This window comes from Apostichopus japonicus, chromosome 23 (genome assembly GCF_037975245.1).
Source record: "Apostichopus japonicus isolate 1M-3 chromosome 23, ASM3797524v1, whole genome shotgun sequence".
NCBI classification, from domain to species: Eukaryota; Metazoa; Echinodermata; class Holothuroidea; order Aspidochirotida; family Stichopodidae; genus Apostichopus; species Apostichopus japonicus.
Window position 1 is genome coordinate 6,088,429 of NC_092583.1, and position 288,358 is coordinate 6,376,786.

The 288,358-nt window shown below is 36.4% G+C and overlaps 6 protein-coding genes across 26 annotated transcripts in view; 3 read left to right on the forward strand and 3 right to left on the reverse strand.

Moving 5' to 3' along the window:
* Positions 1-8,887: 8,887 nt before the first annotated feature.
* On the reverse strand, positions 8,888-190,248 carry LOC139965052 (triple functional domain protein-like). Of its 3 annotated transcripts, none has more exons than XM_071967225.1 (54): positions 189,956-190,245; positions 181,630-181,719; positions 178,600-178,714; positions 176,510-176,600; positions 175,940-176,041; positions 175,386-175,499; positions 171,999-172,198; positions 171,261-171,495; positions 170,029-170,151; positions 168,420-168,611; positions 167,387-167,527; positions 165,999-166,229; positions 165,767-165,889; positions 154,231-154,422; positions 146,391-146,563; positions 125,209-125,383; positions 124,213-124,356; positions 122,283-122,483; positions 118,518-118,637; positions 118,078-118,269; positions 117,134-117,401; positions 115,936-116,051; positions 115,682-115,804; positions 115,348-115,530; positions 114,283-114,468; positions 112,730-112,839; positions 112,147-112,216; positions 111,812-111,901; positions 111,529-111,621; positions 111,130-111,249; positions 110,478-110,660; positions 109,320-109,421; positions 108,096-108,177; positions 106,764-106,851; positions 106,470-106,572; positions 105,279-105,513; positions 60,930-61,020; positions 50,674-50,755; positions 44,164-44,229; positions 34,318-34,494; positions 30,994-31,077; positions 30,274-30,413; positions 29,467-29,533; positions 25,292-25,401; positions 25,067-25,136; positions 24,436-24,522; positions 24,206-24,298; positions 23,820-23,870; positions 22,901-22,978; positions 17,506-17,691; positions 17,222-17,384; positions 14,626-14,677; positions 13,341-14,193; positions 8,888-10,506 (listed from the first exon to the last, which is right to left on the reverse strand). In XM_071967225.1, the coding sequence occupies exons 1-54, from the start codon at positions 190,020-190,022 to the stop codon at positions 10,309-10,311; spliced, it is 7,821 nt and encodes a 2,606-aa protein (XP_071823326.1). In that variant the 5' UTR covers positions 190,023-190,245; the 3' UTR covers positions 8,888-10,308. The 3 variants fall into 3 exon arrangements, with proteins under 3 accessions (XP_071823326.1, XP_071823327.1, XP_071823329.1); XM_071967226.1 differs by having other exon boundaries at positions 10,365-10,506; positions 13,337-14,193; positions 189,956-190,248; XM_071967228.1 differs by having other exon boundaries at positions 10,367-10,506; positions 13,916-14,193; positions 189,956-190,239.
* On the forward strand, positions 34,518-44,154 carry LOC139965053 (uncharacterized). 2 transcript variants are annotated; one of them, XM_071967229.1, is made up of 2 exons: positions 34,518-41,226; positions 41,599-44,154. In XM_071967229.1, exon 2 carries the CDS (start codon positions 41,610-41,612, stop codon positions 42,537-42,539), a length of 930 nt encoding a protein of 309 aa, XP_071823330.1. In that variant the 5' UTR covers positions 34,518-41,226; positions 41,599-41,609; the 3' UTR covers positions 42,540-44,154. The 2 variants fall into 2 exon arrangements, with proteins under 2 accessions (XP_071823330.1, XP_071823331.1); XM_071967230.1 differs by having other exon boundaries at positions 34,518-40,483.
* Positions 190,249-197,847: 7,599 nt separating the features above from the next.
* Positions 197,848-223,883, reverse strand: LOC139964776 (DNA replication ATP-dependent helicase/nuclease DNA2-like). Of its 3 annotated transcripts, none has more exons than XM_071966731.1 (31): positions 223,758-223,883; positions 221,420-221,497; positions 220,907-220,957; positions 220,639-220,693; positions 220,160-220,330; positions 217,990-218,819; positions 217,455-217,624; positions 217,085-217,153; positions 216,122-216,283; positions 215,629-215,653; positions 215,203-215,265; positions 213,393-213,478; positions 212,108-212,236; positions 211,825-211,948; positions 211,239-211,337; positions 210,829-210,949; positions 210,302-210,464; positions 209,565-209,744; positions 209,299-209,394; positions 208,859-208,987; positions 208,052-208,171; positions 207,236-207,318; positions 206,666-206,767; positions 205,987-206,102; positions 205,447-205,572; positions 204,872-205,065; positions 204,385-204,583; positions 203,283-203,354; positions 202,854-202,934; positions 202,450-202,617; positions 197,848-201,391 (listed from the first exon to the last, which is right to left on the reverse strand). In XM_071966731.1, the coding sequence occupies exons 2-31, from the start codon at positions 221,450-221,452 to the stop codon at positions 201,212-201,214; spliced, it is 4,197 nt and encodes a 1,398-aa protein (XP_071822832.1). In that variant the 5' UTR covers positions 221,453-221,497; positions 223,758-223,883; the 3' UTR covers positions 197,848-201,211. The 3 variants fall into 3 exon arrangements, with proteins under 3 accessions (XP_071822832.1, XP_071822834.1, XP_071822833.1); XM_071966733.1 differs by having other exon boundaries at positions 223,660-223,800; XM_071966732.1 differs by lacking the exon at positions 223,758-223,883 and adding an exon at positions 223,531-223,604.
* Positions 223,884-223,918: 35 nt separating this feature from the next.
* On the forward strand, positions 223,919-233,393 carry LOC139964777 (uncharacterized). Of its 5 annotated transcripts, none has more exons than XM_071966738.1 (4): positions 223,919-224,052; positions 225,251-225,308; positions 230,592-230,725; positions 231,802-233,393. In XM_071966738.1, the coding sequence occupies exons 3-4, from the start codon at positions 230,639-230,641 to the stop codon at positions 232,669-232,671; spliced, it is 957 nt and encodes a 318-aa protein (XP_071822839.1). In that variant the 5' UTR covers positions 223,919-224,052; positions 225,251-225,308; positions 230,592-230,638; the 3' UTR covers positions 232,672-233,393. The 5 variants fall into 5 exon arrangements, with proteins under 5 accessions (XP_071822839.1, XP_071822838.1, XP_071822837.1 ...); XM_071966737.1 differs by lacking the exon at positions 223,919-224,052 and adding an exon at positions 224,570-224,888; XM_071966736.1 differs by lacking the exons at positions 223,919-224,052; positions 225,251-225,308 and adding an exon at positions 228,125-228,237.
* A 5,200-nt stretch (positions 233,394-238,593) lies between these two features.
* Positions 238,594-263,513, forward strand: LOC139964860 (uncharacterized). Of its 2 annotated transcripts, none has more exons than XM_071966900.1 (14): positions 238,594-238,841; positions 244,338-244,403; positions 245,892-246,078; positions 247,158-247,456; positions 248,088-248,215; positions 250,010-250,243; positions 250,546-251,381; positions 255,057-255,103; positions 255,538-255,622; positions 256,209-256,346; positions 257,247-257,330; positions 258,777-258,925; positions 260,017-260,248; positions 260,555-263,513. In XM_071966900.1, exons 1-13 carry the CDS (start codon positions 238,752-238,754, stop codon positions 260,245-260,247), a joined length of 2,574 nt encoding a protein of 857 aa, XP_071823001.1. In that variant the 5' UTR covers positions 238,594-238,751; the 3' UTR covers position 260,248; positions 260,555-263,513. The 2 variants fall into 2 exon arrangements, with proteins under 2 accessions (XP_071823001.1, XP_071823002.1); XM_071966901.1 differs by having other exon boundaries at positions 238,595-238,841; positions 245,892-246,072.
* Positions 263,007-288,358, reverse strand: part of LOC139964861 (dual specificity calcium/calmodulin-dependent 3',5'-cyclic nucleotide phosphodiesterase 1A-like) — a 272,661-nt gene continuing 247,309 nt past the window's right edge. For all 11 annotated transcript variants that reach the window (XM_071966902.1, XM_071966904.1, XM_071966903.1 and 8 more), the window contains 12 exons: positions 287,888-288,064; positions 287,522-287,588; positions 283,293-283,409; positions 280,277-280,417; positions 278,439-278,539; positions 276,129-276,254; positions 272,155-272,256; positions 270,946-271,066; positions 269,594-269,675; positions 268,158-268,354; positions 267,749-267,884; positions 263,007-264,725 (listed from right to left, as the gene is read on the reverse strand). In XM_071966902.1, coding sequence (XP_071823003.1) covers positions 264,520-264,725; positions 267,749-267,884; positions 268,158-268,354; positions 269,594-269,675; positions 270,946-271,066; positions 272,155-272,256; positions 276,129-276,254; positions 278,439-278,539; positions 280,277-280,417; positions 283,293-283,409; positions 287,522-287,588; positions 287,888-288,064 — 1,573 coding nt within the window. In that variant the 3' untranslated portion in view covers positions 263,007-264,519. The remainder of the gene's footprint in view (positions 264,726-267,748; positions 267,885-268,157; positions 268,355-269,593; positions 269,676-270,945; positions 271,067-272,154; positions 272,257-276,128; positions 276,255-278,438; positions 278,540-280,276; positions 280,418-283,292; positions 283,410-287,521; positions 287,589-287,887; positions 288,065-288,358) is intronic.

Consider the following 288,358-nt stretch of genomic DNA (forward strand, 5'->3'; position numbering starts at 1 on the left):
CCATTAATGAATGTAAAGAGGCTATTGGGTCCATGCATAAGAATAAAACCCCCGGTTCTGATGGATTATCAGTTGAATTTTATGTACATTTTTGGGACATTTTAGGTAACTTTGTAGTTAATTCTCTTAATTTTGCTTTCAGTTGTACACACTTAGCCGATGAACAGGGCAGGGCAATAATCTCTTTGATTCCAAAGCCTTCAAAAAATTTACAGTATTTGAAAAATTGGAGGCCTATAGCAATTTTAAATACTGACTACAAGATTGGAGCCAAATGCTTGGCAACCCGTATTAAGCGTGTTTTAAATTACATTATTAGTGATGAGCAAACTGGATTCTTAAAAGGACGTTTCATCGGTGAGAACATTAGACTAGTTTTAGACCTCATTGATCATTGTAATTCCAACAATATTTCAGGTACTCTTCTGTTTCTAGATTTTGAAAAGGCTTTTGATTGTTTGGACTGGGAGTTTCTTTATCAAAGTTTAAAATTCTTCAATTTTGGTCCAAATTTTATTAGGTGGGTTAGAACTTATTATGGGAACGTCACATCTTGTGTTATTAACAATGGTCATCTCTCTCAGTATTTCAGTATTTCTCGAGGTGTAAGACAGGGTTGTCCACTCAGTCCTTACCTCTTTATCTTATGTTCAGAATTTCTCACATTCATGGTTAAAACAAGCTGTCGTATCAAGGGTATATCTATTAATAACTCTGAAATAAGAATTTCACAATATGCCGATGATACTGTTTTATTTTTAGATGGTTCTCGCGCTTCTCTTGTAGAGGTTGTAAACATTCTTAATAATTTCTCTGCCGCTTCGGGTTTAAAAGTTAATTTCAGCAAATCATTCTTTTTTCCATTGGGTGCTATGGTTTCAAGGGTTCCCTGGTATTTTCATGAGTATGGTTTTAATGTTAATCTTGGTCCAGTGAAATATCTTGGTGTCACATTTACTACAAAGAATGAAGATTTCTTTTCGTTGAATTATCTTCCCAAATTATCCAGGCTCAAACAGTTACTTGGGATGTGGTCAAAACGTGACTTAACACCAACTGGTAAAATAACTATAATTAAGAGTTTGGCCATTTCGCAACTTGTTTTTCTTTTTAGTGTTCTACCAAATCCTCCTCTTAGTTTCATTAAAGAGGTTAATAAAATTTTGTATAATTTTATTTGGAACAATAAACCTTATAAGATTAAACGGAGCACCCTTATTAATAAGAAAGTTAATGGTGGCTTCGATATGACAGATATTGAATCTTTTATTAAAAGTCTAAACTGTAGCTGGGTAAAGCGGTATTTAGCCCCTCAGAGAGGAAACTGGAAAATATTTTTTGATTTATACCTAAACCAGTTCGGTGGTGCTTTTCTTTTTAAATGTAATTTCAATAAGGAGGCAGTTTCTTGTATTTCTAATATTTTTTGCAGAGAAGTGTGTGAGGCTTGGGCTGAGTTTAATTTTTATCATCCAGACAGTAATTATGGTAATGAAATCATTTTAAACAACAGTCATATATTGGTTAACAATAAAGTAATTTTCCAGTATAATCTTTTAAATCACAGAACAATTTATGTGAAAGATTTCATTAAAAATGATGGCTCGGTAATTCCATATAACACGTTTCAAGCGAAAAAATATATTAGAAATTTTCCTTTTACTTCGTACTTTGGGATTATTCACGCCATTCCTAGTTATTGGAGGGGGTACCATGATTCTGTTTTGCTCCCAATGAGTGAAAATAACTTTAATATGTGCATGCGCACACATAAAATAACCAAAAATGTTTATAATAAGCTAATTACCGGTCTCTGCACGCCCCCGTCGTCTATTATGAAGTGGCAAGCTATGAATTTTCCAGTGAAATTAGTTTGGAATAAGAGTTTTAGGCTTCCTTATACGGCTGTGAATGACCCCAAAGTATCATATTTACAATTGCGTTTTCTACATCGTATTTTAGGCATAAATAGCTTGCTTTATAAAATGAAAATGGTTAATTCTCCACTTTGTTCATTTTGCAAGAATGCTGATGAAACGCTTATACATTTGTTTTATAATTGTAGTCACGTTGAGTGATTCTGGGAGGCAGTGAATTCAAATTGCATTAAAACTAATTATTCTTTTAATTTGACCAACATTTGTTTTGGTGATTTTGGTGATATAGATAATCCTGTGAACTTTTTAATTTTGCATGCTAAAAAGTACATTTATACTTGTAGGTTGGATAACAAAATCCCACATGTGCACGAATTTTATTTTAAGTTTCGCTTTCAACTTGACCTGCACTATTTCATTTCAAAACAACAATTTGTGTAACCTTAACGACTTCTATGATTTCTTTATGTAAGCTTCTTATGTAAGTCTTTTTGCTGATTCTTTTGTATTATGTGTTACGGTATTGTAAATAAATACAGTGGAAAAAAAATGTACCAAGATTGGTGTCCCAACACTGAGATATCGGTCTGTATGTGTGTGTGTGTGTGTGACGTCTCGCTTGTAAACACGATATCTCAAGTAGGGACGCTTGGACCAATCTAATATTTGGTGTATATGAGTACCACATTGAGTAGATGAACCCTATTGTTTTGGAGTCACCAGGGGCCAAATAGTGGAACCTTGTTTTAAAAGCTACCGTCTCTCCCACAGACCAGCCTATCAGATATAATGTGTGTTACGTTGGTTCGACGTAAGGGAGTTTTGCAATATCTTCGTCAAAAAGTAAAACTGTTGGGCCAAAAATTACTCTCATTATAAAGCAATGAATATTTATTAGAGAAGTATAGAACGTAACGAAGGTTGGTGACGGTTCCATACCTCAAAACAAGCTCATTTTCTTGTAAATTTCCTTTCTCAGGAGTTCGTTTTGTTATTCCTGTTTAATGTCTTTCAAACATTATACATCTTGCTACAAAATAGAATGCAACAATATCGGAAACATACAAAGTAATTAACATGAATTATAGTGATGTAAAACCATGCGAAAATAACGTTATTTAAGCTTATTGTGAGAACCTACTTTCTCAACGTCTCTTTCATGGGAAGTGTCCAGTTAAGTAGTGACGTCAGTCTGCTGTTGGGTGAAGCTATAGAGTACACAAAAAAAAAGAAATGAAATTTAATTTATCTTATTAACTCGCTATGATAATTAGAGGGCGGTGGCATGTTTGATCATTTTCATAAGGAGTCATTTCCCCACTATCTACTTCTTCATTAAATAGTAGGCCTAAAACATGCAACCATTAAAGTCTCAATGTGTGTTTGTCAAATTTTAACTTCGACCTTTCCAGCTTAATGCTCAGTGAGAATTACACCGTTCTATGCAATTTTCATATTAATAATCATTAGTTTCATTGAGTTATCTGTCGTTCAAAATTTTGAGCAGAATAAAATTTCGCCGGATTTTTTAACGTGTCCATAGATTCTACAAACTTCAATCAACATTTGCAAGCGCCGCCCAACAGATCATGCACCAATCAAAGCTCTCTGTTATGTTTAAGACATTAGGCCTAGGCTTACTTTCCCTTTCGTGGCTAGCCTGTGTTAGGTCAATTCTCTTGAATAGTATTTTTCTTTCGGTCTTACCGATGTAGCTTGCGAAATTGTGTCATTTCTTTCCATTGTAAGGAATAAACAGATGTATTAAAACGCTTCCTCCGTGGAACTGTGTAAAGTGGACGATACGAATAAAGGACTGCGTTAAAATCTTGATCGGACTGCATGTGTAGACTATTTGTTTACATTTTTGTAATGAACATGCTGACATGGGCAGTAAATCGTTCGCACCATAAGAGCAACAGAAATAAATTTTTCTTTCGATTGCAGCAGCTTTTCTCCACTAAACCCACCTGGTCAGAGTGCATTTAGAATAAGAAACATCGAATCTACTTCAGAAGTTTGTTTTCCAAATTCATCAGCAAACAGGTATTGAGACTTTAAAAGAACAACTAATATTTTAAGTGCAACTTCATCTGTGTTTGAACACAATCATTGCCACCAAGGAGCTCTGCATGGATGTTGAGGAATTTAAGTTTGCTGTAATCTACGTTAATGAGGGCAGCAGATGGAGACTGGAACATCCGGGCAATGTCACAGGCAACTAAATCAATGTAGAAGTTACATTTTGGACTGATTACAACAATAAATTACTCAGTTTTCATTGTGTTGGTGTAATGTTCTACTCAATCAATCAGTCATTTTTATCTGTCATCTTAGGTTAATCATAGATCCCTTACAAACTGACGACCTCGGAATTCAAGAATTCTTATTAACTTGAAAGGATGTTCCCTCACCTATGAGGTCAAGGGTCAATCGATAAAAGAAGCAGCGAGGTCTATAACCACAACTTCCATCCTTCCAGAATTAAAGAATATATAATTATATAAAGTCATCTTGAGGGTGTTTGTCTCAACAGAAACAGCAAAAAAAGCAGTCAGATTTTATCTATTAAAATTTAGTATATTATAAATGGAAGCATACTTCAAACTTGAGGAATAAATGATGATTTGTTAAAATATCAGCGAGGATCAACGGTGTTTGAATTTCTATCTAACTTTCACCCAATCTCTCCCATACCCAAACTCCATCCCCTCTCAACACACACCCCTGCCCCTCCCCTACGTTGTACTCCCCCATGGGCAACATTCAAACATCATAGGACAACTCACCGGTAACATCAATTCGAAAGTTCAGTAAACTGACTGGTGGTCGATAAGGAACAAGTTCCTTTCCTGTCTTCTGATTCATGATTAATGCATGGCTTATAAGGAAGTTCGATATAGCAGAACAGTATATAAATTGTTATGAAGGAAGCAAATGCCAATTGAAAGTACTCACGTGGTCAAGGTCATTCCAAGGTTGGTTGAGAAATATCAAAGAGGCAGACAATCCATGTCATCACATAACTTGTAACTGCATGTTACCAACTGGGATCAATTAGGGGCACTGGAAAATTATGGAAGATGCCCGAATATGGGTTAAAGAAAAGTGACAGTATTCTCATTTCGGAAGAAATTTTAGGAAACATTAGGGGAGCCGGTGTCGTTAGAACTGTCGCCAGGGGCTATTGGACCTGGCTCTCTGTATCTTTGGATACCCTATCGGAAAAGGAACAACCTAAGCAGAAGGGAGATGAAACAAACGTCTTCCTAACACGGAATAGGGCTTTTTGTTCTTAGGAGCCAGTATTCTTTCAGAATTCACATTTTAAAAGAGGGCGCTAGCATCAAATAATTAACTTCATTTCCTTCTTGACGGTGATCCTAACTAATGTTTATATACTCAATTATTTCATTTAATTATAGTGCTCATACTACAATGGAGGAGTTTTCGCTTATACAGCCCATGATAAAATGTTTATACTTTTTTTTTTGGAGGAGGGTAAGGTAGGATGGGGGGGGGGGGTTATAATTAAACTTCTATAGAGGAAATTTGAATCTCTTAGTTACGTTAATATTAAAACTTAAAGTCTCCCATATATATATATATATATATATATATATATATATATATATATATATATATATATATATATATATATATATATATATATATATATATATATATATATATATATATATATATATATATATATATATATATATATATATATATATATATACATATATATATGGGAGACTTAGTGAGAATTCCTTAAGTTTAAAATTAGTATTACATAAAGAAAGGGCCAAGGAGCGACGCAAGCTTGAATGAGAAAGATCTCTGCCATTGAGCAAAAGATCCATGAGAATGAGACACCGGAGTTGCGCACCTTATTAAGGCCAAAATTATGTAATGTTGCCTAATGAGTACAAGTTTAACGGAACTATTATTATATCTAGAGCAAGATGGGTGGAGGAGGGGAGAACAATACAAAGTATTTTTGAAATCTGATAAAACGTAACATAGAAAATAACTCTATCCATAACATCACCACTATAATAGTGGAGTGAGATTAACCAACAAAGATGACATTCTTGGGAAATTCGAAATTATTTCTCCACACTTTATACTTCGGATTATACATATGTAGATTAGTAACAACGATTCTTGCTCCTGTGTGGGAGAGTTGTATCTTGTGCACGCAGGTACTTAAGTCATTTAACAATGACAAGGCACCTGGCAGCGATGGCCTTCCGTTAAATTATTTATAAGAAGTTTTGGCCCTGTATTGGTGATTTGGTGGTGGACGCATTAAATTTAAGTTATCGTACATGCTTGCTGTCGAACGAGCAGGGCAGAGGGATCACGAATATCATTATTAAACTGGTTATTAAAATGATGGTCGTCCGATTACTCTTTTAAATACTGATTATATAATAGGCGCAAAGGCTGTCGCAGCTAGGCCTCAATGTGTTATCTCTAAAGTTAGTAGCCATTTTTCAATCGGTTTCTGTTTAAGGGTAGATTCCCAGGTGAAAAGGACGGTGCGCTTCGTTTTTGATTTGATAGACTTTACTGATAAGAATAAGATCCCTGGTCTCCTCTTTGTATTGAATTTTGGAAAGGCTTTCGATAGTCTCGAGCGGAGGTTAGTCACTCTACACTTTCATATTTTAAGTTTGCTGAAAGTTTTAAGAGGTAGGTTAAGGTATTTTACAGCAATTACAACGCATGTGTTTGTTATGATGGTTTTACAACTGGATTTCCCCATTCAGCGTGGAGTATGACTGGGATGTCCGCTATGTCTTCTAAGATTCTCACACTAAAAAATGATTCCTAATAAGAGTATTAATGTTATTGGCAGTGAAACCAATGTCCTCATGTACGATGATGACACAGTAGTAATAGCTTCCCCCGAATCCAGTACTCCCCGTGCTTCCGTTCCCATGCGCTGCGGGAGAATGTCCGTTAGTTGAAAAGGAGCTCACAGAGGGGGAAGCGAGGCCCGACCTTTATGAGCCACAGGACGGACGGGGAACATGTCGTAATATCGAAAACGCTCCTTCGAGCTCAGGCAGGAGAGAAGAGCACACTCCTCAGCAAATAGGGCCAACTCTCTGTTGTGAGCTACAGATAAAAAACACAAGGGCATGCTCTCGGCGAGAAGGAAACGGTGCCCCAGATTTGAGCCCCGTCTGCGGAGGGGGAATTGATGCAAATCTTGATCAAATTCGCACGCACGTACTCCTCCCGGCGAGAGGACACACTCCTCCGGAAACGTTCATAACCCAATTGTTGAGCACCTCTGAGGCGTGGAACGACGAGGAACAGAATTAGGCCCGGGTTTAGAGAGGGTGTGCTCCTCTCCCCTCTCTGAGCACGAGGGAGCGTGTCGTCCAAAACGGACACTTCTCCGCAACGCAAGACAACGGAAATACTGGATATGCCCGAATTCGTAAATGTGTGCTCCTCTCGCTGAGCTGGAAGGAACACTTTTCGATCAATACGGACGGCGACCCGCAGCATAGAAGTCCGGAAATAGGGGTGTGTCCCATTTCTGAGAGGTTTGAAATGCTCCTTCGAGCTCAGTGAGGACAGAAGAGCACACCCTTATTTTGAGCTACAGGAGCTGTTGGGAAAAGGTCGTATTGGTATAAAAGCTCGTTCGAGCTAAAAGGATTTTGGAGCAGTAGCTTCCGAATCCGGTACAACCCCATGCTTCTGTGCCCCTGCGGTTTGAGAGACTGTCCGTTAGTCGAGCGCTTCTTCGTCGTTTAGGTCGAAAACGCTCTTTTAGGCACACCCTTCAGAAACAGGGCCCACCCTTGTCCATTTATTTCAAATACGCTTCATTGAGCTCAGTGAGAGAGCGAGAGAAAGAGAGGAGAGAAGCACGTTCTTCATAAATAGGGCCTACTTTCCGTTTTTTAGCCCACGCAAGCGCAGACAAGAGGTGGTTTGGTCAAAACCGCTCCTTCGAACTCAGGGAGGTGAGAGGAACACAACCCTCAGAAAACGGCGCCCACCCCTTTTTCCGGCCTTTAGTACGATTGCAAAGGTTACTGAGCATTCGGCATCGTTAACTACAGTATGAAATGTTTCCCCCGAAACGAATGAGTTACAGTGTTTCTGTATCTTGACCTGCTGGAAAAATCTAATAATAGTTATTACCGACTTTGTGATCCGAGGTAGTCATTGGTCCCGATTGCCGGACCGGACATAGTCCAGATTGCCGGCTTTTCAATCCGCAGTGCCCCCCACAATTTTGCAAGGTCGGTAAGACAGACTCCATAGTTTTCCATTTCGAAAAAAAAATATGAAAGTTACAGCTGTGATGAAAATTGTTTGGTTTTTCGGAAAAATCATGCTGTCTGTTTGGACGTAAAATAAGATCATGTAGAGGTGATGATCCATTCCGGTTGTCGGGTAGATTTGTTCGCCCAGTTTGTTGGGACAATCGTAGATATTTTCATGTGAAAAATCTCCCACCCTCTCCCTCAACAACACACACTGTTGTCGTGACTTATCCTATTTGAAACTTAGTTTGTGGCATCTCGTTGAGAACAATCTGAAGCTGCTCGTAGTACATGGAGAATGTAACTGATAATTAAATAGCAATTATTCAGGGCAACTTATACACAAGAACTGTACTGAATGTAATAGGTCCTCAAACTTGAACGGATCCCATCATTTAAGAAGGTACTTTTTGAGTAATGGAAAGCTATTTCTTGTTACATACACATTCTACATAGTATTAGAATGAACAAAAGGGTTATCTGAGCTGCAAATGCATTGCCTGAATGACTTTGATGACAAAAAACCTAAAAAATACGTATTTGATAATATGTCAATCATATCAAACAGAGCTTTTGAAATATACTGTCAATTTATTACATAACTAGCCCACTAGTATTCATCGGACAAGAACTAAAGAAAATATACCACACAAGGTTGTTCTTTCACTTGTGGGAAGCAATGTAGCTAAATATTAATCGGACAAGTTTAAATGTCATTTTACACGCTATATTTGGCATGGAACAGATCATTAAAACCAACACATTCATAGTATATATAAAAGCAACCATGTGTAACAGTTGCAGGCATACTAGTTTGGATAATTATCGTCTTCGGAGTGCGCTAGTCGTCAGACTCACCACAAGTAAAGCAGGATGTTGCTGCTGATCAACTAAATATTGCATCTGTAAGTAAGGCAGAAACATTATATCTTCCATCACTGAACCAAAATAAGAACCAGGACTGCAGAGAGTTCATGCTGATGCTAGTGCTATTTAATCAGAAATCCAACAAACAATTATCCCATCACTAATACATATCTCTGAAAATATACAAGTTGACATTGGTTTGATATACATGAACTGATGCAGCCCTCAGGTAACATTTGTACATTATTAATGTTAAGTCACAATGATTAGAACGATTTCACGTCAGAAACATAGTTAAGATTTGTCACCAAAAATGTTATATATGCAAAGCAGTACCAAATCTCTTAAGGATATTATACATGGGACTACCTAGACTCAAACCCTCATGATCACATTAAATAGCGATGAAGATTATGCTCAACATGGAAATTACATTGCTGACTGTTTAGTCAAGTTACACACTGCTAGTCCTAAAATGCTGGTGGGATACTAGTTAATAAACAATGCTCCATCACCATAACCATGTGAAGACCTCACCAATCAACATGCTATCAAAAGATCCTGCAATGACCCTCTAATTAATCAACCAGAACATTTGAAATAGACATTCTAGGTAGCGATTCACACAAATGAGTGATTCACGCAAAGAATAACTCCAAGACCGCAAAAAATTGATTTTTTTTTTAACAGGCCTTCACATTTCACAGTCGATGAATAAAAAAGGTAACCTTATCCAGCAGCAACTTACATCAATAAGAATCTTTACAATACATGTACATATGATATAAAAATATGAGCAACAACATACTCCCCATAGGAGTACATTCATTAGCAGAAGCACAGTGCAACCTTTGCAATAAGAATGCACAAATTAATAACTGTTCTTAAAGAACCAGGGGAGACATATGCTCCAATTTTTAATAGAAAGATAGCTTTGAGATATGCGAGGAGGGGTCACAGTCTTGACTAAGTTATGTATCAGTTATATGTATGCCATGTTTCTTTGCAATACTTGTGTTCTTCTAAACATAAAAGGAACTGATGTCTTTCAGCAATATCTGGTGACCTTCTCCTGGCCTTTGATAAGATATGGAGATGAATTCTTGCCAGATAACATTATTTTGTAATGTATATCAACAATTACCGGGAATGGTTAAATAATAGCTGCTTCAGCACTGTTCAGCCTCATTCAAATCTTATTACAATTCAAAGCTCAAAGTATTAGTGTTCTAGATCAGAACTGAACTAATGTCCTTAGTAGCAAGTCAGTGTTTCCCCAAGATTGACCCTGGAAGCCAACCTTCTGCAGCTGGATTATCTGCTGAGGCAGTCTTAAAAACCAAAAACATATTGCGCTGGTTGGATGCCTGTATGTGAACAGTGTCTCCTTTACTGACAGAGATTTCATCTTCCTTGACGGCCAAATAGTCTTCTTGGACAATGGCTGAATATGAAGACTCAACCTAGCAAAAACAAGAATAAAAAACAACATTTTAGTCATAGCAGGAGAAACTTTAAAACATGTTACTACCATACACTCACATATTTCATATTTTAAAATGAAGGTCTTTCACATATTCAAGGGTTGAGAACTGTTCTCAAAAGATCATTGTTTCCAATTATTTTCTCAGCTTTGCTGTGATAATGGAAAATGCTCTCATGTATCCAACCCTTACCAAGAAGTTTATACATTTTAGAAAGCTCACATACACCATCAGATATGAACCTCTTGGAAACTCTCATATCATCAGCACTATATAGCTAACATCAAAAACAAGTTTATTTCACAATACACAATACACAACTACATTATGCTTCCACCCTCAATTTTCATTCTCTTTCTTCACATTTATGTTTGAATACAGCAAAGGTGTCAAGTGGATACAAATAACTCAATGGCCCTGCAAAATAGTTCAAAAAGGCTCTTAAACTCTTATGTAATGGCATGAAAGAGACACATCCTCACAGCATTTTGCATGACAAAGACTTTTTTGCTTTGCTTGTATTTTGTTATACATATGAATATGGAACAATGTCAACAATTCAGAAGAGAATGTTTGTTTTTATCTTCATAATATTGAACTACCTTCTTCACAGAGATCATAACATTTCTACAAAACGTTTGATGAAATTCTGAATACAGAGAACCTGGACAAGTAAAGCAAACATTCCAAATGTAGCAGGTTTCAAAGAAGAAACCAACAAGATAATAATAGGAAAGAGAAGCTTTTAAAGATCATTTACTGATATGACCATCTTATGTGATTCACTTCATAGATGAATCAAGTAATAACTAGCCAAATATAGGTTTTGTTAATTCAATCATATCTTGAATTCTGCACAAGATCTCAAGATGAAGTTTTTTACTAACATTGTGGAAAAATCTTCTTTTCCATGTAAGTGTTACATTGTCTGACACCAGAATATCCTTTGCATTACATTTCAGCAGAGGCATGCAAAGTTTAACTAGTTGATTTAAACTTTGTTCATTAAACTGACTGTTGCAATACATTATATTCAACTTTGAGATATTGAGTAGAGTATGTCACTCAATGGTGACAGCAGCTAACAGCAGCTAATAATGATTGTCTGACAGTTCTCCATTGTGCATGTAGAGCTGCCTAAGGTTTCCATCACTCCAAAAACCAAACAATTTGAGGAATTAAAGCTATTGTTTCCTGAATAAACTTAAGTGACCATCTGAATTTTGGTGATAATAGCTCCTTTTCTCAGAAAGAACCATTGGATTGGTTCAGAGGAAAGGTAAACAACAGTTACAACTTGTTACAAACAATACAGACACACAGACATCTCTAGTTGACATGAATAATGGTAATGGAAGCTTTGCAACCGAAAACATGACAAAAGGGAAAGGTGTAGTATGAGGAGAAACATGATGATCAGTCTTGTAGCAAATGTAATGAATGAATCACCATCAATGTAAGACATGGCCATTGTCTACCGGTAGGTAGGGTAGTGTGGGTGAACAGGATGTAGGTCTAATGAATATGATTATTCCTGATGTTACTATGTTACTGCTATATGCTTCACAAGGTCTTTTGAATACCTAGAATAATACTTGCATCACTTGAAAAACAACTTCATTTAGTATGTGTAAGAATATTGAACAAATGTGATCAACGAAATAAAGTTTGGTATTACAACTGTACAACGCAAGGATTAATACTTGACTGCAATTGGATCATTCAGTAAGATAGTTTTACTGCACAGCAACTACTCCATGTATACTTATGAAATATTTCTTGATGAGTACCACAATAAAGGCAACATCAATGCCACACTGGTATTTACAGACAAATATGTAGAAGGCTTGAATTGACTATCATTGATACAAGGGTTATGTTTTCATTATTTGAAGAGAATAACTGTTAAACTGAAATATGATGCTTACATGAGTGAGTGAATGAATGAGTGTGAAGTAGTCTTATGAAGAAATTAAATGTGCAAGAGAATACCCATGTGGTAGATTTAAACTTAACAATCATAGCTATTGATTTAATTAAGGCATGGGTGATAGGCAACTAACTGAGGTAGGACTGACACATTCTATTTCATACACCCTAAAACACATGCTTTACGATAATAAACATATAATATGAATTGGAAATATACTACCTTGGACTGTTTAGGTCATACTTTGTTATGAGATCTAAGGCTATTTGTTTAATATGAGGGAAGTGTATTGTATTTTTTCCCTGTAAATTGAGGATACACATGTGAAATTTCTGAGATGAGCTTGTCCTGATCTTTGCTTAGTTCAAACATGAAATGTTGTAATTGTGCTAGATGTTTGCTCACTGAACCAAATATAACACAACACAAGAGAATTGAGTGAAATCACATGCAATATTTCATGGACACTAACAAACAACACATCAGAAGTTTGCACAAGATCACAGAAAATGCAAATGTCCAATGATTAGCAAATAAACTTCAGAAATGCAGCTCATAAGTAGGTAAATCAGGGACACACAGAACAGCATTGTTCTGAAAACCAAAGCAACAGCCAAAAAATACACAAAATATCCTGATGCATGAACCTGTTGAACAAAGGGAAGGTTGGCCAACCAGCAGCAAAAGGCAGGCATGTCTTCACAGTTGGTTTGCTGTTCTCAAATGTTAGCAATGATGTGGGTATACAAGATGAGACAGTGAGGAGACACTAAAAGAAAGTGTAGATGTAAAGGAATCACACAGATAGAGTGACAGAGTGTCTTATCGGTGCAGAAGTGCAACTATCATCTCTAAGAAACAAAGCATCATTGTTCTTACTCACAAACGCCTCGTCTGGTTCTGAACTGGAGGCAGATGTCAAACTCAGCCTACACTGTTGGAGGTGAAGTAAATCCTTGGCACCGTTTTCCTTTGTTGCTCTGGTATCTGACTCTGAGCTACCAGTCTGCCTAATCACATCCACAGCAGAATCCTTTTGAATGGACCCTGTGGATGCTCTCTTGGATCGTAAGGAGACTCCACTGTCCCTTGAAGGACTACTGACTTCACACCTACCACTACTACAAACACCTAGAGAAAGGCTGCTTTTGTCTTCAGCCGGTAAACTCCCTCCATGAGCACTTTGTGTCCGCATCAAGGGGTTTTTATCAGGATTTGTTTCACCTAGATCTTTCTGACTTGATGTTGGAGATGACTTTTGACTATTTTTACTAAGACTTTCTTTTGAAGAACCTGACTCTTTGCTACCTTTATGCAAACTTTCCTTTGATCCCATAGGACTTGTATCTCTTGATTTACTTGGTCTGAATGAATGGAAAAGCCCATCCAAAAATTTACGTTTAAATGACGGTGAATTGGGAAGGTCATCTTTTTCTCCAACATTTTTGGAAGTCGTACCTTTTGCACCTCCTTTGGCCTCTTTGTCTGCAGTTTTTCCATCTGATTTACGTTTGGAGTGTGATCCTGCCTTTTCCTTGTCTTTGAGTTCTGGCAGTGATATTGCAGCAGGTGCAGTCTGGTTTTTTCTTCGGTTGTTCTTTAAGCTGCTAAACTGTACATGCTGTTTTTGAAGTGATGTAGAACCTTCATTTTGAGAGTTAGCTTTGCGTAACTTGGTGCTAGCAGCACCGGACTGAGTAGGAACAGGAGCTGGAGGTAATCCCAAGGAGTCCAATCTGTAATATCAAGTAAAACTAGAGAGTAAATACACTGAAGGTGTCTAAATGTTAATAGCCTACAAACTTATCCTTTGGAAATGTTAAACCTTACTTACCAATGTATGTGATAGTATAAAAAATGGAAGTAACAATGTCAAGAAAATGGAAATATCGAAGCATTTTCCTGGACACCACATTTTACTTTGTAGGTATCTAGTACTTAAAAGAATATTCCAGAAGTTTTTGTAATATGATAGATAGAAGTCACAACCATGTTTTCACTGTTAAATGTTGGGGTTTCAAATGTCATTTTCTTTAACCTGTAAATCAGATATGGTGAAGTGTTTATTTTGTATTTGGGGGGTTATCTATCATTAATATGAAAACCTCAGTACTATTCTTTTAATAGCATAATCATCTTAAACCTTAAAACAAGCAACAAAATCTTACCCACTGTCTAGACCCATCTGTTTGTTCTGATATGCAATTGGTGATTGCAGTGCTAGAAATGGAAAAGAAAAATGTATCACAAGGAATGAAATAGCAATTAAGTCAGATAAATCAAAGTGACTAGTTATAAATCATAGGGATAACAAAGCATTTCATAATCCTACTAACTTCTTCTCCTTATCATATATTTTATTATCCCTCCAGTCTGTGTGAAAAAGTATTAAACTTTGTATTGAAATGTTAGGATTGGTCCCAAAGTGATGCATTATTCAAAGTGTCTGTTGAAATTGAGATTATTGACTAATGGACCTGAGGGAACTACCACAAACTAGCATGCCAATTGAGCAGGTGTTATATCACAGACTTCCAAACTAGCAATCAAAAATGTACAAAAAGACCACTCAGTAATATGCGTGAGAAAAACCAATGGTGCACATGGTCAACAGTCCATGTGCTATCAACTAACACCATATATATCAACAACCCATTTAATTTTTCATAAGATATAGTTAGTAGCATAGCTAAACAGTTCAAAAGCGAGAGCCCTTCACGGTGACTTCCATCTCAACTGCTGTTGACACAAAGCCATAGATGTAATAATATGCATTTTCTCAGGTTTTTTTAAAAGTCACCCTGGAGATTAACTGTTTCTACCACTTTACCACTCAAAATTCAAGAGTGGCACACACTACAACAGAGAGCACAAACTGAACAGCGATAATGTTGTATGTGACAGAGCACTGGTCCTTATATCTTACAAATTGCACTTATTCTTCCTGAAATGTGTGACTTTTTTGTATTCAAAACCAGAACTTTGAGGAAAACCTCAACATTTTGACAATTTGTATCAGAATTTATCTGAAAACTAATACTTTATATAAAAATTTCCACTATACGCTTGAAAAAAGGACCTTGTAATGTCGGAAGATTGACTTGTATCGAAATTTGACTTGTATCAAACTTCTGACTTCGCTACCCCAATGTGTATCCAAAGTTCAACTAGTTTGTATAATATTTTCATTTGTCTTTTTACAATTTTCTTACTGCTTGTGTTGATGTTGTATTTTGATATCTGGAGATCATAATCTCATAATTTTGACTTTTCATCTGAATATATAATTTGTTAATTTTGGCTTTAATTGAAATTGTGGCTTGTACTAGAAAATTTCTACAAATTTGAAGCAATTGTAATTATTTCATCTCTTTCAACTTTTTGTCGATAGTTAGAGAACAGAAATCACAAAATCTACAGACCATGAGGTGTATGTAATAAAAATTGATAATTTTACTGCCTTTCACTCTATTTTCTAAATTAATACAATGATTCAGCAGAAAGATTGAGCACTGCCATGGAGTGCATCCCTAGTTGAACCAGTTTATAGATTAATTGTGTATTCCTTCCTGGCATTGACATATCTCTGTGCTTGAATTAATGCAGTTGATACTATTTCAGACTGGTTCATGCAGTGTGTTGTGAGCAGTTGATCTATCTGTCAACTGGAAAGAACAGCTATTAACCACACAAGACAGACTATGGCATTGGCATGTTCTCATTCATAATTTATTCATGCAAAAACATGACTTCACTAGTGGCCCAAGCTCACTGAAGAGCTATGCCTTCTGGATATAGTGTTCACAAGCTTTCTGTTAAAAATAGCATTAAGTCCCACCTACTATTTTTGCTAGTAATTATATTCAACATCAACATTTTCATAGCATGAACCCTTCCATACTTGCTAACATCACACACATGTGAAATACAACAGAAAACAAAATTGTAGTTGTTAATATATGGTAATTTTTATAGTCCTACATTATGTCCCCCCCCCCAACCCAATCATTAATATGAATGACATTGTTCTTAAACCATGGTGCGTATGAACAGCTCAATGGCTATCTGTATGCAATATATGACATGAAATTTAATGCAAACTTCCAGAGATATCTATCCTGCTAACAAGCTTTCTTTAAAAAAAAAATTAAGCCTGCCTCCCACATGCACATTCAATAATTGCAACATTTTTATAACATAAACAATTACATAGCAAACTAGGGCCATTTTAATATTGGAACATTATGCTCCGCCAACATTTTAATATGCATGAATAAAAACAATGGAGCACATATACAGCCCAATACCCCTTAAAATTAGAATTGTTGCGAGGACATGTTGATTCATTAGAAATCACAACCGAGAACCTGGAATTCTTTGTTCAAGTCCTTGGTCAGAATAAAAAAACAAACGCACGCACACATATAGTGTATACATATATATATATATATATATATATATAAATTTATATGTGTGTGTATATATATATATATATATTTCTCACAGATATATGTATTTTTGTCTAAATCAACAAGGAGTATCAACTGAATTACATTTGTCCATGTTTGTCTATAATCTACAACTTCCCTTGTCAATGGCATAATCTCAGTAAATTTGGCTCATGTTGACCTAGTCATTAACATCTTGCTCTCCCAATTGTGTAGACAGTGTAAATTGCAGACAGCAGCAAACAGCAACAAATTGTTGATCATGTTGACCATGTAAACATAACAGAAATCAAGTATAACACCGTTGATGAATTACCTCTGAGAAAGTTTTGCTGCTGCTGTAGGAGGCTTTCCAATTCGTTTACCCAACTTTCTTTTTCTTCATCACTTTCTGCCTGTAGTAGCAACTCTTCAGCACCTCGTTTTGCTATTTTAAATCTAAGAGGTTCTCCATCATCAATCAACTTCATCTCATTAACCTTGAAGAAAAACAAACAAGTATATTTCTTTATCTGATTGGTTCTTCTCTGTTAGCTGAAAAATTGTTGATCTGTGTCGTAGAAACACAAGGCCAGAGCAAATAAAATGATATACACTCACCTTCATGCTGTTCTTAAAGATGTAACCTGGATTGCTGAAACCTTTCTTTTTCTCCAGAGGTTCACTAAGAATAATGATTTGCTCAAATAGAAATATCCTTCTCTCCTTCCACTTGGGTGCAGAGATGCTCTCTGAGACAGATAGTGTTCCTTGTCTTAGTAGAGGACCTTGGGCGTTAATTTTGCCCTGAAATGATACAAAAATATCATGAAATAAATACATAGAAGAAAAAGCTGATGATTGGAATATACTGATAAATTTCACAAGTGGAGACAGTTGAAGCTACTGTGACTTCACAGTTTGTCTCTCAGAGCAAAGAGCACAAATAACCTCTTTACATGTAAAATAACAATGCTAATTACATGACACAGGCAATCAATGAGCTGCCGTCTATAAAGTGAAATTCAGTATAATGGTACCAACCACCAAATACTACTAGTTTGGTAGTTAGCCAACTGCTTTCTCTAACAAAACAAGAAACAGAAACAAATCCCATCTGGTACTTATTAATCAATGTGAAATAACCAAACCCCATTGGTCAAATAATCCAGAGGTGTAAGGAACATGGCTCTTATTGGATGCATCAGAACCTAATCCATACAAACACTTTAACTATTCCTGTAGATACAGGTTTGGAACAATGACTGCCACTTACAATACTATGCAATGACTTCCACCATCAATAGTCTTGTTTCAGCAAGGTCTTTTGTTCTCCTGACTTGTATGTATTACAAGCTATGAGTATGGGTGGTGTGGAAATTAAATGACTTTTATGTATTACAAGCTATGAGTATGAGTGGTGTGGTAATTAAATGACTTCTATGTATTACAAGCTATGAGTATGAGTGATGTGGGAATTAAACGACTTGTATGTAATACAAGTTATGAGTATGGGTGGTGTGGGAATTAAATGACTTGTATGTATTACAAGCTTTGAGTATGGGTGGTGAGGTAATTAAATGACTTCTATGTATTACAAGTTATGAGTATGGGTGGTGTGGGAATTAAATGACTTGTATGTATTACAAGTTATGAGTATGGGTGGTGTGGGAATTAAATGACTTGTATGTATTACAAGCTTTGAGTATGGGTGGTGTGGGAATTAAATGACTTCTATGTATTACAAGTTATGAGTATGGGTGGTGTGGGAATTAAATGACTTCTATGTATTACAAGCTATGAGTAAGAGTGGTGTGGGAATTAAACGACTTCTATGTATTACAAGCTTTGAGTATGGGTGGTGTGGGAATTAACTGACTTGTATGTATTACAAGCTATGAGTATGGGAATTAAAAGACTTGTATGTATTACAAGCTTTGAGTATGGGTGGTGTGGGAATTAAATGACTTCTATGTATTACAAGCTTTGAGTATTGGTGGTGTGGGGATTAAATGACTTCTATGTATTACAAGCTTTGAGTATGGGTGGTGTGGGAATTAAATGACTTGTATGTATTACAAGTTATGAGTGTGGGTGGTGTGGGAATTAAACGACTTGTATGTATAACAAGCTTTGAGTATGGGTGGTGTGGGAATTAAATGACTTCTATGTATTACAAGCTATGAGTATTGGTGGTTTGGTAATTAAATGACTTCTATGTAATACAAGCTTTGAGTATGGGTGGTGTGGGAATTAAATGACTTCTATGTATTACAAGCTATGAGTAAGAGTGGTGTGGGAATTAAACGACTTCTATGTATTACAAGCTTTGAGTATGGGTGGTGTGGGAATTAAATGACTTGTATGTATTACAAGCTATGATTATGAGTGGTGTGGGAATTACACGACTTGTATGTAATACAAGCTTTGAGTATGGGTGGTGTGGTAATTAAATGACTTCTATGTATTACAAGTTATGAGTATTGGTGGTGTGAGAATTAAATGACTTGTATGTATTACAAGCTTTGAGTATGGGTGGTGTGGGAATTAAATGACTTCTATGTATTACAAGCTTTGAGTATGGGTGGTGTGGGAATTAAATGACTTGTATGTATTACAAGTTATGAGTATGGGTGGTGTGGGAATTAAATGACTTGTATGTATTACAAGTTATGAGTATGGGTGGTGTGGGAATTAAATGACTTGTATGTATTACAAGCTTTGAGTATGGGTGGTGTGGGAATTAAATGACTTGTATGTATTACAAGTTATGAGTATGGGTGGTGTAAGAATGAAATGACTTGTATGTATTACAAGCTTTGAGTATGGGTGGTGTGGGAATTAAATGACTTGTATGTATTACAAGTTATGAGTATGGGTGGTGTGGGAATTAAATGACTTGTATGTATTACAAGTTATGAGTATGGGTGGTGTGGGAATTAAATGACTTGTATGTATTACAAGCTTTGAGTATGGGTGGTGTGGGAATTAAATGACTTGTATGTATTACAAGTTATGAGTATGGGTGGTGTAGGAATTAAACGACTTGTATGTAATACAAGCTTTGAGTATGGGTGGTGTGGGAATTAAATGACTTCTATGTATTACAAGCTATGAGTAAGAGTGGTGTGGGAATTAAACGACTTCTATGTATTACAAGCTTTGAGTATGGGTGGTGTGGGAATTAACTGACTTGTATGTATTACAAGCTATGAGTATGGGAATTAAAAGACTTGTATGTATTACAAGCTTTGAGTATGGGTGGTGTGGGAATTAAATGACTTCTATGTATTACAAGCTTTGAGTATTGGTGGTGTGGGAATTAAATGACTTCTATGTATTACAAGCTTTGAGTATGGGTGGTGTGGGAATTAAATGACTTGTATGTATTACAAGTTATGAGTGTGGGTGGTGTGGGAATTAAACGACTTGTATGTATAACAAGCTTTGAGTATGGGTGGTGTGGGAATTAAATGACTTGTATGTATTACAAGCTTTGAGTATGTGTGGTGTGGGAATTAAATGACTTGTATGTATTACAAGCTATGAGTATTGGTGGTTTGGTAATTAAATGACTTCTATGTAATACAAGCTTTGAGTATGGGTGGTGTGGGAATTAAATGACTTCTATGTATTACAAGCTATGAGTAAGAGTGGTGTGGGAATTAAACGACTTCTATGTATTACAAGCTTTGAGTATGGGTGGTGTGGGAATTAAATGACTTGTATGTATTACAAGCTATGATTATGAGTGGTGTGGGAATTAAACGACTTGTATGTAATACAAGCTTTGAGTATGGGTGGTGTGGGAATTAAATGACTTGTATGTATTACAAGTTATGAGTATGGGTGGTGTGGGAATTAAATGACTTGTATGTATTACAAGTTATGAGTATTGGTGGTGTGGGAATTAAATGACTTCTATGTATTACAAGCTATGAGTATTGGTGGTGTGGGAATTAAATGACTTGTATGTATTACAAGCTTTGAGTATGGGTGGTGTGGGAATTAAATGACTTCTATGTATTACAAGTTATGAGTATGGGTGGTTTGGGAATTAAATGACTTGTATGTATTACAAGTTATGAGTATGGGTTGTGTGGGAATTAAATGACTTCTATGTATTACAAGCTTTGAGTAAGGGTGGTGTGGGAATTAAATGACTTGTATGTATTACAAGTTATGAGTATGGGTGGTGTGGGAATTAAATGACTTGTATGTATTACAAGCTTTGAGTATGGGTGGTGTGGGAATTAAATGACTTGTATGTATTACAAGCTTTGGGTATGGGTGGTGTGGGAATTAAATGACTTGTATGTATTACAAGCTATGAGTATGGGTGGTGTGGGAATTAAATGACTTGTATGTATTACAAGCTTTGAGTATGGGTGGTGTGGGAATTAAATGACTTCTATGTATTACAAGTTATGAGTATGGGTGGTGTGGGAATTAAATGACTTGTATGTATTACAAGCTTTGAGTATGGGTGGTGTGGGAATTAAATGACTTCTATGCATTGCAAGTTATGAGTATGGGTGGTGTGGGAATTAAATGAGTAATGTGGATTAGTCAAGCAAACTAATACCTGTAGTGATAACAGTCCCTGACAACTGTATCACATTTAAGATGACAATGAAATTGATACAGAACTCTGAAAAATGTAGTGACTTATCTAACAAAGAATGTTGAATGCGGCTTTCATATTGAGAAGAAATTCGCTGTATGAGATGGGAGAAAAATTCTATTCTATGCTTTACAGTTCAGTAAAAATGACTTTATTTGCACAAAGACAGTTAAGAGCAAAAAATGAATGTGGATACAACTCCCCAATGGAGGCAACTATAAATGAGAAGATTTGATACTGATAATACCTATCAGAATAGCCATAGAAAGAGTATAGGCAATACTTAAGCCAGTGATATCAGGATGAATTAAACCCTGAAGCCCTTAGTTGGTGACAATCACTATTTCAACCATTTATTTGCTGGTGTACCAGTCAGGAGTGCATAACATGAAGTCATGCTTGTTTTATTCAAGCAACTACATTCATGATTTGTATGTATTAAGTTGATTTGTACTGATTTGCTTGTAAATATGTAAATACAAGCCAATCAACCCAGAATATTGTCTGGGAAATACAAATGCAAACAGGGTAAGTGATTCCTTGGCAAATTTGCACTAATGCAGACCTCAGCAGTCTACTACACTGAACTTTGTGAGTTATTGTGTTTGCATTTCTGAGACTTTGGCACAGACAACAATAGAGTTATTGTTATCTTAATACCAGTATGAACTTCAGTAAGGATACACTTTGAGTTACCATGTTTAAAAGGTTTTCATACTCTGAGCTCTGATGACCTCAAATGACCGATGACTTTCAAATGATTCTTGTACTCAATAAGGTATATCTACATACCAAGTATGAAGTTCTTCCACCTCAGACCTTTTGAAAGTACAGTGTTTTACATTCAGACTGAGGACCACATTGTGTTTTCCATTGTTCAAATTTATGTACTCTAACCTTAACAATAGCAATTATAACTAGAATCCTTCTGAGGATATGGTGATTCTTTTCAAATGATGTCTGAGGACTAAGAATTGCTTTGTTCAAGTACTAAGTCAGAACACAAGACAAGTGCACACACACATAATCTATCACAAAGATTCCTTTTGCCTAGAGCAAGGACTAGAAAATAATGTAATCATACATATTTTCTAAAAACTTACAGCAGTTATAAAGGTTCTCCAAAATTGAAAATTTATATTGTTAATTGACCTTTAAGGTTCCATATCGTAGGCTTGAACAGTGTGTTTTATTGAATGTGATGAATAGAATTTCTCCATCTATATGTAAACCAGGAGATTGAATGGATATTACCATCAGATCATCTGGTTGATAGCTGTTCTAGGTGAGAAATATTTACTTCCATCCATTTTAAAATGGATTTTACTTGTGTACACAATGGGATCAGTTATCTGAAATATATTAAACATAAGGTCACAGTTATATACTTACATCCCAGCCCTGAAGTCTGCTTACAGCCATCATATCATTGGCCTGCTTAGGCACAACGCACATGATACGTACTGCTGTCTGAAATCAGAGAAATAAACACAAATACATTGATAAAACTAAGCAAACTTATTATGTGAGTCATGAATTATGTTTGCATCTTCTATTCTTCGTGTTAAGAAAATATATAGCCATCCATCGAATAAAAGCTGCCTTTAACGTGATCATTTGAAGTTTTAAGACTTTTTTCTCTATTATAGTGTAAGAAAAGACTCAAGTGTACCTGGATAGATTGCACCTCCAAGTAACAAACGACAAAGCCTACCTCAGAGTTTTTGCATTCTATGATGGTTGACCAGCCTACAGAATACGACTGATTCCTTCATGTTTGTCCTGTACGCTTTTCTAGATGGAATGATTTGAATATCTTCCCTGCATTCATGCTAACAATCATGACCTTTCCTTTTTACTCTGAATAATGATAACAATTTATTGTGTGGAACTGTAATAGCAGTAATAGCAGGTCCTGTGTAGTTCTTATCTTTTGCTTTTGAAAGGTGATGTTTTTGTTGTAAAACTTACTTTTGTAATTTCACACACAGTTTATACGAAGAAGCCCAAACCTTGTGAGACTAATGTAAAAGAAGACTTTATGGTGCCATATTTCTAAGGAGTAATGCTGTCTGAAAATATTCTTTGCACCTCCTTTCAATAGCAAAAGCTGCATACTGTTCCAGGAGCAACTTGCAGATAATAACTGGGTGAGAAAATAGTGAATCCAACAGGTCGATAGAATAGTATTAATGATGTGATAAAATCCAAGCATCAAGTCAGTTTGTGATGCCAAAATAGTCATACCTCAAGAGCTACTGAATCTAAAATAGTCATACCTCAAGAGCTACTGAATCTAAAATAGTCATACCTCAAGAGCTACTGAATCTAAACCGGCCTTCTGTGTCTGTCTAAGGAAATCCTGAAAGAAAACAAGTAAACAAACCAGCTGATTATCAAGTGAATGTTGATTAGATTGGAGGATAAGCTCTTGTTTTCACCACAACTGCTGTTTTGAAACACAAGCGATACTTTAGAAAGAGAATAATTTCATCACTTGTTGTGACTGTAAGTGGACTCAAAAACCATTTTCTAAAATATTCAGTACCACTCTTTCACACCTGATAGAAATGCAGGACTGATTATATAGAACCTCATTATTATGTTGGGTAATACACAATATATCTGTCTTCTTTTCCTGATAGGATTTTGCACATACGAATCCAATCTGAAGTGTGCAAACTACTTGCAACATACCTTCAAGAGCAGTTGATACTTCATAATACGTTGCACTGGTTTGATCAAAAGATCAGAAAGACTCAATTTGTGGTTCATCTTTACTCGCAGCTCCTTAATTTGAGAAGAAAAGAGGAAGAGATATCTCAAGTACTTAAAATGCAGAGTTTGATAAGATAGCAAATTGAATATCACTAAAAATCAAACTACAATTGAAAACAAGATTCAGCAACAAAAGAAAAATGACTTACTTCAAAGAAAGACTCAAATTCATTTACAATATACTCTGACTTGGGCTTGTTCTGGCAATAAACCACATACATATGCAAGCGACGTTCCTGAAGAAAAACAAGAAAGAAACTGACAACAATGAAACAGTACTATATCATACTATCAAAATAATGTAACACACATGTAATGCAAGTGCTGGTACATTACCAGGCTTTGAATGGCACCAACTTGTTATTAATCCAAACTCACTGATAAATAAGGAAACCAATGAGCCCTCTAATATTAAGATTCCAGATTTACAAGGCTGACAAGGACAACACAACATACCTTAGGGCTCTTGAAGGTCTAGCAATTATAGCCAACTTGAGCATGTTAAGAAATATGTATAAAGGAAACTACCTATGACATAGGGACAGACACTGGAATGATTTACCAAACTCATATTTTTTTTTTAGAAAATTAATTTAACAAACTAACGTTTAGTAATGACATCTAGCAATATCATAATATTTAAAATAATACCATTTACACACTGTATAGACAGAACCAAGTTAAATCTGTTCATTTAAAATGGATGTTTATTATTACATTACACTTGAATTTCTTAAATGATCACTTCTCTAACACTATAACAGCCAATGAGACACTTACATATCTTTTGAAGAGCGGAGCCAATCTCTCTGGATCCTCAGCACACTTGTTTAGTTCCATTTCAAATGTACTGTGAAGGAAATTTAATAACATGAATTGGTTGAAATTCAATTTACCATATTACCTATTAAAGGTAGTAGTAAACACATCACTAACATACTGTGTAAAAATTTTTGATAATTACTAGCTATTAAAAGCTTGATTGACCAAAGATGACAGACTTACTCTCTATGAAATTCATAAATGCGTGCAATATTTCCAAAGACCATCTTCACTTTACCGTCTTCAAAGTCTGGCGGACGACTTTCGGCATCTTTCATTCTTTCCATATAGCCCTGGAAAGACAAAAATAAAAAAGTGACATATTTGCATAAATTAGTACTAAGAGTTAATCAGCTCAGTGTCTTGTTGATTGTCTCCAATTGAGACTTTTGTGAGTTTCCATTATAAACTGTTTGTTTGTGTTCATCTATTCTTCTTACTTTGCTTTTCTTATTTTGTTTTGAAAATTATACGTTACGTAATTCTTTTATGTAATGCATGGCCTACGTTTACAATCTTTGTAGAGCCTTCTGTGGGTTCCTCAAAAACTTTTTCACTTTGTTATTCGGTATTTGATTACAATTTTGTTACAACAAAATGAGTTTCAATAAATGTTATTAAATGAAAATCAAAACTGATATACTTTTGAATCCATTCAGCATGTACTATTATAAATAGAGGTAGAATTACAATGAATTAGCAATGTGTACATGGCTATCACATTGATGGAAAATATTACATAGCTGCAAATAGACCTAGCAATGTGAACATGGCTATCACATTGATGGAAAATATTACATAGCTGCAAATAGAACCTAGCAATGTAAACATGGCTATCACATTGATGGAAAATATAACATAGCTGCAAATAGACCTAGCAATGTGTACATGGCTATCACATTGATGGAAAATATTACATAGCTGCAAATAGACCTAGCAATGTGAACATGGCTATCACATTGATGGAAAATATTACATAGCTGCAAATAGACCTAGCAATGTGAACATGGCTATCACATTGATGGAAAATATTACATAGCTGCAAATAGACCTAGCAATGTAAACATGGCTATCACATTGATGGAAAATATTACATAGCTGCAAATAGACCTAGCAATGTGTACATGGCTATCACATTGATGGAAAATATTACATAGCTGCAAATAGACCTAGCAATGTGAACATGGCTATCACATTGATGGAAAATATTACATAGCTGCAAATAGACCTAGCAATGTAAACATGGCTATCACATTGATGGAAAATATTACATAGCTGCAAATAGACCTAGCAATGAGTACATGGCTATCACATTGATGGAAAATATTACATAGCTGCAAATAGACCTAGCAATGAGTACATGGCTATCACATTGATGGAAAATATTACATAGCTGCAAATAGACCTAGCAATGTGTACATGGCTATCACATTGATGGAAAATATTACATAGCTGCAAATAGACCTAGCAATGTGTACATGGCTATCACATTGATGGAAAATATTACATAGCTGCAAATAGACCTAGCAATGTGCACATGGCTATCACATTGATGGAAAATATTACATAGCTGCAAATAGACCTAGCAATGTGTACATGGCTATCACATTGATGGAAAATATTACATAGCTGCAAATAGACCTAGCAATGTGTACATGGCTATCACATTGATGGAAAATATTACATAGCTGCAAATAGACCTAGCAATGTGTACATGGCTATCACATTGATGGAAAATATTACATAGCTGCAAATAGACCTAGCAATGTAAACATGGCTATAACATTGATGGAAAATATTACATAGCTGCAAATAGACCTAGCAATGTGTACATGGCAAACACATTGATGGAAAATATTACATAGCTGCAAATAGACCTAGCAATGTGTACATGGCTATCACATTGATGGAAAATATTACATAGCTGCAAATAGACCTAGCAATGTGTACATGGCTATAACATTGATGGAAAATATTACATAGCTGCAAATAGACCTAGCAATGTGTACATGGCTATAACATTGATGGAAAATATTACATAGCTGCAAATAGACCTAGCAATGTGAACATGGCTATCACATTGATGGAAAATATTACATAGCTGTCAATAGACCTAGCAATGTGTACATGGCTATCACATTGATGGAAAATATTACATAGCTGCAAATAGACCTAGCAATGTGTACATGGCTATCACATTGATGGAAAATATAACATAGCTGCAAATAGACCTAGCAATGTGTACATGGCTATCACATGATGGAAAATATTACATAGCTGCAAATAGACCTAGCAATGTGTACATGGCTATCACATTGATGGAAAATATTACATAGCTGTCAATAGACCTAGCAATGTAAACATGGCTATCACATTGATGGAAAATATTACATAGCTGCAAATAGACCTAGCAAAGTGTACATGGCTATCACATTGATGGAAAATATAACATAGCTGCAAATAGACCTAGCAATGTGTACATGGCTATCACATGATGGAAAATATTACATAGCTGCAAATAGACCTAGCAATGTGTACATGGCTATCACATTGATGGAAAATATTACATAGCTGCAAATAGACCTAGCAATGTGTACATGGCTATCACATTGATGGAAAATATTACATAGCTGCAAATAGACCTAGCAATGTGAACATGGCTATCACATTGATGGAAAATATTACATAGCTGCAAATAGACCTAGCAATGTGTACATGGCTATCACATTGATGGAAAATATTACATAGCTGCAAATAGACCTAGCAATGTGTACATGGCTATCACATTGATGGAAAATATTACATAGCTGCAAATAGACCTAGCAATGTGAACATGGCTATCACATTGATGGAAAATATTACATAGCTGCAAATGATCTGCAAATGAATGCTACTTGCTAGCATTTACTTGGATCAGCATATATACATCTACTGTATGTATATACGTGGTTATTCTGGACTAAGTGTTATTACCATTTTGAAAGTTAACATGTCTTATCCAGTGTTACAGTAGCCGCTGTAACATTAATGCAACAAACAACTAATAGCCACTCTTCATTGGTTTTTAAGGTGACAGAAGTTATTATAGGAAAACGAACAACTGCCTGAAAGAATAACATAGTCACAAGTTGTAAGTTGTCTCTTATAAGCCTACCTAATAGTTAAAAAGAAATGTGGTTCCCACAATATTCACCCCAAATCAGTTTAATGCAATGCCACTTTAATATAAATAGGATAATGACATTGAAATTGTCAGAATTAATACATTAGGTGATTTTAAAGTACACAAATGTAATTCCATTGTTGCAAAATTACACAAAATATTTGTTCTTTGGTTTTTTTGTTACTCTGTTTGATGCTGAAGTGTGAAGTTAATAATATACCAATGAATGTTGTCAACTCATTTTGTGAGGAATCCCAACTTGACATTTCAAATTGGAGTCAACTCGTAAATAGAAAACATGAACACCTTTGTCAGTGTGCACTATGATATCTAACCTATGACTTTTTGTTTCATATTGAAGCAAAATGTAACAGCTTCAAATTGCGCTGTCTTGAAAACGACATGGAGAAGTTGAATGTAATATCCATAAGGATATTGAAAAATATCTTTCTCTTTCATCAGATGCAATAACAAATCCTATTTCTGCATCATATAAAGAATGGACAATTGATGACAAAACAACTGGACTTTCTCAAACTTGTAAAGCTAAATGGGAACATCACTGAGACCAAAAAGACTTGTTTTCCAACTGATTTCTTATTTCTACTTGTATAAATGTCCTAAAAAAGTTTAACCATCATTTGATGAACTCCTAAAGTTGAAGGGTACCTTAATATCTCAGGACCAGGTGTAGCTGCAAGAACTATTTCCCCTAACATCCTCACTAGGTTTGCACTCTAGGGCATTGCTGGATCATTCCAGCGACCAATCACAACCATCACCTTTTACTTTCAGATACATATAACCATTGAAGTATCGTGGAGAATAACAATGAACCTAAATGGACAATACACATGATGTAACTTAACTAATAAGAAAGTTACAATCCTGCCAAAACTGTCTGCATAAAAGGCACCTAGAAATGTATGATATATGTTCTACAAAAGGGCCAAACCCACCTGAAGTTTTGTCCCAATCCCTCACCCCTTTGTTTTGGGAAACTACCTACCACACTGGTCTTATTTGAAATTGACATGTTAACACTGGACCAACCTCCCTGTTAATTTTCAGAAATTTGGAACTGAGAGTGTTCCAAGTGACCAACTTCTGGTTATCTTTCATAATTCTTTGCATAATAATTGTTCATATACGGAAAGGTAAACCAGATTGGTTTACTTTACACACTGTGTCTTACTTCAACTACTTTGCCAAGGTCAAGAACATAGTCCTTCTCAGTTTCCACTGTCTCCATTAATATGTACCTGGAAGCAAAGAGAAAAAGAAACACAAACTTAGGAAGTCAGCAAGTTCTACAAAAATCAGGAACAAATTTGTTTGCAATAGAAGCATGACAAAACATGAAGTTGTCTTGAAAGCTTCTAGTTTAAGGAATGCACACTGGTGCAACATACAATGCTTTTAAACATCAAGTTGTCTTGAAAGCCTTCTAGTTTAAGGAATGCACACTGGTGTAACATACAACGCTTTTAAACATCTAGTTGTCTTGAAAGCCTTCTAGTTTAAGGAATGCACACTGGTGTAACATACAATGCTTTTAAACATCAAGTTGTCTTGAAAGCCTTCTAGTTTAAGGAATGCACACTGGTGTAACATACAACACTTTTAAACATCTAGTTGTCTTGAAAGCCTTCTAGTTTAAGGAATGCACACTGGTGTTACATACAACACTTTTAAACATCAAGTTGTCTTGAAAGCCTTGTAGTTTAAGGAATGCACAATGGTGTAACATACAACGCTTTTTGAACCTGTTCTCTGGCAAGGTGAGTCCTCCTTCTTTGATTTGCTATATTTATCCTCAGCATAGACGAACGGTCTTACTTAAGATAAACCTTGAAACAAGCAAGACACTGGGCCTTGTTCAAAATACTTAAAAGTCCTTTAAATAACAGAGACCTGCAGGAACCATGCAACCTACATAGTTTAACAAAACTATTACAGTTGTAATTCCATATCTTACAAAGATTATAGCTTGAAGCCTTACGTTCTTTTATCTAGAGCAGCCTTTATCTTGGCTTCAGCGGCATCTAATGCAGGTTCCTCTTGTTTTACTTCTTCCACCTTTTCCTCTTCTTTTGGTGGTTCCTCTGTCTGTTTTACTTCTTCTGAGTTTATTGCATCATCCTAAAGAAACATCAGGCAATAGAAACAATCAATTGTACTGGTAGATGAAACAAACAGGTAAATGAAACGTTCAGTTATGTACATTACACTTGAAAGTCCCCCAAGATGCCCCTAGATAAGCATGAATGCCCCCAAATAGGCCAATAATTTGTACCTGGTATGACTTTAGACAAAAAAATAGTAACTTTTGTAAACAATTGCATGTACCCAGTGACCAGAATTTCAAAAGAATTGCATTATAATAGCTCAATATATAGTATTCATTTTGAGATAAAACAGCATTTGGCCATAATGTCTCTCCACATCGCAAAATGCCCAAAAGTCAACAAACCCATTTGAGAAACCAGACTCGGATAGTTTACACTGCATTAATTAAGGGTCAAACCTGGGCAAATTTTTGTGCCAACCAAAACTGACAAGAGTCAATTGCACATTTTTCTTAGATGTTAAAGGGATAATCCTGTAGCTGTACAAAAAAAAACAAGAACAAAAAACAGAACCTGCCCACTAAGTCTGATACAAAGCACTATTTATCAGAGTTATACAGGAACTTTTAATGAAATGTATATTGCTAGTTTACCTCTGACTTGTTCTTTTCCCCTGCAGTAGTTGCTTCTTCCTTTGTATTTTCATTCTTACTCTCTGTGCTTTCTGGTACCATCACCTGCAAACAAATGAAAGAGTAACAAAGCACTCACATTTGGGAACAGTTATGTTCTTCTTTTCTAATGATCACACCATGGAATGTAGAGAAATCAAACTTAACAGTAAAATACAACTCTGGCTTAAGTCAAATCAGCAGAGTACAAGATTCCCAACATCAAATAACTGTGCAGGTTTAACCAAAAGATATGACTGGTTACCTAGATGGTAATTAGAATAAGAAAGAAAAAATTGCTGAAGTCTGGAAAACAAAACTATCGTTGGTGCTTCCCATTGCACTGAGGCAGAAATGTTTAAGATGGGAAATTAAAATACGACCTCAGATGGTTACTTGCCTTTAAATACATTATATATGCAGCACAAGAGTAGTTTGCAAGCTAACTCTAGCTGAAGTTCATACTGCATGTGCCTAAGCCGACCTTTGACCTTCACCTAAGATAGCAAGGATGTTAAACTACATATGGTAAAGTCAAATCAGCATAAGTTTCACATCTTCATTGAGACCTGACCTTTAGAAATTTCATAATTTCAAAAATGTCAAACTTAAAAACAATAAGGTCTTTGTACTCAATATAGGGAAGCCATGTTCAAAATATGAGAGCCAATACACTCTTCTACCTGGAGATATCATGTTTACGAGTTTTGACTCCTGGTGACCTTAAATGAACTCTAGCCTACAACAAATTGTGTAAAAACCTTAAGGCCACTTTACCGTGTAAATATACAGACATTCAAATTCTGGAGATAAAGCATTTTTGAGATTTGTGCATTTGCCCTCTGCTGATCCCAAATGACCTTTGGCCTCCACCCAAACTAATAGGGTTCTTGTACTAATTATGGGGAAGCCATATGCACAATATGGGAACTGCAGGTTTCCTATCTGGAGATATAGTGGTTTACAATTTTTAACCCTTGGTGACCTTAAATGAACTCTCACCTACACCAAATTTCAAAAACTTTACTCTACATAATGCTACCCTACCATGTGTATATATGGGCTCCTTTGCTGTCAAGTTCTGGAAATACAGCATTTTAAGATTTGCATATTTGTTTTGGCCTCTGGTGATCCCAAATGACTAACTTCCACCCAAAATAATAGGGTTCTTTTTATTAATGATGGGGAAGCCACATATGAGAATTGCAGAGGTTACCTATGGAAATATCTTGTTTACAAGCTAGGGTGTCAGATACACACACAAACCAGACTGCATAGGTTACTTGCCTGCCTATGACAAGTAACCAACTAGAGCACACATGGTGCTAAACTCACAGTAAGCTAATAGTCAGTTTTGTATAAGTATATACAGGGCTGGATATGTTTAGATGCAAGCACTACAACCTTCACATACTACAACTCATAGGCAGGAAGATGACCAGAATACCCATATCTGTACAGGTCACTTTTCAGATTGTTCTTTAAATCCCTGAATGATAACCCGCAACATCGAGGTTCCTACAATACAGGGAAGTCAACTACAACCTTGTTCTGTAGGTCACCACTGCATCATAAATGACAAGCATTCATTGATTTTGTGTTGTCCTTTGACATTGATGTATAATATTGCAGACTAGAATACTCATCATATTGTAGAGCTAGAGATTAATATCTGTTTCATTTATTTATAAATCATATATGAAAATGGTACCTGATGGAAGTAGTCCTATGATATATCATTAACCGTCAGTGTCTACTGACCAGTTTTACCAAAGTAACAATGGGCAAATCTGCTTTAAATACTATATTCAGCCAAATAATATGTAATGTTCACTACAGTGCACACTTAAAACTGCTGACTTGTCAAGTAGATTTGATTCCATAATGCTTTTGTAACTAGAGCAGCAATGATGCACTTCCTCAACCTACAGACTATAGGAATTGTCCAGTCTTTGATTCCTTCTGGGTGAACTTGTGACATATAGACAAAAACAAGAGCCCAAATGGTCACTTTGGTTCCTTTGCTTAAAGGAAAACAAATGTGTTGTATATGTCATCACCCAATATTATCATCATACCAACTTCAGTTGAAACAATATGACACTGTCTCTAATGAATATGCATAGTATCAACTTCACACATGGTCAGGTGCCATACCAGTCATTCCAATAGTAACCTAACTGCTAACACAAGAGCCCAACGACACTATCCAGAATGGGGTCCAGAAAAACATTGGCACAAAAAGATTGGGACCAAAAAAGTCCAAACAAAACTTCGGTTCCCAAAATAGGTCCCACAAAATTTTGGGCCTGGGCCTAACATCTTTAGGCCCACATGCACCAGTTATTAATCAACTATATTTCAAGTTTGGATACAATGCAATTTGAGGGTGTGGAGTCATTGCAATTTTTCAATTTTGGCCCCTCCCCAAAATATTGGGCCCAATAAATTTTGAGCCTAAAAGTTCCCAAATATATTGGGTCCACAAATTTAGGTGCCACAAATTTGGCCCAAAGAATGTGTTCCAAAATGCATTTGAGGTTAAAATTTAAATTTGGGCCCACATAGCCTAAAAGCAGGCCTGGAGTTTTTGGGGTATCAGATGGCCTACATGTACCAGCTATTAACCAACAACTGTATACTAAGTTTGGCTACAATCCAACTAAGGTTACAGAGTTATTGCAATGTAAAGAAAATATGGGCAAGAATGGCTCCAACCATAGTGGGCACCACATATTCAGGCCCAAAGGATGTGTCCCAAAATGCATTTGAGGTTGAAACAAAATTTGGGCCCACCCAACCCCATTACCTCATTAATATTCATACGGTCAGTGCAAAAATGGATAGGGCACACCTTCTCATTATAATACATGTACATAGCAAGTATAGAAATATCCATCACTTTGTTGAGTTATCAGACCAAGCAAGTGTCACAAGCACACACACATACACCAACCTGACTGCATAGGTTCCTTTGCTTCCAGCAAAGAACCATAAATGACAGTTGTTAGGAATGTAATGTGGCTACTGTTGTAATGTAATGTAAATAAAATCTTATATAGCGCACTAGGCGCGATGCATCTGTGCACTTTACAAACAATTTGTTGGCTATCTTCTGTGACTATCTTCTATAGACAACTAACCATTTTAACTTTGAAAGAGAAAGTTGCATTCATGTAGCATCATATACACAATGCACTAAATTGCACATAAAATAATAACTTCCCAAGGAAAGCTATGAAGCTGAAAGGAGTCAACAGGTTTTTGGTTCAGACTTGCTACATTACCAGACAATAAGTAGCATACCTTGTCTTCTAACGTAGTAGATGCCATTTGTTCTGTTAACATTGGCTGTAGTTCCATTGGTGGAGGCAATGGTACAGTCTCCAGGTCACCTTCAGGTTCCTCTTCAATTGGTTGCTGTTTGCTGCTATCAGGAATGCTTGATGTTGATTCAGGCGTCTGGGAAGGTTTACAACTATCCTGAGAACAGTAAGAAAAACCTCTCTGTATAAATACCTTACAAAATACCAGATAAATATCATCAACACATTAGAGAACATGAATAATAATAGAAAGTTAGGCAATTGTAATCTGGTAGGGTTAGGTCTTAGGTTAAATAAACAAGGCAATTGAATAGTTTGCCAAGAAAGCAAACTGATGTCTATGACATAATACTGTGAATCTATGTGTGTAGTAATTGTGGTCTTGTAACGTGGAACAGGAAAGGTTGTCTTGTTCAGGTTGCAACTCCACCACATGGTTTACAAAGTATGCAGAGTGACAATTGATACCAATTGTCGCCGGAATTGGAATGAATAAACTAAAATGATAGTAGCTCATCTTGCATTTTGTGGACAAACTATGTCATAAAATGGGTTATACTCATAAATTTGGCATTCTGCAACACTCAACTCTGTTCTAGGGTAAGGTTCAGAGAAAGACTATATGCTGATAAGAGCTCATCAATTCTTTTCTAGATACATTCAGCTAGGAACAACTTTGACTTGCTTTTCCATTGCATCATACAACTAATGAAACAGTTTTGCTAACATGAGTAAAAGATGATTTCAAGCAACATAGCAAAAAGAATAATCTAAAAAAATCGAATAATTAGTGTAAAAATTGTTGGGTAACAAAATGCCGAAACTAGAATAAAAGAAGGATTCTATTAGTTAATTTGAAAATGCCAGTTCAAATGTGTACTTAAAAGGCATAGCTGGTGGTTTTTCGACATCCTCTAAGCCATTCAACTTTATGTTACATTGAATTTTTACATGTGTACCTTTACATTGATGTATGGCACATTGTATTATTTTCTTTTGATCAAACCTAGCACTTTTGGACAAGGAATTTGCTCTTTTGGCAAAAGTTCCTAAGCCCTCACGTGACTGCAGGTCCGGTTGAGGAAATATTTCGATCAAGCTATTCACTTCAGCACTAACACTATGCTGATACAACAACACTGTCATACTGTTATAATCAAAATGCCCAACGAATTGTGTAGTAGGAGGTTGCAAAAACACTTCTGAAAACCAAAATTTAAGTTTCTTTTAGTGTCCCAGTCATCAAACCGACATATACATTGCAAGCTTTGGATTAATTTTGTAAGTAGCACCAGCAAATAGTTTCTCGCTCCCGTGTTTCCCACCGTCTGCAGGCGAATATATGTTCAGCACACTTCAACACAAACACGTATTATAGGCAGTATTGTCTACGCAGAGGCCCTCTAAAGGTATTGTCTCCCTAATTTTGATATTTGCCTAAACTCATTAGCCACAATTGCCCCGTTATTCTAATGTGCATACTCAATTGTTTATCTTCAGCCATGATTTACCCCATAGGTGCAGGAAAAAAGATGATATTACAAAAGTGTACACTATGTGACTTAGTTCTCTTTAGCAGAACCAATGACACGACAATATGCACAGGGCTATTACTTAGTGATGCACACTAACACATACAGACGATATGTATTGTAAGCATGTATATACTGTACTGAGACGGTAAAAGTTTTTGCATTTTTTAATTTTTGAAACTCATATATGGAATCTGGAATCTATTAGGCGAATTTTTTTACTGTGTGTTCACTTCGCTTGTGTATCTTCTTTTTTGTGGAGTTGTGACATTCTGAAAGCCATACACTGTAACAGCGTGACTGAGACATACCCAAAGCTTTATATTTTGTGGATTTGACTAATAATCCACCACTAACTGGAAGCTAACTGCAAACTGATTAATTGCAACAACAAATGAAGAAATACCCGAGATGTTGACATATTTCACAAGGTGGAAATTTCAATTGCGGCAATCCCTCGATACCATACGGCACAGTATGTTTACTGGCCTTTAATAGCAGCGAATCTTACGAAATATGACCAGTCGTTCAGAGAGTTTTTTTTAACCATAGATTACTTTCAATTGAAGAATTGCTACCCAAAATGAGTTAACAAATGTATGAACAATTCTAACAACCTTTTCTTTCTCTTGTTCTCATGTTTATTGGGAGAGTGAAGTTAATAAATAGTTCATGTTAATGAGCTTTTATGCTTCACGTTTCTGGTCATTGAGAATCTGAGACATAAAATTTCTCTTAATTTACTGTCTCTTTCAACTAAACAGGAACCACAGTATGAATTGTGTACTAAAATACTTAAGTATGAGCCAAAGAAAAGGATTTATTTTGGCCTCCAAGCTATGCATTTAAATCAGTCATATGTCCGGTTCTACATAGATCAGATTAATTGTTAAGTTGTGCTTGTCCTGCTGTACATAAATCAGGTTGAGTGTTAAGTTATACGTGTCCTGTTGTACATATATCAGGTTAAGTGTTAAGTTGTACATGTCCTGCTGTACATAGATCAGCTTAAGTGTTAAGTTGTACATGTCCTTCTGTCCATATATCAGGTTATTTCTTAAGTTGTACATGTCCTGCTGTCCATAGATCAGGTTAAGTGTTAAGTTGTGTATGTCCTGTTTAACATAGATCAGGTTTAGTGGTAAGTTAAACATGTCCTGCTGTATGCAGGTCAGGTTAAGTTGTACATGTCCTTCTGTCCATAGATCAGGTTAAGGTTAAGTTGTGCATGACCTTAGGTCCTTATATCAGGTTCAGGTTAAGTGTTAAGTTGTGCATGTCCTGTTGCTCATATATCAGGTTAAGTGTTAAGTTGTACATGTCCTGCTGTACATAGATCAGGTTAAGTGTTAAGTTGTACATGTCCTTCTGTGCATAGATCAGGTTAACTGTTAAGTTGTGCATGTCCTTCTGTCCATAGATCAGGTTAAGGTTAAGTTGTGCATGACCTTAGATCCTTATATCAGGTTCAGGTTAAGTGTTAAGTTGTGCATGTCCTGTAGCTCATATATCAGGTTAAGTGTTAAGTTGTACATGTCCTGCTGTACATAGATCAGGTTAAGTGTTAAGTTGTACATGCCCTCCTGTCCATAGATCAGGGTAAGTGTTAAGTTGTACATGTCCTGCTGTACATAGATCAGGTTAAGTGTTAAGTTGTGCATGACCTTAGGTATTTATATCAGGTTCAGGTTAAGTGTTAAGTTGTGCATGTCCTGTTGCTCATATATCAGGTTAAGTGTTAAGTTGTACATGTCCTGCTGCTCATATATCAGGTTAAGTGTTAAGTTGTACATGTCCTGCTGTACATAGATCAGGTTAAGTGTTAAGTTGTACATGTCCTTCTGTCCATAGATCAGGTTAACTGTTAAGTTGTGCATGTCCTTCTGTCCATAGATCAGGTTAAGGTTAAGTTGTGCATGACCTTAGATCCTTATAACAGGTTCATGTTAAGTTGTGTATGTCCTGTTGCTCATATATCAGTTTAAGTGTTAAGTTAAACATGTCCTGCTGTATGCAGGTCAGGTTAAGTTGTTCATGTCCTTCTGTCCATAGATCAGGTTAAGGTTAAGTTGTGCATGACCTTAGGTCCTTATATTAGGTTCAGGTTAAGTGATAAGTTGTGCATGTCCTGTTCCTCATATATCAGGTTAAGTGTTAAGTTGTACATGTCCTGCTGTACATACATCAGGTTAACTGTTAAGTTGTAAATGTCCTTCTGTCCATATATCAGGTTAAGTGTTAAGTTGTGCATGACCTTAGGTCCTTATATCAGGTTCAGGTTTAGTGTTAAGTTGTATATGTCCTGTTGCTCATATATCAGGTTAAGTGTTAAGTTAAACATGTCCTACTGTATGCAGGTCAGGTTAAGTTGTACATGTCCTTCTGTCCATAGATCAGGTTAAGTGTTAAGTTGTACATGTCCTTCTGTCCATATATCAGGTTATTTCTTAAGTTGTACATGTCCTGCTGTACATAGATCAGGGTAAGTGTTAAGTTGTGTATGTCCTGTTTTACATAGATCAGGTTTAGTGGTAAGTTAAACATGTCCTGCTGTATGCAGGTCAGGTTAAGTTGCACATGTCCTTCTGTCCATAGATCAGGTTAAGGTTAAGTTGTGCATGACCTTAGGTCCTTATATCAGGTTCAGGTTAAGTGTTAAGTTGTGCATATCCTGTTGCTCATATATCAGGTTAAGTGTTAAGTTGTACATGTCCTGCTGTACATAGATCAGGTTAAGTGTTAAGTTGCACATGCCCTTCTGTCCATAGATCAGGGTAAGTGTTAAGTTGTGCATGACCTTAGGTATTTATATCAGGTTCAGGTTAAGTGTTAAGTTGTGCATGTCCTGTTGCTCATATACCAGGTTAAGTGTTAAGTTGTACATGTCCTGCTGCTCATATATCAGGTTAAGTGTTAAGTTGTACATGCCCTTCTGTCCATAGATCAGGGTAAGTGTTAAGTTGTACATGTCCTGCTGTACATAGATCAGGTTAAGTGTTAAGTTGTGCATGACCTTAGGTATTTATATCAGGTTCATGTTAAGTGTTAAGTTGTGCATGTCCTGTTGCTCATATATCAGGTTAAGTGTTAAGTTGTACATGTCCTGCTGCTCATATATCAGGTTAAGTGTTAAGTTGTACATGTCCTGCTGTACATAGATCAGGTTAAGTGTTAAGTTGTACATGTCCTTCTGTCCATATATCAGGTTATTTCTTAAGTTGTACATGTCCTGCTGTACATAGATCAGGGTAAGTGTTAAGTTGTGTATGTCCTGTTTAACATAGATCAGGTTTAGTGGTAAGTTAAACATGTCCTGCTGCATGCAGGTCAGGTTAAGTTGCACATGTCCTTCTGTCCATAGATCAGGTTAAGGTTAAGTTGTGCATGACCTTAGGTCCTTATATCAGGTTCAGGTTAAGTGTTAAGTTGTGCATATCCTGTTGCTCATATATCAGGTTAAGTGTTAAGTTGTACATGTCCTGCTGTACATAGATCAGGTTAAGTGTTAAGTTGTACATGCCCTTCTGTCCATAGATCAGGGTAAGTGTTAAGTTGTACATGTCCTGCTGTACATAGATCAGGTTAAGTGTTAAGTTGTGCATGACCTTAGGTATTTATATCAGGTTCATGTTAAGTGTTAAGTTGTGCATGTCCTGTTGCTCATATATCAGGTTAAGTGTTAAGTTGTACATGTCCTGCTGCTCATATATCAGGTTAAGTGTTAAGTTGTACATGTCCTGCTGTACATAGATCAGGTGAAGTGTTAAGTTGTACATGTCCTTCTGTCCATATATCAGGTTATTTCTTAAGTTGTACATGTCCTGCTGTACATAGATCAGGGTAAGTGTTAAGTTGTGTATGTCCTGTTTAACATAGATCAGGTTTAGTGGTAAGTTAAACATGTCCTGCTGCATGCAGGTCAGGTTAAGTTGCACATGTCCTTCTGTCCATAGATCAGGTTAAGTTTAGGTTGTGCATGACCTTAGGTCCTTATATCAGGTTCAGTTTAAGTGTTAAGTTGTGCATGTCCTGTTGCTCATATATCAGGTTAAGTGTTAAGTTGTACATGTCCTGCTGTACATAGATCAGGTTAAGTGTTAAGTTGTACATGTCCTTCTGTCCATAGATCAGGTTAAGTGTTAAGTTGTACATGTCCTTCTGTCCATAGATCAGGTTAAGGTTAAGCTGTGCATGACCTTAGTAGACCGTGGGGCAAAGCCGTTTTTCTTGCAGTTCCGTAGTCCAGTCAGAGGGGCAACTCAAAATTACTCTCAAAAATTCACAAAAATTATATTATTCGTAAATCCGCTTTGTTCCACCAAAAATTTGCGCACGTTTTTTAGTTATTCGGTAAACTTGGTACTATTTTTTGCACGAAAGCACTTGGAAACTCTCTCTTTGAATGGTAGGATTTAGTCCGTATACACCAATCGCAAAGCAGCATTACTGCCAAATGACAATCACATGACAATAAGCACACACAAATCAGCATGGCTATCACATAGTTATGTTGAAACGTCCATATTTTGCGTACGAAAACAAGTTCGTCCAAGTTTTTCAAATTTGATAGATGTACCGATATGACCTGAAAACAACATACCTATTTACCCAATGGTGAGTACTTTTCAGGTTCTTTTCATATGAAATAAAGTTGAAATCATCATTCGAAGTTCGTATTTACACAGCCGAATCACGTTTGGCAAGTATTCATAGGATGGACACTGGAACAGCTAGTTTCGCGAAAACGGTTCAATTTTCAATGTTGAGTCATTAGTGTACGACTTGCCCGTGTTTACTGACATTTTTACTCAGTATTTACCTAACTTTTTCATACTCTTGAGCTTTGTGGGTAGTAAAGTTACATTTTTATGACCCCTGGAAGTTAAAAACAATGCTTGTCTACATTATAGTCCGTCAACTAAAAGAAGATCGAAAATGACATTAGGACAAATTGAGTGATAGACTAACGTTAATCATTAACATGGTGACTATTCGCAGAGGCTGTTAGTGTACGTAGGCGTATCGTAATCTATGTGTATACTATATGTATATTTACAACTAGATAACATCAATTTGTTTATTTGTTTTGTTATTTAACTTTTGGCATGAGGGTGAAATTCGGTTAGCTTAATAAGCTAATCACACCAAGGCCCTCCCCTACATGTAATTTAAGCTAGGCCTTCTACAACTAGCATTGACTTAAACTGAATTGCACTAGGATAAAACTGATGTCTTGTTTTTACTATATCGTTCAGTAATAGTAATGACTGTGGGCTACTGTTTAAGCAGTCTCGTTTTCCAATTGTGTACACTGTTGGAATAAATATAGACTGATTTGTGACAACATTTCTAAGGAGGTATGACAATGCTTTACATTTAAGGACTATTGAAAAGTAGACAGCTTTTATGGTTTGACAATTGAGATGCAATAACCTGGTCGCATATAAGACATAGTTTGGATTGGAAACTATCAAGGTCACACTACCTCTATCGAGAAGCTTTGTCAATAATCAACCCATTGTATTCAGTAAAACGTGTTTTCATTTTCAGGGTATATAAAGAAATTTACCTAACCACATCAAATCAATTTTGCTATGCCTGACAAATCAAGACAGTTACCGAGTTACAGTACGTAGACCAAACTCTGTTATTTTTGCAAACCTTAAATAGTCGACTCATTTTTCTACAGCAAAGTAATTAAACTATTGCTTATTTACATTCCCTTGTAGGTCTTTCAACTATGACCGAACCAACCTCAACTGATCATGATAGGGGTGAAGAACCATGTGTCATACACCATCCAAATGTAGATGTCAGTGACATTTACAAGAAGTTCACTCCCAAGACTTGGGATACTTTCCTAAAATGCATGGATATCTGGAAGGATCATCCTCACACTGAAAATGGAAAAACTGCCATTAAGTTTTTACATTTTCAAAATTGTGATCTACAGTCAGCCTTCCTACCTGCACTTCCAGTTCCAACTAATGGTGGATTTCACAGGAAATGCTATCAGAGATTTACCGATGCAACCAGAATTAAATGGTTAAGAAAGCCAAGATGTGATTCAGTAAGTGCCTTTTTCTTGAAGGGAAAAGTGAAAGTCTTGAGACACATACAAGGTGATGCAGAATCTGCAAAGTCACTAAAGATGTTGGGTGACTCCTTTACAGTTGATGAAGTCAATTTCCTTGCCGTTGAAAAATTCGTCTACAAGCTGTATGGTCAAATGGATGCAACTTCAGTCAACGACGTGCGGTTTGATATGTTTAAGAAAGCCAACAGGATGGAGAGTACAATGCCTCCAAATAATGATGCCCTTCGTCAACATATCCTTCGTGCCAACTTCCAGGCAAGAATTTATAAACTAAGCTTAATGAAGAATCAAGATTTGCCATCTCCTAGTGAACATGGATGGATATTTGATGATGGACACCTTGCCATTCATTGGATGACCCTCCCACCTGCTCCTGGAAGCATAATTGAACTTGGGAACTGCTCATGTAAGAAAAACAAGTGCCAACTACCAAATGCAGGAGACAGTTGCTGTGTATCCTTCGGCCTTCCATGCACAGATTTATGCCAATGCAAGGGGTGTGAAAACATCAGTCAGATGATACTTGAGATTGAAGAAGACTTGGACACAGACGAAGATGATCAGATGGAATAACTAGTTTTTAGTCTTGGAACAGCCATGATAATGTTTGACTGTGTAAGCTGTGCCCAGGCAGACTTTTTGCAAATCTAGCCATTTATATGTTAAGTTTGAGAGCTCTCATGTGTTCGTATTTTGTAGCATGAAGTTAGAATCTAGAATTGGCAAAGCCATGGGGTACTGGCACTGGAGGGGAGGGGGCTTCCCCATCAGAATTTTGTGTCTCTGGTCAATTAAAAAATATTGCAATGCATATTGTAATTACTTTTATGTTGTGGTCAATTCAAGGAATGAAGGTAGCAGAGAAGGCAGAAGAAGGTAGCAGAAAGTTTAACTCAATAGTATCATTATTTATGCAAACAAATTTTGAAGGGATGAGTTCAAGATAATTGTACCCCCAGAAAAGTTCATGGTACCAATTGCAATGTTTCTAAACTATAACATCACATAAATTTGTTGTAAATACCCTTTTCAGAGTGAACATTTAAGCTTAACAATTGTCACATTGACAATGTCTGTGTTGTTGATCTTCAATCTCGTTCTCCATATAGCACATGCTGTGAGAAAATGAAGGAATAGTTATTAAAGGTGCACCACTGGCATAACTACTGGCATATTTAAGGTAACATTAACATTGCATTTCATGTTCACACATTAAGTTATGTCAATCCTCGAATCTACATTATGTGTAAGCTTGCTTTTAAACTATGAGTGTGTATGGACAAACTGAATATATGTGTGGTTATAACCCCAAACCTGTTATTGACATTTATTATGTTACTTTCTAATAGATCTAGACATTTCTAAAAGAGTTAGGTCAATTCGATTTAAATGTAGAGGTGTTAAGGCCAGTTTGAAAAAATAGAGGGCGCCCTTTATTTCCAGTATTCTTTTACCGCCATTTTCTCCTTAACGTCCGCGAAATTTTGGTGGAACAAAGTGATTTTTATTTTAGGGTGTTCTAAGCAACACTTTTATTAAGAAATTATGTTGCCCCCAGAGGTGGACTACGGAACTCGAAAACTAAAGGGATTTTGCCTTATGCCCCACGGTCTATAGGTCCTTATATCAGGTTCATGTTAAGTGTTAAGTTGTGTATGTCCTGTTGCTCATATATCAGGTTAACTGTTAAGTTGTACATGTCCTGCTGTACATAGATCAGGTTAAGTGTTAAGTTGTACATGTCCTTCTGTCCATAGATCAGGTTAAGTGTTAAGTTCTACATGTCCTTCTGTCGATAGATCAGGTTAAGGTTAAGCTGTGCATGACCTTAGGTCCTTATATCAGGTTCATGTTAAGTGTTAAGTTGTGTATATCCTGTTGCTCATATATCAGGTTAAGTGTTAAGTTGTACATGTCCTGCTGTACATAGATCAGGTTAAGTGTTAAGTTGTGTATGTCCTGTTGTACATAGATCAGGTTTAGTGTTAAGTTCTACATGTCCTGCTGTTTGCAGGTCAGGTTAAGTTGTACATGTCCTTCTGTCCATATATCATGTAAGTGTTAAGTTGTACATATCCTGCCTGTACATCTGGTTTGAAATGCAACTGAAGAGATGCACTAATCCAATAATTTGCTGAAATTCCCCTTTCCGTGAACTGGTCTATAGATGGTCTACAGATGATATAACTTAACCTACCTCCTCTTGATTTAAATCTCCTTTGGCAATTGTTGCGCTTTCTCTATCTTCTTCGTCCTCTGGGAACTGTCAATCAAAGGGAAAAATATAATCATACATGAATGTTCATGCTTTATTCATTACTTGTTCATGATGACACTTCATGCTTTACACAATGTTATCTAAAGATGAATCATGAATAGGAATTACCTGACTCAAACAGTACCTACTTCTACAGCTGTACAAAACTGTTATTTATTAAATTGGGAAAAGTAGCATTTTTTTTCAAATAGGACAGTTAAACAAATTGCAATCGTAAACGTGCAATTCTTAATTAGAATTTAATATTTTCAACAACAAACTAGATGGTTATAACTACAACAACATAGGCTTGAAAGCAAACAATTATATGATTAATGAGCAGAATTATAATGAGAAACAACATGGAATTGAGAGAGTTACATTGCACTTCCTAATTTCAAAGACATTTCTTAATAGGTTTATTGTCAATTTATTTCAGATTTTCACCTTAATTCAAAATATTCTACATTGTTGTAGATTGCTATCTCTGTCTCAGACTGCTACAGTGTGTGTCTGTTAATAGCATAGTGATCTAACTTTGTCTGTTAATAGCATAGAGATCTAACTTTGTCTAAAATCTAGTAAAACGATTCCCACAAGACTCAATGAATCTATTCCCACAAGACTCAATGAATCTATTCCCACAAGACTCAATGAATCTATTCCCACAAGATTCAATGAATCTATTCCCACAAGACTCAATGAATCTATTCCCACAAGACTCAATGAATCTATTCCCACAAGACTCAATGAATCTATTCCCACAAGACTCAATGAATCTATTCCCACAAGACTCAATGAATCTATTCCCACAAGACTCAATGAATCTATTCCCACAAGACTCAATGAATCTATTCCCACAAGACTCAATGAATCTATTCCCACAAGACTCAATGAATCTATTCCCACAAGACTCAATGAATCTATTCTCACAAGACTCAATGAATCTATTCCCACAAGATTCAATGAATCTATTCCCACAAGACTCAATGAATCTATTCCCACAAGACTCAATGAATCTATTCCCACAAGACTCAATGAATCTATTCCCACAAGACTCAATGAATCTATTCCCACAAGACTCAATGAATCTATTCCCACAAGACTCAGTGAATCTATTCTCACAAGACTCAGTGAATCTATTCCCACAAGATTCAATGAATCTATTCCCACAAGACTCAATGAATCTATTCCCACAAGACTCAATGAATCTATTCCCACAAGACTCAATGAATCTATTCCCACAAGACTCAATGAATCTATTCCCACAAGACTCAATGAATCTATTCCCACAAGACTCAATGAATCTATTCCCACAAGATTCAATGAATCTATTCCCACAAGACTCAATGAATCTATTCCCACAAGACTCAATGAATCTATTCCCACAAGACTCAATGAATCTATTCCCACAAGATTCAATGAATCTATTCCCACAAGACTCAATGAATCTATTCCCACAAGACTCAATGAATCTATTCCCACAAGACTCAATGAATCTATTCTCACAAGACTCAATGAATCTATTCCCACAAGACTCAATGAATCTATTCCCACAAGACTCAATGAATCTATTCTCACAAGACTCAATGAATCTATTCCCACAAGACTCAATGAATCTATTCCCACAAGACTCAATGAATCTATTCCCACAAGACTCAATGAATCTATTCCCACAAGACTCAATGAATCTATTTCCACAAGACTCAATGAATCTATTCTCACAAGACTCAATGAATCTATTCCCACAAGATTCAATGAATCTATTCCCACAAGACTCAATGAATCTATTCCCACAAGACTCAATGAATCTATTCCCACAAGATTCAATGAATCTATTCCCACAAGACTCAATGAATCTATTCCCACAAGACTCAATGAATCTATTCTCACAAGACTCAATGAATCTATTCCCACAAGACTCAATGAATCTATTCCCACAAGACTCAATGAATCTATTCCCACAAGACTCAATGAATCTATTCCCACAAGACTCAATGAATCTATTCCCACAAGACTCAATGAATCTATTCCCACAAGACTCAATGAATCTATTCCCACAAGACTCAATGAATCTATGCCCACAAGACTCAATGAATCTATTCCCACAAGACTCAATGAATCTATTCCCACAAGACTCAATGAATCTATTCCCACAAGACTCAATGAATCTATTCCCACAAGACTCAATGAATCTATTCCCACAAGACTCAATGAATCTATTCCCACAAGACTCAATGAATCTATTCCCACAAGACTCAATGAATCTATTCCCACAAGACTCAATGAATCTATTCCCACAAGACTCAATGAATCTATTCCCACAAGACTCAATGAATCTATTCCCACAAGATTCAATGAATCTATTCCCACAAGACTCAATGAATCTATTCCCACAAGACTCAATGAATCTATTCCCACAAGACTCAATGAATCTATTCCCACAAGACTCAATGAATCTATTCCCACAAGACTCAATGAATCTATTCCCACAAGACTCAATGAATCTATTCCCACAAGATTCAATGAATCTATTCCCACAAGACTCAATGAATCTATTCCCACAAGACTCAATGAATCTATTCCCACAAGACTCAATGAATCTATTCTCACAAGATTCAATGAATCTATTCCCACAAGACTCAATGAATCTATTCCCACAAGACTCAATGAATCTATTCCCACAAGATTCAATGAATCTATTCCCACAAGACTCAATGAATCTATTCCCACAAGACTCAATGAATCTATTCCCACAAGACTCAATGAATCTATTCCCACAAGATTCAATGAATCTATTCCCACAAGACTCAATGAATCTATTCCCACAAGACTCAATGAATCTATTCCCACAAGACTCAATGAATCTATTCTCACAAGACTCAATGAATCTATTCCCACAAGACTCAATGAATCTATTCCCACAAGACTCAATGAATCTATTCTCACAAGACTCAATGAATCTATTCCCACAAGACTCAATGAATCTATTCCCACAAGACTCAATGAATCTATTCCCACAAGACTCAATGAATCTATTCCCACAAGACTCAATGAATCTATTCTCACAAGACTCAATGAATCTATTCTCACAAGACTCAATGAATCTATTCCCACAAGATTCAATGAATCTATTCCCACAAGACTCAATGAATCTATTCCCACAAGACTCAATGAATCTATTCCCACAAGATTCAATGAATCTATTCCCACAAGACTCAATGAATCTATTCCCACAAGACTCAATGAATCTATTCCCACAAGACTCAATGAATCTATTCCCACAAGACTCAATGAATCTATTCCCACAAGACTCAATGAATCTATTCCCACAAGACTCAATGAATCTATTCCCACAAGACTCAATGAATCTATTCCCACAAGACTCAATGAATCTATTCCCACAAGACTCAATGAATCTATTCCCACAAGACTCAATGAATCTATTCCCACAAGACTCAATGAATCTATTCCCACAAGACTCAATGAATCTATTCCCACAAGACTCAATGAATCTATTCCCACAAGACTCAATGAATCTATTCCCACAAGACTCAATGAATCTATTCCCACAAGACTCAGTGAATCTATTCTCACAAGACTCAGTGAATCTATTCCCACAAGATTCAATGAATCTATTCCCACAAGACTCAGTGAATCTATTCCCACAAGACTCAATGAATCTATTCCCACAAGACTCAATGAATCTATTCCCACAAGACTCAATGAATCTATTCCCACAAGACTCAATGAATCTATTCCCACAAGATTCAATGAATCTATTCCCACAAGACTCAATGAATCTATTCCCACAAGACTCAATGAATCTATTCCCACAAGATTCAATGAATCTATTCCCACAAGACTCAATGAATCTATTCCCACAAGACTCAATGAATCTATTCCCACAAGACTCAATGAATCTATTCCCACAAGACTCAATGAATCTATTCCCACAAGACTCAATGAATCTATTCCCACAAGACTCAATGAATCTATTCCCACAAGACTCAATGAATCTATTCTCACAAGACTCAATGAATCTATTCCCACAAGACTCAATGAATCTATTCCCACAAGACTCAATGAATCTATTCCCACAAGACTCAATGAATCTATTCCCACAAGACTCAATGAATCTATTCCCACAAGACTCAATGAATCTATTCCCACAAGACTCAATGAATCTATTCCCACAAGACTCAATGAATCTATTCCCACAAGACTCAATGAATCTATTCCCACAAGACTCAATGAATCTATTCCCACAAGACTCAATGAATCTATTCTCACAAGACTCAATGAATCTATTCCCACAAGATTCAATGAATCTAGGATTTGTCACCCATGATTTGCAGACCTGCCAACCTGCTTGTCACAAAAATAGCGAGATTTAACATTTTTTATGCAAAAAATAGGGAGAATCATTGAAAAAATAGGGAGTTCAACATTTTGGAAAGTTCCGTATATGAATAGCAATGTGTAAATGATATAACTAGAAACAGGGTGCTAGTTGCTACTACGTTTGACACATGATGTCAGCAGCTAACAATGATATATATCTGAATATGAAATGTGCTACCTAACCTACAGTTTGTGTTACAACACCTGTCATACCGTATTACTCTATTTACTGAGCTGTCAACACTGCAGTATGTAGACATGAGCTCACAACAAGTTACCGCCGGGTAATACTACTCTCCCACTTACAGAAGTGTTGATATTGTAGTAGCTTAGTCTACTTCACACCAAACTTGTCGCAATTTGGGCATTATCTTGGGAGCATGAACAGGGAGACCGGGAGATTGGCTAAAAAGCCAGGGGAATCCCAGTAAAACCAGGAGAGTTGACAGGTCTGCATTTGTCACCAGTGATTATAGATGTTATGTTAATCAGTGATAAACATGTAAATTAGTATTGTGTGGTGCCTTTATTTTCATACTGATCATAGCTTCCCACATTGCAAATCACATCACTGACGTGAGTGTCATGAGCCTAGCTTTGGGTGACACTCAGCATAGTGTAACTGCTGTATAGTAATTCACTTGAATAGTATACAGTGAGATTCCACATGGTGTCATTGCTGTAGTAATAAGCTATTTTGGAGATGCCACCAGCGCAGTTGGTAGCCTTTCACTGCAATGTTGTACTACTGCACAATATTTCAACGAGAGTTTAATATACATTTTACAAAAATAACTTGACTAATCAGTCATTCACAGTGTAATATCATCTATTGATATTTCTTCATTCATAACTTTCCAATTGTGAGTGATAGTGGCCAATCTGAAGTATCAGCTGATAATTACTCTACATGTATAAGGCCCTGATAGATTTAACACTTTGTATGTGTTCCCTAACACATTAGTGTAAATACATCATTGTAGGAAGTGTAGGATCACATAAATGTCTATGAACGAAAGTTTAGTACTGTTACCCATTGACCATTTGCACATACTCCTCTATGGTGTAACTCCGAACTAGCTTATAGACATGTAGACAGTCCACCGTACAACAGAGAACCAGAGCAGAGCATTGTTGCTGTTGCAATACAGTATGTACAGTGCAATAGAGCAGCGCACTGTTGCTGTTGTAAACCACTTTTTCAGTCCCCTTCAATAGAGCAGCACATTGTTGCTGTTATTAACCACTGGTACAGTACAGTGAAATAGAGCAGCACCTTGTTGCTGTTGTAATCCGCTTGTAAAGTACAGTGCAATGGAGCAGAGCATTGTTGCTGTTGTAATCCGCTTGTAAAGTACAGTGCAATGGAGCAGAGCATTGTTGCTGTTGTAATCCACTTGTACAGTACAGTGCAATGGAGCAGAGCATTGTTGCTGTTGTAAACCACTTGTACAGTACAGTGCAATACAGCAGCGCTGTGTTGCTGTTGTAATCCACTTGTACAGTACAGTGCAATGGAGCAGAGCATTGTTGCTGTTGTAAACCACTTGTACAGTACAGTGCAATGGAGCAGAGCATTGTTGCTGTTGTAAACCACTTGTACAGTACAGTGCAATACAGCAGCGCTGTGTTGCTGTTGTAATCCACTTGTACAGTACAGTGCAATGGAGCAGAGCATTGTTGCTGTTGTAAACCACTTGTACAGTACAGTGCAATGGAGCAGAGCATTGTTGCTGTTGTAAACCACTTGTACAGTACAGTGCAATGGAGCAGAGCATTGTTGCTGTTGTAAACCACTTGTACAGTACAGTGCAATAGAGCAGAGCATTGTTGTTACTTCATCCCATTTATTCTTACACAACCTGATCGATGTATCTGTTTACATAGAGCAATCAGATACATGTAGTAAATGTAAGTATGCCATTTTATTCACCTACTAGAGATCTGGACCCGCTAAACCAACTCATTGACACTTTTGCCTTTTCCTCCCTTTGTAAACCATTTCAAATCATCTCTAAACAGAAACCTTTTTCGTAAATGACTTACAGCTGCTTCTTGGAAGCCTCTTCCAGTGCGGCACTGTTCTGGTCTATTTGCTCCGAGTTTGAGTGGGTTTGTTAACCACTTCCTGCAAAACAATCAAAAGATAATACAAATGACACATTTTTACCAATTCAGAATGAATTAACCAGAGAATAAGTATATTGAATACATTTTAGGATAACAAATGAAGAATGATGGGAGTTCAATCATTTAAGCTTTAAAATGTTTACAAAATATCCCTACAAGATTATGTAGGGCTGTAGCTTATTGGTTGTACTGTAGTTTTATGTGGTCATTGTGTATGTTAGCAGTAGTTTATATCTAATATCTAAAGAAAAGTGATTCAAGTACTCTCAACTAGCTGACTTCTATATACCAACTCCATTGTACTAATAGATCTTAATACAGACTTCTTAATCTATCAGTGTGCCACTTGCATTACGAGTTTACTGTACAACTGTTGTTTCCATGCAGAAAGATCTTTCCTAGTCTAATCTGCAGCTATCAAGAAAACTTTGAGGTTCCTGCCAAACACAATGTATCAGATATATGTCAAGGGAAGGGCAATGAGGGGATTGGGAGTAGGACATGGTGGAGGGGTGGGAGGAGACTCATTCATTTTGTATTCTCCTTTATCATTCTCTCTGCCATTGTGACAAGCAAGGCAAGGTAGGGAAACATATTATAAGCTTCCCAAGCCATCTTAAGACACACTATTACTAGAACAATGCTTGAAAGAACAATACATTTATTGACTACAAAATAAAACACTGCTTGTTCGATGGGAAAGGCATTATTTCAGAAGTATTAGATCCATGTATGTTTATGCCAGACAGCGGAAAACATCTACACTTTACAGAGAATTTTTAAATAACAAAATATTCTGATGATTCTAATTCTGATCATAACCATTCTAAATGATATTTTCTACATGTACGCTTGCAGCAATGTATGCACTATCTTCAAAAGATTTCCAGATTTCCCTTAATGTCCAGTAACCTCAGCTGTATTCGCCCCGAAACTTGGTTATTTCAAATAATTAAACATTCGAATCCAGGGAATTTTTTTTACTTAAATATCTTATACCAATCACAACATGATTACTATGATGTCACAATCACAGATGGATCTCACTGATTGCTCACTGAGGTAACAAATGCATAGTCTTTGCACTCTGCTAATATTGATAAATCTGGCTAACTTCTACAAGTTACTTTCACTATCTGTGCAGTGGATACGACTCTTGATTAATGTTTGTGATGACTGTGTTTAATACCTACAGTACATTGTCATAAAATCTTGCCAGCAATTTCCATTTCAACAATGCTTGAACAGAGTTGTCAGTGGCAGTGTTTTTCCAGGTTGTCCATCTAACAACCTATACTGGAAAATTAAACAGATTGTCCAAACAGCAAACTGAGTTGTCCCAAAATAAGGCCTGTATGGTGCAGTAAAAGCAAATCACAAGACCAATACAACGCCATACTGTGCCGCAGCATTGAATGTATCAGCACAAAATGGTAGTTAAATTCTATACATCCCCTGACATTTGGAAGAAAGTATTCCATATGCTAGCATGTGTAGCAACTGGTGTCTATGAAACTGTAAGTCAGTTGCAAATACTGATTTTTTAAAACAAAATTCCAATAATTAGAAGTATGTATGATGTGTTGGTAGCGGGCGGTTACAGATGCAGTCACTTGTTTGAGATTGTCCTTATCACTCTCCCAGTAGTTCACTTTAAACATACATGTATGAGCTGTGTAAATTCTGAATTTCAAAAATAAAAACTATTCACATTAAAAAAGGCATTGAAACTATCCAATTGAAGATGTGGTTAGAACTAGTGATACCTGCTTATAAGTTTTCACTGATGAAACAAAGCAAAACTAAAGTAAATTATGTAACATGGCAAGAAGCAAAGACAGATCAGATCTGTCATTAGTGGTTCCTAAACATATTATAAAAGCTATGGCCAAGCTGGAAGCATTCACAGATATGCAATCATTCAGTGTTCTGTGTGCAAGTTTTTTACAGCAAATCATAGTGTCCTCTAGTACAAATATATCAGTATCATTATGTGTTTTGGGACAAAAATGTGATGAAAGTCCTAAAATGATTTTTGAATTACTAGCCACTTGTCACAGACTACAGTTACACAGTAAAAGTAAGGTTAGGAGTGATCTATAGTAAAAGTTACTTGTATTGTCATAATGACATAAATAAGTCAGTTTTTAATTTTCCATGTGTTATTTAAAGTTTTGAAATGTCTATTTTCTTAGCTTTTGTAATAAATTTTACCCTTCTTACTACAGAAGCATAAAAAGGACATCACATTCACAAATTAAGGAAGAAAAACAGTGGAAATCTGTAGGAGTAGTAGATATTGTACAATCTTTGGTAAAATGTAAAAAATCTGAGATTTACTGATTCAACAAGATGCACTAAGCTCAACAAATGGTACAAATTTTGAAAATGACAGTCTGCAAAATTTGAACCGTCTTGACAAATGTAAAAAATCTCATTGAAAATGACCATTTTGCACATACAGTAGTACCATCTTGAAAACACTGGAACCTTTCGATTTTGACAAGAAACACAAACCATGTTATTATTGTTTTGATCAGAAATATCAATACAAGTACCTTTCAATGGATATAATTTCTCATCAACGAAATGTGCAAATGTTAAGTTTCAGATGTTGACTATTTCACCATATATGTGTAGCTTGTCATGTAACAAACATTTTAACATCCGTAATGATCAATAACTTCTTCATAACTTTCTTTATGTGGGATGGTAGTACACTGTCGTCATCGGCCAAACATTGCTACAAAAATCTTTTCCGAAAGAAGTTGAAAATGTATCATTTGACATACAGTATGATTATAACAGAGCAGGTATTTTAATCATAACCCTTCATTTTTCAGTATTACTTTCATTTTGAAAGAGTAATTCTATTGCTGTAAAATATTGCTTAATGTCGTTATAAATAGTATTTAGTGTAACTATATGCAAAGTTACGGAAGGTTACAAAGTTTGTAATTGTACTAAAATAGGTAGCTTAAGCTTCACTACATAGTTGGCCACATTTCAGAATAATATGTTGTATTGATTGGATAGCATTTAGCTTGTAGCACAGAAATGGAAGCAGTGAGTAATTCTTACAGTAAAAGCTGAGGGCTTTTGATAAGTAGCATTTTTTCTTAACTGTTGAGATTACTTGGTTCATACAGGAAGAAAGAAAATACCACTCTCTTGCTTTAGCAGCTATTATTATTTCTAGAGATGATGAGCTACATAGATGTCAACCAATCTTGAATGATATCAACACTAATTGTATTAAGTAAAATTCTGAGATGCAATAGGTACCATGCTATTTACCAAAAATTGTCATTATCCTATTATAATTCCATTTTCTCTGTAGATCTGTGTATTTTCTGATGGAAATCATTAAAGCAAGTTTTGGTTGAAGATATTATATATATCGCCGCCTTACCACAGAGTCTAGTGATCACATTTCATGTACTTAAATTGAAAAATAAAATAACTTTTGGAAATGTCTAAATTGAAAGTCTACTTATATTACTTTTTATTACTATTTTAGTTCTACAAAGCTGTTTATGCAGGTACTCTCAGGCTTCTTCTGTTTTACTTTTCAATGGTTCAAATCATTTTAACTTTAAGAGCAGCCACAAGTAGACATTTGTATGCACATAATACATGCCATCAATTTTGCCTGAATGCAACTTCAATAGCTTCACATTTCCCTTATACAGAATTGTTTTCCCTCACTGACACAAACCTAAACCCTTACTTTAGCTTTGTAGAAATGCATATTGAATTAGCAGATGCCACACACTCTTGAACAGATGGCTACAAAAACAACAATGATACAACATAAGATGCAACCTTTTAGTAAAGAGAAATCAGAATATTAACATTAGTTGAAGACTTACCAGATTTTTGTCATCTCCAAGAAAATGTTTGATGTTTTAAATTATATCAATTACTAGTCAAGAATGCATTATCATATGACTTCAGTGATGCAACAACTAAAAGAACTTGGCTAGACTGTGATCTCTCTGTCAACAAACTCAGGGTATATTCAATGAGGAATTCAGTCACAGGTAAACAGCAAAGGTCTTCATGGGCACTGAATTGTGAAACTACACCCAAAATACCAGCTCTTATGGCCAACAGCAGGGCAAAGAAAGGTGCCGGCTCATTCTGGCATGACCATTTCTCTCTTCAGTGGTTTCAGATAAGTGGCAGTCTTCAGTGGAACTGATTTCATCTTTCAGGTTGTCATGCACTCTTGTTAAATTACAGAAAGGCTCTCTATCCACAATGTAGTAGAACAACCAACCATGTCTTGTGTAGTTTAAAGAATTTGAATTAACTGAATGAGTATATTTAATTTCAGGGCATCTTTACCACAATTCTGCAGTGGTGTGGGTCTCATGACTGCTTTTACTGTAGCTGGTCGGTACCTCTCAATCTCTATCTCCAACCTTTCTGCTCTTGACTATTTCACTGTACGCACATGGAGACCATTTACCAATTAATAACTCATGATGAAAATTATACATTAACCTTGAAAACTTGTCCACATAGAATATTTTTGCTATAGCTGTCATCAGGTTAAATTTAACTTTTGATTTTTTAGGGCTCTTTTGATAAAATTAAAGCCTAAAAATTTACTTTAGAGCCTATATAGAAGTTATTTTGGGGGTTGTGGAAGTTACTTTTTCCATGTGCTCGCTTTGATTTGGTAAGTAGAAAGATGCATTACCACTAGCTTTATAATTGCCTAGCACATGAGAAGGTAACAAATTTCCAGTTAGAACATGCGCAAATGTTCACTGAGTTTGAGCGATTCCTAAAATTCCTGAGTGTAATGCTTGTGGCCCTAAGAGTTGGTGACTCGGGTAGAATTGAGATTCCTTTGTCATTCAACACAATGACCAATAAAAGAAAATTATTTGAAAGTAGGCCCATAGTACAGAGTGTCATATAGGCCAATTGCTTCAATTTTCAAATGTGATGGTGACAAAATTTGTGATGTGCTCCATCATACTTTCTCCCATAATATATGCGTTATATAACTTCGTAGGCCCAACAATCGCTCACGTTACTTCAGTTAAAGTCTCAGTACATGTTTGCCAAATTTAAACCTCGACCTTTCCAGCTTACTGCACTAAAAGTTCAGTGAAAATGACACCGATCTATGCAATTTTCATATCAATATTCATTATTTTTATTGAGTTATCTGTCGTTCAAAATTTTGAGCTGAATAAAATTTGCCAGATTTATTAACAAGTCTGTAGATTCTACAAACTTCAATCAAAATTTGCAAGCCCCGCCCAACAGATCATGAGCCAATCAAATCTTTTTTTTTTTATAGTGAGCATTTCACGAAAAGCGCTGTGATGATCACGTGATCCACATAGAGCTGTGACGTCATAATGATGTCAACATGCACTGAGCTCTGTTTACTGTACTGCCCTCTACAGCAATAAAGTCAGTACTAACATGTACAAAATTGAAATGTAGCACTGTAACTAGAGCTGAAAAGGGACAATGCACTCTCACCGACTTTTGAACTTAAATGTAATCGTCACAGAGGAAGTGAGGAAATTAAAATCACTGCGTCAAACATTACAATTAATGGTCTTTTAAATGTGTGTATCAAGTAAACTCGGGCGCAAAACATCATGTCAGTAGCCTATTACTTACGGTATTGCATACACATTGGCACAAGCGCACCACTGTTAAGTTGGGCTAATAAGATTGATCTTGAAGCTGAATCACAAGGTTACCATACAAATGTGACAGGGCTTCCTTGCAGTAAGAAATATGTTAGCGTTAGACTGTGTTCAATTGCTGGATTTTTTTTTCGCGCTCAATGTGACCTTTCTTTTGAATCTATTTATATACGAACCAAGGAAAGTTTATTTCAGATTCTTCTGGTGGATGAAAAGGTTTCTACTTTGTTTCATGTGACTTTGGAATTTGTATACTAGCCTACCTTTGGGATTATTTCTTACTATTATTATTATTATTTTTGGTTTCTACTTTGTTTCATGTGACTTTGGAATTTGTATACTAGCCTACCTTTGGGATTATTTCTTACTATTATTATTGTGCCAGTTTGCGATGTAAGTGAACACGTCCACACGTCCATACCCGCCAACTGTGTAATCTTGTGAATTTCTGTGACTGTTGCTCTTTGGTCAGTTTGGGAAACAGTTATTCTGATACTGGGAAACATTCGACAGAAAATAGCCTTCATTGCCCATATCAATGAATTTATGAAGGGATCAGTTAATTATCATTACTTTTATTGTTGCATATACCTTTAGGATTTTGCTAACTTGCTGGGTGAATGAAATGCAAGACCTTTTTACCTCCCTACTTGTAGGTTTTTACCCTCACTACTGGCGTGAGTGTGTGTGTTTGTGCATCAATGACACTTGCTTGGGTAGGCAATAACTCAATAACAGAGTGATGGATATTTGTCATACTTGCTATGTACATGTATTATAGTGAAAAGGTGTGCCTTATAATTTTTGGTGCTGACCATATTCAGATTAATGAGGTTATGGGGTCAAATATACAAATCTTTACATTGCAATTTAACTCTGCGACAGTAAGTTGGATTGTGGCATAAAATTGTAATCGAGCCAAATTTTTGCGGGAGGGGCCAAAATTTTAAAATTGTACTAACTCCACAACCTTTAATCAGATTTTATTCAAACTTTGAATATAGTTGTTGGTTAATAGCTGGTACATGTGGGCATAAATATTATGATATTTGGGTTATACATAAAACACTTTAATAAACCACTAAGCAGGGCACCATGGGGCAGGGTTGGCCGGTTTTAACCGGGGCGGTTTAAACCGCCCGGTTTAAACCGGTTAAAACCTGGTTTAAACCGGGGGGTTTTGACCACCTAAAAGTGGTCAAAACTGGTCAAAACTAATTTTGTGCATAAAGTGACATGTTTTGTCAACCTAATAAGAGATTTTCATCTACAGCAAGTATCTAAACCAAGTAGGCCCCTATCAAGCAATGTCCAAAGGACACATGTGGAATACAGATATAGTATTATTAAAGAGTAGGCCTACTGACGGTTCTAGGCCAAAATCCCCCCGGACAAAATCTCCGGGCAGCCAAAATCCCCCCGGCCAAAATCCCCCCAAACCAAGATCCCCCCGGACAAGATCCCCCCAGACAATATCCCCCTGACCCATACAAAGCCTGCCTGCAACAATCAGGGATGACTCAGGTGGTCGGGAGATCAGTGAGGGTAATTGTGAGGCTACCTGTTAGTGTGACATTCAAGGGACCGGTCAAGGTACTGGTCCAAGTACTGGTCATTGTACCAGTACTAGTAAGGGTACGTGTCAGGGTACGGTCAGGGTGCCTTTCAGGATACCAGTTGGGATAGCGGTCGGGGTACCGGTTCAGGTACTGGCCGGGGTACTGGTCAGGGAGCCATTGAGAGTACCAGTGGGGGTACCACTGAGGGTACCAGTGGGGGTACCGATAGGGGTAACTGTCAGGCTAACTATTAGGGTACTGTTAGGGGTATGGTCGGGGTACTGGTCAGGGTACTGGTCCAGGAACCAGTGAGTACCACTGAGAGTACCAGTGGGGGTACCGGTGGGGGAACTGGTGGAGGTACCGGTGGGGGTACCGAATAACTGTACCAGATGACGGTACCGGATGACGGTACTGGGCACCGGGGGGACCAGGGGGACTGGGGGAACGGGGACACAGGGGGGACCGGGATGACGTATTTTGGTAAAGAATTGATGGGATTTTTTTTGGCATGGGGGGATTTTGTCCTGGGGGGATTTTGGCATGGGGGGATTTTGTCCAGGGGGATTTTGTCCAGGGGGGATTTTGTCCTAGGGGGGTTTTGTCCGGGGGATTTTGTCCAGGGGGGTTTTGTCCGGGGGGATTTTGTCCGGGGGGATTTTGTCCTGTCACCCCTACTGACACATATATAAATTGAAGAACTATTTCCATGAAACTTCCTAACTATAATTTACAGTCTTAAGATAAACTGCAATTGAACTTGGAACAACTAATTTACTACAGCTCAAAAAAGGCATGTCAAGACTTCTGTTGATGTATCAGTACAGGGCAATTCTGTTAATAGGTATAAACTCCCTATTGGCAAAAAAATAAAATTTGGTTAAAAAGTACAACTGGTGTCAAACGTACAGTACATCTCCAAAAAAATGCCAACTTTAAAACATCTGTTTCTCAACACTTGTTCCCAATTGAGCTACTTAACTTGTTTCATTCAATTAGTGAAAGACTAATATGTCTGATACTAATTATCAACATGTTAATTACATTTTGCATATTCCCGCTACATTCGTTGGTTGGTGTTCAAATATTTCAACACCGTAAAAATGTACGTCCGACACCAACCATATATAAAGGTGATTTCTTGCAATTGCAACCATGCTGATAATTGTATGCTGTAGTGCAATACTGAGTGTGTTTACTAAAAACACAAACAACTTAAAAACTAAAATGTTCACACCCAACAGATACAGTATCTGAGATTAGTTTTTTCTGTTCTTGACAATGCAGTTCGTGCGAGACTGAGTGAGTCCGACACCGAGCACAAAAGTGAACCCCATGCCCCCTATAAGTAAGGTTGATGAGTTATTCCTAGATATGGATTGATAGGCATAGTCAGGTGATATACTGCAGCCAAGTTTAACAAAAATCCAACATATCGTCTTCAACTGAGCTTCATTGAACAGTTTTGGACAGTGAATAAACTTTTTCTATTACACAACCTTGTTGATAGATGAGGATATTTGATTGCAGTCCGTCTGAGGTTGAGAGAACAAATATCTAGAGTAGAACTGTAGGCCTGGCCTAGTACGGTGTACCTCATAAGAACATTATAGTTGAGGCGTAGCCTTGTCAGAACCTACATGTGACATCTTCATCAGCTTTACATTTTTGTGTATAATTTCATACTGATTCTTGGGAAGAGAAGCAACCAAATGGAAAGAATACCTTAGAACAGATATTATGAACACTCCAATGGTATGCATTATACTTCACACTACCTAAGACCATCTGCAGAACTTTGTCGGGAGCTTCCGAATTATTTTTGAGTTTTGACCGGTTTAAACCTAGTTTTGTCCGGTTTAAACCAGGTTTAAACCGCTTTGTGGTCAAAACAGGTTTTGACCGGTCAAAACCCAACCCTGCCATGGGGCCCATTGGGCACTTGTTTGTTAACACTATCTATCCTTTGGCATGGCTGGAAGAAAGGTCTGTTTACCGGAACATTAGGCCTCAAAATAGCTTACTTGAGGAGTGGTGTGGAATGGGATTAACCGTGATCTCATCTTCACCAAGAATAGAGCTCCATTGCATTATGGTTATTATTAGAGAAGTCAATAATTTTAGCTTTATAAGCTTCATCAAGTCAATCACCCCATGTTATTAAATTGTCAGGTCTTTTTATGGTAATTAAGGGCCAATCACATTTTGCATGACCTTTACAAGTGCAAGTCTTGTTGAGACAGTTCCACTAAAGTCCATATAGAAGCATTTTACTTATCAGCATGTTATCTGCGAAATGTGCAAAGGTCACGTTTTGTTGTAATAAGCTGGCAGGCAATCAGAGACATTGCATAGGCTACAGCACAGTATATTCTATTACTAGGGTACAGCACAGTATATTCTATTACTAGGCTACAGCACAGTATATTCTATTACTAGGGTACACAATGCAATTGATGACACTATTGTCAGTAGGAATATAGCAAGAAATGTTACATATAAACACTCTAATATTGACATCAAGAAAGCAATTTACCAATATGATGATGATGTCGGAAAATAATACACATAACAGTTTTCGCTCCCTTACACTACCTTGAGTAACTGAAACGGAGAACATGTTAGTGAATTTTATAAATCGTTTAGAATGTATGGACAGCATTCAAATATCTTGGATGGGTAGTAGTAGCAGGAATTATCAATATCCAGCACAGATATAAATGGCAGTTATCAGACATAACCGGCCTCTTGTAACACTGAAGGCAAGCTTTTACTATCTGCATTTACATTGATGTCCTCATTTAGTAAATTGTACTAATTGTTGGGTTACACATTATATGGTACAGGTAGTACTCGGTCACTGTTTTTTTCAAATCTCAAGTGAAATAAATGTCATATTTAAGGTTCCGGTTTTCAATCAATTGCTACTTACTTGATGCTCCCCTTTCTTTTAGGTCCTTGAAAATCATTGTTGTTAAATGCTAGTGTAGATGGAGTAGAATTGTTTTCCAAACCGGTTGTATCTGTGAAAATAAGCAAAGTTAATCTTGCTAGTTTAGGATATATTGGCAACCATCTGGAATAGAATGAAAAATGATAAAATGGGGATATGTTAGGATACCAAAACTTAATCATTGAAGCTTATGAGAAATTGGGAAAAGGCAAGAACAATACACGGTACATTGGTTCAGTGGTAAAGTGTTAAAATATGGCATTATATGATTTTGATCAAAACTTGGTTAATTTCAGATGTACAGAAGGTATTGATAAATAAATTGATTGTTTATAATATTCATTGTTGTGTATAGCTCACCAGCAGGGAAAGATTCAGCTAAAGCCTAAGGAACTAAGGCAATTTAACTTCCACCAAATTGGCCATTTTAGTTGAAGTACTTTGTGTCTCATATTGTACTTAACACCAAACATTGTACTACATAGTTACAGAAGTGGTACATATACAAGTATCATCCCCTGGTTCACTGTTTTGTGAAATTCAGTATATGTACATTCAGTTGACATACATTACACTCATAGAACATGATGAGAAACATGAAACCATTGTTACATTGCCTCATATTCACACTGCAGTATTCCTTTCTTACTCTAAGCTCGAAGGATATGCTGTGTTGTCTCCAGTGTTATGTTCATATTGAACTACTAGTCACTTTCCTGATGGGTAAACCTCTTTTCCACTTTTCTTTCTTTCTTAAAACTTGTAATTGACATATAAGGTGTGGTTGGGATGAAGATGTGGATTTTACATGATTGTTCTAGTCAATACTGTGGAATGTGGGAGTTCTGCGAGAGAGGTTATATGTGTGGCTTTCTTAAACGGAGTGCATAATTAAATTTCATTAAATTACTTCATTTGATAGTGTTATCAGCATTATGTTCATATGTGCAATTTTAGACACTTTAGTCACTGACAAGTTCTTACAACCTGAAACGTACTGTATCAACAACATTACCAATTGTGAAAGAGACACTTCCTAACAGTGATAGGACAAGGAGGGCCTCAACTTTCAGACAGTATGTATGCATATTTCATTTCAATAATAACAAGACTTAGGATTTGTCTAACATGATATTTGCCAGACTCATTTGATCTATGCCTATACTTCATTCAATCAATGCAACAATAATAATTGTTCTACACATTCAGAGATGAAAAGCAACGAATACATATTACATCTGCTCATACTGGACATTTACAACTTTCTTATGGAATATAGTAGAACACAATGACTTAAACTGTGCAAGTGTATTGATAAATCCATAGCATCATCATTATAGTTTAACTAGTTTACAGTATAATTGTAAGTTTTGAACACAGATAACTAAGTCTTTGATTTACACTAGTTGACCATCATTCACAAAATGGATTAGTCTAGAGAGCAGTTGTAAGGGATAAGCAAATAACTTTTACCGTTTTAAATGACATTAAATTCTGAATGGTTTGAAATTTAAATTGATAGACCTATATAACAAAACATCCTTCAACAAAGAAATACTTCCAACACACTTTGAGGTTGTTCATTCATATAAATTCATGTTATAAAAGATGAATAGAAGTGGTTCTTGTGAAAATTTATCTTCCACTGCATGATCACATGGTCATACACAAACAAACAAACCAATGCACTATGTAGGAAGAACAAATGTGAAACAAAAGAGCTAATGATTGAGTCTTGGTTCTCTATATGCTTAAGTTCCTATGGTCAAGGTCTCTTTGGGTTTTCAAAGGGAGTTGTCATTTGAATTAGTAGTAACTCCCAAATTAGGGTGGCCAGGAGTTACAACACACAGCCTGGCAAGTCAGTGCCCTGTTCTTCATTCAACATTACCTCTCACCAGATGTATGAATGTTCTGTATTTCTCATATTTGTGGAATATTCTATGGCAAAAAAATATTTCATAAACTCTATTAGTATGAGTACTGTAGGCCCACTAGCTATGCATATGCATTATAACTGTGCAAACTGTGCAAACTTTACAATTAATGTTTTCCAGCTCTATGTTAACTGATTGAAATTGTACTTATTGTGTTCCATGTATGCTCATGATAAAGTACAACTTGCTGATGACATGCACCATGTGTGCCATGACTGCCATCTCATATACTACATTTCCTTGAGTCATAGACATGGTCTCCAGTTTGATACTGTGTCAGTGGCCACCCTTTTTTTCAGATAATCAGCAGCAATGTTATAAAGGATGTTTGATAGCATCTACCACAAGTCATGTCAAACACACAAAAGCTGATTTTGTATAAGCTAGCTAATGACACCCTTTATGATTGATGTTGATGAGCTTCAACTACTGGTTATATTACTCTTTTTACTGTGTAAAGACAGCAATATTTGTGCAATAGGATGGCCATATGCATACAAAAAGCATTAAGTTAAGCCACTTTTGACAAAAAGACGCATATGGTTAGAAGCCACCTTTGTATTGATTTCATAGACTGATGTGTAGTATTTGAACACTCATTCTCATTACAAACGTTATGCATTTTTTTTATGAGAAGTTAGCATCTGTAATGCTAAATCTCTCCCTTGAGAGTTCAATCAGTAAAATAAATATGCATTTGTATCACAAATATAGTATGTTCTTCATTGTAAGTTTGCTAAATTTTCAGGGTCCTTAAAAGTTCTAACCCAGTGTTTCCTGCATGGTTTTCATTTGTTTCTAACATGTACATTCGTAGAGACATGGGCGAAGGCAGGAATTTAAGCTTCTCTTTTTGAAACATTGCATTTCTTGAATGAAAATAGATACTGTAATGGAAATAGATCCTGCCAAACTGGTTGTGGTGGCAAGTCCATTGGATGGCAGACACACCCTCAAGTTAAGAACAAACTTGAATAGGAGAACTTTCACAGTCAATCACAACAGGAGGTGATACAAGTTATGAGCAAATTTGTCAGCAGCTTGATCTGCCAACTTTAAAATAATCATATATACTGTAGAAGCATACTGGTTATTATTATTGCATGCTGTAATTGACTGCATTCTCAACCGATGCATGCAAAGTTGAATAAAAAAACATTGTAACTGGTTGGGAAGTCATTTTTGTTGTATTGCCACATCTGTGATTTGTAGCATGAATAATTACAACATTATTTTGATTTTATCTGTAAAATGTCCTGCTACATCATCATAATGATGAAACACAGAATATATGTATGTAACTGGTTATGGTGATTTACTAAATTAATCTATCAGGTTACAGGACAATCATCTTCAATACAACTTCCTGGAACTGTTCCAAATGCTATAAAACTTTGCTGATTAACCGACCACAGACTCTAGACCATACAGGTCACTATCACATTTAGACACTTCAAATTGTAGTCCAGTGTTACACTAACCTCGCATAGATTATACAATGCAATGTGTGCATAGTCTTCAAAATAACTCAACACAAGCAAGAACTGCTTTCACTGTGACAATTAAATCCTAAATGCAAAAGCAAACTATACACTAATTAAGCTCCTCTTTGGTGTTTGCATTTGGCAACAACTGAAGAAGAATATACTGCATCTTCTGTACACTGTATAAGCAGTAGGTATGTGTGTTATGCCTGGAATATACTAATATAGACATCTACATGAACACTTGCTGTACATTTCCCAGAAAGTAATACACACTTTTACCATGACAGTGCCACGTTAGAACCAAATGAAAGGAAAGGTAAAAAACTGTCCAATGCAAGTACATAATCACAAAAGACTTCCACTATGAGTTCTACTGCCTTATGGCTATTCCACTGCCACTATGACTTCCACTACCTAATACAAGGCAGTTTCTTTCATATGACTTTTATCCATTTGTCCTGTCCTTGAGACCAACTTCTGCTGCAAGTTCTTGATAAAATTAAAGACTAGGACATAAACTTTGAATTAGTTGAATTGCAATATCCATGAAACTAGTGACAGACAAAGCAACTGTAGTAACAGGGCTGTGGTTGTTAAAATTCAACATTCCAGAAGGAAATGAAGAAGCAAAGTTAATGTTATATTTCAGTTCTCAGTTATCTTACATGTGTCCTGAATAATCAAATTAATTGAAATTTTCAATCACAAGGCATACATAATGCACTATTAGATAATGAATATAGCAGAATGCATGTCCTTAACCATTGATATGCAATGTGACATTTAATAATGTAAAGTCATGCTGTTTGACTTGCCACACATTACATGTGAACAGTTATCTGTAGTGAAACTGAATGACAATTGCTTCTGCCTAGAGAAAGACATAAAAATGTTGAGGTAGACAATTACTTATGATTATTGCTATTTATCATGCAAAATGGAAGGGTGTCTAAAATGAATTGAAAAAAACAACAGTGCTCAGCAGCTCTCTTTGAAGCTACTGCACACCTAGTAGATTGTAAAATTCTAGCATCTTAATCTCACATTAAAGTTCTTTTTTCCCTAATCTTGAAGTGATTAAATCAGTTCTGCAGTTTAAACGTATCGATCACATTAAAGTACATTTGACACTTATTCTTACCTTTCAACTGAACACAAAATTGCTTTTTAAGTTGGACATAACTTGTTTAAAAATAATTCCAGGTGTGAACATATTGCTATATATGCATCAGTGTACAAATCCTTTACATATATTTGATTTTTTATTCCTAAATAAGCTGCTACCTTTTAATGAAAAAAAAAAAAAAAACATTGAGCAGTAGAACTTTCAAAGCAAAAATACAACTAATCCATATAGGGTTAGTTAATATGTTTTAGTGTCACTGACATCTAAACAGCAGACTTTTAGAGACCAAATGTTTTACATTTACTGCACCATATGAATAAAAGAACATCAGCTGATCATAAACTAAACACAGTGTTACCATAATGCATTGGATCTTTCCCGTACATAACTTGTAGCAAAACAATGAGAATAGAACAATCTGTTTAATTGCACCAAAGAATTCTACGCAGACAGACTCCCATAGAACGACTACATGGCATAGCTAGCTGCATGAACTACAATAATTATGCAGCCTCTGCAAGAACTCAACATCTAATCATATTACGCTGCCACAGCACACACACACACGCATACACACACAACACATACAAGCATGCAGCATGCTAGATAATTGCTTGCTATATGCTTGCCATGGTCTATTGCAAATTAACATTTGTTGATGTCTCTGTGGAGTGCAGAGCTATGGCTACATGAAAGATATTTGATGAATGGACTGAGCATTCAAACACAAAGATACCAATATCAAATAGTTTGAAGCAGGGACGTGCAATCACCTTACAAATATACCATCCTTCAAAACCTCTGTATCCTTACAAATTGAATGTCTACATGTACGCAGGCCTGAATATGTAAAGGAGAGGCCCATACCGTTGCCTCTCTGAAGGTTTAGGGGAAAATGTCCTCCATGAAGACATCTAGAAAACCATTTAAACAACGTGTATCAGACGGAGGAATAATATTGGCTTTTGCTATATTGACCTGAGATACAAACATATCTCTGCAAGAACCAACATAATTATAATCTACATTATATGAAAGAGGCCTTTGCTACACAAAACTCTAGTTAAGAATCAAGAGATTGAATAACATACTACATACAGTACTGTAACCAACATCATTGTCTGATCAATAGGAATATCAGTGAAAGAATTTGCTAATTGATTCAAGATATCTGAAGCTTTTTATTTTAAGTGATATGGAATAGATATAGTCTATTGTGATGATTGAAAGGCTTCTTTGGCAGAACTTTCACAGACAATTTGGTGACAAAATGTAACAAAGGACAAGGGTAAAGGAACAATTACCCAATAAGTACTTTAAATATTGTTGAATACAAGAACAATCTCTTGTAACAATCTCTAATTAAGATGATGCAATATCTCATTTGCAGTTGTCTTTACCATTTCCTTTGAACCAACATTTGCATATAAATGCCAACATTTGGGAGAGCTGAGAGTAGAAATGCAATGCTGGCAAAATGCAGGAACACATAAAAATTAATGACACTTTGGGCATTAAAAGGGAAGGATGAAATAAAGTAAGATACTGAAAGTATGATATTAATGGTTAATCATTGTTAGACAAATAAGGAAGCAATAATTCAACTTAAACTGAAAAAGAAATTCCCATAGCATATGCTAGACTGACCAATTGGGTTCAGGCATCTCTATAAAATATATATATGTTTTTATTTCACAGTCCTTCTCAAGCCATTCACTTCCTGCCATGTTTCATCATAGACTGTTGGTACTGTGAGGATGCTTACAACTTACAGCTTACATACATGGATCCCACACAGCTGCTTTTAAAACCATAACATTTATTGTCTCTTGACAATGGCCAAATGTCCTATACACACGTGTACAGCTTTGTTGTAACTATATGAAAGCACTGACGGAAACAACTCTCAAACATTACAAACAGAAAACAAGAAAGAAAGAAATGTGAGATATGCTTTCTGCTGCAATCATTCATACAACTAACAGACACGTATCAAATACTTCAACATTCAAACTAACATTGCTATCATAATTAATATTTTGTAAAACCAGTATATTGCTGAATTCTACTTGTTAAAACTATAAACAAAGAATATTGGACACAATCAAAAATTTAAACATTCAAACTAACATTGCTATGATAATTCTGTATATTGCTGAGTTCTACATTATCTATGCACGGTTTAGTGATCCAGTTAAGATGAATCTTGAGAGCAAGGCTGTGTTGCTCTCCTAAGACAGGCTGTTATAACACATAAATACGCAACTGAGTATACTGTGTGTTGGGTTATATAAATATATTGGAAAATGGTGGATTTACAGTACCAAAAACAATAAATAAATAAACAAATATCATCATGTGGAATAATATATCTGGTATCGCATAACAAAATGCTATGCAAAATGGTCAAATTGCTGTACCACTGCATTGATGTGTTTTACACTTGAAAGCAACCATATTCAGAGCTTTCAAAATTATTCCCTGAAATAACTATTAGTGACTTGGTTTGCTCACAAATAAATGTTAATAAAAAGCTTCTAACTATATATCGAGATGACAATAAACTAAGGATTACTGCCTAAGAGCAAAGATGAGTCATTACACAATGAATTGCTGACTAAACATGTTTTTTATGTTTCTTTTGTCACTGTGACCAGTCATGTGCTGATACTGATGATGCACATTATAGTTATGATCTCCTCTTCTCATACTATATTGTGTGGAGTCCAGTGTCACTTTACACACTCTATTATGTGAAATATGATGCAATTTTACATGTGGTGTTAGCTGCAACTACACAGAGTTAATGGTGGTATGTTACTTCATTTACTGTATTGTGTGGGTTCAGTTATATAAACAAAATGAACACATTCACTGTGACATTAATACCAAGTTAGTTAATCACATTCTTTGGAAGGTGAGTAATTCTTCATTTACCAATGATATAAATTTACACTACACAAGTTTCAGTTAACAGGTAACTACAAATGGTGATTGCATATCCATTTACAAAGCTGCTGTCTCAGTCACAAAACTTTGCGCTATTAAAGCCTGCAAAAGAAGTATTGTCCTTCAATATGACATGGTTTTAGAATACAAGAATGATGCAAGGTTAAAGCTTTATTGATCGATACAAGACCATCAATCTACCAGAAGATGATGATTACATCTAAGAGACAGTCATAGTTTGAGTTAACACTTATTTACTTATCATATAAAGGATACGGTATGCTTTAGCAAAGTGAAAGAAAAAATGGTTTACTGCTTATTGCAAGCAACCAACTCCACTGAGGATTAATGTATCACATTCCCCTCTCCCCCCTCCCAAAGAAAATAAAGCATACAGCCGCAAGAATGTGTCTATATGATATATTTGTTACACTAATCAAATGGCTACCCAAGAAAGCTGATACTATATAGAGTTTATTTGGTAGGCTACTTCAGTGAACTAGGAGGCCTGCTCTCCTATGTACACCATATGTAGTAAACTGGGTGACTTGCTCTCCTATGTACACCATATGTAGTAAAATGGGAGACCTGCTCTCCTATGTACACCATATGTAGTAAACTGGGAGGCCTGCTCTCCTATGTACACCATATGTAGTAAACTGGGAGGCCTGCTCTCCTACATACACCATATGTAGTAAACTGGGAGACCTGCTCTCCTACGTACACCATATGTAGTAAACTGGGAGGCCTGCTCTCCTACGTACACCATATGTAGTAAACTGGGAGGCCTGCTCTCCTACGTACACCATATGTAGTAAACTGGGAGGCCTGCTCTCCTACGTACACCATATGTAGTAAACTGGGAGACCTGCTCTCCTACGTACACCATATGTAGTAAACTGGGAGGCCTGCTCTCCTACGTACACCATATGTAGTAAACTGGGAGACCTGCTCTCCTACGTACACCATATGTAGTAAACTGGGAGGCCTGCTCTCCTACGTACACCATATGTAGTAAACTGGGAGACCTGCTCTCCTACGTACACCATATGTAGTAAACTGGGAGGCCTGCTCTCCTACGTACACCATATGTAGTAAACTGGGAGGCCTGCTCTCCTACGTACACCATATGTAGTAAACTGGGAGGCCTGCTCTCCTACGTACACCATATGTAGTAAACTGGGAGGCCTGCTCTCCTACGTACACCATATGTAGTAAACTGGGAGGCCTGCTCTCCTACATACATGTTATATGTAGTAAACTGGGAGGCCTGCTCTCCTACGTACACCATATGTAGTAAACTGGGAGGCCTGCTCTCCTACATACATGTTATATGTAGTAAACAGTAAACTGGGAGGCCTGCTCTCCTACGTACACCATATGTAGTAAACTGGGAGGCCTGCTCTCCTACGTACACCATATGTAGTAAACTGGGAGGCCTGCTCTCCTACGTACACCATATGTAGTAAACTGGGAGGCCTGCTCTCCTACGTACACCATATGTAGTAAACTGGGAGGCCTGCTCTCCTACGTACACCATATGTAGTAAACTGGGAGGCCTGCTCTCCTACGTACACCATATGTAGTAAACTGGGAGACCTGCTCTCCTACGTACACCATATGTAGTAAACTGGGAGACCTGCTCTCCTACGTACACCATATGTAGTAAACTGGGAGACCTGCTCTCCTACGTACACCATATGTAGTAAACTGGGAGACCTGCTCTCCTACGTACACCATATGTAGTAAACTGGGAGACCTGCTCTCCTACGTACACCATATGTAGTAAACTGGGAGACCTGCTCTCCTACGTACACCATATGTAGTAAACTGGGAGACCTGCTCTCCTACGTACACCATATGTAGTAAACTGGGAGACCTGCTCTCCTATGTACACCATATGTAGTAAACTGGGAGACCTGCTCTCCTATGTACACCATATGTAGTAAACTGGGAGACCTGCTCTCCTATGTACACCATATGTAGTAAACTGGGAGACCTGCTCTCCTATGTACACCATATGTAGTAAACTGGGAGACCTGCTCTCCTATGTACACCATATGTAGTAAACTGGGAGACCTGCTCTCCTATGTACACCATATGTAGTAAACTGGGAGACCTGCTCTCCTATGTACACCATATGTAGTAAACTGGGAGACCTGCTCTCCTATGTACACCATATGTAGTAAACTGGGAGACCTGCTCTCCTATGTACACCATATGTAGTAAACTGGGAGACCTGCTCTCCTATGTACACCATATGTAGTAAACTGGGAGACCTGCTCTCCTATGTACACCATATGTAGTAAACTGGGAGACCTGCTCTCCTATGTACACCATATGTAGTAAACTGGGAGACCTGCTCTCCTATGTACACCATATGTAGTAAACTGGGAGACCTGCTCTCCTATGTACACCATATGTAGTAAACTGGGAGACCTGCTCTCCTATGTACACCATATGTAGTAAACTGGGAGACCTGCTCTCCTATGTACACCATATGTAGTAAACTGGGAGACCTGCTCTCCTATGTACACCATATGTAGTAAACTGGGAGACCTGCTCTCCTATGTACACCATATGTAGTAAACTGGGAGGCCTGCTCTCCTACGTACACCATATGTAGTAAACTGGGAGACCTGCTCTCCTACGTACACCATATGTAGTAAACTGGGAGGCCTGCTCTCCTACGTACACCATATGTAGTAAACTGGGAGGCCTGCTCTCCTACGTACACAATATGTAGTAAACTGGGAGACCTGCTCTCCTACGTACACCATATGTAGTAAACTGGGAGACCTGCTCTCCTACGTACACCATATGTAGTAAACTGGGAGACCTGCTCTCCTACGTACACCATATGTAGTAAACTGGGAGACCTGCTCTCCTACGTACACCATATGTAGTAAACTGGGAGACCTGCTCTCCTACGTACACCATATGTAGTAAACTGGGAGACCTGCTCTCCTATGTACACCATATGTAGTAAACTGGGAGACCTGCTCTCCTATGTACACCATATGTAGTAAACTGGGAGACCTGCTCTCCTATGTACACCATATGTAGTAAACTGGGAGACCTGCTCTCCTATGTACACCATATGTAGTTAACTGGGAGACCTGCTCTCCTATGTACACCATATGTAGTAAACTGGGAGACCTGCTCTCCTATGTACACCATATGTAGTAAACTGGGAGACCTGCTCTCCTATGTACACCATATGTAGTAAACTGGGAGACCTGCTCTCCTATGTACACCATATGTAGTAAACTGGGAGACCTGCTCTCCTATGTACACCATATGTAGTAAACTGGGAGACCTGCTCTCCTATGTACACCATATGTAGTAAACTGGGAGACCTGCTCTCCTATGTACACCATATGTAGTAAACTGGGAGACCTGCTCTCCTAGGTACACCATATGTAGTAAACTGGGAGGCCTGCTCTCCTATGTACACCATATGTAGTAAACTGGGAGACCTGCTCTCCTACATACACCATATGTAGTAAACTGGGAGACCTGCTCTCCTATGTACACCATATAGCAGAGCCTAAGCTTCTGATAGTTTATTTGCTCCTAAAACAGTTGCATTGTACGTTTCACTAATGAAGGAGAAGGGAATCAAATTCAAGCTACAAATTGTTTTTAAGACTTGTCAAATCACTTTTTTATTGATTCCTCTACTTGTTTATATGTGTTTAGTGTTCCGTACACTGTATAATTAAACACAAACATTTCTGAGATTGATCATTTCAAAGTCAGTGACCAATTACTACTGATTAAAAAGTTTACATACAATAAAATTCAGAGACATAATTAACTTTAATGTTGTGTCAAAGTCATTACCAGTAATTTTACTGTTGCTGATTCAGTGAAATCAACGTATTATATCTTTGCTGGAATCCCTTCATTTTAAGGAATGGTATAAGTTACAACACTGTAGGTATGATAACTGAGCAAGTATGACAAAACGAAATTTAATAGCAATAGCCTAAAGTTGTCCGTAATCGACAGATATTTCAATTATATGATTAATTCACTCAAAAAACTACAGTAGGGACTAAAAGCTGGGGAAATATTGTGAATCTGATTGATGTCAGAACAGATTGTATTGTCACCTCCTACTGATGATTCATTCTAAGTAGGTTTTATCTGACAACAGCAGCACCAATCAAAGATTCAATATCATTGATGGTGTTTTATAGTTACAATGATAAACTGTTGTACACACCAACCCAGACTAGCACTTGAGAGGCCAAAGTCTACATAAACTGTACAGGATGGAAAGATCAATACAGCCACGATGAGCTGTCTCAAATATGTGAAGTTAAGCATGTTTATTTTTCAATCGAATCCAACAACTGAAAGCCTTGTATACACAGAGTGTGCAGATTGTAAGTTCTTAGAAATGAACCCTGGAAAAACCCAATAAAAAAAACCAATAGACAATTAAGATACAATACAGTAATTTACCATAAAAATTTGCTTTCCAATAATACAACACGAACCAAGGCTGATAGTATGTACGTTCCAGGAAAGATTGTAGCAAAAACATATTCTCATTTGTCCCTGATCCAACTCATCATACTTACTTCACACCAGTGTTTAAGATAGAAATTCACAATAGCTGTTGATGTAATACAATCAACACAGAGCTATGTATCTTTTGCATCTTAAAAGGAGACAATTATTTTAAATATTGTACTATAGCTGCAAGGTCATGTAGTTATTAAGATGTCTTACGCTGAAAAGGTTTGACATCCAACTTTGGCAAAATATTGTAATAATAACATATTTACAGTCTGAAACAAACTGCACATCTAAAATGTAATTACATCACCGTGATCTGACATTTGTATACTGCATTACTTAAATTTCATGTTTGTACGATATACTCAATACACAAAATACTTCACACGATAAAGAGCAACTTGCGTTTCTACACATAATAAAACTCTGCCGTAATAATAGATTATGTGCCATAAACACATTACTGACGCTTATCACCCTAAGCAGAAAGCTATAATTTGTAAGCTTTGTACTAGGACAAGGTAAAGACTCACCTCTTTTGCCGATCATTCTCCTGAAAGAGCGTCTTAAACGAGCTCTCCCTGAATGATGAGACGAGTCAGCATCCATCTTAAATTTTTACAAATATCGTTAATATCCTAACATACTGCAGCACGCTCCACACACTGCCTGCTGCTGCTGCCTGCCTGACTGCTCCTCAAGACAGGATTCCTGTTACCAAGCTACCTCCCCAACTTGCACATTTCAAATATACTTGACCTTCTACTGTTGTGATAGAGTAATCAAAAACCTGCAATATACCAACGGCAGATGGTTAAATTTGTGCATAGGCTGTCACTGTCTCTACGAATCCTCCCCATGGAAACCAGACTTATTACTTGGCATTGGTTTCGCGTTGAAGGGAGGAGGCTATAAGCAATGCAAGGAGAACAAGATCAATTGAACAGAAAGATGTGGCACATAATCAGCGCTGTCGTTGTCGTCTATGGAAGTGTTACGGACAGAGAACAAACAGGCAACTCAGCTGCAGCCTTTGTACATAATAAGTAAACATAGGAGACAACCAGGGCAACTATTGTGATTGCAGTATATCCACTGTTGCAGCAATGTCAACCTACAATAAGCACTGTTTACAGAGATTTAATTCAACAAAAGAAAAGTGTCAAAGTAGTTGATACTGGACTGAGTGTCCATAAATTGGTTGACAGAGGAATTTAGAACCTTAAACAAGAAAAATCAACAAATATACCTAACAGTTAGCTGAAAGACAGAAGAGTGAATTTGTGATACTTACTTCAAGAGAGAGATGATTTTTATATGTAGGTTTGACTATAGATACAAATGCCACATTTAGAAATGGAGGGAAAGGAAGCTGTGACTGTATCCAAAGAGGTTCTTAACTGTCATGGCAAAGTCCCAACATTATGTGATTAATGCATAATAATTTTAGCTGGAAGATTTCGTGATTGCTACTTTACTACAGCACAACATTTTTTTTTTCATTTAAAATTTTTTTGGTGAAGGGCAAACAGCTTTGACAGTCATTAGGCCACACTGGTCAAACACTTTTGTGAACTAGTCTACTTGACTTCTTTGCTCTTTTAGACCACACATATTTAAGACCAGAGAATAATTTATGTGTCAAAGTAGCTGCTTGTGCATCGTATAATACCAACACCCCCTGGGCAGTTCATACCTGATTAATTATATTCAGTTTGTGTAAGAAAATATAAACATCTGGCAACAGTTAGTGGCAATAGTAGCTTCAGCCCCTATATCTATATGCAAAGTAGGGCTAAGCTCATATTTGCTATAAAAGTGTTGTAGGTCACACATGCAGGTTAGTTTTATTGTGTAAGATATAACTCAACTGCTATGATCTAATGCAAACTCTGAACTTGGTGTTAAGAGAAGATACTGTGTAAGATAATGACCTAGTTTAAGTACTACCAAACAATCATATGTTGGATCCTTGGAGTTGCCCTTTACACAAAAAACCTCTTGCCTGTCCCTACTGACCTTTGACATCTACAAAAATAGCAGCACTAACATTAGTAACTAGGTACATCCAAGGATAAAATTCAACTTATTGAGTAACTGAATTTCTTCTAAACAGATATTTCATTTTATGGACATCTAACTTGGATGACACAACTGGAATACAAATTAGTCCTTTAATATACCAAATGATCATTACAGCCCTTAGTGGATATCCTTACTTTACAATGTTTCACAACACTTACATGGTGCTACGTATTTGCACATTGGAAATTAAGTTTCTGTGCTATTTAGACTCTTTTACACCAAAAGTAAGTGATAAACAAAGTAAGACATGTTGCAGAATCATAAATAAGCAGCTAGGCCTACTGTGGTGTCTAAAATAAATAAAACTAAAACATCTGCAAAAATACCTACGAAGATGGATTGGCTTCTGTTACATAAGGGCTTCTCTAGTGCTAGGAATATACTATACAGTAGCTACAGTAGGTGTGCGCGAGTCCTTAGCCTATACAGTACCTCACTGCTACTTTGAACCGCTACTCCATCAGCGCGATTCGTACATTTTTCCCAATTATTTATCTTGTCTTTTAGCTGCAGATCAGTGTGCGAAAAATATCATCTCTGGTGACTCCAAATGACCTTTGACCTCCACAAAAACAATAGGCTAATTGTACTTAATGTGTACAACTACATACTAAATATAAGATTGGTCCACGCTTCCTTCTTGAGATATGTTTACAAGGTTTCCACAATTTGACTCCTAGTGGCCCCAAATGACCTTTGACCTCCACAAAACAATAGGATTCTTGAGCTCAACATGTCACAACTACATTCTAAATATGAGACTGTTGTTCTGGTTCTGTTGCATTTAAAGGCATTGAAGACTTGCCCCAAACCGCGTGCAGCGCTCTGAAAAAGTTCCAACTTTCCGTTGCTTGCACGTTGCTTGCACAATACGCAGAAAGTAGTGAAACATGATACCTTTTTATCTTTTATCTGGACCTGAGATCAGGGAGTTCCATAACAGCTCCCTGCTGAGATGTCCACGCTGCTATGTACACTGTGTTGTGGGTATTGACCGTAGCTGTATGTATTGACTGTACACTAGTGTCTAATCGATGGTGGTGTCTAACACATCTGTTACTACTCATCGAAACTACTGTAGGTCAGATTACCGGCATTAGACGTTCTTTGTGCGCGAGTCTTCACACCCTTTAATACTGTGAAAGGTACACATGCTGCAAAGGTCTGGTTATACAAGCTATTTACAATGATAATATATTATTCATAGCTCATAACTCTGGGAGAGAAACTGAAAGAGCGCCCTCAGTTTCATTACCTCTCACTTCTTTGAATACAGTCCTGTTCATGTGAATTTTTCTTTATGTTACATAATATGTAATTTAATTAGCATCAGTGTTAACACTGCACCTGATTTCTCCCTAGTAACTGAGTAACAATATTAAGGTATAGAAGTAAAATGGCCGTCTTAAAGGAGTGTCTGCTAAGGTCTGGTCAAGATATAAATATTTTTAAAAAACTTGACAAAATGAACACATATGGTCTAGTGTCCAAAGTGAGTATTTGCCAAAGCAACAAATTCTTCTTTCTGATTATGTTGCATAGATCGATGGATACTTGTAAAACACATAAAAGTGATAAATGTGAAACTGACAGTACATCTGCCACTCCAATATGTTTAACAACAAAGTAGAATCAAATGCACAGACTAACTTTGATGGCTATAAATGGGATGGTTCAATCTACATAACTCTACAGCATTCAAAATGATGTTCTACCTTCATCATGAACAAATATGTAGCGTTATATTGAGCCGTAGCTTATAGCCAAAGCAAAGGTGTTTTTTAATGTTCTTATATCTGCAGACCTTAGTGAACAAACTTATTGTTGAAGATTCATTGTTAACAATACAATAACATTACAATATTACATTATGACATTAAGTGATGCAAGCTATAGATGCAATTCCTGCAGCAGGCACAAGTCTCATTAATAGTGCTTTAAAACCATTAAGACCACGAAGGTCAATCTCAACAATTCAATTTTCAGTCCATACCTTGGACAGGTTTGTAAGAAAAGCAAAAGCCTAAAACACCTCTAGGCCTTATGTTCAATGATAAGGAAACCATTTGTAACATGTTTTCTTAACCTAACCCGAACCATTATGGGTTATCATGTGTACTCTCTGAACTATTGTTCAATACCTGAGAGCTGGTTTGATGACAATAAAGCTGAATATGTGATAAGATTTCAGCCTTCAATTTCGCTGCTGTCTGATGTACTTGATTTCTTTCTGGTTCTTCCCAACCCATTTTAACGGAGCAGTGCACCTGGTTTGAACCTGATTTTGCTTCTCAGTGACCAGTTTGAAAATGTTGTGCCTGGTTTGCAAGTTGAGCGCCTGGTTTTAATTGTAATGAATAATCAATGCTAACAGTAACTAAAATAAGTAGACCTTTTTAACATCAATACAAACATAGACTAAAATATCCACACATTTTTCACTTCATCCTATTCCCAATAGCAACTGTAGTGTCAACAATTATAAGCCCCTTTTCCAACTTTCGTGGTCAGTTGGTTGTACCCTGTATGTGCTATCACGTGAGCACTGCATATGGCAGTAATAACTGTGAAACTGTTAACCGCGCACATACCTTACCGCAGCACATACACAACTTTTTTCAGAGAAAATTTCCCACAGACCCATCCTATATAGCATAATCATTGTTTGACCAGGAAAGCCCCGTCTATCACAAATATAGAAAAGATCTTATTGGCTGACACATTAACCAACTTCAACTGGTTCATGTATCCTTTTAGGTGCAAATGTAGAGGCTGCGGGATTAACTAATTTATTCAGAGACACAATAAAATACACTACACACGTACATGGGACCGTATAGTTTAAGTCAATACAGGCTTATCCTGTGTCCCTCTAGTGTAACCATGGACGTAACTAGAGCACCAAAGGCACAGTAGCTCGACATACCAGATTTATCATTTGGACAAGTGTGCCTGAATGAATGAATAAACTGATTTGGCACCTAAATGTAGGCGCCAGCAATATTAATCTCACTACAGACACTACCTGAAACAACTGAGTGTTCGGCTGGACAGTGCATTCCGAAGGAGTATTATTGTGATCCCCTATTTTGTGTGACCCGTTTTTGCGCAGTACGGACAAACATCTAATTACGTAATCACTTAACGTAATGTACATAGCAGTCTTTGTCGAACATTAAAGTTAATTTCACCAGTCTAGCTGCTGTATTATACAAGTGAACACAACATAATTAAAACTGAACATACCCACTGACACCTGTTTTGCCCTTCCAAATATTCTTGGCAAGAATCCAAGAAATGTTTTGCACAATCAAAAGTTGTACATGGCATATTCAGACCAAACACAATGTAAGAAGTATGTTATGTGACGTTGAAACACATTTGATAAAACTGTAACTAGAGTAGTAGCCTATCACACTAACTTGCACAGTGCTTCTGAGGCTCCGCTGAGAATAAAAGTTATAACACGTCGACACCCCCTACTATTAAATCATTCCAAAATCTGGGTTTCTCATAAAAAGCTGCAATAGTATCATGGATGCAGTTTGCTAAAACATAAATGACTGATGACAAGATTGTATTGAGATTCAAGTTTGCACATATCACAACCTGTTGCTATTGCTTTACGAAATATTTCAGACACGAAGCACTTGCTAACTTGGCTAAGCTTCGTTGTTAGTATAGCCAGCTAATGGTTTTTATTTTGGTTCTGGTAAACACAAGGGGTAGTAAAAATTCTTAGCCAGGGATACGCTATTGTATTTTCTACATGAAATCAGTTTTATTCATCGCACGATGTCATCTTTTAACTTAGCTAAGATTTAGTGGCTCTATCTGACGACAGTTGTATAAGACTTGCAGGCCTAATTGTTGAACGTTGTTTGTCAAACAAAGTAACGAATCATACAACAATAGTAATAGGAAGGATTAGCTTGTGTTTTTCCAAAAATCAATGCTAGCACACAGTTTCATACATATCAACCTGGTGGGGAATATGATCGTTCATTTAAAAAGAGGTTAGGACTAATGTTAGAGTTATAGAATATGCACATATTTCATTTTTGCTAATTTACTAATGGGATTCCGCAAATGAGTTATACAAGTGGTTACTGCTTGTGAGTTGTACAAATGATCATAAGTTACGATAACCAATTATAATTTGATACTTTATGTATTAATGCATTAGTGCGATTGGACCTTCATTCTGGCCATTTAAAAATATATGTATCGGTATCAGGCTGATATCGAGATTGGAATATTGGAAATTGGCCAAAATCGATATTGGCGACATCGGTTTTGGCCAATTTCCACTTTAGAAACAATATCAGTTGACAGTTGGAGCAAAGTTGTGACGTATCATGTCATACGGCACATACTATGAAAGGAAAGGGGTATACTAACCATATCACTTCAACTGAGCTCAACAGAAGATTGGCAATTGATACAGAAATAAACAATGGTGTCGTGTGCGAAAACTATAAACAATTCGTTCGTACGGAAGTACTAAAATTTACCAAAATTTATATTGTTTCATCACTTCATGAGCAAATTGTAAAGTTTAATATCACAAAACAGGCTCACAAAATTTCAAATGGAAAGTGTAAAAGGTTGCTGAAAAACTTTTAAAAGTTTGAAATCTGGAACTCGATAACCTCACACCCACAGTAATGTGTGTGAGCTTAAGATGAGAGGTGTATGTAACAGTCATTGATTGTGGCCGTGGCCCCCGCACGGAATGGAAGCCAACTGCTTGCCTTCAGTGATTTTACGATCATCATTCTCAGCGTAGGCCCTGAACTAGGGGCTGGAAAAGTTCTTTGCAAGAAGAAAATAGTGCTCTGCAAAACCGAAAGCCACCAATTGGAGAGGCTTTCAATACTAAAGATTCATTATGAGCCACTGTTTTATTTTTACTTGTTGCTCAGTTATGCTTTGCCTATTTATTTCATGACTACGCCTTTGTGTTAATATGCATTAACAATGCTATATAATATTTACTACCAGCAATTATCCACCATCATCAACTGTAATGCACTCTCATTCCATATGAAGACCTTGGTTAATTGCCTGTATCATTTTGCAAGGTAGAATCACACACATAACATTCCGATTATTTACTGCATTCTTTACTCATCTTGATGAGGTCTTTCTAGATCGGTTTGGTTCCTGCAGAATTTCTTAAAATCTCTAGCCCTATGGTTAAACAGTATCATGGGTGCAGATCAGTCTTGGATAAAGGTGGGGACACGTGTCTGTGCTCTAAATACTATCTGAGCGGAGCGTGACCATGGGTTTGCGCGTAGCGTACAAGAAATTTTTGGCAAATTTACCTCCCAGATCGCCGGAAATAACACTTTCCAGACCCAATGATGCTCCCAAAACCTCTTTTAGTTTTAGACCTCATGGCTTAGAAATTTAGTTTGGGAAAATATATGGGCGTCTGCAGAAACAAAATCAGGGGACAAATAATCCAAGTAGACTTTTGTATACGATGGGTCTGTGGTCCTTTCCCAGAAAACAATTAAAGACTGCCGCAAATGCGAGTTCAGTCCTAAATTTAACAACTGTGGATAAATATAATAAAATGAGAACTGCTGCATGTCATTTGCACAATGCTGGATCAAACTGCTACCAAAGTTCAATACAGGGGAAATTTAAAAGACAAATTAGTGGGGACACTGTATATCATGTCCCCAACACTGAAAAATTTGGTGGGGATGCGTCCCGCTGTCCCCACCAGGATCTGTGCCCATGCACAGTATGGTGACATGCATAGGTTATGTTGTAAGCTATAATTAATAATGTTAATGATATTAATGATACTAAAGTTGCCATTGTTATTCCACATTGAGAGAGACACGAATGAGCCAATGACTCTCACATAAAGAAGAGATGTGACTGGGCTTCAAAGAATTGACAATTCAACCTCTTAACGATTCTAGAATGAGGCCCCCAACTCCACAATTGTTGGACTTAAGCAATAGTAATTCTAACAGTGTGAGTCAAGACTCCATTGTCAAACTGAACCATGGTAGCTTTATCGTCAGTAAAAAAACAGGGTGATATAAGAATGATTTGTACATGCTACATTTATTGTAACAAGGTTTAAATTTTCAAATTAAATTTCCCCAAATTCCAAACATTTGGTATATTAAATTGCTAATGAGGGAATTCATTAAGGATATCAGTTTTTCAGATTTCTTAATGTGTAGATGATTTACCAATTGGGTTCCTACATACTGTAGTCTTTAAACTTTATTAATATATCTAAGTTCCTTTCAAAACTACTTTGTTGGTTGTGGCTGCACTGTAGTGATGTCGAATGTGGTGCCTTTGCTCACCTCAATATTTGAGAAAGTGGTCAGATGCTGTCGCTTACAATCTTGTCCTTCGGATGGGGACGTTAAATGGTGGTCCCGGGAGCAGGAATGGAGCGAATTCACACCCCTGCCTCGATAGCCTCTGAACACTTATCGACAAGAGAAGACTTGACATAAGCCGGTGTTCATCCACCATCTAACATGCATAGGGCCTCAAATAAGCTACTGTAAGGCTTCCTGATCCTTGGGTCTCTAAACTATAACTAAACTAAAGAGTTAACTACAACATTGTGCTCCCTAATCTTTGAGACACAGCAAGGTCACATTGAAATTCATCAGTCTACGTATCCCAACGAGTTGAAGTCTTGACTTTGATTACAACATGTTCCATTATCAGTGTCTCTTCCACAGCATCTGTTAGTGTATAATTTAGAACATAAACTTTATGATTTGTCAAAAGATAAGACGTTGATAGACTCCAATGCTTTGCATTATTTTCTGTCTTCCCACTGATTATTATAATGAAATATATGGAATAGAGGTGACTTTACAATGCATTTATGATTTATGCATTATTGTCTTCTTGTTAGGTTGATTTAAGTTCATTAATTGGTAATCATGGAAGTAAGAAGAATGGTCAGAGCAAGATTATCATCCCAACCTACAGAGGTGTCAATACTATGAAAAGTCATGAAAGACAGAAGAGCTGGCTGAATTGACTCACTGAAGCCTAAAGACAAATACTGTTATAATATAATAAAAATAATATCTGACCATACTAAGCAGCCCACGTACATATATGGGAAAATCAGAATGGCTTTTAATTTACACTGCACAATATTTGGTAATCCAATTCACTGTTTTGGCTCACATGCATGAGTTTGTTTTGCCATTTGGGAGACCATGTAAAAGTGATTTCACCTGGATGAAGAGCCCACTTTTACCCAACTTGGATTGGACCTCCAAGAGCTTACATTTCATCACTTCTAATGCCGTAGCCTTTATCCACTGGATCAAGTGACACTTCTTTCCACTACAAGATAGAAGTGAAGGCATTACTCATGCCTTCAATGCCTTTATACAAGGTAGTGGTATTTCAGTGCTCCAACTCAATGCTTTCCAAGAAACAATGCAGTTTGCAGAACAAGCCAACTGTGTAGTTTCTTATTATGACTGCTATTGTTCTGAACATTACACTAGTGGTACAGTAAAAGTAGTCAATCACCCATGATATCTAGTCCACTGTGACTATTTTGATGACCTGTGTCTGCAGCAACACATAGCTGAGAAAAAACTTTGCATTTAAAGAGAAAGACACATTTTACAACAGTAAAGTCTAAAGATTACAAGTTTGCACAATTCGTTAAAGATGGTTGATGAGAAACTCTTCACATAGAAATGATGAGTCCTGGATATTCCGCTTCAAAACATCAAACATCTCAAATTACAGTTTCAATTACAAATCTATCCTTGCAAAACTATAAAATGTGCCCATTTGAGTACCATAAATTTGCACACTTAATACATCTCTTTCAATTTGGAAGACAAATGGAAAATTACCTGTTTAGCATGTTGGACTTATCTTTGAAAAAAAAATGAAAGTTGTCCTTTTGCAAACTAAATACTTTTTTCACATTTTACCATATGTCAGAACCTAAAACTGCCATTTCAACTGTTTGCTCAAACAGTATTAAGTGTGTAAACTTTTTTTTTCTTTATTTGTATATTACTTTGAAGGTTTTGGGATATTTATCAAAATTATAATAAACAGTGATTTACTGTCTCACCTGGTTGGTGGTTTTCATCAAAACTGTCAACTTCAATCTTGTAGATAGTACCAAATGTGCAAAATGTAATTTTTACTGTTATGTACTTTACATGTTTCATGATGGTTCTTAAAGTTCCATATTGCATTTATATACATAGATATATATATATATATACATATATATATATATATATATATATATATATATATATCTATATGGATATATATCGTTCACACACTGATACAGTATATGGGATGGTCAGTATTCCAGAAATTTGACACGTGTTGCAGAGTACTGAGGCAACCTGACATGACTTTTATGCATGAAATGCATATGTTATAGAGAGAACGTTTAAAGGTGTGGCTTATCGTTGGATAATTCACTATTTTGCTGACGAAAATGTTTATTCCCTTTGCTAAATTTTTAAGATTTGAGACATTTTTTGCGCAAAATATGTTAGGTACCTGTTTGGAGTAGCTTAAGGATCACAATGATATGCAGGCGTCACTTTGGGTGGTACTTAAATGCAATTTGCTCCTTTCAAGATGTGCAAGACAGTAAGTTTGAGGTTTTTACCATTTCTCAGGGTTAATGCATCTCGTCAAATAGGTATGTTATTATTTGTGACATTGCATGTAATGTCCCTTCTAGTATTTTTGTAGAACAAGATACTAAAACAATAATGGTGATGAAACTAGGCATTTAAACCTTAACTAGCTTTGGACATTTGGTAACTTAAAATCTGGCAAGATTAACTACAAATATGCCAATACAAGTAACTATAAATAAATTATTTTGGTAACTATTCACTGCCACAACATCTTCAACTGACCTATATAAGTTGAATATTGTACTTGTTATTCTGTAATTTGCAGTTTAGCTAAATACAGTAGGTTGCAGCCAGCAGAGTTCTATCATACTAATCTGCATCTCAGATCATACAACTACAGTAAATTACAGTATTGTGACTAACACATGGTCCTGCACAGCATAGCCTGCTCTAGATATTGTTGTCCTGCACAAGGTGCAAGTCAACATTCTTGGGCTCCTTCTCAATTAATAACCAGCTCTCTTAGCTGGGACCTTATCATTTCTTCAAAGCCTGTGCAGCTATATGCTTCCTATTCACATGTTAAGTTTTGCACTGGGTTTGTCACAATGATCAGTTGGTACCATATCCAACCATGGAAGGAAAGCAATATGTCACTCTAGTAAATCAAAACTGCATCCAGAGGATTGTGGATCACACCTCTAGGTTTTGCAAATGATAAGCTTTACATTAAAGTTGTGGGACACACCATGTTCTTCATTAAAATGAATGTTTATATTTCACTAATTGCAGTCACATGACTGGAATGAAATAGATTTTTATAGTTTGATTTCAAAAGAGGGTTTTTAATATTTCTAAATGTTAGATCAGAATGACACAAAGTTACAAATCAAAAGGTTTATTGTTGCATAATGAATGGAAGTGACATTTTGAATCTACAAGTAAACCTCACCATGATGGCTTTCCCAGATTTGAAAATTCCTGATATTTACAGTCACCTTTCTTGGGGACACTATCAGTGAGTAATTGCTACTGTCCAATGAATATCAGAATTGAAGGTCACAAAAACTGTTTTATTTTGAATTATGCAACCTGGTTATAATAGAAAACCCTGCCTTAAACTAAGAAAGAAACAACAATGGAACAATTTGTTTCCTTTTTTTATTGTTTCACATTTGTTTTGTAATTTCATAGGAGTACGGAAGGGATGAAATTGGGGAGAGGGGTGGTGGTGGGAACATGTTGGCATGACGTTTGTTAATGGAAATACTAGATGTAATGCCCTGATAGATCAGCTAAGGTAGGTTTCTAAATGTAATGTAATTAGCTTCACAGTTATAGGATATGAGCATTTCAGTGATGCCTAGATGGAAATAAAATTGTTACGACGAATAAAGTTTGTTTCACAGAAATAAATGAAAAATCCCAAGTAGAAATAAGCTGAAAGTCTATGCATTCAGCCCCATCCACATGATAGATGTTAACATATTGACTGCAGACATTACTCACAGAGCACGCTCACTGGTTCAGTGACAATTACCTTAGTAGCTATATGACCTTGAGGCTGACATGCTAACACATAGACCAAATCTTCATTAGGCAAGTACGCATATGATGAAGAGTAGCTGCTGAGAATGGACTGCTGCTGATTCATATGCTATGGGCAGTAGAGGTAAAACACCACAATGTAATATGCAGCAGACTCTTTACATCATGTGACAGATGGCTCTTCAAACTCTCACACGCAAACATCAAGTAAGAGAGGACTAATAATGTATGGCTTCATGAAGGGAGGCTGCAATAGCTACCATTGGTGTACCTTATGTTGCCTTATCTTCTTTAGAGATATTGCCCTTTCTCACAGGATGTTAAACTTCTGTCACTGTGTACAGACTCATACAAGAGAGTAAACTCTAAATCCATAAACCGCTTTGATGATTCTCTTATAAGACTTGTGATCTAGCCATTAAAAGGCACTATTTTTCTTCATATATCATTACATTAATTCCACATTTTTTCTCTTGATTCTGAAGTGTACATGAACTACTTAAATTTCAACAAGTATAAACTGTAGAAGAGTGAAAAGTGTAACAACTGATCAATGTTTACTTTTACTGCAAGAGCTAAAATATTTATGGACAAGTACATGGCAACTAAACATAGCATAAACATCCACACACATGACATACCATGATATTAATGCACCTGTTTACATTCTTGCAGTACAGCTAAATCTCAGAGTAATTAGACACGTAATTGTCAAGCAATATCACAGATGTGTGTTCAACGAGAACTAGAGGGAAATATTTGTGACATGCAGAGGCCATTCAAGATTTGACAAGACACTAAGTGACATAAAAGACCCTTGAAAAATGTACACAATACTATGTGATATCAGAGACCACACCATTCAACATCAGAGATCATACTCATGCAGTCCACACAATCAGCAGATAACTTGCAATCTCACAGACCTAGACACATGGGACCCAATCATACCACATAAAGCTGGCTTACTTGTAATCTCACAGACCTGTACCACATACCTAGACACAGGACCCAATCATACCACATAGAGCTGCAGGCCAGAGACTAGATGCAGCCTGCTTGTATCTCATGCAGTCCACACAATCAGCAGATAACTTGCAATCTCAAAGACCTGTACCACATACCTAGACACATGGGACCCAATCATACCACATAGAGCTGCAGGCCAGAGACTAGATGCAACCTGCTTGTATCTCATGCAGTCCACACAATCAGCAGATAACTTGCAATCTCACAGACCTGTACCACATACCTAGACACATGGGACCCAATCATACCACATAGAGCTGCAGGCCAGAGACTAGATGCAGCCTGCTTGTATCTCATGCAGTCCACACAATCAGCAGATAACTTGCAATCTCAAAGACCTGTACCACATACCTAGACACATGGGACCCAATCATACCACATAGAGCTGCAGGCCAGAGACTAGATGCAACCTGCTTGTATCTCATGCAGTCCACACAATCAGCAGATAACTTGCAATCTCAAAGACCTGTACCACATACCTAGACACATGGGACCCAATCATACCACATAGAGCTGCAGGCCAGAGACTAGATGCAGCCTGCTTGTATCTCATGCAGTCCACACAATCAGCAGATAACTTGCAATCTCACAGACCTGTACCACATACCTAGACACATGGGACCCAATCATACCACATAGAGCTGCAGGCCAGAGACTAGATGCAGCCTGCTTGTATCACATTATTCGGCTGCTGTTTCGTGTTCTGACAAATGTTTAAAAAAAATATCACGATCCAAATCATTTCACTGATTTGCAACTGCATTTTTTATCACAAATAATATCTTTTAAGCCGTCTCCTAGTTTTAAGTTACAGACAACAAATGATATTTTATTGCCATTCTAAATTTAAAGGATGTAGAACAATTTTAAGGGCATATAGATGTTTCAAAAACATTTGTCACTACGTAAAACAAATAAAATAATATGTATACTCATCAGTAGCGAAATCTAGGGACGAATTATGGATAAATTACCATATACAAGTTTGAACCAAAATATAAAGGAATGCCAATTGCAATCCAACCACATAAACAGCAGTGACCACATACACAACCAACCATACTACATAAGTAGATATAAACAACCAAATATCAAATGTTCATACATGGGTTATTATGAGCAACAGAAAAGAAATTTGCCCAACAACCTGGGACCATCATTCACAAACAAATTGTTATTGGACAATAATTTTGAAAACTTGCGTTCTGTGCAAGAACATATAATGAAGGAACTGGTCTATGCTTTTTTACTTACCTGTATTGAACAAGAAACTATATCAGTCCTTACATACTCTACACAATAATTGATTTCTAAACAAGAATGTATACTGCAGGATACCATTTTTAATACATTATTTGGTGATGAAGAAAATAAAGATATAAAATAAAATTGTTTCTTCAAGAAACATTTTGATTTTACTTGTAATAATTACTATCCCTTGTAACCATATGCTAACCATTCCTGCCACAGCATGTAAGTTATTGTTATGAAGGGTTTAAAAATTTAGAGTGAATGGGTATATCAAATTCCAGAAATGGAGTAAATATTGAATTCACAAAACATGTTGGCTTCAGAACAGGAAGCCTTACCTTGTGAAATCACAAAGACTGTCTTGAAGTATAAGCTAGATACTTTACAATCAACTGCTAATGTTTGTTGACCTAAGTACACTACATAGAACAGTATAATTCTATTTTCTTCTGATGTTAAAATATTCATTATTGATTCGTATTAAAATAATAATAGAGAACAGATTGCTTATAACCAATATTTTGACAGGCAATAAATGGCATCAATGGTACTTGTTAAGTTTTGTTCAGACTTCGATTCCAAAGAGCATCTTTAGTAGATATTTCCCAACAATCCTTTGCTTTGTTTAGTGACTTGGATTAAAAGTCACATGACCATAGTTGCAACCACTGTAAACCCCAAGGGATCTTTAGAACTTTCACATGTCCTGATCACCAACTGGTGCTGCTTCATGCTAATATAGGGTACCTTTTTTACAGTCACTGACTCAAGATATGCTCCTTTGTAAATAATCAGAAGAAATTTTGTATTTAAAGTAATACAAAGTTCACTCTACATTTTGCCTCTTGATCGTTTGCAATTTGACTTGTTAGTATTTTGGTATGTTATGGTTACATCAACAAGATAAAAAAGTATTGTCTTTCAAACAAAGGAACACACAGGGAATTTTCTAATAGAATTTGCAGTTATGGACAAATGACGCTACCAACAAAAAGGGTAAAAAGGGGGAAAAAAAGCACTTTGTGGGCTGAATCCAATAAATAAACAAGAATAAGGCAAATGAGAAGAATACTGCAAGGAAACCAAAGTATTTTTAATGGCTTGCAGACTGCAGATGTATGTTGTTGACATCTGGAGCTATTAATGGATAGAATCAAAAGGTTAGATGAAAAGTTGTCAATTGAGTACAAGGGATGTATACATGTGTACAATTATGTCACTATTGAGGTACATTTGTCTGCTGTGGACATCGTAAATGTTTATTTAACCATTATGAACCCAACAGATTATAAAGATGTAATAGTAATGAACGTAGAATACCAACATGCAAACATCATACATCAATAATTCAATCAACATATACTAATTATAAATAAATAAAATAAATAAATCATTAAAAGCCTAGGAGGAAGTCAAGTTTAACAGATCGTTTGTGATTTCAACATTCCTTCGTCCTAATATGCAATATTATATCTCTTCTACTCTAACATACATTATGAAGGTTTGTTTCACTCAACAATTGATAACACACCAAAATTTAGAGCACTTTGTGACATTCAATTTCTTCCATTGCTTGAGAGACACTGATGATGATTGTATGCAAAGTTACAATACTTCCTTAGCTTCAATATACAGGCTTAATTATTTTATCAGAATAATTTTGAAAGTTGCCATTAAATAATGCTTTATTCAGGATGTTCCGTTTTTAGTAATTACCAATTGTTCCTGTTTCAATCCTGATGTTCGGTGTGATTGCAAACGAGGCAAATGTAGATAGAAAGCAACGAAGAAATTCCACTGGTTACCGAGAAGAATTACAAGAGTTTGTTCTACAGCAATAATTCTGTTAATTTCAAAATGTACTGATCAGTCAAAAGATGGTAGCACTTGGTTGAAGAGTAACGTGACACAAGAAGAAACACAAGTTAAATAGTCGTAAGTGATCAGGTGCGTAACTATGCTTTCCATGTTTCCCAAGCAGCACACCTTACGATGAAGATTCTGTTATCTCAGTCAAATTTGGGGAGCTTTACGTCAATGAAACTAGTATGCAATTGTTGATTATCTAAAATAATGAGTAATTATCACATATGACCATCTGAGATTGAACAGAAATCTATGGTTACCTATCAAATAGAGACAACATATTGCCATAAACAGCAGCCATACAGACAAGCAGTTTAATTCTATTTTGACTATATAAGTAGTTAATAAAGCTATTTTGCATAAAGCCTAATATCAAGTTGAAAATACTTAATAAAATAAAGTCCATCAGAAAATTTTCATGAAAATTGACAACAAACAAGAATATTTCTCACCAGTATAAAACTAAATATGTCCAGAACTCACCTTAGCTTAGCTTAAAGGTTTCCAAAGCTGAAAACAGGCTGCACATCAGCTAGCAACACCCTTAGACGAAGAGCAATCACACACTGCTTCAAGCTGCAGTCTCAGATCTCTCTGCATAATATATTGGAATTCTAGCATGTGGCAATAATTCATTCGTACCAGCTGTGATAGGTAGCAGGAAATTGCCAGGGCATTCGTCTTTCATAATGAGAGCCAAACAATTAGGAGTGAATTGGTGCTCTCTTCATATTTATAATTATTACTTTCACTTTCAGTTAGGAATCAATTTGCACAAAAGGATGGAAGATTAGGGCAGGGCATAAAATAGATCTTGTCATCTTAGGGCTGGAGTCTTTTTGATTTCACATTAAGTGATAAATATATTGGAAAGCAGTTGATGGGAGTGGTTAAATAAAATAACCACAGTGTATTATAAATATGAGAATGTAATGAAACTGTAAACACTTATTATTGTATATATCTAGACTGAGAGGAATCAGATAAGGAAAGCAGAGTTATTTTACTCATGTATAAGATCAGATCAGATGATAAACAGAATTTGCCCTCAAGGGAGGTTCACAAACAAGACAGTATGGGTATGCAAAACATTTCATTCCAGCACACTCACTCCCAGCTTTAGGAATTATCTGCATAAAGGGATTAAAAGATGAAACAAAATCTCTGTAGCTCAAACAATCCAGCCTTTTAGCATGCAGATGGATCTGAGGTAGACTTTTGACAAGTGACCTTTATGTCAATCGTGGGAAAGTTAATCCAATCTTTCCTTATTTGTCTGATAGAGGACATGAAAATAAAGCCAAAAGCTCACCAGAGGAATACAATCTCTTAAGTGAAGTAAATAAGTGTCCTCAGAGTAAATGTATCAAACCTCATAACATGACATTTCAACACAATGTAACTCACATGTTTGAACTCACAGAAATCAAACAACTTCACAACTGGAACCATTTCCAAAATATAATATATATATATCACACATATAGACAAAATATATTAATGCTATGCTAAATCTGTAAAATATTAAAAAAACAAAAAAACATTCAAGACAAACTTGGACCATATGCAAACAATGTCTTCAACTTTGTTCTGTCCGTCATTGTGAGATGTATCTGCAGAAAGTGATGACTAATTGCAATCCATTAATTGCTTATGAAAAGTCTACTGTTTTATTGCCTTTAATTGTCTTGACCTCAACCTGTGCAAGCTTTAATTCAAGGAGGTGAAGGCATTGCAATGAAGGCATACAGTGCATTCTCAGTGATGAATCCTTCACACTATTAGACTGCAGAGGATGCTATACATCCTACAGTAGCAGTAAATCTATTGTTGAATATCGCCATGGCCTGTCAGCATCAAAACTGGATTTGTGGCAATGACAGAAGGATCAATTAAGAGCTGGCCACATACCATCAGCAGTCATTTCCTGGTTGCAAGTATCTATAAATAACCCGAGGAGGCCAAAACTAATGCTCAGAGTCTAATATAAATGGCAGTAGTGTATGATATTGGAAAGAAAGAGGAAATTGCAAAATCAAGCACCATTGAAAGTTTATGAGAAATGTAGCAGCAGTGGTAGTTGTATTTAAAGAAGAGACAGAGAATAAAGTCCCAGTGAGAAGTGAGCAGTAGCACTTGATGTCTTTAGCAGCTCTACTTTATCTTTACCTCTTTAAGTCATCCATGAAAGTGGTAAATATCACATATATATATATATATATTATGATATTGTACAATTAAGGTGTGAGGATAAAATACTAAACTAACACATTAACAAATCCATAATTTTCTCAAACATTCCAGTATAAAAGGTATGGCATTAAATGATTGTTCTACTTTAACAGAACTAACAGCCTATTTATGTAACAGAAAGCCCACACAATGAATGCACCAAATAAGACTTTTACAATGACATTTCAATTTGAATGATACTACAATACACTATCATAACACTGGACTAATACAAAATACAATGCACTGGCAATTGTGTGAAACAAGGTTCTTACATTCGGTTTTACCGGTATTGAAATGCAGATGCTGCAGTTTAGAACTCCTCCACTTTTTCCACAGGTTTCTGGACTGCCCTTTAACAGATGGTAACTCCAATGTCCAGCATAAAAGAGTCAAATTTCCAAATTGTATATTATACAAAAAAAACTAAAGAAATATACAACAGTGTTTTCTGAAAGAACAGTTACACAGTAATTCCAAAAGATATGACTGCTAGTACTGTATGTACTCACTAACAAGAAAATGTTTAATCTGCTTAAGTGATCTACTAAGGCTTACAAAGAGATTTTCAGTTCCTTCTGTACTGTTCAATTTGCCAATTCTAGGTCAAGCAAAACCAGTTGTGCTCCAAACAGATGCTGCATAAATAGCATGTAGTCTTATCTATACTGTATTAATAAGTTGTCTGCAGAAGTGAAAATGAAACTTCAACCTCTGTCATAAAGTATATATCACAAGATATACTGGCATGCATTCATTGCCAATACTGAAAGTCAACCACAGCTACAAGTAGATGTGATATGACTAAATGAATGTTCAATTGCATTTCGCCTGACAGTTCAAGTCAAATCATATGTAATACTGAATACCATAGCAGCCCTTCAAATAAGGAAGTAAATGCTTTTAATTTCTGGCATGCTAATGCTGTGTAGCTATGCAGAAATTTCTTTAATCTTTATAAATATCATGATGTGGGGTAGATGTTAACTTCATTGAACAGCAGGCAAATATTACTATATTATTTGTTTCCATCTGTATTCCTTTCATCAAAGAAATTGTCAAAAGTGACAGTTTGACAAGAATCAGTTCATGTGAAATATTATCTTCATTTCTAATGCAGAACAAACCCTGGGATGAACATAAATCTGAGATCCATGAGTGACATTGGCTAACTGCCAATACTATATTACATTCATCTAGCAATGCAGAACTACCTACAATATCAGTTTTGAATTTTAAGCCAGAACAAATCTAACACTGCAAACATGTTCAGTTCTTAGTGTAAAAGACACACACCATCTTTGAACCAATGCGCAAAGCTTTCAATCGTGTAACATCAATAGTGTACATTATCACTAGAACATCTGATGTAAACTTGAGCAGATAAGAGTTGTTAATATTGACGCAGCTTGAATACATTGTAAAGGTGAATTAAAGGTAGTCCTGTCATATTCACACATATTTGGATACCTCTCATTCAGCCTAACAAATCTTACAAGTTCTATGCTATTAATCAGAAACTAATAAACTGGCCACTTCACCACAGAAAATTGTGTGTCCAACAATTTTAATGTCATGTTTTTTTGCCTAATGTTGTTATTCTTTATGTGACTTAAATGGATAATTGTTTGAACAATGTTCCCCTAGACTGACAACTTCTATGCAAAATGCATCTGTAAATATATTTGTAATATAAAGATTATTAAAAACAAGTCTTGTTCGTGGCTTGGTCTATAAGACAAATATCCATGGACTATTAGTCTGACACAAAGACCTTTGTTTTTCTTTCTTGTTTGATTGTGATTATGGTACTTGGTCATGTAAGGAACATTCAGAAAGGTAGCTTACAAACCTCAACAGCTTTTAGGCTACTGAGAGTCCTTTAGGTCCTGAGATGCAAACTTTGGCACTTTTGTACTTCAACATATTGATATTAATGTTGCAACATGATAATCACATATGAGAATGAATCCTTTTGATAATCTTAACTTTATAAAGCTTTACTACATGAATAACCTAAGTACTCATACATTTTCCTTGCTTCATACATAACAACCTTCAACAGAGGGACGCCACACCCCAAATGTACAAATAAAAATAACATTTAAATATGTTACTAGCCAATCAAGCTAATTTGTAGTCAACCAAATTCAAATATCAGCCTAACAATGTTTTACATTAATGTATAAAAAATAACCTGCTCCAGTGTTGTGATTGAATTGACCTGTGATCATCCTTACAGAATGTTCTAAAAGATTATTCATCTTTACAGGTTCCCAAACTTTATCTGTTTGTTAGTATCAATGCAAACTTGGTGTTAAGACATACATTGTGGTGATTACAACAAGATGGTGAGTTACTTTTACAATACATATAACAGTGGCTGGCAACATATGCAAACTTATTCTTTTTAGTATTGCAAAGAGTGCAGACCATCTGTTAATCCAGCCTATATAACTATGTTACATGATTGTGCAGGACTATACTTCAACCAGATTTATGTATGAAGCAGTAATTACAGCCTTTAGAAATCATTGACGTTTTCAACACAGAAATTGTTAGAAGTCCTGTTTGATATCCACTGATGTGTTCAAACAGATGCATGTAACTGATAGCATAGATGTATGTTTAGCCCTGGTAGCAAGTGACGTCAGTTTTAATATATTTTCACTATGTAGCAGGCATAAGAAATATTAGGAATGACACTGCTCAGTTGTCAAGTCTAAATGTCAAAGAAGATGAAAATCCAAATGTGCATATTTAGTCAAAATTCAGTCTTTTCAGACAACAGAACAGAAATGCCTAAATTGCATTGAGGTTCTGATGATGTAATTAACATAATATTTAGAAATCAGATCTACCTTGAGGTATGAATCTTAACAATTCTCATGTCCGTTGGCCTCTACAATATTTAGGCATCCTCAAACTAGGAACAAGAAAGATCCAATTTCCTTCTTTAGAGACAGTGTTACAAGGTTGATACATTATGACTAAAAATATGATCTCTACTAAAATCACAAGCCTTTACTTAGTCAACACAGGGCATCTACGTGCAAAGTATGAGATCTATCCAAGTTGAATTTCTTGAGATAACATGTTTACATGGTTTAATGTTTTGACCTGCCCCCCCCCCCAGACTGCAAATGACCTTTGATCTCCACTGAAGACCACTGTCTTCTTGCACTAAATATGAGGCATTCACACACAACATATGAATTCCATCCAAGGTTTCCCTGCTTGAGATACCATGATTACAATCAACCAATCATACACACATGCCATCATGATTGCAAAGGCTACTGTATGTCTTCAGCAGGACCAAAGAGTGTACATGCAGCTAGGATATATATATAGAGTATTTTGGATTTGAAAGTGCAACTGTTTCTGATTAAGGACAAACCATTCATATTACACAAGATAACAGGAAGTGAATGTAGACAATGTCTTATCCTTTGTGTAATGAAAGAACTTGAATAGCTTGAAACTTGATACAAACAATCTGATACTTATGTTAATTCCTGCAATGGCAAAACTGGTCTGTTCATACTCCAGTTATTAGCAATATATCACATTGAATTAACCTGACTCTCATAAATTCAATTCTTGAATATCCCTTGAAACACATTCTACTGTCTTCCAAAGTTACACCAATGTCAGCAATTACCAGCTTACTTGTATTTGTAATGCTTTCAAGATTTATTCACTTTGACACAAAATATTTAAATAAAGTTGTGCACTGGCAAAACTGAATCAAATTTAAGTTGGCTATAGTGGGATGTGAAGAAAATATGAACTTTTAAATTGTGACTTAAATAAAAAATACCTCTTCAAGCAGATTTGTAAAGCTTAATGAAATGTATTATCAATTGTCTACAGTCTAAACACTTCAATAACAACTAAATTTATGACGGCAGCCAAAACTACTTTGAATATTTAAAATATAATATGCATAGAAAGCAGACGATAGGAAAAGGTAATTGACTTTTAGCAATTAAGTAAAACCAAAGTTAGGATGTCTTTCACAAGTGCAAAAACAGATCTCTTTGATGAAATGTTGACAGAACTCATACACAGGGAGAAAATGAAAATGGAATTGATACGTCCTAGCATGATGATGATGGTGGTGGTATTCATGCATAGTTGACCTAGCAAAGAGAAGATCTTGCCAATTAAACTGCCTGACACATGCACGATGATAATCACACAAACAATGTAATATTGTAGAACTACAACAAGCAGGTCTGAGTAATGCAGCATCAGTTACACAAAGCAACATATACTGAACGTATTCATAATTTCATAAAGTACATTACTTCGCATAATGTATGTTATGCACTCAAGCTAATGAATCATGGCAGGAATTGAAACTAAATAGTCCATAATATTGTAACAACAGCATCCACATGTACATCACTCTATTATTATGTGTATAAATATCATATAGCTATGGCAGCGTCAACTATATGCATCATTTCATTGTGATGTGTAATATTTCATATTGATACAGTAACATTAGTTTATGCATCATCTCATTGTGATGTGTAATATTTCATATTGATACAGCAACATTAGTTTATGCATCATCTCATTGTGATGTGTATTATTTCATATTGATACAGCAACATTAGTTTATGCATCATCTCATTGTGATGTGTAATATTTCACATTGATACAGTAACATTAGTTTATGCATCATGTCATTGTGCTATGTATTATTTCATATTGATACAGCAACATTAGTTTATGATTCATCTCATGGTGATGTGTAATATTTCATATTGATACAGCAACATTAGTTTATGCATCATCTCATGGTGATGTGTAATATTTCATATTGATACAGCAACATTAGTTTATGCATCATCTCATTGTGATGTGTAATATTTCATATTGACACAGTAACATTAGTTTATCATCATCTCAGTGATGTGTTATATTTCATATTGATACAGCAACATTAGTTTATGCATCATCTCATTGTGATGTGTATTATTTCATATTGATACAGCAACATTAGTTTATGCATCATCTCATTGTGATGTGTAATATTTCATATTGATACAGCAACATTAGTTTATGCATCATCTCATTGTGCTGTGTATTATTTCATATTGATACAGTAACATTAGTTTATGCATCATCTCATTGTGATGTGTAATATTTCATATTGATACAGCAACATTAGTTTATGCATCATCTCATTGTGATGTGTAATATTTCATATTGATACAGCAACATTAGTTTATGCATCATCTCATTGTGCTGTGTATTATTTCATATTGATACAGCAACATTAGTTTATGCATCATCTCATTGTGATGTGTAACATTTCATATTGATACAGCAACATTAGTTTATGCATCATCTCAGTGATGTGTAATATTTCATATTGATACAGCAACATTAGTTTATGCATCATCTCATTGTGATGTGTAATATTTCATATTGATACAGCAACATTAGTTTATGCATCATCTCATTGTGCTGTGTATTATTTCATATTGATACAGTAACATTAGTTTATGCATCATCTCATTGTGATGTGTAACATTTCATATTGATACAGCAACATTTGTTTATGCATCATCTCAGTGATGTGTAATATTTCATATTGATACAGCAACATTAGTTTATGCATTATCTCATTGTGATGTGTAATATTTCATATTGATACAGTAACATTAGTTTATGCATCATCTCATTGTGCTGTGTATTATTTCATATTGATACAGTAACATTAGTTTATGCATCATCTCATTGTGATGTGTAACATTTCATATTGATACAGTAACATTAGTTTATGCATCATCTCATTGTGATGTGTAACATTTCATATTGATACAGTAACATTAGTTTATGCATCATCTCATTGTGATGTGTAACATTTCATATTGATACAGTAACATTAGTTTATGCATCATCTCATTGTGATGTGTAACATTTCATATTGATACAGCAACATTAGTTTATGCATCATCTCAGTGATGTGTAATATTTCATATTGATACAGCAACATTAGTTTATGCATCATCTCATTGTGATGTGTAATATTTCATATTGATACAGCAACATTAGTTTATGCATCATCTCATTGTGCTGTGTATTATTTCATATTGATACAGTAACATTAGTTTATGCATCATCTCATTGTGATGTGTAACATTTCATATTGATACAGCAACATTTGTTTATGCATCATCTCAGTGATGTGTAATATTTCATATTGATACAGCAACATTAGTTTATGCATCATCTCATTGTGATGTGTAATATTTCATATTGATACAGCAACATTAGTTTATGCATCATCTCATTGTGCTGTGTATTATTTCATATTGATACAGTAACATTAGTTTATGCATCATCTCATTGTGATGTGTAACATTTCATATTGATACAGTAACATTAGTTTATGCATCATCTCATTGTGATGTGTAACATTTCATATTGATACAGTTACATTAGTTTATGCATCATCTCATTGTGATGTGTAACATTTCATATTGATACAGTAACATTAGTTTATGCATCATCTCATTGTGATGTGTAACATTTCATATTGATACAGCAACATTAGTTTATGCATCATCTCAGTGATGTGTAATATTTCATATTGATACAGCAACATTAGTTTATGCATCATCTCATTGTGATGTGTAATATTTCATATTGATACAGCAACATTAGTTTATGCATCATCTCATTGTGCTGTGTATTATTTCATATTGATACAGTAACATTAGTTTATGCATCATCTCATTGTGATGTGTAACATTTCATATTGATACAGTAACATTAGTTTATGCATCATCTCATTGTGATGTGTAACATTTCATATTGATACAGTAACATTAGTTTATGCATCATCTCATTGTGATGTGTAACATTTCATATTGATACAGTAATAAGGGGTTAATCAACGGTCTAGCGTGCGTTACTCACAGGATTAATGCACGATCGGGGGATAATGCAAGCGATGCACGAGGGCGGAGCCCGAGTGCATCCAGCGATAGCATTAACACCCGGAGTGCATTAATCATGTGAGTAACGCACGCTAGACCGTTGATTAACCCCGTTCATTCATACACTACCATTTGTGTGGGGGAAAAATCATAAAACAAAACATTTTTGGTTACATGTAACCGAAGATGTATTAAAGTGATGCCCCGTAAGTCGAATTAACGATTAACAACCAGCATAACAATAATGTACATGTGCAATTATAAAGTAATACTGAACGATAGTGAATAATTATAAAGGAAACGTCTTTGAAAGGCTGTCATTCATAAAAGATGAACCATAATAACATTTTAACTAATGTTTGGCAATATTGCGGCCATAAAACTATTTTTGAAAGGTCTCAATAACAAGGAACTACAAACAATTACTAGTTGGCTTCATCATATCAATACCCTACAGCTCCTGGTTCCCATAGCAACCATTCTAGGGACAAACATGTACGCATGGTATACAGTCATACGATAACATAGTAGGCCTTGTATTGAACACGTACACTCACTTGAACGTACACACTTCACAGTGCTTGGCACTGCGGTCGTTTAACTTTAAATTTATAACACTATGAGCAACATAACGGCCTTGCGAACATTGAATTACGGACAGATACTGGATATATTTAAACTCAAAGCATCCACAACTGTTTGGTGTTTTAATACGGATGTAACTATGAATTTTGGAAGTAAACATTCACAGGACTTTGGAAAGAACATTTGGAAAACAGTTTGGACATGTTAGACGTTTCAGCCCTAACAGCAGCAGTAACGTTAATGTCATTGTTGGAGGCAACAGTTGTGCAGCCTACACTTTGGCCTAGACTCGAGTGCGGATCCGTGTTTTCGCGTCCTTTACCTCTGATGGTATCTTGCAAGACTTTTGAACAAGATCGTTTCTGTGAATTAAGTCTTTCTCAATCAGGTTTGCAAATCTTCCATTGTTTTCCTGAGTGTCTACCTCGTCTAAAGTGCGCAAATCGAAGTTCAAATCAAACGTTATATTAGCCATTTTGTGTTTTTGATGTATTTCGATAGCTCATCAAAGCAGACGACAAAACATGGTAACATGGTAACAATTGTATTCATCCGCCGGTAATTTTACCGTGCGTTACTCACAGGATTAACCACGGTCAGCTGACCTGAATGGACCAATAGGATTTAGGAATCTTTACTAAGTATGAATGAACATTAGTTTATGCATCATCTCATTGTGATGTGTAACATTTCATATTGATACAGTAACATTAGTTTATGCATCATCTCATTGTGATGTGTAACATTTCATATTGATACAGTAACATTAGTTTATGCATCATCTCATTGTGATGTGTAACATTTCATATTGATACAGTAACATTAGTTTATGCATCATCTCATTGTGATGTGTAACATTTCATATTGATACAGTAACATTAGTTTATGCATCATGTCATTGTGGTCTGTAATATTTCATATTGATACAGTAACATTAGTTTATGCATCATCTCATTGTGATGTGTAACATTTCATATTGATACAGTAACATTAGTTTATGCATCATCTCATTGTGATGTGTAACATTTCATATTGATACAGCAACATTAGTTTATGCATCATCTCATTGTGATGTGTAATATTTCATATTGATACAGTAACATTAGTTTATGCATCATAAATGTCATTGCGCTGTGCATTATTTCATACTGATACAGCAAAATCAGCATATAGACATACATGTTGTGATGTGTTTTATTTCATGATAAATGTTTCTGTAATATATTTTATGTGACTACAGCCCCATATTATACACAATTAAATGCAAACTAATTGATTTGGCTAATGCCACACTAAATAATACACATGTCTGTGACGTAAAGTGCTCTATACTGCATGTTCAACATTACTAGTGTTGCCACCACTAATACATGTCACTGTCATGTAAAGTATTTAATAATATATTATAAATTTAGTCTGCTATTAGCATTATTACCATAAACGAACAATCAGCAATGCAAAAGATAATACCATTACGAACATTACACTCAACAATGATATCAAAGATATTCATTCAACCCTGACAACTGCAACTTTGTCACTACTCCAAAGTTGTCCATTAAAAAATTGTTGGGTAACCTTGAATATTGGTGCTAGTTCTAGACATCCTCAAACTTAAGGAGCTCAATATGAAGTACTCTGTATCACTCTTTGTATCATTTCTATGGAAGTGCCTATCAAACATACATATGACATCTACATAATGCTTAATTTTGAATTGAATTCCCACCAAATTTGCAAATTATAAGTTCATGAACCTTTCTTGGTAATCCATTTTCAATCACCTTGTCACTGTCATCAGGCAGCTAGACTGTTGTCTTTCAGTTAAGCAGAGAACTTGTTGTGTGCTGTTTGGCAGTATAGCTTGTCCTCTGTACTTGGGAGGTAGGTGGTTATACACCCTGCAACAAGGCAGTGGTATCCTTAATCCACTTAATATCACTGATTACATATAAATTTTCACCATGATTTTTTGACTTAAAACAAATGACCTATGGACAGACAGGTAAAAACAGAGAAATACTTTTGAACAACCAACTGGAAATACCTAGTCCAGTGCTACTTTCATTCACAAATGACACTTACCTATAGAAAGGATCGCTGGCTCCAACTTGAAAACTTTTCTTGCACATTTCTTTTTTGACTTCTTTGCAATGTCAGAAAATTTGCTATTTTAGTTCCTGATCATGTTGGCACACTTCTCCTATTGCTTATATGGAAAAATTCTTTTCTTTTACAATGAACTACTTAAAGACTGGTATACCTTTTTTCATAATGAACATTAGCCAACAGGATATAACATATTATTGGTTTGGTGAGCACAGTGCAAGTTTTAAGAAAATGATCTCAGGGGAACATGCCTGATGGTAGACACTGGGATACTTAATATGTTGCTGCTCTTGTGATATATTTCACTACAAAATTTTCTTTTGTTATCAGAAAATGGATGTTAGTGAGAAAACAATTGCATCTTATTCTTATTTGCCAGGATAACATTCACTACCTTTACTGTTACTAGAAAAAATATTAAAATTTTAGTCTTTAACACTTCAGATCTTTGTAGCTAATCATGATAATGAGATTAGACTTAACCTGTTTCAGAGATTCAATTCTGGTAGCAATGTTTATTGTTATTACATACTATTCCATTAAACACTGCAATGCACACATTAAAGGTCTGGTGACACTTAGGGAGTGTTAGCTCAGTGGTTAACACCGGTGCCTTTCAATCATAATCATCGACGTTAAAATATGTATCTAAGAGACTGACTTCGGTCAGCTTGCGGCTTAGATAAGCCAATGATGGCTTCTTTGCGAGTTCCTGCTTGCAGGAGGATCTAAAATACATACAATACATACATACACACACACAATACATACATACACTTACAAACAAAAATCTAGTCATATTTTAAACACCCAAGGCCTATCCTGACTCGTTCATGATGGTTTCCATTGCTAAAATCTATCAATTCAAAACTTTGCATTTATTAAACACAATTTTAGTGTCATTGAGTGCCATGTCCTTTTGTATGAAAATTTGAAGACGTGCAGTGTTGCACAGAGACCAGTCCAAAAAATAACACTTCTACGTAGCATTTACACACATACAACACAAAATTAGACAGGTATTGCAGTGACCTATTTTCCTCTAGAGATTGAGACAGACGGCTCAGAATCTGATGAAAATTCCACAGTCTAAAGGGAAAGGGATAAGGATTTTGAATTTCCACCTTAGAGAGACATGCAACCCTACATGTTTAAGCCAGAAACGGTGGATTTTACCAACCAGGCCCAAGCAGCAGGCAATGACGCAATGCCTGCCAATAGCTTGGAGAATCTGGACTGGTATGAAACAGACACACAAGTTTGTTAGTATTTAACGACCGTTTTTTACTACTGTAATTGCTCCTTCCATTGTTATGTTTTGATTTCTTGAGCACAACTTGAGTGTTTTAGGTCCGTGCACTTCAGTTGAGCCTGAAAGCATATTGATTATAGGCTTCTGTAGTCAAATTGCTCAATCCTGTGTCCGTTGTATTACGGGCACTAGTTGTGGGATGTTCGTAGTTTATTGCCCGGTGCAGTACACTGTGTGTGATAGGGCTTACAGCCTGTGCATTAGTAATAGTATACTGTATAGTATATAGTATACTGTTGGCTAGGCCTTCACTACAGTCTTATGTCGCGTTTCCGTACCAATTCTTTCCATACCAATACTTTTCACAACGACAGTCACTCCTCATACGTCATGTAATTTGCATATTAGTAAAAAACCAGTCGTTTCGTATGTGAAAATGCACATTGATTTTAGCTATGTAGTACGTTATTAATTAACTTTTTGGGTTCAAACTTTTTGAGTGTATTTAGTTATATCCCAAGAACCATTTTTGCAGAGTATGAGGGGAATTTGTCACTTGTCCCCCTACCTTTAATACCCTTATAAAAAGGCTGCTACTGAGATGTAAAATAACAGGATTGAACTAGCATTTTAAAATTGATCCATGAGAATACAGAAACAGAACAAAGGTATTAATATGGAAGAATGGATTATTCATCAGCAATTGAATTATGTTACCAGAGTTATGTTGACCTACACACTGTACTTGCTTGGCAGAAGACAGTTACTCCACACAAACTAATGCAAGTTTCCTTCCAATATTAAAACCAAGGCCAACCATTTGAGACAAGGCATCGGAATTGTAACTTTGGAATGCACTTTGAATTATCTCAAAATGTTGCATACTGATACTTAACAAACACCAGACACACTTCAAAGACTGAGATAGGGAGAAGGATAAACATACTTGATTTAAGTATGGTCTTCTGTTAACTGTAACTACTGCTATGGGCTGTAAGTTTACCATCAGTGAGGTGGAATGTAAAACAAAGATACAAATACAGTGACTAGCATTATGCGCTAGTGCAATTTCACACAACCGGTAGTGTTGCAACATGAATCCAGGTATTGTAACTACTACCGGGATTTTACTCAACATTTCATCTATGGTTCAAGTACTTAATTACCAGACTGTCAATGTCATTCATTCAATGGCATAGCCTAGGTCATGTACATCCTCTTACATGCACGGTATCAAAAAAGACATCCAAAATAACACGCTCTGTTTGGGCCTTTATTTTGTAACACACACTTTCAAAAAGAAAAGCACAAACCTTAGAAAAAGCACCCCACACCATCCTTCATGCATACCCGACATACGATATTAGATTAACATGTTCGCAAGTGAATAAAACCTGTAATCCGTACACAAGCAGAAGTGGGGATTCCCCACTATTCCATGTTATTGGAATCAGGCAACCTTTCAAGTTCACAAGTTCACACTCAACATTTTCAACAATCAACAAGTCACCACATTGTTGGAACTTCAGACAAGAAGAATGGAACAGAGGGGATATGTAATTACGGGATTATAAACTATGAGGATAGAACAGAATTATATATATCGTTAATCGGCTGTTGTTCTCTCCAGAAAATATACTTTCAATAAGTACAATGTCCATCTTTCGTACAAAAAGTTCTATAAATTAAACAAGTAGCCAAAGATAACTATAAATGACATTGTGGAACTCTCCGCAATTATAAACGAATCCATTCCATTACAGCATCAAATCTCAAGTACCGTACTGCACTGTGTGTACCAGTACTCTACCCTATAGGCTATAATAATATACAGTCCCAGTGAAGATGGATTTAAGCTGGATATACTCCCTGCGGTTTTGGCTCCAAATTTATTGAATCGTTATAATTATGATATCAAAATAAGGTGAAATACATGTGGTAAGATTTTACACATGAGGAACCTTCACAAGCATCGTATGAAGGAAGAATAAATGATGAAAATTTCAGAATAACTTTGAGGTCTTGCAACATGCTAAGCCCAAGTAACATTAGATATTTGGTGTAGCCTAGGTCCAAATTACTATGTGAAAATTTGATTTATTAAATTATAGGTCTAGGCCAGTATGTAAATTGATAAGTATGTATTCAAAATAAGAACACAGACACCCAAAATAACATGTTTTCTTTCTTTATTTCAAATAGCAACATGCAGTTACTTTTATTATGTCCAAGATTCCCGGGAATGATGCTGGAACGAATGAAATAACCCATTGTTTTCCACTCCCAGTAGTATTTACACATTGCACTCTGATCGGGACTAGTCAATACTGGGATAGGGATACCGGGATTCACTTGACTACCGGGATCCCGCTCAATGCTAATAGTGACTATAGTGTCTAAACTTGCACATATGAACATAATGCTGATAACACTATCAATTGAAGTAATTTAATGAAATTTGATTATGCACTTAGTTTAAGAAAGCCACCATATAACCTCTCTCGCAGAACTCCCACATTCCACAGTATGGACGAGAACAATCATGTAAAATCCACATCTTCATCCCAACCACACCTTATATGTCAATTACAAGTTTTAAGAAAAGAAAGAAAAGTGGAGAAGAGGTTTACCCATCAGGAAAGTGACTAGCAGTTCAATATGAACACTGGAGACAACACAGCATATCCTTCGACAATTCAAACTATCACATTATTGCAAGAGAGCAATGAAATGATACGTACCATATGAGACTCCAAACCTCTCAAAATTGGCTCTAAGACAATAGATAGGAACAATGCCTTCCTTCACATCTTGGTAGTCATGACAGCAGGTTCGTATTAAACAGAACCTCTCTGGATCCCCTGCATACGCATCTAAGATCTCTACTATCTGTCCTTGAGAAACAGATACTTGTTCCTGTGTTACTGCTTCAAAGTCCTCCAGTACTGTTGCATATTCACTGCTACATCTTGCATCCTACAAAGAATGAAACAGGAAGCCTCACCAACATATCAATCAACTCACAAAGCTCTCACTAATTAAGAGAACAGTATTACTTGCTAGAAAGTTCACTCACCAGCTAATCATTTGTAACCAGTGAGAAGAAGGGAGGAGTGAAATCAAGTAGTGGAAAGGATAAGAGTTGAAAGTAAAAAAGGGCTTAGATCAAGTAAGGGTACTAATGAAATCTTTTTTTTGGGTATAAACATATCTGCAACCATCATTTTTTGAGAGTCAATGGCACACAGAAGAAATTAATCTTGTAACATCTGCCAGCATTTTAAGGAAACTTCTGCACTAAGATCAAGGTAGAGACTTTGGGATTTGAAGTTGACAAGTCTTTTCCTAGCACAATTTGTAAGTATTTGGTCAATAACAGAAAGAGGCAGTTTTGCTTTAGTAAATGAACATGTTGAAATTTGACTTAAAAATGACAACTTCAGGTTTTGATTGCATGCTTAGTAGCAGAAACTGCTGTATTGGTCATGTGACACAATTATCAAATTCCTAAATAACTTTCACATAAAATACAGTCAAACTAACACTGAGGCAACTCTACCAATGTATGGTACCGTTTATCTTTATCATGTCGTAACACCACTAGAAATATTCATGGGTAGTTGATTTCTATTATTCCTAAACTTGACCTAAGAAGACCAGTGCTGTGGCCGAGTGGATAAAGGTGGTGGCATTTAAAGCAGTAAGGGTTAGACTCTTAGAAGCAAGGAAATGCGTTAGTTCAAGCGTGACTCATTACCCAGCTGTGTCATTACACTGGGTAGCAACGGCTGGGCGGGAGATGATCGCTGGTTAAATTTGCGAACCTTCTCTACGCCTTTGCAGGCTTCTCCCACATTTCTGGTCACTTTAAGCATTGTATTAATAACTGCTGATTATTATTATTATGCAATATGCAATAACCTGCCACTGACCTTTTCACTTTCTGCATAGTTTGGTGGAGCTGATGCAGTAGGCATACCATCCTGCTGATCACAATATGGTTCATCTACTAGACTCTCCTCCGAATGAGCACTCCTAAATAACATAAAAAAAAATCAATGATTACATAGAACCATCAACTACTTGCTTATTTGCTTTAATAATCAAAGAAATTGCTTGTTAAAGTTTCCACAATTCTAAAACCATACCAGTTACAACATAAAAATGTGAAATTATTCATATATCTCTGACTCCAATTAAACATTTGTAACTTTGAAATACCTCACCTGCTAGACTTTTGACTGAAAGAACTGACTGTGGATGGTGTTTTCTTCCCAAGAGTGGACTTTGAAATTTTAATTGTATCAGCTAAACCTGAGAAGTAAATAATAAAATAAAGACTTTTGTAATACCAATTGATGTGATTTGTAATTAACCAATTGACAGTAGCCACTTAACTTGTTGACATTTAATCACAGTAAAATATAAGACAGATCAAAAATAACAATTGAAACAAGTTTTAATTGGTCATGGCACCACAATCTTTTCACCATAAACTAGGATTTTAAGGGGAAAATGATTTCTATGATTAATATAAAATAGGATATCCAAACTAAATTATTTTTGAGGGCATTGCATCAAACATCGAAAGGTTGAAAAAAATGGAGATAAAAGAAGGTCCATGGTAAAAGGGAGGTGATGGGCAGGGAAGTATGGCCTTTTGCAAATTGTGAGTAAAAGAAACATCAAATTACAAATTAGTGCATCAAATACTGCACTACGGAGCATTTCATGACTAAACATAACCTATATTCAGCTAATCAACATAGGTCATATCCAGCAAATTTGTTAATTCGCGGAATTGGTATTGTTACCAAGCTTACTGTGCCGAGAAACATTGAAGTCACTAACCATGAGGGATGCAAAATCGGCGACCTGGCAGCCTAATTTAAAAACAACTTTGTGTAAAACGTATAGAGGGTGTCTTTATTTTCATGTTTCGTGGTAAAAGAACAAACCTAGAACATCTGTTGATATTTTCACCTTCCATGTTTTTGAATAATGATATTTTCACCTTCCATATGTTTTTCAATAATCGGTATGACATAACTGGTATTCCACATAATTTTTTACCGATTATGTTCCGATTATGCAATAATCGGCCGGATTCCGATTCCGATTATATGTTGAACACTAGATGAGATATGCAACTCTGTGGATTGCCCTGTTGTTAGCTATTTGCAGTTTGTCAGTTGAAAAATGAGATCTTTTCTGTTCTTTTGGAGTATTTTGAGGTAAACTCTTTCTGTCAAACCACACTGCAGTTATGTGGATGATGCTCTCTCTCTCAGTTTTTGAAAAAAAAACATCTCCATCCCATGTAAAGGGGTGGTCCATGGAGCAAGAATGAAGGCTGAAATGTTATTCTCTGAACACTTTCTGTTATTGACAGCTGATCACCATGCAAGGATTTCAAATGAGTCAATGTATATAGCCCATCCTATGACTCATTAACATACACAACAATAACACTTGTTGGGTTGTAGAAGAAGCAAGAATGGAACATTGAGTTATACCCAGGGCATTTCAGTTCCAAGATTGCATTTTTTAACAATTACCTGCACGGAGGTGAAGCTGCCTCCCTTGTACTATCTCACGAAGTTTTCTGACCCATTCCTGTTTAATTTCCAAGGAAGATGCCTGAGTAAAGAGAAATGACATTACATTTTAATGAGCAAAAACATATGATAAACAGCAACTATTACTTTCAAGGATTCATCTACTAAATTTATCTCTGCATTGGGAAGGCTAGTCTTCACCCCTACATGTGTCAAAAATGTAACTGAGTTCAATATGTGATATATTGAAAGGAGTAAAAACTTTCAATGTCAATGACCAAAGGATGTTATTAATGCTCTACTGTAACCAAATTATTTACTTCTTAATACTGAAACAAAACACATTACATCTAATATCAACATGAAAATATTAACATCTTTTTGTAACTTTCCAGATGACACTCAAATCCTGAATGATACAATCCCTGTAGTATATTAAGAAATATTTCTAAGATAACTAAACATCACAATTACAGTATTGCAAATACATGCTTGGAAATATTATTTTAAAGGTTGCTTAATGAACTGGAAAATGTTGACTGTTTTTTGTTATTACTTGATGTTTTCTTTAATTATTATAACTGTTTTTTTTTATTTATAAAGTAAGAACTTGGTAATTAAACATCAGTTTATTGTTATACACTAATATTGCAATATTATACTGTTAGAAACAAAAATATCAGAAGTTAGAAAAAAGTCTAAAGAATATTCACTTTCTCTCCTAAATGAACTTCCCAAGGTATTTTCATACTTACGTAAAACAAAACCTTTCAATTATTTTTTCTTTAAATAAAGAATGTCAGTTACCTGCTTAGTAACAATGGGCATTATAATGGTGCCAATATATATCCAGTGAATTTAGATACCTAATACTTAAAACAGTATCGGCAAGGTTACAAACTAAGGACAGATTCCTACTATTTACTTTTAGATTGAAGCAAACTTGTACAATATTGCAGTCCTTTATATGGCAAAATGGAAAAATATGGAAAAATAACATAGAAAGAAAGTTTTACCATTTTTTTATTATTCAGGAGACATTATGAAATATTTTTGTTTCCTGAATCTCAATCACTTTTCATGTATGTTCTGAATGTTTCAAATTTCACTAATCAGGTATTACTAAGTATAGAGAACAAGATGAATTTCAACCTCTACTCCCTTCCAAATTTTTGAACAATACGGCACAAATGCTAGAAGATCTACTTTGAAGCTGCCTCTTACCTTCAGAATGATACGATTGTCTGATGATGGTGTGTGGCCAGTCCACAAAGCAAACTTGCAATGGTCTCCCTCCACATGCTCTGTGATACCTACATCTGTTGTCTAAATGATTAAACACATTGAAAGGGTTCAAATCAATATTACTTTACTTGATGATATGCAAACAATGTAACTTTTGCACATAAATATATAGGCAGTAAATATTTATATGTTGACTTTAAAGTCACTTATCACAAGTAGTGAAGAATCAGCTTCAAGGTTTGTAAATAAACTAATGCCTGATTACCAGCAGCAATTCCATACACATCTATAAGGCTAGCTTAAGTAATGGTATATAAATGGATTACTATGTATGAATCCAAGAAGTGATAGTACTAAACACATGATATTTAATAACAACTTCTTCATACACATCTAAACTCAAAATGCTCATTCCGTATATGCAAATGGAGGGGCCGAATATGCAAATATCTTTTGAGATAACACCATGAATCAATAAAGATGCAAGTACAGCATAGACCTTGAGGACATAGGCATTACAGCCAGGTATAAGAGCAACAAATGGACAGATCTTTCTATTAACATTGGCAAAAAAGCATACTAAATAAGAGACAAGTTTAACAGAAATACATTAGGGGTGAACCATACAAACTAATATATGTTTGAAAGGTTATTTATTCTCAAATACATCCCTGGTAATGTCCACAATCTTGCTTAATACATGTGGACTGCATACGCCCACTTTTAAGTAGCTTTTAGTATATATGTATCAAGAGTGCTGAATTTATCTGACAATGCCTCTCCTGATGATTCTAAGGTAGAACCAGGTGGACATAACTCTCTGCTGCAAAGTATGTCTTGTACAGTGACTTCTGACTACCTTCACAGGAATGGAACAGGAGCAATAATGATAGTTTAACCCAATGGCTATAGCATCCTAATAGCTGTAGCATCCTAATCAGTCAAACTGGTTTTATAGTAGGGACTGAGTATCTGACAGAACTTCTCAGTTGGTATATTCTAGATTTATTAGGTCAATAAAAAACAATTCTGTTAGAGACCTGTCACACTGATTTTTATTCACACACATGTAAACAATCACTTCAGTAATCTATGCAACACACCAATTTGTTGAAATAAGAGCCAAATTATACTCACCGACATTTTACTTTTATGTAAGTATCGTGATCTACCAGTGCTATCTTTAGATTCTTTGCTAAAGACAAGAATCATGTCAAAAAGAAATATGTGCCTCTCCCTTCCTTTCCTGAATATCTGCTTTGTGTCCCAAACTTGAAAACTGTCCTGTAAAAGAACTTCTCCTTGAGCTTCAAGGTCTCCCTGCACAGAAAGATTGATGTCAAGCGACAATTAATTCCAGACAAACAACTGACAATATGCATCTCTAAACCAGTAACAACTGACCATTGGAATTGTAATAGAACAAACAAGAACTTCTTTCTTGTACAACTTAGCAGTTTTGTTACCCATCATTTACTAGGGTCAATGCCTGGGGTTAATGCCTAGGGTTAATGAAGAAGTCAGTCCATATTATATTATTATATATTATATATTCCGTATTAACAACCATCAACTCATTCAATATTCATATTCTTGTTCAATTAAAGAATTAATATGTTACTGGTCATGCCAAATGCAAATTGATTAATATTCTTGATTAAGATTAAGAACAAAGCCATAAACTGCAGACCTAGAATCAACACAATGTACACACAGTGATGTTTTATAACATTTTCAAGCAGGATAATGACTTTTGTTCACCAAGCCATAGCATTTTTTTTGTACTCACCTCAAAGCCATCTAACATGCTGAGATGCATTGCATCATTGGCTTTCTTGGGTACCATCAGCATAACATCCAGTGCTTCTTGTATTTCACCAGTACCTTCCTCACAACAGGCTAACAAATCCTATGCAAAGAACAAATCATTTCAGAGTAGATTAAAGTATGCTATCAGCTGTTTTTATTCTTATATTACCAGGTACACTCTCATTAGACATTGTTAACTCTCACATCTCAGATGACCAATTTGACTTCCTATCTCAGAAAGCACTCGAAATACATAAACCACCATTTGCAGTACATCTTGATAGAAGCTATTTTAGTGTAAATGCCCAACTTAGAAGTTGTGATGTGGGCTTCATATGATTACTGACTATAAACTACTTAGAGAAGGATTCTGCCTTACCTTTAATAACAGTTGGTACTTTGTGATACGTTGGACTGGCTTGATGATATAAGCTTGGACTGATAAGGCAAGTTTCTGTTTCTTCTGCAAACCCTACAACCACAAGGAAGAAAGAAGCTTAATTAAACAACAGCAACAAGACTATTCAAATTGAGTATTGAAACCTGTTAATGGATGAAATGCTGTTTCAAATATAACTGGTCACATTGGCCAAGAAGGGTGCAATGTTTGTTTTACAGTATAACAATAAAATGCAGTTATTGAAAATAAATGACATACTTACCTCAAAGAATGTGCTAGCATGCTCAACCAGCAATGTGTTTGAGTCTGGTTTGTTTCTGCAATAACTTACATAAGACTCAAACTTGTCAGCCTGCAAAGGAAGAACACAAACAACTTCTGAAATTGAAGTTTCATTTTGTCACAGTGTAGGGAAAAATGAGAATAATGAGGTCTAATGATAGCAAGTATAACAATGATTTAGGTCATACCTCCAAAGGCAGGTGATGAGGGAAATTAACCATAGTCAGAAATATTACACAGTTGGTCTTTGAACAGGAAGAATCAAACTGACTTAAGGCAACCAGAACTACCATTAGAACACTGAGTATGACTTACCCATGTAACAAAGCAATGACCAACATTCTCTGGCATGGCCTCATACTTCTCAAGCTCCTTAAGAAAAATGCTGAAAATATAATGCAATGTTTTCATGTTATTAACTGGCAACTCATAAATGGGATTGTTGCACAAAGACTTCATGTTGGATATCAGACTCTGCAAGTACCAAAATGACAAAATACTTAATATCATATATATTAACTTGGTACATGTATGCTTTTTTCTTTGTACCTTTGAGCCTTAACCATATGACACTATAAGGCACATAGACACTACGTCCCATGCCCAGACAAACATACAACAAGTTTCAAGTCCATGAGGATTACAGTGTAGAAAATGTTTGTTACATACTGTTTTGTTCACACAAATACAAATGCACATACACTGCACATTAACTACTTTCTAAGCTCCATCCCTATGTCATTTGTCACCCTTTGGTAATGCACAACAACCCACTATGTTTGAGGCCAGTGCTTCAAGTGGTATGAGATGGGCAGCAATTATAGAGTCAGTTTTGCACAAATTGTCAATAGAGTACAATATCTCATCAGATAGATAACAAATATCAAAATATACTCACTTTTTATGAAAGTCATAGATAACCTCAATGTTTCCAAAGATAATATGTTGTTTGCGCACAATCCCTGGTGGCACTTCTTCAACTGATGCTAACATTTCACACAAGTAATTCTAAAACAGAGAGGAGGAGGATAAAATAAAATACAAATGTACTGATAAATACTCTATATAGCCAACACAACAAACCTTTTATTCATCCATGGTACTTGCACAAGCTGCTGAAAGCATTCAAATGTAGTCATGGATGCTCAACATTGTTTATACCAGCATCAACACAAAACTACTATGTGCATGTTCAGTAAACAATGTTACAGTATTTTGAAGGCCTTTGTAACTACTCAAGACAAATACTACAGCGAATAAATAACAGCAGCAAGAAGCATGCAATTGGCAACACTTCTGAGATATGTCTGTATCAGTGCAGATACATAATATAAACTAACTGCAATCCTTCAAACACTGTGTTGATCTGAGTACAATATTCATACATCAGGAACCTTGTAGTTCAATTTACTTTGCAACATGGTTTGTGCCACATAATTATAATAGGTCACACACCAAGAAAGAACACCATTCCCTGTTGTCTGTGTGTAAAACTAACAGACTACAATTGAAATACTGTTGCTCTTCAAAACAATGTACTCTTGCTAGTTATGGAAGCTTGTCAGTAACTTCCATCCAATTTGGAGAGGACCTTGTGCTCAACTCTGCTTTGAACTGAAATAAACCATAGCAGAATTTACCATTTTCACATTACTCCCATCATCCAATATTCAGCCAGCAAAAATTTGAATGTTGTCACTTACAGAATGCATCCATTGCTTTGGAAGTAAATCCAAATGCATATTAACTGAGTAAGCGATTCATTCAGACATCCCCTTCAACACTTGCTAAAAGCAAAGAATAACCTGGCTGAAGCTTATTCTTGAGAAAATGTTTGACAATTAATATTCCTTTAACATTATTTTCTATTAAAAAACAACCCTCCATCTGCTACAGAGAGACACTCCTTGTTTTGACTTATTGATGGACTATACTAGAAGAGGTTATCGAACACTACGATAATCTTTTACCCTTCTTGAGGCCCAACCTAATTATGTTGAGGTTTGTTATATCAAAGATTTCTCAAATAAACATTCCAAACCTGTTGGAGAGAAATAGCCATGTATTGCAAATTATTTCATATTTTTGCTGTAACATGCTCAAGATGACCTCTCACCTATTTTCTGAACTGTTTATTGTGTCAATTCACAAACTGAATTGCTTAAACCTGGATTGATGAAAATTTGTGCAAGTCTCTAGAAGAGATGCAAGTTCGAATCAATTTTCTCTTTGGTTGCTAAATATTTCATGTAGCATTTGAGCTTTAATTCCTGCACGCTTTCTTTTACCTCACAATCAACTGATGATTGGTCAATATTAAATTAAGCTGTTTAAGGATTGGTTTGAAAAATATCAGACATACAGACAGAACAATAGTCAGATAAATAAAAAGAAACTTTGATGTGGAATAAGCTTTATTTGCTTTGAACTTTGAACTAATGCAACACTTACTTGGATACAGCACTCCAAATCTCTCACATATGTCTTTTCTGTTTCCAGTAGTTCTGACATAATGTAATCTCTTTTCCGTGCCGACTTTCGTTTTTCATCACTAAGGCCTTTTGCAGCATCCCTCAGCTTCAGTTCCAAACTTGTATCTGACATGCGATTTTCTGACGTAGGTTCCCTAAAGTCATCCTATTTTCATAAAGAAAGAAAAAATAAGGCTCAATTCATATTTCCTAATTTTCTGAATAAATTTTAACACCGGCATACAGTATAACAACATAACTCATTATTACGGAATAATATCTTTAAACATTTCAGCAGGTAACTCACTGAATAATCAACCAAAAGTGCTTCATGATATGCACATGGAAAGTTCTTCTATGTTTATAACTGAAATACAAACAACACCACATGAAAGTAGACAACCAATTTATTCTTGAAAAAGTACAATATCTGGAAAGGCTTCAACCTACTACATTAATACAGTCTCTACCTGTCAATAAGATGACCTAGCAGTTTGTGTAGTGGCATTGCAAGTTTTGCATAGAAAGATCTAACTACTCATTTAATCTAAAAATCTTTATGCCAGTTTTGATTGCAACTGATTGCAGGACTTGTCCACTAGTGCAACAACCCAGAACCCTTTATCTGTTACGTGCAAATCTCTTGACTATAATTCTTGTCCAGTTTTGTCCACAACTATAAATGTGGCATTGCGGGGTCCCTTGGAAAAGTCGCTGTACTTTGATTTTACTGCTTGGAACTAATTTTTGATTTACAACTCTTCATTTCTAAAGGTGGGAATCTCTTGGTTTTAAGCCCAAAATTAATATCCCTACTTGTTAGTGTGGGTACTTCAGAGTATTGTCCATCCCCAGGTCATCTCATTGTTCTTTGAATCTATTGCTCGGAACAAGTTTTATTTAAAAACTCTTAATCTTATAATGTTGGAGCTCTTGGTATTAGTCCAGGTTTGTACTCCTCCATGCACAGGGAGAAACATACTGCCCTTATCCACTTCTTAAGTTACTTAAGAAGTATTAATGATTGATCTCTTAAGCTACAAACCTCTTGGTTTAAACCCAGTTTAGATTGCAACTGATTGCGGTACTTATCCATGCGCAGGGAGAAGTCCCTGTACCGTTCATCTACTGCTGCTACCCAGTTCTTAATACTTGATGCATGAGAATGACCTCTCTCCACTAAACTGTCTGCAAGTTGTCGCAAGAGCTTCACTTTTTCTTTGGTCTCCTGGAGAATAAGTCAACACATATCATAAGGTAAAAACACTATTGCAAAAATGAATATAGGAGACAAATCATATTTATAAGTAGCTAAGATATCAAGTTATTTTGTACCAACCAAATAAATCAGTATTTCAAAGTGAACTATTTGTGTCTACCTTTGCAGTTCCCTTGAACTCATTGTGTTCTGTGAGTAGATCTGTAGTTTCCTCCACGTTCTTTCCAAGGTTTGTGTGAGTAGACAGGTAGAACTCACCAGTATCATGAATCCATTCCAAGGCCTGTTAAGAAAACAAAAGAGACAAAACAACTATGACTGAATCAAAGCCAATTTGGGTGGCCCCTGCAATTGCAAAATGTGAATTTAATTATGTAATAATAATGATATCTTATCAGTGATTAAGTTACATACCTGCCTCGCACTCCTTTCAAACAGTACATACTGTAAACACTGGTCGAGCCTCTTCTTCTTAGTCGTCCAACTTTCCAACACTTTATCTTCTTGCTGAAGGAGCTCTTCTAATATTTCTGAAATTATCAAGAATAGTTCCAATTAATCCATTGGTTTAGATCTGATTCATCTAGCTTTTGCGGATCTTCATTTCAGATGTTTACTTTAGTTAATTTAAATACAGGCTGTAACTAGTAGCTGTTGCCACTGATTTTGTTGTTGCTTCAAAGACCATGGCAAGTTTGGTTTAGTAAATTTCCAGAGTTATCCTGCATGATGTTATAACCAAGGGAGAAGATATTTAATGGTATGACAAGTTTTGAATAGTAGTATAGTGGTCTATTTGGCTAACAGATGATGAGGTAAAGAATGTCAGCTTTGATGGAAGTTGAAACCAGTTTTTGCTCTCCAAAAACCAAGAAATGCATATTTTGATGTTTGGCTGGTTAATTTGGACACAATTTTGGAACAATCTGGAGTATTTATTTTGTTGAGATATTCTTGCAGCTAATTCACAAACACATTGTTTTTTTCTGATATCCTACAAATGTGATATAGATCAATTCTTTTCCTACGTGAAATGTCTGTAAATGGCAACTTTCTTATCAGCCATTTTTTCAAAGTGGTGGCGGATTATGAGGTTGGCCACAAATAGTTTGAGGTGTTCTGTGATTGGCTGCTGCAGGGAGTATTGCAGTGACATTAAACAATTACCACATTAATTTAATTTTAATTTTTAGGTTTACAGTCTTTTTCAGGGCCAAGGCCTTCTCACACGACTTTACAACTTAACCCTGGTCATTGGTAACTTGTCACACCTACACACCAAAGTGTGCACAATTCAATCAATCTCTCCTGGGGCACCACAGTGCACCATGACCATGTGTCCCCGGGGGACTTCCCATAGGGTGCAGCCACAAACCGGCGCAAACAACTATATTTACAAGTTACCTCGCAAGTCCCCATTTATACACCTGGGTGAAGAGAGGCAATGGAGATAAAGCGCCTTGCCCAAGGACACAACGTAATGATCTGGCCAGGGCTCGAACCTGTAATCCTTAGATCACAAGTCCACTGCCTTAACCACTTGACCACAATGCCCTCACATTGTGTTTAATGCAAACCAAATGAGAGTTATACACCTCTCTACATAACTTACTTTTGGTATATGCTTCAGGGCCTCTGGGTTGTTCTGCCATTGCACTTAATTGTGGACTTTGTCCATTGCACTTTTTTAGATACTTCATAAAGTTTTCTGTACTTCTGCGAGCCATTGTACAGGCTTTCAGAAAGCTCTCTTTCTGGTCTTGATGCCTGTTGATCATCTGCAACATCTCTGTTTCACTAATCGGCTGAGTCTCTTGACCACCACACCAATCATCCTCCCTGGTGTACTCTCGCTCTAAATCCTCTAACACTGATTGCACCTATATCAAAATTAGCAGAGGCAAAATTTTAGTATTTGAAAGGCATCATGAGGAAATCCTCAGATGGCAAAACTGACGTACAGCAACGTAGAACATGTGAGAATAAACTTCCTTAATTCTACTATGCAAATTTACATTTGAAATCACATCTTGCTATACTTGATCCTGGAGTACATATGACAGTGTCACTACCTGAGTTTGCTATATTCAAACTATCCACATGATAGCTTCAGAGCCATCTCAAAACAACATGTGGCATGTTGCACTCTTTTCATCATAACAAAATGCTATGGCCAGGTTTATCCAATGATGTCTCTCACATACAAAAATTATTACTGAAAATTACAGTTATTCCTGTAAGGTTTTTCTTGGCATATTCCATCCATAGATACTGGTGAAGAATATCTGAACAGTCTTGTGTATGATAGTACCATTCCTTTTCACAGATAGACAGACGGACTAGTGTGGCAATAGCTCCTTTGGCGATGCCAATTAACCTAAACATTTGTGAAGCAGGCACTCCAATAAAACAAGCATAGTCAAATAACAATTTAGTACACTACTTGCACACATCATTCAAATGATCATACATTACACTTGTTTTGCAACAACATTACTCAGGGTTAATCTACAACTAGCAACCCTTCACTAGTGACAGAGCCTTTGGTGATCTTACCTGAGATGAAACCTTATAGAAGCTGCAAGCATACTGGAATAATTTTCTTCTGTCCTCTGACTGCATAATGAGTTGTGACCATCTTGTTTCAATTTCAGTTGTAATATCTTGAATTCGTTGACCTTCAAAATGACTAGACTCAACTAGCTTGTAGCCTTTGTCATGAAGTCGAATTGCACTTTCTTGAGTTTTCTGTAAAATCAGGTAAAAGCATCTTTACAACAAACAATTATTAACTGTTTCATCCCCAGTACCACATACAGAAAAGGAAACCATTAAGAGTGTCAAGCACAATGCTAAATATCTTGATACTGTTGATGTTTCTATACTTTATCACTGCAGGTCAATTTAACATAGGAAGATTCAAGTTTATACAATTGTTACTTTTTGGAAACAATATCAACTGTTCTCTTTGAAAGTATTTAATATGATACACTTACCTCCAGAGCTGTTTCAAATTGTTGGTGATCAAGCTGCATTTTTTCAGCTTCATAAAGTGAGTTTGGTATGGCAGGGGCAACTTGCAATATTTTCTCGGAAGTACTGATCCATCCTTGAACCTGGAAAAGGAATGAAAGATATGGCCATTGCACACTCATGTTAAAAAATGCTTCCATCAACTGCAAAGATATTTACATTCACAATATTTATGTCTTGCATTTGTGGACATGTGTGTAATAGTTAGGATTTAAAATATTTTTAGACACCTTCCAAGTGTCTTAACTCCTGAATGTTGCATTTACTGTAAATAGGTGCATGTATATTCAATTATATAAAGCCTAAGGACCACTTTCAGTGAGACTGAACATATGTAGCTCACATGTGAAGTATTTGGTTAATTAGACAAGTGGGGGTACTGTAAATAGCTTAAAGTATGTTTTTAACTGTAAAAGTATTCTGTTCATGTTTAGTTTTATATTTCATCTACAACCCTATGTTGATATTGTGTGGTACTTTATAGAATCAAATTGTATTATATATCACCGACGGTAATATTGAAGGCAGAAGCACAGGCTGAGAGGACTGCCCAAGAATTATAATTGTCTGTTGTAACTGTCAGCTCTATGACTAATGGGTTTAAATGCACCTTTGGTGATCTTACACTTTTCATCCAAACGTGATATGTTGAGCTGGGTCTTTTAGAAATTATTGGTAATCTGTATTTACATTGTTGGTTAATGAATTTGTGCTTCACCCATTTGTTCATAATCTTAATTATAATTGTTAGCCTTTCATTTAACTGCTATTCAAGAGAGGTTGCCAATTAGTTTACTATCAAGGGCTATTGTTCTTAAAATGTTAGATAACATTCCCACCCTGTGAATGTGACCAAAACAGTATTTTGTCAGGCTAGGTCAATGTTTGTTTCACCTGTGATATTCCCCAGTGTATTCTGTGTGTACAGAATACTGATTTTTATATTGAAGGCTACAGTATGTATGTAGTACTTTTGTAGTTAGATCTAGTGCTGTAGCCAATTTGTTCATTTATTTTACTTGCTTTGTTTATTTTATACCCCTTGTATATATATTTTATCTTTAAAAGTTGGGTATACAAGTATTAATTGGACTCATACACTCACTTCTGAGAGGGAGACATGCCCTGTTACTGAGAAAATTATTTACTGTTGTGATCTTTTGGATCAGACAGATATTTCAAGACTTCGTAATAGACATGTTTGTTGGCCTTGAGTGATTAGACGCTATTCAGTACCCATAGATGCAGATCATTTCTATAGACGCTGGTTGTGTTGTACTACCAAGAGAAGGGTCTACTGTGCCCGATGATTATTAGTACACTCTAAAATACGCTGGATCAGAAGAAAGCGCATATGGCCAAGTTTAGTTTTTAATGTTTAATTAAGTGTGTACCTGGTTCATAGTCTCGTTACAGACTAAAAGAGAGAACATTGTATTTGACCAGGTTGAAGTCATGGAAATGCTTCTTATGCATATACTATGGGACCTATTCCCTTAGAATAAATAATACTTTGCAGCTACACAAACTGAATTTGAACTGTTATTATTTGTGTTTTTTCTTTAATTTGATACATCAAAGGTAGTTAACCCTAAACCCCCTGATGTTCCTTGATCGTGTGTGTCTTGTGAGTGGTTGTTTAATTTATATTTATATTTATATATAGATATATATATGTTTATATGTATATATATATATATATGTATGTATAAAGCTCATCCAAACGTTAATTTTAATTTGATTTTGCTTGCCAGGTTTTGAAAATTTGACCTCAAAACATCACGGTTCTTCTATACTGCACTAATCCAGACACCAGACAATAAACTTTAACCACTATGCATTTTTAGTTATAATAGTGTTAACAATGACTTCATATATTTACCCCTTAGTGAGCTTATATACCCATTGATCCTGAGAAACACATGAGAGGTCTTGTACCAAATGTATTTGATGGACATATCAAGTATACATTTCATTCAAATTTTGTTTTTGAAGTTGTCATGTCTACAAGGTTTCAGACTCAAAGGACCTTGGACCTCCAAAATGACACAATATTACGGTTCTTCCACTCACTACGCTTGATCTATACCAGTATGGATTTTAACCTCAATGTACCTTTTGAATTTATAGTCTTAACCAGTCAAGGCATCTCACACAGACATACACATACCATCACCATCCCAGAAAACCATCTGCCTTCAGCAAGAAATCAGCAAGAAATACCCTCTGTATGCCATTATGTAAATATTAAGCTACTGTTATGGAGTTTTAAGTGATCATTTACTTCTTGCATACAGCAGCTTAGCAGTGATAACAAAGCAATATGTTAGTTGTAATTCTTATTCGCTAGGTGTGAGAAGTTGCCTCTGTTTGCAAGTCTAGTTTCCTTGTTTAGATTGCTCTTCAACATAACCGCCGCTATCTCTGCCGTCCTGTCAATGCTGTTACATATAACTCAGGTAAAGTCAATCAGAGCTCATGTCATATGTCAAATCAGGTCATTTACATACAGTCTAGAGGAAAGTCAATTCCCTTCAAGTACCTCAGTTGGGCAATATGAAGGAGAGTAGAGTTAAGTCAATTAAAAATCCTAACGCACACATTGGTGGGTGGTTAGAAGAAAATTTATTTGCTGGGATGATTCTTCTTCCTCACGGTCAGTCATTTTACTATGGAGGGTTCATAAAAAGAAAAAACAAAATGCATCACTGTTATTTGATGCCAAAGAGAAAGAAAACTAAACCATATCTTAGTTTAAATTTCAACAGATATTTCAGCATCATGCTAGCTATCAGGCTTAGGGACAACAGGCACGCTTTTTTTAATGAGAATGTTGCAAGATGTTGGAACATACAGAGTCACAAGTCAAGTCAATTGTGCAGCTAGTCAAGCTATGAACATAAAGTGACCTGCATCACTCTGAGTCACATTAAATGAGGTTAAAGTCACACTGAAGAGTGAACCAAGTTGATGAGAGAATAGAACAGAAGATATTTAATTTACAAGAATTCAGCTTCATTCTTTTGTTGCAAACGACTTGACCATTTACACCGGTTTCTCTGAGGATATCAGTCATACAGTCTGTGCAGACAAATGGACTGTGCAACCACCATAACACCAAGAGTCCTGTCAACAACACGTTCATCCTGTGTGTTTGTGTCAAAGACAGTACTTACAATAATCAACAAAACCACTTTCTAAATTGGCTGTTTTAAAAAATACTGTAAATTTCTTGCACTGGCAGGTAATAATTTTCAAAGATATGTTTTCTTGTTACTTGAATTTGGTGAATTTTGATGTGTTTTGCATCAGCATGATGAATTACATCATCTTGGCTAATGAGTTGTCTTTGTTTTTCTTTGTATAATGTACAAATCATCTATTCTTTAAATAAATTATGTATCAAAAAAAAAGAGCCTTGAATTTGCAGTACAACTGACAGGAAATATTCAAAGCATATCACACATCAAGAACAGCATTGTAAAATGATGACGACCCATTTAAAAACATGTCATAGACCACAAACTGTAATTCATTCCTGTAAGTATGAAAGATTTACCCCTTCCCCCACCTACCACCCACCCCTCAATAACCCTTGATCTAGAGTTAGGAATATTGTGATCATGGAGATAGTTTTGCCCTTGTTGTGAATTTGTTTGTCCCCAGAATATGCCTTTTAATAGTGTTTAAGAATAAAGTGGTTTCTTTTGTTTTAGCATGAATCTCACCTGTTCTGCTTCTTGTTCAAACTGTCTAAGATCTCTGAATTGCTCCAGGTCTCTTCTTCTGATCTCTGCAACATCTTCTAGTTCAAGATACCCATCTCTGACATCATCCATCAAGACACTAACACGTGTGCTTGGAGATGGCTGATCATCAGCGATCAGATTCAGTGTTGAGTTATCCAGCAATTGAAGGAGATCTCGACCCTAAATATTTTATAATGGGGGAAAATATGGGGGGAAAAGCATTTACCAAGATAATGGCCACAGTGTTGTACATTTCAATTTATACACATATACATTCATTCTACCAATTACAGTAACTTAACAGTTCTTGTGAATGTTTCTGGTACATATGTTTCATTTCAATATTTCCTAATTTCCATTCTTCCCAAATTTCCCATTGCAGTGGCCTTATGTACAAACAATAATGACAATTTATTTGAATAGCAGTAATCTATAATTCATATTTCTTATCTTATCTTATAAGTAATCAGCCATGCAAAAGGTTGTCTGTAGCAAAGCCGATTAGCTAGCTAAGCTGATGAAAGTACAGTACATTGAAGTAACAGTGCAAATAAATCAGTAATAATTAATCCCAAGTAACTACAATCTGACTTACCCAAAATAACCATGATTACTGTGTAAGTTAGTAAGTAAACAGCCATATGTATATCACTTAACACACCCAAACATTGTACAAAGGGCAGCTACAGTAAAGTACCAGCAAAATGTAGGGTTTGACGACAAATGAACATCTAACAATAAACAAGAAACAGATGAACACAAATCCTTGATTTCATTTACATGTTATTGAACATCATTGAAATTCATGGTAGACAATTGATGAGACATTGTTCATTAAAGGCAGCTGCTTTTAAGATTTTGTTTGAGCAAGTATCCACTTCACACTGTAAGGCTTCATTGAGCAAATTGTTCATGAGTTGCTTCTCTTTAAATGGCTAAGCATGTCTTCAACACTCATAACCTTCAGTGGCTAAGTCATCAAAGTTCCCCAGTAAAATACCTACCAAAAGCACACAAAACGAAAAGGGCTGTGATCGCATTATAATGATATTAACAAACCCAACCGAAGTGCTTCTTTAGAAGGTGTTACAATGTTGAATGCAACATGAATAATGGGAAGGGTGCTATACCATCCACCAAACATATGGAAATAATAATTCCTGAGCTGCTCACATGGCCTATCATTACAAAGAGACATAAACCAAACTTACAGTTACTCCCTGTCATCTCTAGGGGAAGTAGCATTTAATGGATTTCACACAAAAGGTTCTAAGAACCTCCACTGACTTCCACCATGCATACCTTTACCTCTAAAGCCCACATTCAACCCAACATTGCCTGACACTGACAATTTCACTTTCACCAGACAGCTACTGAGTCAATAAATCAATTTGAATAGGTTGACAGGATAGTTAACAATATTCAACATGCTAGTTGCTGCAGCTGTTGAGTTGAAACAACATTACAGAACTTCTCATTCCTCCTCTGAAAGAAGTAGGGCCTTGAAATAATTCTACATTAAGCAAATTCCCAGAAATGGAAACAACGTCTTGATATACTTGCTCACCTGCATAGTGTATATGAAATCTATCCCTACCATATGCATTCCTGTATCTTATACCTCACAACTTGCTCATTCAATCAGGGGTGGCTATTGATAAGAATGCTTTCAGAGAAAGAAAAGAAATTAAACCCCAAAAGCTTTTTGTTAATTTTTTTGTAATTACTTGGAATTGATTTGGATTTGCTGCTTCTACAAATAAGCCAATGTCAATGGTTTCCATAGCTAATGGACATTGAACAGTCAACATGTTGTCATCTATCTGCCAACTGCATGTTTTCAGGCATCATTATATGTAAGGAGACTTGTACAAGAGCAATACCTTCTCTGCTTTGATAGAATGCTTACCTTTTGTATTACTTGCACTGTTCTGTCCTGTATACTATCAAACATTTCCATATGTTCTTTTAGTAAAATGTCTGCTGTATCCAAGTCTAATTCAAAGTTGCTGCCTCTCATTTGATCTGTCCACAGAGGTAATTGGGAGGAGAGCTGGAATGTAAAATGGAAAGTAATATTCTGGAATAAGCAATAAGCCAACCGACTTAGGAAAAAAAATTCACCGTTCATATGAGTATATTTAATGTAACACTAGAGACAAAATCCAAGTTTTACAAGCAAATTCCACTGTACACACCATATAGTAAGATTACCCCCAAAAAACTGCCCATGGTTACAGAATTTTGACTTGTAACAGAAGTACTTCATTGGTCTAATATACACATTTTAGTATTACTTTTCCTTGACTGGATGTAGGCAATGAGATCATATTGGTACATGCATGTAAGCCACAAACACAGAGGGTTATCATTGGCCCACTCTTTCTGGTTTATAAGCATTTCCGCAAGGTCCCCCTTGTGCTGAATGTATTAGCTTGTATATTTTCTGATGCTTATAGGGCCTACATAGTTTGCAAGACTAGGTTGCACACAACAAATAAGGTACTGTTGTAACAAAGTAATCATTCTTCTAGCTAGATTCAAGTATATACCGATACCAGTGGAATTAAACTACCAACCATAATGAGGCCGATGTGACTCTGTTGCACTGAAAACTTAGACAAATTCCTAACATATGAAAAAGTAAAAATGTGATTGTACAAAAGTATTTTACAGTTCCAAACTTACGTGTAGTCTTCACAATGTTAACAGTTCCATTTGCTCAAAAATACACATAAGAGAAAGTCAATTCACTGAAATGTGATAACTATCAGCAGCAATAGTATAGTTCTTAGGACAAATAATAATAGTTCTTTTATGAATTTGGAAAAGTCGTTTCCTCTTTTAATTTGTAACCTGCCTCAGTCTTATTGAATGAGTTTTCATGTTTATCCTTGTAACTTACTTCTAATGCCTCTCTCTCAAATTGTTTGAGCTGAAGGCTAAGTTCCAGCCTCATTCTACGGGATGCCCATAGACCTTCTAACTTCCGTCTTCCCTCTTCCAAGCTCTGAAGGATTCCTTCTATATGATGACAAGCATCACTGTAGTTAACATTATTAGACTCCATACTGAGTTGGCTGAAAGTAAAGGAAAAGAGAAAGATGTTTGAACAAACTTTTTCCTGTTATGTTGATCATAGATTTGTGTCGTCACTTGGATGGGCTACTATTTACATAGTGCTGATAGTCTACTCCTTCTTTTGTAGTCGATTAATCACTTAGCTCTTCTCGGGATTCCTTGATTATCACTGTCATTTTACATTGCAGAAACAGTCAAAACAAATCTTTCTCCATGTGTGGTGTCTGATGTTAAAACATCTACCAAACAAAAACTGTGAACAACTTTCAATCCACAACGTTTTCTTAAAATCCTTCATAGTAAATCAAAACCTTTTGAATGAATCTAACGAGGCTACTACAAATACTAGCAATAATAAAAGCAAACCTGCAAACAATGAATAGATGTAACACCTTGTAGCAGTGTGATGATTAGTATGCAAGAGTTTTCTGTGGAGGGGCGTTCAACGTTCTAGGCTAGGCTCTAGCCTAGCGCGATAACAGGCACATATTTGCACATTGAAATTAAACTACACCGCAATCGACACACTCGATCAGACATCCTATAAATGTGAACCAGGCCAGAAATGAGGTAATTGTATCATGAAGGAATGACAAATACTTTGGCAATTGTAGTAGATTAAGAACTTACGAAATTGCGATTATGTGCAATGCTCAAACATTGAATGCTGCACTGCAGAAAAAGCGTATTACTGACAAGCAAACGCATGAATCTAACTGGGGCAGGTGCTTGCCGATTTTTAACACAGTACTAGCTAGTAACTAGCTGGTCACAGGGGTCGATGAACTGTACATAAACTTAGTGATGAAATACAACAGTTGGAGGCTGAGCCAGTTGTTACTACCGGAATTTATTAAGAAATACTGTACATTTTATCACAATATTGCCAGTGCTAGAAAAGACTCCTTCGGAAGGTACCGAAGTTGTGGGAATACCAAACAACTTTTGGCCAAAAGGGCACAATGGGGATAAACATACTGGTGCTTAAGCCAACATTCCAATGGATTTTCGCGTATGGCTAACCGTTTGTCACTTAAATATCAATCCACCTCCTTTCCAACAACCACCGAATGATCAACAGCTCCCTCGTTTTGAGATTCCTCTGCAAATAAATCATCAAACAAGGAACCCATTGCATGTAGCATTGATTTTGACTATATGAGGGAGTGGGGAATGGGGCAGGGGCGGAGGTAGCTGCGGCGTCTTCTGCAGCATTTGCCTTGGCTCCAGCCAGTGACTCTTATTGGTTTCGTAGAGTAGAGTGCATATGCCCTCCTACGGACGTTCAGTAGCTGCCTTCAGCTTAAATCCCTGTTTAATGTCAGGATACAATCCAGGATGATTAGCCAAGTGGGGCAAAGTCTTAAATCTTGGATCGAACACTGACGCAATGTTTAAAAGTTCACACAGGCTTTCCTGGTCATATCTTTTCCAGGTCATTGCGAGTGGCCGTTCTCAAGATAGACACTGTTTCATTTTCATTTTGCGTTGTTTTTGTTGAGTTCATCTATTGACGGATCAGAGGCAAGGTGGCTGAAATACAAGGAAACTTTTCAGTGGATATGGCCTGTGTCGCTATTTGAAATGGCCGCAGTACTTGCACAATAACTTCCATGTTTGACCAATCTCCTGCAGAAAGTTCTAAGTGTAAAAGTTTTTCTCCATGATAACAGCATAGATTGCTGGCTGCTGCTCCATTGCCGGTGCGATCATATCAAATGTACTATTCCATCGAGTTTGACAATCGTTGATTATCTCGTGCTCAGCAATGCCAAGTAGCTTTTGTTTGTCCTTAAGAAGATACCTGTCTTTTGATGAGGTATGAAAATGTGCCACGTTACTCTTCAGAGGAGAGATAATTTTACTAACAATTCTCCCACTCTGTAACCCCTTTTGGACAGCAAGTTTAAGGTGTGCACCAGACAAGGGATATGAGCAATGCCATCTAATAGACGGATGCTGTTAATAGCTGCTGATGCTTTGTACAAGCCTTTACCGACGTTAAAGGCACCTCAAAGTCGTCAAGGCATTTTTTCAATGCTTTGGCCAGATTTTCACTATTATGACTTTCTTTAAGTTCTCTTGTTTGCAACACTGACGATTTCTGTTCCCACTTACTGTTTAACCAGTGGGATGTTATGCTAATGTACGCATCTGTGGCAAAGGAAGTCCAACAGTCTGTGGTGAGGCTTACGCTCTTTGTGTGCTCTAATACTTCAACTAACATTGTACAATTCATATCGTAAAGTTTAACCATATGGTTTTCAATGGTTAGTTGATGTGGAACAGTATATCTTTTCTCACAAATATTCATTATGCTCAAAAATCCCGGGTCACTGACAATGTACAAAGGTCTCATGTCCTTGGCTACCCACTGTACAATTGAATCTGTAATTTCACAAGCCCTTTTGTATGATGAAGGCAGTTTCTCCACATTTGTCTTGCTTATGAACTGAAGCAAAGAACTCTGGGTATTACTTGTTCCTGGGCTAGGGGATGTCACAGTGGCGATGGATGGTTGTTGCCGTTCAATTGCCTGATATTCGGATGGATGAACAAACCACAAATGATTTTTCATACCACTAGTGTTTTTGTGATATTTTAAAACAGTTTTGCACAAGCAGCAAACAGTAAAATCCTTCTTCACTTCTCCATCGATTTTCTGAAAACCGAAGTGAACCCAGTATTTGCTTGAAACCGTGCGAGAAATCGGCGAAACTATTTCAAAGTCCAAAGGCTAGCCATACCGAAAGAAATCCCTCAGGGAAAAGAACAAAGAACTCAAAAGCAGAGTGGATATACCGATACAGTCATAAACCGTGATAGGTTACAGGAAACCCCAATTTTTTGTGTATTAGTTTAAATAGCATTAAAATGAAAAACTTGCACCCCTTGACAGCATTAGGACACCATGTGTATCGGGCTTAACTTGAAAACAAGGCCGATGGTTTTAAATATTTACCACACACTGCAGCGGAACTAAGGACTATTGACCAATGACAGCGATCTAATGACTCTCTTATATTATGAATTCATTAATGGTCCGCGAACATCACGAACATGTCGAAGCTTCTCGCTATGCATGTGGCATGCACTGATCACTTGAAACTAAACTCCCTGAAGAGGAAACCTGAGAAATGACTGCAATAAGTACAACACCACAAACAGTGCCACAGCAAAGCAATATTCAGCTTTGTGCATATCTTTAGCTGGAGACTGTTAAGACACTTTGCATCCTTGGACAAAGTTCAAATAGATCAAGTTTTTATTTCATAAGATCAAATTATTGATAAAAAGCTTTATACTTTCAGTTAAATATCCTTATCAACACCTTATATTATGGACTGCTTCAAATTAGTGGAATTAATTTGAATGTGCAGATGTTATGATTTAACACTTCTTAACAATTGTGTTAACGGAGAAAGGTCATGAAATGTCCATTTCAAAGGAAGATAACCTGAAGTAAACTACTTGTGGATAGCGTCGTGCGGTAGTCGGATTTCACACACAGTGTTGCAACATGAATACCGGTATCGTAACTACAACCGGTATTTTCCTCAACTTTCATCTATGGTTCAAAGCACTTAGTTACGAGACTCAATGACATACATTCCATACGGATAGCGTACAGTACCGCTCACGTATAACTGGACATGTGTACGCGCACATGATCGTATAAAGATGTATAAACAAGTACAATCGCGTATAAACTCGTTGACAAACAAATTGCCGCCATGTTCCACGGAGGATAAGTTTACTTTGAATAGTTGGCAACATTTTGAAGAAATAGTGTTACTGAGCGTTTCTTGTGTCAATTTTTATAATTTACCATTGGTTCCAACAGAATGAAAAGAAAAAAAACTTCCACCCAACAACTTTGAAGCAGGGCCGGTTAAAAACAAAACATGTTTCTCGTCCGCGCAATGGGCCTCCTTTTTCCCGATTCCCAAGTTTCTATTCGGATTACAAGAAATCTAAACTATCCTTAAAAATTATCTTGTAAAGGTTGCCATATATTCCAAACTAGTATTAGCTCATGAAAAGAAGAAAAATGGCCGCCCGTTTTTTTTTTTCAGATCTCAGTATGAGAAACATGTATTTTATTTGGATAATAGAACAGCTTTCGTTAATGTGGTTAAGTTAATATTTTCCTACCCTAGCTGTATGTCGATTTTATAAAACCTTCATGAAAACAGACTTGTATGAAAATGGATTTTGAAGCTCAGTCAACAATTTAACAAATGCTTACCGTTAAATACTGGCGTCAAACAATACATTTCGTATTTATTCCAATAAAGATCCACAAAGGATAAAAATGCTAAGTAGAGCTTACTAAAGAGAAATAGAAACTGCATGTACATCACTGTACATCGTCATTTTAAGTATCCAAATACTATACAAAGAGATTGAGTTCACCGAAACACCCCTTTTCCCTACCACCTGAGGAAAACCGTCTTTTATAAATTATACTAGTAGGCCTACCATACAGTACTTTACATTTGATACAAAAGTTACTTCTACAACAGCTTCCCAACATTTGTGTGTGTCGCAATAGTTTAAGTTTTAACCGATCAGCGCAGTACCATTAATAATTTGCATATTACACCAAAATTTACACTTGGCGTCCAGATGGCGGGAAAATGTACCATCATGTTCAATGTGTTGTGTCATTCCCATGGTGCAATGAACTTGGGCAAGTTCGAATGTCGATGACCTATTTATGTTCCGTGACCAAAGTCAATGGGAATTATGTGTGTAAAAAATCAGGTTTTTCCACTTGTAACATATATAGAAGTTTTACGTAAGCGGAGCGAATATCAGGGCGGCTCGTTGATTGTGAGGAAGCACTTATCTAATCATCAATATTTGTGAAAAATATCGTACGGTTTTTTTTTTCAGAAAATATTTTGACTAGTAATTGGAAACTCAAAGTATCAAGAAGTACTGGGTCTAAACTTTATCATTGCATTTTGGGGGAAGTCAGATCTTCAAGTGCAAAATATTGTTTTTTCATTTAAGGTTATCGTGGTTTTCTTGCGAGGTGTATACGGCGTAACTTTCGATGTAGGCTTAGAGGTAGGATCGGCCAATGCCTACCTAGTTCTCATGAATTGTTACCTACATTCAATTTAATTTAAAATCACTGAGCATGTCGGATAGACAGGACTCGACTTACTACTACTACTTCAAGTTCAAAAGTTCACAATGAAAAGTTTTTAACTATCAACAAGTCTATGTGTTTGGAACTTCAGACAATAATAATGTAACATATAGGGGCTACTGTACGTAAATACAGGATTATAAACTACATACATAAGAATAGTACAGATTTATTTATATCGTTAATCGGCTGTTGTTTACTCCAAAAAATAAACAGTACTTTCAATACGTACAATATCAATCTTCGTACAAAAGTTCTTAAAAATTAAAAAAATAGCGAAAGATAACTATAAATGACATCGTGGAACCCCCGCGTTAATAAACGAATCCATTTCATTACAGCATCAAATCTCAAGTACCGCACTGCACTGTGTACCAGTACCGTACCCTAGGCTATAAAAATATACAGTCCCGTGCGAAGATGGATTTAAACTGGATATACTCCCTTCGGTTTTGGCTCAAAATTTATTAAATCGTTATAATTATTATAACAAAATGTGGTGAAATGCATAAGAGTAAGATTTTGTACATGGGAACCTTCACAATCATCGTTTGAAGGAAGAATAAATAACAAAAATTTCAGAATAACTTTGAGGTCCCGTAACATGCTGAGCCTAAGTAACGTTCGATATTTGGTGTAGCCTAGGTCCAAATTACTATGTGAAAAGTTAATTTGTTAATATATAGGTCTAGGCTAGTACATAGGCCTAAATTTATCAGATATTATTCAAACTAAGAACACAGAAACCAGAAATAAACGTGTTTTCATTTCTTTATTTCAAATAGTCACACGTAGATATTTTTATTATGTATGTTCGGAATTCCCTGGAATGATACCGAAACGAATGTAATAACGGGTTGTTTTCCCCAATACCTGTAGTATTTACATCATATATATTCCATCACTGCTAATGACAAATACATGTGACATGACTCACACACAACCTCAAGCTATTGGCATCTCTAACATTATGAGACCCAAGACAGGGCCACTATTATCACACACTGATCTTATAATGACTATCAGAATCATCTATGTGTGCTCATTAGGCTGGATCAACCAAACAACACTGACTGTTACCTTCTACACAGGTACTTAATTTACAGTTTCTCCCCACCATGTCAGTATCATAGCAACATCACACCTTGTGTCTTTGAGATAAACCATATCCTTGTTTTACTTGGGTATAACATAACAACTTGCATCTATCTAACCCAAATGTTTGAATATCTTCTGATTCATAAGACTGTCAAACAATTTCAGGCTGTAAAAATAATAACAATCATTTATTCTTATATACTGCCTTACATAAAAAATATCACATATCACTGCCTTACATAAAAAATATTACATAAAAAATATCACATTCATAAGACTGTCAAACAATTTCAGGCTGTAATAATAATAACAATCATTTATTCTTATATACTGCCTTACATAAAAAATATCACAAAAAATATCACATATATACTGCCTTACATAAAAAATATCACAATTGAAATTCCTTACAGAATAGTTAATGATCGTCCTGCTAAATGCTCTGTTTGCACAGTAATTTGGGGATGGATCATTTGGGATAATTTTGTCTAATCTGGTCTGTTTCTTGCTTTGTTTGTGTCATTTGTTCCAGTTGGAGATTTTCTGTGCCTCATAATATTTCCCAATATACAGCTTGTTTGCATGGACTGAAGGGGTTAAAATCAAGTCACATACATTAAAACAGAGACAGACGAGAGGGCACCACAGATTGGGTAGAATTCTTTAGCTTAATGAGAGGGCACCACAGATTGGGTAGAATTCTTTAGCTTAATGAGAGGGCACCACAGATTGGGTAGAATTCTTTAGCTTAATGAGAGGGCACCACAGATTGGGTAGAATTCTTTAGCTTAATGAGAGGGCACCACAGATTGGGTAGAATTCTTTAGCTTAATGAGAGGGCACCACAGATTGGGTAGAATTATTTAGCTTAATGAGAGGGCACCACAGATTGGGTAGAATTCTTTAGCTTAATGAGAGGGCACCACAGATTGGGTAGAATTATTTAGCTTAATGAGAGGGCACCACAGATTGGGTAGAATTCTTTAGCTTAATGAGAGGGCATCACAGATTGGGTAGAATTCTTTAGCTTAATGAGAGGGCACCACAGATTGGGTAGAATTATTTAGCTTAATGAGAGGGCACCACAGATTGGGTAGAATTCTTTAGCTTAATGAGAGGGCACCACAGATTGGGTAGAATTCTTTAGCTTAATGAGAGGGCACCACAGATTGGGTAGAATTCTTTAGCTTAATGAGAGGGCACCACAGATTGGGTAGAATTCTTTAGCTTAATGAGAGGGCACCACAGATTGGGTAGAATTCTTCAGCTTAATGAGAGGGCACCACAGATTGGGTAGAATTCTTTAGCTTAATGAGAGGGCACCACAGATTGGGTAGAATTCTTTAGGTCAATCACCCACAATTGAGTCTGCTCCCTGAGATCCCTGGCCAACAAAGAACTCATTTGCTTCTGAAAATATTGACATGGTTTTTGACATATAGGTTCAAGATTTTTTTGTCACAAACTTTTGTCAATATATTGCATATTTATGTAGTATATTATTGCACAGTAGGGTGATGTGTGGATAATGTGAGGAAAGTTAAAATACTAATGCAGGTCACTTAAAGCAGATAAATTGCTTTGGGTAACTGTTGATCACTTACGACAGGGGTTCATAATAGTTGTGAGCAAGTACTAGAACTTTTAAGGGCGTGTTCTTGTGCATTCGAGATCTATAAATAGTATTTTCTACAAAACTTAAGATTAATTTTACTTTGCATTGATTTCTGACATCACAGCGTATTCATAGCCTTTTAACATTTTAACAGACGCTATGTAAGGGAGTTGCATACCATACAGTAGTATACATTGTGTGATGTCTAGGCCAGAATATATGGTAACTAGTCTACAGCAAAATATGACAGTCATTTTGTTGTTGTATATTATTAACAGGTTTCATCATTATTTACCTATCACTATAGGCTTCCGTTGTGCACAAGCCAATGTGCTGTCAAGGTTCATTATAGTTAAGTATTATGTGTTCCTGTAGTGGTATATTAAAGCGAATGTTAACATGGAGGACTGCAGGGACGCAGGTGTTCTGAACGGACGCAAACAATTTTAAGACGTTGCGTCCCGTGGATGCAACTTTTAAAATCCTAGTAACACTGTAATGTATTGTGACTTTGGGTCCAGCAGTGGATGTGACATACTGCACAGTACATGTCAATGACAAGCTTATGAGAAAATTAGCCTGATATCCATATATACTTATATCTACACTAAACTATAGGCTCTACACTAAACTATAGGCTCCATAGGCCTTTATTTAATCCATAACTATTTTATGACATGTGTAGGGTAAACCTTATACACCAGCTTATCATACAATCTTAAATTATTACAAAGGCCTCAACCAGATTTGCACAGCACTTGCAATAAATAGTGGACCTCATTGAGGCATAAAAACATTATGCACACAATCATTTCCTGCTCATTACAAAAATTTGGATTATTGAGATTAAAGGCTTAACAGACAATCGAATGTCACCACTACACTGGAAGAAGAACAAATTATATCAAGACTTATTGAGCACAGGATTGAATGTGTGCTTTTCACTCCATAATGCAATTACCAACTTTCCCGTTAATATGACTCGGTATGAGCTCCCTGCTTGGAGTAGTTCACAATGGATGCTTGCAGTAGTAGGCTGAGCATCACTTTATATGATTAGTTCCAAATTAACCAATTGTGATATAAACATCTAAGAAATACTAGGGTTGTTGCATATTATGATATTATCAAGATATATCGAGGAGTCTTTGCTCCGGACAGCATTTGTCAAAGCAGCTGAAAGATACTGTATCACAATATTTGAATCACGAACACAAAACAAGACATTTAACTAATGAACTCAAAGCAATATTCATCACCACATGCTTCCCAGATTTCACTGGCAACAAAATATTACTTCCAAAAATGAGTTACTCTTGAAAGTTCACAACATCCCATGACAAATGCACACGGTCAATCACAGCACGCAATAACAATAACCAGAATGTTAGTAGTTTACCAGTTTTTCATAATTGTCAGTTAGAATTTAAGTTTTCCTAAGCAGGCTTCATTTTAACTTGAGCGTATCTGCCATCCACTGGGCAAGCCAACCCAACCCAGTCGGTAAAAATCTATTTCCCATAACATGGTGTAAATTCTTTTATGCATGATGATTACGAAAGACGTTTAAATGACATGTTGTTTCTAGCTGTTTTTGGCTGTCAAAATAAGTAACTGTTATTTGCCATTGTACACTTCATATCATGACAAACTTTTGTAATAAATTAAGAATCAGTTGAAAGCTGGAAAGAATGATAACATCTATGTACAGCATGATATAATCTCAATACCTGGTATACATATTGAAATTAAAATGGCTTCATAATTCACTGTGAATTTTATTATTTTCCATTTAATCATTTCCTATCCAACTTCAGTATGCACAAAGCTCACTGTATGATTATTCTAAGCAGACATGTAGCAGCTGCATATATTCCAAGAGTCAGTTTCCTGCATATAAATCTGCCTAGCACTTACTGCATAAATTTAAATTCCCATCAGTTACTACATGTTATCTGTTTAACCTACTTAAAACAGACCGTATAAAATTGAATATTTGCCTGTGCATTATGCTCCTATAGACTGGAACAATGTAAGTCATGTTCTGAAAAACACAAATGAAATTCTCACAGCCACAATGATGCAAGCATAATCACTTACAATCATGCAAAATCTGACTTTATGACCCACATACCCCCCATACAGAGATTACTATGTATCACGCAGATACTTCATTACATTGATATTTATATCAATGTTTGATCACAATAACAACACCTTTGGTTTATTTGTATTAAACGATAACAAGGCCTTAAAAGTTGCAATGTGGGATTTAGTTAGTAAGCACATACTGTAGACTTCTAATGTTTCCCTTCAAGAGCAATCTAAATTTATACCAACCAACCACCTTTCGTATCTGTATTTTTCTGTGCATTTTTTCCATTCTGTTTAGAAAGCAATGCAGGCTAATAAACCTATGTTCAGTTCTCTTGTTACAAATTTGTACATCAGTTTGTACATACATCAAATGTCCACAAAAAATAAATAAAACTTTACATTGAATATGTTCTCAGGCCAAAGTATGGCATGTTCTAGTTTGTGCATTGGACTGTTCAGACAATATCTAAACAAAGTTTTACATTGTTATTTAATTACCTCAAATAATTCACTAATAACTGTTAATAAAGATTTGTTTTTGTTTTTCCACACATCTAAACATCATGTCACTTTCCCTCCAGTGTAGCCTCCTGTGTCTTTGCAGCTTGGAGGTGATTCCTGGACAAGAGTTTGCATAATGTGCAGCATTACCAACACAACAGTAGAATAATTAAACACTGAGACAATATCATCAGCTGATAACATGACCACTCATATGTATTTCAGATTCATTTCTTTTCTGATTATGATCACAAGTTACAGATTTAACTTGTTTCTAGTCACCATTTAAAAAAAAAACTGATGAGAACTATTAAATCCAATAAGCAGATAAGAAGGACCCTTGCTTGATACTTCTGAGTCACAAAACATCATAAAAACCATAAAATCATGTACATCTGGAAACATATGTAATTTCACCCTGTGAGCTTCTTTAACAAAGATATCCTTAAACTCACTTAACATTCATTTGGAAACCAATCTCCTTGAACAGAGAATTCCTGACTGGATGTCACATTCCACATGTTAGCTTTATTCATGATTTCAACACATGAAACGGTCAAATTACAGGAAAAATTAGTTATCTACAAAATATTTAGCCTAGAGAGCAAACTCTTCATCATCTTTATATATCATTTATGTGTCAATTACTTAGCCCTTCCTTTAGCCTTGCCCCCCTCCTCAAGAATTTGTATTTGTTGAAGTTGTACAGTATATCTCTATCTTCACATGACAGTATCATTGCATATCATCTGCAGTTAAACACAGTCCACAGATCTAAAACTGTGTAAACTGAATGCTGAATTCCAGACACCATGCTTGAAGCAAATCTAGATAGCTATATTGTAATAACAGAGCAAGGAATTTAATTACATAGATTTATTCAAAGGTTATGTAGACTCCAGTTGAGAGCAACAAACAGGTAGAATAAAGTTGAACTTACCCCTCTAAGGGTCCATTGGACTAGATATATTACTTATAGGTAAAGTAACTAGCAGTTGGCTCTTTGTAGTTCTGTCAGCTGTTCTCTACTGTGAGAAGCAATGCCAGTAATATTTACACAGTAACATAGCAGCATGGTTGTTTAAGGATAAAAGTTGCATCATCAATGTGTATTCTTCCTTCAACAAATTCAAGCTTCTAAGACACCAGAGCAAATAACTCAAACAAATCTTCCTAGCTGTTAAAGTTGATCATTCCACCATTACCGTATTGAAGAGAGTTGCTGAGCTCAGTGTAGTAAGACTGGGTGAATATATATATCCGAGGAGGCTTTCAAGGTAACAAACCTTGATCAGCACATATTAAGGTGAGGTGCACTGTAACGTGTGATAACAAGTAGATTAAAGAGGTTTTACTCTTGGATGCAATCTGGATGGCAGTGTTGACTGAATATCAAACTGCAGTAAATTAACAAGTGCACTCAACATTGGTGACAGTATTAAACAAATCTGAAGAATTTTCTAAAAAAGCCCAATAACTCACTGCCTTCAAGAGATCTGTCAGACCCAGCTTAGAAAGAATTGGTAACTGAAGTCATTTCAGACCTCAAGTCTTCTGAGAATCTCTTTACTCTAACACCACCAGAAAACTTAGGTTAACAGTAGTGTTGCACCATTTATCAGCATGCATTAAACGGTATCAGTATCGGTATCGGTAAAATTAGCATCATTTACAGATAGTTCGCAACCTACATTGCTTGAACATTAAAAACAAACTTGTTGGAGGTAAGTTTAAAATATTTTGGTCTATATACCAATCTCCATTTTGTGGCATTTCAATGCAATTTAAATCACATTATGGCACTTACACAACCCAGTTAAGGCTGCACTGGTTGTTTTGAACAAACCGCCACACAATGTGGCTGCTGGAAGCAGCACATCACCAAAGCAACTTGTCTCATTTAATCAGTGTCACTGATTGTGCAAGCTTTGACTGGTTAGTCACAACTCATAGATACTTATACAGTGAGAGCAAAGTTCTCAGTAAGAATCAAAGAACATTGTACAAACTTCATGTTCTAGTAGGCCGTACTTGCAAATTCAAGTAACAAATAAACATCATATATTCATACCTTGGAATAAATACCACAACCCCTACAAAATGCCCTGCCCAGTCCCTCCTATCCTCCTCTATGTGGTGCAACTGACAAATTTCCTTGTTGGGAAATTAACAAGAGGTTGTTGCTCAGTTGTCACATCAATGTTAGGATGTGGTTTATGTAAGTGACGCAATTGGCGAAATTGTTGCTGTGTTTGCTGAACTATACACAATTGGGTAGTGAAAAGTAGTGTTGCGCCGATAATCGTTTTCAATATCGGTATCGGCCGATATTTGCAATATCGGCAGCATATCGGTATCGGTAAAATTTTGCCTAATTGCCGATAACAGCAAGCCGATATTGAACTTTTTTTTTCACAGCAGAGCTACTTATTTATACTTGCAATGATTTGTTAATCTGCCCAAGACGATCCATTTCTTTAGCGTCAGTTAAACTCTTATTCATTTTCGATTAATATCCATGGAAACCTGACCCTCCGTAACCTCTAAAACACGTCTACGGCGCGCGAATATAACCAATGACCTTCGTGAACCTTGGCCTACACATAGCATTAGTGCAGCATGTATACACTGTACTGTACTAACCATTCATTTTCTCAAAGGCCTCCGTGAAAACCTTGAACATGATGCATAACTGCACTTTTAATTTTCCGCGAACACACTGCCGATTTCCCGCCGGTGTTCGCCCAGCGAACACGCCGAGCACGCGAGCATAAAGGCGTAGTGTCCAGGGGCCCGCCTTAGGGCCTTGGTTGGGTCATGGGGTAGAACCCCTTGTGGGGATCCTGGGGGATAAAGCCCCGAAAAATTGGCTTTTTTTTGCGTGTCTGGCGATAAAAAAAAAAATCGCAGTTGAGTATGCAAAATAATTTTCTTATTTAAATTGTCACGAAACAGATGAAAATTTTAAAATGACAAGTTAGAGTAGCTATATTATGTTATAAAATGAAAAGAGATTTAATCTGTCTTTCAATCTTTAAAAAGTGCAACTTACAAAACTTCCGATATTATGAAACAAACAACGTTCAGCAAAGCCCTGTCTCTAGACTGCCTAACAATGAATAGCGTGCACAATGCGTACATTTTTACAACTGCGGTGTTTAACCCTATACCCAACTACCGCCGTACATGTGCTGCGAATTTTCCCAGGTACCTTCCCAAACACACTGTAAGCTCATCCCCTGTGTAACACCTGTTTGTTAACATTTTTTGGCAAGTTGCCAGGGAACTTTTCAGTTACGTGAGATCCGTAACCGCCGAGGTGGTTAGGCTATTTGCTATACAATTAACTATGGTAGGATATTATTTTTTCCGTATTTTTGGAAATTCTAGAAAATACTTTCTTTTTTCCCCCGCTTAAAAACAGATGTGGTCTTACGGTATATTCATAAATGGATGCACTAGAGCCTTGTTTACATGACATTAGTTGCATTTAGTACGATATGCCAGTTTTGCGTGAATTTTTCGAAAGTGTTTTGTTCGATCTTTCGTAATATTTGAAAGGTGTACCACCTTACTTTCCGTACACAATTGGTCATTTCTCTACTGATTTTCAGTTTTTTTCTTCTCTATACGGTCAAGTGAATAAGTTGTACATTGAGTATAAACTCAATAAATTATCATTTTTACATTGTGATCGACAGTTCGTAACCTAATTAAGATGCAATTTTGCAAGCATACGTTAACACTATAGCTACTTGTAAGTCTTTACGATGTTAAGGCTCACATTTACTGCGTCCATTTTATTATCGCGTGCAGCGCTGCAGTGAAAAAGATTCTGGTTGGATTTCAATTATAATTCTCTTTTTCAAAATCAGGAAAAAAGTCATTCTTTTCAACTTAGGACAAAAGGAAAACAAAACACCATATTTTGTTGTTTACTTGAAGATTTATTTGTGAATGTATGCATGACTAAAGTACGATTTTGCCTTCATTTTGTCTGTTAAAAAATATCGGTATCGTATCGGTATCGGACCGATATTGGGATGATAATATCGGATATCGGCCAAAACCGATATTGGTGATATCGGCGCAACACTAGTGAAAAGTCTTACAGTAGTTATGGATATGCTATTATTAAATGGCTGTCATACAGGAAATTACTTTTATTCTGTGCCATTTGTTTGTTTTAGCATTTTTTTGTTAGCATTAGTCTATACCTTAGATTACTCTTTCTTATTTGAAGGAACAGAGGTGGTTCACATGCATGGGTTAAAGTTACTGTATATTTAAGCTACTGTACCTTACTTTATCTAACTGCTACTTAAACATATCTGCCACTAATGCCAATCTTCACTACATTAAAGACCACAAAGTTCACCAAGTATGTGCCAGCCGACATTACACTTGAAACACACTCATTGACACACAATTTTCTATTTTTATAGAAAGCAAATTGCATACTATATCAAGTGGTATGATCCCTCAATGATCTGCATTCAACAACAGAAGCACCACACTACATGATTCATTAATGGCAACTTTGGGTTGGCAACATCCCTGAGTATTCAAATGATATTAGGAGTCCCATAAGGACTGACATGAACTAAACCTAAGCTTAGCTTTAACCAGGGAGTTGTTCTCCCTGCTTTAACTATGGTTCAATAATCACTTGTGACTGTGGGAACTACTGGAGGCCTCAGGGAGTTATTAGCCAAGTTAACCACACCCAAGGATAATTGTGCACTTAATACACCTTTATTTTGTGTCTTGATTATGGCTATTAACATACTATGTTGAAGTGAAAGTGTTCTCTATATTAACAATGTATTGCAGTGGATTAGTATAACTAAGGAGTTATACTCCCTACTGTAGTTAACAGCAACACTATATACATATTTGTTATGGTGGTAGATCGCTGGTATGTTTTGGATTAGTGATCAGACAGTTCTACTGCTTATTGAGAGGATATGGTCTGCTGTAAAACTAACTACTAAATTTTCTTCAAAATTTATGGGGGAATTGGTTGTTCACTCACCTTCTGATGAAATTCACATGAAAAAGTGCCCTTGGTGACCAAATTTCAACAAGAATACATATCGATCTAAAATTTACATTTTACATGAATTTTCCTTAAAAATTGTAGACATCACAGTAATATTCACATATGAGAGTAGGCCTCTCCCTTCAATTGAAGTATGGAGTGTTGCTGAAGGTCAAAAGTTGGCAAAATGCTGCGAATTACATTGTGTACTGATGGCATGAGCTTGAATAGTATAGCTACAAAAACTAGTCCAAACATTGGACTATGCCGCATTCAACAAATAGACTATACCATGTTGTAACACAGTTAATCTTCCTGAAGTTTCTGTGTTTCGAGAGCAATGAAAAGACAAGACTACTAGCACCATCAAGTTTGACTAGGCCTGAGTGCACCATTATACCAGGGAGCGTTAGAGTAGCAGCTCCCTGATTATACTGACAACTTTCCAGGCTCATAACATATGGATGAGATTGGTGTTTCCATGGTTACAGTGAAATGTACAAAAGTTAGGGCTCAGATTGCATTTGAATAGTACTGTCATCAGTATTATTAGTGCTGGGCTGCTGGTAATAGCCTAGGAGCTTTGTATCAGCTCTTTGCTATTACCAAGTGTAGTACAATAGTAAACATTTGTTTGGATAGCTCAACAGGCTCAACCTTTGCGACACATAGGGGATCGATTGCTTGGTAGGCTTCTACCCTGTCTATAGAGTTAAAGCTTGTAACAGCCTGTTAATCACCATAGGATATGAATATATACCATGTAACAGGAAGATCATGAGTGGGAACCAATCTAACTGTTTGATGAACACAATTTTTGTAAAATTTCAGTATTTTGGAAAGCTCACACTTAAATACCTTAACAAACAACCAAATGCAAACACTACTCAAATTTGGGGCCAAACAAAATGAAATTATGGTACACATTTGCTAAGTTTTGTTAACCATGTTTAGCAACATCCTACCCTCCTTAGTAGCTTTAATTTGTGTTGTAATTTGAAATTGACATGTTGACCAGGCCATGAACTGTAATATTAAATACAGGCCTAAAATTCAACAATTTTAGCAACATCCTACCCTCCTTAGTAGCTTTAGTTTGTGTTGTAATTTGAAATTGACATGTTGACCAGGCCATGAACTGTAATACGAAATAGAGGCCTACAATTCAATAGTTTTAACAACATCCTACCCTCCTTAGTAGCTTTAGTTTGTGTTGTAATTTGAAATTGACAGGTTGACCAGGCCATGAACTGTAATATGAAATACAGGCCTAAAATTCAACAATTTTAGCCACTTTCTAAATCTGCAGGCTGAACTCAAGTTTTACTGGCATTTACTGGTTTTCAACACACATCAGTTACTGTATTGTGTTTTGAGAGCAGCCCTGTAATATTTACTGTTAGTTAGCTGTAATAAATGGCTTATATTTTAGGTAAGAAAAAGTAACAATTCTTTGCTTTTTTACTGAAATACCAAGTGTTTAACTTCTTAGTGTCTCCTGGCAAAAATTGCCTGTTCCTTTTTTGCTTTCGGAAAATGGCAAAATCCAGCAAATGTTCAGAATTTTGTACAATTGGATGTACCCTTCCACAAATTTAATATCATGTTTTATTGTTTCAATTTGCAAATGTTTGAAACATTATGACTAATTCCATGACCCCTGGAGGGAAGTACCTTTATAGTGTCTTCAAGACTCTTATCTGTTATTTAACATATGAGTATATTACTAACCTATTGTGACAATTCAACACCAATTGCAGTTTTAATGTTTAGGGAACAAGGCTTAACACCTGCAGCAAAACAAATGACTTGTACATTGAAGCAATAGAACATACTGTAGGATGGCATCATACCATTTTATTGCATGCTGTGGACTTACTAGCTCCATGTACACAATACTGGTACGGACAATATCAGCAATACTGCTTCAAATCCAGGACTCTTATTTGGAGGTTTTGTCAGTTTTGGTGAGATCAACATTACTATGTATGCTCTCTATTATTATGTTTTGATTCCTCTTATCCACTGCCCCTCTTGATCCTCCTGACAATTATCACAGTGAAACTCAAGAAACAAGCAGAACACATATCATGAGCATATCATAAACAAGTTATTGCTTATTAATCTTGTAATCTCCTTGTTTAATCATAATCCAATAATCCATAACTACTTCAACCAATATGCCTGTACTTTTCAATGTGTTCCATGTCTGCAAAATATTAAGCCTGCATAAAGTAGTTTGTGATTCAAAGTGCCAGAAACATACTTTTCAGAACCGAAAATTCCTGAAAACTATCTTTGAAGTTCTTTTTGGTTAAGACCAAATGAAACCAAACCTATCTTCTGGATGCCTGATAAACTGCAGAAGTTTGAACAGTACCCAATAATAAACCCTGCTGAAAGATTTGCTTCTAGATTTACTGCCATAAAGTGTCAGACCAAATGATGAACCATTGGACTGAACAGAAACTGGCTGCTTACTTGAACAAATCACCATCAACTTATAAAGATTTGTGATAGCTTTCAATACCCCCCCCCCAAAAAAAACCCCAGAATAATTCATCAACTTGTGCACGCCTAACTGAAGAGGGATTATCTATCAACTAATGTGGCAACATACTGTATGAAGGACTGTGTCAGGAATCAGTAATCATGTTGACAAAGTCCATCAAGTACATAGTATAAAAACAGAAACCAGCATGAATATTAACAATGTCAAATTTAATGATCTTATACACATGTATCTTTATACTTACATAGTATATATTATTCAAGTATATGTGTAAAGCTAAATAAACATACTATTTCAGAGATATCTGATTGAGAATTTTTTGTTCTCTGATTGATTTTCATGACATGCACACAAAAAATAACATGATTGATTGTATGAATGTAGTGTGACAAACCTAATATTCCAGTAATGAAAACCATGGAACATTTGGTTCTTATCTCACAGTGGTTAAAAGCCATTTCTTGCAATTTAATGCATAATAATGACATAACGTTTGAGACGTGCTTACTATGTACTGTACCAACATCACCATCCCAGTATGAATCAAATTTTCATTAAGCCCCACCCATTTATGAATATCATGAAATGGGATTCTAAAACAATCTACTCATCAAAGGGAATCTACCTACCAAGTACGACATTGTTTCATCTTGTGGTAGTTACATCACCATACCAAGTATAAACTAAATCGAACAAACTGTTGCAGAGATATCAACAGTTTTAAGATTTTATGGTACGCCATGCCCACTTATTGTCATGAGATGGGAACGAAAAACAATCTTTTTAGGTTTTGTAGAGCAGTAGGCCACGTGGCTGTTTCAGGGCTGCCACTTCCTGAATATGAACAAATACTGTATACCCTACATGACCATTAAACCCTGTGTTGTCCCCAAACAATCCTTGACCTTCACCAAAATAAATAGGTTTCTTTTACTCAATGTTATACACCTTCATACGACTTATGAGATCTGCACATGCTTCCAATATTGAGATATCTTGTTTACAAGGTTTTCACAATTTCGCCTAATATGAACCCAAATGACCTTTGACCTCCACCAAAAATATAATACTTTATGTACTTAATGTGGTACTTCTACACAACAAATATGAGGTCTGCCCAAGCTTACCTTCTTGAGATATGTTGTTTACAAGGTTTACAATTTGACCCCTGGTGACCCCAAATGACCTCCTAGCAGGTGGGTGAGTAACAACAATCTGGTTTGAACATGGGTACAGTACATGTTCACTGGACTTTGGCGACTCCTAAAATTCTTATGTCAAGTACTTGCAGCTCTAAGAGTTGGTGACTTCCCGAAGAATCCCAACTCCTTTGTCATTCGACACAATGTCCACAGAGCTTTTGAACTTGGTTTGAACCAAAATGGAATGCGTGTGATATGCAAAAATCTAGACTTAAAATAAAATTGCTAGTATAGAAACCTCAATGCTAACAATGAGTCTGGTTTATTTTCCTTGCATGTAAAACTGAGACTTGAAATTCAAACTATTTCTGAATCCACTGTTGATGAACATCTAGCTGTCATCATATCAATATACCAAACATGGAACATAGAACCCTCAAGCATGATGAAAAGTATTTGCAAGAGAAGATTTCTATGATAGCAGCAGCATGAAAATCCCCAAGTACTCCCAATAGAATTCCAATATCAAGTCAACTCAAAACAGATTACATTTATGATTTCACACTGAGATGAAGTCAGACTGTGAGCTCATTAGTATGTCTTTAAGAGGTAGAATAGAGTGCCAAACACTTTCTTTATAAAACCAACATGAAATTAATGCTGCTGCAAAGGGAAACTAATACATACAGGTATTTCTGAGACAGAACAGAATAAATATAAGAGGGCACGTTTTAATGGTAGTAGGATCTCCTCCAGAGGCAAACAGGAACAAAAACAGCCAAATTAAGGACACATTTAACAAGATAGATGGATAGACATACAACTAAATTGGGCCATTGCACAAAGAATTGAATATAATTCAGCAAAACAAAGGGCAGTGAGATGAAACGAGGAGATGGAAGGAAGATGAAAATGCTATAATAATGAAACACCCACTATTATAGGTAGAAGTCCCGAGGACAATTTCTCACATCTAAGTCTGGCCCTTAATCTTACCCCCATGGCTTGAATGTTGCCTATTTGTGTTAAAAATTGTACCAAGATTTGTAACTGTAGATTTTGCGATTGGTTGAAGACAGCCTAACAGGCCATATTTCACATGGTTGAAGTATAGGAACAGATCTTCTATTGGATAACCAGGAAAATTCCTTAACCGTTGTTCCTGCATGTCAACGTTGTAATCCGTTTACTATACCAGATAATCCCATTACTTGAATGTTAACAAAGAACACTAAACTTTGTCTGCAGTGAATGCCATTCAGCAAGAACTATACAGCTAAATCAAAGAGGCAACTCTGAGCAAATTCACTGAGAATTATATAGTTAATTTAAAATAAAGCTCTACTTTGGCAAGCATGGTTCTTGGTAAGAAAGAATGCTGTTGCAGAAAATGTATGCATGTTAATGGTTCTAAGTACTCAGCTAATGTCATATCATCAAATGTTGTAATCTTGATTGAATTATCTATGATTCAGTTTTAAATTTCACAATTGTCTTCAATTACATTCATTTAGCTGAAAGACAAATGATATGAATAAAAAACACTCTTTGATGATATGCTTCCCCAATTGAAATTAATACAAATGACCCTCTGAAGGGTCCAGTTTGACTTATCTGTAATCTTATAACTGATATGTTGTCAATAGTTGTTTATCCTCAACAGACCTGTGCATATCTTGATTGCGCTTCATCGATAATTACTCAACAAAATAAATAGCAAACCACTGTAACATTGATCATAAAGTAACAGCTTGTAGGTACACAGAGATTAAACTTACCTATACAAATAGTACAAGTAAGAGACTTAAATTAGAGAATAGAAGTAAAGAATGGTCTTACCCAAGTTGATCAATGATACTCTGTCCTTCGCTAACAGTATTGACTGATGCATCCAGTGTTATTTCTCGTTGATGTTCAAATTTGGCTACTTCATTTTCTGCTTCTTCAACTGACACTGCCACATCAGTTCCAATGTTTAACTCCGCTTCTAACTCCTTGAACCATGAACTAAGCTGAAAGCATAAAAACGATATTCACTATGACTGTCACTTTGATTTACAGCACATTATTTCTTTAAAAAGAGAGCCTAAACAAATGTGGAGAGACAATAATATAAGACTATTAGATCGAGGCAAACTTCCTTGCAGGTCCATCAAAGCGCAAGACTACACAAATATGGTTACAGGCTGCTTCTTAGAATTATATGTTCCAAAAGTGTAATAATAACAACTTAGATTTGGAATGTGACCTGCAAACTGCTGCTGAGTTCATCTACTATAAATTTAACTGTTGGTCCATCTCCTACTGCTGTTTGTCACATTTTGACCTGTCTTTAGTATATTTCTTCATCCTTCTTTGTAACAATAAATTTACAAAGCCATTTCTGCTACATAAACACAGAATGAAAAACAAATAGTAGCAACCTTTTCAAGGTTTAGCCAAAAAACTGAAATATAAATAATTTTGAGGCTAAGATAATTCGTATTAGATGTGGACTTCATTCTTAACTACGAAAAAGACTTGGGTTCATATCCAATTTCTGACATGATTACAGAAGAGCTCATGAATTATATTAACTTTCATCATTTGCTAGTACCTGCAGTATTGTTACTAGGATTTTAAAAGTTGCGTCAAAAGGACTCAACATCTTAAAAATTGTTTGCGTCAGTTCACAAAACACACATCCCTGCAGTCATCCATGAGAGCATGCACTTAACAATACCTCTACAGGAACACACAATACTTAGTTATAATGATCCTGACAACACAGTGGCTTGTGCACATTGGAAGCATGTATATAGTGATAGGCCTATAATGTACATGGCAAAAATCCAATAATGAAACTGTTAATACACAACAAAATAACTTTCAAAAATCAAAAGCAGGAAATTTTACTGTAGACTAGTTACCATATATATGCCAATCTAAAAATCATGCAATGCACACTATTGTATGGTATACAACTCCCTTACATAGCATTTCTGAAAATGTTATAGGCTATGCATACGTTGTGAATGTCGGAAATCAATGTTAAGTAAAACAAGTGTCTACACAGAAAATCCCAGCATAAAAATACTGCACTTTTCAACTGATTTAATTGAGCCCCTTAAATGATGTAGAAAATATTACCTATGGATAACATACAGGATAACAAGCCCCTAAAAGCCTCATACTAACTTGCAACTTTTATGAAGCCCTGTCATAAGTTAAATTAACTAGCGTTGTGCAGATATCGCCAATATCAGTTTTTTGGCGGTATCTGATATTCCAGTTCCAATATTGGCCTGATACACATACTGATATTGTAAACAGCCAGAATGAAGGACAAATCGCACTTTAAGTAATGGAATAGTACATTACGTATCAAAATCATAATTCAATTCAAATTGTTTTTTTCATGTGAGTTACAGAAGTACATGACAAAATGATAAGAAACTGATATAATTACACATATGATGGACACTAGAAAAACAAGAATGTTTATCAAAGCTAGTGACCAAGAGAAATAGAGAAGGTTTAAAACAACAACAAAAGGAGCATATAAAAAAAAACATAAAATAGTTGGCTATCGTAGGTTATTATTGTTTGCACAACTCACAAACAGTAACCACATGTATAACTCTCATTTGCTGAATCCGTTAGTAACTTGGAAAAAAAAATATGTGTGTGTATTCTATAACACTAATCTTAACCTCGTTTTAAAAAGAACGGTCATTTTCCTCACCAAGTTGATATGCAAGACACTGTGTGCTAGCATTTTCTTTGTTTTGGACAACACAAGCCTTTACTTCCTGTTACTTCTGTTGTATGATTGGTTACTCTGTTTGACCAACTATGTTGAACACTTAGGCTGCAAGTCTTATACAAACTGTCAATTGGAGCCACAAGTTTCTTAGAAAAACATTAGTGTTTCCTGACTAAGAACTTTTACTACCCCTTGTGTTTACCAGAACTAAAACAAACACATTTTCTTCAAATTTTTAATTTATTCAATTTATTCATTTCCGTAAAAAATGAAATCTTACCATTAGCCGACTATACTAAGCCTAGTCAAAATGAGCAAGTGCTTCAAGTTTGAATATTTCGTAAACCATCCAGCAACAAATCGTGAGCCACAAACTTGATTCTCAAAATACAATTTTTCATCAGTCATTGGTGTTTACCAAACTGCATCCATGACCCTCTTTGCAGCTTTTCAAAGATACACAATTTTTGGAAAGATTTAATAGGTGTCTCCAAGTGTAATAACTTATTCTCAGCTGAGCCTCAGAAGCACTGTGCAAGTTATTGTGATAGGCTACTACTGTAGTTATGTACATAGTTTTATCAAATGTTTTTCAACATCACACCACAGTGCATTGTTTGTAGGTCTGAATATGCCATGCTTACAACTTTGATTGGATTCTTGCCAAGAATATTTGCAAGGCCAAAACAGATGTCAGTGGGTATGTTCATTTTTTAATTATATGTTGCATTCACTTGTGTCATACACCGGCCACACTGCTATGTACGTAACGTTAAGTGGCCTGACTGGTCTGTTTACAGATCGTTATCGGTAAATATATTTCAGTATATTGTGTCTTGTTTCTTTGACCGACTTATCGACATATTGACCACTTGCTAATTAATTGAGTGGAAAATGAGGCTTAAGAAATGGTTTGTTTAGATCTGATTAATAAATCATCGTAAGTAACAAGATGTGACTTTTTTGTGAAAAAGAAAAATTCAATACCAGTTGTGATTATCAGCAATGAGGTTAATATTTTACCTATACTGATATGCCGCCTATATAGCAAGTATCGGTCGTTAACGAAAACACAAATTAATATCGGTGCAACAAATACTGTTAACACTTTTGCAGTGCAATTTTATTCATAATTTAATGAATTTTATCTTTTCCCCAACCATTACAGTATGTAAATAACTTTTTGTGCAATGTCGATTAAAAAGCTCAAGCTTTAATGGTTACTTTGATGATGTACAAAGTAGTTTACAATTGAACGTTGCACAATAAATTATAAATGAAGCATGCAATCTATGTTTGCATCGTAGAAATTACTCTGGTATCAATGCACACTTTACTTAAATAGCAATTCTCAATGCAGACAGAACAAACATACTGTGAGATGTAAAATCTTATTCAGTATCATAGATGTTAGCTTCCCAGGAAAATCATAGACTGTCTCAACTCAAAATTTTGTGATCAAAACAATGATTTAAGTATTACGTGATATTCTAATAAACAATGCAACTGCAACTTCATACCATAAGCTCTTGTCGAAACTTATGGCAAGGCCTAACCTTATGACAAGGCCTAACCTTATGATATTTGAGTGCACACATTGATGATAGCCTATACCACAAACTTCGCTATCTCCACACAGGGGAAAGTAACGTTACAGTTAGTTGCAGATGAACAAAATACTTTGTGTTCATTGAGCACTACAGATACAAGGGTATTAACAGACAATGGGTAAGGGATTATTAGCCAATCAGATCACCAGAAATTTGGGAAAGCATAAACTATTTTTAGCATAAAAATCTCTGTAATGGAAATGTTGTTAGCTCTGTACCGAACCATCACAACTTAGGGTTGAATGCTATGATGTTATTTGTTTCAAACACATTTGATCATCTGTAGGATTGGAAAACTTTTGTTCCTTTCTGGAAAACAGTTGCCTCCGTCAAATGCGAGCAGTTTGCAGATTTTGCGTCCCTGGCTAACCCATTGCATCCTGAATGCAGAATCCTGTGTTCTTAACAATGCTGAGCTGCGTACATCATGAGTGATCATTTTCTCAGAAAGGTGACATCACTGATCTATCATTTGCAGAAAGCCTACAACTGTTAATAATTCATTCCTTCCTTACATTATACATACAAATTATTCAATGTAATAGAATTATTTCATCAACTTTACTGATGACTTCGGGAAGAAAACAATACAAACAAAGAGTCCACCACTTCTGTAGGTGGCTAAGGCTACAGTCCACCACTTCTCTAGGTGACTAAGGCTACACGGTCCACCACTTCTCTAGGTGGCTAAGGCTACACAGTCCACCACTCCTGTAGGTGGCTAATGCTACAGTCCACCACTTCTGTAGGTGGCTAATGCTACAGTCCACCACTTCTCTACGTGACTAAGGCTACACAATCCACCACTTCTCTACGTGACTAAGGCTACACAGTCCACCACTTTTGTAGGTGGCTAATGCTACACAGTCCACCACTTCTCTAGGTGGCTAAGGCTACACAGTCAACCACTTCTGTAGGTGGCTAAGGCTACACAGTCCACCACTTCTCTAGGTGACTAAGGCTACACAGTCCACCACTTCTCTAGGTGGCTAAGGCTACACAGTCCACAACTTCTGTTGGTGGCTAAGGCTACACAGTCCACCACTTCTGTAGATGGCTAAGGCTACACAGTCCACCACTTCTCTAGGTGACTAAGGCTACACAGTCCACCACTTCTCTAGGTGGCTAATGCTACAGTCCACCACTTCTGTAGGTGGCTAAGGCTACACAGTCCACCACTTCTGTTGGTGGCTAAGGCTACAGTCCACCACTTCTCTAGGTGGCTAATGCTACAGTCCACCACTTCTCTAGGTGGCTAAGGCTACACAGTCCACCACTTCTGTTGGTGGCTAAGGCTACACAGTCCACCACTTCTGTAGGTGACCAAGGCTACACAGTCCACCACTTCTCTAGGTGACTAAGGCTACACAGTCCACCACTTCTGTAGGTGGCTAATGCTGCAGTCCACCACTTCTCTAGGTGACTAAGGCTACAGTCCACCACTTCTGTTGGTGGCTAAGGCTACACAGTCCACAACTTCTGTAGGTGGCTAAGGCTACACAGTCCACCACTTCTGTATGTGTCTAAGGCTACACAGTCCACCACTTCTCTAGGTGACTAAGGCTACACAGTCCACCACTTCTGTAGGTGGCTAATGCTACAGTCCACCACTTCTCTAGGTGGCTAAGGCTACAGTCCACCACTTCTGTTGGTGGCTAAGGCTACACAGACCACCACTTCTGTAGGTGACCAAGGCTACACAGTCCACCACTTCTGTTGGTGGCTAAGGCTACACAGTCCACCACTTCTCTAGGTGGCTAAGGCTACACAGTCCACCACTTCTCTAGGTGGCTAATGCTACAGTCCACCACTTCTCTAGGTGGCTAAGGCTACACAGTCCACCACTTCTGTTGGTGGCTAAGGCTACACAGTCCACCACTTCTCTAGGTGACTAAGGCTACACAGTCCACCACTTCTGTAGGTGGCTAATGCTACAGTCCACCACTTCTCTAGGTGGCTAAGGCTACAGTCCACCACTTCTGTTGGTGGCTAAGGCTACACAGACCACCACTTCTGTAGGTGACCAAGGCTACACAGTCCACCGCTTCTGTTGGTGGCTAAGGCTACACAGTCCACCACTTCTCTAGGTGGCTAAGGCTACACAGTCCACCACTTCTGTAGGTGGCTAATGCTACAGTCCACCACTTCTCTAGGTGGCTAAGGCTACACAGTCCACCACTTCTGTTGGTGGCTAAGGCTACACAGTCCACCACTTCTCTAGGTGACCAAGGCTACACAGTCCACCACTTCTGTTGGTGGCTAAGGCTACTCAGTCCACCACTTCTCTAGGTGGCTAAGGCTACACAGTCCACCACTTCTGTTGGTGGCTAAGGCTACACAGTCCACTACTTCTGTTTGTGGCTAAGGCTACACAGTCCACCACTTCTGTAGGTGGCTAATGCTACAGTCCACCACTTCTCTAGGTGGCTAAGGCTACAGTCCACCACTTCTGTTGGTGGCTAAGGCTACACAGTCCACCACTTCTCTAGGTGGCTAAGGCTACACAGTCCACCACTTCTGTTGGTGGCCAAGGCTACATAGTCCACCACTTCTGTAGGTGGCTAAGGCTACACAGTCCACCACTTCTCTAGGTGACTAAGGCTACACAGTTCACCACTTCTGTTGGTGGCTAAGGCTACACAGTCCACCACTTCTCCAGGTGGCTAAGGCTACACAGTCCACCACTTCTGTAGGTGGCTAAGGCTACAGTCCACCACTTCTCTAGGTGGCTAAGGCTACACAGTCCACCACTTCTCTAGGTGACTAAGGCTACACAGTCCACCACTTCTCTAGGTGGCTAAGGCTACACAGTCCACCACTCCTGTAGGTGGCTAATGCTACAGTCCACCACTTCTGTAGGTGGCTAAGGCTACACAGTCCACCAATTCTGTAGGTGGCTAAGGCTACACAGTCCACCACTTCTGTAGGTGGCTCAGGCTACACAGTCCACCACTTCTTTAGGTGACTAAGGCTACACAGTCCACCACTTCTGTAGGTGGCTAAGGCTACACAGTCCACCACTTCTGTTGGTGGCTAAGGCTACACAGTCCACCACTTCTCTAGGTGGCTAAGGCTACACAGTCCACCACTTCTTTAGGTGGCTAAGGCTACACAGTCCACCACTTCTGTAGGTTACGAAGGCTACACACTCCACCACTTCTGTACGTGGCTAAGGCTACACAGTCCACTACTTCTCTAGGTGGCTATGGCTACACAGTCCACCACTTCTCTAGGTCGCTAAGGCTACACAGTCCACCACTTCTCTAGGTGGCTAAGGCTACACAGTCCACCACTTCTCTAGGTGGCTATGGCTAAACAGTCTCCCAGTTCTGTAGGTGGCTATGGCTACACAGTCCACCACTTCTCTAGGTGGCTAAGGCTACACAGTCCACCACTTCTCTAGGTGGCTAATGCTACAGTCCACCACTTCTCTAGGTGGCTAAGGCTACACAGTCCACCACTCCTGTAGGTGGCTAAGGCTACACAGTCCACCACTTCTCTACGTGACTAAGGCTACACAGTCCACCACTTCTCTAGGTGACTAAGGCTACACAATCCACCACTTCTGTAAGTGGCTAAGGCTACACAGTCCACCACTTCTGTAGGTGGCTAAGGCTACACAGTCCACCACTTCTGTAGGTAACTAAGGCTACACAGTCCACCACTTCTCTAGTTGGCTAAGGCTACACAGTCCACCACTTCTCTAGGTGGCTAAGGCTACACAGTCCACCACTTCTCTAGGTGGCTAAGGCCACACAGTCCACCACTTCTGTAGGTGGCTATGGCTAAACAGTCTCCCAGTTCTGTAGGTGGCTATGGCTACACAGTCCACCAGTTCTGTAGGTGGCTAAGGCTACACAGTCCACCACTTCTATAGGTGGCTAAGGCTACACAGTCGCATGAATTACTACAGTGTAGATGATGCAACACTTAAGTTTCTACCATGCATCATGGCTATTCCAATGATTTTGCAATTAAAACCAGAGAGAATTAAAAAACGTTAATATATTTGTTCAGACATTAAAATTTATGGCTTTGATGCATGTAACAATGCAAAAAGAAAGCATAGTTGACTTCATAAAACTAAATCCTGACCAGAAATGAAGCCCTTAATAATAATCATTTGTCATTTTCAGGTTATCCTAATGGAAACTATCACAAGCTGCATTTAGATACAAATGAGACAAGTAGATAATCCATGGAGTTTTGTAACACATCTCTACAACTATCATTAACTCATCCATTATTAAAGAAAATGCATTATTAGTCTTATGTGGAAACATACTGGTGTTTAATAGAGGTTCACTAATGACGACACACTTACCTCCTTGGCATTGGTATGGAACGAGACTGAAAGCTCTAGTAGTTGTCTTCTCCTCTCAACTCTAATGATAAAGGTTCTAACACGTCCATCAAGTTCTCTAGCTACATTAGTAACATCCTCTGCATCACATTGTCCACTCTCAGCAAGTTCTTCAGCATCCTTCAGTAAACGCCTTGCATTTGTAATAGTGTTCTGAAAAAACAAAGAAAACAGATCATTCAGCCATACCACATACACAAAGCAGTGTGTGACTTCAACAAATGTGTGTTATGACCTTATTGTTCCCTGTTGACTTTCTTATTGTTGATTCTTGTGTCAGCTTCAATGAATATTTCATTACAAGATACAAGTAGAAAATTAACCAATGTACTGTGCAGAACACAGACACCTACCTTTCAATATCTACTTCACACTTAAGAGTCTTGAAGTCCATCAATATGAAAACATCATAAATTTAACTTCATCAAGAGGAATTCAATAATTAACACAATTATGACACATAGAAGTCCTTTAAACCCATTGAAATATTTAAGCTAATTCTTATCACCATTTAAACTTAAAGTTAATCTGAATATAAGTTTGGCGGGAGAGAGTGTAGGATATCTTCGTATCTAAATATGAGATTCATGAAAGATTCCATTCTTGATACATATATCATGTTTTAAAGATATTTACTGACTTCAAATGACTGGTGACCTCTGATAGAAACACTATGGTTGATCTACTCCATTAAGAACATCCACACTAAAGATGAGATTCATGCAAGGTTCCATTCTTGAGATATCATATTAATATGATGCACAATTTCACCTGTGCTGATCTGTGATGATCTTTGACCTTCACTACAAACAGTAGGCTTCATCTACTCAAGTAAGGGCATCCACAAATTGTACAAAGCTTTCTTATGCAACTTTCTTTTCTTGAGATATTGTACAGTCTGACCTCTGTTGACTTCAAATAACCTTGACCTCTACTAAAACAGTGCACTTCATTTATTTACTATGAGGCATATACATGCAAAGAATGAGATACATCAAAGATTGCTTTCTTGAATTCAGCTGACCTCAAATAATCTTTGACCTCTACAACAAACACTAAGCTTCTTAAACACAATATGGGGCATTAACACACAAATTTTAAAACCCATTCACTCTTTGCGTTATAAAATACCTTTCATACAAGCGAGACCTGACACATAGAATCAGAATGCTATAGTTCTAACATTAACTGATATATGACAATTTTTTTCAGATGCCTTTCTGCTTACTTGCACTATTAAAATTATGCAAAATACAAAAATAAAAAACCCAGAAAGCTAGCAGGTTTTGTATATCATTGCCATGTTTCATATGAGAACATGTATCACTACACACTAGGTTTACATTTCCACCACAAATGCCCTTTCCCTTGACAGGATACAGTAACCAGTTAGGTGTAGGCCTATCCACAAACTTAGATCTAAGTTTACCTAGATTTTGACCACTATAGTAAGATCTATATACCAAGTATTAATCCATCATGTACCTTGGGAGTTAGTGTTTACAAGTCATCACATACATACACACACAATATCACCATTGCCTAGAAACATTCTGCCCATGGCATAGAACCAAATTCACTGCTCTATGAATTGGTTTTTAGCAGAGAAAGTGTTTAACAATCACTTAATATGCAGAAGGTAAATGACAAAAGTTTGCAGAACATCAAGTATGATGTTGTTTTTGTTGGTATTTTAAAAGACCCAAGTTCTGTCTATTACCCGACTCCAGAATTAGCATCTCTCAGATGAAGATGCTCCTTCAATAGTTTGTCCACGAGATCAACTGATCAAACAGCCACAAAGTACACAGACTAGCTTACACAATAAAACTGACCATCATTTCTAGAATTATGTTAATAATTACATCAACAGGGAAGCAGTTCATATTTCATCATCCTTCAATTAAAAGATGACAAGCAGAATATCAATCCCATCCTTCCCTATATTGCACTGCCTTCTGGTTATCATTCTCTACAGAACAAAGAGATTTGATGAAGTATGTGATTGAGGATGGGCCATCAGTTGTAATTACTCAACTTTCATCCCCTGATGAGCAACAAGATCACTCCCCACCTAAATATCCTCCAGCATCGTTCTCATTTTGTCAGCATGTGTTGATGCTTAGATATTCAAAGCATTCCCTGCAGCCAAAGCCACAAATCTAGAGAACCAATTTCTTCGCACTTGCGGTAATTGGTAGGTTAACCAAATGTGCAGGGGAAAATAAGAACATCTATCAAAAGCCATTTTTCCAGTCTAAAGACAGCCAATTTAGCTAGATGTACAAGGGAGATTTTGAGTGTTGATAGTACTGTCTAGTTACACTCAACTTACAACTTAGGTCTGCATACATTACAACCAATCTTCAGATAGGTAAAAGAATATATGACACATGGATATGGAACCATCTTCATATTTTGAAAAGTTGTAAAACCTCTGTGACAATCTCTCTAATTGTCATTCTAAACAATTCACAGTAAGAATTGATATATCTCTAAGAACAATCAATTTCACAAATGCTTCTTTTCAATATGTTAAATATTTCAGATTGTTTTATGATATGCAGAATACACACTTGAGAAGAGAAAGAAATTCAAACAAATCAACAAACAAATGACCAGTGCTTGACACTACTAACATGACAACAACAACAAGAGAGATGTCAAGTTATGTGTTGTGACTTGTGACAAGTTAAACACAGGAAACTTACAATGTTATTGTTGAATGCTGTTGACAGATTGAATGTATATGGCAGTCCTCTTGACATTAGAATCTGATCCCTCTACCCATGGAGCTATCAGTAATAGCTCCATGCTCTACCACAGCATCTGAGACCACAACAATATATCAATCAACTACTAACCCTACTGACACCTCAGCATGCTTCCAAAGCCACAACTCAAGGGGTTATGCTTTGGGCTATAACATCTCACTGGTATTTCTCAGCCAAATTAAAGTTATTAGTATCGTTGACACTGTGAAATAGGATGTCTAAGCTTCTCAACCACAAACTTATAAACAAAACCCAACTTTGTATCAATTTGATACTACCATATACCATCAAATATGCAGTTGTATTACAAAGTATAGCAAATGATAAATATTCTTCATATCCAATAGAGGAGAAAAAAGAGGCAAATTGAGGTAAACAATGAACATTTTCTCTTGTTGTACTGTAATATTACTTTGATTGATGCTATAAGCAAGTACTGTATCTCTCATCAATACCATGCTGATTGTTCACAAGTTGCTAATGTGTTTTGTAACAACAGCTACAATACTTTAGTTAAATAGCATCGCGAGGGTTGATAATGTCCCGTGTGTATATTAAAACATGTATCAAATCAATTATCAACAATAGTTATCATAGACTGAGCAAACACAGGACATTCATCCAGCAATTAAGCAAGACTTAAAATATCATTAATACAGAAATTATTCCAAAAGTAAGGAGTGATAATCTCTAATGAGACTTGAAGCAGGTCTTGAAGTACCCATTAGTACTCAAGTCATTTCATAAAACATTACATTAATTGTGTCTGATTGGCACAGACCTACATCACTGACTTAACATTGCAAAAATACATATCTTGAAAAATTGTAACACTTTGGTCAAATTCTACCAGTCCAAACACAATACTTTAATTGCCATCCAACTTCATGTTATTAATGTTCCATAGAGTGACTCCATTACTTAAGTACAGACATTATTCAACAAGACAAATCAATACAGTTGCATTTCTTGATCACAATAAATAATTTATACATACCCTATATTCCTGTAAAGTGTATATCCAATTGAGCAACTGAACAAATTCTCACACATTATGTAGGAAAAGCTTACAAATACTATACCAGTTGTTGTGGGAGAGCAGACATAAAGTGTTATTCTTGTACTCTAAGAGTATCAGGCCTACATGTGAAGCAGGATACAAGATAGTAACCATAAAACAACTATTGTATGAGATACCTGTCACAGTAGTAGAAAGTATGAAGAGGTCAATAAGTGAAGAATAGTCCCATGTTTTGTAATTCAGCATTAATCATGCATAGAAACTGAATGGTATTTAATATAGTACATCTCAAAATTGAACCTGGCAAAACTTTGAAGTTCTCTCTAACAAGTAGCTAAGTATGATGTGTTGTTACTGCTGTCTCTATCTGTGTGGATTGTCTATTTCTTGATCCATTTTACAAATCATCCAGAGAAGAGCCTGTTCACCATAAATTGCTGCTCTGCTGTTGTAACAGCCCCCCCCCCCCCAACAATGACCACTTAAAGCACTTTTACCTTGATCAGATTACCTGATAAGGTCTGCCATTACAGACCTAAATCTCTCACAACTCTCGGCCTCCTATCCAATGCCATGGTACTGCAGCATGGCAGTAAGATGAATTGATATCTTTCTTAGAATTGTAAGAGCTACAACTTGTGTAACTTGATTTTTACCAACTCTTGATTATGATTCTGTTTTGTTATCCACTGCCTTTATTTTCTTGCCTATCAATATATCTATTATATTTTATTATCCTGCTGGTTCAATACATATCTCAATTTTCTTATCTCTGGGACCAATCCAACATTGTAACAGTCACTATTAGCTAAGGCACAATGCATTCCTGCATTACAAGTTATTACCAAAATATAATCACAACAACTTTCAGTAAAACCATCAGACAGTTTTCCTTCATCACATATAACATAGCACAGAAATATGCTTGATATTTAATATTAAAAAGTTTCTGCAAGTTGCAGAGACTTACCTTGCTACTTTCTAACTGCTTCAGCAGCTGGGTCAATCACAAGATAACACTGTTTGGGAACAAAGAGTATTCCAGCCAACACAAGTGTTAATAAATATTGCTCTACCATTTGTAGGAGTAAAGATTTACTCACAGTAGACCGTACAATTGACAGAATGACTCTCCAAGTCTACAATAACCCTGCTGAATGCCTGGTCGGTGCTTGACTCTTCTTCGATTAGTCCATTAAAATAGCAGGGGGATAACAAGTTGACTCAAACTGTGCACAGTGCTTAGAGTTACCCAACCACAAGAGAGTTGAACAACATTTGAAATATACTGCTGTTACTTCCCAACAAATTGCAGGTCCAAGATAAGGATAACTTGTTCTACCAAACATGCATCAAAGACAACTCTTAAAGGCAGAGATAGTAAGTTTCACTGGAGACTTTCATTCTACCAAACATGCATCAAAGACAACTCTTAAAGGCAGAGATAGTAAGTTTCACTGGAGACTTTCATTCTACCAAACATGCATCAAAGACAACTCTTAAAGGCAGAGATAGTAAGTTTCACTGGAGACTTTCATTCTACCAAACATGCATCAAAGACAACTATTAAAGGCAGAGATAGTAAGTTTCACTGGAGACTTTCATTCTACCAAACATGCATCAAAGACAACTCTTAAAGGCAGAGATAGTAAGTTTCACTGGAGACTTTCATTCTACCAAACATGCATCAAAGACAACTCTTAAAGGCAGAGATAGTAAGTTTCACTGGAGACTTTCATTCTACCAAACATGCATCAAAGACAACTCTTAAAGGCAGAGATAGTAAGTTTCACTGGAGACTTTCATTCTACCAAACATGCATCAAAGACAACTCTTAAAGGCAGAGATAGTAAGTTTCACTGGAGACTTTCATTCTACCAAACATGCATCAAAGACAACTCTTAAAGGCAGAGATAGTAAGTTTCACTGGAGACTTTCATTCTACCAAACATGCATCAAAGACAACTCTTAAAGGCAGAGATAGTAAGTTTCACTGGAGACTTTCATTCTACCAAACATGCATCAAAGACAACTCTTAAAGGCAGAGATAGTAAGTTTCACTGGAGACTTTCATTCTACCAAACATGCATCAAAGACAACTCTTAAAGGCAGAGATAGTAAGTTTCACTGGAGACTTTCATTCTACCAAACATGCATCAAAGACAACTCTTAAAGGCAGAGATAGTAAGTTTCACTGGAGACTTCACTTTCAACTCAAGTCAATCTTATCTATATATTAAGATCCATGTTACACAGTGCTAGTGTGCAGTGTTAATGTAGATAGGAACTTAACTTCATCATGTCATCACTTATGGCACTCAATAACCTTCACAAAATTGTCCTAGGATACAGGACATGAAACTATCCACATTTGGTTAAAAGTCAAAAGATGAAAAGATGTTGAAAGTCTTGTTTCATCTCAATGTGTCAAACTGTCAAAGCTATGCTGTATTAATGAAGAGCAGGAAGCATCCAAACGCACAGGAAAGACTAGTCCTGAACATTCAATATGAAAAACATCACATTCAGAGATATAAAGCAAGTTTCAGTCAAATGACTTTGTATCACTGGCAGAAATGGCATTTTGTCTGCACTCACAGAGGCTGTGGATAATTTCGAAAATTTTCAATCACTCAAGCAAACCATTACTGTCTGACGATTTAACTTACTATCAGCAAATATTCATCAAACAGCAGCACTTTCCTGATTTTGAATTTTCAGCCAGGGAAGTCATAACAACACAACATCTTATCATTGTTGAGCTAAAAGGATGTGTGAAATTGTTCTTCACTCAAAATACTTCTCTAGAAGGATATGATTGAACACAGGATTATTTTCCAAATTATTCCTAATGGATTAAAATATGGAGATTTGTGGTTTAAATTTGCTAACTTGTAGAATTCCTTATAATATAACATTTAACACATAGCTGGAGAAACCTACACATATTCATTAGATCATTATCTTGAAAATTCAGACAGAAATTCTAAAAATAACAAGAACACTTACAAATTGATCTTGCAATACAAATTACTTAGAATAGATACATAACAATGGTTACAAGACTAAAACTAGCTCTACCAGTTGTTATGTGCTTAAACAATCAATTCATTATTAAATATTCAAACAAACAAGGAGAAATTGTAATGTAATTCCTACCTTACAGTCCGTAAAGTATGACTTTACTATCACTCTTTAAAAGTGGTTAACAGAAATTGTCAAGTAATTCCTTAGGCCAAGAGCAAACACTCAATTAGCAGACATAGCGAAATTGAAAGAACCAGTAAGAGCAACGCACAACTGTAGGCTGCTTGTAAATTAAATACGCATGACATTTAACATCAATCTTTGGCACTCAGTGTGAGGCCTAAACAATGTAGAGTGAAGATGGAAGATGTAATTGCTTGTTGCTGCAACCATCATGATTTCATCTGATACATGGGACTGTCTTACACTGGCAATGAAGTTTGGTAACCCTGTCTGTAGTTTACCCTACTACAGGGGCCACATAATATATTGTTTTAGAAGTTATGACAACAAGAGCAACATGTCACTACTGATAGGATATTGGCAACTTAACAGCATCCTACAATCTGTGTATAATGTTAAGCAAGGTAATATCTATATAGCAAACTGTCAACATTCCAACAGTTTATGTACCAAGAAGCTATAGTTACACTTCAAATAAATGAAGCATGTCCAAACAATTATCTGTTCCACAAACATGTAGTCCTAGTCATTCTCTCCAAAGGGTACTTCTAGCTCCAAATTGTTAAATAGATGTAAGCAGAACCCCAAACAATTATCAGTTCTACAAACATGTAGTCCTAGTCACTCTCTCCAAAGAGTGCTTCTAGCTCCAAATCCTTAAATGGATGTAAACAGAACCCCAAACAATTATCAGTTCCACAAACATGTAACCCATTCTTCTTATTCTTTGTTCTTTAACCACTGTATATATAGTCATGGTTTATTTTATATAAATAAATAAATTAAATGTCAAAAAGTTTCTTGGATTCCCTTGCAATCCGTAATTTTCCTTTGTTGTTTTCTTTGTAATAAGACACAAGAGTAGTAGGCACTAATAGCAATGTTCCCATCACATTACTGATAGGACCAAGTGTTTTCCCCTGGCAAAGGTATGATACCAAACTAGGGTCAAATGTCAATGTGGTTCAAAACCAGTTCAGCCTGTCTTAATTTTTGCATATCACCCTGTAAGCTAATGTTGCTGAAGGTTTAAGGAAACCAAAACTTCTAATAAGCTCATAAACTATACGTTACAGCACTCTATATATGTAAACATTATGTGATCTCTTTTTGAGTTCATCTCCTATGTTATGTTTATTATTTTGGTGTATACATGGATTCTTCTTTATTATTATTTTTATATATATTTATATTTGCAACATACAATGTGTTGCAAACTGTAGATAAGTGAAAAAACTTCCAGCCTCCAACAGGTTTCGAAACCGGGCCTCCTGGATTTGCAGACACTACTACCAACTAGGCTATAGACATTAGATGTGATGTCCAGAGGTTCCTCTATTGCTGAGTTCTGCTTCCATTTCAAATGAGAAACACCCATGAAGTAATCAATACGATTGAGAGATTGGCTCACCTTTACTTCAAGTTATTTAATACTAATCTGTGTCAACTTTCAGCATATAGAGTAGACTAAAACAATATAACTTTTAATCAGTGTAATGAATTTGGAATGCCAAAGACTTCTGTTGGTGTTATGAAGTCTTATTTCAAAACCTGTATGATTGGCCAATAGGCATATGTACAGTGTCTCTATGGAATATCTGGTCCACTTTGGTTGGATTTATAGGTCTACGTATAGAGATATAGAGTGATTCTATTACGTCACAACCAGATACAGGTAAACCATTGGGAGCTTGTGGTAAGTTTGTCATTTTCTCTCAACCTATGAATCAGAAATGCTTTGCATGAAAATGAAGTGTTGCTTTTTACTTTTCAGGTTATTTATCATTAGTATGAAAGAAATTATTCTTTTAAATCATCTTACCGCACATAGAAGGAAGTCTAAAACTAATCTACATTTACACCTGTATGTAAAAGTGTCTGACACAAATGTTTTGGAATCCTTGATTTTCAATTTTAGATACCATGTCTGATAAGGTATACTGAGCAAAGGTTTTCAGGCTGCTCATGACTACTTCTGCTAACAATGTCTGTGAATAGTTGAATCTATGGAATCCAGAAAGTAAAGCACAATTCAACCCAATTTTTTAAACTACAGTTTGTGTTGGGTTATCAATTACATGTAACATCATTTTGACCAAATCATGCAATATTGAGACATATTATTGATATGCCTCTACCTTAAAGAGATCAACATGGTTATAAGCAGTTGGCTGCTGCCAAATTATGGAACTTTCCCATCAGCAAACCTGTGAAGGGTTTCTCTAATTTCCTTGTTTCTGGTTTTAGGTCAGTAGAATAAAGAATAATTATCAGGGATCTTAGATATGTTTTATGAGTATGGTGATTGTGGCAAGTAAAATCAAAGCAGCATTTTAATCAACTGGAACAGATGATCACATTCAACACTTTCATACATTCCTACAATTACCAGCTATAATAAATATTCTTAAAGGTATGTGAGAAGAAAGGATAAGCCACAGTGAATAGACACAAACTTAACAAAGAAATGCTTCCCTAGCTGTGACTGTATGGCATCTCCTTGAAAGAATGGGTCAAGTTAAAGTAGCCATACTCTCACACAATAAGTGTTGTAATATGGTCACATAAATGTCAAGCCTTTAGTTAAGTCAGTTCCAGATAAATGTCTGAAGTCAAATCACTGGCTGCCAAGATCTCAGATAAAACACTGGGTTATCAGTCAAATCAAGTCTAGTCATCACTTCTAAGGAGTAAAAGACCGTTCTCACATCCTAACTCACCAAAATCTTGTACACAAACCTATCTAATTTAAGGAGAATCGTTGGAAATGTCATAATATTACATCCAGGAACATTTTACCTTTATTACACTACAAGTTTTTCAAAACCATATGCCAACTCACAAATAATTTATTAATAATCAATTCAATAACAGTGCTCTTCTCCTGACAACTGAACTCTTTCATGCATAATCATAATGAAATTATAATGATATGCACTAAGATGAGATTCAATGTCCACAAAGTCTATATTTGCATATCAACGTGTGTTGTAATCAGCAACACTGTGATACCATCTATTAAAAACACACCCATGGTTGTGGAGATATTAGCATTTAAAACTTTTATATGTGGCCTAAGTAGTCCTGTCAAATCAAGAAATTACATAAATGAGAACATAATCAACAGGACACAATTTGAAACAATGATTAACAAACAAGTATTTCTTCTTAGGAAATTCCTGTATAAGGCCTTGAACACTTATGGCACAACCCCTTATGCAACAATTTTATTGCAACACTACAGCATAGCATACGCTAAAACTCAAGCTTTCCTTTAAATCATTGACCAGTTCCATGTGTTTGGTCAATGTCTGCACATTTGGATGTCAGATATACATCATCAAACTGTAACACAATTAATGTAAGAATTATTCACTTTTGACCACTTTACTTAAAAATATTACAAATTCTATGTATTTCTGGAAAAAAAAAGTGATCATGCCTATTAGTATGGAAAAGGTGGCAAATGCTACAAAATGACACTTTTTCTTTCATCTGAAATGTAACTGTTCATGATACAAACCAAGGTCATGACTGCAATCCGTTTATGGAGAAATGGAATCTAACATTAGGAGAAGCTCAGTTCTGAACACTTGTGAACTCATCTACTAAACAGTTAAAGTAGTATGACCACAAAATATGAAAATAAAACAAAGGAAAGTAAAAATTGTTTGACCTCCTGACATCGTTAGACATCATAGTTGTTCACAGTAAGGAGATCCTTCTCATATCTGAAACCATGTTACAACCAGAGAGTTTCTTAGCTTTGAAGAAAGTTTTTCATGACAAGCATCTCTATCACATCAGTTATGTAGATCATGCTTGGGTTTCTTCTCAGGACAGTGACTGTTGATTTATATCTCAACAGACAAACTCTTGAAGAAAGGGAACAATTATCAGTGTAGGTTCCAAAAGCTTCATTCTTACAAAGCACACTATGGATGAGTGGATTTGCCTTGTGTGTCATATCAGAATTGATTTTGGTCAACTATGCACCTTATCAGTTGGGATATCAAATATCCAGTGAGGGCATCTTTCATCTTACATCTACAAGTGTTTATTTAAACATGTATTTTATGCTATCAGTGAAAAAAGCACAGAGCCAAAGGCATTACAGTTTTGTGCCTCTAACTCTATTATACTTTAAGCCAGTGTTTAACATGCTGTGTTTTTTACTTTAACACAATGTCACTTAAGGTTTTAACTTCAAGGTAATGTTTGGACTTATTGAAAAAAGTTTGTCGTCATACCAATTAACTTCAACTTCATCTTATCAATCCAGGTGTGCAATACTAAGACTTCTAGATCAATTCTGCTTAAGTAATAACCCTTATATAGTTACGTTTAACTGCCTTGTTTTATTTTAATTGAATCATATACTTCCAAAACAGAGCATATTCAAGTTGAGAAATTGCAAACATGAATTCAATGAAGCCCAACCTTCTCCAAACAATGTAGTGAAGAAAAAAAACCTGAAGTTACAGTAGCTTACCTGAGCAATAGTCACAAATTCTTCATGTTTCTGTTGCAATGCCCTGGCTTTATGAAGCGATTTCCCAATTCCTGTGTGTTTGTTTAAAAATTCCTCCCCATGCTTCTCCAGCCAGACAAGGACCTATAAACAAAGAGTGGACCCATAAGTGATCTGATGATGCTTTCAGCTTGTGTCAAATTAACTACAATAGTACTCAAGAGCGAGACAGAAATAAATGTACATCAGTTACCTTTTTAGCATCCTGTTGGAAGACACACAGCTGCATGCCATGACTGGAGACTTGCCAGTTCTGTTTCCAGAGCTGCTGGAGGTGGCGATGTCTCTGCAGAATCTCATGGATAAGGTCCAGAATATGACCGGCTGAGGTAGAATAATCAGTTTGAGCAATCACCGAGTTAAATGATTCTGGACTAACAGGCTGCTGAAGAGCAGCTAGGAGTGTCTTGCCATCTCCACAAGCCTGCAGAAATGGAAATGATCTGTGGTCAATAACTGGAAGACTCAGAAACACTACCAGAAGTAGCAAGCAAGTTGTCTGCATGCAACTTGTATTTCATATATATGTCAGGCTCATAGGCATCCACAGCAAAAACACACTTCTGTTTCAATAAAAGTTTAACTGTCCAAATAATTGACTGGTTAACCAGTTCACAATAAAGAGAATTAACCAGTTATCCCCTAAAATGTGGACAGGTTTTGTCAGGTGTCTGAAGGGGGGGGTGGGGGAAGTAATATAAATGGGCAGAGAGTTTGAATTTTTTTACTGTTGACACCCGCATATGGCACTCTTGGGACAATTTGCTTGATTATTGCAGCTGTATACATGCAGGAAGTATTTCCAATTGTGTACACTGTTATTGAGTGGGATTACAGGGGTGCGGCAAAGTCCCAGATTGTGTACAGTTATTGACTGGGAATACAGGGGTATGGCAAAGTCCCCAGAAGCTACAGCATCTTCTGGTAGTTCTTGGCTTCTGCTGGTAATTTTGAAACATCTACATACATGTCAGCAGGAGGAATCACTCCTCTGTTTTACCCTGTGAAATATATCTCAGAGTCATATCGTGGGGTCCAACGGGAGGAGGGGGGTGGTGGATGCCGCAGCATTTCTGGGGATTCTTTCTCCCTTCTAGCAAGTTTAAAGCACAAAAATATGTTACAGAGAGGTATAAAATTTCTCAAGAATATTATATAATTCCTGGTGGGGGTCCTGGGGACTTCAGCTACGACACATTCACTTTTCATACATTCATATTTTCTCTGATAGTGATTCAGTACAGCAAAAAAACACACTGGAATATATTAGACCCCTCTATGGGTTCTAGGGGGCAGGAAGCAGTAACATTTTGAGATAATTCTCTACCCTCCTCACTTGCCCCTCCCTGCAGATGCCTTTGGTCAGGCTTTTTCATATTTCAGTACTGTCTTTGCTTGTGCTATACCACTGTCATTCAACTTGACAAAATAATTCTCAAAATAATTGGAATTTGAATCCAGCCAATTGATAGGGAAGACCAACACTAAATGAAAATTGTCAATTAAATTTTAATCGGTTAACACTTATAATGACACTGCTTGTCAGTCTTAAATATGGAAAGAAATGAGAATAGTAAGAACCTCAGCATAACAAGTTGTGAAGTCATCTCTTATTTTATGCTGTTGATGGAGCCTAGTCTGCAGCTCTACTATCTGTTCAGGTAACTCACTCCCACCCATTGCTATGCACTGGTCCTCCCAGTCATATACACGTGTAAGATACTGTAATGAAAAACAAGATACAGAATAGGTCAGTTACAATAGATGAATCAATACCACAATAATAATAAAGTGTTAATTGCAATCTTTACTAATTCATACTTTTCTGGTAGTTTCAAGTCACAGCTTTAAGTTGTTATGCTTGTCCAATGCTAGTGCATTATCTCTGATGAACTTTCAAGTTCAACAAATAAAAAAATTCAACAGTGTTAAATATTCAGATTAAATGTGAGGACAAAACAGTCATCAAAAGTTTTGTATTAAATTCCTGTTTTACTATTTATCCGCTAATTATCCTTTTTATTATGTAAATCATAATTTTGCATGGTCTTACTGTAATCATACTGAGAACAAAATATCACAGAACTGCATTTGTCTAGGTTGGACAACTTCATTGAAAGTCAAAGTAGGTAGTGGGTTAACTCTATGCTGTGTTATTTTGGTTAAGAAACAATGAAAAGCTGGAAAGGTCATTGCAATTCATTGCTTATCCTACATAACAACAAAACCCATTCATCTAAACCAAGAGCACATCTCATATTAAGAATTATGCTTCTGACGACCTCTACTGATCCCCCTGGTTTGCCATTGACACACAGCCAAAATCCATGCAAGCTATTTGTAAGTCAAAGTAGTTAGTTACCTAAATCCCACCTACAAGAACTAAAAGTACTAGAAGTTTTAACAATCTATCTAATTGTATGATATGCATCGTTATAGAACCAATGACCATAGTTACTTCCTTCATAGATCTTTGCTAATTGTATACATATTGCTTTTGTGTGCATCAATCTTTGATATAGCATAGCCTGCATACCACAGGGTTGTGACCTTGCCCTCCTAATACAACATTAATAGAGAGTGCACTAGTTATAGCATGAAAATGATGACCTACTATTTCAGCCTTCTCATGGAACATTACTGACATTGCCAGGAGGTTGCTCCGCTCATCCATCGCAAGAGCAAATCCCTGCCATTCTTGATTCAGTTGATGTGACAAACGATCAATATCCTCAGATGCAAAGTGACCGCTCTTTAGTAAGCTGTTAGCTGCATCCAGAATCAGATGGATATGTTCATACATGCTCTATAATGGAGAGAAATAAAAAAGACAAAAATATGTAGAAATATAAAATGTTTATGCAGAAGAAAATATATATTTGATTTCAATGTACACTGTTTAAATGCAGAAATAACAAGAGGGCAATCCATGGGATTGCATATCTCATTGCAAGCAAACACTGATTTTAAATGAACATTCCTATTTTTTATTCCAGGGGTTCACCCTGGGTACCTTCCACCAAGTTTGAAGAAAATCAGAACAGCCATTAAGGATGACTGTTTGACATAAAATTGCGCTAAGAATATATGTTTGACCTTTAACCATGTGACCCCTGACCTCGCGTGCCATGACAACCATATAGTTTGCTACCACTTGACATTTCCATTATACCTGTGATGGTTCCATGTCCATTCAATGTTTTGCCTTTGAGTTATACCAATGATTTAATTTTCACTCCATTTTACCTTTGACCTCTGACCTTTCATTCCAGGGTCTGTATGACACAAGGGTTCACAGCCGTTTATGATGAGTTTTTGAAAAAAAATTGGATAAACACACACAAATGACACAAACATAATGACACATTTTGACCCCTCCCTCCGGGATTGAGTTCCAGTCACCCTGGGGTATCCCACCATGGGTGACCCACTGTTAGTAGCTACTCAGAAAAATTAACCATTACCATGGCAACTGTTTCTATGGCAACTGACATAGCTGTATATGTCCCAACTGGCAAAGGAACTACAATATCTCATCCTCCCTATGGGAGCGATGAGATAACAATTGCATAGCCAGTTTCTAAAGTGTGACATTTGAAGCAGCTATTTGTGTCATTTTTTATCAATTTTATTGGTTGTGTTTGTTACTAATATCATTTAACAATGCAGTCAATCAAACTAACTAGTCCAGTTTTATTTAGAAAATTTACTAAAATCTAACCTTTTGGTTTTATATTTCTCCTTTGCTGTTTTGAGACATTAAACATGTCAGGGTAGCAAAACTTTGGAATGGAACTATCCATTATTCACTGCTGAATGTTCAATTGATGGAAAACCCCGGAAGGTGTCTTGGTGGGACTACATGCAATCTTATTTTGTGTAATCTTATCTTGGTAATAAAAGCACAAATCTGCTCTTAGATCTATGTACTGCTATCTTATACATAGATGGTGAAGAGTACGCATTTCACTACCATCAAACTCAAAGAAGCAGATTAAATTGAAGATTAGTATGCTTCCCACAATATGAACACCAGAACAAGCATTGCACATCTGTCAATCTCACTAGTTTGTATGTCATTTACAATTCAGTACCCTTGGAGATCCATCACTTAACAGTTCAACCTTAAGTCATTCTCAAGTGGTATGTTTGTTCCTTGTGGGGCAGTGCTACAAAACTTCAGAAAATCAACCAAGTTTCTTTGATAAATGCCAAGTATTCACCATTGATTGAGCAACAAACTGGTTATGTTCATCCTGTAATTCTACGGCTACTTGTCGATTACTGCCTAGATTGGTGTGATTCAATAGGAAAAGCTCCCTTTGATGATCCAGCCATTCGAACATCTGCATAGAGAGAATAAAGATAAATTATGCATGATAAATGTGTTTGTTCCAAGTCATTCATATCACCTGCACAACTGCAAGAAGCACCAGAAATGTATCATAAGTGAATACAGACATCTACACTGATATCATATCATGAGAAACAGTCACTCAAAATGTTGCCTTCCCAATTTAGCTTCCCATAGATGTATGGCTAGTATTTTCTGCCACATCCTGCAATCTTTAGTATTTGTTTGAGTCAAACTACATCATTGTGGCACAAAAGCATTGCTTCTAATACACATCAGGGCCTTTTGTAAAGAAATTTCCCTACTTGTCCATCAGATGACGATATAATACAATCAGGTTGTCCAAATGGAAGATTTGCTCTTCCAAAAAAGACCTCATTATAGTCTCATCATATGACCAGTGTACCGTCAGACAGTACACCTATATTTGTTCTTAACTTTCAACACATCATAACTAAGTGAAGGTGAAATTTGGTTGTCTCAGACGACTGGACAACACTACACAATTTGACCTGCACATGTAGACAGCATTTCGCCCTGTTTTGCACACCCATTTAGCTCTTTTAACCCTTATTCATGGCATGTTGGTGGATGAACACCGGCTTATACCATGCCTTCTCTTTTCGATTAGTTTTCAGAGTGTCACGAGGCAGGCTTGTAATTGTCACACCCATTCCTGCTCCAAGAACTGCTACTTAATATCCACATTTGATGAACGAAAGTGTACCTCAGCATCTGACCACCTTCTCAAATACTACTGGAGGTGAAGGCACCCCATTCTTTATCACTGCAGTGCAGCCATGGTGAAGGAAGTGGTTTCCAAACCATTGACAGAACAGAACCAAGCCCCATATCCCAATTCATAAACCAGAAATACCAAATCCACCAAAGAGCCAAAGAAACAACTGTCTTCATTGGTTATTACAGTACATACACTCACATCAACAGTTCTTATTGGTTATTAAACGTACACAACATCAGCAGTTCTTATACGTTATTACATGTATACTACACATACTACATCTTATCACAGTAGAGCCTATGGTGACAAAGAGTACTTGTATAGTGTAGTTAATAGTAATCTTTTGTAACAATGCTTACCTTCTTTGTGTCCTGTTCATACAATCGTAGCTGCAAGCACTGCTCCAACGTTGCACTCTTCCTCTGCCAGAGTTTCAGCAGTCTTTGTTTGCTGCCACCAATACTATCTAATAAATGAAGTATGTGTGGCCCTGCATTTTGGAAGTCAGCATTTATCATTGTACTAGAGTTACTGGCTATGCTACCCCCTCTGCTGGAGTAACCACTATCAAGGGTACTAGCATCTCCACATATCCTGCAAATGGGGAATAAAGAACACACTTAGCAATTGCCTAAGGATAAAATTGGAAAGTTTGAATGCAGTTCAAAGGTTATATCAAATAAAGGTGCAGGACGTGTTATGCAAGTCAAAGACATTGTACATGTATTCATCTAGTATCAAACAACACAATTGTGTCATCTCAATACAGAATAACATAAATAGTTTACAAATGGCACCCTGAGGTTTGGAAAGTTGGAAAAACATATTATTCCCTAACGTCACGACGCACAGACAGTGAACTTGAACATGTTCAAATAATACAGATTCAACTGCATATTAAATAATGTTCTCTTTACCATTAAACTGTTGGTACATCAGTTTAAACTTAGAAACAACATCATATATCTTTACATATGACTGCCAATGAATACTTTTCTGTTCTGTCAGGTTAAGTACCAATGATATCACAGTAGGCTAACCACTAGATACAAACTTTATAAATTAGGTAAATTAATATCAGGCTCTGGACATCTCACCTGGATAGCATTTGCTGGCCTTCTTTTTGTATTTCTTCAAGAGGCAGTCTAGCTATTTCTTTCTTGGCAACATTATGTTCTTCTATTGCAGTTTTTGCTTCGCCAATACCTGACGGATATTCGATTCTTTTCATCTCTTGCTGCAAATGATCTTCATGCTGCATTAGATTCCCAGCAATGTTGAAAAAGTCCTCCAGGGCCTAGAAAAGATTATAACCATAGAACATTGGCACTGTGAGTTATTACAGCCATTTTGTATGTATTTGGATTATAATTGAGTTTGAACTTCTGGGCTAGAAAAAAAAGGCTGTATCATGTGCAGCACTGTTATTAAAGCCAACTACTGTTTTGTTCAAATTACACATGTAACAAAAAACGATGTAAGTTCAAGGTCACCCTGATCCTGAGCTGCATTTACATTACTAAATTATAATAAAGTGTGGTGTCTGCCCTTGATCATAGTCTATCACCGGGACCAATCTGTCTGATCCATATTTACACTGCAGATCAGACCCAGAGTGTGCTTTCAAAACAGTGCTCATTCTCAAGTATAGATAGACAGGTCTTTTGAATAAAACACAACAGATTACAAGCTAATATTCCTAACATGCTGGTTACAAATACACCTGCGATGGTTGAAGTATACATTTTACTTCCAACAGATAACTCTGTAACTACAAGGTATAGCAATATTTACCCAACTCTGAAATTGATATCTGAATCAAACATGTGAGGTAATGATCAATAACAACCATGTCCACTTTGAAATTCATATTAACTCAACAAGTCATCAAATTATTCAATGTTTCACTATTTCACTTCTGCAAATGAGGAAACTCTAGAGCAACTATAATTTTTTTTCTTTTTTTTTCCCCATCCTTCCAAACGGACTCTAGAACAAACACAGCATAGTCGGTTTCTGTTGTAATGTACTCCCTTTGTAACTATCTTTTATAGTAATGCTATCATGCTTCAGATGATAAATACAGCAAACAGGCTTTGTTTGTTCCATGGGCTGTCAGTAAATCAACACCAAAGAAATGTTATCAAAGGTTAGTTTGAGGTTATTAGAACATGGAAGATAAACTCCTTACTCTAACTAGGCAGGCCAGTACATTGAAGTTCAGTCATAATGCTATAGGTGTGCAGCTAGCTTAAGCTCTGTTAGTTTGTTTGTATTGTGTAAGGTTGCCGATGGGTTTATGGTTTATGAGTTTATGGGTTTATGGATGGGTTTATTACTTACTAAAAAATAACAAGGTACTAAGAAATTTCATGGGACTAAGAATGGTTTTGGTAGCAGTTCAATCATTTTCATTCTAGAACTATTTGTCTATAGTGCTCATTAATACAGTGACTTTTACGGGAAAAAACACTTAATAGAATAGTTGACCTTATTGCATAACAGTTTATCATTCCTTGAACGAAACCATAGTACATGTACAGAAGTAACCATCATAGCGTAGTTTAGCACACGTAAGTAGGGAAAATGTGATAAAAAATAACCACTTAATAAAGTAGTCAAGTTAATAGGGTATCTGTTCAAGTGAATGAATACATCCATACAGAGCGTGTGTTATGATACATGAAGCATGTGAACTTTAATGGTTAGAAGGTGCAAAATCTAAAATTCCTACAATCAAAGTTGAGGGCTACAATTAATCAGGGAGCTGCCATTTAGGCAGTTTTGCTTTGCTCTTATAGATGTCACAGGTTGCATTGCTAACCAACCTTGATGGAATAATCACAACCCATAGTTTATGTGACAACAAACCTGTCGTTCCGCTGCGTACACAGTTTCCAAGGTTGTTAAACACAGGAAGTATTTGGATCAAAGATTGAATGAATGTTTGATCCACACTTTCTGTCATCCCACCTATATTATTGGAATTTTGTATGTTAAGTTACCAAAATCTTATATTTTTCCCTTCAGAGAATTCAAAACGCTGCTGCTCTCCTCATTACACTCCGATCCTGCGTTCACTGCATTGGTTTTCCCTCCCACAGCATATCAAATTCAAGATTCTCCTTTTAACTTATAAAGTGAAAACCAGCTCGCCCCAAGTTATATCACCGATCTTCTCTCTCCAATGCAACAGACCACCTCTGTATCGTTTTGCTCTTCATTCCATATACACCTGCAGTTTGCCCCTGGTCCTCAAACAAGGACTTGCTATGGCGATCGTGCATATTCTGCTGCTGTACCTGCCCTTTGGAATGAACTCCAGATCCGTGTGCGTGACTCCCCCACACTTGAAATTTTTAAAAATCAGCTTAAAACGTTTCTTTTCTTCTTCTTAGAGTTTGTTTGCATTTTTCTATTGTCCTTTGTTAAGGGCTTAGAAACTTTTGTATTGAGTGCTACATAAATGTTATTTATTATTATTAATATTATTATTAGCCAGAATTAGTGCAGATGCTTTATCAGTTGAGCCCTAATATAAGCTGTTTTGCAATAGGCCAAACTTGAATGCTCATCAAGACAGATAGGAAGAACACTTAATCTTAAAATCTTAAAAGTAATAAGCAAAGTAAAAAACAACAGCCCATTGGAATGTGTACGTCTTTTATGATACTGTTAATGTAATTAATTTAAGCATAGCCTTCACCTGATTCCTGTATTGTAAGTCCATCATAGGGTAGAATGACTGCACAAAAATATCCTGTTCTTCCATTTGTGTGGTGTTGAAAACTATGTGTTCCTTTTAAAGCTACGTAACATTGCATGTAAGATTTAAGTGTGACAAATTCAACTTGTCAGAGACTTGTTGGGGAAATGAATGGGTCTAGAATTCTTTAGGATATTCATGCCCTTAAACTAAGGGAACACTTGTGCTAGAAGTAATTAGAAGTCATATTATTATAACACATCTATCATTCAATGGTACTTTTATTTCACCACTGCTTCACGAAGTCAACCGTTACTCACCCCTCATCAATGCAGAATGCACTGGCCGTGATTATACTATGCGATACTAGTACTACAACTAACAGTGCCCTACCAGTCTTGTTTGATATACTCAGTGCCCTAATAGTGTTGTTTGATATACTCAGTGCCCTACCAGTCTTGTTTGATATATACTCAGGGAGTGGAAGACAAAACTCCCTGGGGATAGTTTGCTACAGCCTTGTAGATGTGACTTAATTACAAGTTAACACTTTGTTTCCATGTTTATGGAGTAAAAGACATTATTATTTTGCCAATTGTCATGTTAGATAGTAATGTAGTTAATTTAGGATGTTATCTTTAGATTAATCACTCATTCACTCACTTATAGGTGCTGTCATCAAACCAACAGTAAAACATAAAACAATGTCACTGCTTCATGTCTTGCAAATTTGATAAGTATAAGGTTAAAACTTGACTGTGAGAACATTCGAACCTACCAATCTCATCTGAATCCAGTCATCGTGGTCATAGACCAAAGTACCATCTAGGTCTGCTGTTAGCTGTGAACTATCAACAAACTTCAGCAAACTGTCTGCAGAGATCATAGAAGTCTGGAGGGAAATGAAATAAACACACCATGGTCTAGAAATCAGTCTAATGCACCAACTAGATACACTTGAAATGGGACTAGGTTATGAACATGTTCTATACAATCTCAGACATTGCACCAGCTTTCTTGCTAATTGCATTCTTCACATAGCTGTGTGTTTGGGATACCTTATTTAAGTTGTCTATTCACAAACTAAGTGCAATAAGGTGAAAGGAATTTAACAGACCCAACTGATGTAATGAGAGTTAATGTTAGGTAAATATTACAAAACATGAGCTTCTACACATCAACAAGGAATAATGGAACAATGAAGCAATGAGATTAAACAAATATTCAGATCGCCTTTAACTGAATTTCATCCATCTACTGCACAGTGTTACTTCAATTATGATACTAACAGTCTAACACAGCACAAGTATCTATCAAACCTGATAGACTCACCTCAAATTTCAACTTAGAAGTGCCCATGCTTGTCCGATGCTTTTGCCAGAATTTTTCTGGCTTGATGATAAATGCAATGCGAATGATATCTGCTACACATTCCTTCAAAAAAAAAGAGGAAAAGGGAAAAAAACATGATACAATTATTTCTAATGCTACTGTAGGCATACACAGCAAAACACATGAAGAAGCAGACTCTAAAAACAACTTTAAAGTAAATGCTTTATATATGACATTTACAAGGAATGCTCAGAATGGGTGTTATTCTCTTCCTCATCAGGTTTCTTACATGGCATGTTCAATCTTGGTTGTATTATATGCAGACACCAACAGTAAACACAAAATAATAAAATTGAGGTTATTGAATCATGTTAAATGATGACTTCACCATGTTAAAGTGAATCTTGATACTGCAAATGATCAGTATCAACTACCCCATGATACAAGTATTGGGTCAATGAAAGGTCACCCAATCAGAAAGTAATATCAGTATGAAAGGCTAACAAGACCTAAGTTGCATTCACTTATCAATATCATCACAACTGTAGAATAGAAGTTCAACATTCTCACCTGGAGAGCTTTCAGCGCACACTTAGCTTTCTGCCAAGTTGACTTTCTGATATCTATAATAACTGTGAAGCCATGCTGGATAACCTCTTCACTAGAAAAATAAACACAACATTTGTTGAAAATGTACAGAATGTTAATTTCACCCAGCAGTAATACTCATCAATTACACAGGTATTAAGCAAGTTTATACCGCAACAAACCACACAAGAAAGTATTTAGAATAGAAAAACATTCAAATGCATAGCTGGTGGTTTTTTGACATTTCTCTAATCCTTTCAAATGTATGTTACATTGAATCTTTACACTTGTACCTTTCCATTGATGTATGACACATTGTATTATTTTCTTATGGGACTCGGTAAAACTTGATCAGACCTAGCACTTTTGGACAAGGAATTTGCTCTTTTCACTTTTTGATTCATTACTTGCATAACATGTGGGGTTCTTCAAGGTTCCATCATAGGTCTTTACTCTTTATTATCTATGTCAATGATATAGCTAATGTTCAAATATTTGTACTATTGTTCTCTTTGCAGACGATACTAGAATTTTCTTCATGGGCAACGATATCAGACTTCTGGAATATACCATCTTCAAAGAATTAACTTTCATGATTGGTTTGCAGCCTACAAGCTGTCACTTAATGTATTAATGAAAACAAAGTTTTTATTATTTAGTAAGTCTAGTTTTGGAAATGGATTGAGTGTTAATGACATTAATATAACCATGAAAGGCAAGGCACTGCAAAAGGTCAGTCATAACTAAGTTTCTGGTGTAATTATTGACTGCATCCTTACATGGAAGCCTCATATTGAATCTGTTTAGTAGTGTGAAAGTTGCCCAAAGTACAGGTATATTGTTGAATTAAAACATTAGTTTACCACAGAAAATCCTTCATTCCCTTAATCTTACCCTACTTTTGCCTCACATTTCTTTACTTTTTTCCAGTATGGGCCGGAACAAGTAAAACACACCTAAACAGACTTATTGTACTTCAAAAGAAGGCGGTCCGGCATATTTGTTCTGTAAACTCATAAATGACAACACTAGCAACTTGCTTTCTTCCCTCAATCTGCTGAAATTCACCGATCTTATCCACCTCCATGAAGCTACATTTGCTTACCGAATTATTCACAATCTTGCTCCCACATACTTTAAATATTTGACATGCATGGCCATAATACAAGGCACTGAAGGCAGTCTAGACGATTTAACACTAATACTTTAAAGCAAAGCTTATGTGTACGAGCATCCTCAGCTTGCAATAATCTTCCTACTAAAATTCATAACTGCAACTCACTATCCTATTTTACAAGCAAGTATACTAAGCATTACGTACACACTTATTAATTAATTGGTTTATTGTTATTCCTTCATACCTTTCTCATTCTCTACTTATTTTTTCTTCTGGTTTTTTTTTTAGGAAAGGAAGTGACCTGCCTCACAAGCCTACAAAGGTTTTTTAGATACTTTCGTAACATAAATTGAACTGTCAATTTTGACAATTTTGTATATATTGTTATTATTGTATGTTATGAAGAAACAAAAATAAATGAAATTAAATATCCAGGGTGAAGTATAGTAAACTAAATGTCACTTCAAGGGTGACAGGATTAGAACAGCTTGAAATGTGCATGATTTAAATAGGAGCTTTACAAATTTATGTAAATTTATGTAAAAACATAGTCCAGAGCTACATTGTACAATTCTGCAGAGTTAAATCCATCACATCAAAATTCCAAAACTTACTAGTTTGGATTTTTAAAAAGAGGATTTCTGCAATACCTGTTGCCACTCTTGTATGATAAAATCCCATCAACAGTACCTGGTCTACAAATCTGGTAACATTTTAGCACTGCACCTACAGTACTGTAACCCACTTCTGGATGTCCTGAAAAACTAATTCTTTCATAGGAATCTGTGTTGAATTGTAGATACCAACCTCACCAGTGGTAAATTTAGGAAAGCAGGATTAAAGGGTGCAGTACAGTGCTAAACTGTTCCAAAGCATAATACAGGTATATCTGGAAATAACTGCAGTAATATGAAGAAAGGTAAGGCAGAGATGCAGTAGATAACAAATCACTTACTTTGGTATACTGGTGAGATAAAGAACAAGTTGAATTAAAGTCATCGAGTCTATTTTCTCCAGAACAGATCCAGCTGGGAAGGTGAGCACCGGTCCACCCCTTTTGTCCCTTCCACCTAAGGGATAAAATGTAGTAAATATTACCTAACAGTGTAATTAATCTCATGACACGGTGGAGATCAAAGCTAGATTATCCTACCAAACTTTAACATTTATTGCTTCTTGCAACAGAGTGAGTTTTTAAGTCTTTAAAAACATTAAAACCATCTGCACTGTAAGCTAAACATGGTCCATACCAAACTCAGCGTGCTTCATTATAAGATTAGTGTACCGTAGGAATGACATTTTCCACACATAGCACTTAACAACATGTTGCTATTGAATGAACAAGTTATCAGCTTGAAGTAAACTTATGTATTAATATCAAATGTATAACCAAGGAAATATTTAATGGCAGACTTCAAAATGATGTGCAAACAGTCCTGAACAGCCAGTCTACAGATTCTGAATATTTTAGTTTAGAATATTACTACATTTAACCCATCAAGCATGCCAATCAGTAGTCTAAGACAAGTCTAGAGCAGTATAAGGTAAAGTAGCTGTTTGCATTGGTTAGCATATTTTAAACACTACGTATATGCTCTATAATCAAACAACAACACAGTTCACTAGCTTACTAGTTAAGCTTAAATTTTAAAAAATATAGGAAAAACTATGAAGTTTCTTTTAATTCTGATGTGGTTTTGGCTTTTTGCATGTGTTATTTGTACAGTACGTGAAACAGTTCTGAGTGACTAACATTTGAGAACTCAAGGAGGATCACGGTCTTGTTTTTCATATCATAGGTATATAAAGTTGGCCCAAGACATGTGAACATTTGAGAATGGGTTGTGGAACACAATCCAAGGAAATAGTTTAACGCATGCGTGAAATTGTCATGATGGTTATCAGCTGGGCCCAACTTCAGAGTTTTTGTGTTTATAAAGCAAAAGTGACAAGGGCAAATAAAGTGAGATCTAGGGTCCCATGATCCAAACATTAACACTATAATCTTGGCTAGCCTTGCAGAATTCAGGATCCTCCCCCCAAAGGGCATCCCAGTTGCATGGTCTGCTCCTGAGTGTGTGAGTTTCACACTACGAACTTGCAATATCACATCCTCCTTGCATTCTCAAATGTGAACAAGTCTGTTGGAAATGATGAAGTTGCTTAAGACTAGGGGCCATAGCCTAATAATGACATAGAGTAGACAGTAGACTCTTTAGTGGGTACTTGAGCTGTTATGGAAAGGAATGATGAATGCTTCAATCACATAGGAAATTATAGTAAACCATGTAATTATACCACATCATTGCCGTAGATTCATTAGACCTACTGTAAGGTGACTTACATTTTACAAAAATTGAGAAGACTAGAGCCAGACCAATAGCCAGGTTCTGGCATGGGGAGGGGGGGAATTTGCCTCCCTCCCCATGCCCCATGTAGACTCCTGTTCCACCCAGCTAAGCCATCAAAATGTCTACAAGACTTCCCAAGTTACAGAATAGAGCACAAAGTGGTCTGAACTCTGAAGTATGTTTAGGTCCAATAAATTTATTCGCAAGGACTGATTTCTTTGCTTGGATTCTAAAATTTGTCAAGCCAAATTGACAGGAAACTAACAGCAAGCATGCCCTCTCTGGGGATAAAATGCGACCGACTCAGAAATTTTCTTCCTTGAAAATTTATGTCCGTTTCCAATTAAATAAATTAATCCAGTACACATACTGGATGCCGCAAACTCTACAAGAGACTAGATAGATGACATTAGAGGTTGTGCAAGTAATGTGAACCTTAGTCTTGTGTGTGAGCTATTGGTGAAACTAAAATCACCCTCAAGAAGCGGTTCTATGGTCACAGATCCACAGTTAACACCATGAAGACTGAAACCCTGGTTGGAGAACACTATAACCTTCCCAACCATACCATTAATTTTTCTCCACACTTTTCTGTCTTTGTCCTCCAGTTTATTCCTTACCCTTTTCCCTTTATCTTCTCTTTGTCCCTCTACAGTTTATCTCCTACCTCTCCTCTTCCCCCTGTTTCTTTCCTTCTTCTCTCCTTCCCTTGTCTACTAATCCTCTTACATCTATCTCTTTTGTGTTCACCATGCTCATTAACCTGTCTGTATTCTGTGTGTCTATTTGTCCCTCCTGTTACTGTAACTTGTCATTCAGCCTCTGAAGAAGATCCTGCTAGGCCCTCTCAGTTTTAAATCCTCATTACGAATCCATTATAAAGCTTCCCTAACAATATAATCTTTTTACTTTAGTGCAGTAAATGATCATGCTATTATGACAATTTACATTTGCAGAGATCAAGGGATTGAAAAATTCAAGCTACGAAAAACATTGGTGACCCATGTATTCAAACAAGATTAACATTTGAATCAAGATGCATGCACTAGCAAATACGTAATATTGAAAAGCGAGATAGCCTATACAGGGAACTATTCTTTCTGGACTTGGACTTTAGCCAAAACTTATATTTTCTGAAAATATCTTACATAAAATAAAGAATATGAGTTACTAGCTAAGACTAGATTATCAAATTTGCTGCAAAATGTATGGGTCTGTCATGTTGCAAGTATTAAATACTTACTTCTTCTATACTTACTGCTTCATCCACAAATTTAAAATGTGCAAAATTGTGACCATTATCTGAGTTTATATTATTGGATGTGATATTTGACTGCCTGGTTTTGGACATCTTGATAAGATGATGCACAGAGCACAAAACTAGACATTTCTGGGTATATTTTTTCACATCATCTTTTGATACTGTTGTCATTTTATTGTTAACCATTTTGCAATGTCCCTTCCCTAATACAACATTGCAAAAAGAAGATCTTATGCATATCTCATGAGTGTGTTTATAGGTTTCTAGCAAAACTACAAGAATAGAGTGCTTGTGTTGTCATATATTGACAGATCAAATCTATATCTGACCCACTATTACATCACTGCAAAAAGTTTGAAATCTCTTCACCCACCTGACAAGATGGCAATTTGTTCATGGAGAAGAGGCAACATATTCTTGGCCCTGGGTATCTCCCTGGAACAGGAATCTGTATGAGTGACACCTGAAAAGACAAAGTGAAATCATATTTCTTAAAGTACTAAGAAGACAAACTTAGGAAAGTTTATGTATTGAGAAAAAAGAACACCTAATAAGTAAAGTTTAGAGGTTATGGCAGGTTCTGAACATAGTCAATGAAAAGTAATTATTTAACATATGAATAGAAATAATCAACATGTTAATACCATAAAGCCCTGAAGATTCCTTGCAATAAAAGACTTCATTAAAATTAATTAAAATTACTCTTTTGGTAAAACCTGAACTTATCCAAGTAAATGAGATATGACATAAATCTAGAGATATTGAAGTAAACACTAAAATTTGGTATCACAATCAAAAAGATCAGCAAACCATTTGCATACACATTTCTTTGTTTCATTTCATTTGGGTAGAGGATCCTAGATGACTGGAACAACAAACTACAGTGAGCTATTCACTTGCAGGTAAATTTCATTATTTGTATGCAATGCAAAACAACACATAGTCATGTCTCCATGTTCTATTACAAATACACACAAACTGATATGTACCCTGACGGTGAGGTATTCTACATATTATGATTTATTCTTTGCAGCAACATGTAATTTAGCCCCTTTCTCTAAAATGAGCAAAATTTAAATTTTTAAACCCAAACACTGCAACAATCATGACCTTTTATCTGAGAAATTTCCTTTTAGTTACATCTAAATGAACATTTCATATTCGTATCATGCATCATTGATAAATCAATAAATAGCATCGAAAGGATACCTATTTGACCAGGCTGTTTAGTGTCTACATTAACAAAGACCTACAGTAGTTTAATGCTATTACCAGAAATTTCATAAAGGTCTGCTGTATAGACCCCAACTATAGCACGCTACCATGGAAAAGTTTCTGGAGATTACGTAATCGGCCTGCCTTGGTCGTAAAATGACCTCTTTTTACCAATTAGTCTGCAACGCCTGCCACATATTTTTTCTTGTATCAGGGTCTTTGTGTGAATGCTGTATGATTAACTACTGTATATACACTGTAGACAGGAACATATTTCCACACAGTGTTTACACAAAGAGCCTAATGGTGTTAAGAAGCTATGCAGGCCAATTGTACAGGTACAGCCTGAGGTCGATTTACGACCTTGGCAGGTAGATTACATAATAACAAAACTTTCCTAGCAATAGCGTGCTATAATTGTGGCCAATAAATCTTTAAGGTTGGAAATGATGGGAATTGCCTATTAAATTTCCATGTCTCTTTCAAGCTGTTCCCACGAAAGCAGGCTTGCTTCACCCATGTTCGACCTATCGAGGGAGGACAAATTGCTCCACTCTTTTTCTGCGTGGGAACGGGGCTAGCCCGAGCTTGATCAAGCCCCTCATGACAGGTGGGGTAAGGACAGCTTAGCCCGGGTAAACGTTGACAAATGTAAATAAACAATTGCCTTGGTGTGTAAAAGTTACGATGGGTTTTGTCAGTTGTGGTTTCTGCCGCTTGCGTATTTTAGTATCGACATAAACTGTGTTGTACCTTATAAACTTGGTTGTGTGTACAAAGGACCGATGCAGTGAGAATGAAGGAATTACGCAAGGCACAGCTGAGTAGTACACAGTGTAGCTGCCCGCGTATATCCGCATACATACAGTATAAAGTTTGAGTCGCTTTCTTGAAGAGGTCCAGATAATCGGCAAAGCACATTATTATTATTAACGATATTTTCCTGTACCTGTCGCAGGAGACTGAGCGGAGTTTGTGGTCGGATGATGAGGTATTCGCATTGCTTGGCATTTGGTGCGACGCAAGTATTATGTTGAAACTTGATGTGACATGCCGCAGTTTTCGTTTCCCGTCATTTAGGATATGGTCCGAAAGATATGACGTGATACACTTGTAAGGTTTCCCACGATCATCGTTTGGGTTAGCACTAATTTCCCTCCATTGTAAGAAATAAACCCTGCTTAGGAATCATATGTACCACATAATCTTACAGCTGATCATCAGGTTATGTAAAATATTACCTTTTCTTCGAATAGTTATGCGTAGGCCTACAGTACCAGGTGAGATGAATGCATTTTGAGCCAGCATGAACTGATCGAGTAACAAAGGTCAGATGTTCTAGACCTACAAAGTCTAATCGATAGCCGAACTAAACCCTCCACCAATACAGGGTACATTCACTACAAATATTGCTGAACTCTGTATTAGAAATAATCACAGGAAATGTGAAAAGATATACATGTTGCTTTGATAAATACTAAAACAGATAGGCTTATTCCCATTCTCGATTACATTAATAGCTTGAGATCGAGTGTAAAGCCCAGGCTACAAAGGTTGCCACGGTGACCGTAAAGCGTTCAGTCTACACAGTACACACCATAACTTCTTTGATGTAATACTAGCAAAAAAACTGATAGTGGAATTTCTTGTTGGCAGCTTGCCAAGATTAGTTTTTACATCAATGTTAAGTAAAATGGTACAGTATAAAACAGGTGCGGACATCGAGTTGCAACAAACCAATTTGCAGCATGTCTCGAACCCAACCAAACCATTTTGTGCTAGGGGTTAAATATTTCTTTTGGGAAATTGTGCAAACAGTTTTATTCCAGAGTTGTTGGAACATTTTTGGCACTCAAAGATGGCATATCTGCTAGAATAATATTATTATATTTATGTTTTCCATTTTATTTGCTTTCAGTTTGGAAACTATGAACGATTTGCTTACTTGAAGGATTTTTTTACGTAACCCCCGCGACAAGTCGTACCACCCAAAATATTGCTTTTCAGAGGCGAACAATGTTTTCCCTGCGCAGTGCATTGACTTTTCCAAAAGCTGGTAAATGTCGGGAAAGTCCCGGTAGAAAGAAGAACGTGTGCGCTACTTGGATGATGTATGCACATGCCGAAAAGACTCACTGCCTAGCTGTCGATCGCTGCTAAGTATTCTCTGATGAAATAATCTATTACAATTGTGTAACTATATTCTCTGCAAGATCAAGGATTTGCCGCAATGTTTTAGCTTTATCACAAGCTGTACTTATGAAACGTGTTGAACATTTTCACCGAACACGTGGTCATTTAAATACAGTAAATGCCTGATCCTTTGCCCACACTTGAAATCAATAAACTGGTATTTCAACTAGGGTTTTTCAACAGTTAAGTTTTAATTACAGTCATGGACAGAAATCGGATGCTGATCACATTGAATATTCCCCATTAAACTATGACGTAATTATGAACAGAAGAACAGTGTGAGTCTATAAAGTTATACTGAGAATATCTTAAGTACAAAATAGCAAAACATTTCCTGAGAACCTGGTTCCGACCGACCCGACGTTTCCCAAGGTTTTCCAATCATGCAGCTATGCCTGGAGTTAACTCGTTGAAATGTGGGTTCAAATTGTAGGGCTTGTCTGCGGTTTCAATTTTAGCTCTACCTATGCATCCTTGAAGCAAACCAGAGTCCAGAGTCTGTGGGAACGGCCTACTTGTGTCTTTCTATATAGTGTTATTGGGGGTGCTACTTTCGCTATGAAGTTAATACTATATTGAGCACTATTACCGTCAACAATGGGAATTCATCTGATCATTTGACAAGAAATACATCTAGCAATTACCAGCAATGATCAGAAACAACAACCTACACAATGGTAATTTGAACTTAAAATTTGCTATCACTTTACCACCATGCTAACATGTGGTCTACTGTTATTCAAATGAAGGTTAACTGCACAATGAAGGCTTTATACCAGAAATGCACATCATTTGATGAATGTCTCATAGTTATTGTGCATACATGTACGTATGTTGTAAGGGGCCTCGCCTTGAGAACCAGTTTACTGTAGCTTGTTATGGCTTCAAAGCTTAGTGGAGTTTAGTGACACGTCACTTTTGTGTCTACTGTACACATGTTCTTTCCATCACTGGCTTTCCTGTTGTAGGAAATCAATCTGTTATAACAGTGCCAATATTAATAACATGTCAACCTATCTGAAGTTATTTAGTTTAATACTGCAGCATGATCTATTTATGTAGAGAGTGCATGGGAAAAGATCCACACACCTTAATAATTCATTCTCAAGTGATTCTATCATTAAGAAAACACTCAATAACGGAGATTATACAAACAATAACAAAAGGTACGAGAGAACATGTCAATTGCCCATGATCCACAGATAGTGTAAACCATGAATAACCTTTATGCTAAGGGTACAGAATTTCACGGAGTATTTTGAATCGGTCCTCATAATAGGTTAGTTATATGCTTTGTACAGATACCTGATTACCAAAATAATGTTTGAACAAATTTTTCTTTGCTTCCTGTTTAATCAATCTTGCATACTGTCGTAATTAACAATTTGACATCAAGTTCATCTTTCTAACATCAGAGATTGCTTATCACAATAACTGTACCTATTAAACACTAGAGCTACTTAAACTAGTCTTAATAATGTTTTGAAGCTGCAAATACAATCAACCCTATATGGACATAAATTCTGGAGTAGTCAAGAGAAGAAACATTATGAAAAAAAGTTTTCCAACATGAAGGAATGTACTGATACATGTAACAAACATACACGTCAAAACGTGGTTGGACAAGAAGGTTACGTAACTTCTGTAAACGATGTACAGTAAAACTATATGAAACACAATATATGGTTTAAAATCTTGGGTTGTATTTTGCTATATTTGCCCAAGCTTGTTGTCATATTGGAAGTAGCACTTAATGATAATACCTTAATATATATGTATTAGATCTATGTTTCTAACACAATTTCTCTAAGAACTATTACTTCCTGCACTATTAATGTTGAAATTCAATAAATAAAATTTGTGTCCCACCAATTTAACATAATGTACAACTGTATTATTTGCAAGCAATGTATTATAACATCATTTTCTGGTGTGATTTTGGTGGACTACAGCAACATTTCATCTTTCAGGTACATAGTGAAAGTTGGCATGGAAATAAAAAGTTATTAAAGTAGAACTTTGCAGTGAAAAATAGACCTCAGTGAAACTTTGAGTACTCACACAACCCTATGAGAAATATACAAAATAAATAAGGAGGAGTGTCGATTTGTACTGGTCAATGGCTACCACATCCAACTACTTCCAGGGATCCAGAAGCACATGCAGTGGTTGGCCATCATCATGCATAATTTTCTAGTTTCTAGTTTGAACCTCTAGAAGCTGATGGTACTGTAGTCTGTAGGATGAGGCCAATGTTGAATGACTTTCCCCGATCACACAACTTACCTCTCTAATAATGGCTTCAATACGATGTTCATCTTTCTTACTAGCATTCCCACCCCACAACACCAAATGATATTGTTATACCCCACAAATAACAGTTATCATACCCAGACAATACATCCTAGAGTTCAGTTTCTTCATTAATACATATATGTGCTCATGCCAGGAAAGCTGTTTATCTATCACTACCCTGAGATTATAATTATCCACTCTTTCAACGATACTTCAGGTACACACCATTATCATGTTTGGATATCAAACCCACCAAGGCAGTATCATAGATCTGCAAATTTGACCAATGAGCAGTTTTCATTATTTGACCTTGCATCCAATGTGTGCAGAGTGAATAAGAATGGTGCTAGAACCGTACCTTCTGGTGCACCAGTGTTTGACGAAATGATATTAGATATACTGTATGCTGTTATATGCTGTTAGATGTTCTTATTTTAACGTATTGGGATCTATTGGTAATTGAAATCCACAGAATAATATGACGCATAAAATCAAGTAATTCATTGGCTAAAATTTGGGGCTGAATAGTGTTGAAAGTTGAAGGGAAATTAAAAACATAACTATGTCACAAGTACTCCTTGAGTAGCATCGAGTACTACGACACTGAACTGTCAGTTTATATTGCACAAATTATAAATGAATAGTTCTGTACAGAGGGCCTATTGCACAAATTATAAATGAATACAGGGTACAGTAGTTCTGTACAGAGGGCCTATAACTGCTTTTCACACTAAATTTGGATAGTGACGAAAAAATATTGTTTTAATATGTATGATACTGAGCTCTATATGTGTTACTGAAAATAAACATTCTTCATTATTTTTCCTTCCACAGACCTCTTACAGCCTGTAGCCAAAGAATAATTTATTAAGACTTCTTGCTGTAACCTGCCATATAGGACAAATAATAATGTATGTTTACTTGAGACAACCTACATAACGGAAATGGAAAATCCCCACTTTAGCTTACGACAAAGGGCACAATTCAATTCTGTCCAAATAACTGCACCAAAATATACTTGCATTCATGCTGAAAGTCCTATGTTCAGCTAACACTACATACAGTTCTGTGAAAGACCTTTAAAAAAGTTCAAATAAATATTGCATCAATATGATAAATAAGAGTAAATTTTTTTGCATAATTCTCAATTTATATGATAATGAAGAATGCTAACTTCATTCCCAACACGGTTCTTTTCAATTTATAGCTCAGGACAATCTAGTGTCCAAGGTGGTTAGGCTTCCTTGTGACATACCTTTACAGCTGTAGGATAGTATTAATGTGTTCATATGGAAAATAGCTCTGAAAACAATTTTGTGTCAGTTGGACAATACACTTAGTCATTGTCAAACTTTTCATTATTGATTTAGTAAACTTCATACCATGGTTTACACAGTATTGAACACAATATGCTAAATCTGAGGAGTTTTTAAAGATGTTTCCTCTCCTTTCATTCATGTTTTTTTTTTTAAAGAGCACAGCTTGTGTAGCGAGTATCTTTGTGGAACTGAAGAATTTGAATGCATGAAACATCAGGCTTGACTCAAGAAGTTGTAGGAAAAACAGTGGATGATTGAAGCACTACATTGCAGTGAAGACAAAGTGATGAAACCTACAAAAAAAATATCACAACCACAATGATGGGAATTGTTATTCAACTCCTAGCAGAAAAAGGAATAAACATGTCTTTCCCCTTAGCTTAAACTAAACATCACCCAAGTGTCTAGGTGAAGGAATTTGCCATAATTGTAGAATACCCTGCAACTGGAAGCCTCACTTTCTAGCTGGCTACATGCTGCATATCTACAACTTTTTCCAATAAATACTCTGACTTAGGCTAAACATATTTTCATTAAATACTACTGTAATAACTTCTCATGTAATATGCATGTACAGTGGATGGGTAGTTCTCCAAACGTTTATCTCACTAATTGATTACATATGTGGCTATGACATATAGAGATACAGTTGCAGTTATTCTGCAGTTACTCCAAATTAGCCACAGTTTATTGTTTAACGCTCACATTATATATTCAAGGGGACTATTAGGATATATTGGACCTTTTAAAGTTTTATATTCATGAACCAAGTCTTAAGGAAATTTCATGATTTTACCATAGCAAAGAAAAGAAAGCTAAACTTAAAGTGTGCTAGCATGTCTCCCAATGCATTTTTCAATAATGTGAAGCCAAATGATGATGATGTCAATTTGCAAAGATATTCCCAAGTCATCACTATGAGCTGAAGTTATCTTTTGTTAGCTTACCTTATATGCTAGACTGTTATTTGTGTCCAATGTAACAAATGAACAAATATCGTCATAGTATTCTTTCGAGACATTTCTTTAGTACATAGTACATTTCTAAGTACTGTACATACTTGTTATAAAATACATTAATACAAAAGAAAGTATTTCAACTCCTGTTAGATCACCCAAATGAGTCTGAGGCGCATTTTTATGGAAGTAGACTGCATCTTAATATATCCCAATATAGTGCCATTTTTCGTGAAGATACTGCCTCAGAATTTCCAGATAACGTAGTTGTGCATGTTGGAAACATACTGCAAGAGTTAGATATCTAGAAATTCTGGGCATTCATTAAACTATATCTAACCTAGGGCCATTCAAACCCACCATGCTATCTTACATCTTAAATACGATACAAGATGTTAACATTGTGTTAACATGTGAACAGGTCAATGTGGGACTTACTGTACAATATCTTCAAAATGATAGAAAACTAGTGCAAAATCTGTATGTATAATAGTACAACGGACTACGTATAACCTATTACAGAGTAGCACTATGTAATTAATGCTAACCTAGGTACTACAGTCCTAGGCTGTAAATAGTGTAGCAGAGTTAGGCTATAGTAGCTTAGCCTAGGTCTACAGTATGTCCTACTATTATTACTATTGTATTACTATTAGGCTAAAGTCAGGCGCTACAAAAAAAAATACCGCCTGCGAGTATCCAAAGTTAATGGTTTACTTACCATGGAGACCGGGAGTTGGTCGATCTCCGCCACTGGGAATGGTGTTGACATTCTCGTCAGAACTCATCTTGAAATAATTAAGAAATAAATATTCATCATGAAAATCCGCTCACTTTACGAGTTCGTACATCACGTATGTATACAATAGACTGTATGTACAACAAATATCAACAACACAAGTGTACATTGATCTTTACAGGCCGGTCGATCGGTCCAGAAGATAAAGGTGGATGGCATACGTCCATGCAATTAGGATGACATCATTGAAGTATGACATCACACTGAGGAATTCCCTTCGAGTAAAACACTGGTTTCATTGTATGGTCAGATTGGTCACGCCCAGCCAATCTTCGACCAGGCAGTTCCGTGCTTTTGTGAAGAAAGACGATATATGGGTAACGCAAGAGCAGTCTGGATTTGTGGAAGGGTGATGGCTACATGAAGGGAAAACCTTGTTCATGGTGGAGGGAGCTATCGAAAATGCAATTGTATATAAGTAAAATGGAATTCCACATCACTTAGGTAAAATGTAATTTCCTTAAGTAAAATAGGCCATAGATTTTACTTAGGTAAAATGCCATTTCACTCAAGTAGAATGCAATTGTGCTGTAGTGAAATTATATTTATCTGGAATACCATTCTACTTAAGTGAAATTGCATTCCACTTAAGTAAAGTATACCCTTTGTATTTGAATTAAGTGGACAAAATTTTACTTGACTCGAATTATATTTCACTTAAGTTGAATAGAATTCGACTTAAGTACAATGCATTACACTTAAGTATAATTGGGAGGTAAATATAAACGGCTTGTCATAGGGCCTATAGGTCTTAGTATAATTAACATTGGTAGCCTAGTCAGAGACCTAGTTTTAATCAAGTTACGCTATTACGCCTACTGTAGTTAGAGAGAGATTGTGAAGATAAAAAGAAGAGACGATCGAAGATCTGTGATACCAAGTGCAGTAGGTTTTGCACTCTTATAACTGTTGTCACAAGTAAGTCCTTTAGTCGCATCGACGATCAGCTGTTCCTCGAGCACGGAGAGCTTCGTTAGTACTGAATATGTTATTGATAAGCTTGTTCAAATCAAGAGGCATTGCGTAACATTACACATGAATGAGAATCTTTCTTCAGCTGATAATTTAGATTATACTTTCGATCATGGAGGGGGGGACGGGGGGGGGACATGTCCCCCAACATTTTAGGTGGGGATATAGTATCTAAAAGCCCCCCCCCCCAATATTTGGTGGCATAGTTTTTTGTGTGTGGCTATAAATAGAAAATAATGCGTGAGATTATTTATCCAAATCATATATTTTGCCGGTGGCTAAAACTTCATTCAACACAATGCTGCATGAGGTACATGACACTTCGTGGTCGTTTCTGTGACCTGTACAGTACGTGACCGTATACAGGCGCGTATCCAGGGGGGCGTTGGGGGCGCGCGCCCCCCGGGTAAGAAAAAAAGGAGAGAAAAAAAAAGGAAAAAGAGGGGGGGAAAGAGGAGGAGGAGAGGAAGGAAGGGAAAAGAAAAAGAAGAAAGAGAAAAAGGAGAAAGGAGGGAGTAGAAGAAAAACGCCAAGACATCAGGAAGAGAATGAGGAACAGTGACATCATTACAGCGCTGATCCCTATTACATATACAGGGTAGCCAGTGACGGATCAATGATTTCGGAAGGGGCGTGTGCCTCACCCTACCCCTTACACCGACAACTCCAGTTTTGACGTTTCTATTTTCCTCTCTCACTCATGATATATATATATATACTATATATGGTCTATCATAACGTGTGTGTGTGTGTGTATATACGCCTTAAACAATTGTAGAATTGTGCTATGAAACCAACTGTGGCTGGTCTCGAACTCGACGGTGTCGTCGGGGAACATGACGCATTTCGGGAAGGGGGAGACCGCCCTCCCCCCCCCCCCCCTTCAGCATGTTTCTTTATGATATCGCTAGTAATTTCAAAATAGAAAATACTTAGATGCAACTTACAAGGCCTAGGAAGTGTGATTTCCAGCGATCTGGGAGGCACTTTGACCAAAATTTGCTTGTACGCTTCGCGCCAACGAAAGGTCCTGGGTAGTGCCATTTCCAGCGATCTGGGAGGCATTTTCGGCCAAAATTGTGTAGTGTTCGGTTTCGGAAATATCTGCTATTTTTTCATTTCCTTCAACGAAGTTTTATAATAGCCGTTATAAGAAGTTTTAATATTATTTTAATATTAAATTAACTGTATCTGAATTTTCGAAAATTTCCTGACCAACATTCTTCATCACACTTCCCTCTACTCGTGCAATTTTGACCGCTCTGTTAGGGGTTGAAGGAGGTTTTTCTATATTGGTTGCATGTCCTATGGATCATTGCTTTTGTAGGCGATTCTACGTCACGGCCCACAATATCCGAAAGCCCCACTTTTCAAGGTTTTAAGCCCATTATTTGTTGAGAATTTGAAAATTCCCATTTCTCGTGAATAAAAATCACTTCAAAACATACCCATAATGTTGCACAAAATTCAATCTATGGACAACCAATAGGGAAAAGCCTCCTTCAACCCCTAATAGACAGGTACAAATTGCACGAGTAGAGGAAAGTATGATGAAGAATGTTGGTGAGGAAATTTTCGAAAATTCAGACACAGTTAATTTATTGGTGTACAAATATTAAAACCTCTTATTATGGCTATTATAAAACTTGGTTGAAGGAAATGAAAAATACCAGATATTTCCGATATCAGGTATATCGAAACCGAACACTACACACATAGGCGTAGGTCCCGTAGGAGGCGGGGCTGCAGCCCCCACCCCCGCCCCGCAACCAATTTTTTCCCATTTCTTTCGGGCACCTACTGAGACCAAAATAAATAGCAATGAATAGCTTAAAAATTATCTCCTTGGTAATTAAAATAAAGTTCTAAGATTGGCCGACATTACTACTGTAAAAGAGAGTTTGACATAAATGGATCTGTATGCTTTTTCTCCATCTACATAAGACATTTGGTTGTTTACATTAGCATCCGGCGATATACTGTGCTACTTTCACGGACCGTAAGGTACACGATGCCATGCAATGTAATGACCGATGCTTGCTTATATGATATTGGCATCGATATGTTGAACGCGCGCGAAAAATGTTGGCTTTTTTTTCGGGCAAGTCGTTACAGCCCCAAATCCAATTGGGCTACGCCTTCGACTACACACATAGACAGTTTTTGAGCCTGTTCATCGTGGAACAGGCATTTCAATGCTCACTGATATGATGTTATATCTGCTCTTTGCTTTACAAATTCGAACAGGCGTGTAGCGAGTAATTGCCAAGGGAGGGGCGAAGCCTGTATGCAAACTATCTAAGCGAAGCGCCACCATGAGTTGGCGCGAAGCGTACATGAAAAATTTTGGCCGAAAATGCCTCCCAGATCGCTGGAAATGACACTTCCCAGGCCTTGTAAGTTGCACCTAAGCATTGTCTATTTTGAAATTACTAGCGATGTCATAAAGAAAATTTGCTCGGGGGGGGGGGGGCGGTCGCCCCCTTCCCGAAATGCGTCATGTTCCCGACGACCCCGTCGAGTTCAAGACCAGCCACAGTTGGTTCCATATAGCACAATTGTACAATTGTTTAAGGCGTCCATACACACACACGCGTTATGATAGACCATATATAGTATTTATATAGATACATTAGTGAGAGAGGGGAAAAACGTCAAAATGGAGTTGTTGGTGTAAGGGGTAGGGTGAGGCGCACACCCCCTCCGTAATCCTTGATCTGTCACTGGCTACCTTGTGTATATAATAGGGATCAGCGCTTTAACTATGACTGTTCCTCTTTCTCTTCCCGAAGTCTTGGCTATCTTCTACTCCCTCCCTTTCTCCTTTTTCTCTCTTTTTTCTTCTTCTTATCCCTTCCTTTCTCTACTCCTTTTCTTTTCCCCCCCTCCTTTTCCCTTTTTTCTTCTCTTTTTTTCTCTCCTCTTTTTCTCACCCGGGGGGCGCGCGCCCCCCTGGATACGCACCTGAGCTACGCCCATCCCTTGCCAAATTCCTCGATGCGCCTGTCTAACCGTGTCACAATTTGTTACTACATATCACCAAAAAATGTCACAGACATTCCACGAAAGTATTTTTTACTTATTTTTCGAAATGAATTAACTAGATGCATGGACCGCATCCGTAATGAAATTTGGTTTGCGATTAAAAAATATATATATATCACGTAGAGCGCGAACAGTTTTGGGGATGTAAGTTGCTACGCGCCTGCACCCAAGCAAATCCCCCCCCCCCCCATTCATTTCTTAATTTATGAAACGTTTTTGACAAAATTAGCTTGGTGTAACCTTGTTTGTCATGTTTCATCAGAAAAGCAGCTTAAACGAAATCCAATTTTCTTTAAAATAAACCGTGTTATGTTATGTATTTCCTTTTTCGAAAGGCACGGAATCACTTTAAATTAACACTTTTAAAGGTGGATATATTGGAAACCAGAATAGTTATAGAAACGTTAATAGCACTCAACTTTGTTTCTTTGATTATAACAATAAAGTTAAAATGCTTCATATATAGTTATTTTTTTACCTGAAAAAAGAAAGAATTGGAATAGTTGGTGTTTATACATTTGAAGGGATTAATTAATGTAATTACTACCGTAAAATTATAACTAACGTTACAAATGATTGATAGCAGGGTCTTGATGAGAATTGGTAGGTTAGTGTTTCAATTCAATATTGCAGCTGTTCTAGTGTATAGAGTTACTTCGGAGCAACACTGATAAGCTAAAGTACCAATATGGCTACGGTGCAAGTTCTCACTGCATAGAGTTGGGGTACAATACTGGCCTAACTTTGTCGGGCCCATTTTTCGCCAGGTGGGCCCAAATTTTATTCCACCTCAAATACATTTTGGGGCACATTCTTTGGGGCCGAATTTGTGGGGCCCAATGTTTGGTAACATTTGGGCCCACATTTGCTTTACTTTGCATGAACTCTGCAACCAAGTCGGATTATATGCTAAACTTGGTATATAGTTGTTGGTTAATTGGTTGTACATGTAGGCCATCTGGAACCCAAAAAATTCTGCGCCCACTTTGAGCTGGGTGGGAGCCAAATTCTATTTCCACCTCAAATGCATTTTTGGACACATTCTTTGGGCCAGAATTTGTTTGGTCCAATATTTTTGAGGTCCATTTGGGCCCACATTTAGGGGGTTAAATTTTTGGGGGCAAATACACATTTTTGAGCCACTTTATTTTGAGCTAAATAATGTTGGTACCATTTAGTCACAAAAATGTTATAGGGCTCCCTTTTTGAAATTTGCAATAACTCCACAACCTTACATAAGATTGTATCCAAACTTGGAATACAGTTGTTTGTTAATAGCTGGTAGCATACATGTGGCATAAATATTATGATATTGAGTGATGCATACAACACTTTAATATTCCACTAAGCAAGGAGCCATAGTGCCTGTTAGGCTCTTGTTATAAATTTTAACCGTTCAAATCATTTTAAATTGAGTTTCGGTTAAATCTTTCCAATCTTCTTCAGGTTATATAAGTTGGTTAACACTTGAAAGCAATCATGGGCCCAGATCCTGGTGGGGACAGCGGGACGCGTCCCCACCAACTTTTTCAGTGGTGAGGACATGATAAACCGTGTCCCCACCAATTTGTCTTGACCAAACGCAGCATTTCAAATTCCCCTGCATTAAACTTTGGCGCAGTTTGATCCAGCATTGTGAAAATGACATGCAACTTTTCATTTTATTATATTTATCATTTTATGCACAGTTGTTAAATATAGGACGGAAAATGCATTTGCGGCAGTCTATATTTGTTTTCTGGGAGAGGACCCCAGACACATCGTATACAAAAGTCTACTTGGATTATTTGTCCCCCCGATTTTTTTTTCTGCAGACGCCCATGTATTTCCCCAAACTAAATTTTATAAGCCATGAGATCTAAAACTTAAGGAGGTTTGGGAGCATCATTGGGTCTGGGAAGTGTTAGTTCCGGCGATCTTGGAGGTATATTTGCCAAAAAATTCCTTGTACGCTACGCGCGAACCACCCATGGTCGGGCTCTGCTTAGATAGTATCAGAGAACAGACACGCATCCCCACCATTATCCAAGACTGATCTGCGCCCATGAAAGCAATACACAGACATTTGTTTACTATGAGGCTTGAATTTTACAATCAAGTAGTGCAATTGCTTTGTCCTATAGGATATACACTACTAAGTTCAAATTAATGTTCAAATTATAAAGTGAATTTGAAATATATGAATGCATCATTAATGTTTAATTGTGGATGCTCACATCTTTCCTCCAGACCGGAAGTCCATAAATTCTACTTCTTCTATTCTTAGCCAATTAGTATTAAAAACAACTTTTCACTGTTTTCTTGCTCATTAAAGAAGCGTGATAATGCTTTATGTTCCTTCTGTAAATTACATGATCAACAATAACTCATTTGTTTTGGGAATGTGAAATCATCTCTAAATTCTTTTTAGATGTTGAGCAAGAGGTGTTTGGTCGTCAATTTCTTTTCTCCAAAAGATTTTTTTCTGGCATATAAGTTACTTCTAAGCATCCTTACAACTTTTTGATCTTCCACTTTGATTTTACATTTAAAAAAAAAGGAGAGATGAGACTTAAATTTGCAACAGAAGATAAAACTGCAACAAAATGTTAAACTTTCTTTCACAAGTGGAAAACAATTTCATATTTCCGTTTTTATACAACTAATGCTTTTCATTCCGGTTCTTGCTGGTTGTCTAAGTTATGTAATTTTTCTACTTGCAAGTTTGAAAAGATTTTACCTCAATGTACAAATGATATGCAAAGATGATTTGAATAAAGATGGCAAAGCACAATAGAAAGGGGGTCTCCCCCAGAAATATTAATAACTTTAAACATCAAATGATGCATTGTAAGGCATATTTAAGACTATAATTTAGGTCTTTATAAATAGCTATGAATGGAAGGTTGTGCTGATAAATAATAATCAATTCAAAATTTCCTCCGACTAGGTAAGGTAGGTCCCTGAATCTTTTTTGAAGAGGCAAATGAAGTATTTATAATGATGGGGGTACACTAAGATCATTGAAGGCATCTCTCTTTGTAGGAGTCTGAGGGTCCTTCACCAGAAAACAAAAATTAGACATCAAATGGTTTCATACCGAGGCATGTTTAGACTATAAATTAGGTCCATAGTAAGTAGCTCTAAATGCAATGTTATGCTAATAAATACTTTGTGTGAGGTGGAAAGAGGAGGGTTGGGGGGGGGGGGGTGGGAGAGTAGGGTTCACACGTAGTAGTGGTCCATTTCTTCCTGGGCTAACAGAACCATTTTCACAAGACTGATACCCTCCCCCTCGCATAGGACACTGGTATTCTAACAAAGATACTATTTCCAAGTGAACTTCTTGGCCCAACAGATATTTCAAATGCTTGAACTGTTTTATGCCGTTGTAATTTCAATCTTACAGCGTCATTGTGGGCGAGTGACAAGCAGAAAACATCTACTGAGAAGATAATACGTCTATTCAAGCAGCAATCATTATAGCACAAATATGGGAGGATTCTGTCTTTCTCTTTTGTTGGCATTAATTTGCCGTCACGACTCTACCTCCATGGACAGTGAAGGTCAGCAGTGCTGCCCCAAAATATGCTAGAGAATTGATTACATAGTACTCTAATATGCTAGAGATTTGATTACATAGTACTCTAATATGCTAGAGATTTGATTACATAGTACTCTAATATGCTAGAGAATTGATTACATAGTTCTCAAATATGCTAGAGATTTGATTAGATAGTACTCTAATATGCTAGAGATTTGATTACATAGTACTCTAACATGCTAGAGATTTTATTACATAGTACTCTAATATGTGAGAGATTTGATTAGATAGTACTCAAATATGCTAGAGATTTGATTACATAGTACTCAAATATGCTAGAGATTTGATTAGATAGTACTCAAATATGCTAGAGATTTGATTAGATAGTACTCTAATATGCTAGAGAATTGATTAGATAGTACTAAAATATGCTAGAGATTTGATTACATAGTACTCTAATATGCTAGATTTATTACATAGTACTCTAATATACTAGAGATTTTATTACATAGTACTCTAATATGCGAGAGATTTGATTAGATAGTACTCAAATATGCTAGAGATTTGATTACATAGTACTCAAATATGCTAGAGATTTGATTACATAGTACTCAAATATGCTAGAGATTTGATTACATAGTACTCAAATATGCTAGAGATTTGATTACATAGTACTCTAATATACTAGAGAATTGATTACATAGTACTCAAATATGCTAGAGATTTGATTAGATAGTACTCAAATATGCTAGATTTGATTAGATAGTACTCTAATATGCTAGAGATTTTATTACATAGTACTCTAACATGCTAGAGATTTTATTACATAGTACTCTAATATCAGAATTACTCAACTTCTCAGGATAACATCATGCAAGTAACACAACACTCCAAGCAATTTTGTTTGTTTCAATGATTATATTGTCTTAATGAAGAAATAAAACAAGCCTACACAATGTTATACTTTCTGTACTTCACTTTCTAAAGTTCAACTATTGTGCATGTGTGTTCCTTATCAACAGCAAGGAATGATGATTATCTTACATTATTACTCATTGTATGGAGATACTATGTTCATTAATCAAACCTAATAATGTTGACTTATATTAGAAGTTTAAGATACAGTTTACTGCTAGTCTCACAGCTTATTCTCTTACTGAAGCATTCATTGTTTTATTCACCCTCACAGAGTTTGTACATATTTAGGAGGATCTCAAGGTCCAGGAAGGAATCTCCAGCATGTAACAGCATGATAATGTTTGGGGGCAAACTGTTTACTTTTAAAGGAATCAAAATGAATTCTTCAAAACAAAGTCAATTTTTCATGCAGCGATACTTGTAATTTCATGTTGTGACATGCTCTTGTAAGATCTCCACTTTTGGGATAATACTCCTGCAAATAGTCAGAGTTTGGTGCATTTATAATCCACACATTAAACAGGACACATAATTACCACCATGCCTGAGTTGAAATGGTTTGTAATGCAACCAGAACTTCTAAACATCCCATTGTTGCCAGCTTACAATAAAGTATTCCAATGTCGTTTGAGAGTATCAAAGACCAAACATCTATTGCATTAAAAGTACCAAATTACACTAGTTAAGCAGAGAAAGCTAAGAAGAGTTACAGACAAGCCAAATATAAACTAAGTTATGACCCACCAGCCCAAGTAATCTAACCTTCCACTCAGAGAAGAGACCACACAGGGATGTAGTCAACCCACTGTATACCTTACACTTTGTGTTTAACATACTTGAACATACATCACAGGGTTAAAAAACTCTTTCTTCCCTGTAAATTAAGTATTCATCATATTCATCAGCAATAAAGAAAGAAAGAGAAACTCTGTCATTTACCTTAAATAAATTAAATCTGTGTTGTGGAGATGTTTTTTGTAACAGATATTAAACAGGAAGATAATGCAAAAAATTCTTTGAAACAGAACTAAGTCTCATAACTTAGCAAGGGAAGGTTGATAGCAAGAAACTAGGTATAATTGCTAAACTACAGCTGTAGTTAAACAGTGGTATGAGTTTTTCTATTAACTGCTAAATTCCAGCTGTAGTTACAGTGGTTGGTATGAGTTTTTCTATTCATTAAATTCTAGACATAGAAATATATCAGCAGCCTCATTCCAGCTTAAACAATTAACATTTGTTTACAACACGCAAGTATATCATGATATGAAGTTTGATAAGAAGAATTAAAGTCATGTCGTCAAGGTGGAGTCATGTCGTCATGTCGTGAAGTCATGTCGTCATGTCGTGAAGTCATGTCGTCAATATGACCACTGTTCTGGAATTTTGATGAGAGACACGTCTGGTTGCTTAATTAACCCTTACAACTCCAGACATCCTAATATATATTGCTCATTGAATGATATTGACTGATTTAATACTACTCTTAAACCAATAAACAAGAACTGACAAACTGATAATTCATATTAGTTTCCCTGATCAGCAAGACTTCTACCAAACTAGTAACATACAGTTCACTGGCTCTTCATTACAGGGCTTTCTTCAATTCTGAAAGTGACCGCATTTTTGTAGACAAAGGAAGGCATTAAGATAACACAGCAACAACTAGAAGATAAGATGACCAAAAAAGTAAACCACATTTTAAGGGAAACAGCAGAATATAGAAACAGACAATAATCTATCAATGAGTTTTATTATAGTTCTTATTCTCTGAAACTCAAAAGTAAACCACATTTTAAGGCAAACAGCAGAATATAGAAACAGACAATATCTATTAATGAGTTTTATTATAGTTCTTATTCTCTGAAACTTAAAAGTAAACCACATTTTAAGGGAAACAGCAGAATACAGAAACAGACAATATCTACAATTAGTTTTATTGTTGTTCTTATTCTGTGAAACTCAAAAGTAAACCACATTTTAAGGGAAACAGCAGAATACCGAAACAGACAATATCTATCAATGAGTTTTATTATAGTTCTTATTCTCTGAAACTCAAAAGTAAACCACATTTTAAGGGTAACAGCAGAATAGAGAAACAGACAATATCTATCAATGAGTTTTATTATAGTTCCTATTCTGTGAAACTCATAAGTAAACCACATTTTAAGGGAAACAGCAGAATACAGAAACAGACAATATCTATCAATGAGTTTTATTATAGTTCTTATTCTCTGAAACTCAAAAGTAAACCACATTTTAAGGGTAACAGCAGAATACAGAAACAGACAATATCTATAAAGGAGTTTTATTGTTGTTCTTATTCTGTGAAACTCAAAAGTAAACCACATTTTAAGGGAAACAGCAGAATACAGAAACAGACAATATCTATCAATGAGTTTTATTATAGTTCTTATTCTCTGAAACTCAAAAGTAAACCACATTTTAAGGGTAACAGCAGAATACAGAAACAGACAATATCTATAAAGGAGTTTTATTGTTGTTCTTATTCTGTGAAACTCAAAAGAAATGTAACTTTTCATTTATCTCAGATACATTTCTATCTAGATTTCAGCTTCCATCAATTGAATATTAATTTGATCCACTCAACCATAAACATTCCATTTGTGCTCTCTGTTTCAATGATACTTGTCTGTGTTATAATACAGCAATCCATCAAAAAACATTACTGCTACCAGTAAACTTGATACCAGCATAAATCATATCTTGTCCATGCCTGATATTATTGATATAAATCCTTTCTGTTCTAAGATACCCATTAATTTAGACATGCAGGCAGTCAGGCATAACACTGATCCATTACCAAACATGATCAATTTTTTCTTTGCTCTTGTTAATGCCACATTTATTCTCCTGGCATCTTCCAGAATGGTCTTTCCCTGTGGAGAAACAAGAAAGGAATGGAATGTTATACCAGCCAAATGCAACAACAAGCTGTTTCCATGGTACCTTGATATGGGAAATAGCAATCTTACATACAATAGATTATATGCAAATTGTTGAAAGATGATTTAACCTTGGAGTCCACATTAAGAATGTTTTTGGTACATTGTTCTAATAGTCCATTTAACAGCACTAACATGAACAAACAGAAATAGATTCATGTAGGTGTGTCATTTGAGTTGGAAAAGTGACTCATAGATACAGAGGGTAAAATCATTGCTTTGTACAAGTTGAGAGAACTTACATTTTTGAATGTAAACCTCCCAATATTCCAATGCAAAAACATTGCAACATTATGACATTGTGTGCCATCACACATTGACTTTCTTAAAACATTGTATACAACAAAGAGTTCATAGCCACTGAAGAATGCAGAACAATAAAGTTCAGATTGTTGAACCAAATATATGTTGAATCCTTTGATATATATGTAGTACTGTGTGATTATCAGCAGAGTATAGAGAAGTAAGACTGATTAGAATTAAGGGAATTACCCGAGCTAGATTATATTTAGGGAATAATTAGTGAAAGAGAAAGAGAATGGAAGGGAAATGTGGAGAGAGACTTCTTCACCTTCCTTCAAGTGATTATTCCTGAGTTTTACATATTAAATAAATATGACAAAAACATAAAACAATAAGCCAAAACTAATCAAAGTCTACCCCAGCCTCATAAATTTGTGCCGGCTCAAAAGATTTTTTGAGCATTTGGTTTATGTGAACACCGATGGGTTTGACATCAACATTATGGAGACAGTGCAAGCTAAAGGAGGTTTGTGTTATGGCAACAAGGGTCAAGTGTCTTCTGTCCAAGTGTTTGGAGATTTAGAACACATTAAAAAGCTCTTTCCCTTAGACCTGTTAATCAGATCAGCATATGTACTATGATGATCTAAGATAAAACAACTAATTCTGTAGAGTCTATTTAACTTAAATGGAAGAAATAAGCAGTTTCATAATAAAAAGTTCAACCGTCAAAATATGTTGAGCTGTACCTGCTGTTGTTGAAGAGTGAATGAAACAATGATAACATTCTTATCCCTTCCCTGGTACTTGTCTATGGTATTAACTTCCACATCTTTAGACATTCCCATTGACTGCAGCAGATGACATTGCTTCCTATATGGTGATATGATACCAATCTCCCCTGGATTGCAACCACACTGCAACAAGCAAGAAAAATAAATGAGAATGATTACTCAAACAAAGGCTTTAATATAGCACTCTGAATATGTCAGATAAAACAGTCCTAATGGGTAATGGTGGATATGGTCACCCTTACTTCTAGAAAAAAAGAAGAACAGTAACATGAAAGCTGCATCATTTCTATCAATTGCTGCTATTTTTACAGTTCTTGTTCCAAGTTTAAGCTGATTTGATTCATTGCTACAACACTCACCCGAATGAGATGTTCTACGGTTGCCTTTACATGGTTTGCTTCTACATGATTCACTCCCCGCTCAGTTTCTTCATTATGCAGCTGTATATAGAAAGGAATGCACAGAACAAACAGGTTGAAGATAGCAGTCAGTGTTCTAACAATTCACTCTAACAAATCATTACAACACTCATCTTAACTGCTAAAAACAAATCATGACAATTTTAAGTTTCCTTCTTCAAATTTGCTGCAGGGCTTTACAGTTGTGTCAAGATATTTGTTGTATATATAACTATTAAACAGTTTTAACATTCACAGAATATCAGTACCAGGAAAAGAAAAGTGGAACCAATGTTTGATGATAAGTTTTCTTTGTAAATACTTAGTTAAGGTTGAGAAACACTTTGATATAACATTATAAGGTACAAAACTTAATGTTACAAACCCTACCTGTTCTGTGCTAAAGAATCTTACTACAGTCTCAGGTAAAAGAGCAAGCTGAAGCCAGGCGGTCAAAGGTACCTTTATAGAGAAACAATGGATACTTGTGATCATATTTAAAATGGAGAGGCATACAACAGATGATTAATGTTTACTAGCTGGTACTAGATTAATATGTATGGAGCTGTGGAAAGGTCAGTTACAATCAGAGTATGATATAAGTATATGGCTGAAGTCGCTATGAATCGTAGAATATTTATTTAATAATCTATTGTTTTAACAGATGACTGAATGTTAAGTGCCAAAAGTTCCTAGAAATACTGTTCTTCTTCCACTAATGTGTTGATCAAAATTGATTCTAATTGAACATTTAGGAGGGAGATCCTTTCAAATTAACGACATGGGTGTTGATAAATCAATCAACTACACACAGACAGACTGATTGACATGCTTCCTCCATTTGTAGTACATGTTCTAAATACTGTAAACTACCTTGTACAGGATACTTTTTTTTTATAAACTTTCCATGGATTTGTAAAACTTGTGATTATACAATCTATAGAATTATGTTTTATAAAATCAAGAGACCTCCTTTTTCCCAGAACTAAGCTTACCATCCGTGGCAAAAGAAATTAAAGTTCATAGAGTCTCTGTATATTTGACTGCTTTCAGAATGAATGAAAGGCACTGAAGTCACCTGTTCATTGCACATACAAGACATCAGTGGTGGACAAGATTGTGACTAAATCAAGTGATGAGCTGACCTAATCTAATTAACCAATAATTCAATTCAAATCCACATCTATAGGTAACCAAGCCTGGTTTCTATTGTACATTGATATCTAACATATTTTATCAGCAACTGTTTTACCATTGCAACAAGCCATTAATTCAAACTGATGCAAATGACTTCCCTAGCCAATCAGTGTACAGCTAGTAATAAGATATAAACAAGGAGTTGGTGGGTTGTATTTAAATAACTTGAAACCTTTACATTCTTATACAAGAATTTTTTTGTACATAGGTGATGAACTTTCTTCTCTTTCAACATGTTAAAATAAAGGTTTTAGTATTACTAATCAAACTGAGTGCTTGAACAAAAAGAACCTACATTGGGTGTATAGTGTGGAAGATCTAGTAAGTGACTCTGTACTTGTTGATTGCCACAGTGAAGGGCTCCTGCATAAGTGAAAGCATTGCTAAGATCCATGATTGTTGGATGCATCCGATACTGAAATCTCAGTTGACTAACAGAACTAGGGCAACCAGAGGCTAATCGTTGAAACAGACTCTCATCCATACCAGCAACTCTATCAAATCAGAGATAAAGGACAATATAACCCAGGCTACAAAAATGACAGTAAAATAATTACTTAATCATAAGTAGTTATGGTTATTAAATGTAAGGTTTGCTTACTGCATAATTAAGGCTGCTCCATAGAACCAATACTACCTTAAATATGGAAAACACTTTGGTTGAGAGTATTGCAAGAAATGAGTTAAAAGCACCTCAATTGCTGAAGCAAATGATCAAGATATGAATAATAAATTATCTACGTCAAATATATAAAATTAGCAGCATCAGATTTTGACTATACCTTGCAGTGGTACTCTGAACCAGAGGGGGTAACTGCTTATGGTCTCCAACCAACACAAATTTAGATGTCTTAAAGAGAGGGGCAAGGCAGACAGGCTGACTGATCTGGGATGCTTCATCGATGATACAGTAATCAAACCATTTATGGCTCAGTAAAGGTGACTTTACACCAAGACTGGTAGCAGCAATTACTGGCTGTGTTGTAAAGATGATAAAAAATAGTTGAAAGATAGTACCATTCAAAACAATTTGGTCAGTTAGAAATTCCTTGATGAAGCAAATGTGCAAATGAATAAAGAGGCAGTGGACTATTACCAGAAATATGCCAAAAAATGTCAATCAATCATGAAAAAATGCTTTTTCCCCTTTTGCAGAATATTTTTGAACATAACTTACTTAGACATAAATTTTCATTAAATCTGAATTCAAGAATATTGAATCAACTCTCAACAATCTTTACCTTTAAGGTTGCAAGGCAACAACATTAGAAGAACAATACAGCCAAAAGAACCAAATATTGCATAAAACTTCCAACAAAGGAACATAAGTGTCGAAGACATGAAACTAGATACTGACTGTGGTTTCAATTAAATTAGCAACATCATCTACTCCACATCCTCTGAGAACTGTGCTTTCGGAATACTGATGAAGTTGATGGTGAATCCGGTAAGTAGATCCAAGACGAAGGAAGGAGATGTTAGCCTACAAGAGAACAAACACTAATTACTGCATTTAAATAGATAGCTCTAAACACTACAATGGTTATACCACATTGACAGGACAAAAAATTGATTACTACATGGGTGTTGTGGAAAGCTTGCATAGAACCTCATGTTATCACAAATGCAACTAGTAGTAATTTATCTGTAGCTTCTTTTGCATGGTTATCTTTAAGAGTTGAAAAGAAGCTCTTGAAATGGAAGACATGGAAAAAAGTTTTTTAAACCAATAAGTTGCTATAATGTTTCAGCATTATTATTGAGTGTTGTAGTTATTCTCAGACAATATAAAGTGATAATATTCAGGAGAATAACCTGAAGTTATCTTAGAAGGGAATTCCTTGGTCAAATAAACTGACAATTACAGATTAGCCGTTGAATCATATTGAAGGTTTACCTCTTTGAGTTTTAGAAGGATATTATCAACAGCTGAGTGAGTGTAACTAGTTAAGAGAACAGATTTGCCTTCCAGAACTAGAATCCGAACCAAAGCTACTACTGTTGATGTCTTCCCTGAAAGGAAGGAAAACAAGGAAAGAAAATAGACAGTAAAATATGTAAACAATTATATGAAATCATTTCTGAAATTAAATTGCATTCTAGAAAAATTGGATATCGAAGTCTAATTTGACATGGAATAATTAACAAATGGTAGAAAGGGAAATCTTTGTTAACATGTAAAATTAATATGTTGCAACTGAATGATGTTAAAAGCCAACAAACCATAGACATGTTTGTACACTCTGGTAGTAATCATTCCATGTCTGGCAGATATTGCTGTGTTATAATGCATAGGATAGGATCCTATGAGTTATAAACCAGATAAAGGTGGAATAAATACCTTCTTGTAGGATCTTCTATTTGTAGTCAAAGTGACTCACTGCACCATTTGAAACTGTCAAAACTTTACTCTACCCAAGTGAACAGCTGAAACAAGAATTACTTTGCTGAATTTAACTGCTTTCATCCTGTTTTTACAATTTTCTAGCTTAGACCAAACCAACTAGTTTTATAATCACAGGGACAATTGCTCAAATTATAAATAATAATTTGTAATAATCTGCATCCATCCTTACCTGTGCCAGGCATTCCCATTATCAGAGTATAATCTTCATTGTGTAGTACCTTCATGATGGCAGAGTGTTGGTCTTCATTCATTGTTGCTAAAATTGCTTTTGCTGGAAACACAATGAATTACAACATACATTTATATCAGCTAATCAGGTAGCTATCAATAATGTGAGTGAATGATTGATGTTACACAGTATCACACCACATGACCATTACGATATGAAAACCAGAGACTGTGTAAATAATATGAATATGGTCGCAATTGTAATTAAATCCAGGTCATGTCAAGGAGAAAAGCATAGACAAGACATGCAGTTTCCATACATTGTATTCAATGTGAGCTCACCCAAAAAAATATAACTGTTAAACAAAACAAAAACGTGAATTGTTGGCATTATGATTACATATGTGTTGTTATTTTTAGAATAAAATTGTTTGCATAAATTCACAGTGGTCAAGTTTTTCTGTTTGTCTCTCTGTTTGCTGTGTGAATAAACACTTAAATTAAGAAACTACAAGATACATCCAGCCGACTGACAAAATGAAAAGAAAAGACAAACTCAGGCTTTACTAACCTTCATTTGATAAGGAATCTATATCACGAGGAGAGACGTTGCTAGGGGAACACAAATCAATGATGACATCTCTGAGTCTTGATCTTAGTGAGAAAAAAGCAAACCAGTTGATATGTTTGATTTGTATTAGTATATACTGTAGTTAAGTAATAAGATAAAGACCTACCTGGTACTGGAACTCTATTAGTATTCACATCAATGTATACAGTATAACTTGAAATCAGCTCAGTCGACATTCACTTCAATCACCTTTCCACGTTCATTAATTCAACAATTATGTCATGAAGAAATGAAGAATCTCAGATTTATTTACACCTCTTTTGACAAGAGATCGCTTCATTTTTGTGTTCAGTATTCAAACCCTGTATCTTATGGGTTTGAAAAAACAAAGAACAAGAATTGCTCATTCTAACACTAGTCCTAATGAAGGATTAGAATGGTAAGGGTATCTTTGCAAGTTGAAGAGATATGTTCAAGCAGGTAGTTCAACTGTAAATTTGTAATACAATGCAAACAAAAGTCATATATACTGATTCGAGGCCAACCTGTTAACCATGTTTAACACATTTGGATCTTTACCACCCAAAAACAATTTTCAAATAACAAAACTCTGAATTGCTTTTATTTGAAGTAACTGTGTCCAAGTGATCCCCAGATGGTAGACATCTCATCCTTTTATCCACTTGACCATGACATTGGTATGAAAGCAGTGATCGATAAAAAAATTATTCAAAAGCACTATTTTCTTTTATCAAATTGGAGAGCTTAGACCACTAGTAGATTAAGGCTCCCAAAGAACAGCTTGTTTTTACTCACCTATGAGCAGTCGATGACATGAGAAAAGCTAGATTTATAAAGCTGCTGGACATGTTATCATAGGACTCATTCTTATCTAGGGTATAGATAGAGCGGTTGCTAGGGTATGTTGGTAATGGACTGCAAACAGAAGGAGAAATGTCATGTGATATCAGTCACCACTTATCTAAAGCCCTTGTAGCACATAAATAGATTCCAACCTAGTCAACAGAGTCATATCAATTCTTTTATTACAGTTTTTTTTTCTGCATATCGCAGTTAATATTTGCTTTGGCTGAAAGTGTAAAGAGTTAAACACAGAGACAACTTTCAACAGTTCTCACACCCGAGCTTTCCTTATCTATTTCTCATGGGAGGGGGGGGGGGGAAGTATTGTACATCAAGGCACCCAATGACTGGTGTCTCTCGCCCCCTGGTGGAGATTCCAAAAGGATATTGGCCTCCACTCATTATTTCCTACACATCTGCATCTGAAGGGAGAATATAATGCTCAGTTGTGAAAGGTTGACCCAAACTATGCTACTTCCTCATGTGGACAGGATAGTAAATTCCCTCCGTCCATATAGGCTTTGCTCATTTCTGTCAACCCTGTCACAACTGAACATTACTTCTGCTGAGCTGTCACATCTCTTCCCCAACTTTCTTGTGATATATGTACAAACAATATCATTGCCCTTCCAGTGAACAAGCTGTGTGAATTCATGTCATACAATCATCAAATTGTAAGTTTGCATCAAATATGAGCTTTCAATGACTTGTAATAAGAGAGTAAAGAGAATGTGAACATTAGCATATAAATCCACCAACCTGTCTGTTGATAGGGTCAAACTCTCAGAGCTAATGGATGTGACTGTCCCGATCAACTGAGCTATTTGTCCTGTATTCTCATCACTGGCAATCAACCAATCCCCAACCTCAAACCTAAATGGTGAGACACTGAAGAGAAAAAAAAAACATTTGTCACTGAATCAAATGGCCAACTTGCAACCAATGGACCTGTCTAACCTGCTTGTATCATGGCTTCTGCTTTAATTATACCATATTAGTAATTAACAGCTAAATGACTCTAACCTTTAAGCAGTCACCTGGTGCATGCCTCTAAACAGTTTAAAAGAAGGGATAACTTGTATGATGATATAATAACCAACAACACAAAGTATATAGTTTACCATGGCAACAACAAACAGCGATGGATTTACCAACAAGATCCATAAAACTATTAAATAAATATGTTCTCTGACTGATACCTTTCTCTGTGCTTAAATGTGACTTGAAAAACTCCGGAATCTTCTGCCTTGCAACGTTGGACGATGAGATCACTATGGCAACATCCTCCTTTTTCTCTGCAAGGGATACAATAATAGTTGCATGAAAATGTGTAATGGATAACCATATGATGTACTATAGTGCTTTAATGTTTAGGTTTTCAACATGTCATCCACAAAGGTGAATGAAAACATTAGCAGTGGCAGCAATTGTTGAATCTACAAATGAAGATAGAGAGCATTGTTACCTTTCTTTTGCACTCTTGTTCCAAACATCTTTAGTTGAGTTTCTTTTCCTTATCTCTTCATGTTCCAGAATACAGAGAGTGTACCAATGTACAAAGTACTGTAGATGGGAGTCCTTAAGATGGTGGATTTGTTCATTAAATCCTTGCAAAGCAGCATCAGATAGCGGAGCTGGATTTATCCTATGAAGTACAAGAAGCAAAAAGACTTAGTCGACAAGGCCACTCCATTTATGTTATCCAAGCTGAATTTACAATTATCATGAATTTATCCTATGAAGTAGAAAGAAGCAAAAAGAATTAGTAGACAAGGCCACCCCATTAATGTTATCCAAGCTGAATTACAAATATGATGAAGCAATAAAAAAAAAAAATAAAAAAAAAATTGATAGCTTGGAATGCTCAATGAAAGATACGGCAATTTGTTTCTACCTAAACATTTCCTTCACATAATCTATTGGATTCTACATATTGGTGGTTCATTCCCTAGTATAGAGTGTGTGATATGGGTTAGTGGCTGCAGTAGTTATTGAAGAAATGAAACCTGGCATCTAGGAGGCTAGAGGTTAATTCCCTGACTGGCTACACAGCAGTATGCAAACTTGGTAAAACAATTGAAAATGATTTGACACTTACTCAAACTAGATCGCAAGCTAATTTCAGTTCACTTCCTGACTGGTATACTTGCCTTCTTGCAATCATACAATACATGCTTTTGGACAGATTTGAATAGTACTTACTTGTTCATTATTGCACAGGTTGTTGCATGACAACATCTGCCACAAGTAAAGTCATCTTCAATGGGAGGAGGGAGCTCAGGTGGTTGGAATGTATCGTTCCTCAGATCTTTCTTAGCACTCTTAGAAACATTAAATGCCAGCTGATTCCTCAGGTGTATAAGTTCTATACATTATGGAAAAAAACTCAATAGTCTTTACTCTGACAACGTAAATGTTGATGACATTATACCAGGTTCAAAGGAAATGTCAAGAAAATTACATTTCATTCTCAGTCATGTGAGAGATATAATTAGAAGCTCTCTGAATATTTTATCAATTAGAGTCAACTTCATTCTTGTTTGTATGATAACAGTTACAGGCTACTGATTAACAATTCTAACCAGTTCAACAAAGCTGGGACAGAGATACATTAATTCAATGTATACATGGCACACATTATGGATAGCATTTCCAATCATCTTGATGTTATTTTTAGATTGTTTTAATAAGCTAGATATGATGGTACCTCCCACTGCACATAAAGTTACCTCTCTGATCCATATGACTGGACATCACTGATAGAAGAGCACCAGTTTTCAGATAGAGCAGTAGTCCTAGAGGAGGTGTCTGGGAATCCAGGTCCTTCATCATAAGACTGTATAGCATTACCTGAAACAATAGGAAACATATAGTAGCAGCACTGAAGAAAGGGAACAATGTGGTCAAAGCTGTGAGAAAGAGGTAACACAGAGGGGATGGAAGCATACCTTAGAATAGAGAACAATAAGGAGAGTACAATACTCAATCAGGATGAAATTAGAATATTCCCCAAATATCCAAAGAGCATCATATAACAACTGACATACTAATATAGAAATCAAGAAACTGAAAAAATCTCACCAATTGGAAAAGGAAATTTGTGTTTGTGGAAACACAAAATAGAAAACAATCTACTCACCTGACTGCGGTGTTCAATAGAATTGGTTTGTTTGCCAGTCTTTAGCTCAAGAGGAAGAACAAACTTATCTTTCTTCATGACTTGGTCTTTTCTGTGAATCTAGGGAAATATAAAATAAAAATAAAAAAGTAATACATATTGACAAGCATAGAAAACCAAAGGTTTCAAAAGCATTAAAGGGATCTAGCAGCTTATCATATGGACTTGTGTTTATAACCCGATCCCACCTCTCACAACCCAGCATAAAATAACTAATTGCTTTTTATACAGGAGAAGCTACAAGTTATGTAGCTGTTATTTTAATCAACTATACCCAAAAATTCTTTTACAGTTTCAAATTTCCTTTTAAGTGATATCCACTATAATCCAGTCAAATAAAAAAGAGGCTGCTACATAGACTGTAACTATTACACATTGTTATCATTACAAATCATACAAGACATTAGAATAGAAAGGGGAAGAATAACACCACATCCTCCAATGAAAGAGTGATATTTATAGCAACTTGACAGCACTCGTTAGAATTTAACTAATTGTTACACAGGTACATTATTCAAGATTCATGAGATATTTTATCTCTACTTACCTTGACTTGTGTGGTCACATCTACTTTACCCTTCAATCCCCATCTAGGAGACCACATATTATCTTCGATGTCACAAACTTTAGGAATGGAGACCAGACACTTCACTGATGTCTTCATCCCTGGCCTTACCAAATAGAAATGTGGAAACAAATTATATGACAATGAACAACAAAAATAAAACATTGTAAAATCAGAGGGGACAAGTCATAGCAAAACATGTATATAATCTAAGTACAAGCAGCAGGGTAGAGGTATTCTCACAACAGATTACAAGAAGACTTACCACTTCATGTCCACAGATCCCTGAGGAACAGGGCATTCTCTCAGATATCGTTTTGCAAACAGTTGAAGAGGCTTAAAATATTCTTCGATGTCTTTCATCAGTTCAGACTCTTTGAGTTGCATTGAATACCTGAGAAAATCAACAACATCTTTAAGGAACCAATCATATACAGAGAAAAGTAACGATAACAGAAACTTAAATTTGGCAATGCACTTTGGTCATAACATCTACAGAGTACACACTAAAGTTGTAAACTTTTTATTTTTTTTAATTTGCAGGTAAAGTAGTTGATGTCGTAGATGATTACACTTTATTAGGGGTAACTTGTAATTACAACAATAAATTTACCAAGGCTAAATGTAAAAGAGCTCATTTGGCCAAAAGACGTTTACAGTTTTCTTTCCAAGTCATAGATTTGCCCTTGGATTTGTTGTTTTCAATTATTTGATCAAATTGTTATGCCATTGCCCAGTGCTGTTATATGGTTGTAAAATTTGGGGCTTCAAAGACTATAACATAAGGAAGCATTTCACCTTTATTTTTGTTAACAGATCCTAAAAGTTAAGAAAGTACCCCAAATTATATGACTTATGGAGAGCTAGGAAGATTTAAATTTACAAATATGATTGATTTAAGGATGATTGAATTTGGGGGTAGGACTGTTGCCAGTAATGATCACAAGTTAGCATATAATATGTATATAGTTTGGAGAACCCTTCATGGTAAAGGTCTCTACAGCTCACCCTGGATAAGTAAGACACACCATTTATGTAATAGAATTGGAGTGCTTTTGTATGAGACATACAAGTTCAAAGTTGCTTAAATGCGGACTCCAGGAGATCTCACACAATAAATTACCCTTGGTTAAAGAAAAACAGCTAGGTTAAATGGCATTTCTCATACTATCTCAAAGTGGAAATCAAGAAAATAAACTGAAACTGATACAAACAAATAATTGGTATACAATTAGTTGGAGCCATTTAAATCCTCAAGATGTATGGAGATATATCAATAGTAGAAGCTTACAGTTAGTTCAGTATATGTAGTGCAATGGGCTGGTTTCATGTTGACAAACCACTTTATAATATAATGCATGGTTATGTTTAAGAAGCTTCCATGAGGGACTAGAAACATGTGTTAGTGACAGTTGTTGCTTTTTACCTGCTTTAAAAGAGATTGCATCAGAGAATGGTTGACTGGCAGGACACTACTAACATGCCAATTCCTTACTACTGTGTACATTGCAAAAAATTTAACAATACCTACACTCCATTGAGCTACTTACATCTTATTTCTAATTGATGGGTTCTGCAAAGAATCAGCAACAAATTTCTTCAGGTAGGCATCTTCAAATTTCTGTTTCCACAAAGCCTTTGAAAGCAACAATGTAAAGTAAGGAATTGATATGTAACCTGAAGACCAACTGGCAAAAATACTTCTGATACGTTTGTGGACAATCAACACTAAAGATGATACAAAAGACCAATTAATGGCATAAAACATATCAGAAGTTTAAAAAAGAAACTCATCTGATGTTACTAGCTCCCATCAAATGCCATCCATTAAACAATGGGCAAAGAACTGTTTTTAGACAAAGCTTTATCGAAGCTAAAATCCTACTGTCCATGTCCAGTAACATGTGCCGTACTTTGCCTGTCAATTGTATATTCTTACATTCAGGGTAGTGCATATTCTAGAATACTCTCATCAATAAGAGATAACTCATCTTTTGTCATCTGTTTACGACAGTAAAATTATGATGTCATTCCATCCCAAAAGGTTTAAAGTAATTTGAGAATTAAGGGGCAAAGAATAAAGACACCTTCTTATTAAATAGCTTCTAGATCAGCAAAGTCTTATTATTTATGAATCTGGCAATAAACAGTGAGCTGGTACATCCCTCTGAATTTAACATTGTAACATGTGTAACCATAATATATTGTATATCACTAACTGCTCATGATCCTTTCATGAAGAATTAAGAAAATGATGAGGAAAGCTTGTCGTTATTACATTAATGTGAACAGGAAGACATAAGACATAAGATTATATATATTTATCAGAGTCTATGCAAGAGCAGGTGTCACCGAGACGACGCTTAATGATGCTGACACAAGTAGTCGGAGGTTTTAACCCGTTTATTTGCACGTGTGGTCCTGTTGAGCCACGTGTGCAAATAAATGGGTTAAAACCTCCGACTACTTGTGTCAGCATCATTGAGCATCGTCTCGGTGAGAGCAGGTCATGTTGATGTTATACAGCATGTTATACCTTCCAAAATTTAGATCTTTTGCATGACCCCTGAACTCACCATTTCATATATGAAAACTATAAACTTCCTTTTACAACATTTTATACACTTACTATGTAACTATGTAGCAATATGATAGTATAGATGCAACATAATACACTGAAACAGTAATGACAGAGGGATTAAATGCAAACATAATCTGAGCAGGCTGTGGTGCTGCACTGTTTACAGAGAAGTCTCTACAGTATCATGGAACAGATGCACCACTATAGGAACTAGTACACTATAAAGGACTGAAATACAAATGTTGCATGTCCAATTTTGTGGATATCCTGTGTAACAGAGTGTCATCTTACACATCTTTCATTTTGACATAACATCTAATTGTCTAAACTGATAAATGACACTGATTTTGCAATAAACGATTCTATAAAACAAACTAATCTACACAAGCCATTGATTATGCCATTAAGGTCTTTTCTGTTAAATGCTATACAAAATAATAAAATCACAACGACTCAAAACACATGTTGCACAAGTTTTCTTGTAGACTGAAGAAAGTAACTTGCTGATAGGGCATCAGTTTGATACATTGACAATGCTGCACAAACTGTTAAGTCAAACTGTTTGCAGCTGTAGCTATGACTACAGTCAGACAAAACCTTTCATAAATCTGTTCTATAACAGAGTCTCTCATCTACAATTAAAAAATGAATTCAATTTGCTGTGGCTACTGGAGAAATTCATTCCTTATCAGATCTGTACACATGAAATGTTGTAAAAATGTAGGAGAGACATTACAGTTGAATAATACATCTTCAAATCAATGTTGTATTATACACACCTTATCAAAGACTTCGTGAACCAAGGTACCTAGAATCATAGCTTTGTTTCCTTTATCAATGCCCTGAAAGATAAACAATTCATTTGTTAAGTTTTTGTATAAATTAGGATGAGCAGTGGTATGATTAAATGGAAGGAAAGGAGTTTAAGTGGTATTGACATTAGACTCCTAAGATGCAATTACCAAACACAAAGCCTGTTCCTTCAACATAAAAAATTAAATTACTTGTTATTACATAAACAGTTTCTGCAGGTGACAAACTGGGAAGAATATCCACATTTTAACAAGCTGATGGAGGGAGGAAGAAAAATGTGAATAGCCAGACATGAGAGCACTTCATCTTTCTCTGGTGCAAGATTTCAAGATGTACAATAAAGTTTTTAAGCATGGAAAAGTGAATTAAATGAGATGATAAGAGTCACCTACCTTGAAGAATTGATCAAAAACAGACCTAAAAATAAGGAACAGAACAATATAAGAAAAAGGATTATAAGGTTATGAAATATTAATATTGAATCCCATGTCAAATTTTTTGTTTGATGATTATTGATTATTTTTCGATTAAACTTTCCTATTATTAAACGATCAGCTTACACACAACATTGGCAATGATTACTCTTCAAGCTAAGTATAACAAGAAATACTATGTCAGATCTGTTGTTGATGAGTAACATCAAGTGACTTGTCAGTTCCTTTTAACTTATGTTACCAATGTTTCTAAGTATCTACAAAGAGACACAACTGTCAAGTCATACCGGAGTGGCAATAACACAAGAGAGGTGAAAATAATTGTATTTGGCTTAACATTGATAACATTAGTTGAGCCATGTGCTCCATTTCCCTGCATCTTACTGCTCTAAGATATACCACTATCCAGTGGTTCTTAATTGAACCACTGCCAGCCATCAGTAATGTTTACCTTCTCATGCATCGAATACTTCCTGCCACAGCAGTGCCAGTCACCAAAAAGTCTGGTTTATAAATAATAAAACCTTCATCCTGATTAATGTGACATTCTTTGGATTCACTCCACTTCCCATGGACGGCCAGCAAGTCACCTTCAGAGTACATTATCTGGTTCCTTGGTGGAAGAATAAATAGACAGTGACATGATGTCAATGAAAAGTTGAAAACATTAACATTTGAATAGACATATTCTACTTCTCACCAGATTTACTTAGTTCCATTAGCAATGTTCTGTGTATAAAGTCTATCAAGTTTCCCTTTTTGTCAAAAGAAAAAAGATAAAGAAAGCAATTAACTGATATTTCACCTCAGAATGTAACTCTAATACAATCAATCCTAATTCTTAAACAAGGTTGTCTGTTGTTACTGTGCTCATTGGTGGTGCCATGGGTGGGTGGGGGGGGGGGGGCATTTTCACAACTAGAGAATAACAAATATCTCAAAACCATTTTTCCCCATAGATCCCCACCAGGGCTTTGATAAAACTTCCACAGAACAAGGAATAATTTAGTATTTGAATTTTGTAATACAGTTTTGAAGGTTCTGAACAATCCATTGTGAAATACTGTTTCCTGTGTAAGACTGCTATACAGCTTTGCACTCGTACAGCAATTTGCCCAGTTTGCTATGTGATACCGGATAAATTGATCCCTGTAGAAATTTAATTTTCAATCTCTCACATTTATCTTGTGCTTTTACTTGATACCAGAGAATAAGGAATATTTAAAAACTCTTGAGCTTCCAGTTTCAAAATTTTCCTCCCCCAAAGTGTTTGCTTGCCCCCCCCCCTCTCCTCAGTTACTGGGGCTACCAGTGTTGTATGTTTTTTTCTTGGAAAGTAAGACACATGAAAGACAGTTGTAAGCCAAATATTTATAACAGGCTAGAGAAATTTAATGTAGGAAACACAACTTACCACACACCAGACACAAAGCAAGTATGAGAGGATCCAGAGGCCAGATTCTTTAAGTAAAGTACCTGATCACTGTGAAGCAATATTAAGAACGACTCATTAAATTCCATACAGTTAGGAAGGATTGTTACCAAACACATTAATGGCTTGTTAACCTCCTGCCCCACTGAAGATTTATAAGACAATTGAAAACAAGAAAGAGCATTTTGAAACTGTCATCACAACTTAAAGGACACATCGGGACAGCTATCTTAAATGTTAGTGTGTATGCTTAGTGAAATAAAGAAACAATATCGGGTCTTTTACAAATAAAACAAGTGTATACAATAAAGTAATATTTGTTTAACCAAGTTCAACAATAATAGTCACTTACCCATTTTCTTTGATTTGTGTGAACTTGACCATATACCTGACCAGGCTGGCAGGTAATTGGGCAGATTCTTGTTCCTCAACCTTCTTAAAAGGAGACAGATGAGCTAGACGAGGAACCAGGTTATCTTGTCTTCTCTGAAACTGACTTTGTGCAGTACTTGCCTTACTACTCTGAGGTAAAGAAAACATTCTTAAAAATGTGAAAATCTTGCAATCAATTTGGTATACACACTGCACTGCCTACAAAGGTTATGTCAGTTATGTGGAAGGAAAGGGGAAATTACTTTGATAACAAACTTCATCAACCTTCTGAAATTTAACATTACTAATATAAATACAACAAATAAAATATTTTGAAGTTATAAGTATTAAATTGGAAAACTTCTAAGTAAATTCATTTCCATCCATAAGCAAACCAGAACAAACAGTTTTGACGACAAACAAGTGGATAAACACACGAAATACCTAAACCTAAAGTACAAGACTGCAAGAGGATGAAACTAAATAGCTGATTGTCTTCCCTGGTCATGACATACCTGTTGGTTCACCACAAGCTGCTCTTCTAAGTTATCTTCATCTAGAGCTGCAAGAAGGGATTCGTTTATATAGTCCCACTCCACACTGACATCCAACGAAGAACTGTTTTCAGTGCTGCAGGTGTTTTCTCTGAGGGTGTCCTTATTTGTGTTGTCTGAGAGTGCTATTCTCTCTTCAAACAAATGCCCACTTTGTGTGCTCTTACAATTTCTCTTGTTTCTTCTAGTCAGAATATCTTCATTTTCATTGCTTTCTGTTTCTATAACCTTACCAAGGTCTACACAATCAATTGTGTTGGACAATATGGTATTTTTTCCGGATGTTACAAAGGTTTTTTCAAGTTTGATGTCCAATGAATCCTGAGGAACTTCAGTAAATAGATGTTTCCTCGCTGAAGAAGAGAGTGATTTATCATATATGTTAACTTGAGAACGTTTAGCAAATGGAGAAGCACCTCGGTCAGGAGGCCTCTTCGAACCCATCGAAGAAGGCTTATTCAAACTTTGCTTCTTCAAGAAAATCCTGGAGGGCTTGATTGCACCATCCTCATCCAGACTTTTCTCAGGAATTTTATCCAAGCTTTGAGTTCCTCGCTTGGAATGTCCATATTTACGAGATAGCTTTGACTTTCTGCTTTTCACTGTGCCATCTCTCAAACCTAAGTGAGAAGAGCAGTACTGTTCTAACAAAGGTACAGTGTTTTTTACTGTTGATTCCTTATGTACAATACTAGGCGGTGTTTCTGGAATAACGTCAGAGGTTGATGTGTGCAGATCAATTGCACTTTGACAAGGACTGAAGGAGATACCCTCTGGGGTCTCAGGAATCACTGAAAAAGAGTTTAAGTAAAAGGCCATGTCAAGATTAAGGTGACAATATATCACAAATTGGAGATGGAAAAACTTGTAGAATGAAAAAGTATCACTGAAATGTAATCAGGAAAGAAGGTGGTGTACAAGTGGTTTAATTCAGTTGTCTGCAGAGCACTCTTTGCATGAAGCATAGCAAGAGATTGTGCTTCAACTCTCATTGCAGCACTATCTAGAGCATTCTCAAAGATGTCTCAAAGATGAGGGTTAATATCTTGCCCAAGTAGACCAAGTTTAAGCAACAGATGCTGGGATCAGGGAATAAGAGTCCTGCAAGATAATTTTGTTTCTTAAGTGCAAAATTCAATGAGACAAGACCCTCATACACCAAGTTTAGGGTCACAGCACAGTGTCCACCACATATATATACTTTAATGACATTATACAATTATGACTCAATTCCATTAATGTATGAATTTATTTTAATATATGATTCCAAAATGGTTACTTGAGCGATACTTTTGCTTACAATGCTAACTTCAGATTTTATAGAAATAAACAACCTTGAAATCACTGCACTTGAATAAATAAGCAATGAAAATAGCATTGCCTTTAAGCTAAACTTTTAAATGAGGCAACGATTTTAGCATTTTGTTGTCTACCTCACTCTTCCTTTTAAACTTACAACAAGACTGCTTGACGCCAAGAACAACAGGTGATTTCTGCTTACTGATTGATTCTGTATTTACTGAAAATCGTTTGTTAAACCTTTTGAAGATTAATGTATCTAATAGCAATGCTACATCAAGATTTCAACACTAGAATTTACTCTGAATTACACCAGCTTCTGCCATGTTTACAATAGTACATGTCAATAGGAAGTAAAACAATAGGTAGGATATGCCGTGCCATACTGTTGTACACCACTCTCATTAAAAGGATTGGGTACCAATTCATACAGACTGGCTTGAATCTTAGTATTGATCCTTAGTCGTCGAAAGTTTGGCAATGAATGAGATATAGTTTGGTGATGTAGTAGATCTACATAGATTCCACAAGTCAGTAAATAATGTATGCTAAAGTGTTGTTTGCATTACAAATAACAGACTTCGTGAAGTAGATGAAGGATCCATATTTTCATATTTTTTGTAGTCCAGAAATTTATAACCATGCAGTCAAATACATAATAAATTGAGAGAAAAGGTCCTAATAATCTCTCCAAACTTCAATAACCTCTTTGTTTACATTTTCAAGGGAAAACCATGGTATAGTAACATAAGCTGAACAGTTATACTCTATGTGATGCAATCCTTTGCGTGCAAATCTCATCACAGAAGGCTGTAATGAATATAGCACATACCCAGGTCTGTTACTGGTGATGTCCTGATATCTACTGGACCAGGGGTGCTGGTTAGCTTCTTAGGAACAAACAATGATTCTGGGAGCTCTGCTGTCAGTTGTCTGTTCTCTTGATGGAGTGAGGATGAATATCCTTTAATCTTACAAGCACTAGTTGCAGAAGATGAAGGTCCTATGGGAAGAAAAATACTCTTTCTATGATGTACACTTGTACAGTGTAGGGAAATTAATTTTATGAACAATACATTAAATAATGACAGATCTTATAAACTGTCTGTCTGTCTGCCCTTCTACTGATAATGTATGTATGTCATGAGAATCCAAAAAGTCCATCTAGTTGTAATGAATCAGTGTTTACAGTGAAGTACTGGTAGAGAAGTTGCAATGCATGTAATCAAAATTGCATTTAAAGTACAGGTACAATAGTTCACTTACTTCTAACTAGATAATTACTTTAATATTGAAAGATAATTTACACACCTGAAATGGCACGTGGTCTGGTGACATGGGTGGTGAACAATTTTGATTGTTGCTTCTGAAAGAGAGTGCATTATGTTATATACACAAATATTGATATTGCTGAACTAAAATTAACCTAAAAAGCTTTCTTAGCAATAATTTTTCTACAAAGAATGATAAGTCACTGATTAAGAACGTGAAAGAACAATTGTAAATGCAGATCATCATAAATATAATTCAAGCAAAAGGCTCTGTCATTCTGTAAAAGCACTTAATGACAATAACTCACCTCTGCCTTTGTGAAGAAATTCATGATAGAGGGCTGCTTAGGTTTAACTCTCTGAAAGAAATTGAAGACAATTTCAAAATGCCACAAGTTAGCTTTAAGGCACAATGACTGGTTACCCTATGTGACACTACATCTACTGTGAACTGCACTGGAGGACATACAGTAGTCTGGTGTACATAAGTCACTTCAATGGTGAGGCTATATTAATGTAAACAGACTTTAGCTAGAGAAATCAAATTTATGGTCTCATAGAAGGCATTAAATCCAACTTTATATGTCAAGGTTTCAAAAGATCGGCTATTGATTATTCTGTAAATTGACCAGGGCATTGAAAATCAGCAACAAAACACTGCACTTATGCTTATTATGTGCCTAGCTCTAAAGGTCTTAAAAATTCAAACAAACGTTGACCTACACTGGATAATCCCTGCTCTTTTCAGTTGTACACAGCAACTGAACTTGCACTACTATGACTGCTGCTTTGCACAACACTCAACAAATAAGAGCACTTACCTGGTCATTCAAAGCTGCTTTCTTTCTTGCCATCTTTTCAAACTCTGAATGACATACCAGCAAGCTTTGTCAATTAACCTGTAAGATGAAGTACTCATTTACATTAGGAATGAATTAGTTTTGGTAATGTACTTAGCAAAACTAGGTACAAATCTTCAAGAACCAGTTTCTTTTTGTGTATTATGTACATAAGTATCAGCTCTGCTGCTACTGTATATGTTTGGTTCCAAAGTAATGAATGTAGAAATACCATTCTAGACCTTGTTTTATTTGTTATGTAAAGAACAAAGCAGGTATCTTATAACCCATTTTTGTAACTCCTGGATACCAAAGTTGAAATAAATTGCTGTAATAACTAACATTCATTTGGTGAGAATAGGAGGATGTGTCACTGTTATTTTGACTAGCAATCTCTGAGTAGCCTAGGCCTAGAATTAGCCTAGAAGTGACTTGTCAGGTTTTGCAATGTTGTCAAACAAACACTTGTTATAAGTGACACTAGTCTATAACTACTGCTTTCCATGATTCCATCACCTTTTCCATCAAGCTCACAGTTGGATGGTGCTTGGTAGTGTGCAGTAACTTTGCCTGTTACCTAAACTTGCATAGTTTGTGATAAATCAGCATATGTACAGTAGGGTAAATGCACGTAATTTAGGCCTCGACCAATTCTAGGCCATCTACACATTGTATGGCACACAGAAAGTGTTCAGCTTGAGGATATGATCAGGTGACTTTGGTATGTGATTTTTGCAACTTTCTTCTTCCCGGTAGTTAAAAACCACTAACATATTTGTTTTAGTGAAGAGCATTTATTGTGTCTCAAACTTGTACATTAGTCAGCCCATCTGCCAAATTTGCCATTCTTAGATATTGAGCAATTGACACATTTTTTATTTTCAACAAATTTATTTTGCATAATTGGTGCCAAACCAATTGGAAACTTCTACAGAATGTTTGCAGATGGTAGATTTTTTTTTTGTAAACCATCTAACACTGTGGTACTGTATATGGTAATCTGTTAACATTATGATGGAGACCAGATATTGGCCACAGAATTATGCAATGTATCTAATTTTGGCCGATCATGTAAGTATGGAGTTCATGGATATTGCAGTTGCTTTGCTGCAGAAAGGCAACTGTATAGAAAAGTTACTAAAACAACACAACTAGGGTAGTGGTTAGAACTAACTTTTGAAATTCAATAAATTATGAATGCCATTTTACGATATTTAAGTTTCTGTTCAGGAGATATATGATATGTTAATTGATATAAGTTAATCAAGCGGCCTAAATTACAATCACACACCGCCTACCTGGGACATACGTTTTATTGTGAAAAAAGTGAGTTTGAAAAGAATTATTATAGACTACCAACTCTGAACACTGATGTTAAAAAACCATACCATGTGATGGAAAAGCTTAGAGAAGATATTTCAGTGGTAATGTGGCATGAATGATTATGCTTTGGCGGCGTAATATAGGTGCATTTACCCTAGTTGCAATGAGTGCAATGTTAGTTGCCGTTGTTTACATCTTAAATGCAGTGCAATCTAGGCCTAGGTCCTACATAGCTTTCACAAAACATCTAGTAACTTATAGCTATAATTGATACAAACACTAAATTCTACTTTGCAGCACTTTTATTAAGCATTTAACACATTAAGCTAGGTATACCTGAATCATTTTAAAGGCTACAAGTAAAACTAACTAACATTAACAACTGTAAATTGTAATGCATGACAACATTTTGGGTAATTCCTTTTGTAAATTAGGTAAGCCTAGGCGTAATGGTCTTGACTCGGGACCTTGGCAAGCAACAAGCAAAACTTGAGCCTAACGTTAGTCTTAGCCTTCCTCATTCTAGCATAATCTAAGTTAGTGATAGAAGTAGATGAAATCATTTAGGCTACCCTGTTGTAGTATAGGCCTAGGCCAACCTAACTAAAACGACGATTGGGTGAATAGCTCCCAACCAAAACAAAGTAGCCTAGGCTGTGATACCTCCATAACCAAGCTTACATTTAATGGAACATAATATCAGGTAATTAACGTAGGCCTATGCCATCACACATCAACAGTTTACGTTCAACATTGCTAAAATATGTTACCATTTATGAAAACATAAAGTACGTGTCCCCCACAAACCGCGGAATATACGAACACAAACGGTTTGGATTTGCGAACTCCAAATGCCAAAGAAAAGAATCAGTTCCACGAAAAAAAAGAGGAGTACTTGCATTTGCGACGTAACAGCTCTATATTCCGTTACCATTTAATTAAAAACACGTTGCTTCGAACGAAGCTACGACCAAAACTCAAAGAATTCATCATTCACCTCAGAATTTGGAATGCATTTTAGCCTGTGCCAAGCGATCTTCGACGTATTTTATTTGTAAGTCAACATGCGCGTGCGAATTTCCCGCTGGAATACCAAATTTGATTACGGAAGCGTATAAAGCAGGTTCCCATAATGATGAAGAGCTTCACTGCCAAAATTTCTCCCTGAAATTTCGGCTAATAAGTGTGTATCAGTCAAAGGTGTGTAAGGATATGTCCCCGTTTCGAGTTAATTCTGGAGGTGCAAAATTGGATACCCGAAACATAAAGTGACGAATACTAAAAACCAAGGGGTAAGGCATACACAGACATATTATTTTTACAGATAGTAGGCTAGGGCGTCGATTTGAGACCGATTTTTTTTGTTTCAAATTTGTCAGAGGTTCAATACAAGTTTTCACCGTTAATCACATGTCTCTTTCAGATACTCACTCTTTGTAACAAGTGAGGTGAAATTTATCATTGAATTTGAAACTGTTATATACTACTCGTAAGCTAATAAGTTTATTGATTGTCACGAATAGGTATGCAGTTTTGAAACTATTTGCTATGTGATAATGAGAAGGCATGCAGCCTGAATCACTTGCATATTAATTTACATGCAACTGCCATGAGGACAATCTTTTATACTTTATATTGAATTTGGCCTGGTAATATGGTACGCATCACCAACTTTTCTAGTACTCTGTGCTTGGTGGATCATTCCACTCATACTTCTCTAATTTTTAAATTCTGGTTAAGAAAGCGTTATTGAAAGGGCTAAGGGAGTTGCCAAGAAAGTTTTGTGAAGGAAGACGGCTCCGAATATTAGCCGTTGGGAGTTAGGAATTTGGCTTCCTTGTTTCAGCCACCGGATTTGGCATCGTGAATTTGCGGCCAGTAATCTTCCTTGGGGTCCACGGAATTGGCTCCATATACCACTCACCTTTATTTAACTTCAATTTGGCTCTGCTATTAGGGCCACCGAACGTTGGGAGGCCGTTGGTTTTGCCACTAAACGACTGGGGACAGAACATGTTATAATTTTTGCTCAGTCTTAGCCGTAAAATATGTGTAATCTGCAAGAGGTGATATAAGGACATATCTTACTGGTGAAATTACCGAGAACAAGCCGTTCATCTTGTTACCAGTGAGTACTCTTATATAATTAGGCATAAGTTTGTGTAATATTTGTAAGACTAGCAATTCAGTATATGCATAATTAATACCGGTAATTCGCATTTCGTTTGCATAAATTGCCAAAGGGGCAAAACTGAAGTCAAATACAGTCAAACGAATTTGAAGATCAGTGGTTTATACCAAAATTCAAAACATACAAAACGTTCTCCCATAAGTTACGTCAAAATTCCCTGTATTATTAATATATGGTTAAGTTAAATAGCTGGAAGAGAACTGTCTAAACGCCGCGTTGCAGCTTGCGTGCTTGGAATACCTTAACAGAAATTCCATTTTCTGATATGTTTCTCTGCTTTTTTTTTATGTCGATTCAAGGTACTGAACACGAAATATCTCAAAATCCAACCACTTCCGGGGCCACCAAGACTTTCAGGTAAATTCCATAGAAATGTTTCCCCTTTACATGTATTTTGTGTTAAAAATTCTCTATGGCAGAACAAGGAACAGCTAGACCGCCACGAGGAACTCCCTTTACCCCCACTAGGGCCCTGAAATACATTCCAGAGAAATATAAGTATATTCTTCTTTCTGACATGTATTTTTGTGCTCCAAAGTCGTTACAAGAACTATGTAAAACTTTCTGAGGACCTGTACTTCCAGACAAGAGCAGTGCACGGTCGTTATTATACAGCACCTTGTCGTTTTGTTAGTTTTTCGAAACGATCTTCAGTTAGTTGTTCAGCTGCAATTCAATCTCGAAATCGGTCTCTTGAAAATGGTGAATGAACGAATGAAATGACATTCAAATTTTGTCAGTGGCACTCTGCCAGGACGTTACATTGATGACTCACACTTAATCTGAAAATAACTGTTCTGCATACTTGTCTTCATACACGCCTAGTCCTTTCTTAATTATGATTTTTACCGTTACGTTTTGCATGGTATGTGGAACTAATCGAATTTGAAATTGTTGATGTTTGACACTAGTACGATTATTTTGTCAAAACTGTATTCTTTTGAAGGGAGTGTACGTTATTTAGCACATATAGCATCTCGTTAAAAAGGTAAGCATTCAGATTTTACAATTTTTTAGCGTTTAACGTTGTAATTTTGGGATTTTGATAGTTTTACCACGTGTGTCGTCTTTAAGATATTCCTTCATCACTTCCGTCACGGAAATAAATACGATGCTTTGTGGCTTCCGTAGAAAAAAAAAACTTCTAACGTCAGGGAATAATGCATTTTTCAAGGAACGCCAAAGGGTACTTCAAGGCATTGTTAACGAAGAAGTACACCGTATATAATACACTGTTTACGGTTAACACACGGTATGGATAGCGCAATGATCCGCTTTATGAAATTTAAGATAGATCAAAGTGCATCTAGTAAATACGAATAATTTACAGGTTGGGAAGCTTCTTTTTCCTCAACCAGCGGCCATTTTCTAACTTTACGAGGTGGGCAACATTGGATTTTTTTCACTCCATGTAAGTATATAATATGTTCAACATCGTTAAAACCACTGGTTAGGGCCTATGTTTTTGTTTTTAATGCAAAACCAAACACTGAATGTAGAACAAGTTAAGTTTTCATTGAATCCAGTATATTTTACCAAACAGGGACGACGTGTAAAGCTGCAAACTTACGGATACAAACTCAGCTCCATATAATGCACTTGATCAGAAGCATACACCAATTGGGTTTTAAGATGTACCTCCTTCTACAGTTCTACCCTTACCCCGTAAATATGTTTCCAAGAAAGAAATTAGAAGAGAGGTCCACGCGCATATATAAGCTGCTCAAATTTTCGGCGATTCTGCGAAATTTTAACAATTTGTATATTCGAAGTTCCACAGATTATGACATGTATGAAACAAAGAGATCATCTTATTGCCTGTCATCTTCTTTGCAAAGATCCAACTGAATGATCCACATCTTGAGGCAAAGTACATCTCTATAAAGGCAAAGGGAATGCAAATACCCCTATAGTTCATGAATACGATCAAGTATTTATTGGTAACTGACTGCAATATTGTAACCTGACATATTTCTTCGGCGGAATGACGTTTATAACCTTTGAGTAAGATTGTCACAGGTGTTCTTACGTTCATTTAGTATGTAATGCTTTATATAGATTGAAAGACTATTAGAAAGTATTATTGTTTTGTTTATACATCCACTAACATATATATCGGCAGAGGCCATATTACTTTCACCCAATTTTAACTGTTAAGGTGAGGTGGTACTGTGTGACCTCTCCACCCCTTAGGATCTCACTCCTGAACCATAGCCACAGTGAGAAAACCACTTATCTCAACAATCTAAATGATAATATGACATATAGTGTTTTCGGGCACATGACCCCCGCCCCCGGTTTATTTCTTAAACAAATGACTCAAAAGTGACCATTTCATTATATAGAGTGACCTATTTCAGGAAAAGTAGGCTTTTTCCATTTCTGTTATTTAAAAGTGCCCTTTTGCTATTTCAACATTGCCCTTTTGTTGGAAAGGCATATATGATTTTGATGAAACATGTGCAGGGCTGTTGAAAAATTAAGACAAAAGTAGAAAACTTGTCCATATGTGGAAATTTAAGGCATCCATGATACTTGAACTTGTGTAAGGAATGCAGAGAGGATCCATTTTGTCGGGAAGTTTTGAGGTAATTGAAAGATATGCCGTCTAAAATCAAACTCATAAGAAAATCCTAATGCCCCTCAGGGCATAATGCGAAGTTTGCGACCACTCTGCAGATTAAACCCTTTAGCTTCCACGCGCCCTGACGTTAAACTATATCATCGTTACATCAAATAAACGAAGTGTTATTTGGTCAGATATATAGCAAGGTAAATTATAAATCACATTAAGCATGAATACATGCCTAACATCGATTGCACGTATATGTTTATGGATTCAGTGTTCTTTACAAACTGCCTTACTCTCTTCTGTTTCTGCTTCATTATCTCCTTCATCTCTCTACTTCAATACTACACCAACAAACTCACCGAATAGAGTAGATCACCAATCTTTAAACTGATAAACTACAAGCTATAAGTATTTACTTCTGCAAGCTTTCTATTAAGGCTTAAAGAATGTAAACGACCAAGACCCGATCAATATTGCGAAACCCATTAAGGTGTTTTGTAGCGGTCAAAAGGAGAATTTACCATCATCATTGAAACCGAAACAAGAATATTCGATTTGTACCTGCGCGTGAAAGATCAATAAAGTGATAATTGTTAGACCTGAGCCAATGAGGTGTTGTAAGTTTATTTTGGAGTAAACGTATAGTGCTACTAAGGCGTAGAGACCATCACACTCATTACAACATATTCTATCATCTGGGGATACACTCCGATGGTAAGTATTATTTTCGTAAATATTTGCATCTGCACATCTTCGGAAAACAGCTTTTGAAGAAAGTCAGTCAATATAATTTCAGCCTTTCAGAGCTGTAAGTTTTTGACATACAAATATTACAACCAAACGTTGTGCACGTTCTTATAGTTGACCGCAAATGAAACATAAACGGTTCTTACACGATTTAGGCAATAAATAGGATACCTTCAGTAAACATGTCTGACTGGTAACATAGGAATATAATCCACAAGACGTTTTAAATAAATATTCCATTGAAATTGTACCAAAAGCGAGCTCAGTTGAATAAAACGAGTATCATGTAATATATGCAGCATGTGCAAAACAGTGTTTTGCTTGTTTTAAAACGTGAAGGACTTTTTCTACTTTAGAGGTTGATGTACTTGAAGATGATGGACTCATATAGTTTGTAGATAATTTATAAGCTCTAAAGCCATTGTAGTGAAACTTAGAGCCTTGTACCCAGTTGAACGCTAATAAACCTCAAGTGAACAAACCTCGAAACGAAATGTAGAAAAGTTGAATAAAAATAGCACAAGGATGCTTTACCTCGTAAATATATATTCTGTTAAGCATTTTCTTAGATTTTTGCAAATGCCTCGAATTAGTGTCAAATTAGTGTTTAGACAGTTTTGAGCAGCATCATGGTTCCACCCAGTCTTCTCTTTATCTAAATGCCTACTAACAAAGTCCCTATACATTTGCTGCACGACCTCTGTCGCGTATATATAACGAAGCTTCTTGAAGAAAGTATTTCTCCGATTGGACTCTATTGGTTCAGTGTTAGTTGAGGTATACAAAACCACGTAACAATGTACAGATAGCAGAGAAGAACATTATATTATCCAAAATAACACAATTATAGCCAAATATGACTACTATTACACACGTAAATATAGTCTATAAAACTAATAAAAACCAAACATTTTTTTATATTCTTGTTAAATTTCATGATAAATTTACGAAGTTAATTTGGAATCACTTTTTTTACAAGAAAACCAGATACACACACGTGTCGCTTGATTACATGGCTCGTTGTTCAGTGGTGTGCACATGGGTTCAAAGGTCGAGGGTGTGGGGTGCGAATTCAAACTTTCCACCTATACTGATTAAGGGTTGGGAATAAACTTTTGTGGAATGGCCAGAGGCGAATGAAGCATTTTATACTGAGGGGATCCCCTGGGGTATTTGAAGCCGGCTCCTATCTCAAATGGTGCAAATGTGAGGCAAATTTATGTCTATATAATTAGCTCTAAACGCAAACTTGTGTTTATATAAATAATGATAAACTCCAACATTTCCCCACTGATTAAAATATAGTAACCTTAACCTTAATCTTAATGGGAGGGACACATACGAATTAACTATTTTAAAAAGGAGCAGTGCAGCCATGGTGCCATTGGAGCCGACTCCCATGTAAGGTCAAATGGTGCATTCTGGGACATATTTTGGTTATAAATTAGGTCCATAAGTAGCTTTAAACACAAGGTTTTGCCAATTAATCTATGCATGAAGTTGAACGGGGCAAAGAATGCTAAAATCCCTCGACTGAACTATTTCCCCCGACTGGGAGGGGGGGCGGCATGGACCCTCCCCGTTTGTAAAGGCCACTTTTGGTGTCAACGAGAAAGTAAATTATTGTAGGTTGTCCCTGAATATGAACAATTGTCAACATTGTCAACAATCATGATAACTCTTATATTTCGAACACACATTTATACAGTAGGCCTAGAAACCGATAAAGGGAAACTAATATGCCAGAAGATGCTGAAGCTTCAATACTATTACACTGTCAGTGTGTGTGGGTGCCGTACAAAAGTGCAATACTCGGACAATACTCGGACTCGATTATCACATTCGCAGCCTGATCGATAATAAATAGACTTACGGTAGTGGATGGGCTACTTGGCAAAATAATGTTCAGTACTAGGCCTATTAGTATTTGCATTCCTAAAGTAAAGATTGGAGTTATTAGCTCCTAAGCATACCTCGTTATACCTCTATATACTTAGATAGAGTCTCTGATATGATATGATTGGCCATTGTGCAAAGTAACATATATTTGCCCCACTTAATTATGTTGCATTATTTCATTGTCACATAGTAAACTATCTGCCATGTTGACACACGTAAGCAAAGAAAGAGTACAAACTATATATGCTGTTGGTCCACTTCTGTACAATCTTGAGTGTCCACTTAAAGTAATAACCTATTGATCAGCAGAGAGCCTATGTAAAGCAAGTCCATACTAAGGCCAATCTTTTGTTTGTGTAGGTTGACTTGTTGACAGGTCCATACTCTGTCGGTACAGAGTTATCTGTTTTGCTCTTATACAGGTTTATGTGATTCCAAACTGGATATTCATGGTAATGCGGTTGAACTAATGGCTGATGAAGATGGTGAAGAACCTCTTCAAGACGGAACATATGATTTCCTATTCCTTCAATGTCAAGATCTGCGCCAGGAGCTGGTAGGTTGATTTCATTACAATAATCGCTAGTCGATCACTGACAATACTGCTTGTTGGCTATTATACTCAATCATTTCACTCGAGTTGAAGCGGTTATAATTATGTTGGTTTTTAATGTAACGTACACTTACCTATATATTGCTCATCATAGGCTATTCGTCAATAACTACAGATTGGTTAACTCGCCGCTCAATTTGCTCTATTACTGATATATGCCCTCGAACCGATCAACAACACCTCGCAGGCGTCTTATCGAGTGTCATTCAATGGTTATATTTGCCGATATATTGATCTCTACATAAGTTTGAAGAAAATTTAGCATTATAATTTTAAGTCGAGATTTTGTATTTTCCGCCAAATTTGCATAATACCGTTTATGTTGCATCTTTAGTAAATTGTAATGGTTATGTCGTTACAACCTCAAGAAAGCAATGTTAAGCACGCTTTGGACAATGCTCACTTCGTAGTCTTGCGTATTCGAAAAATCACATTTGTGAAAACATTATACTTTCAGTAAGAAGGTCTACTATATATATAGCTTATTTAGTGGATCCCCTTTGCTGCCACCTTTAGAGCAATTTGTACCATTATTTCACTGAATTGTTTAATTTTAATGAATGTCAATTCCACGTGGACGTTATTTGAAGAAAAAAAAACAAGAAAAACACAACAAAATCCCCTAAAAGGAATTCGTAACTAGGCATATTGATTATATTTCATTTACCACTTCTTTTTAATCAAACAATTATGAGTGCGCCAGAGTCAATCTTTAGCACCGTTAATAATAGGCGCGTAAATTCGAGTTTCATTATCCAGGGGTGTGATTCGACATTCGATTCGAAAGACCGTTATTGAATAAAAAGAAATTTTGTAAAAAGTTTGTAATCCATCCGGGATTCTGTACAACCTGTTGAGGGAAACGACGGCTGCTAACGGTGAGGTGTGGTGGGTTATTTTCCGATTTACTTCTTTTCCGATTTTCATTAGAAAATTATGCGCTTATAGGTTGACAATCAGTCTTTCCAACTCATTTTTAAAAAAAAATTCTATTTCTATTTTTTTGCAACTCCTTATAGGAAAACATGAAGGAAGCTCACCGGTTGATCGTTCATGATATAACTTCAATCCGCACAGCGTTTAAATTATTGGTCCAGGAGGCTCAACAGCAGAACCCTGTATGTAATACAGAGCCTACATCAGAGTACAGCACAGACTACTCAACGGAGACAGAGGAAGTTACTAATCTAAACGAGAATGAAGTATACAACACGCAACAACGGACACAAGAATCTACATCTCAAAAAAATAACACTAAACGAGGAAAACAAGTCAAAGTTTTACACGACTTCCCTCACATCGGTAGGACACCACAGCAGATCCCAAATCACTACCAGCCTCGCCGAAGAGATAAACGCAGTTCGAGTTTAGCTGTTGATGCAGGAAACCAATTGTATAGCAATGATCAGAGCGGGTTTTCAAATGGTGCAAGGTACAACGGTAGCTCGTCGATGCGTCGATTCACGGCATTACCACATCATTTTGTATCATTAGAGGAAAGAAATCGACGGCAGCGGCCAGATGTGCTAGGAACACTAAACGGAATAAATAATTCCACTTCTCGTCCGAATCAAAGGAGACATTCTGAATTTAATTCTCGTCAACAAGACATTAGAACTGGATTAGGTCCAGCATCTAGGAATTACATGGATGAAAGGCGAGGTTCACTTAGTGTAGAAATGTACCGCCGTACAAATACATTAAAGTCCCAGCATATGAAGAGTCCAAGAGCATCAGATGACATCAGACGAAGTTCGCTGTTTAATAATACTGTGGCTCAAAGACACGGTAGTGTATCTCTATCGTCACCGTCCACAGGTAACATTGGCACAGTGGGAGAAACGCTGACAGAAGACGATCATGAAGATGAAGATAATATTTATTGGTAGTTGACACTTATAATTACAGAATCATCGATCATCATGGAAATCAGATGTACAGTTAGGTATAGAGAGGAAACGGCATTAAGTCACCACCATAGTATGTATACCTGCGACATGAACAGACCGGGACGGAATGCTCAATATTGGTTGGCACAATCCGATCTGACCGTTCTATACCCCCGTTCTACTGTAGGGCCTATCCAGAGAGAAAATGGTACCTGAAATGGGTCTTCCACCACGATCTGGAATTTTAACAAATGCTAGATTGCCCTTAAGTTATCAGATCCACGTGCTTCATTAATAATATTAATAAACATTATGAAACGAACGGGAGCTATTAAAGAATTAAAGCTTTAAATACCATTTGTATGAACGTATAGTATAAGCAACATGGAAGCCATGGCGTGAGTTTTGTAGTTATGTACGTCACACTGCGGAAATTTTCTAAATGTAAGGAAATGCAATTTGAAAGTACATTGAATTACCGTGAAGTAACGAACCAACAGTACTAATTTATAGGAGGATTTAGACAGAAATTGAGTGTTTATACATGTCAACAACTGATAACGTCGGCATTTCTATTTCAGTTCTAAATCGCTAACGTTTATCCTGGTTTTTTATAAACTTAAACAACCGTACATGAAACTGTAATTTTCATTTCGTTTACAATACACAGATCCGAAGGACTTGAACACTTCAAATGAAGACGCTTTAATTAATTAATATTGTTTTATTTTTTGCGTTGTCTCTTATTACTGTTGCTCTAATGCAGTGGCGGGAAATACCCGGTGGGGACGGGATCTTCCCCCCAAGAGGAATTTTAGTTTTGTTGATAATATGATGACACAGTAAGGACATTGGAAGCTTTTCGTTCATAAAAGTTTTGACTGGGTGACCCTTGACATTTGACGTTGACAATCAAATTGTCAGGGATTTTGCACGGAAAATGCGATATATATTGGTACATGAAATGCTTAATAAGGGGTTAATCAACGGTCTAGCGTGCGTTACTCACAGGATTAATGCACGATCGGGGGATACTGCAAGCGATGCACGAGGGCGCAGCCCGAGTGCATCCAGCCATAGCATTAACACCGGAGTGCATTAATCATGTGAGTAACGCACGCTAGACCGTTGATTAACCCCGTTCATTCATACACTACCATTTGTGTCGGGGGAAAATCATAAAACAAAGGTTACATATAACCAAAGATTTATTAAAGTGATGCCCCGTAATTTTACCGTGCGTTACTCGCAGGATTAACCACGGTCAGCTGACCTGAATGGACCAATAGGATTTAGGAATCTTTACTAAGTATGAATGAACAACTGTTTAATACCCGATTGAAGCATTATTTCATATTAAATCTGGCGTCATTGCAGAGAAATAACTTTCAGAGGCGAGAAATAAAATAGAATACCATACACTGACTGTATGTTACACCTAATCAAAATACTTCGTACTTGGCAAGATACGGTATATTTTATCCAGTATTTATCTCTCAAACACTGAGATCAACTTTCAATCAATTTAAGTAAAAAGGAAAGTGTGACTGCATGCTCCCGGTAACGGATATACTCTGCGCCGATTTCTTTGAAGCAGGAACTGTGGAGATGGGGTATATACACAGAGGCAAGCCTCTCCTCCACCGTTGTGAAATACATGCCAAAATGGCCCCTTGCCATATATATTACTGGTGTTTTAGGGCCTTTTGTATATAAGAATTCACAATGGGGTTGGGGTGGGGGTGGGTATGGCAATTCAAATAAAGCGACCTTAATCCATGTAAGTATCAGAGGCGGATACATGATTTTAGAAAGGCGGGATGTAGTCGACTTTCGCGTGGCTTCATGCACGGAGACGGCGTACAGTGGTGGATGACGTCACTTAATGATGTCATTTAATAAATATTCAACAGGTAAAACAGCAACTCCAAGTATGCGGCTTACTTGTATAGTTGAGTTGGTACGGAATACACAGGGTAGACCTACTAAATTGTCGGAAAGCTTTGGCACTTTTGTGGTTTGACTTCTCAAATGACAGTCTCGTTTCCCACTAGTAACCCTCGAAGTTCCCCCACCCCCATTCTTTTGGGAGGCCACATCTGGAATATTGTAATGTTATTTTTGGTTCCCACATCTAACAAAGGACATAAACAGTATTTAGTGTGTTCAACGTAGAGCTACACACGTCTTGGGATTTGTCTGGAGAACTATGATTATTGTGACAGATTACGCGCACTGAAGTTATACCCAATTAGCAATGCTGAAGAAAGAGAGGTGATCTAATTCAAACTTATAAGATTGTTCATGGTTTGGAGGATATTGAGTGTAGCAAATTATTTACCTTAGATCAATCTGCCAAAATCAGAGGGCATAACTACAAGATTGACAAGAAGGATTGCAAGCCGAATTCACGTCTCAACTTTTTTTCTTACCGAGTTGTTAATACATGGAACTCTCTTCCTGTGGTTGTGGTTTCTGCAACTTCAGTGGATGATTTCAAGGAAATGTTGGACAACCACTGGGATCTAAATGGTTAGGAATATATAGTTTTATGCATTCTGTTGGAATAGTACAGTGTATTATTAGTGTGCAGTGCTGTTAGTTATTTCTGTCGTTGGTGAACTTTAGTATCTGTTTATTGCTGAAGTTGGGAGGGTTTAAAAAAGAACTTTCCTTTTTTGGAGCCCGTCAACAATCAAGAATAGAATAGTAGTGAGCCTGGAATATATTTCAAAGGCTTGTTACAGGGAGGGGTGTTCATTGAAGAAGCACCCGGAAGCTTTAGTATTTGGAAATATTTCTTGTCAGGCGTAGTGAATTTAATGCACTAAAACACATGTCAGAAAGGGCAATTTCTCCGGAATGGATCACTGAGTGGATAAATGGGAAAAGCGATCAGAGTTTTTAGATATTTCTTGTTTTCTCGAAGCCAGTATAAAGCACAAAAAAAATGCTGAGAGTTGAATTCAAGTTCCAAGTATTTCAAAGTACATGATGGGTGTCCGGCGGGGGGGGGGGGGAGCGAAGTCACAGGAAGATTTAGCATTTGCAGATATTTCGTATTCTCTCGAAGCCAATTTTACAGGACAAAAATCCTCACAAAGAGGAGTTACAGTTCTTGGAATGTATTCTACTGGGCCCGGCTAGTGAGCACTCTGGGGATGTCACATGCAGTGTTTACATGCAGATGATACTTCGTTCTCTGCAATAATAATAATAAATGAACTTATAAAGCGCTAACATCTACGAAGTATTCAATAGCGCTATACAACCCTAATAGAACGCCAACTTGAAAGAAAAAAAAATAGAAAGTTAAAGCACAGAAATACATTTCAGAACGGGACGAAAGTTTCGGCGTATAGCATATTGTATCTAAAAGCCCCTTTGAGGTCCAGTGCTGGCCGTATTAGCTTCATGTTGGAATTGCAGAAGGGAGAAACAGAAAGCTACGATTTTGCGTTCTTCGTTTTTTTTTTTACTCACCGGTGTATAATGCATGGGCAGCTTACCATGCTGAATTCGGCTCCAATTTTGGGACCGACCGGCATCGATTTGGGGCCAATGTTTTAAATATTTTCACCAAGTTGAGGGGCGGGGGGGGGGGGGGGTTACACCCCATACCTTGAAAGGATGTTCCTCATGGTTGCATTGCCTTTTAACATTCCTTCATTTATTTGCTTTTAGACGAAATATTCAACATCAAAAAAGTATAATCACGTACAGAGTGGTCGACAAGAAGAAACGTTAAACTGATCCAAACTGAATCATTAATTTGCATCAACAAAATTAATTCATATAAAGTCTTGTCTCATTTGAATACAGTGGTGGATTAATTAACTTTGTGTGAATGGACTTTTGTATTGTCTTCCGGTAAACAACCACTTTCTTCGCTTCGTTCCATGCCTTCCATATATGATGTTGATATATAACTGTTCCCGTGTGTGAAATAGTTTGCACAAAAGTATTGAACATTTCAAGGTCATGTGAATCTGCTTCAGCACGTGTCAAGTAATTTCAAGTATAAGTAACCTTTTTTACAAAACAACGAATGACTCCATCACTGTCAAACGTCCAGGTCGTTTTATGAAGGAACGCCAAAAGGGTAATGTATTATGTTGTTTACTTCTATGCTGTCTGTTATCATGTTGTTGTCTCTTTTGATGTTGTTGTATCCTTTTATGTTGTTCTCTCCTTCAATTTGTTGTCTCCAATTCGATGTTATTGTCTCCTTTGATGCTGTTGTCTCCTTCAGCATTGTTGTTTACTTTAATGCTGTTGTCTCCTTTGATGTTGTTTTCTCATTTGATGCTGGTGGCGCTGTTCACTTTTAAAAAGAATTTAGTGCTTCAAAACCAGCCAAAATGTGCGAGAGAGACCGACTACCCCATCTATTAGCGCTAGGTTATACGAACAAAATGAAAGCAGAAATGATGAAAATCTCTGTAAAATCGGTGCAGAACATACGAAAGTCTTTCAACCTAAGAAAAAGAGATATAGGTGGTCAAGTTACAGGCACGTACCGTACCTAGCCTAACGTTAGGTATATAATATATAGCCTTAGTTAGTATAACCATAGTAGTATTTAGTATATTATCATTAATATTATAGTTTAGGTGCAACTGCAAGGAATGTGAGCCATAGTGGGCTTTGCTATCCCATTGCTGTTCATGCCTCATCAGTCCTTGTCGAGTTTGGGTGGGGTCTAAAAATGCTAACAGTAACATTAGGGCTAAGTCGCTTTGTGTTTCAAACTGACAATTTAACTGCCAAGCACGGACCTTGTAATACAAGGTCCGTGCTTGTATACATTTGTAGTATTTGGGCTCTTATGACTGTAAGCAGTTGGTTAGGCCTCATCGGTACTGGAGTAGTAATGTAGCCTTGTAGGTATATGTTATGACTTAAAGGCTTGAATCCCATATATTGCTAAGGATAAGGAATTAGGCCTCTTGAGAAGGCCCAGAGGAGCTTGGGCAACTAGGTTGATTAGATCCTTAAAGGTAGTATGTATATGCCCCAAATTATAGGCACGCTATAATTGCTAGCAGTTTTCAAAAAGTACTTTCCTGTAGATCTTTACTCTCCAAATTGTTTTCAGACATTTTTAAGGAACACATAAGATGACTGAATGTCCCAGTGAGGAAAATTTCCTCGAAGGTTGTAATAAAAACAGTTCAAGAATTTTGACCAAAATTGACCATATTTGGCAATCTAGCATATTTGGGGCCAATATACAGCATACCTGTAAATAGCGTTCCCTATTATAGGAGGCATGCTGCTGTGGTTTTTTTTTTCTTCATTTTTTCATTTCATTCATCTCGTCTATACATGCTTACATCAAAAAGTAGAATGGTATAAACAGGACACTAGAAAAATAAGGAATGTTTATCTAGCTAGCGACCAATTGAAAAAAAAAAGAAAGAAATTGAAAAAGTAGGAAAATTGTGAAGAAGAAGGAAACAGTATACGTAAAGTCAGTGTAAACAAGAGTAACAGTATTTAGTCTGTATAATTTTAAATTATGTGATATCTAACACGACAATGATTCATGAGTCATGAACAGCAAGATAGCAAAGCCCACTGTGGCTCACATTCCTTGCAGTTGCACATAAACTAATATTTAGATTAATAATAATATACTAAATACTACTGTGTTTATACTAACTAAGGCTATATATTATATACCTGACGTCATCAAAGGAGACAACAACATCAAAGGAGACAACAACATGATAACAGACAGCATAGAAGTAAACAACATAACACGATGTCCTTTCGGCGTTCCATATTTTACCAAAAATTTATTTCGTAATCCCAAAATAATATAGCCGATTTTAATGAAAACGTGTGACCAAATTTGATATCCGTAGAAATGCCAACTAAGACATACCTTGTATTCCAATTGATAAATTCAATGTCCGCAAAGAGAGCGCGAAATCGTGCAATCCTATGGCTCTTACGTTATGTATGGAAGGATAGGTTCCAATACTGCGATAACGTTAGTTTGGTTGACTGTTCTCACCGCATGTGTTTGGGTGTTTCGCAACGGATAAGTTATATATACAGGTGAAACGACCGGCATGTCCACCACGGAGCAAGAGAAGAAACGACCATCTCGTCGTTTGAGAAAACCGCGAGAAGGGGATCTATCGAGTGATAATAGTGGCAGTGTAAGGAAATAGGCCTAGACTAGCCTACACTACTACAGTAGCTTTTACCACTAGCAGTTAGGCTGTAACCTAGGCTAGTCATTGTTAGAACTAACAGCACGGTTAAAGTTAATTCATGAACATGAAATATCAGAGTATGGAATAATACTTCCCAGATATCTTTATAAAGAGAAAAGTTTGACCACTACAAATTATGTAGTGACAACTTATATGACTGCCACAGTCATGAGATCGCTGGTAACTTTTTGGAAATAATGGCTGTATTAATTTAAGGTTGTCTTAGCCGGTTTCAGTTGTTTTCCGCATACGTTACTTTCCGCTGATTACTTTCCGCTGAAAAAATTCTTCTGCGGAAAACACCGTTTTTCCACTTACCTGTACACTTATTTTTCCGCAATTTTAGGATACCAAATTCAGGCAGGATGATTAAAATAACATGAGAAAGTATCAAAGAACGTCGATCAAGGATGGTTAGACTGAGTTCATGTCAGAAAAGTTAAGCTGCTTATAATTTAGAGGAGGCTTGGGGTGTTTGTAATTAGGAATTATTAAAGAAGTATGAGGCGGTCGGCGGATGAAAGGGCAAAGGGACGCCCGCGTTATGAAGGATTGAGTATCTAATATTAATAAAGTATTAAAACTGCGGTCCCTGTAATGATGTAAAAAAAGTTGTAAAAGGCAGTATCTTTGATTTTCGCTGGAAATGGCTGTATGATTAAAGGAATTGTCTGGTGGAAGATTTTGATACATTGTCCGTGTAGTTATTATTTTTTCTCTTTCTAACCATGTAAAAATTTTCCCCATTCGACGTTTTCTTCTTGTAGAAATCTGGTTTTCAAATTCACCAGTTTCTCACCAAAAGTTCCGTTTGTTCGAACGCTTGAATATGGTGATTGACGTAGTGCTTGCAGATAGGCAAAACAGGCGACTTGAAGTAGGGATGCACCGGATCCAAATTTTTGGATCCGGCCGGAACCGGATTTTGCCGGATAGTACATGAAATCTGGCCGGATAAAATCCGGCCGGAACCGGATTTTTTCATTACACAAAAGAAAATCATGAATAAGAAGTAGAAGTATGAAACAAGGGGCAAATCTTAGGTGAGGTATATGCATATTATAAAGAAGGTGAAATTAAGACCCCATTTATGAGATTAAATATGACTTGAAGTGGTGAAATCTACATTCTTTAATAAAATAACTACAATATTAAACTGATGAAGGCTGCAAGAAATGATTTCACTGCAAACTGTATTTGTTGTATATAGCTTCATAAAACTACAGTAGTTGTGTTTTGGTTGATCTTTAGAAACAGTAGGTCAGACCATTGAGAAAATTAAATTAAACATGTTAAACCTAATTTTTCCTTACTTTGAATGTTTTTATTAATTTTTGGAAATAGTTCACATTGATTTAAGTTAATACCAACACCTTTTTAAGGGATGATTCAGGCCAGATTTTGAAAAAGATCCGGCCGGATTTTGAAAAATATCCGGCCGGAACCGGATAATTTCTCACTATCCGGCCGGATAGTCCGGCCGGACCGGATATCCGGTGCATCCCTAACTTGAAGTTAGCACTCCCAATTCCGCAGCAAATAAACTCACGTGTACGCACATTGGATTGCCTCATATATATAACGTACATACTCGCGAACGTATATACTACGATGCTCAGTTGGTGTACTTGTATATCGTTACACATAGTGCACTCACACTCAAACCACAGTTCATTAACTGTTCTTCGAAATCGCTGAAATAAAATTCACGGATCAAATTAACAGTAAAAGGAAACTTGTAAAGTATTCGTTAAACCGAAAGATGAAACTTGGCGGAATCGATGTCATCGCAGAACTGTCCGATTGTAAACGTTAGAGTAGCCTATACACGCGAACATTCTTCGCGCTGGAGCTGGATACCGCGATGTATAAACAACGAAGAGCCTGCTGTTAAAACTTATCTTGTGTTACACAAAGACCACGAAACCACCAATTTACTACATATATAGCGGCTTAAGGAGTTTTTTAAATCATATCTAATTTATAAGAAATTTCACCGGAAATTATTGAAGAAATTGATCGCATCGTTGTCAGAGCAGAATGTAGCACGATTAAAAAATCGTTTCTCTGTCAAACGCAACATTAGCGTTCTCATACTTTGACAACATGTTTGGAAAATTATTTACTATTTTTTAAGGTAACTTCTTTGGGCCACCAGACAATCCTTTTAAGGCATGTCAAAAACTACAACCCAAAAGGGTGGCGCTGTTTAACTAAAGTTAAACTTGCTTACAGCCTAAGCTAGTGCTTACAGCCTAAGCTACAACCTTAGCTATCCTAAATCTAGTCTCGAAGCTACATTTTATCCTGTTAGAGTCAAATCCTATCTTCTCAATCTTCCTAAATCCTTCCATGTGCCTAATCATTTCAGTAAGTCAGTCTGTTCTTCCCAAAAAAACGGTAGTTTCCGCTGAAAAAAACGTTGTTTTCCGCTGACAAATTTGTTTGCGGAAAACACCGTTTTGTTTCAAAACGTAACGTGTGCGGAAAATAACGGTACCCGTCTTAGCCTACACTACGTCTACAGTATAGTAAAGGCTTCATAATTGACGCACCTTCGTAATTGATGCACAAATATTACTAGCAACGATACAGCAGGCAACCTAAACTTTTTGCAGCAAAGCATAACTATATTTCTTTACATAAGTCTGAATCCATTTCAGCTACTTTATATGCTGATCAATTTGTGCATTTATAAAAGCTTTTAACACCCTCCCCACAGTTTTGCACATAGTTTTTGGATTTGGAAATCTTACTCTCTAATAATATTATCTCAGCATGATACCACTACTCTCTGGGACCTGACCTGTCTGAGCTTAGAAAGTTAGAGGAAAGAGCATAGCAAACAGCATTCAGAGTCAATTGATGTATACTTACACAAAAGTTACAATTAGCTTAATGAGGAATGTGTCAATTTAGGGGTATGAAAAACTTGACACAGCAGACATTTTGTGGTCAAATTCTGCTCAATTGTACGTTGCATGTGCACAGTGCATGTCCACACATATGCAGAACACATACAGTCGAGTGATTTGGATTTTTCCTTGACAGACATCGTTGATCAAATCCTTAAGTGTGTCAATTATGAGCCCACCATGATACACTAGGCTACTGTGGAAGAAATTTTGTTTTCCCTAAAACTAAAAGATAAAGCAAAGTATTCCTGTGAAAATAATGATAGAAGGAACAGCTTGAATAAGTTTTAACAGTGTATTAACATGTTGAAGTACAGTAAGTAGTGACTGGCCTAACTTAGCCTAGGCCAGCAACTATTTCAATCTATATATGCGCAATAAGTAAAAACGATTTCAATACAGTTAATATAAGAACACTGTCATAAACTTTGTTTGCATAGTAATGTATAGATTATGCATAGATGTAGCTACATTACTGTAAGTAACCTTAGAACTTTTCAACTGCATGGAATGCAATAATCCCCTTTATCACGCTTATTTCCATTTGTCTAGGAGTAGGATTGCAATGATTGTGATTATTGCGATGAACTGTTTATCTAAGGATGCGTTGCATGTAATGAACAGTTTTAAGTGTATTTATCTCCGCAGAGGTGAGAAGTCATTTTTTGTTTCCCACAAGCATTAGCTGTAATTAATCCAAGTTAATGCTATTCATCTAGTTGCAAAAGAAATTCAATTGGCGTGAAATGACAAATCAGACATAAAAGTTCCAAAAGCTTGAACTGACAATCCTAAACGAGAGTTAATAACTCATAATGTCCTATAAAATGTTAGGAAATACAAATGGCTTCTGTCTTCATTCAGTCAACATTACTCCATTTCGTGATGAGAGCGTGATGATGTAGCCAAATGTTATGGCTTTATTCAGAACAATCCAGCATATTGCTATATACTAAAAGTAACATTACGAGTTCAGTTGAAATCGTTGCGTCATTAGAAAAGGCTTTTCCAGTTCTGCCAAAGATTACCTCACAAAGTCTCGTTTGATTTAGGCAAGACTAGTGCTGAAAGTCAACTCTTTATTTTGTAGTCGATTAATCGCATAGCTCTTCTCGCGATTACTGTGATAACTTGGTTACAGTTATTACTTCACCACTGTCATTTTTACAATGCAGAAATACAGTCAGAACAAATCTTTCCATGGTGCACTGTTTTTATTTGTTCTTTCATGTCTTAACGTGTGGTGTCTAAATCATGATAAAACATCTACCAAACAAATACTATGAACAACTTTCAATGTATAACATTTCTTAAATCTTTCATAGTAAGTCACAACTTTCGAATGAATCTACGAGGCTACTACAACTACTAATAATAAAAGCAAATGTGCAAACAATGAATAGATGTAACACCTTGTAGCGGTGTGATGATTAGTTTGCAAGAGTTTTCTGTAGAAGGACGTTCAACATGCTAGGCCTGGCTCTAGCCTAGCGCGAAGGCAGGTAAATTGATATTAAACTACGCTGCTATCGAGACACTCGATCAGAAATCCGATAAATGTGATCCAGGCCAGTAATGAAGTAATTGTAACATATTTGAAGAAATGACAAATACTTTGGCAATCGTAAAAGATTTATAGCTTACGAATTTGCGATTATGTGCAATGATCAAACATTGCTAGGACTGATTGTTGCACTGTAGTCTGTAGAACAATCGTATTACTGACAAGTAAACGCATGAATCTGACCGGAGCAGGTGCTTGCCGATTTTGAGATAGATAGCATTGTGAGAACCTGTACTTTTGCAATATTTGCTGACAAACTGCTTTAGTGTTGTTTTTGATAGGTTAGGCTATTTTTCAAAAGCAGTTTATGTGTAGTGCTAGTTTGTAGCGGAGTATTAAATCGCAACTTAGGTTTTGAGCGCGATTAATGGAACTTCCAAAGTGTAATCGCGACTTCTGGCGATTAATCGATTACAACTATCGGCATTAGGCAAGACCTAGACATGAATTTGACATAACTGGTTTCCTTTTTTGCTCTACCGTTTTTATTAATTCGATAGTTGAGGGAGTAGCCACCTTTTGTAACACAATATATATGGCAAATTTAACCTATCATGGTAGTAGTATATGGCCTATACAGTGTTGTATCAAAAGTTTTCGAAATATTCTAATATGCTGTTCCAAGCCTTCTACATGTTCTTATTCACATATTGTAGATTGTAAACATTGACAACTTAAACGTAAATTGTGTTAAATCTTACTGTAGTCACTGTATGGACATCCATCAATCTACTGTACTCTGTATGGCAACCGTATTATGCACACTCACATTGTGTCCCCTGAGTTATGGAAGAAATCACTAAATGTCAGTACTGGTGAAAATTCTGAAACATTTGATCTTGCGACCCATGTGTAAACAGTACTGGTAAATGTTCACAAACATGTTCACAACATGGTCCTGATGCTTTGAACAAATGGTAGAGCAAAGGAGATAATGTTTCATTTTTTTCTTTTCTATAGGAAAGTGATACCATTTTTGAAGAAGCCTCAGACTATGAAAGTGCTGAAGATCAGGAACCATTGGAAGTATGTTTGTTACTGTTTGTTGTTGGTATTTTATAAGTAATAGTAAGCTGAAGGCACCTTCTCTCATTGATCTTGATAAATCTTTGTTGCCCCAAATCCCTCACAATAGAACTCATTATTTGCATTTGTTCATTTCAAATAATGCAGGCAAATTGATAATTATGTTTAAAGTACACAACATGGGTCAGTGGCAACATGCATTATTGTTTAATGCTTATTAAGTAACTATATTTATATAAATTGTATTTGTGTAAACAACTTTTATTTTGGATTATCACTAATACTCAGAAAATGGTAAAATATCAAACGACAGACATGTAAGCATAGTGCCTAGCTAACTGACAAGTATGGAGTGAAGATTGCCCCTATTTGTCACACTTCATTTTTAGATACAATGCCGAAGGCTCAGTATCCTTTGCAATTTTGTTGGCCTGTGTGCGTGCGTGTGTGGGTGGGTGCGTGTATGTGTATGTGACAGCTAACACGATATCTCAACAACCACAAGTTGAATCAATGTCATACTTGGTAGGTGGATGCCCCATCATGTTTAGATGTGCCGTATTGTTTTTGGTTCCCATCTCATGAATATGAATATGTGGGCATGACTTAACATAAAATTCTTAAAATGTCAATACCTCTTCAACCCATGAAGTTCATACATGGTATGGGGATGTAACTATATAGTAAGTACTTGTTCTTTGCAACAACAAGTTTTAGGTCATTATTATTCATGAGTGGGTGGTGCTTAATGGGAAATTTTCAAAAACAGCTTGTTAACACGATATCTGAACAAACACAAGTTGAATCAATATTATACTTGGTAGGTAGATGCCCTGTGATGAGTATTGTTTTGGTTTTCATCCATGAATGAATGGGCAGGCTGAATGTATAATTTGGATCATACTGGTAGGTATGTTGTTATGTACATCATAAGCACATTTTCATCATGTTTCCAACTTTCTGTCATAAGTATTCATCAACTGCAATATTAAGTTTGTCACACTTCATTCATACAATTAACAGTGTGTTTTTTGTGTGCATATCGTCATATATCTCTGAAATAGTATGTCTCATTAGCTTTACTGTATACATGTACTTGGATAATACAATGTGAGTATATAGATAAATGCTTATGAGATCATAAAATACGATCTTGTTAATATTCATGCATGTATCTGTTTGTATACAGTTTGCATGTATCTGCACAATTTCATGAATATTAACATGTATGGCTTACCACACTATGAACATATTTGGGCAACGGAACCATTAAACGTTTTGTTTTCTGGTCTCAAGTATCAATAGTAGTAACTAATCCATACACAATGAAAAGTAGAGAAATCTTCTAAAACTATCTAAACGTAGAATAGTTTGAACTGTTCACACATTTTAACCAACAATATATCACTTGCATTCTAATTTCTCTGTTGTAGGTCTTGTAGTCTAGGGTGTTTTTATCAGTGTGTTAAATATTTGTGTTGTTCTCAGGGAGCACCTAAACAACGAAAGGAATTGGATGTACCACATCAACAGGAGTTTGACAATGCACAGGACATAAAGGAAACAGTTGAACTGGCAGAGAAAGTAGCTGCTTTGAATGTTAATTCTGAACCAGCAAATGAAGAGGCTGACGAAAGGAAGGAATCCTTTGATGGTGACCAGCCAAACGGTGAGGGTCAGCAGTTTTAATTAGTTATTATTTCTTGTATTTAATAATATTGTCTATTTCTCAAAATTTAATATCCTAAAATGATCAACAATCCAAGAAGAAGGGTCAGTTTCATAAGTCATAATCTAGGTAACATTAGATCTCATTCCACAACGTCTCATATCTTTCTGTTTAAGTTAGTATAATGGCACATGATTGAATTTGATTTGTATCAGCTAACTAAAGGACATGTGACACGGTATAGATCCCTCTCAAATTTATACTAGTGATTCTTTGGAGGATAATCTAAGAATATAATATCATTTCGGATGAAAAAATGGCGTACTGTTAACTTATTAGCTTAATTAAGTGCCATTCACTACTCTGAAACGGCTGAATTTGTGACAAATATGCAAATGAGATGATGCAAAGAGAGGGAGTCATGGTATCCTAGCGACAAGTCAGGAAGAACAAAGCCACAGTGGACCTACAAACGTACGTTTGTGTGTGAGACGCGCATTGTACATACACAGTTTACTACATTTATTACTATTACTATTAATATCAGTTCATCAGTTTGCAGGCTAGGCCTCCAACAACTTTTTTTATTTCTGTCTACAAATGTGTAGGACAACAACTACGTACACTAGCCTACATAGGCATCGCGCTTAGGGGCGATATGAGCTTTTGTTTCACATGTCCTATAACACAAACCTACTGTAGTGTGTATCCAGGCTCACCAGGTAATCTACAACATTGTATAGGTTGATGAGTGTAGATCATTATCAGGTGTTCCATTCCTATTAGTTTTCGAGATGTATAATATATTCTGTTAAGTGAAGATTATCTCATTATGAATTGGATTTCAGTTTTGTTAGTAAATGTGTTATGATTTAGTTTATTGCTGTGTCTTTCAGTTTGGACAATTTAAGTATATACCTCTTACAGGCATTGTTTATCAATAAAGTATGCAACCATATTCTGTAAAGCTGTTTATAGGTTTTAAAGAGATTCATTTTCATCTAATAATTTAGAATCTTTCAAATTGTAGTCAACAATTATATGTACCATCATTCTAATTCAGAATTTTTTTGTTTTGTTTTAAGAGCATAAAGAAGAATCCCTTGTTGAGAATCAAGAAATTCAGTCTCAACCAGATGTGAATGTTGAAGGTGAAGATGTTGAAGGTGAAGATGTTGAAGGTGAAGATGTTGAAGGTGAAGATGTTGAAGGTGAAGATGTTGAAGGTGAAGATGTTGAAGGTGAAGATGTTGAAGGTGAAGATGTTGAAGGTGAAGATGTTGAAGGTGGAGATGTTGAAGATGCTGAAGATGGAGATGAGCAATCTGAGAATGAGGAAACGGATGATGCCTTGGAGGAAAAAAGAGGAAGTGGAGATGGACAGGTATTCTATTAGGTTACTCTGTTAAGTAATGTAGAAACATACACATCAATGTAGTCATAGCAGATGCTTTAACAAAACTTTTTTACTTGGTAGCCCCAATTTCCACCTTCATCATCTTAGCGACCCTGCAGTGGTGGAGGTAGTTGCATGGCGTCTAAGGAGGATGAGTTTTAACCCTTTCATATTTTGTGATATGATTAATGGTACTTAGGTGAAAAATGGTGTTATATTGTGCAACTTTTGAAATAATGTATGTTTAAGGTTTTCAACTTTTTTTTTTAACAAAACATTGAAAATTGTCTCTTCTCTTTATTCTAACAATAAAATAATTGAATTAGATTTCACTGAATATGCGCTTCCAGTCTATTCTTGTGACTTTGTTTGTTTATCATTTATATGTCTATTTTATGTAATTCTATCTACATTCTCATCAAAGATAGGATTTGAATAAAAGGTGCTTTGGGAAAATGTATGTCACATGGTAGACAACCTTTAGCATTGATGGGGAAATATTTAAAGTAACTTGTAATTGCTTTGAAATGAAAGTTAGTGTGATTTAAGTTGTTCTGTTCATCACATCTAAAGTTTAAGTATCTGCTAAAATTGTATTTTTGTGATTAATTTTCACAAGGAGGAACCAGCTGAGGGAGAAGTTGAATTGGACGATGATGAAGACTTAAAGAATCCAGCATACATACCAAGAAGGGGAGCTTACTATCAGCATGATGTACGCAATGATGATCAGAAGGGTGACAAGAGGTGAGGGACAGCTCAACATCATAACTTGAGTTAGGATTAGATGTTACTTAGAACAAGTTAAGAAATAAACTTGAATTCTGAATGCATTATTGATAATGAGTTTCAAATATTTTGACTGTAAGTGGCAAACAATACTTCCATGCTCATAAGCACAACAATGACAACTATCCAGACATTCTGTAGTGTCCTCAGTCCTCCAGACGTACAATGCTAAATGTATGTCAAAGTTCAGTAGAATTATTTACATGAAGATGGTTTGAGTTGATACTTGGCACAATGGTAACACTCAAGACAGTGATGGTTTCTTGTGTTTTGGAAGTGGGTTGCATGCACATTAATGATTGGTAACACTTAATGAAGAAGTGTAATGCAATCCTAACCATATGGCATATTAACCTGTATTTGGTATGGACATGAAGATGGACCCTTGAAATGTTTTCAGTTTCATTTTCTGTTGCTGATTAATTATTCATGAGGGATAGCTGCATATGAGATTTAGCTAAACTGAACTTGTAAACACAGAAATATAAAGAACCAAAATTCAGTATGTGTTGATACTTGGCACAATCATACCCTATGGCTCAGTGATGGGTTCCTATTGTGTTTGATTCATGGACACAGAAGGAATCTATGCAGTGGTGATGGTGTGCATGTGACACTTGCTCGTAAACACCATAACTCAAAAAGTTTATGGTGGATTAACTTCTGTGGATCTGTCCTATTCAGCAAAAGAACCTTATTCTTTTCTGTGAAGTTCAATGGTCATTTGGGGTTGACAGAGCTCAAAGTCTGAAAATTTTAAACATGATAACTAAAAGGAACATCTTTGTTGAACTTCATACTTTGTATGTAGATCCATCTTGGTGAGTACAAGAACCCTATTGAAATTAGTAGAGGTCAAAAGTCATTGGTGGTCAACATAAGTCAAAGTCTGTAAACCTTGAAAACATGATAACTCAAAAATTAAGCTACAATTAATATGTGAGTTCTATCATGCTATGATTTTCAACCATACATAGAACCATAGTCATTCAGGATACAAAATCTGCTTCAAATAGTTCATATTCTTGTGTTGGGTGCCTTTAAGTGGCCCTTATCAGTTTTCACACCATGAGCTTCAAGGGTCAACAGGTTATCTCAAATGGCCTCAAAATTGGCCATTTCTCTGTGATTTATACTAGTAGACTTTGGCTTTGGCAGTTACTTGTGAAACATTTCACAGTGTATAAACAATGTCATGTAACTCTCATTCGTTAATAACAATTATTAATTGGATGGTTGTTAGCAGAGCTGATTTGCTATCTCAAAATTGGTTAAAGAAAATGTCTATTGCTTGTACATCTATGTGTTTATATTTCATCTAGGAAGATCTTTCTTTCTGGCTATTGAAACATTTTGGAATGAAAATTGTACACTGTAAAACCCTTACCAGTGATATAATCAATTGATGCCCACCAGTGAATGCTGCAACTAAGAGATGGACATCTCTGATCTTTCTGGTTCTCACTTAATTCTTGGACAAATTTAACTCACTTGCTTTACTTAACTCAGATATGTGGACTTTTTAGCAAATTATATGGCAAGAAATCACAAAGCCAAATGGCTTTCTGGTTGATATGAATGAGTGGGCTAAGGTGAGAAAATCTCTAAAGAAAAAATCAATTCCTCCAAAAATGTATGTGATAATGACTTCTCCTTTGGTATAGACATTATGGTCCATCACTGAATGTGTAGTCATTGTCTTGACTGTGCAATAATATTACCATTCTAAAATGTGAGTCACTTTTGTCAAAGGCAAAAACGGGATCGGAGACTGTGGAAAGAAGATGGCAATAAATGGCTCCATGATAAGTTTGATGAAGAGGAACAAGGTCCTAAATCTTGCTATGAATTGATGAATTACCATGGATTTGACGTTAGAGATCCAACTCAGCAAGACAGGGTGGATAGTTTTCAACATAGAAGAGGAAGAGGAAGGGGAACTAGAGGTGGAGGTAGGAGACCTGATGGAGTTGCAAGAGGGAGAGGGTGAGTAGAATGCTGCACACATTTACCTAAACACTTATTACATGGTGCTACTAATGCTATTATTTATATTCATCTATCATACATGCTTTGATCATGCTGAGAATGTTACTACTTTGAGAAGACAAAGCACAGGTGACTGACTTTGCATGATCAGTGCTGCTGTGAAATATGTCATGATTCTCTAGAATATGAACAGCTTTGGTACTCCTGCTCAAACTTTGTGTAGGACTGCTAGGATGGATACACACTTCACTTGTTATCTGACGTTTCTGACAGGTGTTAATGTACTGTTTATCTTTAAGGAGAGGGAGGAGGTTGCAGGAACCACTGGTTGAAGATGGAGGTGGTGGTGGTGATCAACGAGGACAAGAGAGATTTTATAGGAATTTCAAACCCACACGAACAAATTACAGAGAGGAACAAGACTTCCCTGAGTTACCATCTGTAGGAGATGGAGATCAGAGACATTCACCAAAGTCTGAATCAGTTAGAAGCTATGCAGAGAGAGCAAGAGGGCAAAGATATAAAAACCAACCAGAAACAGAAGTTGAAGGAGTCAGAATAACCTATCAAAGTGAAAAAACATATTATGAAAAGGATAGTGTAGGCCATAGAGAAGAGAGCTACAGAAATGTAACTGCAGACTACAGATATAAACCTTCAGTGAATCGATCTGTGAATGCACACGCTTACCGTCATACTGAAACGCAGGACAGTGAAAGTGATCAGAACATGAGGCCAAGAGTAAGCAAAGACTTGAGTTTTGGAGATCCAAAGCAGTTTTATCAATTGGAATTTGTGAACAGAAATTATCAAAATGAGACAGACAATAAGAGTAAAGTTTCACAAACTCAGGAGGATGATAAAAATGAAGAGATCAATAGTAAATTATCAGAACCTGAACTTAAAGAGGGTTCGAGAAAAGCTTACTCTAGTGAAAGACATCAGCGATCAAGACCTTTGCAAGATCCTAGTGCATTACCTGAAAGCTCACCTACAGAAGCTGATAGTAAAGATGACATCAAGCCTCTCCTGAACATCCATAATCTCAAGATTCAAGTAAAGGGATCAGAAAGATTGGTTCAGTATCGGGATAATGAAGACCAGGAAGAAGAAGATGGTGATACTTTACCTGAAGGTAACAAATGTCTCTCAAACACTCACTTAGGAGAATATTATGTAATGACTCAACAGTTTGAGTACAATAATAATTAGCATCTGCTGTAATCAGTTTTCAAAGTGAAGACTTTACCACGCCCATGCATCAGTTGCTTTTGGAGGGGGAGGGGCTTTAAGGGGAGGGGGATGGCGCTTAAGGGGCAGACAAAGAGGGCATATAGCATTACATATGTATTAAGAAAGGATATGTCTTTCGTCAAGGTATTGATTCCAGGCCGTAACAACATATAGATTAGACTGCAATAAATGCCTACTTATTTTTATTTTGAAGTCTCTCTTCATAAACTAGTTTGCTATGATAAAATCCAAAACATACTTTGGAAATCACTCTGTCTCTTAAAAGTGCTTCATCCGTAAGCAGTGTATTATCATAACTAAATACCTTTCCAAACATGTACTGTACATGTATGTTGACTCTAAGTAAAATTCTTCACCCACTAGAGAACTTCTCTGATGGGAGATGTGCGAAACTAATAGACCTGAAATAAACCTTCAAAATACTCAGAGCATGTATATTGCTACTCCAAATTCCTTAGACTAATTAAAACTGATCTTTTGGAGTAAATCACTTGAATTAAGATGAGTGTATTGTATCGATTATAGGGTTTTAGCTCCAATAATTCATATCTGATATAAGTCACAACACTATATTTATTGACTCAAGATTTAATTGGGTAAATGGCTCAAAATATTATTTATGGCATGGTTAGGATTGTTAGAAACAGGGCCTAGCAAAAGAGGCTGTTGCAATATTTTGGACAGTCTGAAGAAAACAAATCTGTGGGGGGTGGAGCGGGAGGGGGTTAGGGGGCTATGCTCAAATTGTATTTTCTATCAACCTGTAAAAACAGATACGCTGACAGTTTGGCGTAGTGAATTGTGTAGTAGTAGGGTTATTTCCACAAATTGTGAAAGCACGCAAGTGTACAATTTCTGTCAACAGTTGCATTCTGAATCATTGTATTGCTATTTTTGGTTCCTTGCTGAAAGCAAAGGAACCTATGTATTCAGGTTGGCGTGTGTGTGTGTGTGTGTGTGTGTGTGTGTGTGTGTGTGTGACGCTTAAGCTTGTATGCACGATAACTCAACAAGGGATTGACTGATCATGATCAAACTTGGTGGGTGGGTGGCCCATAGTGAGTAGATGAACCCTATTGTTTTTGGTGCCCACAAAGGTCACCAAAGGTCAGTTATGGTCCAAAATCCCAAAATACTAAAACTGCAATAACTCCCAGTGCCAATGTGCGACAAGGTTGATATTTTAGGACAAGTTGTGAACTGGTTAGGGCAATATTTTGAAACATAACGGTCATGTGATCTGAGGTCACCAAAGGTCAATTAATGTTAAAAAACTAGTATTTTTGCGATAACTTGAGAACGAATTGTCCGTTAGGGTTGGGAGTTGCTTCAGTGTAATCCAATTGTCGACCCACATCTGGGTGACCCTTGACCTCAATTTGACCTCTGGTGACCTTTTCATGTTTTGGGGATTTTTACAGTTTCGATGCTATTTTCAGATGTCAAAGGTACCTTCCGATCATAAATATCGATAGGTTGACCCCCGTGTGACCTTTGTGTGCGAACTTATATGGGGTCAAAGTTTTCGGTCGGAGTTAGGATGGCTGTACAGACTGTCGTGTTGATTTTTGGAATCAGCAGATCAAACTACATTTGAAACCAAGGTCAAAAGGTCAAAGGTCACATTAGAAAAAATGTGCTTAGTTTGGGAGAAAACGGGCGAAAAAGAAAATGTTTGGTTTTGATGCTAGATTTGGATATCAAAGGTACCTTCCGATCAAAAATGTCAATGGGTTGACACCCGGGTGACCTTTGTGTGTAAAGTTATACAAGGTCAAAGTTAATTTTCAGACATTTAATGCAATAACTCCCAGGGCCAAGGTGTAACAAGGTTGATATTTTGGGACAAGTTGCAAATGGTATAGAGGAATATTTTTAAACTTAACGGTAATGTGATCCGAGGTCATCAAAGGTCAATTAATGTTAAAAAACTAGTATTTTCGGTGAGAAAATGGGCAAAGAAAAAAATGTTTGAATTTTTACAGTTTTGATGCTATATTCACGTCTCACCAGTCAAAAATGTCAATAGGTTTACCCCAGGTGACCTTTGTGTGTGAAGTTTTATGAGGTCAAAGTAAATTTTCAGACATTTAATGCAATAATTCCCAGTTCCAAGATGTGACACGGTTGATATTTTGGGACAAGTTGCAAATGGTATAGGGGAATATTTTGAAACTTAACGGTCATGTGATCCGAGGTCACCAAAGGTCAATTAAAGATAAAAAAACTAGTATTTTTGCGATAACTTGAGAACGAATTGTCCGTTAGGGTTGGGAGTTGCTTCAATTTAATCCAATTGTCGACCCACATCTGGGTGACCCTTGACCTCAATTTGACCTCTGGTGACCTTTTCATGTTTTGGGGATTTTTACAGTTTCGATGCTATTTTCAGATGTCAAAGGTACCTTCTGATCATAAATGTCAATGGGTTGACCCCCGTGTGACCTTTGTGTGCGGAGTTATACGAGGTCAAAGTTAATTTTAAGACATTTAATGCAATAACTCTCAGTTCCAAGGTGTGACACGGTTGATATTTTGGGACAAGTTGCAAATGGTATAGGGGAATATTTTGAAACTTAACGGTCATGTGATCCGAGGTCACCAAAGGTCATTTAATGATAAAAAACTAGTATTTTTGTGATAACTTGAGAACGAACTGTCCGTTAAGGTTGAGAGTTGCTTCAATGTAATCCAGTTGTCGACCCGCATCTGGGTGACCCTTGACCTCAATTTGACCTCTGGTGACCTTTTTGTGTTTTGGGGATTTTTACAGTTTCGATGCTATTTTCAGATGTCAAAGGTGCCTTCTGATCATAAATGACAATAGGTTGACCCCAATGTGACCTTCGTGTGCGAAGTTATACGAGGTCAAAGTTAAAAAATATTAATGAGGTCACGGGTCAAACGTGAAAAACTCCCAAGTTGCAATAACTTGGCTACTATTTATTGGAATTTCGTCAAACTTGGTATGATGATATTGGTAGATAGTCTCCACACACTGATGTGTGTTGCAATTGATATCATGCATGTTTATAAGGGGGGGGGGGCTAGCATTATTTCGTTATGAAAAGTTTGTATGCACAATAACTCAACAAGGGAATGACCAATCATTACCATACTTGGTGAGTGGGTGGCCCATAGTAAGTAGATTAACCCTGTTGATGTTGGTGCTCATTTCATGAATATTAATGAGGTCATGGGGTCAAATGTGAAATACTCCAAATTGCAATTACTTGGCTACTATTACTAGTCGGAATTTCGTCAAACTTGGTATGATGATAATGGTAGATAGTCTTCACACACTGAGGTGTGTTGCAATTGATATCAGGGCTTAGCATTACTTTGGCAACAAAAGTTTGTGAGCATAAATTACTGTTGTTGTATTAGGGCTTTGTTAGAAATTTCCCTATGAATGGAACTAATGAACAGCAGCAAGGAACCATGAAATGTTTTCATTCTGGTTAAAACAATGGCTAACTTTCCTTCTCCTTGATATAAGCATTTCTTATGAAACGAACCATAAATTTGCTGACATGACTAATCTTTTATTTCATAGATAATGAGGATGAAGAAGGAGAAGAGCAAAGAATGGATAAGCGAGAGGTAGGAAGGGCTCTTTGTGGTTACGTGTCTTTGGCAGGCAAATAATGTTTGCATTCAAGCCAGCCTGTGTGTGTGTCTCTGTGTGTACAGTATATAGCAGTATGTGTGAACACAATATCTCAAGACGAGTGAGTTCCCTTACTCTCCTTGTGATGTGGTACATTGGAATGTTAGCTTGGCTTCCACCAGTGTTCTCTTATTTCTAATATTATGGCTTTCACCAGTGTTCTGGTATTTCTAATGTTGTATTGGAAGGGGTTAGTTGTCTTGTATATAAGCATGGTATCTTGTGGGTAAGTTTTTCTAGAGTATAGTATGTGTAAATTATCCTGAAGGCGATATTTCATTAGATAAGTGTTTCAAATGAGAAGCATTTAATCCCTTAATCACTTACTGTTGCTTACATATATTGATATGATCTTTTTTCCCTACAGAGGAGCCGACCAAAGAGATACTCTTCACAGAGGCAGCGAGGTCAAGACCAATCTTCATCAAATGGTTCACAGTATTATAGGGAGGGTAAGTCTGGAATCGTCATATTAAATGCAACAACTATAATTTTCTAATCAAATTTTACAACCAAGAAGGGTCATAAGTAAATGTTTACTGATTGCCACTTTTCTTATTCCTAGCTTTTTAATATTCTTCGTAGAAACTACTATTTTTCTGGTATGCCTCCATTAAAATCACTAGTAATTTACAGTAGGCTAGTGAAATGTACCTGGTTTTGGAATAAAATCATCCTATGAAGTCTGTACTGGTTGTGCTATCCTTTTGTGTTCGAGCGATTATATGATAATTGGTTATTACCTATTACCGATTAGAACTTCATGTGACAATCGGGCCCATTACCGATTATTTCATCATTTTCGTGGAACTGGCCTAATATATGATTAAGTGTTATGCATGATTACCAACTTCTAGGCCAATGCAATCAAAGATGTAAATGCACGACTTAATGTTTCCCACTTAAGCAAATAAAGAAAATTGTGATAGATACATAGGGCGCTGTACATTTATAACGATGAGTCACAATATTGCATTCCCACCAGAGAAACAAATGTTTTGCATCTTTAACTGTTTGCTTTGCTTAACATATTTGTAGGTATGCAGTCTCAGTCTCCCATCAGTAAAGCTGAGGGTAGTGGTTCCCATGGCAATGTGTCTCAGAGGAGCTCTTCACAGAGAGGTCCTGCCCAGACATCTGTTGGCAGACAAGCACCTTCATCTCATACCAGTCAAGGTAACTAGTTATCTTTCCCTGCTGCTGCTGCTGCCACCGGTTGTAATAGAAAGTACAGTCATAAAAAGATATGCCCTTCTCCTAACTTCCTTACTGATGAGTGGTCTTGAAAACCACTTCATGTAACAGGGATATTTAGGTGCTCAGGTTACCTGGTGAAAATGTTGAGAATTATCAAGAGAAAGCCTTTAAGGTGTTTAAAACACTAAGTTTAATGTGTCACTTCTAAAATATGTTGCAAAAGATCTCTTCTTCAATAATTATGAACGAAATTGTGTCAAAGACTGCAGCTTGTCAACTTTAGTGGAACTAGATAGGACCGATATGTCAGCACCCTATGTTGTTTATTGGCATGGAGCTTGTCAACTTTAGTGGAACTAGATAGGACCGATATGTCAGCACCCTATGTTGATTATGGGCATGGAGCTTGTCAACTTTAGTGGAACTAGATAGGACCGATATGTCAGCACCCTATGTTGATTATGGGCATGGAGCTTGTCAACTTTAGTGGAACTAGATAGGACCGATATGACAGCACCCTATGTTGTTTATGGGCATGGAGCTTGTCAACTTTAGTGGAACTAGATAGGACCGATATGTCAGCACCCTATGTTGTTTATGGGCATGGAGCTTGTCAACTTTAGTGGAACTAGATAGAACCGATATGTCAGCACCCTATGTTGATTATGGGCATGGAGCTTGTCAACTTTAGTGGAACTAGATAGGACCGATATGACAGCCCCCTATGTTGTTTATGGGCATGGTTGGAGGGCACCATTGAAGAACATAAACTACAGTGAGGAGTCATTACTGGGTTGTAAAATAAAGGCATCACATCACATATAATGAAGAAGTTCAGGTTTGTAGGTTATTTTACTGGGATTGATATCATCTCTGTAGGTTTGCAGTCCTCGATTCCTCCAAATCTACAGAACCTCCTGCAGCAGGGTATGATGTTGCCTCCTGATGGGACGGTGCCTCATGGTAAGTAACTCATATTGTATGTGTGTGTGCCACAGTGGGGGTTGAGAGGCTGAAAATGTAAACAACTTTTGAGCACATAAAGAAGTTTCTTGCTAGAATGACAACAAAATCTTTGACCTCAGGAAAACAGTAACTACATTGTTATGTAAGGTAATTCCAGCATGTCTCAGGGAGACCTCAGGAAAACAAGTCCAGCAACTATTCAGCAATGCCTTTATTTCATTCAGTAAATACATTGTTATGTAAGGTAATTCCAGCATGTCTCAGGGAGACCTCAGGAAAACAAGTCCTGTGTCAGCAACTATTCAGCAATGTCTTTATTTCATTCAGTAAATACATTGTTATGTAAGGTAATTCCAGCATGTCTCAGGGAGACCTCAGGAAAACAAGTCCTGTGTCTAGCAACTATTCAGCAATGTCTTTATTTCATTCTGTAAATACATTATTATGTAAGGTAATTCCAGCATGTCTCAGGGAGACCTCAGGAAAACAAGTCCTGTGTCTAGCAACTATTCAGCAATGCCTTTATTTCATTCAGTAAATACATTGTTATGTAAGGTAATTCCAGCATGTCTCAGGGAGACCTCAGGAAAACAAGTCCTGTGTCTAGCAACTATTCAGCAATGTCTTTATTTCATTCAGTAAATACATTATTATGTAAGGTAATTCCAGCATGTCTCAGGGAGACCTCAGGAAAACAAGTCCTGTGTCTAGCAACTATTCAGCAATGCCTTTATTTCATTCAGTAAATACATTGTTATGTAAGGTAATTCCAGCATGTCTCAGGGAGACCTCAGGAAAACAAGTCCTGTGTCTAGCAACTATTCAGCAATGTCTTTATTTCATTCAGTAAATACATTGCTATGTAAGGTAATTCCAGCATGTCTCAGGGAGACCTCAGGAAAACAAGTCCTGTGTCTAGCAACTATTCAGCAATGTCTTTATTTCATTCAGTAAATACATTGTTATGTAAGGTAATTCCAGCATGTCAGTATTACATTTTGCAGCAAAATATGATGAGTTTAGCTATCTGTTTGAAGATGTATCAGTTGCACTTGTTGTGCAGTGCTGTTTTTTACAAGAAGGCTTTTACTGAAGTTTCATACATTAGTGCTCAGTTGCCTATACATGGTAGTCATCCTTCTATTATAATGACTCTGTAATACATAACTTGTTTCTTATTGTTAAGTATGGTAATGTTCACCCTACTGATCCCTATGGTGTACTCCATCCTTTTTTTGGGGGCTCGTGTGACTAAACCTTACAAGGTAAAGAGCCCTGCAAAACAATATGTAATCAACTAACATATAAATATAAATCTTGTATATTTATCTATAGATGTTCTTTGAGAACTGTAGAATCAGGGTAGTATTTAAGTTGCACATGCTAAATTTGTCTGTTCTGTCTTTGACCTCTACCGATAGTAAATTTTTTTGTTTTATGCAGGTGTGAGACCCCCGCATTTACCAAGTCCAGCATTTTTCCAGCAACATCAAGGAAATATACCACCTCCTTACTATGTAGGACCAATGGTCAATTATGGTACACCGCAGTACCCAATGGGAGCACCTCTTCAATTTCAACACTTTTCAATGGTGAGGAATGAAAAACTGCTAGCTATCATTTAGGTGTTGGATTTTGCATCTTTAAATTGAGTTATGTTGCCAAAGTCTGTGAATAAGGGGTTAATCAACGGTCTAGCGTGCGTTACTCACAGGATTAATGCACGATCGGGGGATAATGCAAGCGATGCACGAGGGCGGAGCCCGAGTGCATGCAGCGATAGCATTAACACCCGGAGTGCATTAATCATGTGAGTAACGCACGCTAGACCGTTGATTAACCCCGTTCATTCATACACTACCATTTGTGTGGGGGAAAAATCATAAAACAAAACATTTTTGGTTACATATAACCAAAGATTTATTAAAGTGATGCCCCGTAATTTTACCGTGCGTTACTCACAGGATTAACCACGGTCAGCTGACCTGAATGGACCAATAGGATTTAGGAATCTTTACTAAGTATGAATGAACTTAAATTTAACTTAAAAGTAAGGACACAATTGGATGCATCAAGTTAAGAATGGTAATATAGTCAAGACACTACAGTATGCTACTGTGTTTCATAATTACTGTAGGAACACAAACATTTCGTAATGTTGATTCATTGCCTAGCTTTATAACAAGATATTTTCTTTCATTTGATATTACAATTGGTGCAGAAGACTACAATCTCATTTATAAATATTTAGTTTAAACAACAAATAAGTGTCTTGAGTTTAGTTTTAAACTATATTTGTGTCATATTCTCAACTGTGATGATAGATCTTGGAATCTCTTGCTAAATTGTAATGCCTTTTGTAGGAAGCTTGCACATAGGATATAGATATGTTACCTGAGTAAAAGATGTTTTGGATATTTTGACAGGAGAGAATTTATACAAAAACAGTCTTCGTAAATTAGTGTTTGAAGGTTTAATGGATGTCAAGAGTGATCTCATCTGGGCTAACAATTTTGAGTTATAAATTCAATGAGGAAAGTCTATTGATATGCAGCAGTAAAGTCCTCATTATGTTTCTGGTATATACTTTATCTTGGCACCTGTAAAGTGCATTGAGTAAGCTGTTAAGGTTGGATTCTGTGCTATATAAGCCTCCTACATTATCATGTAAAATTGTTTGCAGGGCATGCCACCACCAGCAGCTCAGCCAGCTGTTCCTCCTGCCCCTGCTCCACCTCCTCAAAGCCCTGCTGGACCACCACCATCCTCCTCCCAGAATCCATCTGTGCAGCAAGTAGGAGGTGTGACATATTACTCACCCATGCAGCAACCACTACAGATCAGACATCCACCTCCAAAGAGGCAGTCAAAACCCCTCACCATTGAATCTCCTCCAGAAGTCCACCTACGTTAAGGTTAGTAACACACATCATGACTATACCTGAGAGGACTTATATCTCATATTTTACCATATTGTTTGCAATAGACAAAGACATGCATGTATAAGTACTGCTCTACTGAGTTATCTCATTGGTTGCAATTAAGTTGTTCAATATGTACTGACATATTAGATTTTACCTACATTGATATGTTTAAGTTGCAATTGAGGGTTTTGTATGACTCAAAAGTTCCAAAATCATACTGTTTTCTAAAATTAATGTCTGTATTATGGTGAATTTTTTATAAACTGAAATAAGCAAACATTGATAATTGTTTTGCAGGTTCAATTGGCTTTCATGGTGGAGTACTTTTCTGACAGTACTGGGATACTATACTAGTGAAGGTATTACATGAAGGCTTATCTGATGGCAGATCTGTGGGTATGCTGCCATTATTACACCTCAGTAGTATACAGTTTATCGTCATCCATACTAATAATTATCTCAATAATTACTACATACTGAGATATGTTGTGTTTGAACCAACATCATTCTTGGTTTTTCTGCAAGAGCTCTTGAGCAATTCTTGTGAAATTTCATGGAATTGTTTTCAAAAGTCACAAAATCATACCAGGGACAAATATGATGCTGCCTTTGCTCCATAGTCAAATTTGGTGCACTCTTGAATGGAAATTTGTTGCAGTACATGCTCATAACAGTGTCATTCCACACGATATAATATCATTGGTGTGAGATCATTGGATCCCTCTCTCAAATCACACTGCAATGTACTCTACACCGAGGACTGTTTTTGTTGTTTCTGACTTTCAAGGTAATCTGGCGGCATTGTCCTTTAGTGTTATTTGGTATTGTCTTTGTAACTTGTATGGTAAGATCCGTGCATAATAACAATCAAGAAACATGCCTTATATAACATCCTACAATACCTTTCTTAATCTGATACATCAAAGAACAAACACAGCAGCATTAGTAGAAGTATTGAGTTTCTGCAGCATTGCCTCTCAAGTAGTACTATCAATGTATAATTAAACCTGAGTTAATACTACTAGTGGTATCGTTGTATGGTGAATTAGATTGATCATATATCAGCACAGAATAGTTCAAAACTGGTTAGCATAGGTGATTAGAAGTGTCATTTGAGATTCAGTTTTACCATATGTTTCTTATAATTTAAGTTTATTAAGGCAAATACACCAATTGTTTGCATTTTGTGATAGCTCTTTCATAGTCAGAGAAATACATTTTAGGTGAGATAATTAATCATTGGAAGCGACATTAAAGACATTTGAAGGATTGTGTTAGTATTAAATATGTTTAATTGACAATGTTTTATGTTCTAGAAGCAAGATATATAGTTCTTTTCTAACTTGTAAATTTATATTTAAATATGACATTTATAGGACAATATTTAAAGGACAATAATTTGAACCATTTTGTTGAAGATATTAAAATTGTTTTTATTTAGTTCTTTGCTGTCATTTGAAAACAACTTTAGTCAACACAGAAAACAAACCAAAAATTAAAAAGACAACCTATAAGAAAGGAAAGTAAAAGTGATGTTGTTGCTATGTAGATATTCAGACATGCAAAGGGCTTGCTCAAATTGCATTTAACAGAAATTAATGTAACCTGATGTCATTATGATTGTTAGGCAATATTAAAAGAAGTCACAAGATTGTTGGTGTTTATTTGGTTTCCACTTCCCTGAGTTTTTGACAACATATTAGTGTGATATGTGATAGTCAAGAAAAGAAAGAAAGAATAAGCCCAACTTGAAGAATGCTAGTAATGGATCATGTGTGTGTGTGTGAAGGGGAGGGGGGGAGGTGGGGGATGCATATTACGAATGGTAGAAAAATGAAATGATACTTTACTATTTTGTTGCTTCAGAGGAGCTAACCTATGGACTGCCTGTTATACTAAGTAGTTTTACCTCCCTTGTTATGATGCTTAATTGTCTTTTCTCTAAATTGCATGGACATACAAAATGGATAGATAGCAGTGGTTTCTAACAATCTCCAACATCTCAGAATAAATGTGTGTCTACATTCATCCTGTTATGGGCAAAGGTAACACTACATCATTTGATGCTGGCTTAATTCATATACAATATCTGTTAGCAATGAAAACTCCAGAGTATTTTAAGGTGTTTTATTTTGTTTCAATGTAGAACTCCATAATGAATTTCTTCATTTTCTTGACTTTCTTGCTTCATATCCAATTACAGAGTATACTAAGCTCTGGATAGTGGTAATCTGGTGCATAATTAGGATTGCAGAATGTATGTGAGAAATGTAAAAGAAGTATATAATGACTGCTTTGTTGTTCTGTAGGTGTAAACAGTTATTTCAGATCCTGCTGTCAGACATTTGATTTTTGTAATGTAATCATTATTTTGTAAGGTGCTCAGATGATGTGATTTTATTCAATGCCCTCAAACCAGAGTTGTAGCATGTGACTCATTTTAAGATCAAGTTTAAGCCATTCATTTTCCTAACTTGAATCGAGTCTGTATATCACTGCATCATCTCTGCATAGTAAACTAACAAAATAAATGACACAAACAGGTTTGGTATGATAGAAAGGAACCACTTTATTATGACCATATTAGTTATTTACAGATGTTCATCATATGAAGGATGTATTATTATTATTATTATGTAATACTGGTGAGCAGATGGAATCTTACCAGGTCATCAGATGAGGAGGAGGGTTGTATGCCATGCTAGTGATATTAACTACTAGTTTCAGAAACCAAACTATAGATAGGAAATATAAACAAAAAACCTCTCAGTAACTTGACATTAAAATATCACACTGTATCGACATACTAATGGAACATGCATCAACTATGAAATACCTTGATTTGTTGCTAAGGGTATATATCAATTTGTTATTGGATATCTTAAAAACCACTATCAAGCAAGTTATAAGGGAATATATAATCAGTAATAACCCATCTGAGCCAAATTAAACACAGGAGGCAGCAAAAATCTACGAAGCAATAGATATACAGTAGCAACATCATGCAATAGCCAGAAATGATTACAAATACTGGACTGACGTTTACATAATGCCCAAACGTCAACAGTGACAGGGTTATATCTTCAAGTAAAAGTGGCAGTGGTTATCTGTCATTACACTCATTGAAATATGACTCATCTTATATTCGAAATTAACGGTTTTTTGTTCATTTACTAATTTTTAGTTGTTGGCAATATTGATATTTAAAGTGAAAACTTTTGCAGTTGATCTTTAAATAAAAGTTGAAAGAAAATCAGTTACTAGTGTTGTATTTACTTTTTTCTACGTTTCTTTGCTCTTTAATAAGAATGAGAGTGCGGGTTCTTTATATTTATAATCTACAAGGCATTTGTGTCAGAGAACCATTCAGCTCTCTGCAGATACGTCTCGAGAATAAATTCAATTGTTGAATATTCCAATGTGTTGATTGCAAGTCTGCAGTTATCACCATTATACATACCCATTGAAACATCTTGTCTTAATCTGAAGAACCCTGGAGATGTGGGTTAAAATTCATTCATTCAGTTCACAATTGAAATTGGTTTATATTCACCAGGTTACTCACATCTTTAAAATGTCTGGATTATTTATAAAAATAAAAAGAAACATTTGTTATTTATATGCGTAGTGATACATCATTCTACAATGATGAATAGATTGCTGTTTGATGCTGACTATTTGCCATGTTAATCCTAACTTGTGCTCAACTTTGGGTTAATACTCTGATCATCTTGATTCCTCCACAGATGTTCTTTTCTTCATAGTCCTGCCAAATATTTCATCTTTTCTATTTTAGTTATTTATTTATTAACAATTTTTTTGTGTAGTAAATTATAATATTGAAAATTGGATAGGCATACTAAAAAACATTCTACGGTTCGTATTAGTTATTTGAATAATAATGAAGACATCGGTTGAATGGGGTCTACTGCAAACCACTGCTTTTTTGTTGCATCCGACAAATTAAGCCATACAACTACCAACGCATTCCTTGATAGCATTACATGGTTGGTAATTTGGTATCCAGTTCCTCGTTAACCGGGAAAGGGAAGCGATTTAAAAAAGAAAATGAACTAGTTTTGTCAACACCTTACTGTAATAACTAAGGATCGTTTTGCGCAATGCTTGCATGCTGTCCTCTCTACATGGCGGTGTGTGCCCTTTGATCGTTAGACTCTTCTCAAATCTGATTGCACAAATTAACAAAATGCTGACATGCATCTAACATGTGCGTCGCCAACTGATTATATTCCAGTGTGTGCTTATGTCTTATCTGCGCGCTCTGTTTTACCCTTCGTAGCATTACTCATGTCTCCATTAGCGGTCCCCTTGTCACTGTTGTGTGCCTCGGGTTTATTGCCTTGATCAATGGAAGCCTGTTGTGACACAGATATATGGTCCTCTTGTACTTCATTGAAGTCTGGTGGCTCTTCTAAAATGTGTTCAAAAACAAGGGTTCCTCTCACCTCTGAAAATAATAAGATGTACAATATTAGATGTACGATGAAACTGTTTTGTATGTAAATCATGTAAGGCACGTCAAGATAAACACAAACATGAAAGTTGTCAGAATAGCTGCCAAGGATACTTAGCGCAAAGGATACTCCTCTAGAGAGCACGGGTGACTGCAAGTGTACACTACAAGCATAAGTCTTGGATACAAATTACGCCGAGTTAAATATTCTGTACACGACATATAATATGGAGTCGTGGTAGAATCCAGTGCACCTATATGTTTGATAAATTATGGATATGCTACTTGAGCGTATATTCAACGATCACCTGAGACCCATTCTAGTTTCTAATGTTTAGTTAACAAGAAGTTGACTATAAAATAACCTGCTCTTTCTACGTTCATAAGAAATGAAAAAAAAAATATGCAAAGAAAAAAGTTAGCCAGATTGAATGCTTTTGAACGTATCAGGTACGTATGCAAAGTCACAGGTTTATCAGATTGAATGCTTTTAAACGTATTATGTCACATATTTATCAGATATATCAAAGTGATATACTCAAGGAATGAAGCGACACAGAACGATATCGAGACAGCAATATGTGAGATATTTTGAAACACTGTGTGCAGTATTTTACATATGCTTTTATCTTTACCAAAATTACCATGATCGTCTACTTTCTTTATGAGATATTCTTGTTTGGTTAATTTTTTTCTGTAAACTGTGCTCTAGCAGAAAACAAAATCATCTCAGCATATATCTTATCGCTTAGATATGAACATTTACTTTTGAAAGTTCTATGGATGTAAGTTGAACTGAGTGATACATTACAGGGGCGTATCCAGGATTTTCTAACCCGGGGGCGCGAATTACTATCTAAGCGGAGCGCCACCATCAGTTGGCGCGGAGCGTACAAGAAAATTTCTGGTTTTGATACCCCCTAGATCACCGGAAATGGCACTTCTCGGGCTTGAAAATGGTCAACCAGATGTACACTTTTGCCTGAGAACCAAGTATTTCCCAATAGTTTTTTTTTCATCCATAACCTTTTTGAAGATTGTAACCAGTCACACATCATGTTCGACCTCATTGCATGTCCTGTGGATCATTGCTTTTGTAGGTGATTCTACGTCACGGCCCACAATATCCGAAAGCCCCACTTTTCAAAGTTTAAAGCCCATTATTTGTTCAGAATTTGAAAATTCACATTTCTCGTGAAGAAAATCACTTCAAAACATATACATAATGTTGCACAACATTCAATCTATGGACAACCAATATAGAAAAACCTCATTCAACCCCTAACAGACAGGTCAAAACTGCTACGAGTAGAGGGAAGTATGATGAAGAATGTTGGTCAGGAAATTTTCGAAAATTCAGACACAGTTGATTTATTGGTGAACAAATATTACAACCTCTTATAACGGCAATTATAAAACTTCGTTGAAGGAAATGAAAAATACCAGATATTTCCGATATCAGATATTTCGAAACCGAACACTACACACATAGGCGTAGGAGGCGGGGGCTGCAGCCCCTCCCCCAACCAAACTATTTCCCCTGAAAATTCGGGCAATATGCTGAGAATAAAAGAAAAGTTTAAAAATTATCTCCTTGGTAATTAAAATAAAGTTCTAAGCTTGGCAGACTAATTCGCCATTACTACTGTAAAAGAGAGTTTGACATATTTGGACCTGTATGCTTTTTCTCCATCTACATAAGACATTTCGTTGTTTACATTAGCATCCTGCGGTATACTGCGCAACTTTCACGGACCGTACGGTACACGATGCCATGCGATGTAATGACCTATGCTTGCTTATATGATATTGATATTAACAAAAATGTTGGTTATATTTTTCAGGCAAGTCGTTACAGCCCCCAAATCCAATTGGGCTCCTACGCCTTTGACTACACACATAGACAGTTTTGAGGCTGTTCATTTTTGAACATGCATTTTCATGCTCACTGATATGATGTGATGTCTGCTCTTTGCTTTACAAATTCGAACAGGCGTGTAACGAGTAATTTGCCAAGGGAGGGGCGAAGCCTGTAGGCAAACTATCTAAGCGAAGCGCCACCATGAGTTCGCGCGAAGCGTACAAGAAAATTTTGGCCGAAAATGCCTCCCAGATCGCTGGAAATGACACTTCCCAGGCCTTGTAAGTTGCATCTAAGCATTGTCTATTTTGAAATTACTAGCGATATCATAAAGAAAATTTGCTCGGGGTGGGGGGGTCGCGAAATGCGTCATGTTCCCAGACGACTCAATCGAGTTCAAGACCAGCCACAGTTGGTTTCATTGCACAATTGAACAATTGTTTAAGGCGTCCATACACACACACGCGTTATGCTAGACCATATATAGTATATATATATAGATACATTGGTGAGAGAGGAAAAATGGAAACGTCAAAAATGGAGTTGTCGGTGTAAGGGGGAGGGTGAGGCGCACGTCCCCTCCGTAATCTTCGATCTGTCACTGGCTACCCTGTGTATATAATAGGGATCAGCGCTGTAATTATGACTGTTCCTCTTTCTCTTCCCGAGGTCTTGACGTTTATCTTCTACTTCCTCCTTTTCTCCTTTTTCTCTCTTTCTTCTTTTTCTTTTCCCTTCCTTCCTCTCCTCCTTTTCTTTTTTTCTCCCCCTTTTTCCCTTTTTTCTTCTCTTTTTTTCTCTCCTCTTTTCCTTACCCGGGGGGGGGGGGCGCGCGCCCCCAACGCCCCCCTGGATACGCGCCTGCATTATCACAATCATGCTGAGAATGTCTGATATTTTACATTATGTAAATTTGTCTAACTCTGACGTCATGCTATTCAAAGCTGAGAGTACTGAGTGTACCCAGCTAAAGCAGACAAAAGAACCGTTAACGTGGGATCAGCTAGGACTTCACGGACATCACACAAGAACATTATTTCTGACTCGGACTAGCCGGACCCTACTGCAATATTGTCACTGTCAACGCTGACCTCCTGTACAAGACCCCCCCCCCCCCCCGCAACAGGGTAAATATGTCTATGCATTTTTGGCCTACCTGTGGCGGCTATTTCTCGCCATTTACCCTTGTTTTGACTCAGTTTATCCGTCCAGCATCTACTGCATTTAGCTGGTAGGGTATTGCTCCTACCCATACTGAGACGCCCCGGGCTGGATGGAGGTCTACTCTCCGACTGCAAAATAAATAAAATATAGCACAAAAAATGACTCGTGTAGTCTGTCTAAACGTCATCAATAATCCGCCTAACAAGTAGTACAGTTTTGATTATAAATGTTTACTTAAAGTATAAAAAAATGTATGTAACTGCTGAGCGAACAGTCAGCACAGGACGAAAAAAAGAAGAAGATAATTTACAATAACACTTTTGGTACATGTATATCGTGATTACCACGATAGACAGGTAAGATCTGAGAATATGTACAGTTGAATGAACGTTTGTATGTACCTCATGGTTCGTGGGAGCGGGTACACTCGAAGACCTAGGCGCTGAACTGGGTCTCGTGAGAGGTATCGAGTTCCTTTTGCCAGATACGATTGACTCTTCTGGCGTTGAAGAGGTAGAGTTCAACTCATCCTCAAGGATCTGATCAATCATATCACCGCACACATGCAGACTTGGTTCCACAATGAAATCAATGAAGCCTTCAAGAAAGAGTGACAGAAACAAATATATCAGTGCATTCGTCGGCACAATATAGTATCATGTAATAACGGGTTATAACCGGCGGGGTGATCAAGTAGTAGAACAACCGGGGTGATCACTTTGCAATAACAGTATAGATTTGCTGCAGCGCATCGTTTTATACATATGTCAAAGAACTTATTGACAAATAAGGTAATGTTATGTATTTCTCAATCTTATTTGTTAGTGTTAGTGGAGAACATATGGGAGGGCGGGGTGCGGTGGCAAGCGTGGGCAACAATTCGGAAGGGGGTCATGTGCCTGAGCTGGTTACGGTTCTGATTACGCCACCAAAATCGATGGAATTCGTATTAACGGTGAGCTATATCATAATACATTGTCTTATATTACTGTATTTAGCTATCCCGAACAAATGCATTACACCCTGTTTGTCTCTGCATATATTGTAAGCCTTGCACGACTTTAACATTGTGTAGTTCGAGTAACATGCACCTCACAGGAAATTGCATGTCAGTTGTGACATTGTCATGCAAGAAAATATTATGTACACCAATAATAAATCAGGAAGGATAAATGAGAAACTGAGGTGTGGAAGTTAGTCAAAACCAAGAAATGCTATTTATGCCAACTCCCTGTAATTTGTTGCAAGAAGTTGCAGCGTCAAAAAATATCAAGGATATCTTATTCCGATCAATCAATACTCTATAGTTTAGTTGAAAGGAGGAGAAAGCAGAGCTATATTATTTATACAAGTGGCACTAGCAAATTTGAAAGTAATGAATACAATTATGTTGACATTAGTGTGAAGTTTGCCTGGTTGCTATAAGCCTTCGGGTTCTCCCTTCTCATATACATACTTTATGTTAATGGAAGTTTGATAACGCGTTAAGTAAGCAATTTCTAGTGATTTGATGACAATATTGAAGAAATATGATGTATTTCTTATTCATTCGATTGCCAACTTTCTGCTAATGTAAAGGCTTTGTCAACTGTCTCAATATCGCATACTGTTAACTTCGAACGAGTTCGTCTTTGTGAATATTGATGGATGATTTCTCTCTGCCATCAGAAACTTTACTCTCGTACTCTGCAACACAAAGGGCTATCGGTAATAGTCCATTGTGTTGAATGATGTACGTTAAATCACTGCAGCAATATATATGAGTACATAATACAACAACGTATTACCGTAATCTCTCGATACGTAAGCTGATGCATAAAAATTATAGAATTCTTACCAATTTGGGATTCCGCAATGAGAGTGGTATTTCTGTCGCAGAGAGGGGAGATTGCAATCCCTAGGTCCCTTTCTCTGTCACCCTGTTGAGGAAAGATGAATATCTCATGTATGGATACTGTCAGGGTTGCATTGTTACATGTACCAATGTAAGGATAACATGGTTATATTTTCTGATACATATGTGCAAGACTGCCCAGTGGAAGCGGTGGGGGCGGGGATTTATTTACTAGCACATCCTAGTGTTTATTAGATAGTGTACATGTATCTCAGAATTACCACATTTGCCGTCGAAACCTTTTTTCAAATATTTTTTATGGACGAGGACCCCCTCTCTCCCTCCCTACATGGAAGCCAGCTTCAATGAAAAATCTCAGGGCCGTATAGCCAAGTGTGTAGAAATGGTGGAATGTTCCTCTCCCGCCTCCCCCTCCCTTAAAAAAGCTCAGGCTTTCTTGCATATGGCTTATGCCTGTACTACACAAATGTAGTTAAAATTATGGAATTTATAGCATAATTTTGCTACTAATTTGAAGCACCCTATACCTACTCAAAAATGAGCTCCTTAAACCCCTCCCAAGAACGGACATCAGTTCAAGTTTGTGCCACCCTCCCCAATTCCCACAAAAAAAAACAGGTTTTATTCAAAGTGGCCTTAAAAAGCACACGATAGAAAATAAAGCTTGTAATACACAAGTGTAGTTAACATGATGAAATGATAGCCGATCTAAGTCCATCTACTAACATTAAAACGCACGCTACAAGACAGTGTTCTTGAAATGATTGAAATGATAGCACCATTTCACAGCTAAGCCGTTCTACCCTAACATAAAAGTCTCTTTAATCTCTACCCATGGTGACGTACAAACGCCCCACAGAATTCTATAAGGCTATAGGGACTGCTCTGCCCTTATGTAGGGTCAATCGTTGGAATTGCGAGTTAACCCCCCCCCCCCCCCTCAAACCTTGAAATCTGTACACGTTACTATCGCCCTCCATGTTGTTCATAACACGTGTTTGTTCACGTCACAATTGCCCTCCGTGTACATCGCAATAGTGACTTATGTGAAAACTCTCAATAAAAGTGCTCTGCGTGATTTTTCATTCAGGCTATTCCGTAAAGGAAACGGGCAATTCCACAAAATTAGAAAATACAGTTCAATTTGTATCCTCACGTGAGGCAATCAGTTCATAGATGATGAAAGGTCGAACAAGAATGTTGTATGATATCGTATCTGAGTTCAGATTCTGCTTTAAGGATTGAACATGGTGAAAGCCAAACGTGTAACAGTGTAACATTTGAGCGCAACTGTTAATCAAAAGTAACTTCTGGAAGATCAGGACGAAACTAACCTGTCTAAAGAATTCTTGCATTAGAAGTTGTGTCCATTTGCTGTGAAGTTTCCATTCCTTGGCAGCGTGGCTGATATCTGCACAGTGTAGTATCATTGATAATGCCTTGACCTTCTCAATACTATATAAAAAGAACGTTAAATGCATTAAAGCTGACATAAGTATTATAATTGCTAAACGGTGTCTAAAAACAAATGTAATTCGTCACCTTAGATCACATCTTAGTAAATGGACTTATAAGTAGCAATACGGCCATTGTAAAGTGCATGACACAAACACAATAAAAGATACCATGATAAATATGTGCCATGCATACTTTGAAAACGGAGGAGATAAACAATGAAGTAAATTATTTTAACTATGAAATTCGTCGTGTTTATATGACTTTAACAAATTTTTATAACATTTTGCCCACAATCTTACGTATTGCCCAACCCCCCCCCCCCCCCCGAATCCGGACCTGGCAAGGATTTCGATGAAATGCAGACAGCATGTGAGAAAACCAAAATTCTTCAAGAAAGTGATTGGTGCACAAATCTACTCATTCATAGGATAATTATAGCAACAAAGCACTTTAATGTTCCATCTTATAATGCGTTATCCATATCGCAGTTTTGACCAAACATCCGTCAATAAACCGAGTCACACTGCTAGGGCCAATATGCCTATTCATAATTATGTTTCCAGAACATCGCAAGTCAAGAATTTAATTACCTGTTTGCGTCAGGTGTTTATTATAAACAAATGTAGGTCATATTTTCTCAATATCGTTTGATCTGAACTGAATACAATATAATACCCTTTTGCCCATATTTAAGTTCGTAATTTCCCATTTGGTATTCTTGTAAACAGTTTCTCAGCCAAAGCACTCATAGACTATTTATCGTCTAATTTATACCATATTAATTTACAACACATGTGTTTGTTCATCTTTCAACGTTTCCAAATTCATCTTGTCCATTCCAATGAAAAACGTGGACGAACAATAGGGGTCGATATCTTAAACAAATGACTTAAGCAGTTGCATACCTACACGTATAGGTCACTAAACATCTGGTAACATTCTGATATACCCAATTGTGTCACAGATGGTATAATGAGTTAACCGCCACAAATGCGCCAAGGTCTTACGCAAATAACTCACAATAGCTGTGTGGCCATGACATACATCTCGAATGTTACATAATATGAAATGCCGTATTATCTCACCTTTCTGTGTTTCCTATCATCCCCTTCATTTGTTTGATTTGCTGGAAATGATACGACATGTCTGTTGCAAGTACCATTTCAATGATCAGGTTTCTTAACTCTCTGCAAAAACGAAAATAGCGTAAATTGAAAAACGCTTAAGTGATTGGCATAGCTTATGGCCTTTCGTCACGTCCTAGATAAACTAGATAGAATCATAAAATGTCTTTCATGAAAGAACTATGAACTCAGCTATTGATAAAATAGAGGTCGGAGGTTTCAGTGCTTGGATTGATTTAAATTTCTTGAATGTCTTTCAATCAATTTATTTTAGAAGGAATACCAGCACATGAATATTGACATTCGTAAAAAAAAAAAACCCAATTCAGCAAGCTACAGGTTGATATAATTTGTATGTATTCAAGATATACACCCTGGTGATCAAGTAAAACTTACTGTAGGCACGTGCTGTGGTTGCGTTTGCAGTTAAATATCTCTTACGTTTTAGACATATTTGAACAGAAGCAGTTTGTTTTCACAAAATATGTTTATAATCTTGGGCTAGTATGTTACTTTGAGTGAAAACAAACGTAACCAGACAGCAAAACTGCAGTGTATTTTCGATGATGCTACATGCATAATCTAATATCAGTGTGACTGACTATGCTGTAGCGTATAGCCAGGATGAACAACATACTTCAATCTAAGTAGTAGAGCAAAAAGCATTGAGATATGACAAACAATATTCACATTGGCAGCTGATAACCGAGATGGAAACTTTTATTGTATTCAGCATACAGATTGATCTCTACCAAAGACAACAAGCTTCTTCTCATGCCTCGACAAATATCTTTAAAAGTACTCGCTATTTGGCGACCGGGACTAAAAATCGACTCCCCAATACGTAATATTCACTCGCCACTATGATTTATGTTCAAGTCTCCATAGTACAGATCTACAACATCAATACTTTCTATGAACAAAGGTTAGGCACTTAGGCAGATACATGGTACTACGTAATTGCACTTGGAAAATTATGTTTCTGTGCAGTACGAAATTTAACCACCAAAAGTAAGTGATGAAAAAAGTATAACATGTCGCAGAATAATAAAGAGGCAGCTTGGCCTATTTTTGCGTCAAAACAATGACAAATCAACATCTGCAAAAATACCTACGAAGATAGCTTGGCTCCTGTTACATTAGGGCTCCCCTATAGTACTAGGCATATACTATACAGTAGCTAGGTGTGCGCGAGTCCTAAACCTATCCAGTACCTCACTGCTACTTTGAACCGCTACTCGATTAGCTCTACTTCGTACATTTTCCCAATTATTTATCTTGTCTTTTAGCCGCAGATTGGTGCGCGAATTTCTAGCAGCAATAACAGCAAACTTGTCTCAAAACTTTTAAATTGTTGTACATTTTGCAAATTATGACTGATAGCATGCAGGAAAATGCCTAAGAAATAATTTAGGAGATGTTATGCCACCTTGAGTGTATTGGCATTCTGACTGGTATTCTTCACGTTGCTGTGTTAACGAACCAAATTTTACCCCACCGTTGCTGGCCTAGACTATATAAAATTGCCCATAGGCCTAACCAGGTTTGTTCGAGCTGTCCCATGATCATCAACGTGACGAAAGTCGAACGTTACTCTTAAGGCCTAACTATACTGAAACTGGTGGAAGAGACTACACAACTTGAGATCAACAGCCGATCTAGGCACAGCTCGTGAGCTCACTGCCAAACTAAGACCGTTTTACACAATTAATTTGCATGAGATTGGTCATAGTCAAAAATCTAACAAGGCGACAGTTAATTTTCGAAAACGGTGCCTGGTCATTTCATCAACATCAACGTAACACATCTTTATTTTTATTTGGCAGTGAATCTCGACAATTGCGAAATACGACGGAAAACTTCCAATAGCACCGCTTTTTTGTGCAAAGGGTACACCTTTTTGCAAAGGGTACACATTATAGGCTATGTAGTGAAAGTATGCAGCGAAGCGACACACTGAAGCCGATACAGATTTGTTCGAGTTGTGAGTTTTGATTCGATTCTACGGATGCCCATAAGCTAATTTACAATTGCAAGCAGCCTCCTATTCTAATAAGGGGTAACGCATATGTTATATAATACGCTGGTCGTTGGGAGATATAGATTAGAAAACAAGGTTTCCACAATTTGCCTCTGGTGACTCCAAATGACCTTTGACCTCCATAAATAATAAAATATACTTCTTGTACTGAACGTGTCACAACTACTAACTAACTATGAGATTGACCCAAGCTTCCCTTCTCGAGATATCGTTTTTACAAGGTATTCACAATTTGACCCCTGGTGACCACAAATGACCTAGACCTCCTCTAAAAACAATAGGCTTTTACCCTAAGTTTTGTTCTCCTACACACGAAAATATGAGATTGGTCCAAGTTCCCTTCTAGAGATATCGTGTTTTTTAAGGTTTTCACAATTTCACCCCTGGTGACCCTAAAGGACACTTGACTCCTCTAAAAACAATAGGAGTTGGGGTACACCTACTCAACAAATTGATCCAAGCTTCCCTTCTTGAGATACCGTTTGTACAAGCAAGGCGTCACACACACACACACTCATCCGCCTACATGACTGCATAGGTTACGATTATCATCGAAACCAAAACTAAGAAGCTGTAGTGGCAGTGTTGTCGTGTCTAGGTCTATCGCCTACTTTATTTTGAGAGTCGGACTGAAGAGTTTATTTGCCATTCAGATTCAAGGTTATATCATACTAATTATGAAGTCTTGGAAGAAAAGAAAGATTTCATAACATTACTCAAGTGTCGTGAGTGAATTCAACGAGAAGTGAGATATGGATATGAACGGCAACCAGCCGCTTTAGGTCACACCTAAAACATCGAGTCCCAGTCTCACGCTATCATTCCAGGTTTAGCATTTTCAAATCAATGAACCTTTTTCAATATATCGGTTAGTTTAACCATCTGGTTTGTAACTAATTAAATAATAAAGGTTAAAACAGTCGGAGTCACCATGGTAATCATGAATTTTTGCTGGTACTGGTTTTACGTGTTGAAATAAGGAGAATTGGAAGTTTGATCAGTATTAACCATGCTGGGAACTCATATAGATATAGTTAACATATAAAACTATCCTCGATGAAACATCCCAGCTTGCTTTAACTCACTTAATCAAGATATATCTTCTTGTATATGAGCATGTTTTTACTAAAAGCTAACCTGAAATGGATAAAGCCTCACACAAATGATTCCCGTATACATCACTGTGAGAATTAAATTCAAACTTGACATTGTGTTTGTTTCAAACGAGTATTGAAGGCCAACCCTTCGAGCCTTTATCGCACATATTTACATAGATGTTCACTGCAGTAGGTTGGCGATCTTAATCTTCCGTGCTCCTTTCAATTAGATGATAACATTTTACATGCTTATATTGTTTGTTTTTCTTGCTCATTTGTTATTCTTATCAGAGTATTTCTAGACGTTCGAATGCAGTAGTCATGTACAATAAAGTATAACTTCTGAGTGTTACTGCTGTATATAGTAATGTGTTAAAAACTACAATACTGAAAATTCTACGGTATATGCCGTCGACATGAGATTGTTACATCAAGGCAAAACAAATTCTCTTTAATTAAGAAACGTAGGCCATGCACACTTGATTTGTTAGCTTTGAGCTCACAAAATCACAGCTTTGCAGCAACGTACGTACGCAGTCTACACAAATTTGGTCTCGTAAAATAGTCACTGCTTCATTGTATCTCCATGCAGGCATGTTACGTAACGTGGTGTTATTCAACAGACCGCATTGACACTTTTTTCATATATCGTTGTTATATATCATGTAGTGGCTGCACCGAAGAGAATTCTGCTGACTAGTAATGAGACAACATAACCACATTAAATATTTGGTGGTAGTTCATCATTGTGTTCACTGCACTCATTCATCTCTAAGCAGGTGTATTGTTTGACTTACTTGAATTCCTCGGTTGACACATTTGCGAGGATGTTCTTATCGTCTTCTCTCATTAACCGGAATGTGCTGCTGACATGGTGATTCTCCAGAACTGCTCGGTCATTATAAAGGTACGCCATATCAGACCTTGTCATAAAAGATAGATGACCCTCATTAGAGTACAGTCAAATTGAAATATGTCATGGCACGTTATCTGGTATAATTAATTACATATACACACAGTCAAGACTGATTACTAAGTAGGGTTTAATCTAGGCTCTTCTGCCCTATAAACTTACACTCATGTAGTAAGCTCGTTGAATTTGAGGGGAATAAGGCACGACTGTGTAAGAAATTATTTACATGCTTGTTTAAGTTAAAACATGGTAATAACACATTGAAGATGTCTTTCTGATTAAAATCTCCAAACAAACAATAACTGTCATGTAGGTTTACAATAAGGGGAAACAAAATAGTCTGACCCGCTCACACCTGAATTCATCTTAAGATATATACCACCCTGAAACACAAATAGTCTGACCCGCTTACACCTGATTTCATCTTAATATATATACCACCATGAAACAAAAATAGTCTGACCCGCTTACACCTGAATTCATCTTAAGATGCGATATAATAACCGATGCTTGCTTATATGATATTGACATAAACATGTTGAACGCGCGCTTCGCGCGAGAAAAATTTTGGTTATATTTTGCTGCCGTTTACAGCCCCCAAATCTAATTGGGCTCCTACGCCTTTGACTACACACATCGACAGTTTTGAGACTGATATGGTGTTATATCTGCTCTTTGCTTTACAAATCGTGTATCGAGTATTTTGCCAAGGGAGGGGCGAAGTCTGTAGGCAAACTATCTAAGCGTAGCGCCACCATGAGTTCGCGCGAAGCGTACAAGAACATTTTGGCCGAAAATGCATCCCAGATCGCTGGAAATGACACTTCCCAGGCCTTGTAAGTTGCATCTAAGCATTTTCTGTTTTGAAAATTACTAGCGATATCATAAAGAAAATTTGCTCAGGGGGGGTTCCTCTTTCTCTTCCCGGTGTCTTGGCGTTTATCTTCTACTCCCTCCTTTTCTCCTTTTTCTTATTTTTCTTTTCCCTTCCTCTCCTTCTTTTCTTCTTTTCCCCTCTTTTTCCCTTTTTTCTTCTCTTTTTTCTCTCCTCGTTTTCTTACCCGGGGGGCGCGCGCCCCCAACGCCCCCCCCCCTGGATACGCGCCTGGATATATACCACCCTGAAACAAAAATAGTCTGACCCGCTTACACCTGAATTCATCTTAAGATATATACCACCCTGAAACAAAAATAGTCTGACCCGCTCACACCTGATTTCATCTCAAGATATATACCACCCTGAAACACAAATAGTCTGACCCACTTACACCTGAATTCATCTTAAGATATATACCACCCTGAAACACAAATAGTCTGACCCGCTTACACCTGAATTCATCTTAATATATATACCACCATGAAACAAAAATAGTCTGACCCGCTTACACCTGAATTCATCTTAAGATATATACCACCATGAAACAAAAATAGTCTGACCCTCTTACACCTGAATTCATCTTAAGATATATACCACCCTGAAACAAAAATAGTCTGACCCGCTTACACCTGAATTCATCTTAATATATATACCACCATGAAACAAAAATAGTCTGACCCGCTTACACCTGAATTCATCTTAAGATATATACCACCCTGAAACAAAAATAGTCTGACCCGCTTACACCTGAATTCATCTTAATATATATACCACCCTGAAACAAAAATAGTCTGACCCGCTTACACCTGAATTCATCTTAATATATATACCACCATGAAACAAAAATAGTCTGACCCGCTTACACCTGAATTCATCTTAAGATATATACCACCCTGAAACAAAAATAGTCTGACCCGCTTAACCTGAATTCATCTTAATATATATACCACCCTGAAACAAACCAACTGTGCTTGATGGTAGATCCTCATGATGGATCAAATACAAAGGTACATATACATTTCATACTGTCCACGACCTTTAGTATGCTCGAGTCCAGTTACGTCATTATAAGTATTCTCTGAATGGCATGTGGACATCGAATGATGTTACAGATATATTACACCACAATAAAACTGCACAATACTATTCTCTAATAAAAGGAATCGTTATATCCTTGTTAGGAAAGGAAAATCTATATTGAATAATGTTTGTGTATAATGCTTCTTGTATTTGTAACTTACAGACATTCAGCTCGAGCCCTTTTTTTTGTCTCTTTCTGATTTTCTGTCAGTGAGTAAATGCGGAGGAATTACTCACCCTGTGTTAATATGAAAATTGTTCGTAGTACCCGTGTGCTCGAAGTCGTGCATCACAGCTGCTAGAATACAGGCGAAGATCTCCAAGTCACTAATCCAATGCTGAATGAAGGAGAGAAAGAAAACTATTTTAGAAGGCACGTTGTGAACTCAATAGATTCCTTCAAATTACACTCTGGCATAACGACATTGTTTCAGGTTTAATTATTCAGATTCAGAACGGATATCGACGCCACCTTATTGTCCTATATCGCCAAAAGGGAGAAATATCAGCCATTAAATTTAACATTGATCATCTGTCAGTCTATATGCTCCTATATGGAAACACACAACCTGTCTCTATATCGGTCAGTGCAGACATTGAATTAAGCTAAAAAGGACATGAAGTATTGTGTTTCGCATAGTTTCTACACTTGTTATTGTATTCCAGATTGGTTTCTGGAACTGTAAGCCGCCCTGTGGTGGTGTATTAACATATTAACTGTTACACATCCCCAAATGACTTATAACGTTAGACAAAATGGGATAATAGAACACTGCGTATTTCAGAGGCAGGCACCTGTCCTCGATACAGGCGTCGTATTCTAATTTCGTTCTGTATTGAAACGGATATTAAAAAGTAGCCGACCAGAAAAAATCATTGAAGGAAGTTAACGAACATAACCTCGTGCATTAATTGGAAGACATCTTCTCCTTAACCGTATCGCTTCAACTACAAATACGTTAATTCATGATGTAAGTTTATCTTGCATAATCAGCCTCTTTCTAAATATCTTTCACGTAAGTTTTCAAGATTTTTTGCAATATACGTCACTACCAGCGACGTAGCCAGGAATTTTCAAGTGAGGGGGGGGGGGGAGCACAGTTTGCGCTTGATATGGGGGAGGGTGTAAGGGGGTGTCCCCCCTTTGAGAAAGTTTTGAACAATTGAAGGTCCTTATATACGATCTGGTGCAATGTTTTGCCAGTTTCATCATTATCATATGATAACATATTATCAGCAGATTTGTATACCTGTTTGAATTCTTTTACATGTTCTTTCACATATTATATCAGAAAGACAAACAAAGTGCTCTTTTACAATTTTTCCATTATGATGATTCTTGTTTATTGTCCAATGTCTGGTCTTAAATACATTTGACGAACTTAACTGATGGACAATATAAACTTTCATATTTTGTAAGACAGCCAGATGTGCAGTGGCCTAAAAACAAATATCGTTATCGCAGTGTAATAATTATTTATAGGAAGCGCGTATCACGTACGATTGCTAGCTTAGCTTCATAACATGCTGTTCGTGCAACAACTTAGGAAGAATCATAAAAAGGATAAGAACGCACGTTGTCGTCGTCGTTGTGCATACGGTTCGTGACACTCCATCGAGTGCGGTTAGGTAGCTATATGTATTTTATTACGCAATGGCCAAATTTAGCTAATTGCATCTGCCAAACTAAGTAGCTGAATCAGTACATTCAGTAGGCCTGAATGTTACTACGATTATAATCGAGTGAACGGAGCTGACGAGTATTCAAGATCAAAAGAGCACTAACAAAATACCATGCTAAAAAAAAAAAAAAAACATTTTTAAACATTTTTTCGACACTGACAGGGTGGGGGAGCAGTTGCTCCCACTGCTCCCCTGGCTACGTCCATGGTCACTACAGCCGTAAATTGAGATATCGTACATAGTGCCTGCATGTGAATCTCTACGATTAATAAACACACAATATTATATATAGATATGGGCATGAAGCTCTGACCATTTATGCTATTAGCCCGACTCCTGCAATATATCTTGTCGTAAATAAGCATGCATTCCGTTTATTAGGGTCATCTTACCACGAGACCCATCCGAGCCAGCATGTGGTGGACAGTTTGTGCAACATCAGCAGCGTGCAGCAGATTATGGTAAGGATTAGAGTGTTTGCTGTAGCCTGTCTCCATCGCATCCAGAAAATTACTAAGAACCGAAAAAGGAATCTGTGGAGCAAGTTAGTTGAGATCTTTAACCCAGTGTCCAATTACAACCTTCGTGCGTAGATTAATTGCAATTCTGTAAATCTCATTAAGGGCTGTGACGTAAAATTACTGGTACACCAGCTGTGACAAAACTTTGTATTCTGACATGGTCCATGCATGTTAATGTCAACTTACGTTTTCCACATAAGTTTATGGCCACTGTTGAATCTCCTCTTCTGGTAGTTCTAAGGTAACACAATGCCATCAACAGAAAAACACATCTTTGTGTTTAAGTTGTCAAAATATCTTGGCTATAATGATATGTTTAGGCTTTTATAATTTTCTCAATGTGTTGGTTAATCTTACGTACTAGTTTACGAATGATCGTTTTTAATACATGAACTATCCGTGAAATTAATATATGAGGAATCCGATACTTGGATTTTCGTTATATGTTCAACATTTGAAACGAGTTTGATATAAGGTTGACTTGTATTAGTGTCTTATTAACTATACGTGCCTAACAATAATAATAATAATAATAATGATACAAGTGATGCCCATGCATTCATACTGCCTTCTCTCTGATAAATCATTGCATAGTGATCGATATATCTTTCATATCAATAAAAATGCTAAGCGAAGGAAGCATAACATATGAGTATGCACTTTATTTTATCGAACTTGCATAACGTATGATCTCAATCAATTCCCTAAAAATTGTAACGGTGTTATTCCGAATAGAATACTATTGAACTCATCTGCAAACCGAGGCGAAGTCAATTTTATAACCTTGCAAGATGTTTTACTTAAGATAATATTGCCACGGCCTTGCCAGATAAAAATTTTCTCCACGAAGTAATATGGACTCCGTCAGTATTGATTTTGACTGATGCACTTTGTAAGAAATGCATAAATGAGTATACTGACCTTACTTGAGTGTATATATGCATATATCACACACCATGATATAGTGTACATATGTTTATACTTATATGTAGCTACACTGTTCAGTAAAATGCATAGGCTGAGCACCTTGAACGGACTTGAAACCTCAAACTATCTATATTTGATCATCTTTGTTGTCCTAGGACACAGGGACAGAATGTCAACCACAACAAATGGTAAATTAAAACAAATAGGCAAATTATAAATTCATTTCAAACTTGAATTGGCTCTACTTTAGAATCCACTCAAGAATTTTTTTAAATACTTGTTAATATTGCGAAAGACCCGTCTACAAAGGTTCTTGATCTTCATATAATTTACTTAACTGTGTTCTGATTAAATCTTGAAACTTACTTGGATTTAGATAGACAGATAATAGACATACGAACAGATAGACAGATCCTTAAAGCAATCATTGAAAATATCAAGTAACGCTTTATTATTGTTCTTTCTTAATACGTGAAGTTCAACCTCAAGAAGAAATTTAAATTTGTAACGGAAAATTGTTGAATCAGGCTTGGACTCATTGTTCTTACACTTAAAGATATAATCTTCGCTTATAACATAAATAAATTAATAGGATTGCGACCGTTCTCAGTAAAACCAAAAACAACAGATTTTATGTTCATCTCATAATCGTTTCTCATATCTCTTTCCAAAATTATTTACATGAGGGCACCACATTATCTGAATTGAACAAGAGGAGAATTGTAGACCGAAAAGCCGTTTGTTGTTATTTGGAAATTGGGTTTATGTTAAATTAGTTTCCATAACTTGGGGATGGCAGCAATAATTCTAAAGTAAGTTGTGTATGGCAATCTATACCAATTCCGTTTTTCACGATAACATTTTCATAAGACATAACATTGCCATCATCCGTAAAAAGATCATATATTTCGAACGCATTGTTGTGTATTAACACATCAAAATAGATAATCCGATTGTTTATTCTGGTACAGCCATTATTTAAAACATACTAATTGGCAAAAACCCCTCCAAGAACACAAACATTATATATATATATATATATATATATATATATATATATATATATGTATATGTATATATATATATATATATATATATATATATATATATATATATATATATATATATATATATATATATATATATATATATATATATATATATATATATATAAGACGAACAGTTGGATAGAAGAAACGTACGGAAAACTCTAAAATATTATTTGCCTCTGATGAACATATACATATCTTGTCTGTTGCATGATGGAAGCCTATCAATCAGATGATACCAATAACAAAAGCACTCACGGTACTGAAATTGGTATAGCCAAGCCAATTAGACCGACACAGCAGGGCGATCCTTGTAAATATGACTCAAGTCCTAGATTGACATATGGCGTCAGAGCTGGGTAAATGCTAAGATTGCACATGCCATCTCAGAGTGGATTAGGGAGTGATAACAGATGAACTTGTTCCTGACATTAAAGGGTCCATGTACTTCAAATTGAATTAACACATCGATGACATAATATCCCAGGTTGTAGACTCAATTGATACTTCCAATACTGTACACTGGAATGTGAAATACTACCTTATAGGTGTTGTGAATGCTGCTCAGAGAAAACAGCACACGGGATATGTCAGGATATACTATGCAGTTAGTCAATTAGTTAGTCCAGCTCGTCAATAGACAACCTCAATTTTATCCCCCTCCCCCTCCCCAGCCCCCCCCACCCCTCATGAATTTACACATATTATACGCTGTTTATATCAACATAAGTTAACAATGTAAGATTGCCGTTAGGAGTAAAGGATAGGCGGGCGTGGAGGCGTAAAGGATAGGAGGGGATGGAGAGGCTTTGTATAGAGGATGAGCTTATGATTGAGGGAAGGGGAGGGTTTCGTATCGCACACCTTCAGATAGTCTATACCTCTTGCATATGCGTATTCTATAACCTAACCTTGAACTTGATGAGTAGATCGTATCTGTTGAGGATTTCATGGACAATGCATTTGAGAGCATGCCCCTCTGCTTCTCGATTTACAGCAAAAATATCAAAGGACCAATCATCAATGTACTGAAAGAAAGAGAGAAAGGACAAATGTATCTAATATTGTCACAAGGCAAGTCCTCGTCTTCATCGTTATAACATGTCCACATTAATCGATTTAACTTGTTATTTTCAGACACTTCAATACAGGCCTACACTGTTGCAATAGATACACATACATTTATCATATATTACATTAATATGACATGCCTTCAGAAATTTCATGTATGTTAAAACAAACAGATGCAGACATTTAATTAGCATGATAGTTTTCTTAGCTTGATAAGCCCAATAGAGATGCTAATCTGATATTTGCATTTCTTTACTAAATATTATAAATGAAAAGTATAAATATATATGTTCAATGGTACCAGTACCAGTTTTCAAAATATGACGGAGGATAGTGAAATACATTTTGAGATGGCATTTCTTTGTTTCTAGCATTCATAGACTCCTTGAAAGATAATGGAAATGTGTTTATTCTCACCCCCCACCCCCATCCCTAACACGATAGAAAATAATACATTGTGACTGCTTGAATCCGAGCAACGTTTATTGTGGTTGTAAATATAGACATTTTTAATAGAACCTGCCTTGAAAACTCTAAGTTTTTACCAAATAGTTGTCATGGTAATTGGGAAGGGGATGAGGAGGGGTAGGGGAGTATAAAAATGGAAATCACTACCAAACACTGTCAGAGTAATTAAGGGGTGGGGGAGGAGACAATCAATTGTGTTGATGAAAAAAGGTGTTGTGTATTAGTAAAGGATCAATGACAGTTAAGTATCAATGACAGTTTGACGACACACAGACACAAAAGAAACCCATCCAAACAAAGGAGATATGTTTAATGTAATATACTTCATCTGGTCGTCATCTTTAAGTCAACAGCATTTATTTTATTTTTATGGTAGACCGATATTCATATGCCGTTAAACACTCGTTGAAATGAGATCTTTAATTAACACGATTGTTATTTGCCTATACGCAGCGCTTTATCCATACTCTATATTGGTAATGGACATTCATGGATTATAGCGTGGCTTACTATGTTTTACCTTTCACATATTAAGAGACATTTCTCATATATACGTTTCGGAACCCTGTGAAAGGCCCATATTAGATACGATCAAAATATTTCATTAACGATTCGAGTCCACATATAAGCAACATTATAAGGAAATGTTCCTTACAATTTTATTCTAGTAACAATTATTGTAAAAGCAAAACTACAGGTAATCAGAGAAGATAGAGACTGACATTAAGTTATGTCAGTTGAAAACTATACTGGTATATAAGGGGCCTTTAGAGCTTCGTTAGTATCACGTCATTCCTCTAAGGACTTGAAGTGAATGTGTAATTTCACGGCACTCTGCGTCGGGGAACAAGAAAGTGTGTGATACAGAGGTAACTTAAGCAACCATCTTATACGTCAAGATGTAGATAATCATCTAGTCGAGGGTATGAAGAGTCATCACTGGCATTAACGTAGAATATAAAATAAAGGCACCTTACACAGCCTTATATAGGCTATATAATAAAGGCACCCTACAGAGCCTTATATAGGCTATATAATAAAGGCACCCTACACAGCCATATACATACAAGTCAAATCTTCGATCGCCGTGCACAGACGTTCAGATATTCCACAAGACAAATTGGCTTGACATATATACTGTACTTGAATATCTATATACGTTGAACATCGGAAATACTTTGTCATATGAAGGATACGAAGAAATAAATATGATAATAATAGAATAAATTTAATATTTATGAAAGTATTTGTTTACAAACCTTGCATTAATAGCAAGCTGAAGCATTGGTTTCTCACCATTTGGCTATGAACTTGAGATGACCTTCTTTTGTTTTTTAGGTTAAAAACTGTCGTTTTTTAGTATTTCGAAGCTTTTCAGTATCTGAAAATACTTTTCCACATAGCTATATTTAAATTAAAGAATAAACTTTTCTGTTGTACTTTTTTGAGGCTGTGACTTTCTTTATCGCAATTTTAACATTATAAGATTGAGGCATTTCGTGTTATACGTTGCTTACATTTGCCTGTTTGCAAACAAGTATGTTTGACTTTCCGCCGACCTAACGTTGCAGTCTTGGTTTTTATAGTATTTACAAATTTATCCACATGTACTGTACTATGAAATGACATATAAAGGGAACCATACTACTAAGAAGTCCTTGAGAATCTATGTCAATATATGGCTGTAATGTAAATATTGATGAAGGAAATACAATATTCAAGAATATTATTTTCATCATGGTGTTTTGTATGCAAATTAAAACTTGTAATTGTAGATTATGTATTCTTTAGTGCTGACTACTTGTTTTTAATCCATTAAACAAATTTAAACAATGACAACTTTAGAAATGGTTGTTCAGCTGTGAACAATACAACTGTACTCCGATGAGGTTCCATTATCATTTTTCTTTGACTTGCATGATTTTATATTTTTGAGGTTCTGTGCATTAGAGACGTCTTTCCATCTACGTTTCTTTATTACAATCTTCATTGTCTAAGTTAAACAAGATATAATTATAAGGAGTGTTCCGAGGCTGATCTGGCCTGATTATGAATTGATTGTTTATAAGACCAAATTCGTTGTTAAAGAAAGACCCCTTGGGCATTTGCGCCATTATAAACAATTTTTATGTAATAATTTTCTAACTCAGGCAGGAAAGCCTGCTGTGGTCTTCTTTGAATGAGCAAAACGCAAGGGCAACAGCTAGAAGGCACCAAAACAGACCCGAACGGTACATAATAACACCATGGTTTGTACGCTGATCACTGACACCACATGACTGTTAATAATGGCCTTCTACGTCATTCGTTTTTAAATTGATCAGCAGAAACGTTCACTGATAGTATGAGAAGCAGCTCTATCACTGCTTTTAATCAAATAGCTTATTATTTACTTAAATCACTGACGTCTTCTTCCTCGCAGTGGTTAATGGACTTTTAATCTCTTGAAAGTGAAGACTAGTGTAGAACACTTAGGATCAAGTACCCAAGATTATGATCATAAAATGCACGTAGCATGACGGTATGTGGCGGCTAGTAATAGCCTCTCACAGAAATCTTCTAATGATGCATGAAATCCAAGTGCACATACACAGCATAAACACTCAACTTGCCTTTCGGCGGTCTCGCTAGGTTTTAGAAATATTGAGATGTTTGTTCATTGTCATGTGTATAAATATTTCCTATGAACGAATGCACAATAGCTGCTATCAACTGTATGTCAGGCTACAGTGTTGCAATGTAGTCTCATATTTATAAGGGTCAAAATACCGCCACGTACGTTCCTGCTCATACAATTAAAATGATAAGATCAAAGAAAATAAAGAAACAGGAATCATAAGAAAGTAAAAGCATTTGCATAATGAAAGAACAACATCAGATCGATGTTTCGACCTCACAGAAGGCCGTGAAATAGAAACAAATACGCAAGAGAGACAAACAAAGACATAACTATTTTCAGGAATGAGCAAACCATCAGAGTAATCTGCCTTAATCATACCAAGGAGCATTTGCAAAAGCAAGAGTTTAAGGAAAGGTAACCAAATACTTTCTCATCTATCTAGCTATTCCCTGGTAACCTACTTATCGATTTCAGAATGGTTGTAATTCGTTATTTTTGAAACATCCAATTCTTTATTCCAAACCGACTTCTACTTTGGTTGTTATTTTCATCTCAATCTCGTATCTCCTTTGAAGGCTAAATGGTTCCCCTGGGATGGAAATTTGAGAACATGACCGAATGGTCATTAAAATTTATGGTTTCATAAATATAACCTCCAAGAACTGACGTATGAATATAATATCTGCCTTTGTAACAAAATATGTGGATCATTACGTGAGCGATGGGCTATATGTCTAAGCATTGCCAAGATGAGAACCTCACAACAGGAGAACATATGATGTGTTCATACAAAGAGAAAAAAGGATAATGCTCGGCTGAAACATGAACCCAGAAGTGTCCGGTTGGAGAAGCAATTTTTTAAGAGTAATATATGGTAAGGATAAATAGTTTTATTTGCTACACCTGAAGACCTTTTTAGTAACCAATGACTGTTTATTAAAAGGAACTCAACTGATTGAACCTATTTAAATTGGTACTTACCTTAAAGAGGGACGCCACCCTTGGTGGAAATGATGTCACCATAGATGCTGACGTCCTTCGGAACATTCTAGAACATGAAAATATATTGCTATTTTTAGAACAAGGGTGCTATTTTTAAAATTGTTTATGATGAATGTCACCAACATTAGGATAACATCTCGAATTACCATATTTTATAATTGACAAATGTTATGCTTGGCGGCTTTCGTTACAGAGTGGCAATGAGTAGGTCGAGACGCAATGGGATGGTGGGATGCAAGGGGTTGGTTATTTTAAATGACCACTCAATTAGTTAATTTATAGAGTTTATAGAAGGTTTGCCATCTTTCTGTACACACAAATCCTCTAATACAATCATAAACTGACCGATCAATAAAGAGTCCTGTCCGTAGGGCCTGGACGATGCTCCTAAATCTGGGTTTCTCATCTCCGAGCCTTGTTCTTGTCGATTGGCGGCTAAAGGTTGATGTCAGCCAGTTCCTGACTTGCTCAGGTACCTCCTCTGTCGCCACCTCAGAGAGTTCGTCTTCCTCATTGTTAAATCTAAAGTAAAATCAATAAGTAACGCTAAATAAGGCAGTACATAAAACGCGTGCTCTCAAACTTTCATTAAATACCGGCACAACTATACCCACGTTAGAACAAAGACTTGAGGAATATGACATTACACACCACCCGCTCTCCCGCCCCCTCCCCTCGCCTCCCCTCCATCGACATGGTTGTAGTAACCTGTTACTGTATTATACTCTAAAAGATTCAGAATCCTGGCTTCTGACAATTCTCCAAGTTTCACAGTTATCATACTAAGAAATTGCAGCAACAGTTTTCACTCTTTTG

Excerpts from the sequence above, each read along its gene's own strand:
- LOC139965053 (XM_071967229.1), top strand. The coding sequence starts at position 41,610 with ATGACCGAACCAACCTCAACTGATCATGATAGGGGTGAAGAACCATGT.
- LOC139965052 (XM_071967225.1), bottom strand. The coding sequence starts at position 190,022 with ATGAGTTCTGACGAGAATGTCAACACCATTCCCAGTGGCGGAGATCGA. Across the intron at positions 14,194-14,625 it reads CAGATGGGTCTAGACAGTGG|ATTGGACTCCTTGGGATTAC; the intron begins GTAAGATTTTGT and ends TTGATATTACAG. Across the intron at positions 10,507-13,340 it reads CAGAACCAGACGAGGCGTTT|GTTGAGTCTTCATATTCAGC; the intron begins GTGAGTAAGAAC and ends TGTTTTTGCTAG.
- LOC139964776 (XM_071966731.1), bottom strand. The coding sequence starts at position 221,452 with ATGGCAAGAAAGAAAGCAGCTTTGAATGACCAG. Across the intron at positions 209,395-209,564 it reads AACAAGAGTGCAAAAGAAAG|AGAAAAAGGAGGATGTTGCC; the intron begins GTAACAATGCTC and ends TATCCCTTGCAG. Across the intron at positions 206,103-206,665 it reads AATGGGAATGCCTGGCACAG|GGAAGACATCAACAGTAGTA; the intron begins GTAAGGATGGAT and ends CCTTCCTTTCAG.
- LOC139964777 (XM_071966735.1), top strand. Across the intron at positions 230,726-231,801 it reads AAGATCTGCGCCAGGAGCTG|GAAAACATGAAGGAAGCTCA; the intron begins GTAGGTTGATTT and ends AACTCCTTATAG.
- LOC139964860 (XM_071966900.1), top strand. The coding sequence starts at position 238,752 with ATGTCCACCACGGAGCAAGAGAAGAAACGACCATCTCGTCGTTTGAGA. Across the intron at positions 250,244-250,545 it reads GGAGTTGCAAGAGGGAGAGG|GAGAGGGAGGAGGTTGCAGG; the intron begins GTGAGTAGAATG and ends TTTATCTTTAAG. Across the intron at positions 258,926-260,016 it reads AATTTCAACACTTTTCAATG|GGCATGCCACCACCAGCAGC; the intron begins GTGAGGAATGAA and ends AATTGTTTGCAG.